General features: G+C 41.5%; 3 protein-coding genes and 2 non-coding genes across 9 annotated transcripts; 3 read left to right on the forward strand and 2 right to left on the reverse strand.

Moving 5' to 3' along the window:
• Nucleotides 1-395: 395 nt before the first annotated feature.
• Nucleotides 396-467, forward strand: TRNAD-GUC (transfer RNA aspartic acid (anticodon GUC)). Its single transcript has one exon. It is a non-coding gene; the product is annotated as a tRNA-Asp (tRNA).
• Nucleotides 468-913: 446 nt separating this feature from the next.
• TRNAI-AAU (transfer RNA isoleucine (anticodon AAU)) lies at nucleotides 914-987 on the forward strand. Its single transcript has one exon. It is a non-coding gene; the product is annotated as a tRNA-Ile (tRNA).
• Nucleotides 988-2028: 1041 nt separating this feature from the next.
• CPOX (coproporphyrinogen oxidase) lies at nucleotides 2029-12125 on the reverse strand. The gene is made up of 7 exons (XM_065631477.1): nucleotides 11654-12125; nucleotides 11429-11572; nucleotides 10317-10427; nucleotides 9610-9751; nucleotides 6513-6731; nucleotides 4716-4820; nucleotides 2029-2293 (listed from the first exon to the last, which is right to left on the reverse strand). Exons 1-7 carry the CDS (start codon nucleotides 12096-12098, stop codon nucleotides 2206-2208), a joined length of 1254 nt encoding a protein of 417 aa, XP_065487549.1. The 5' UTR covers nucleotides 12099-12125; the 3' UTR covers nucleotides 2029-2205.
• Nucleotides 12126-51062: 38937 nt separating this feature from the next.
• Nucleotides 51063-99941, forward strand: ST3GAL6 (ST3 beta-galactoside alpha-2,3-sialyltransferase 6). 5 transcript variants are annotated; one of them, XM_065631440.1, is made up of 11 exons: nucleotides 51063-51241; nucleotides 72463-72562; nucleotides 73406-73474; nucleotides 74725-74802; nucleotides 77668-77771; nucleotides 78499-78562; nucleotides 85330-85425; nucleotides 88263-88449; nucleotides 89830-89967; nucleotides 93515-93667; nucleotides 95199-99941. In XM_065631440.1, exons 2-11 carry the CDS (start codon nucleotides 72474-72476, stop codon nucleotides 95277-95279), a joined length of 1059 nt encoding a protein of 352 aa, XP_065487512.1. In that variant the 5' UTR covers nucleotides 51063-51241; nucleotides 72463-72473; the 3' UTR covers nucleotides 95280-99941. The 5 variants fall into 5 exon arrangements, with proteins under 5 accessions (XP_065487512.1, XP_065487530.1, XP_065487521.1 ...); XM_065631458.1 differs by lacking the exon at nucleotides 51063-51241 and adding an exon at nucleotides 51908-52086; XM_065631449.1 differs by lacking the exon at nucleotides 51063-51241 and adding an exon at nucleotides 52001-52086 and having other exon boundaries at nucleotides 97069-99941.
• A 1634-nt stretch (nucleotides 99942-101575) lies between these two features.
• Nucleotides 101576-195018, reverse strand: COL8A1 (collagen type VIII alpha 1 chain). Its single transcript, XM_065631367.1, has 5 exons — nucleotides 194923-195018; nucleotides 178425-178555; nucleotides 136722-136837; nucleotides 107567-107882; nucleotides 101576-105102 (listed from the first exon to the last, which is right to left on the reverse strand). The coding sequence occupies exons 4-5, from the start codon at nucleotides 107877-107879 to the stop codon at nucleotides 103202-103204; spliced, it is 2214 nt and encodes a 737-aa protein (XP_065487439.1). The 5' UTR covers nucleotides 107880-107882; nucleotides 136722-136837; nucleotides 178425-178555; nucleotides 194923-195018; the 3' UTR covers nucleotides 101576-103201.
• Nucleotides 195019-288358: the final 93340 nt, after the last annotated feature.

Consider the following 288358-nt stretch of genomic DNA (forward strand, 5'->3'; position numbering starts at 1 on the left):
TCTGGCAGCTGTTGGTTTCACCACAGTAGAAAACAGGGCTCATCATCATACAGCTTTTAGGAAATGAGCCTGTCTGCACTCCGTGCTGCCTTTTCCTTCAGACTGGCTGTTGCCGTTTCAGGGGTTCACACCCCAGCGTGTGCACAGACACCCCAGCGTGTGCACAGACACCCCTGCCCGCACACACACCCTTCCAAAGCTGCTCCGCTGGCTCATGGCCCGGCCTTCCAGCGGCTCCCTGGCCACGTCGGAGCAGCTGGTTTGGCAGAGGGACACCCCGCCGCCCTCGCGTCGCCGTTACCTCGCACTCTATGCAGGCGGAGCGGGGGGTGGTGGGGTGGTGTCCCGTAGGCGACTGTTGGGGCTCGGCGGGGCGAACCCAGTGTATATCTCGCTCCTCGTTAGTATAGTGGTGAGTATCCCCGCCTGTCACGCGGGAGACCGGGGTTCGATTCCCCGACGGGGAGGAGGCGCTGCCTTTTAACATTCGGGAGCGCTCCTGCTCTTCCCCAAATCCCGGAGCCCCGTGAGGGAAGAAGGTGATCGGGAGCTGCTCCGGAGCAGCGGCGTGCGCGTCCCGCGGCGGGGAGACGCTTGGGGTGTGAAAGGGGAGACCGTGGCGGGTTGTTTCGGTGGGGGAGCCGCACGTCTGTCCGAGGCCCTGCCGAGCCGCTCCGGGCCGCCGGAGCGCAAGAAGAATGAAAGTTTTGGAAGTCTCCGTTTTAAAGCAAGTCACGTCACTCCGGTTAATGCCGGTGCCGCTTTGCCAGCGGCCCCTGAAGCGGCCTGCCGCAGTCATCTTTAAAAAGAGCGGGCGCGGCGCCCGCGGGAGCAGCTGCGGGCGGGGGTTTCACCCGCAGCGTGTCCGTGGGAGCGCCTGAGCTTCATGCATGCGGATGCACCGGGCACGAGTGGCCGGTTAGCTCAGTTGGTTAGAGCGTGGTGCTAATAACGCCAAGGTCGCGGGTTCGATCCCCGTACGGGCCATCTAGCTTTTCTTCCCCCCCTGGAGGGGAGAAAATCGCTGGCTCTTCCTGGATGTTCCGATTTTGCTTCTTTTTGAGGAGGAAGTGTAACACGGAAGCGAACACGTAACCGACGGGGAAGCTTGACTTCGGTGAGCGGACGGCAGCAAATGCGAGCCGGCCCGGCCGGGCGCCTCTCACCTCGGACACGCACCGAGACAGCGGCCACCGGCGCGCCGGACGCTCGCCAGGGGTGACGTCACATTACGTCCTGGCAGAAAGCCCGCCACATCACTCCTCGGTAGTGTAGTAGTGAGTATCCCCGCCTGTTACGGTGGAGACAAGGGTTCGATTCCCGGAAGGGGACGAGGCGCTGCCTTTTCTTTAGGCGGCTGGGGGAGAACGGGACAGGACGAGACCACCTTTCCCCGTGGGGGGTCCTCGACGAGGTTCGTGCCGGGGGGGAAACATGGATAGTCAGCTCGGGGCTGGGAGCAGGGTGAAGTGCAATTTGGAGGACCTCAGGGCAACACCAAACAGCTTCCTGATCTGCCCCCCGATCTTCCTGGCAGAGGAGCTGGCCCCAAACAGGTGGCTGTCTTGATCACAGCTGAGATGTGCAGGGCTGAAAGATTTTCTCCTCAAAATGGACAGCCAGTCTTCCGCTCTCATCAGGTGAGATTGGGACCCTAACCCAGAATCTCACAGCACATTTTAAACCACTTTCCTCCCTTGTCGAGTTAATTTATATAGCCTCAAAAACCACATAGTTAAGTACCACCTTTCTCACAGCTTCCTGAAAGCAGACTTCAAGGTTTAAAACCATATCGAATATTCCCTTTATTCTTTCAAAAAAAAAATCTAAAACATCCCAACATATTCTAGGAGTAGGCACACATAATGCTTTCATTCCATGGGGAGAACACAGTAGTTTACCATTTTGCAGTCGAACAAATCAGCTGAGGAAGTTCTTAAGCATGCACAGTAGTCCTGTGAGGGTATCACCAGTCCTTCACAAGCCAATATCAACAAGGAGTGACAACATTAACTGATCAATCTTAAATAGAGAATTCACATATTTGCAATTTATAACAATTATACATCATTATTAAGGCACCAGGTAAGAGTATAAATATACTAAAAATGCCACACAACAGCAGTTTGAAGGAACTGGTTTGCAGGCATTCCTGTTCTTTCATAATGGCTCAGTGTAAGCAGTCCGTCTTGTTCTTGATGCGTGTTAGTGCACCCAGTCTTTGGGATTTCGTAGAACCTCCAGGATTTCTGCTTCTTTCGAGCTCTCCGGAGGAGTATGCATGTACTCCCACCTGCAGGGAGAGGGGAAACTCACTCAGACTGCCCAGCTGGCTGCCACCTCTCCCACACCAGGCTGTGTTTGGACTTGAGTTGTCTTTTCTGAGGATGCAAAGCTACATACACAGTTGATAACTCTTGCGTCAAGTAGACAGATATGGCTACAAATAATTAATTTCAATAAAAACAAACAATGATACTGGAAGAGACAGGAGAAATGCTAGCTTGATCTTCTTCCCAACTTCTGGAAAGACTAGAAAAAAGAAAGAGCAATGCCCCCCACCCCACAATCCATGCAGATTTATTTGCAAAGATCTTTTAGCAGTTTCTTGTGACACAATAGTGTCATGAGGAAGATGAGCCAAAAAAGAACTCAGACAAAAGAGAGAGAGGATACAAGTCCTAAGGGAAATAGCCAGTGTATAGGAACATAGCGGAAGATTTGGCAAGGAGGTTAGTTAAATGTAAATACGCTCAAAGTGACTTGCAGCTGTCTGTAGAAAAAGCACATGCATCACACTAATTGTTTTACTGGCCTTGTGTGCTTGATGAGTAGAACCTCTGTGTTAGATAACATAGGCCTGTGAGAAACTCTAGGCACCTTATCACTATGTCTGAGATTCCTGCTTTGTTGTGAGAAAGAGCAGGAGGCTGCGCCTGCCTGAAGCCTTGAAATACAGGCGAGCTCAGCAGGCCCAGTGATCTACCAGCAGGGCTGAACTCACCAGCGCCTGCGTCCCCGCTTGTGTCACCTCTGCCTGGGAGCTCAGGTGTGACTTCGGAGATCCCCCAGTAGAGAGGTAACTAAAAGAAAAATTGCTCTTTGCAATGCATTCGTGGCCTCTGGCTCTTCTTGCGATGTGCCTGCGTATGGGTACACAGCCAGCTTCAAATTTTATCATTTGATCCTGACACAATATTTCCAGCCACCCAGGGCAAATTTTTCAAGAACCTGGACTGGAAGCACTGTAAGTCCTTGTTAAATCTTGGTTTTAAAAACAAAGTTGATGAGAGACTACTTGTTACTAGAAAGGCAACTAAGAGGCATGACAGAAGAAGAGAAGTGTCAGCAATCACAAAGGGATGGGTACAACCTTTTTCCATTTTTTTTTCCCAGGAAGGACCTATTAATGCTGTTAAGAGAGCTATTTATGTTGATGAAAACAAGCAAAACCAGATCATCCCAGCAATGAAATAAAAAGGTAGGACTGTGCTACACCACCAGGTGTGGCATACATCTGGTGTTGAGAGTAGGATAAAGCTCTATGGTATGACCAGGACTGCCTTCACGGTAAAGGGCTAGTACGCAAAGATCAGTTATCCTAGTGGAGGGAGATCACTAATGGAGTCTTAAGAAATTCATGATTGGGCCTGTGCTACTCAGCATATCTAAAAGCAACCTAAAAAGGGGCATAAGCAGTAAATGGCAGTGATATTGCAAGATTAAGCAAGACCAGTTAAAACCTAAAAAGGCAGTTGAAAACTGTTAATATATCGTGCCAAGCAACTGAGCAAAAAAATAGTAGGGGAAATTCACTGTTGATTGATCTAAAGTGATGCACACAGAAAAAGGTTACATACATGCTGAGAGGCTGAGTTAACTTTTATTGTCCAGAAAAGACCTTGGCATCATAACAATTCTGTGAAAAAGCCAGCTCAGTGCTTAGCAGCAGCCAAAACCAGCAAACAGCGTATTAGGATTATGGAAGGAATAATGAACTTAAACATAATTATGAATCAGCAGCACACCTGCGTCTTGGATACACATACACATTAATAGCTTATGTTGTCTGTTCCTTATCCCCAGTTCAAAAAGGGAATAGAAAACTTAAGCCTAGAGAAAAGTGGCAAATGTTATCAAAGGTATGGAACAGCTACTGCACAAAGATTAAAAATAATCAGCCTGGAAAATAATGAAAAAAACAGAAGTGTGTAAAATAAGGACTATTATGGAGAAAATGAACAGGAAGAAAGTCTGGTTACTCACTGAAAAAAAATCACATGAAGTCATTAGGTGCAAGTAGAAAACAAAACCGCACTTTTTCACACAACAAACAGTTAAACTGTGGAACTTCCTTACCACAGGCTTGTCAGGACTGCCATAAGCTCGCATGGTTTCAAAGAGCTACTAAACAAAAACCCATGGGGCAAGAAGGGGAAATCTATCAGGAGGAACTAAGCACAAAAAATACCTTTTTTTTTTTTCTTGTCAGAAAATATCTAGGCTATGTTCTAGATATTTTCATCATTACGGGCAACTGTGTGAGTGTAGCAAACCAGAGAAGTATCTGCATGTATTTGGCCACTTCTTGTATCAAGCATGAACTAACCACTGTTAAAGAGACTGGACACCAGGACAGAGCTTTGATTTAATCCTATGAAGTATTTTAATAAGTATAGTGCCTACCTCCCAACTCCACATATCTGTGCCCTTACCTTGCAGTCAGTGGCAGAGACATGAGAATACTTTCAATTCTTGACCCTGGTGTCAGAAGGCCAAACTTTGTACCTCTGTCATAAACCAAGTTGAACTCCACATACCTATGGAGAGACGCAACAAAAAAACAAGTTTGTTATCAGAAGTTGCTTGCGCTTTCTTCAACCAGCAGACATGAAACAAAATCAGCCTGTCTTTCTGATGTGCTGGGTGTCAGAATGAACCCTGGTTTGGAGCCAACTGTTCTCTAGCATTGTTTGCACAGGAATGTAAGTGGGACCTTGTCACTCCACAATGCATAAAAAGTAACAGAGGAGAGCATACCAACTATTCAAGGAGAGCATTCTGCATGGTGCTATACTAGCTTATTTCTCCTAGTCCTCAAGGCTGCTGGCAAGCTCAACACCAAGTTTGGCTTGGTTATGCTAGTACTCCTTTTTGTGGTGGTGTCGGACATAAGAGGAGCCTTAAAGGAACTGGAAATGACCACAGGAAAATCTCTGCTGTGCAGTCCTCCATGCTGAAAGACACATAAGCAGCAAGGTCAAAACAAGATTTTCTCTTTCTCAGAAAGCATTGAAAAGCAGCAGAAGTCAACAGCTTCAGAGTGATGGCTTGGACTTGTAATGCCAGAATAGACAGTTTTCTGCCTCCAGCATAGGAACAGAGCAGTGACAATTCAGCAGGGGTTATCTTAGTAACCAGTACTGAGGTATTAGTACTTATCTGTTTGCAGAAGTGGAGAGCTTAGCCTAGCCCAGTAACCTGCAAACAGATCCAGGGAAATAAGTGGACCTCATGACCAGGCCAGGCTGCAACCAAAAGAAGCTATTCCCCTGTGCAACTTTAGGAGGATTCTGAAAGGCCAACTCTCCTAGGAATAGCCTCACCAAATTAAGCATATGTGCTTATTTGAATAATTGCTACAGGCCAGTGATCTAAACTTGAATGCTTATGCCTTCTCTATGTCACTATCAGAGAGATTTCTCTGCAAAAGAGGCAGAAACTAAAGACTTCTGCACAAAGCACATGTATTCTCACTTCTCCATACGCTTACACAATCACAGGACATAGATAAAGGAGTACAACTGTATCTACCAATGTACTTAAGCTTTTGCAGCATTAACAGTTCTTCATATTAATAAGCATCCTCAAAAGTCTTTTAAGTTACAGTGACTTTGGACCATGCCAGAAAAACAAAACCCCTCTGTATCTTTATTCCTTCGCAAAGAGTTCACTGTGTCCTCATTTCGGTATCAAGATCAGATAAAATAAATATATATTTAAGAAGTCGAAAGTACTCTTGGGTACAGTTATTCCACGACTTTCTGGGTTTTAGCTTCACTACTAGATAGGAAGCATGACTCTCTCACCCTTATGCTCCCCATGTCATGGCGCAGTCCTGTATCACTGGGCTGCAGGAGAGGGTGGGATTCAGGACACCACGCACCCCTTTTCCTGTTACAAAGCAGCAGCTTTTCTTGGCTTTTGAAGGATTTGCAGAGAAACTGTGGCATTTTGTATGGGTTGCTCGTGCTGCGTCATGAGAGAGTGGCAGATACAGATGAGGGTGTGCTAGTACCTTCTATGCACCCTCCCCAACAATCCAGTATTTGGTTTCAAAACCACTTCTTTACACAAAAATGTTGAAATTCCCTGGCAAGCTGTAGAGCACTTACGCAAACTTACCCACACTGCAACAGGACACAAACCCTGCAGCCATGAAGAACTAGCTCATTTTTTTCTCACCAGCATAATCCACCTCCTGTGTATTCTTTTGCTTCTTCAGTACTCACCGTCCTCTCCGAAGCTGCTGCCATAGCTTTTCCTCTGGTGTGAAGGAGTCGTGGCAGTGCCTTTTCACAATGGGAATGTAACAAGGCACAACAGCTTTGGCACAACTCTTCACAAACTGGAATACTTCCTCCTTGGAGGGAGAGTCCACATCATCAAAGAATATGCCTCCAATCCCTCTTCGCTCGCCACGGTGCTTGATATAGAAGTAGTCATCGCACCTAGAAGAGGTAGCAAACAAAAAAAAATATGGTTCACAATATTCAAAGAAATGAACAGAACTCCAAACAGCTACATGGCACAACATGGCACTAGTGAAATATTGATGACAAGTGAGTTCCTGCAGTGCCAGCTCATAGAATCATAGAATGTCCCGAGTTGGAAGGGACCCACAAGAATCATCGAGTCCAACTCCTGCACAGGACAACCCCACAGTTCACACCATGTGTCTGAGGGCATTGTCCAGTCTCTTCTTGAACACTGTCAGGCTTGGGGCCATGACACCTCCCTGGGGAGCTTTTTCCAGTGCTCCACCACCCTCTGGGTGAAGAACCTTTTCCTCATGTCCAACCTAAGCCTCCCCTGGCACATCTTCCTGCCATTCCCTCGGGTTCTGTCATTGGTCACCAGAGAGAAGAGATCAGGGCCTGCCCCTCCTCCTCCCCTTGTGAGGAAGCTGGAGCCACCATGAGGTCTCCCCTCAGTCTCCTCCAGGCTGAACAAACCAAGTGACTTTAGCTGCTCCTCATACGGCTTCCTCTCCAAACCCTTCACCAACTTCATGGCCCTCCTCTGGACACTCTCCAGCAGCTTAATTATCTTTTTTATCCTGTGGCGCCCAGAACTGCACCCAGTGCTCCAGGTGAGGCCGCACCAGTGCAGAGCAGAGCAGGACAATCACCTCCCTGCCCAGCTGGCAATGCTGTGCTGGACGCACCCAGGACATGGTTGGCCCTCTTGGCTGCCAGGGACACTGTTGGCTCATGGCTGCCACACTGCTTCACTGACTGCAGAGAGCCAGCACGGTACAGCACCATCTGGAAAGCACTCCAGCCTTCACTTACGGTAAAAGCTCTGATGAAACAGTCTCTGCAAAGCTACATATCACCACACAGCCACTGGACATGTAACACTCAAATACCATGGCAGATGCTTCCATGTGGAGTGATCCAATCCATATTCTCTGCTTACGAGGAGGAGGGACACCTGATTTCAAAACTTTACCCTAAGAGCTCTTTCTAGATTTCATTCCCAGAATTATATATAGATCCCATTTTTTTGTACAGCTTTCAGATTAATTCAAAATAAACCTGGAAGATAATTTCTTGATTCTTTTTGCCATTTGGTGAAATAACTGGTTTTCTGCATCAAAACTAAAGTATATATAAACCAAAGACCAGATAAGAAAGCCACCGTCACTTAAGGAAAAATCAAAATTGAGTCAGCCTTCCTTGGAAAAAGGCTTTTTGATAGTTAAACTTGGAGTCATTCTAGCAGTGGTTTTTCATTACTCACGTGCAAGTTTATGAAGGAGTAAGTGCGGCTTATCCTACAACAGGGAGGCAATTAATCTCTTGCATTTACTGGGAGTGTCTAGGTGTGCAATTACTATAAATTAACTGATTCATTGTATCCACACCTTGTCTTGCTTATAGTTGCTTGCTTGGGCAGCCATGCTCTGCAAGTCTTCACGTGGGAGACAAATGGAAGCGATGTAGTAAGCAGAAACCATCAACAGCAGGGAAACCATGCCTTCCTTTAGGACTCATTTTCCATGTATGTATCCATCCACAGAGCTGCTGTTCTCAAGCAACTAAAGTGGCATGGCCATAGCGAGAAAGATGTGGATATATAACAGATAACCTATACTATTTTTCTATTCACTGGGATGATTTTTTTTTTGGTGTGGTTTTTTGTTTGTTTGTTCATTTTTTATATATATCAGCAAGAAGAGTTAGGAGAAAAGGGTGAGTCAGAAATGCAAAAGAGAACAAGCCTGATGAAAGTATTAAAGCTAGATCAGGAAGACCACATGGTAAACATAACAAGAGTTTTTACATTGGGAAAAGGGGCAACGCTAATTAGCAGAAGCTCAGAGGAGACTCACACTATGCCGACAGTGAGAACCACATGTCCCTACACAGCTGCTGCTTACAGCAAATACTCGTGCTAGGACTGAGAAAACCGCCTTTGTTCATGGGATACAATTAGTCCTCCCCTGAGCTGTCTGCAGACTAAGAACAGGCATCTTTCTCTCTAACCCCCTCTGACGCTGCGAACAACTTGACCATTGACACTCTGAACTACCATGCAAAAATTCCTCAGAGAGCACGACTGTAGTCTTAAGGTTACAAGATGTGCTTCTCTAAGTGGCTCACACCCAAGCTACAACACCCACTTTATCTCCTGTCCTCAGACAAGAGCCAGTAGTTTACAAAAGGGTCACTCCTCCTTCCTGGATACACAGCTTGTAGCAGATAGGATTATCAGACACAGAACAGCAACCACCTGCTCAGCAGTGAAGGATCTCATCACCTGTATCTCTCAGCTCAAGAAGAATATTCAAAGTTTCCATTTTTAGAGAATATGCTGTTGAACTCACAGTGAATGTGTCACTGGAAAAAAGTACAGCTCCATCTATGAAGCTTCTACATTAAGGACAAGCTCCTTCATCTATCTGGCAAAAAAAAAAGGGGGGGATTAAAGGTCAAACTGGAATGGGATTTTCAGAACTGCAGCACTGGTCCCAGAGCTCTGACTAACGTCATGCACATTTACCATGAGTTCACTACAAGAAGAATTAGTGCAAGTCCATGGGGCAAAAGCCTTGTCCTAGTTTAACAGCAGAAGCTAAAAGGAATTTTTAAATTGCCTAGTGAAGTCTGTGGCTTATAAAACCTTGCAGAGTCAGTTTGGTTTTTATTCAGGCTGCGGACTTATGATCCTAGTTGTCAGCCCTCTGATTTGAAAAAAACCTCAGGCCTCTGTAAATAACAGATTGTTTTAGACTACATTTTGTCCCAGTGCACATTTGCCGATTTTCATTAGGGTCTGCTGATACTCTTCAAAAAGAACTAAAGCGCATCTTTCCCCACATACCATTTCTTGTACTTGGGATACAGCTTCAGATCATGCTTGTCACAGGCTTCTTTCAGAGTCTTGTGAAAATGAACAGCATCATCTTCATTCAGGTAAGTTGGAGTGAGGTCAGTCCCACCACCAAACCACCACTGTTTAGTTCCTACAGGAGAGAGGCAAGCAGCAACATTTTTAAAAAAAACTTCCGAACAGAAATATGTTGCTAGTCATTCACCAAGAACTAGTAACTACTTTTATAATACAAAACAAAATCATTATTCAGTGGTGTTCCTAAACACTGACAAGGAAAAATTTGAATTCAAAGTAGTGCAGTGACCAGTGACTTCAGGAAAACATGAAACAAATTTCAAAGCATGGAAAACCATTTGTTCACTATTTTGGACCACTGACTCTGACTACATCCTCCCGGCTTCTGAGGCTATGCTTTCTAAAGCTATGCTTTAACTTCAGTCTGAAACACGCAGTGTATGCTGCAAAACATCAACTGCAAACAGCTTTACTGTACCAGATGCACACATCACACTGACTTTACAAATGGACAAAGGAAGACCCAGAGGTTAAGACATCAAGTGCTACGCAACAGACTCTTGGCATCGCTGGGAACAAGCCTGGACTGGTTCTTAACCTCTTACTCTCACCACACATTCATGCTTCCTTCATGTGGAGTCACACATTTCATACGCACTTCATTGGATTAAAATTCTTACCATCTGCTTCTTCAATTTCAAAGTATCTGTAGTTGAAGTGCATGGTTGGAACATGAGGGTTCTTTGGATGGATAACAGAGCTCACACCCATGGCACAAAAAGGCAGTTTCCCTAGATAAAAAGATGCACAGAAAACCTTCAGTTTTTCAAATAACTTCCTGAGGTTTCAAGCTACTGTTCTGCTACAAGAAAATTTCTCATGTTGGGTCACCATAATTATTGATCAATTTGCAATCTACTTCTCATCCACACACTTCTTTGCACCTGACTAAATGCTTTTTTTGGTATTTGTCCTAAAATGCAACAATATAGAATCATAGAATAGTCTGGGTTGGAAGGAACGTTCAGAGCTCATCTAGTCCAATCCCCCTGCAATGAGCAGCAACATCTTCAACTAGATCAGGTTGCTCAGAGCCCCGTCCAGCCTGACCTTGAATGTCTCCAGCGATGGGGCATCTCCCACCTCTCTGGGCAACCTGTGCCAGCGTTTCACCACCCTCATTGTCAAAAATTTCTTTTTCATGTCTAGCCTGACATAAGCACCCACTAGATGATGATCGCTTAAAACATAAAGCGTTGCTAAGGCTTCCCACCACCCCCAGTCCTCACAATTATCCTTTGCTACACGTATGTGGTTTGAATAGTCACAGAATCACAGAATGCTAGGGATTGGAAGGGACTTTGAAAGATCATCTAGTCCAATCCCGTCTTTGGCCTTCACGTCTCCCGTCTTTGGCCTTCTAGTCTTTGGTCTTCAGGTCTTTTTGGTTCTCTCTGTCCACCCCTTTGGTACATAACTCCTGTGCTGTTTCACTGCTGAGTTACACTGTCATTGAGAAACAACCTGTGGCTACAGTACATTGCTTAAAGCAGCAAGACAGCGGGAGAAGAACACCGATACCTAGATTTTTAGATAGGAAAGTCCACCTGCCAGGCTGCCTGGTTGGAAACCACCACGACACAAATGAAATCTTCCCTTGAGCCTTGATCAGGCCGCCGTTCCTCACCTTCTGCTCGAAGGCCAGATTCCGATGTCAAAGTACGCGCACGGGAATACTCTCGGGTGAACACATCCCGGTCCCCCCCGCCCACCTGCCCGCCGGACCCCTCACCGTCTTTGGCCTTGAGAGACTTCCCCCGGCTTCTCATCTGCCGCGCTGCCTCCTCGGACAGGAGCCCGAACACGACGGACACGTTCACACCCGCCTTCTCGAAGACCTCGCCGTCCTGCAGCACGCAGCTGATGCCGCCTCCGCCTGCCAACACCTGGGTCACCCCGCGCCGGAGCTACCGCCCCCCCGGGGTGCCCGGGGTGACCCCCGCGGCCCCCCCCGTACCTTCCTTCCTCTCCCAGGTGTCGACGGAGAAGGAGGCGCCGGGGTCCAGCGCGGCCAGGGCGCGGCACACCTCGCCCTGCGTCTCCATGATGAGCAGCTCCATGCGGCTCCGCAGCTCCCGCCGCCGCCGCCGCAGCTCCCGCAGCCCGCTCACCGGCGGCGCCATGAACCGCTGCCGCAGCTCTTCTTCCTCCTTCTCATCCTCGTCCTTCTCCTCGGACGCCGCCGTCGCGGCCTGCTGCCGCCGCCACAGCCCCAGCCCCAGCCCGCCCAGCGCCCCCGCCGCCGCCAGCGCCGCCCGCCGACACCCCCGGCCCGCCGACAGCCCCGGCGGCGCGGAGCCCAGCGCTCGCCGGCCCGCCGCGGCGGCCAGGGCCAGAGCCACGGCGGGCGAGCCGCAAGCGGCGCGGGTGGCCCCGCGGAACAGCTGAGCGGCCGCCGCCATGACGGGCAGAAGCGCCGCACTGCCGGCGGGGCGGGCCGCGCCCGGGCCGGGCGGAGCGGGAGCCGCGCCGGGGCGGGGCCGCGCCCGTCCGCGCGGTGTATAAATACGTGTATGTAGGCATAGATGCGCCTGTACAGGACGGGCTGTCCCGGCCGGGTGCCCCGGGGCCCAGTGCCTGCCCCCGCCGCCGGGCTGGCACCGGGCTGCCCGCCCCGTGTGGATGCTGCGGCCGGCAGAGGCAGCGGCGGGAAGGCTCGGGCGTCGCAGCCCGGCCGGTGCGGCCTTGGGAGAAGGGGCTGCTGTCCTTGCGCCCGTAAAACACTTCTGCGCGCTAGTGTCAAATAACCCGGTTTCGTCAATGCAGCTGCTTGAGCCTGCAGAGTCGTGTGAGTAAAAGGCTGGTGCCGGGCCAGACGTGGCTGGAATAGGAGTAAAGGTGTATTTTCTTGAGCTGTCCCGTGAACCAAGTGGAATTGCTCACCTCTGTATGGCATTGCTGGTTTTACACTTGCAGTAACGATTTTTTTAGAATCTGACCGGTTTGTGGTACCGCCAGTTTAGTGCGATGGAAGTATTTCCCGTGGATTTGAGGGGGCACATGCTTATGCCTTCTTTGCTCTTTCTGAAGTTGAAGCACTGTGTGTATTTGTTTGTTTTCCTAATAAAATAAGAATTCAGAGTAATAAGGAGAAGGGTTATGTAGAGCCAGATGTTGAAAGGTACTGCATAGCACCAACTTACAGTTCAGAGTTTGATTTTCTTGGTGCTGATGTTGGCACCAGATCCATTAAACTGATTTTCTGTTTCCTCAACTGCCTCGACATCGGCTGTATCAACAGTGGGACAGTACAACAAAACAGCTAACACAATGACAAAAGGCTTTAGCAAACAAATAAAACAACAATTTTCCTTGAGCAAACACATGACCCTGTAGCCATTGATGATGGTGCTGTGCTGAACCAAACTATGAGAATTTTCTTTCAAATCAAACAGCTGATTTACTATTTTTTTTTAATAAGCGGGTTCTTATTTTCTAATAAGTAATGACGTTTATTAAACCTGTCATTGGCTGAGGGCCTATATGAGCATTATGCTGATTAAAAATAACAGCTACCTCAAAAGCCCAGCCGTGCAAGGTTGATACTTTGGTACGGGACTGTACCTTGGGAACAGTGAGCTTCTGGTATCTTAGGACTGTTTTGCAGCTTGTAGTACCCAAGAGGAGATCAGTTTCAAGGGTGGTTCCGTGGAAGGCAAGATTTGTCCCAAATATGGATCAGGGCTTCATTATCTGTCTCTTTTCATTGTAGGGTAATTTGGAGGAAAGGAGGTCTGTGTAAAGCGGTAACTTTCACTCAAAGGTTTAGTCCATTTCCTCATTTCTGATCTAATTCTGCTCTTTGGCAGCAGAGGATGCTGTGAAGCTGCCAAAGCTCTGCAATTAAGAAGGGAAGGCAACCTCTGAGCTGGACTCTCTTCTGCCATCAGCGGGAGGACAGGATCCCCGATGAGCCAGGAGACCTGAGCCGCTGGTGACAGTAGTGAGGGAAGGAGCGTGTCATTGTTTGCAGGAGAGATCTGTGGCTGAGGGAGAAGGGCACTACCATCTTAGGGGCTGTGGTAAGTCTGCTTAATTTGGCTGCACTAAGCAGCGCTTTCCACAGTTCTTTATCCAGGGTTGGCTGTGATAGCTCAGTTTCTTCTCGAATTGCATCCACTGGATTTACCTAAAGATTTTCATTGTAACCAGTGTGCATTGTGCACTTCCATGCTACTTACTATAGAAAGCTCTGCTCTCTTAGTGAGTTTCTTAGACACTACTATAATGGAAAAAATAAATGCTGAGGCCAAAAGGCATATAAAATGCATTCATGCTGATGACCATTGCATAAATTTTTTTCTGTATTGTGCTGAGTGCAAACTTTCATAACATCTGGTAACTTAGCTGGATGAGACCTCTAGACGTCTCTAGTCCAACACCAGGGGCTCAGTGTTCCCAGGCTGGAGGTGGTTGTGTAGGTTGTCCAGCTGCATTTGGAAAACCCACAGGGAGGACGGTTTGTTATCATGCCCGAGTTCCTGTTCCAGCACTGCACCACTCCCATGAGGAAGAATTTTTTCTTGTATCTAGTGAGACTTGACTTTACTGCAACCACATTTTCAGGTCCATGTCTTGCTGCTGAATCTGAGAAACACAGCTTCTTTACAGACTGGGATTTCTCCAGCTGGATGCTGGAGTATAGTCAGGCTGCACTCTCTAGTGGAGGTGAGGAAGAGTGACAGTGTAAAATCGAGACTTCTGTTTCTGTGCTGAATCCTCACGTTAACTTCTTCTGAGGGCTTCCTCTCTAACAGCAGTTTAAGGTTGAAATGCCAGTCAAATGCCATATACTTTGCAGGTACAATTAGCAGACAAGGCATCAAATATGGCGCCTTGCACTGGAGAGATTTTTTTTTTTTGTAGCCTTGGGTATATATGTGTACAACCAAATTGTGCTTGCCAGTAAAAACAGCATTGTCGAGAGTAGCTCAAGCTTCCTTTAATGTACTTGAACTAGCATGCTTCACCGCATTATTTCAGCTTACTTCTCCGCAGTACTGAGAACAGGAGCATGTACTGATGTGTGTGAGATGCTCAACAACTCAACAGTGATATAAGGCAAGAAAATGACAACTTACATTTTGATCTGCATTTTCAGTGCATTGTGTTAGTATGAAGGGTCGGGGCTTTCAGCTTGTGTGTGTGCTGTTTAATTTCTATGCTCTTCTGTTTCTTTGGAAATAGAAAAGGAAGATGAAAAAAGCACCCAGGGCTTAGATGAAAGCCGAAAGGGAAACCTAGAATTGGTTCTTGTATTTGCTTGAACAAGAATTGAACCTGAAGAAATGTACCTTGTCCTTTTTTAGTGGTTGAGCTGAAATTCCAAGGTCTTGATTTCCCTTTGAAGTCTCCATGTCAATTTTAAAAATCTGACTGAATTTTTTTATGGCAAGATGTCTTTGAATATTGAATCACTTACTGGGTCATCAATTTTCATACCTGTATGTGGTGTGGTAGTCTTGTGGTGGATTTGGTTGTCAATGAGAGTGAAGCTGTTTTTTTTGTTTTCAATGAGAGTTACTTTGTAGCCAAAACCTCAAAACCTCTTCCCATGCAAACCAGTGTGATTCTAGAGAAGGTTGTAGAGCTACAGTGATTTCAAGAAGATTTGAAGAACTAGACTCTTATCTAGATTTTTATGTAAGGTGAACTCCAATTTAAAAAAAAAAATATTGCTAGGTGTTTGTTGGTTTGGGGTTTTTAACCTGTATTTTTAAAAGAGCTCTGAAGCTTCTCTGCTGCAAGTATTTAGGTGCTATCTACCTTGTTGTTCTTTTCTATGAAAATTTATGTACAAATAGAGCATTAACAAAAGAAAAAGAGAGACTGTGTTCTAAGGTAGTGAAGCATGATCAGGTCTGATTCAGACACAGAGGCACAATGTTTCCACTGAGGCTGTTTGATACTTTTGTTTTAAGCACTGAATTAATGCAGTTGCTTCTCAGAAAATTGGAAGAAAAAGATTAGTTGAGAATAGAAAAATTCCCCATCAAGTTGGGATTTCTGTTACTTCTGAAGTTAAAAGAGCCAATCTCATCCAGTTTACTGTATCACACAAGGCCTTGATTGTGACTTCAGAGTGATGCTGAGGGCTTGCAAAGTTGGGCAAGTACTCTTAACAAAGGTTGGCTTAAAGTTTTTTGCATGACAGTATAAGTTGAATTAAATTAGTATTTCAGTATGGGTCAGAGGGAGAAGAAAGGCTTTGAGGACTGAGCTGAAATTGTAGGTCAAGTGAAGGCTGTAAGAGAAAGATAAAAACCTTTACATCTATATCTGTCTCAATAACTTGACAGGTTCATAGGAATCCCCCTTTTTTCTTTTTCTTTTTTTTTTTTTTTAATGTGGGATTGATTCTCCTGGGTATATGAAGGAGGGAAGGGATAACCATAGAACAAGAAGCTGCTGTCCTGAAATTGCTTCAGGCTATCTCCTGGAAGGTAAGAGAAGTTGTGAAATGCTTTAAGAAAGCCTTTCTTCCTCTAACGCTTGATGACCTTTACGGAGTTAATAAAATAGAAGAGAAAAAGTGAAATGTAGCATTGCCCAAAGAGAGCGAGTCCCCTGGAGAGGTTTGCACTAACAATCGGGCCCCAAAATGTGTTGCATACAACCTGCTCTGCAAATGTGCTAGTACTCCAGCTCAGGTACTATGTACAATCTTTCCTGCAATGGGAGGTCCGTCTGTTGTTTTCCCACTTCCTCTGCACCCTTCCTGCAGCTCTGCCTTCAGATTTGCTATTACATAGAATCATTTTGGCTGGAAGAGACCCTCAGGACCATCGAGTCCAACCATAACCTAACTCTGGCACTAAACCATGTCCCTAAGAACTTCGTCTATACGCCTTTTGATGTAACACAGTCTTCATAAAACATTGGGAATTTTCCAAAACCATAGCTATTGCATATGTGGCTTCATCAAGGCTAAAAAGCCAAAGCATGAGCTCTCTGTCAGGCTCACAAGGAAAAGGAAAGATCAAGCAGAAGTGATTTGTTGAAGTGGATTCCTTATTTCTTTTATTGTACTGAGGTCCAGGTCAAACACCCTGCTCTCCTGCTCTAGTGTCATAAATATTTTTTTCTTGCAGCCACTGTAGCTGTTTATACAGACCAAATGTAACATTTGCTGTTATGAAAGGCAATCCAGAAGCCAAAATACACACCCTTCCATCTTCCCTGGAATAACTGGTACGTTGTTTATGGTTAAGCTAAAAGACCAGCTGAGTTAGCTCACAGGTCTCTTAAGAGACTTGTGTCTGCAGCTATTTCTGAGAAACAGATGTACACTGTGATAGTGTGGTTGAAACTGCTCTACTGTCTGGGCAGCTCTACAGAGCTCCAGAGATTTACAGTCTTTGAAATGCTCCTGTATAACTACAGAACTGAACTTCGAACTTGTAGATCTAAAATCGTGAGCTTATGCTCCCTTAAGTTCAGTAGTGCCCATCAAGAAGCCTTGATTCTAAGGGTGTGAGAAAGCACTACACATTCTTTACAGTGTAAAATAAGATCTTTCTCACAAGAGAGTTGTTAGACTCTTTCTCTGTGGGTGTGCTAACCTCAGCAAATTGGGTTAAAAGAGCTGCAGTGGTCTTAGTATCTTGTGTGTCCAAACCTTTCCTGGTGTAAGGCATGGTGACAGAATGAAATCTATGTCATTAGGTTCTAGTTGATCTTTAATCGACTGGACTAAATCATATTTACACCAGTAACTTTGTGACTGTTCACATTTGTTTTGTGCAGCTTGCTGTGGTTTTCAAGATTTTAAAATCAGAGAATCTCATAATCTGCACTTCCTGATCAGACTTCTGTAAGGCACATGTAAGTGAACGTCATATAGTATTCAACACTTTTTTTAATGTTTGCAGTTATTAGAAAAGAAATCTTGGGGAAGTAGCAGCTGTATCAGTGCCACCACCCAAGACAGCATTAGCAAGAAGACCAGTGGCAGGGAGGGTTGCGATGCCTGTGTGGAGAATCAACAGAGCTTTAGGGTGGGAAAGTAGTTTCCATGGAAAAAGATGCTCTGCTCACCCTTGCTGACAAGCAAGATGACCAGTGTAAGAATGAGGAGACTGTACACAAGAGGGGTGTTGTGGTCATTTAGAAGCTGGCAGTTTGAGACTCATGATGGTTCCTGACTGTGGCATTTTTAACCTCATGCTGGGGTGCTGATTTGCCATCTGGTGGAAGCGTAGACTTAATGCACCATCTTAATTGAATCCTTACACTGTACTGCAGGGGTAAGGTCAGGAAGGACTTCTATGGAAAAGAAGATAAACTGGTTTCCCTGTGTTGCCTCCAGAAAAATAATAAGGCCTGCTTTTTACATTAATTACTGCCAAGTAAGAGATACTCCTTCCTCTTACTGTTAATTCATAATTTATGACTACAGCTTTTGCAGTGACCATAATTCAATTATTAGATATAACTACTAGGTCTGATTGTCTCCATTGGTTTAAATCTTATACAGCCATTCTTCTCCTGCAGGATGGGTATGAAATGCAGGACAGGGAAGGGCAGAATGAGGTCTGATACCTCAGCACAGAAACCTGGTTAAATTGTAAGGTAATTCATCAGTATTTATTCCATTTTCGAAACAATTACAATTTTCAAGAATCCAAAGGCACTTTTTGATGCAATCAGCACCCCACATGCATGACCCTGTGTGTCAATGAGGGCTGTGCCTTTAAAGTAGCATATGTACAAATAATCTGACTCACAGAATCACAGAATGTTAGGGATTGGAAGGGACCTCAAAAGATCATCTAGTCCAATCCCCCTGCCGGAGCAGGAACACCTAGATGAGGTTACACAGGAAGGCGTCCAGGCGGGTTTTGAATGTCTCCAGAGAAGGAGACTCCACAACCTCCCTGGGCAGCCTGTTCCAGTGCTCCGGCACCCTCACTGAGAAGTTTCCTCTCGTATTTAAGTGGAACCTCTTGTGTTCCAGTTTGTACCCATTGCCCCTTGTCCTATCATTGGTTGTCACCGAGAAGAGCCTGGCTCCATCCTCCTGACACTCTTTACATATTTATAAACATTAATGAGGTCACTCCTCAGTCTCCTCTTCTCCAAGCTAAAGAGACCCAGCTCCCTCAGCCTTTCTTCATAAGGGAGATGCTCCACTCCCTTCATCATCTTTGTGGCTCTGCGCTGGACTCTCTCCAGCAGTTCCCTGTCCTTGTTGAAGTGAGGGGCCCAGACCTGGACACAATATTCCAGATGTGGTCTCACCAGGGCAGAGTAGAGGGGAAGGAGAACCTCTCTCGACCTACTAACCACCTCCCTTCTAATACACCCCAGGATGCCATTGGCCTTCCTGGCCACAAGGGCACAGTGCTGGCTCATGGTCATCCTGCTGTCCACCAGGACCCCCAGGTCCCTTTCCCCTACGCTGCTCTCTAACAGGTCATTCCCCAACTTATACTGGAACCTGGGGTTGTTCCTACCCAGAGGCAAGACTCTACACTTGCCCTTGTTATATTTTATTAAATTTTTCCCTGCCCAACTCTCCAGCCTGTCCAGGTCTCGCTGGATGGCAGCACGGCCTTCTGGCGTGTCAGCCACTCCTCCCAGCTTGGTGTCATCAGCAAACTTGCTGACAGTGCACTCTGTTCCCTCATCTGAATCGTTGATGAATATGTTGAATAGTGCTGGTCCCAGTACTGACCCTTGAGAGACTCCACTAGATACAGGCCTCCAACCAGACTCCGCCCCATTGACCACAACTCTCTGGCTTCTTTCCTTCAACCAGTTCACAATCCACCTCACTACCTGATCATCCAGACCACACTTCCTCAGTTTAGCTGTGAGGATGCTGTGGGAGACAGTGTCAAATACTTTACTGAAGTCAAGGTAGACCACATCCACTGCTTTGCCATCATCTATGCACCTCGTTATGTCCTCATAAAAGGCTATGAGGTTGGTTAAGCACGACTTCCCCTTGGTGAAGCCATGTTGACTGCCCCTAATGACCCTCTTATCCTTGATATGCCTTGAGACGGTGCCGAGGATAAGTTGTTCCATCACCTTTCCAGGGATGGAGGTGAGGCTGACCCGTCTATAGTTACCCAGGTCCTCATTCTTGCCATTTTTGAAGACCGGAGTGACATTTGCTTTCCTCCAGTCCTCAGCCACCTCTCCCGTTTCCCAAGACTTGGCAAAGATGATGGAGAGAGGTCCAGCAATGACTTCAGCCAGCTCCCTCAGCACCCGTGGGTGCATCCCATCTGGACCCATGGATTTACGGATGTCCAGATTGCTTAACTGGTCCCTAACCCAGTCCTCATCAACTGAGGCAAACTCCTCCATTTCCCTGCCTTCCTCTGGGGCCTCAGGGGTACGGGGCTCCTCAGGACAGCCTCCAGCAGAGTAGACAGAGACAAAGAAGGCATTCAGTAATTCTGCCTTCTCTGTATCTTCTGTCACCAGGGCATCCACTCCATTCATCAGTGGGCCTACATTGCCTCTGGTGTTAGCTTTATCCGCCATGTATTTGAAGAAGCTCTTTCTGTTGTCCTTGACCCCTCTTGCCAGGTTTAATTCTAAGGAGGCCTTAGCTTTCCTAGTTGCCTCCCTACATCCTCTGACAACAGCCTTATATTCTTCCCAAGTGACCAGCTCCTCCTTCCATGATTTGTAAACCCTCCTCTTCCACTTGAGCTTACCCAGCAGTTCCCTGTTTAACCACGCAGGTCTCCTGGCTCCCCTCCTTGACTTCCTACGTGTCGGGATGCTCTGAACTTGAGCTTGGTAGAAGCAGTCCCTGAATGTTAACCAACTGTCTTGGGTCCCTTTACCTTCAAGTACCCTTGCCCATGGGATTTCCCCCAGCAATTGTTTGAAAAGGCCAAAGCTGGCCCTGCTGAAGTCCAGGGTTGCAATTCTGCTTGCTATTCTGTTCCCGCCACACGAGATCCTGAACTCCACCATCTCATGGTCACTGCAACCAAGGCAGCCTCAACCTTTACCACTTCAGCCAGACCCTCCTTGTCAGTGAGGATGAGATCCAGCAGCGCTCCTCTCCTAGTTGGCTCCTCCACCATTTGCATCAGAAAGTTGTCATCAATGCACTGGAGGAACCTCCTAGACTGAGGCTGGCTGGCTGAGTAGTCCTTCCAGCAAACATCAGGGAAGTTAAAATCCCCCATAACAACCAGGGCCTGTGACTGTGAGGCCGCTCTCAGCTGCCCGTAGAAGGCCTCATCAACTTCCTCACCCTGATCTGGTGGCCTGTCATAGACATCCACACCAGTATTGCCCCTGCCGGCCTGCCCCTTAATTCTCACCCACAGACTCTCAACTCGCTCCTCATCCGTGCCTGGACAGTACATTGTAGTTACTCTCTCGTGTAAAGAGCAACTCCACCACCTCGCCTGGCTGGTCTGTCTTTCCTCATTCAGACCAAGCATCTGCCTGCTCCCCACTTCCAGCAGTGGCCCCGAGCTTACCTCTAATGGTTTGCCAGGAGCTTATCATTTGAAATGGCGCTTTCTGGGAAGCATCTGGTCTAAGTTCTGGAAAGCTCTGCCTACTTAACCTGCCCGGGCCAGGAGGGGAGGAAGCACACGAGCTCTATGGGGACAGCGGGGTGGCTGCAGTGGCTCCATGGTGGCTGCTACTGAAGAGGCTGCTGGGCTGTGGCCTTCCCCCTGCTCATGCCATGAAGATAGTTAAAAAGGAGGTCTTTTCCAGGAGGAGTGACTGTCACTGGTGAGGTGATCAGTGTGTGGAGAAGCAAGCCTCATCCAGGATCTTTGACAGTCTAGAAATCTCTCAACCTGTGATTGTCCACGCTTATCCTATGGACCTTGCTGGGTGGTCACGGGACTACCAAGAGAAAGAGCTTCAGAGGTGCAGCTGCAAGAAGAGATGGTGGGAGAGCCTCTCAGAGCAGAATTGTGAGAAACTCAGCAAGAGGATCTGTTTCTTGTACAAGTAGTTCTAGCACACACGAAGCATAGTTAGGAGCGGGCCAGTGGGCCTTGCCATGTCCCCCAGGGCAGGAATGGTGCTGAGAGGACAGGTTCAGCCCTTGTAAAGTGCACAAGAACAGACTGGTAGTGTTGTACCAGGTACAAACTGAGCTGGCTGATTAAAAGCAAGCCAAACACCAAAGCAGACACCAGGGAAGCAGAAGAATGAGGCCCGATACTTCTGCTGGATACCCTCCCAGTGTACATGTGTTTTCACTTTAGGGATTTCTCAAAGCTGTTGTAGTTTATCTGGTTAATGACTATCAATAGAACTCTCTCCTAAATGCTCGTTCAGTCTCCCTTGAGAGCTTACTGCAGCTAGAAAATCTTCCAGCAGGGAGCATTGTGGTCTGTAGGGCTTGTCTAGAACTCAGCTTCTCTTATCTTTGTTGATGGCTCCCCATTCTTGAATATCTGAAGAGACAATGAAGAGCTGTTCCTATCCATGCTGTCAGGCCTCCCAAAGGTGGAGAATTGTAGCCCACTAGCTGCTGGTATGGTGACCACTGCCACCACATGCAAAGTATGTGTCAGGCACACATTGCTTCCCTGTGAAAAGCAAGTGTTGCTTAAGTGAAACACTGTGATCTTCATCAATAAGTTAGTGGATTTCTAAATTAACCCACTGTCTTGAGCAATTTTTTCTTCTCTCAAAACTCTGAGAAACAAAGGACAATGTTTTGATACTGCCTATTCTTGTGTCTGGTTTGAAAAAGTGCACCTTAAAAGACCAGTCAATAAATGTCTTGGCAGCACTCTGATTTTCGTCTTCTCTAAGAGGAATCACCATCTGTTGAATCACAACTTTCACTTCCTTTGTTGCCCGAGTTTCTTCATCTCTCATCTCACATTGGTCTAGCTCTGTGGATAGAGCAATGTCACCAAAGCAGAAATAATCACGCTGGAGATGAGGCTGGGGACCACAGAGGCAAGTCTATGGGCAGGGACTCTGAGGACGGGGCTGGAGCGGAGAAGTGGAGGAGCTCCCATATAGATGAATGTAGGTGGTGTACTTTGAGGGAGAGTGGACAGCAGGGGCAGAGAAAAGCAGCTCCTGGGGGCAGGTTGTGACTGTTAGTTTGGAAACTGCTAGTGTTTTTTAAAAGTTAGTTTTCCCAAGTGGGCTGAACTGCTTCAGGGGAGCCGTGTTGGGTATGGTGTGGCTTGCAAGGACTAAAATGAATTTGAGGAGAAAGCCAGCATATTGAAAGCCACAGAATCAATTTCTGACTGGCACTAGTGTCTGGCAAGAACTTACTGTATGAGACTCCTTACCAGAGATCTCAAAAATGCTGACAAGGTGTAGGATGTTGTAGAGCAGCTGCACCACCACCTCAGCATCAGACTTCCTTTTTTGTCTATTTATATAACTCAGCCGTCTTGCCAGGGCATGCCTTGTCTTGAGTTCTGTCAGATTTCATTGTCTTTTCAACTTGGAAATGCTGTCCCAAACAATACTGGATCTCAGGACTGCATTACCTTCTCTTTCTGGGTACTTCTTCAGTTTAATTCTTTTTCAGTGTAATAAATCCCAGAGCTCTGTCCTGATGCCTTCCTTCCCCCATTCTTCAAAACTGCCTTGAAAGTCCCTGGCTAGACTATCACATGCTCATCACTGGTTTTCTCCAAGGGCCCTGTTTCTTGTGAAAACATAACTCCTTAGGGTTATTATCCTGTCTACTTTTCACAGGAGAGCTGTTTTCTACTATTACTTTTGGAAAACTGCAAATTTTTCTCTCCCACAGGTTTAATACTTTTCTCTCTTCCAGACTTCCGCATTTTCCATTAATGTGAGATACTGACAAGTCACAGCAGCACTGTGCCTGCTGCCTGGAGAAACAGAATTTCTCCCTCTAAATTTCTTAATAAGAGGCCTTGGAAAAGTTATCTTGTTTTCACCTATCTAAGGAAGATGTAAGAGGATGGTTTTTATTTTTAAAACAAGGGGCCGTGTGAAAACCCTGAGACATAGGGCCCTACCTGAATTTATGGATTCTTAAGATAGGCTGTCTCTTAGGTTATAAAATTGAGTAGCATAGTATCAAAATGCATTTAAAAAACTGGGCTTTAATCATGAGTGTTTTTACAGTCTCTATCTTAGACAGATAAAGGGCTACATCTGTTAATTGGGGAAAGTGGAGGATGCAGGCATGATGCCCTAGCTGAGTAGTTGTTCCGTTTCCTCAACCTTGCATCAGTGTGACCTTCCTCTATCGTTGTGATCCATTTATTTCTCATTTTATAGTTAGCTATAAGAAGTAAAGGAAAGGATATTAGACATACAATATTAACCTGTCCTAGACTTGTGCATCGAGTCCTGTAAACCTGTGAAGCATAATTTGAACTACCCAAAAAAGTGAGTTATTTTTAATACTGCTGTAGCATTTCTCTAGATCATTCAAAAATATTTATCAGTGTTAATGCTCTCTGTTTCTCTGTGGAATTCTGGAAGGTACTGCACTAAAAACATATTGACTCCTTCCTGTTGCATTTTCAGGGCAGCTTTGTCACAGGTTTACAGCAATAATATTATATACTGGCTGAATCTGGGGGCTTCATGAAAATCAGAGCATTTAGAGAACTTACACTTTTTTTGAAGAATAATCTCACAAATAGGAAGTAGCTAAGGTTCTTAAGCTCCTACAATTTTTAAACTGACTGATTTCTTGCTAATTTGAAGTCAATGTTTTGGATGCGCTCTCTGTAGCTCAGTTATTTCAATTGCACTTTTGTAAAAGACAAATTACTTAAACAGTTCAAAAGTTGTATATGTTTCAATATGTTTTAAGTTGTGCTGTACACTTTCCTGTATAACATTCTGACAAGTTCTCCATAAACTCAGGTAGCAAGTTACAGCTTGCATTCAAGCAGTTTGGTATATTTGGCTTTTTCAGTGCTGAGCTCTTTGGATCTTGAAAAATGTCTGAGCTAGCGTGTTTTCCAGCCCTGCCTGGAAGTACTGGGAGGTGATCTCTTAACAGCTGTCTTTCATTAGCTTGAGCAGTTTCTTTGTTTCAAGTACAAAGCCCTGGGCTTATTCTGCAAGAGAGACCTACCAGTTGTCTGAGTGCTTTGGTTATTATTTAGTAAGCTCAGAAACTGTTGACATTCAATTTTTTTTTTTTTCTGAAAGTTTTCTGTGTAATATGTGGGTATGGTGACGGCAAAAAGATAAAACTTACGTTCTTTGTTTTGTCTCTATTTTCCTTCTATGCTTCTAAATCCAGCCCCTGCCCCACCAGATGGGCGGTGGAACAGAGAGTGGTTCTACTGGTGATGACCTGGTACTGTGGGTAGTTAGGGAGTGGGTTATTCTATCACAAGACAAGAAGTTAGAGTGCCTATTGAAATTACCAGGCAGCAGACTTAAATCAAGCAAAGGCAAGTTCTTTTTACATAGCACAGCAGAGATAAACTATGAGACTGATGGGCGTGGGGTGCTATGGAGTCCAGGAGTATAAACAGGCTCAAAAAAGGAACTGAACAAAATTATAGAAAGGCTTTTAAATGCACAGATGCAAAACCAGCCTCTGGCTCTGGCTGTTCCTGAAGAGCAAATTACCAGATCTCACTAGGGTATGTTAGAGCGTCAATCTTGCCCTGTTTTTTGTACTTTTTCCCAAAGTACCCATAATCAGCCACTTTCAGAGGAAGGAGCCTGGCTTTTTATAGATTTGGTCTGATTCACTGTGGCTGTCTTTATGTTACTGACCTCCTGCATCGGTGAAACAGGAGCAGAATTCATGGCTAACTACACATTTTCTAGTGTTCAGAAAAAAAGGTAAGAGTCGTCCTCAGCCACACCACAACCTGTTTTCACTTTGTTAATATGCAAGGTTACTGAGCATAAACACATCTGCTTGACCTAAATACATTCCCTAAACTAAGAGCAGGAGTGCATTAGATCCCAGGATGGTTTGAGAAGAAAAAGTAAACCAACATCAACTTACTCTTAATTCTGCTGTGGTCTTACTTGCTTAGCTCACAAATATTCAGGAACAGCAAGAAAAATGCAGGCTTCCAGTGTTGTCCAATGCCAAGAATGTAATCCACAGTTTGTCCTTAATCTCATGAGGATCATCTCAAATGTTTCCAGTGCTTTTGGCAAGAATATTAAATTACAAAATCTAGGATACTTGCCAGAAACAGAAAAAGGAAGGTTCACAGTAAAAGCAATGTCCCTACACTATGCTTCTGCAGGAGCAAAATGGCATGTCAATATCAATGATTACTTTGAGGGAAAAAAAAAAAATTAAAAGGCAACTTCTCGTAAGTGTCTTAGAGCAGTCCATTCCAGCTAGTTCCTACTACTAGAATATACACTGTTTGGTGCATGATGACAACTCAAGGAGGTAAGTGAAGGTGACTGTCTTGTCAGTGTATTGAGCTTTTCTTTTATGGAGCTAAAAGTACTTATCTGCCTCATTTCCAGCTCAGGCTGGGACCTGATCTCCAGAGCCTGAATTTTGTTTTCTCTGTGTGTCGGAAGGAACCTGCAGAACACAGTGGGGTTGCTTCAGATTCACTCTTACACAGCTAAGGCCAGATTTCAAAGACTGCTGGTTTTGTTGAATTTACCATAAGAAGGTGCTTACACCTTTGTAAAATAAATCCTTGACTATTCAAAGAGTTCCAAGGAGAGAGAGTTAGAGAACTGTAAGGTCTTGTTTTATGTATGTCAAGTCTCCTTTGAGAATTACATGCAACTCAATACTTTCTTTATTTGTCAAGGTGAAAGTCCTGTTTGTCTTTAGAGAGTAACTCTTTAGCCATTTCTGATGAAATTGTTATACTAGGGTACTTTAATGGGTATGAGCTCTTCACTAGAGAAAAGGATAAATTGTAAACTATTTATTTAGTTGATATTGGAAAAAGTTCATTTTACATCGGACATGTTAACTTTGACACATTTTCTTCTTTCCCTCTTTTCCTGCTCTCTGTCCCACATGACTGCTTTTCCAGGGTCTGCAGAGGAGTGTCTGGCAGTCTCATCCCTTCAAGGCAATACTTTGGTTGCTTATGCAAGAGATAGAAACACTGATGATTTATTTAGTAATATATTTGAATTTTGTCACTCTATTTGTATTCTCTTCCTCATGCTTTATTGAAGAACTGTCCTTAAGATCAGCTAGAGATTTAATTTAGAAATTCCAGGTGTACCTTACCCAAAATACACATCCTGTAGAATACCAAGGGTACACAGATGTCTCTTTATTGGGTATTATTTTAAAGTAAGAGGAGTCTGAGCTTCAGTCTCTGGATTTTTTCCATGCCTACTGCATTTGGGTCCGGTGATGCAAACAAAAAATAATGTAGTTACATAGAGCTTGTAACAATATTTTATTTCCGTGCTGTTTCGTACCAATGCCAAAAAGTCTTCATGGGTGGTGCTGTATTTTGGTGCCTCCCACTCAACAAGTGTCCTAATTCAGGCATAAACATCACAGAATCAGTATCTTATTTTCTGTGAAGAAACGGGTGGCTGAAAAACACTTTTCTCCCTAGTATCAGACAGTTGCGCTTTTCTGCGGTGGCAGGAAAGGGTGGAGAAGAGGAAGTGTTGACCTCAGAGCTGCTTTCATGCTTATCTTTCTTGCTTTTTCTTGCTCTGGGCCGGTTTTATGTCTGACAGCTGGGACTCACCTGTGGCTGCGTGTCTTACCTTGCAAAGCCGATTGACTTTTTAGGATGCTTAAAAGACCCATATGTGCTGTTGCATTTGCATCATATATGTTAGAAGCCACATCCTGTATCACATACACAATTGCAGCCACAAATAGAAAATGGGACACATTTTCCACTTGTTACTTGAGTTTTGATAATTCTAAATGTGAGACAGCACCTAGCTTGTTATCTTTATTCTTTTTTCAGCTCTGTTCAGATGAAAGGGTTTGAAAGAACACCAGAACTAGAGGGAAGGTGACAGACAGATCAAATATATGGAGGAGAATGCACACTCTGCCTCTATCTTGTGAAAAGGTAGATATAGATTCTAGAAAGCTTTGGAGGCACAAGGCTTATTAAACCCACTGCAAGTTTTCCAGAGGAAGCTGGACATGTATTCAGGTAAATGTCACTGGCAACATTAAAGTTGCTTACAAATACAACAGCATTGCTTTCTAAACATGAGCTCCTCTTCCTTGTAGTTATAAATCATTAGTTATTTTCATTAAAGGAATCCATAAGATACATTTTTCTTGTTAACCGTATACTAATGATATCTTCTTCTTGTTGTTGAAGAGTGCAGAATCTTTTGTTAAAACTATACCCAGGGCAACTGGTCAGAATGTTAAGGAAAAGTGGCAAAGCAGTGGCGTTGGCAAAGAAAAAAAAAATGGAGGCTTCTTACTTGTTAGTGTCAAAAATATTATGTGACTGAGTGACAGCCTAGTCAGCTAATTCCATACAGCTGTTATTTTGTTTTGTGACCTCTGTTTTCAAAACCTTGGATGCTTAATTTGAAGTATATGAAAGCTAGTTATGTACACTTGCTGAAAAAACATACCTTTCAAAGACTCTCTTCTGCAAGGCATTTAGACCCTCAAGTAAACTCCAGTTCTTCAATTGCCATGTTTGCTGGGCACCTGTGAAGGAGTATGGACTGCAGAAGACAGCAAATGTACATGCCTGTACTGCAAACAGTGTTAAGTTGGCATTGTAATGTGGGTGATTAAAATACATAAATAGTTGAGTACATGGGGTATCTGAGGCTAAAGCAGACCCACTAAACATATTGAATAATTAGCTTCACTGAAAGCAGAAGCAAGACACCCAGCATTTAAACAAGAAATGCTGGCCTCTTTCCTGTATACTGTGTACAAGATGAAAAGTGAAACAAGATTAAGCCTTGGAACACAATCTCAGATAGGCTTGGAGAGCTAAATGAAAGAAAGAAGGAAAGAAAGGAGGAGGACACAAATTCAATAACTGAATTCAAAGCCTCCAGTAGATTCCAGACTCAGCATAGGAGGATCCAGGGAGAGAGGAGCCCAAACCTCCTTTTGCAAAAAAGTGGCAAGCCTTACTGAAGGAAGAGAGAGAAAACATAGCTGGTTTGCTTATGTTAAACTTGTCTTTCAACTAAACAGAAGTTATTATTGACTTTGGTGGACTTTTGCCAAAATACAACTCTATAAGGCACTGAATAGGATTTCAGGACTTCAGGTTCATTGATATACTTTATAGCCCCTTGGGAAATTATGGTAATCACCTGTATTCCACTTAGGAAGTTACTCTGTAGTGATGCTCTCTGCTTCTTACATTATGTTGTGCAGATTTGGTAAAAAGCCTTCGCCCCCACTTTTAGCATATTGTTCCATTGCATAGTGCTGGCATGAAATTAAATAGCAGCAGTTTGGGACTCACACTACTTTGCCTTTTTTTAAGTATTTTTGTGTCGTTCATGTTTACAGTTGTTTAATTATAACAGCCTGGATAAGTATATGGGGTGCTGTAGCTGAGAAGAAGTTGGTTGTTCATATTTTTTTATTAGTGTTCTTGAGGTGTGCTGGTGAAATCGTACTAACTGTAAAACATCGAGCTAATGAACCCTTTGGAGAACACAAGTGAGTCCTGCTTCACATCATATTCTGATGATCAGAAGGACAACTATACCAGCATTTTCAGAATGTTTGTTAATGCTGTGAGCTTCAATTTCTGGGAGAATTGCTATGTGCTGGGCCCTATTAAAACAGCTTAGTTGCCTGTTGGCAGACCATACGCCAGGAGTGTCAAACTCATTTTCACCGAGGGCCACATCAGCCTCGTGGTTGCCTTCAAAGGGCCGAATGTAATTTGTAACTATTCCTACATTTATCCAGTCCTAAAAATATATTCGGCCCTTTGAAGGCAACCACGAGGCTGATGTGGCCCTCGGTGAAAATGAGTTTGACACCCCGCCATACACCTTTAAAAAAAACATTGCCAACCAGAAATGCTGGCCACGGGGTCTTAGATTTTGTTCACTTCTTCAGCCTCATCTTAAAGGATGCTGAGGACTTGCAGCCCCAGTTCTTACTGCTGAGAGCTACTTCCCCTTGGGACTTCTGAAAACTGGCATAAGGTGTTTCAAGCTGAGGAGCCAAAAATGGCTGTGTGAGTCATTAGGTAGTAAGCAGTCTGAGGGCTCTGCCAGTTTTCCTCTTCTGCATTTGTGCAGGGTGTGATATTATAGGGGTCTGGATCTGAGTGTCTTGTGAGCTATTCAGTACACTACATATTAATAGTAGTCATCGCTAAGGGATATAGTTTGGCTGCTTCTGATCTGAGAGCCACGTTTCAAATCTCGCAGCGCTGAATGTAGAAATCCAGAGTCTCTAGACCTCACCCTTCATTATTTGAGCAGCAGGCCATCACTGCAGTAGTTATTCTGTTCTATACTGTTCTATTCTGTTCTGTGCACAGCAGTCCCCCACGAAGTAAACTAAAAACAATTAGATGGAAGACAGATACTTGATGCAGTGCCTGATGTTTCGTTTGCTCAAATGGCATTCACAACTCTACCGTTTGCAACTGGAAATGAGACCTCCTGCTGCCATGTCCTATGCAAACATGCTGGAAGGTACAATCTTTTCCACACGATTCTCTTAAAATGATATTGCCTGTTAGGTAAATTTTTTACTTGGGACACTGAGATTATCAGCAAAGCATGAGGAAAGATGAGGAGATGCAACATTGCCCAAGCCATCTGTTTGAAGATGACTCAAAGTCACAAGATTTGTTTAAAATACGTAATAACTTGGGGTTCTTTTGTATTTGCCATCTTGCCCAGGGGTTCAGATTTTTCAGCTTTAGATCTTTAACCAGGCAGACGAAAGACTACTTTTATCAAGGGAGCTGAATATCATGTGTAGTCATGTGATTGCATGAGTTAGTCTTCAGAAAGAAACAGCGGATATTACATTATTTAGCAACATGGAGTAGCATTATTGTTCTTCTAAATTGCTTTTCTTCACCAGGTGAAGATGTTATTTCTTGTAATTCTTATGAAGAATATGAATAGACCCTCTTGTTGCTGTATTCTCAAGAAACGATAGTGAATATTCTTTATAGCCGTAGGGAGATCACATTTCGCAGCAAGGAAAAACCACTTACTAGAGCAGCATGCTTGTGTGCAAGTGAATGCTTCCTTAACAGAACTCCCACATTTCTTTGAGGGGCTACAGGTGTGTCAAAACAGGGCTTGCAAAATACCAGCCATGATTCAGGCACTCTCATGATACAGGAAGAATAAAAGTGAACGTTGCTGAGAACCATAAAGAACTATAGTATGTAAACATCCTCTTTTTAATCTAATCTTGATGCCTCATCCTCTGTAAGCAGCAACATTCATGACATTAAAATGGAGTCTGAGTGAATTGATTACAGAATCTCTTTGGTGGCCTCGGTGTTTTCTAAAAGATGCATGTTCCTAAATGGTGAAATGCAAAACTTTTGTCAGCCTCTCCTCTTTACTGGGCCTTGCAGAGGGAACTGGCAGTGCATGTGGATCTCACGGCAGGTCTACAACCTGTCATGCCAGTGGCCACATACTCAAAAGCACTGAAGATCTGAGTTCAAGGTTGGGACTTGGGGGCATGTGAACCTTACTTACACAGGGAAGGAGTATCATGACTGTATCTACACTTTATTTCCATTCCCCAGTGTGCACATTACACCACATCAGATGATATTAGGTTAATTAGACTAATATACCTTAAATTATTTCTCCTTAGTGAAGCGAAATTTGTGTGCTGACATCATGTATCACTTCTTATCATTGCCCAAAAGATACAAGATACATTTATGCTCCAGAAAGTGGCTTGTGGTGAACTTATGCTGGCACTCAGCTAAAATAGCAATGAAGATAGAGCAATTCCAGGTGGAACTAGGGGTAAGCCTCTTTTGTTCAACTGTGGTCTTGTATATAAACTTTAAGTACTGCAGCCAGCCTAAGTTACACTGGCCTGATGGCTGTCTTAATCTGATTTATGATCCCCCTTAGTTGTGGGGTTTGGGAGGTTTTTTTGAAGGGTACGTGAAAGAATCTAGATGGCTTTATTTCCTTACGGACAAAAGGAAAGAAATAGTAATTAGAAAAGCTGCTGACAAGATAGAGAAGGCTACAGTTTTCTGGATGGGAAGACTTGAAATCTGGGTGACATAACTTTTTTGAGGTCACATCAGAGCCCCTAGCAAAGCAGGGATTAGAATGCAAGATCTCCTGGCTGCTTTTCACAGTTTAATCATGTCTACGTGTTTGTGTAACTCAGGAAAAAACACGTGTGAGGGAGAGAGAGAGAGGAGGCTGTTTTATTCTTGAGCATGTGCAACTATTTCACAACCAGTCTGTGGCTGTGTCTGCAAGTTTTCAGATATATAGGGCTCAGTTCTTCCTTTTGGTCAGCAGAATTCAGGTCCAAACCTGAGGATGCTCCTAGACATACCCTAATCTTGGACCATTCATTGATACATAATGCTAGATCACATAAGCAATCTGAAGTGACTGCTTAGCCCATGTGGCATAATCTGCTCCCTGCAATGGGAAGAGTAAGCAACAGGGAGCCATATTATTTCTAATGCCAGCAGAAAACAGCCTGTATCCCAGGTAAATTTTTCACAAGTGACAAGTGGTTGCTTAGATGTGCAGACCTGGACTGATAGTTCTGGCCCTAGTAATCGTTTGGGTGATGAGTTTATTATTTCTCTAGCCATTCAGAGAGCAAGCATTATTATCAGGGAAACTCTGGAGTGTCTTGCTGTTTTCTTCTCTTAATTCGGTCTTATTCTTCTAATACATCTTCAGTTCATGCACATTTTCCTCCTCTATCACCTTTTACTTCCTTTCCTTTATCTCTTCCTATTGCTCTCTTTTTCTTCCAGCTCACCTCAGTTCATTCTGTTCTTTCTACTCTCCTGCCAGATCAGTTCTCTCACTAGCGTATGCTAACCCTAGTATGGTGGTATGTACTGCATATATATGATCATAGCATAATGGCAATAGACGAAACAACATGGTATGATAGAGAAACTGTGTAGAACTGTACATTGATTTTTCTTGTATGTACGTTTGCTATAATACTGTGAAGTCTCAAGTAGAAAACTACTTTAACCCAGACATGTTGAACTCACTCCTCTAGCTTTGCCATTATTCAGTTTTTATTGACCCAGACAGACTGGGAAGGGCCTAGATCTGAAGGAAACATCATTAAATATTTTAACCAGCAGTCTGGCTGACATAGTGCAGCAAGTGCTTAACCTCAATTAATGAAATCACACAAAAGCAGGCTTTCCCAAGCAGCACTAGGTTTTAAGTATAACTGGTTTTTATGCCTTCTGTCTCTGTTGATTCCACTTTGTCACGATCTTTTCCAGGTGACCAACACATGCACTCTAATTAGAAAAGTCTTCTGAGTAGATGAAAAGGATTGTTTTATTTACACTTTCCAGGAAGAATCCTATGTCAGAGTCCTTCTTAAAATAACGTAGGATTGAAAAACCGGGAGAAAGATGATCAAGACAGTTGCATCAGTTTGACTCAGTCAATTTACTTTAATCAGTGCAGGGGCCTTTTGTGGGCTCTTTCCTAAGTCAAAACCAGCTGAAACTGATTCAGTTTATCATCTGTTGTTAATTCAATTTCATATTGTCAGTCTACATACGTAACTACTTCAGCTTAATCACTACAACTAAGAGTCAAATGAGTGGGCAGATTCAATCTTGGCCAGCTGTCCTCATCCATGGAGCATGAGGATCATTGTTGAGATTTATCATATTTCTCAAACTTGCATGTGATAGTTATGTTGGAACACTAAAAGCCTTATTTTCATGCTGTTCTCTATTTGCACATTAAATCAGAAAAGGGCATTTGCTCCCACAGTTTTAAAACAAAGCCTACAAAGCAGAGGAGAGAGATGCTTATGAAATCAATAGGAAATTTTAGCTGTTAAGAAAAATAAGAGCATGGTACAGTAATATGCTACTTTTTTATTCCAGCATACAGTGTTTACAGAGAGGAGTGCAGCAACCCAAGTTTTCTACTCACTGACTCACAGAAGTGCTAGTCTGTACAAGTCTTACTGGTTGCAAATTTTCAAATACTGTTTCAGTGAAAATCATCTTCCAGGTAAAAGCGAATTAAATGAATTGCCGGTTCTTGAAGAATTAATTAATAAAAGGCTGGAAGAACTCCAAATGAGATCTTGTGTCCACTAAGAGGGAGTTGTGGAGGCAGTACTTGCGGTACTTGTGCAAATACGGATCTATCTTGCCTCAAGGTAACTATGACTATGTCTACATTGGCAAGTAGCACAGTGCAATACAAATTGATTTGTGGAGCCAAACAGTGCTGAAGACCCAGTGCTTTTCTAAGGCCGTTAGTTTGGACCGGCTCTATTCATGTCCTGTGGACTTGACTGCCCTTTAGCAGCTGGAGCACCAAACGTGAGCTTATCAAGCACATCTTCCGATTTCATTCTGTCCAAAAGAAATCCAGTCCCTGTGCTCTGAGACTGTTCTGTGACATGAAACGAGAGACTGTCTGAAAAGCACCTTCCTGATTTTGACACAAATGCTAGTGTAGACATCCTCCAACAACGCCAGCGATGCTGAAGTAAAATCATAATGCAATATTGATGCTTTCATTTTATTACAAGACACATTCATCAAGGTCATCACAGGAGAGTTGGGTGAAAATCCTGTTTGTTATTAATGTCAAGGGCTTCTCTGTCATCCATTTTCCCATCTTTCAGCTGAGATGAAATATGCTTTAAATATATATTGAAGGCTTTATACTTTGTACCTTTGTATCTTCTTATTTTGTTTCACTTTGTAAAGCCTAACTCTTAGCCCACTTATAATTTCATAGAATCATTTCATTTGCAAGAAACCCTCAGGATCATTGAGTCCAACCCTAACCTAACTCTGGCACTAAACTATGTCCCTAGGAACCTTATCTCTACATCTTTCAAACACCTCCAGGGATGGTGACTCCACCACTTCCCTGGGCAGCCTGTTCCGGTGCCTGACAACCCTTTTTGTGAAGAATTTATTCCTAATGTCCTATCTAAACCTCCCCTGGTGCAACTTGAGAACATTTCCTCTCATCCTATCACTTGCTACTTGGGAGAAGAGACTAACCCCCTCCATGCTACAACCTCCTGTCAGGTAGCTGTAGACAGCGATCAGGTCTCCCCTCAGCCTCCTTTTCTCCAGGCTAAACAGCCCCAGTTCCCTCAGCCGCTCCTCATCAGACTTGTGCTCCAGGCCCCTCACCAGCTTCATTGCCCTTCTCTGAACTCTCTCCAGCACCTCAATGTCTTTCTTGTAGTGAGGCTTTTGGTGGTTTCATCAGGCTCATAAGTTCTACACCACACAGCAAAAGCCATTTCAGAATTCTTTAGGATATTTCTCCTGTTTTGTGTCCCATTTTGTATTTCTTGTTTGACTTTCAGAGGTTGTTACATGCTTAAAAGTGTCTGCTGGCATTGTTCCTGACTAGGATGACAGGTTGGGTCATTATCAAAGGTTCTCAGAACCCAAGGAATATGTTGGCACTGTTTGTGGAAAACTGCATATTCATTTCCAACTACATTGATGAGGGTACCAGAAGAAAATGGCTAAGTTCCACAATTTGTTGACTGAAGCTGAAGGAGCAGCTTCTAGTGGTGGTGATATTTTCAGTTGCATGTGTGTCTGTAAACCAAGTGGCAAACTTGTCCTTTAATAAATTCTGTGCAAGAAATCTTTTATGAGCACTAATCATCAGTATGAATGCTGTTTTGGATGCCACAGCAGTGATAACCTCTTGATGGAGGCATACATACCATCTTCCAGAACAGTATTTAGTTATATATAGCACAGTTGTAGTGCCCGAAGTGCTGACAATTGTTGCAGGAACAGGTAGATCATCTACACGAAGGACTGGTCTAAAATGAAAAATTTCTAAAACTCCTAGCTAGTTTTAAAAACAGTTCAGTTAAACTTGTTTTGAAAATAACCAGAGCTGAAGCTACAGTTGCTGAAATGTTACACTGTAGGTCTGCCACTGACTGTCATTGCAAGAGATGGGTCCACTGCACCAGCAATGCTCTTTCTTTTTAGCCTAAATACAGACCAGGCATTAGTGCGTTGTGGATTCAGTACCACATAAACAGGAATAGCAAACTGCAGGTAAAACAGACCTTTTAAAAATGCGACTGATAGAAGTAGAAGAGTTTTGTCGAAAATTTTTGTTCAAAGATATGCAAAGACTGGAACCAGAAGACCTCGGACAAAGTGATGCACCAGGTTAAGAATGGATAGCAGTGGGTATGAGCACAATACAGGGTTGGCTTTTCAAGGGGCTTTTTTAGGCGAGCAGATCCTGGGGTCAGGGAAGTCTCCTTCCAAGTGGCTGAAGAACTGTACAGAAATCGGGGATGTGAGTGGTGACTGAGGAGGATGAGATGCCTTTTATACATGTGTTATTCTTTTTCACAGGGAGGAAAATAAAAAATGTACTGAAAGATGCATGAGAAGAAGAACTGAAGTATGGAAATGGGCATGCTTTAGAGCAGAACAGAAAAGATGGAGCTTGGTGAGAGGATATGAAAGAGAACAGGACTACTGAAAGGGCATCCACATGGAAAACAGTCACCCAAAATAAAAGGTAGATTGCAGCTCATGTATGAGTAAATACAGTCATCACTAAGTGGAACAAATTGGTGTCATAGTGAGTATAGCTCTTCATTTGTGGAAATGCTGGCCTAGAATAGCTTTACTAGACTCCTCTGTTAGTTTGATCTTCAACTGCTAATAAATTTGTGGCATACCAGCTATACCCTAATCAAGAGATCTGATTTAAAACCCAAAATGGCCATAATGGAGTAGAGGGAATAATGAATGTATGCATGTGGTTCCTTAAGTATGTATAGTGGACTGTGCCCTTGGATTGTGTCTTGTGGTTTTATTACAGAAACCTAAAGCATGATCCAGTAGATAAGACAGATCAAGAGGAGCTTAAGGCTTTTCCAGGCAGCTGTAACTGTTTTTTAAAGATGGCCACTTACTGTATAGAAACTTTCAGAGCTTCTACTCCATGAGCAGAGGGAGAATGTGAATACTCAGGACTGTTAACTTGAGTTTCAGATTTAAGATCAATTTTGCCTCAATTCCTTTGAACTTTGGCCATTCAGTGGTGTTGAGTGGTCGTCTGCTGTGGATGTTAGTGGGAGATCCAAGTTCAAACAGAAATACCTGGGATGTGAAGCTGTGCTGGCCAGCCAGTGCACCAAGGCTGTGTTAGGGAAACAAACTCATTTTTTTCAGTTCATTGCAGTTTCTCCTTTCCTGAGGAGGGGTGCCAGGGGGTTGGGGGTGTGGTACGTGATAAGAAGCACACTAAAAGCTGCTAGTGTTATGGAGATTGTGTTCAACACTTCATGGACACTCACCTTTGGTATCAGAAGCCAGCTGGGTCAAGTGGCACAGACCAGACCGCTCATGTTTCCTGAGGGCGTTTTTATTTGTGGGAGTCATTAGTCCAACTTCACACTCATTGAGTGATTCAAGCAATGAAAACTTTACTGTTTTTGTAGCTACTTACATTAACAATGTATTTGAGTTATTTCCTTCTCAGGGAGTGAACAGGGCTTTGAGTATGACAAACATTTGTTCGGTTACCCCAGGAACACATTTTTACAATTGTTTGGCCGTTCTTGAAAATCTGAGTCATGTCCTTTCCTGATTCAAAGTTTCACTGGTGACCTCACTCTTGCTACTTGTCACCTCCTCACCCCAGCACGTTTGGTTTTGGGGGGGTTTTGTTGTTTGTTAGTTTTTTAGAGATTACATTTGTATAAGCCAACTAAAACAAATTTTGAACCAAGATGCTACAAATCTGCTTGTAATTTTTGCTACAAAATTACAGCAGTGATTACAAATCAAGAAACTTACAGTATCACGATTTGTTTGTAGGCAACTGAGGAACAGAACAAATAGATAAACTTATCAAACATATTTAATTAGTCTACAAATGTGCTATTATCTCTAATAATTAGGTTTGAGTCTTTTGCTTTCTACAAAATAAATTATCGTCAAATTTGATATTGACAAATTGACCATACTGTGTTCAGGGATAAAACACATAGCAAGATAAACCATTAGATGTAGCTGGGTCTCCATGCATGTAAACAAACAGCAGAAAATTTGTATTGTAAGTATGAATAAGTTTTGTTTGTTTGTTTTTTAACAGAAGTATATCATGGGCACTTTTTCTCATAGTTGATAAAGCACACCAATCGGTCCAAGTATTAGTAAATGTGAGCCTGACCATCCTGCACAGGTGAAACCTGCAAAGAAACCTGTACCAATTTTGCCAAAAGAAAGTAGCTTCTTTAGCTGAAAATAAGAACTAATAACAATCAGAATTGATTTTTCAACTACAGGGGGCAGAAAGGTCCATGGACTGGATACCAATCATTGTTTAATTCTCTTTTTTACACTGGCAATTGCATTTTCAGCAGGCATAACTATCGAACATACTAATTCCTTCCCCTCTATTCTGCCCTGGTGAGACCTCATCTGGAATATTGTGTCCAGTTCTGGGCCCCTCAGTTCAAGGAGGACAGGGAACTGCTGGAGAGAGTCCAGCGCAGGGTAACGAAGATGATTAAGGGAGTGGAGCATCTCCCTTATGAGGAAAGGCTGAGGGAGCTGGGGCTCTTTAGCTTGGAGAACAGGAGACTGAGGGGTGACCTCATCAATGTTTATAAATATATAAAGGGTGGGTGTCACGAGGATGGAGCCAGGCTCTTCTTGGTGACAACCAACAGTAAGACAAGGGGTAATGGGTTCAAGCTGGAACACAAGAGGTTCCGCTTAAATTTGAGAAGAAACATCTTCTCAGTGAGGGTGACGGAACACTGGAACAGGCTGCCCAGGGAGGTTGTGGAGTCTCCTTCTCTGGAGACATTCAAAACCCGCCTGGACGCCTTCCTGTGTAACCTCACCTAGGTGTTCCTGCTCTGGCAGGCGGATTGGACTAGATGATCTTTCGAGGTCCCTTCCAATCCCTAACATTCTGTGATTCTGTGATTCTGTAATCCAATGAAAACTTACTCCAAAGTGAAGCATCTTTCATCCTTTTTTTTTTTTGCTTTGATGAAAAAAAGAAAAGGTCGTTTATAGTTCATAGTATAGAATTTAAACACATGTGTGGCAGTAGAATTGTTTTAGACCACAAGCAAACATCAGGATTGTCAGACCTGCATTCTGTCTGTTTGCCCAGTATTTAAATCAGCTTGGCTGTTTCTTTGTTGCCTCAGAGGACCGTGGATACACTTCATCTTGAAGAGGCTGGTAGATAAAATATTCTGATTCAGGCTCTCTGAATCCTGGTTTATGGAATTTGAGTTTCAAGAAATCATTTCCTAGTCAAAAGTGTGGCATCTATTTTTCTCCTGTTGTTTAGGGAAGGCTGGTTTTGCTCAGTTTATTCAGCTCAACAGCCAAACATAGTGCATAGTCAACTTTTTCAATAAAACTGATCCCTAAATAAGAGCTAAAGAAGTAGGGCAAAACCATCTGTAACAGTGGTCATACTAGATATACTTTGGCAAATCTTAACATCCAACTTTTTCACTGTAGCTTTAATATTGGTTTTTTCCTTTAAATCTCTTCTATTCTCATGGCAAAGGTCAGAGCCTTTTTTGGAAATGCATTTTTTTAAATCTGTCAGAGGCTTTTCCTCTTCAAACTAGCCACTGTAATATCTGCAGGAAATTATTAATTACCTCTTGTTCAGACTTGTATTTTCTTATCTGTCTTTCCAAAGACAGAATTCTGACACTTTCCAAACCAGAGGCAGGAAGAGAAACCAGTAAATCACATTGTGGATGACTTTGAAAATCAGCAATTCTGTTTTCATTCCAAGCTGCAGTGGAAGGTAACTGCTAAGCTCTCCACAGAACAGCAATCTGAAAAATGTCGCTTTACTAATTCCGACAAATGAGGACCAAGGAAGGTTACGAAAGTGCAGGCTTCCGATTTCAAAAGCCCCCTGGATTTGCTGTGGAAGCTGAGGCTTGTTTGTTCTCTTTCGGCCCAGGTAGTGGGATGGCAGGAGAGGGAAGGAGCATCTGTGATTCTCTGATTTCTAGACTACTGGGGCAAGTAATCTGAAAATCATGGACATTACTTTCCAGAGGGGCTGCCAGGATCTGTAGGGCTCCTGATATTCCTGACTTGGGGAAAAAAAAAAAAGCTTAGTAGGCTGTCTGCAAGCCAAGACACGAAAAGCACTCTCTGAAGCCTGTCTGCTGAATTTCTAAGGAGCTCAATGACTAAACCAGCAAGAGTTCAAGCAGGATCCTAAGGGAAAAGTGCCTCTTTGATTTAAAATGTATTCCTTAAAAGTTCACTAACAACTGTAATTGTAAGTGAGGAAAAGCAAGCGGTCTGCATAATGATGGCTGAACATCTCAGGGAACGTCGCCAGCAGTGGCCAGCTGCAGAGTCAGATGCAGCTAATACAAAACTTCTCACAAAATTTCTGCCTTTTGGTGTCTCATAGTGACATCAGATTTGCACTGACTTAAAACAAAACTGATCTCCTTCCTCAGTTTTATAGCTACAGCTTTCCCTGATCTTATTACTAAGCTCTGAGATGCTTTCAGAGTCATCTGACAGTTGTCCACAGGACCCAGAAGTCAAAGGACCATGAGGCATCTGAACCAAACTGCAGTGTTAGCTCAAACTCTCTTTTTTTCCAGACACTTTGCACATAGGTAGAAGTTACTATCAAGAAACAGGTACCATTTGTTGAAAAAATTAACTAAATCTGTGCTATGTCCAAAAAATATGTTTCAGTACCGGTTTTGTTTGTTTTTAAGCCACCCTTTTTCTTTCCCTTCATGTAGCCTAGTCATCTTCCTCTATGTTTGCCTACTGGTCTGAAAGACCTGAACAATCAAGACATATGTGGTCATTTGTGTGGCAGCAGTTTGGTGTCTTAGTTCAGGACGCAACTGGACATGTGTTTTGAAGAGGGGAAAGAAATCACCTTTTTTTGTTAGAAAGCAAAAGGTTTCCATTCAGAGGCTGGCACATTACAGCACATTACAGTGGCATTTATTTTGTGGAAGCTTCTTAACACTGAAAGACATAAATTTCAAGAGAAGACTCTAAAAATACCAAGCTCTTGTGACAAGTGATATGTAGTAGTATGAAGCTTTTAGTAATCACCCACTTTGCAGGCATTTTAAATGGAAGAAAACCTGCCCAGAAAGCAGGCTGTGTTACCTACCACACGTACTGAAACACTATGTATCTTCACAAGCAGACGGAGCAGTGGATTAATCGCTTTTGGAAGAACTGCCTCAGGTTAGAGTAGAAAATTGGAAACACTGGAAAGAGTAAAGGCAAAGCAGCTCAGTCTGGAAACGGTAGAAGTCTTATGAGTCCTCTTCTTTCCGAAAATACTTCTTTGTGACTTGATGTGACTTCTGCAAAGACCACCTCTGCTCCTGTTGAGAGATGAAGGGCATATAACTATGGCAGCTGTTGGTGTTGTGTGCTATGTGCTCCTTCTGGAAAGGTCACAGGATCCCTCTTTCCAATAAAGTGGACCTTCTGACTTGCAGTGTCAATGTTTCAGATTCTGCTCTCAAATTTCTCTGTCATTGTCTCTCTGTTGTTCTCACCACTATGATTACTTGTCAACAAGTGGCATGGTAGCACTGAGGTAATTGCCTTGTTTGTTCCACATGTTCATGACACTGTAATATCAAAGGAGTTATGAGAACATATCTACTTGCAGGATGTAGACGCTACTGTTGATTTCAGGTCAATCTTTCTGTCACCTAAAGGTAGCTGTTCACTTTATAAAGCATCCTCTGTTTTCTCAATTCAGTTTTTTAAGCAAAACTTACAGCCAACAGTCCATCAAGATTGTCTTTGTTTGCTCTGGGGATACAAGGCTACTTCCTAGCTGCTTCTACCAAGCACTGTACTGAGAAATCCTTAACAGAGCTATCTAAGTGGAATTATTTTGAAAAAAACTATTACATATGTACATTACAGTTGATTTGAATAGAGACTTCTGACTGTCCCAGATACTGTTACCCAAATTGCTCTAGCTCATGGGATAGCTGGTTAAACTGGCAGAGTGAGGCTGTTTTTCCCAGGTACTTTAATTCTGTAATTAGTTTTTCCCTATTCCTATATACCTGCAAATCAAGCATCGGTTCTGGTTCAGTTATATTCACAAGCAAGTGAAAAAAAGAGAATCCTCAGGGAAAAAATATAACATGTTTGTTAAAATAGGCAATGAGGTGGATTCTGCTCTTAGCTTTATTGATTTAAATAGAAGTTGTTTCAGTGACATGAAAACTAGATTTATATAAGAATAACTGAAGGGCTACATCTGGTTCACTGCATGTGTTGCAGTGACAGCTGGGCTTCAGGTGGGCTTGCTGGGCAAAACAGACACTTCCAGATGGTCATACTGACTTCAGTGACCAGCTCAATTGCACAAGAAACAATGCAAACATCAGCTGTGCCAGAGGAAGAGCAACACACTGCAAGTTACTTAATTCTGGTCATACTCCCATAAGAGAAGGTGCGAGTTTGCAGCCTCTTCTCAGCTAGGTCACTACAAACACTGGCCAGTTACAAAAATCTCGTGTTTTGTGTGTTTGTACGTATTCTGGCTTAGCCCTTCCATGCTTTTAAGGGAGGAAGGTGAAAGCCCATAGGGCTTCAAATGATGCCCATCGTGTGGGGAGAATCTCACACTGATGAGTTCTCACCAGCTTACCTGAACGCTTAGTCTGCTGAGGCGGATAATTGTATCTGCTCTCTGTATCTCATTTCCAGCAAAACAAAACGAGGTAGCAAATAATTTCTGTAACAGGGCTGTGAAACCTCATTGGCATCACTGTGCTGGAGCCATACTAAATGTCTGCTGGAGAGGCCGCTTCCAAGACAGCTCCGAAAACAGGCACTAGAGAGGTACCTTGACGCTGTGCTCCCTGCAGAGCCAGCTGTGGGGGAGGGGAGCTTCTCCCCACACCTCCCTGTTAGTTGAAGGAGATGACTGTTCATGACGTAACAGAGGTCTCGCCACTGATACCGCTGTTGTGCTTTCCAAACTGGTAGCTCCATGGAGACTGGAATGTCACCTCCAAGTGCCCTGGATTCACCTCTACTGCCAGAAAAGTCCACATTTAGTTAGGGATAAAGGTTAAATGTGCTTGCAGTAGCCTGTAGTTGGTAGAGTGTAGTTCAAGCCTGTGCCAAGGTCAGCGCAGGGGACTGCCTGAGCAGCCTAAAAGCTGCAGCCAGTGCTTTTAGCCTTTACCCAGCGAGAGCTGGCTGAACAGGCAAGACTCCTCTGCTGAGCTAAAGGCTGGTTTTAATCATTTGTACAGCACGATTTGTCTAAGCACCACTGAGAGTCTGGATTGAGGACATCACCTCTTTATATTGAACTGCTGTAAAATTTTTTGTTTTATTAATTTCAAGTGGATCACCATCATTTTCCTGCTTATAACACACATCCAGAGCATGGAGAAAAATACCATAGAAACAAAGACAAGAGGAGAGGCATCTTGAGTCCAGTCTTCCGAGAGCACAGGTATCTGTTTCACTTATTTATGCCAATTAATAGGAGATAAGCAGTGCTTCTTGCTGCACCCCTAGAGCCCTTCTGCTGCAAGGCGGGGGGGTGTCCCCCAAACCTCATATATCCTTATTGCTTGTCCTTATGATTTGCTGTAATTTCTCTCTGTAATTTCTCACTGCATTAATAAGTGCTCACCAGGACCAAAAAGACCACTGGTGTCATCAGATGCAATCGTCCTACTACCATAGGCAACTTACATGTAACAGGCATGTGGGCATTTAAGTACCCAGAAGGGCACCTGTCTTGGTTTTTGTAGGTGCAAGAAAGGAAATTAGCCACAGGCTCTGATTCCTGACTGGTAGCTTTTATCCCACAAAGTGGGAAAAGGCTAGAGGTGATATGCCTGTGCCCTTTTAGGAGCATGAGTTCCCAAAAAAGGTGAGTACAAGTGAGTTCCCAAGAAAGAGGGGATGTGTTCTCTAGCATGACCAAAGGTGATGGTTGCCAGACCTGCAGGTGATGGAGTGGAGTTGTTTATGGGAGTGGATGTGAAGAGCAGGAGAGCTTTTGCACCAGCAGAGCCATAGTACTCAGGGACTTAGAAGGTCTGAGGCATGGCCATGTGACTTTGCATGGCGAGTTTTGCATTCAAAAACATCCATAAAACATTTGCTTTATACACTACCATTTTATTCTGTGCCACAAGGTCCTTTCTAATGCTTTACAACAAACTTGAGTCTTGTAGGAAAAGGCCAAGGAACCCAAGTGTAACGTGTCGCAGAAAGCAGAGCAAGCACCAGCAAGTCTCCAGGTTTCTGCTATGACAAGGAATTTGTTAAATTTGCAGCCAGTTTGTACCCCTTTGTTCTCGTGCCAGCATTGTTTAGCTACTCTCACAAGACAGGCTGTCTATTCTCTGTGTATCCCTTCTCTGCATCTTCTGCAGAACTGATTTACTCTCGAGTGTGAGAGCCATGATCATCGACTGTGTTCTGAGGGAAACACCAGAATTTTGTACAACTGCATCAGTGCTTCCCTACTTCTAGTAGAGAAATAGTCTTACCCAAGGCATGTGCTTCTTTTCTGTGATAGTCGAAGATTTATTTGTTGTTTATTTCAATCATCTTTTGTGTATCCTAGCTCATTTAACTTCTGAAAAATCTGGCCTTAATGCTATGCACCTCTATCTTTACATCATAGATATCTTTGCTGATCAGGATTGTTTGCTATTTGTGATTCCTAAGCACTTCCCTATAGTGCGCTCTTTTAAAATTTTTTTAAATTTTTTTTAATTTCCTTCCTACTCCCCCTCCCCACTTATTCAGGCCCAGAGTACTTCCCATTAAGATTTTTCTCTTCCTTGGAATATATACATGGGATAGTTTTTATACCTTTGACCTAGATACATTCCAATCTCCCTCCATGATCAAGTGTCCCAGCTCTTCAGTCCATGTAAATTCACTAATGAGTTTCTATAATTTGACAGAAGTAAAAAAATTAATTGCTAACCTGCTTTTGTTTATTATTCTGTTCAATGTCAATGGAAACAGTTGCTGAGTACTCAGCCCAATGCTGTTTTCTATGACCAGCTTTTTTTGAGGGTCTTCAGTACTTACTAATTTGGAGTTACCTCTTTTTGTCTTAGGGACTACTGAGAAGAAATCTGGCAGCTATCATACACACGGTTCACTGGGCCCAAGTTTATGATTAGAAGCTTTTCTTTCCCAAGTAGTATCTGGGAAGTTAAAGTTGACCATGGCACAGTTCCCAGTAGTGTTTCTATAATAACATTTCAGTGACAGACCTCTTCTTGCACCATTATATTTTAGTTGCAGACAAGAAAGGCCAGGTTTCAGTGAGGTGTCCAAATAAAAACCATATACCTTCCAAAGAACAAAGGCTGTGAGCAGGTGGTCTGGACTGCTGGAAGTGGAGCTTCCTGTTCATGTACAATGGAGAATTTTATGATGAATTAAATGATGATGAGTTAAATGACAGATGGCTTATTTTTTAATAAATTGCAAAGATCATTTGGTGTTTTCCACTTGTCTGGATAAAGTGGCTAAACACTGAAATAGAGGGACTATTGTACTAAGATTACAAATGTCTTGGATATTGGCCTGTTGATCATATTGATATGGGTCAGGTCTGGCTCCCGTTTGGAAGAGGAGCAGAGCAGTAAAAAAGAAAAGCCTGGTTGTGGAGACCAAGGCAGCCTTTTCTGCTACAGGGCTGCTCAGTTCAGCCTGGAGTGCCACTCAGGAAGGAATCCCTCTTCTGCACTGCCAGCCCTAATTCCTGTGGGTACCTACTGGAGTCTTCCAACCTGTTGCAAGTGACCATCTGGCTCATAGCAATGGCCATTACTTGGCAGAAGTTGTAAGCAGATTAAGTCAATCAAGGGAAGAAATGCATTTAAATTTTTCCCAGCTGTTGTACCTACCTCCAAGGCTTAGAGTGCAGCTTGAATTCTTAACATGCAAAGCACTCTTCTCCTTCTCAGCCCGTGTCTGTCTCTCATTGAAATTAGCCTCCTGTTCATGTATGACAAGGCTTCTAGCAGCTTCTATCATACCGTTCCTGATTTATAGTGGCTCACCTAGCCTTCCCACCCTCCTTCTTCTTGGAGTCTAATCATAGCTATTTTTATCACTTTTATAGCTCTGTTTTGTGTCTGGTCTTGCTACATCATGTTTTCAACCACAGATCTGATCTGAAGAGTACCTGGAGGAATAACTGTGGACCAGTTCCCAGATATTTGGCTGCTGCGAACCAGTAAAGGAATCCAGGCCAATTTACACTGGCTAAAGAAGTGGGCCAAAAGTTTGAAGTTGTAAAGTTAGATATCTGAGAGCTGCAGTAGCTGCCTTAGCACTTGTAATAATGACTTGACTGTACAGGTGAAGCCAGCAAGACACAGGACAGAAACTTGGGGATCTGGAGGCCAGAATGATAGTCTGTGCAAAGGGGAGCCAGAGGGAAAAACAGGGAGGTCTTTTTTTAAAAATGCACAGAGAAAGAAACTGGGAATTAAGCTGGGCTTAAAATGGCAAAGGCATCTCACATGCTGGCCTCTCCATGGGAAGGAGACAGGGAGCCGTGAGTCCTGGCGTGGTACTGTAGGAATGACAGAGCTGTCATAAAAGGACAGGTGCTTCCTCTTCCAAAAGCAGCTTATGTCAGTCAGCTGAGCAGACAAGGCCGAGTGGGTAGGGAGCCACAGGCTCAAGGATTTCTTCTTCTCTCTGAGCTCAGAGCCTGTCTGCATTTGCACCAGGGCTGGGACCCAGCAGCAGACTGCAGATGAGAGTCTCCCACTGCCCTGCTACCCCTTGAGTGGTTAGTCCCTCCTGTGCACCACTTCACCTCTCTCCTTCTCCCAGTCTTTCCCTGTGCCAGGTGCCACAGCCAGCATCCTCTGCAAACAGCAGTCCACTGTGTATCCTGAGCTACAGGGTGGGAAGGTGACTGCCGTGTGCCTCTCAGATGGGTGGGAGAGATGGGTCTTGAGAGGTTTGTCTCCTGTCCGGGGGGGAAGTGTCAGCTCTTACCGTCTTTCCCTGAGGGGAGGGCTGCTTTCAGTGCTGTTAGGCTTCACTTTGGGTTACCTTTGGATGCATGTGGAGGTTCAGTGATGCCAGTATACTGGCAATAGGGAAGAATGGAGGGGACAAGTGAGAAAACCAAGTTCCACATGACGGTATAGTTTAATGGAAATAAGACAACAAGTGGCGAGGAGGAATCTGTGATTTAATGCTGTTCTTGACCTGGTGAAAACCACTTAGATGCTTAGGATGCATTATTCCATAATTTTGCAACCCCTTTCGCCTTCTCCTTCCTGTTGTTTTGCTAGCAATGCTCTTCAAGTGGGTGTGCTTTTACCTATTTCTTTCCCTGCACATGCCTAGTAAGTACAAGGATGTTTGGTGCCTATTGGATAAGGTATTTCTTCATGGGTTTATAGATGCTCTTATATATAGATTCATGCCTTGAGGGCTTAATTTTCATTGGCAAATGGCACTTCCTAATGTGCTCACCACTTCAGATTGCATTGGATTAGCCGGCAGGGAGGCTGTCTCAGCCTGCCTGGGTTACCTCCTTGACATTTCTTGCCATCATGTTTTGTTTGCTTCTGTCCTCCCTCCCAGACAATGTACAGGAGCACTGCACGGCCCAGGTCAGGAGAAAACTCTCTGTGCACTTTCCAGAAAAAGCAGTCCCTAGGGACCACAAGAGCAGCCTAAAGTAGCCCTTTGGTTGACCAGGTTTTGGAAAAGTGACCTTGAAGTAGGTGGGGGTTGTGTGCTGTACACTCATGACAAATGCTGTGGGTTGTCTTACAGCAACTAATCAGATTCTTTAAAGCTCCTGGGAAAGGCTTTAGCAAGTTGTCTCCTAGCAAAGAGACTCTGGAAGAAACATAAAGTGACCACAAATCGGTGACTAAACAAACTATATGAGAGGACTGGTGTTTACTACAGCTTGAGTGGTCAGTGCAGTGGAGAGCAGTCCCCTAGCATCTGGGGCAAGGGGACTGAGAGAAACTCTATGAAAGAGAGTTGTGCTGAAACAGGTTTTAGAGCTCAGTAGCAGAGATTTTGACATATACGGGACTCAGGGCTGTTCTCATGGTCAACATAAGGAAGATCAGGATCAGACTATGATGGTAGGTACCAAAGCTAGAAAATGAGTGGAGAAAGGATGTTGTGACAGTCTGTATTTCTATAAATGCATTCATCTCCTAAAGTAATTAATAAAGGGGGACAGTTCTGTGGCATTTCAGTTCTAGGACCAGAGGGGTGCATTGCATATACAGAGCCTGTTCAGTCATCTTGCTTATTGGGTTGCCAGGGAGGAAATCACTTTCATGATGCTGCAAATTTCTATTCTGTTTATTCCATGTTCTCCACAGTCTTGCTTTCTCCATGTTCAACAGTTTTTTCGTTCCATTTCCTGTCATTTTTCTCTTTATTTTTCTCTGGTTTTGCAAGCTGGGGTAGAGTCTGGCTGCAGCATTTTCTTAGTTTAGTAGTGACTCAGGAGGTACACAGTTTCTGCTGGAACTTAAATAAGGCTCCAGTTCATTTGCATTTATTTTAGTTACTGCTTTGCATGTAAAGGTTTATGAGGCTTCTATGTTTGGTTTGGGGAGAGTTTTGTGTCTCAGGAGAGTTTATTTTGGACTGAAACAGAAAAAAAGTACATGTTGACTTTTTGGTCACATGCATTGTTCTTGCTTGCAGGACCATTAATTTGACTTCCTGCTAGTCATCCTTTTCCAAGGCATTTTGAAGGCTACTCGTTGTTGTAAAATCATTGCTGATACTATTTGTGTGCAACAGAACATGTCCCAGATAAGTGATTCCTTATACTTTCTGCCAAATAAATTAACTGGTGTTGCAGATTAGTTATTAACTTCTTGCTTGTACATATCATTTTGAAAACAGCAAAGAACTAAACTTTTTTCACTATATTAACTTTTCAAATTGTCATTTGAATCTTTGAATTTACTTTGAAATATTTAGATGACAACAAACACCAGTTTTCATTCTATTGCTGGTCTTGGACAGTTACAGTTGCCAGAAAAAACTGTTGTGAAATTACATTACTACAGATTAGATTATTACATTGTTTGACCACTGAAGTTAGTATTTGTGATTTTGCAGATATTTTGTAGATATTCCAGACAGAGGTGTATTTGAGTATCTTAGATACAATTCCTTTTATTTGTTACACAAACTGCCTTTAATGCAAGGGAATAAAACTGTGAGCAACAGGTCCTCTGTTCACAACGCTACACTCCTACGGACTTTGGCTGCAAATGTGAATGCTTAGCTCTTCCTGGAGTTAGATGCCTTGGGCAAGACTCCCACAAAATTGACAAGCACAAAACTTAGAGCCAGCTGTGAAGTCAAATGACTTCTTCTAAGTCATCACATAGTATCACCATAGGAACACTGCATGTCTAACTATCTTCAGAGGTGCGTCAGTAATTTGAGTTGGCCTCTCTGAGCCAGTGGTTCAGTTCTACTAACAGCACGGTCATGTTATTCACCCCTGTGTTTTTCAGCCTGCCCAAAGAGCCATGCTAGACTGCTATCAGCAACCAGGTTCGCTGGTGTGAAATAAGCTCATGCCCATGAACTCATGCGCTAAAGACGCAGCTGCAGCACACACATCCTGTCTGGAACAGAGGCAGGAAGAGCATCCATTTCCTTAAGGTTTCCTACACTCCTCTGTGGTGAAAAGTCCCAGTATCTTGTTCTCCAATAATCTGGCACATCCCTAGAGTAAGTTCATCCTGTATCCTAAACAAAGGTGAGGCCTTGCAAAATAAAGCAAGGCCAGAACAAAATAATACTGGACTACGTAATTTAAGACTATCATGAAATGTACAAGCAAGGGGACCAAAGCGAAGTCACATAACCCATCTTCTCATATCTCCTAACTTCTGACGCCTCCATTGTGCAACTTTAATGATTTTTTTTTTTAATTGGCTTTGTGCGTATAGTACTTAGGTTAATTGAAGGGTAAGGACAGAAGAGATGAGAGCTAACAGGAAAAAGATATAGCAGAGTTAAATAAACTAATTTTAGAAGGCAGATAATTTAGCTAATACACTTCGAAGTGCCTTGATTTTGTAAAGGCCAGGATGGGAAGGTTGAAGACCTTTGGAACATTGTGGGAGAAGAGGGGCAAAAGTACAAAGGTATTTTCACCTCAAGGCAAGACAAATTATAGTGGACTTAACTTTGGTTCCCAGCCCAGAAAACATTGAAAGCCATCTCAGTGGGCTACAAAGTCCCTTAAGAATAGACAAAATTTCCCTGCTTTTAATGTTATTTCTGTTACGTGTAGAAATAGGCTGTATAAAACTGCCTCTGAGAACGGACTGACCTCTGGTCATTCCCAGTGATAGCCACCAAACTCAGGAGCTATTCTTCTAATAAAGGAAGCATCTTGTTCTGACACAACGCTAAAAACGTATTTCAAGCTTCCAGAAGTATGATATAGAAAAGTTTTGCATCAGAAGTGATGAGGATTGTAACATTTGAAACAGAAGAGGACAATTCAATTACTAACAATGCCTCAGATTTTTTTCTAGCATGATACACTCAATACAGCACACGATTCCAGATAAACTGTTGTTTTTTTGCATTCCCTTTATAACCGGCAGATTTATTTATTAACTTCATTTTCGAATAGTGATGCCCAGTCCCGCGTGGCTGGTTGCTGTAGCGTGGAGAGAAGATCTTCCACGAGCCCCATGACTGTCCTGGGTTGCTCATACAGGGTGAGGCTTCACTTTTTGCCCCTGGCAGTAGCTCTACAGAGGTGCAGTTCCTCCGCCGATGGCTTTCGCTGGGGCTGGCTCGAAGGAGGCAGGATACTCAGAAATAACTGCTGTGGCTTCCAGCTTGCTTGGCTACGCCCCCGAGGTGACAGTTTGTTAATTAGCTGTTAATTCGTGGAGGCTGAGGAGGTGGCTAGTGGGGCGGGGGTGGCTTGCTGTCCCCAGCTCTGCGGGTCTCGCACCCCCCGGGCTGTCGGGGCGGGTGCGGAGGGGGAAGGCTCTGGCCCTCGGCGAGGAGGGAGAGTGCCTGCGGCTCCAGATGGAAGTCAGAGGAGATACACTCATTACTGGGGGGCGGGGGGGGGGGAGACGCTTTAGCTTTCTTCATGGGAGTCTCTCCTCCCCCTGGAAGGCGTTGGTATAAATTGAGGAGGAATTTCAGCAGACTCGAGCCAAGGAACATCTCTGACTAAACATACAACGTGCTTCCTTTTATGTTTTATCTTACAGAGGGGGCTAAGCTGAAACAAGCCTTCCTCTTCATCCTTATCATAAACACCACCAGGTGGGAATAAGGCTGAAGCTACCGAGAGGCTGCCAACAACAGGCTGGACGGCTCTGATAAGCGACAAGTTCTGTCCCCCTGTCTCGGACGGTTTGAAGATAAAATATCTGCACGGCTGACAACTGGTAAGTGAATACCCCTGCTTTACAAAGTGTAGCTAGCCCTGTGAACTGTGTGCATAGGCTAGGAGGCTGGTGGATGGTGCCTGAGCCCGTACAACTAGGTATGCCGAAAGTGCTCGTCACCGAATTTGATGGCGTTTCTTCTGTGAGACATCTTCTCACCACGCTCTTGTGTTATTTCGGATGGGAAAGCTTCTAGCTAACCTCATGTAGAGTTTATACATGCTTCCAATATCAAAACCTCTTTCAGGTAAGTACTGATGGCAGCAGCTGTCGACAACATTGCTGTTCAGTGTAAATTACCACATATTCAAAGGCAGAGCTGGCTATTCTGATACATCAGCGTGTTCCTCGATGAACATGTTCAAGGAATTAGTTGAACTTCCAAGAGGGATGGAGCCTGCCTCTACAAGCCTCCTTTGAAGAGAACATAATTTTAATCGGCTTGAAAACTGGTGAGATGAAATGTCCCGGACCTTTCCCAGGGGTTCCTGGGAACTTCCTGGTAAAAATTAACATCGCGGGGTAGCAAGGACCACGTTACCGGTGGGGACGAGCCTGGCAGAAGCCGGAGAGGCGGCATTTGGATGCGCTTGAATGCCGCACGCAGGCGGCTGGTGCTTGGGGCCGCCTGCGCCGGCGGAGAGGCCGGGCTGAGGCGCCGCCCGGCGCCGGGTCTCGCCCTCGGCCGGAGAAGGGCCCCCCGGGGGGGCGCTCCCCAGCGGGCGGCGGGAGCAGCCGTGGGGAGCGGGGCCTCTCTCCGGCCGCCGCCGTGGGGAGCGGGAGGAAGCGCCCCCGCCGCGCTGGGGGGCGGCCCGGCGGCCTGCCAGGCGCCTCCGCCCAGCCAGGTAGGCGGCCCGGGGGCTCCGGGGGGTAGAGGTAAGGGAAGGGGCCGTCCCGTTCTCCCGGCGGCGCCTGCCGGGCGGTGCCTGGAGCCGCTCGCTGCCTGCTCCCCGGCATTTCGGAGCAGCCCAGCTCCTGGGTCGGGACGGCGGGGAGAGCCGGCGCCAGCCCGCAGCCAGCCGGCGCGCCGGGCTGCATGCTGCCGCCACCTCGGGGCTCCCCGCGGGCGGTGAGTCGCGGCGGGCGGGCGCAGCTGCGGGCGGCGAGCCCTGCTAGCTTGGGGGGGTTGGAGATGAGGGGTGGGCGGCGGTGGGACGCCGGCCGGGGGCTCCGGGGCCGGGCAAGGCGGGAGGGAAAGCGAGCTCATGGGGGCAGGGCAGCGCCGCGCTCGGGTTGCTTCTCGGCAGAGCTAGCGGAGACCGCAGCGGTCCGTAAATAAAATTTGAGGGGAGATGCGTGGCTTCTGTTAAGCTGCTTGGGCCGGGTAATCCCACCGTGTTGCCATGGCTGCCGGTCAGGCAGTTTCTGATAAAAGATTGCTTTTAGCGGGGGTACCGAAAGAGAGGAGCTGCCCCTTGGAAATGCCGAGGGCCTAGGGGAAGGAACAATGGCTCTGTGGGTAGACTCTGCTTTAAGCTGTGCAAAGCCGTAACTTGTAGTTGAGGGAAGAAACAAACGCTGGAAGTTTTATGTGTTCTGCCTTTTTTTTTTTTTTAAGTCCTACTTGGCAGTGGGGGTGGTGTTTCTATTTTAGTTATTGCAAGCTGCGAGATGAGTCTTGCTGTCCTTTCTCAAATTAAAATTTCTGGCGAGATGAACAGCTGATCTCTTGGGATTTGTGGCTGTTGTGCCGCTTTTACCCAACTGAAACTTTCTGTCCGGGTTTCTTCAGGTTTTTGTCTCTCTCTTCTTCACCTGCTTTATGCTGAGTGATTGTTATGTACAATATGGATGCAAAACTAGAAAGGATGAGCTTTCTGATGGGTCGAGATTACTCGTTTTAACCTGGCAGTTCTATTGTGGCTGAACTGTGTAAAACTCTTATATAGAAAGATATATAGCTTCTATTGTGGAGAATGTCATGGTCACTCCTAAACTTAAAAAAAGAAAAAAAAAAAATCAGAGAGGGCTTAAAGGAAAAAGGAGCGTATGAAGTGAGACTCCCTACTCATCTGTTCTGAGCAGGAAATAGTCCTCTCTGATTAGTTCACAGAAGTGATATTTCTGAAACGAAATTAACTTTCCTTTCGTATCTAAGATTGCACCAGCCGTACCCTTGTTTTTCTTCCCACCTACATGAAAGAAATCTACAGATCTTTCTTTCCAGCTTGATGCAGTACCTGCTTCTTTAGCATGCCTCTCTGCGGAACTGAAGAAGAGATAATTAAGTTACTCTTTAAGCTTACAGCTGTCTATTAAAGCAGCAGTGATAAAGGTGGATGAGTCCCATGGTGTCCCTGAGGGTCATCTTGGCTGTAGGAGACCTCTCCTGCATGTGGGATGTATGAATCATCCTGTGAGACTCCCAGTGACCGAATACCCCTCTGTTCAAAAGGAAAGTTTCTCTGTGGAAGCAGTGACTTGTTGGGGGAGGGCTCATGGGAGCAGCTGCAGAGTGTGTAGGCAGGACAGCAAAACCTGAAAGCTGTCAGGAAGATCGCAAGTGTCCCAGTCCTAAGTTGTAAAGAAGTGGGGAAATAGGTGAGTTATGGTGTTTTGGCTAGACAAGGTGATTGGCGAGATGTTGTTTTGATATGTACAGTGTGCTGCTTTAGCAATTACACAGGGGAATTGCCTCACTGAGGGGGGCAGTACAGCAGCTAGAGTGGTGATGGGTCTCATTCACAGTGGCAAGTGGTTGAGGGTGCTTCTCCTTCACCGCTGCCTCAGACCTGTGAAGGCTGACAAACAGAGACAGTTTTAGAGGATTTTGAATCATTATGTGATTATTTTTGGATAGAAAGCAGCAGGGAGTAGCAATAGTCTTTCTTATGATAGCTTCTTTGTGCCATTAATGCTTTTATCTTGGGCTTGTGGTTTTCTGCTTCTTGCGTGTTGCCTCATATGCTGCTGAGGGTTGCTTTGAGTATTTTGGTCTGGAACAGGCTGCAATCAGATGGGCATTTGAAGATACAACTTGCAAGACCACCGTGAGTCCACACCATTGACTCAAAGGGGCTTTTGAGGAAAGGCTCTTTTTCTTTTTTTTTTTTTTTTTTTTTTGATTCCACAGTACAGCTTGAGCTCTAGCACGGGCTCATGGTTTGTCTTTGTACATTAACATTAAGGTTGTTTTTACTGCGTGTATGATGGGAGATACTCTGCTATGGCTCCCTAGTTAACTGCATTTTAGGTGCGGACTTAAGATTACTTGAAATATCTCTTTTTACAGACATCTTTCCTTACAGATCCTTGCACTGTTTTAGTTAAATTGGTTTAAATGTGCACTGTGCTTTTAAGAGGAGTTTTAATTTATCAAGTTTAGGACAACTCATTTGTCATTCATTTGAATAACTTGTTGCTCAGTTTCTCTGGCCTTATAGAGAAGCTAGTAAATAATATTGGGAAATTATTTTATGGGGTAACTGGTTGTACAGAGTTTTTTCTCTTTCAGAGTCTCTATTTTCTACCATCTATTTACTCAAAAGACTAAAAGCTTCATAGCAGAATAAAAAACCACTGAGCTTCCCCATTAATCCAGTTTCTTTTGCTTCCATTTTCGCTATGCTATGTATGACTACTTCTGTATGTATTCATAGTCTTCAAGGGAAATTAAAATACAACTTTATTTTATTATTTGATGTGTGAACTTGAAGTGTTAAATCTTTCTTTCATCCTCCTGCTACAGAAGAACCTAAACCTTAGGTTTTCTTTATGTGTATTGAGATTGGGAAGAAAATGTGGTGTGCAAGCTGTTTCCAAGTCACCTTTCAGTAGTGTGTGGAAGTTAATCTGCTCTCTCTTTGCATTTCAGTGTATTAACCACTGGTATCAGTAGCTGCTATTTGTGCAGAAAGCTGTAACGTGATGAGTAGCGTTAGCTAGCATGTGCTGTGAAGCAAAAATAGGGAACATGTGCTTTGCCTGCAGTATCACTACCTTCTTAAAAATGCATTGGACAAGTGCAGGTGCAGAATGTGGTAAAATACTTCATGGTGGTGCTTCTTGCTGTGTTCTGTGCCTGTCATCTTCAAATATCACATCCTTTTGAAGTTGGTTTTGTTTGGGCGGAGTGGCTCTTCAGTGTTTAAAACTAGACATTCTTTGGTCTTGAAGGCAAAAGCAAAGCCTTGATATCTCAAGGAGACTCCTTACAGCGCTGCCCACAGTGTACAAATTTTAAGCGTCCACCAGATAATACCCAAAGTTCGCCTGTAACTGTTTTGTGTTGCCTTTGCTCCCAGCCCCGGCAGCAGCAGTAAAGCTGGTGTACATTGTGCTAGGGCTGTTCTTTACATTCCAGCATCTGTGAGGAGCTGGGAAGGGCAAGGCAAAAACTTGAATAGCCCCCCACTTGCCCTGGCTGGGAAGAGAAGGCTGGAAAACTTGAGGAGCCACAAAGCTGATCCTCCCTCCTGTTAGAAGGGCAGGGATGGAGTAATCAAGGAACTGGTTTTAAGAGCAGACAGGAATGAAATGAAGCTCAGGCTTGATCATTGAAGCTCTTCTTAATGTTTGATTTACAGTGCAAGTTTCTATTCCCTTAACAGGAAAATTGCTTGCTTTTGGGGCCTCTAGCCAGTAGGAAACTTTATTTGTGAGGTGAGTGGCTAGCAGTCTTAGATTTCCATAGACTCTTCAACTCACTTGTAAAAGAACAGTTTATTGCCCTTGTGGATACAGGTTGGAAACACTCAAGTAAGGATCAGCTGCTGCAGAGCTCAGGAAAGCTCTTTGTTAGACTGGATCTGCAGACGGACACTTAAGCGGCACAGCAGCAACTGGCCGCTGGTTTCTTTCCCTGCTGCTTTTCAGAGCCCAGTGGCCAGCAGGGAAATGAGAACAGTGTGAGGGACACATCACTGGCTCACCTGGAGCCTTAGCAGAGACAGGCAGTGGAAATGTGCATATGTAATGGCCATTTAATAGTTGGTACAAAACGTGTGTGGGCGTGTGAAATACAAATTATAGCACATGTGAGATGGGGGGAGGAGTTGTCACTTTCCCAGGGTAAGAAAGGAATTAAAGTTGTGTTTTTGCCATTATGTTTCTTCCAATGTAATTGTCGTGTACGTAGTTCCCTCCTGGGCAGCTAATTTTTGCAGGTGTTGCACTGACACAGTTTTTTTGGCTATGTGATGACCTGTGTGGGCGAAATTATATGTTTAGGGAAAGGAGCATACAAGCCTCCTAATGTAACACAGAGGACAGTGTGGGGGAAGGAACTTGTGGATTTTCCTCCCTGCAAGGAAAAGAGAGGAAGGTGCTTGCTGCTTAAGAGCTGTTGCTGAATGAAATCACAACCTTGTTCATCTTTTGGCAGTCAAAATACATATCTCCTGTTTCTCTAATGTTCTTGAATCCATGTGTAGGTGTCCTCCACCAGTGTCCCATCTGACCACCCTAGAAACATTATCACCGTGATCTCCATGGTGCTTCAGGTAGTCAGGGTAAGGGACTGAGACCAGGAGGAGGGTTAGTGGTGTAAATGGGAAATATACCCTGTAGCGTTTGTTTGAACATAACATTTGCAGAAGATTAAGTGGAGCCGTAGTATTAAATCCACTTAATGGAGTACCAGAGCAAGTTAGGATTTGCTTACACTGGTGAATGCATACAAGACTTGCTGGCATGTGGTAGCAAGTCTTGCTCATGCCCCTTGTGTAGGCAAGTTGCTGCCTTCTAATTTGGTTAGCTGGGAAAAGCCTTTTTTTTTTTTTTTCTGGAAACAGTTAAGGGAAAACTACAGCTAGGTCTGCTTGCCTAAATGTTTTGCAATATTTAATGAGACAAGGTGACTGTTACTTGCCTCAACTGAGAATCTGGAAGGCTATGTATCCTTCCCTCCTCCAATTTTATAACCACCCATGGCAGTTTTAGTTCACCATTCTCAAAAAGTCAAGGGCCTCGGGACTGTGTAGTGAGGTGCCGTGGTTCAGCAGCTCTGATGTAGCAGGACCACTTCAGTCTCCTCTGGGTTTCCTGGCCTTTTTTCTGCCCTGGTTCCCAAGTGTAGATGTTGGCAGGTCCACAAAAGGATGCTAAAAGGAGTAGGCAGGGATGTCATCCTCCAGCTCCTGTACTGAACAATTGTAGATGCTGCTAAAGGGGAATGTGTGGACAAGTGTCTGTAATGTGGTGTCCCTAAATAGCATCTCCCTCTGTCCCTGCTGGAGACAGACTAGTGGACTAGATGGTCATACGTCTGACACAGCAGAGCTCTTCTTGTGCCTTTGTTGCCCACCTTGGGCAGTGGAGCACAGGCCAGGTGTGTAAACTGGGTTTTAAGTAGCCAGATGGTTAAAATACTGGTGAGCGTAAACACTGTTTGTACAGTTTCTCAAGATTGACCGCCTTTTCTTGCAAAACATGTTAAGGAAATACTGTTACTTCATTTTCACTGGAGCAATTTGGATGGAATAGCTATTTTAATTCCTTCTGTGCATGCCATAATTTGTTTTGAACTTGGGACATCTGTTCTTGGATGGCTTAGACTCAAACCTTAGGTTTTGTGTTACTTTAAAGATTTCTAATCTAAATTGAGAATGTTGTTTAGAGCTTTTTGGAAAGAACCGTGGAGTGAAATAGAATATGCATCTCCTTCAGATTTCAGGGAATATTTTCTATGGTAAAGAGTGGTTGGTGTCAGAGTGACCTTTTTTGAAGCTGAGTGACTGAAGTCAGCTAACAGTTTATCTATTAAGTGGCTGTAAAGGATATTTTAAATGTTTAACTACAGCCAGCTGTTTTGGAAAATCTGGAGACTTATGTTTGTGCAAGGTGTTCAACATTTTAGCACTTTTTTTTTTTTGAATGGCCAGAGGCTCTTCTAATATCTCTGCCACACAATTGTGTGACAAGCAGGTATAATGAAACCAGGTTTCTGATGTCTTTGTGCATGCAGACTTCCTTATTTTTAATGAAAGATGAGCCTATACAGTGTCTTTGTTCTACGCAGCTGCCTGTTCATTTTCACAAAACTTGTAGAGGTCTCAAACGCATTAAATTCCTAATCTCCTGTCAAATTTGACTGAAATTAGCCAAAGGGGTTCAAAAGTTCTGTGGAGAAGGAAAGGACGTGCACGCATGTATACAGGGTATGAGTGCATAAATCTCATTTCACGCTAAGAACACATGTGATATAAGAGAACAAAAAGCCTTTTACTGTACTGCATTTCATGCTCTAATGGACATGAGCGTCATCCGCGGCAGGAATACCAATCTGAGAGGAAGGACGCAGTGATGCTGGAGGCTGAGCTGGATTTGGTGTGGTCAGGGTAGCAAAGAAAAGATGTCAATAGGCAACACAGCCGGTCCTGCTTACCGCGTGTGTTGCTCTAAAGGACTTCCGCTCTTACGCTGAAGCAAATATCAGTCTTTGTTCTATCCCTGCTGCAGGTGGGGCAGTTTGGTGATGGAAAAGCAGATCTGGACCACAAAAAAAGTCGGTCACCCTGCTGTGACTCATGGGGAGATGAGCCTCATGTTGTCTTAGGGCTCACCTGTTACTCAGAGGAGCTACTCGCACATACAGCCCTGGGCAAATCCAGCGCTCAGCAAAGATCAGGAAGGGGAGGACAGCTGAGCTATCTAAAAATACTACAGTCCTGAAGAAACTCCTTTTCGTTCTGCTGTAGCATTTAAGGACTGTTTGAAACTGAGGTTTAAATAGTACAGACAGACACTGTTTCACCTACAGCAAACCAGACTGGACTGAGAAAGTAACAAGTCAAACTGATGGAGGGAGTTGATGATATGCTACTCCCTCCAGTTTTAAGGGTGACTGTCCCTTTTATTTTTATCTCTCTTTTTTTTTTTTTTTTCCCCAAAAAACCCTCAAACCAAAAACCAGAACAACACACTCAAAAAAAACCCCAACTGGAAACCCCTCCAAAACAGTGATACATCAGTTTGGGGGAGGAAGTGGGTTGCGTTTAAGCTTCAGTGAGGATTGAGGTCTGAAAGTCCTAAACGGGCATCTCTGTGTAGCACTGAGAAAAGCATACAAGCTTTCCCAGCATTCCCTTCTGACTAATTTAGGCAGCTTTCCTTCCAGACAGATGGCAATTGAAGATTACCATCAGAGATAATTAGCTTTCCTCATGTATAGGTAAAGAAAACAAGGTGCATAATTCAGGGCTATGAACTCTGCTATAGGATGAATAACCCCTAAATGTTAGCACTGCAATATGGGCTGTCGTAGCACCATTTTATAGCTCTGTAAACACAGAAATATGTAAATGAACTTGTGCAAACTTTTCCATAAGGAGCTGAGTTCACTTATAATAACTAACAGTTGCTCTGTGAAGAATTCCAGTTCTGGTTTTATGTCTTTTAGCCGACTCCTTTGTCCTGGGTTTTTATTGTAAATCTGGTTTCAGCTTTGTCTGAGAAAACACACCATTAATGATGCTTTGAATGCTGAAGTTGGGTACACCTAGGTCTTCGTTCCCCTTGGAAAGCATTACCTTGGAAATAACTCCTTGTGTGTGTGGTGGGTTTTTTGGTGTTGTTTGCTTGTTGTTGTTTGTTTTTGTTTAGTTAAAACCAAAACAAAACAACCAAAAAACCAAAACCCGAACCACACATGTTGACTTACTGGCAACCTTTCCCATTCAGAAAAGATGTTTGTTAGGACTTCATGTGCTGCGTTAAGTGTTCTTTAGGATTACGTTTTTCAACTATGCTATGTATTTTGTAGCTCAAAATCCTCAGGGTAAGTGCTGTTTGGATACTGTATGTGTTAGGTTTTCTTTTATTCACATTTAAGAAATGAAACAAAGCATTAAAAGCCTTTAGGGGATCAGATACACGCTCTGCTGCAACCTGTACAACAGTTCTTTGCTGGCTCAAAAACGCATTACGTACACGAAACATTGTTCTAGTTACAAAGTTGTTTATTAGAGCGTTTTGTGTTGTTGTAAATAAAACTCTTTGAGAATTAATACTAAGAAAACAAAGCTGTGTATAAAGAAGGCTTTTGAAAACAGCCTTAATATTTATAATATTTGAGCTTTTCCAGTTTGACACTGTCAGTTTGGGTTTAGCTTTCTTATAGTACTTAGCAGTTAAGGTGTATATTCTGATCAATTTTCAAGATCCAAAGGCAATGTGAATGTGTTCATTGCCACTCTGCATTGAGAGCACTGGAGGTGCAAGGCATTAATGTTGTCAGAGAAGCTCCTCAGACTGTTGGTGTCCTGAAGCTTTCTCCTGAGCTGGCAGGATCGCTGCCCTGGGAAACTTCTAAGACTTGATAGTAGTGTGTGGGGTAAGTGCTACCACTTATCTCTGTTTTCCTCCCTCACTGAATTTATTTAGCTTTACACTTTTCACTGACTTGTCTTGCTACATTCCTGAGACTCCAAAGCTCTCCATTGGCACACGTGCATTGCGGCAGATTGACTTGCAGAATCTGCTGTTGGGGTAAATTCCATCTCAAACAATTGGGTTGGTTTGGTTTTTTTTGGTGTGTGGTGTGGGTGGGTTTTTTGGGTGTGTGGTGTTTGTTTGTTTTCTTTTTAGCAGCAAAGGGAGGACAGAGAGCAACACAGCAAAGATCAGCAAACATATTTGGTGCTCTGACTACAGACATGCTTTGCGTGTTATTTACTTGAAAAGCAAACTGTTCAGTTTAGTATGCTGCTGGGAGCATGTTCATACGTATTTGCTGGGCCTCTTACTTGCAAAACATAACTTGTTACTTTTTAAAATATGGGAACTAAAAACTCTAGTAAAAAGAGCTGTGGCATGAGGTGATGGCAGTCTGTGCATATTTGGACTAAAACCGTGATGGGAGCTTGCAAATGCTACTGTGAAAACTAGTCATACAAAAAGCACCTGTGTCTTTTCAGGGACAGATTCTGACACCAGTATAGATCAATATTTTACTGTTATGACTAAGCAAGAAGAAGTTAGTCAGATTTACTTGGGATTTACTGTCAATGTAGATGGAGAGTATTTCATTCTCCAGGTGCTGGTAGTGAAGAAAGCAAATTAGCCTTTTTTTTTTTTTTTAAACCCTACGCTATTCCTTCTGCCACTGCCTTTAGAGTCCTAATTTTGCGAGTGTATGTGTGTTTTGTTTGGTTGGTTTTTTTAATTTATTTTAGCCTAGGGTTGACATTATTTATTTTCTCCAAGCTTGACTGGTAGATGTAGTTTTGTAATTCTCAGCTTTTTTTTTGGTGAGAGCTGAGGTTAAATCACTAGCTCCAAATCAGACAGAGCTAGCTGTTGTAGGTATCCTAGGCATTATTAGAAGACAAAGTGTGCCTTGTTTTAAGGTGAACTTAATGCTGTAGTGAATGCGCATGTATAATACAGAAAAAATTATATGATGGACCTTTATTTAGATTGATGATGGTTTTGGGGGAGGCAGGTGGACAAGTGATCTGATATGGTTTGTAACTGAACTGTTTTGAAACCTGACTACTTTGGCTATTTCCAGCCTCTTCTTCCACTTTTTCCCATTTTTTTCTCTAGGAAATCTAAGGAGGATTGTGTTCATTTAACTTCGAGCATCTGAGTCTGTAGGACAAAGGACAGTAAGTGTGAATGAGTAACTGATGTTGTAGTGGCATGTATATATTTATATTAATAATTTTCCATTTTTTCAAGCATTGTGTAGTATGTCTGTAGTCTGTTGTTTAAAAGGAGGTGAAGACGCAAAACAACTCAAAACCACGATGCTCTGTTCCTTCAGGAAGAGCAGCTGTCAAGTTGATAGAAAACTTGTCAGTTATGCAAGTCAAGGTATGAGGAGAAAAGGACTTGAACTTTGCCCCCCAGAACATGTTGCATGGCTTGTTTATATTCCAGTCTTTCTGGAAGAAGAGCTGAAGGGAGTGGGGAAACATAAGCTGAGAAGGCACAGTGTTGTCACCACAGTATGCAGGAGGAGCTGCATGGATTTTTTTAGCAGCTATTTTCTGTATTTTGTCCTATCGTGTATTATACTGACACCTATGATCTGTAATATATAAATAGCAGCCTAGCTTAAACTGGCTAAAGCTTTAAAGGTTAATCTGGGAGAGTACAACAGGACTGGAAGAAATCTTTCAGCTAAGGCTGTGTTACTGAATTTGTGTTTTGGTGTGTGGTTTGGTTTTTATTTTTTTATTTTTTTTTAGAGGTGTAGTTAGAGCTGGATTTGTCATGTTTACTTTGATTAAAGCTTTGGGATTTGGGGAAGCAGAGCTATCTGTGCTGCTTTTGACTTTGCATGCATAGATTAGCTTTTGACTGAACCCAAAATCCTGGGTTTTGTACTGCACTGCAGCTCTGTGGCTACTGGGCATGGCAGTAGCTGCTGGTCTGTGTTCAGGTGCACTGGAAGAAGAAAGAAGTGGTGGGGGGAAAAAGGCAAATTATGTTGAGGGGAGGCCTGTGGAGGGACAGGACAGGGAAAGCATATGGAAGTGTTTCCTTACAACATCTGTGCACCTTTGCATAAATTGGCTGCTTCCTTCTAGTCTTCATCTCAAGGCACAAAAGTGGGTGAGAAGCTGAGGCTGTGGACTTGATCGTATTCTTGATTGTAATTACAGGCAAGGTTTCTGGAAATCTGTGATGCTTAGAAAGCACCAGTTAGATGAGGATCTAGTAATTGTTATTTTTCTGCTTCCCCTCAAAGCTACAAGTGGGATTTGGATCTACCCAGGGCTGACTTTTAAACTCAAGTTAGCAGTGTTTAACTGTGCTACAAAAAGTGTGTCCATTGCTGGAATGAGCCCTAAACCATTTTGGAACATTAGGGAATATTGTTTTCTAACTTGGAGGGCAAAAAGAATTTAAAACTGGCATTGACCAGCTGAGAAATAAAAAAACAGCTCTTTTTTACACTTGCAGTTTTAGTTGTGTGTCTACACCATGCAGTGGAACATGCTGTTATCTTGAGCTGGTGCCAGGGATCCACATTGCACTGTGATAATCCAAGCCAAAATATTAGCTCGGCTCTCAAGGATGGCATAGCAACACTGTTGTAGCCCCAGCCTGGAGGTAACATGTTCTGCCTCTCAGCAGGACCAATTAACTCTGCACCACACAGTTGCACTGAATACTGCTCATATTTGAGGACCATTTCAGTGATACCTAATACCTGTGCTCCATTGTATTATGCTCATCAGGGTTTTCTGGCAGGATGCACTGGCTGAAGCTTTGTACTCCCGTTTTTCATCCCTGGAGCTAGTAATTTTTGTCAGTATAAGTGACATGAAGTTTTGCTAAAAGTGATATCTCTGTGAAACAACACGCATCATTGATTGCGATACCTCTGAGAACAGGATCACAGCCGTCTTTAGCAGCCGAAAGGGGGACCGTTTCAGTAAGCTTTAAGAAGGTTTTAGTAACTTGACCTAGGCTTGTATATGTGTCTTCTTGCTGTCCAAGAAACAGTCTGAGTGCGTGTAACTTCTCTTTGGCCTTTGCATTTTTCTCCTGTTCCTGCCTCCAGTGTGGCACACATGAAAAAGCTGCTGGGTGTTCAAACAAAGGGAGGGAAGGGGAGTGAAAAAAGAGTTAACAGATGATATTGCACTAGATAAAAAGGAGGGAAGAACAAGAGAGTCTGAGCGTGGTGATAAGAGTTTAAGTCAAGACTTGCAGGCCCTTTGCAGCTTTTGCCAAACTCTCCCAATTGCTAGTGTGTCTTCCTGGTGTCTCCTGCATGTGAGTAGCAGGCTGCAAACCCTTGTTTTACAGATCTTGCCTGAAATGTTGAAGGACTGTTTGGCTAGAACAAGCCACCCTACATGATTTTTTGCATTTAGAAGTGATAATGGGAAAGAGCTGAGAGCATGGGGCTGGAGGTGAAGGTTTGAAGGGGTGTAGGTGCTGCATTGCCTGTTACGCCCAAGACAAGAGAGAAACTGTGCTTGCTTCCAGGCCTGCCTGCAGCCTTCTTCCACCAGCCATCCTGTCTAGGTAAATTAGGATTGCAGGGGGCGAAAATAAAATGGATTTAACTTTACTCAGATTCTTTAACAATACCTTTTCGCTGAAGGATGTCCATGCCTGGGAAGAGTTCCTGAGCTTATAAGTAGGACCAGAGAGTCACACAGGAGGGAAAGTGATGGCAGAGATCTTGGAAGATTTTTGGACAGGAGCAAACTGAAATGGTGATTATAAATGAAAAATACTGGTTAAGTTGTTGTTTTGCTTTGTTTTACCCAGCTGGCGGGCATGTTCTGATGAGGAGCAAAATACTATTGTCTCTGCTTGAAAGACAAAAATGGGATAAAATAATAATGAATTGTCCACAAAATGATAAATGTGTTGCTGTCTCTTGTGGTACAGAATAGGTTTCACCATTAGCAGGATGATGAAAGGGAGGGAGGCAAGCACTTAGGCTCTAAACTAAATCTGTTAACTCTTGCAGCCTGTCCTGAATTAGTGTACAGCCACACAAAAGGTCAAAAGTGGACACAGCTCTAGTCTATGTCTCTCCCTAGTAGATCAATGTCAGCAGCGGCTACGTTTCTGGCTGTAGTAGCTGGTAAAGAACAAGGGCTGACTAAATATACTAAACATCACTACTACTCTGATAGTTTTCTTGAACATCACTGCTTGCTATTGAGTACTTGGAGAAAAGACTATCTTGCTATTTCTTTTCAGGTCTTCCGCGGTAGTTGGAGAAAGGGTAAGTGTTAGGGGAAACGTTGGAAACCTGCCTTAACAAAGGGAAGCTGTCTCTGGAGGAAGAACGTATTTTTTTCCACAGTTATTAGGATGGTGTGAAAGTAAATGGCTAGTTTGGTATGTTGTTGGAAGGGAAGAAGACTCTGTTTTCATAGTCAGTGGACACTGCTGCTTATCTCCTTGTTGTTGAAAAAGATTAGGGCAGAAAGAGCCTGAAAAGTCTTATCTTCCAGTGCAGGAGAAATCTTTAACTGCTGGTAAAGATCGTCCATGTGGTGTGATGGCGGAAGTCCTCAATGACATTTTGACACAGTAAAACCTTATTTTTTTGGTGTCATGGTTTGCGCAGGCCTCCAGGAACAGGAATAACTGCTTTGGTTTTGTGTGGGGTGGGGCAGGTTAATAAGAATCTTTTCCAATTAAGATGCTGTTAAACTTCTCACTTCAAAACCAAATCACTGTTGTGGGAGAGTTAGAAATGTAGTCTTAATTCAGGGCCACTTTGCTAGGATAACCCAATATGTCTACCTTCCTCATTTAAACAATATTTCTGAGGACTTCTGTTTCTTAATAAGCTAAAATCAAAAGGACCATTGAAAAAATTTAAGGAGTGTGTGAGGGGAAGGCACTAGACTAACTCAGCCATTTCAGTAGTTTTAAGACTATTGTATTGTCTGCTGCAGTGTTTCCTTCCTGAAGAGGGGGAGAATTAATGAACTATGCACATACTTAGAGCAAGAACTGGAAGAGCTAATGCTAAGTAGTGTATAGATTTGGCAGAAGAAATATGGAGATACATGCCATAATGTGCTTAAATTTTGACAGCTTGAGACAAATGACAGCATGAGAAAACTCTTTGGTCGTCCTTCTGCTGTGTAGTTGTTCCACCAGGCGTGTGATACATCCTGGCCAAAAGGCAGCAGTGCTGCAGGACTGGTGATCACAAGCAGGCCCACAAAATACTGCCTACATCTTAAAAAATCTGATGTTTCTTTTTAAAACTTTTAGTAGGGTTTTTGTGTGCTTTTTCCCCTGTCCCTTTGAATTTCAAGGTTAACTCAAAGCACATTTTCAAGCTCACTTCCCTTCCTCCCCCACAGCTACAAGGGCTAGGAATGTGAGGTCTGAGTGAGCTGAAATTTTCATGCTGTCAGTGAATTGCAGCAGGAAGAAGCTAAACTGTCACAGGACTGGGTATGGAGCTAAGAATGCTTTGAGATGAGTAGGATTTGATTTAGCAGTAACCACTTTTTAGTTAAATATTTATTAACTCTTTATTTTAGTAATAGTCAGTGGTGATTTACAAATAAGTGGGGCAGATGGAAAAGCCTCCTGCATTGTATTATTACCAACCTAATTTTAAGCAAGAAAGCAAAAGGAAGGCTTGCAAGCATTATGAATAAAGGCGATCATAGTATGATTAGATCATTTCCCAGTCTAACAGCTGTAGTTTCCTGTGTGGTGTGTGTGGGTTTGTTTTGTTTTGTTTTTTGTTTTTTTTTTTAAAAATTTTTGTGGCTGCATCAACTGCGTATGTAAGTGGAAAGATAAACAGAGGCTACAAGATCATGGCTCATATCAGATACCACACTTACTAAAGTAGCAGAATAAAGATGAATAGTGAGTAAAGATGCACCTCTGAGAAGGATGTTGGTTCTCCACTTCCACCAAAGGAAGAAAAAATTAGCCTCTGGGCTTTATGTAGCGAACTTGTCACACACCAAAGGTGTTTCTGCGGTGGGTTGGTCAGAGCTGGGGTGGACCCATCTGTCCATAGGAGATGGAGGCTGACCTCTGAGCTCTCTTAATACCATTACAGGCTGTCTTGTCTAATGCTGTAATTGCAGCTCTGCCTTGGCAGGGCTGGGAAGTTGAACAGTGGAAGTTAGCTTAGGTTCCTATTAAAAAGTGGTCACGAATCTTTTTGCAACACTTATGCATCCTGCTGCTTGCTTTCAGAAAATGGACCAGCTAACACCATGAATGTTGGGCATTGGCCCCTTGGGTTTCTCTCTGCTTTCATTGCCCCTCACTGTAGGCTTTTCAGAAAGAGGAGGGAATTGAGTAGTTGAGTTCCAGCTTTGTACTCCTTGTTTTGCTTAGCCCTGACCGACCTTGACCTAAGGGTACTATGACCTCTGTCAGTCAGGTTGATGAGCTTAAATCAAGATGCCATGTCTGTGTGGTGACAAATAAACTGGAACATGACTGCCATTGTACATCTGAAGTGTGTCTTCTCAGTTGCCTCTTTTTCTTGCATCTCTGACTATGGGAATTTTCTAGTGCAATATTTTCATCGTAGGAGTTTGTTTTCCTTTGATTAAGTTTCTATAACACTTAGCTATTTCAAATAAGAAGGGAGAGCTGGAAAATGCTGTCCTCATTAAAAATACACCCAGAATAATTTCTTCTGTAAACAAGGCAGTGGTTCTGTTTACTAAACCAGGTTAAGAAAGTCTTCACTAAAAAGACAGCTTTTCTTGACTACAGAACTTTCTCTTCAAAACAGGGAATGAAGTCAAGCACTGGGATATGGGATGGTAAGAAGACACTTGTATAATTAAAGACTATTTTATGTTCCTAAAAGCTGAGTTAGCTACATGCTTAATGATGTTGCATTCTCACGTGTTACAGATTCTTTATGATCCTGTTTGAAGAACAATGTTGACTTCTGTTTTCTTGTTGTAATGAATTTTTTGCAGGCTGTACAAATATCTTTATAAATACTTTATTCACAGAAAATGTTTTGTGTGTAATACTGTTATGAATAATATTTTAATTTTAAAAGACCTTTTATAGGCAGCTTTGCCTTCTCTTTTCTCTGTTTTGTAGTTTGGTCGACTCTTCAGCAAGGTTCTCTTTTGCATTAAGTCAGCAAAATCAGCAGTTTAATCAGTTGTTAATTTAGCAACTTTATCTGAAGAGCTGGTTCATCATGTTCTTTGTTTAACTGAAGTGTGGGTTGATTTAATTACTGAGTAAAAAGTAAACAGTTGTTTTCCACTTTAGTTTTAGCAAACTTTTGCAAAGTGGGAGGGGGTAAAAATACTGACAATGAAAGGAAAACAAAAAAAACCCCAACATACAGACTAAGGTATGATTTTTTTTCAAGTAAATAAACCAATTGCTTTTAATGACACTTGACTAAACCCAGTAGGTGAGTTTTCTTGTAATATTCTTGCAGTTCTAGGGAAACACTCTTACAAAATTATTGCAAAAGCTCAGGGTTTGGTCTAGAAATTGAGGATGACTGCAAAAAAAAAATTGCAGAGACTCTTCATGAAGAGTCAAGGGAGTTGGAGCTGTGGGGGAGGCAGCCTTCCTTCCTAAAGGGGAATGAAAGGTTGAAATTGCAACAGCTGCAGCCTCTGAGTATTTCATCCAGAACAGAGCAGGACAGCCTGGAGGATATACTTAAGGTTGATAGATTATAGCTTGTTCATTGTATGGCTTTGTTACTGGTAGATGCTGCTATAAAACTCCATCTCTAACTCTACACTTAAACTCCCATGAAAATGTGTGTGTGTGTGGGGAAGATAAATAAGCAAGTGGTGGCTTGTTGCACTCAAGTAATGGTAACAAATAGTTGACCGTTCGGTATTTCTTCAGGAGCGAAGCTGAGTGGCGGTAGTTTGCTTCTCAATTTCTATTAGGAAAATACAGCTTTTTCTAGTGGTTTCTTGGCCTTTAATATAAGGTGTGATGTTAAGATGTTACTAGCATAAAGCATATTGCTGTGAATCAGTCGGACCATATCTACCTCGAGTTTTATTGCCTTAGAGCTGTTTAACGCAGGTTTAAAATAACAGCAACTTTAATAATTCTAAAAAGCAACATGGAATTAACAAATAAAGAAAGACACACAAAAAACCAAAACAAAACCAAACACAACAAACCACAATGCCAAAGGATCTGCTCTTGGAAAATGCAACAGTGGGTTTGGATATGGCTTGTTTTTACTGGACAGCTGTTTGTTACCTTCACTTTAAAATATAGATATGCAAGGAGGTGTCTATGAATTCGGGTGCACTGAACCTGCTTACCATGATAGGGGGAGAAGTGAAAATAGTAGAGGGATATAGCTTTCGAGTAAATTTCCACAGTAATTTCTGGCTATTTTGGACTTTCAGAAGATTAAGCAACAATAGTTACAGGCCACCAGATCAGGATGAGGAAGTTGATGAGGCCTTGTATGGGCAGCTGAGCTTGGCCTCACAGTCACAGGCTCTGGTTGTTATGGGTGATTTTAACTTCCCTGATGTTTGCTGGAAGGACTGCTCAGCCAGCCAGCCTCAGTCCAGGAGGTTCCTCCAGTGCATTGATGACAACTTTCTGATGCAAATGGTGGAGGAGCCAACTAGGAGAGGAGCGCTGCTGGATCTCATCCTCACTGACAAGGGGGGTCTGGCTGAAGCGGTAAAGGTTGAGGCTGCCTTGGTGGCAGTGACCATGAGATGGTGGAGTTCAGGATCTCATGTGGCAGGATCAGAATAGCAAGCAGAATTGCAACCCTGGACTTCAGTAGGGTCAGCTTTGGCCTTTTCAAACAATTGCTGGAGGAAATCCCATGGGCAAGGCTGCTTGAAGGTAAATGGACCCAAGATAGTTGGTTAACATTCAGGGACTGCTTCTACCAAGCTCAAGTTCAGAGCATCCTGACACGTAGGAAGTCAAGGAAGGGAGCCAGGAGACCTGCGTGGTTAAACAGGGAACTGCTGGGCAAACTCAAGTGGAAGAGGAGGGTTTACAAATCATGGAAGGAGGGGCTGGCCACTTGGGAAGAATATAAGGCTGTTGTCAGAGGATGTAGGGAGGCAACTAGGAAAGCTAAGGCCTCCTTAGAGTTAAACCTGGCGAGAGGGGTCAAGGACAACAGAAAGAGCTTCTTCAAATACATGGCGGATAAAGCTAACACCAGAGGCAATGTAGGCCCACTGATGAATGGGGTGGGTGCCCTGGTGACAGAAGATACAGAGAAGGCAGAGTTACTGAATGCCTTCTTTGTCTCTGTCTACTCTGCCGGAGGCTGTCCTGAGGAGCCCCGTACCCCTGAGGCCCCAGAGGAAGGCAGGACAATGGAGGAGTTTGCCTCAGTTGTTGAGAACTGGGTTAGGGAGCAGTTAAGCAATCTGGACATCCATAAATCCATGGGTCCAGATGGGATGCACCCACGGGTGCTGAGGGAGCTGGCTGAAGTCATTGCTGGACCGCTCTCCATCATCTTTGCCAAGTCTTGGGAAACGGGAGAGGTGGCTGAGGACTGGAGGAAAGCAAATGTCACTCCGGTCTTCAAAAAGGGCAAGAATGAGGACCTGGGTAACTATAGACAGGTCAGCCTCACCTCCATCCCTGGAAAGGTGATGGAACACCTTATCCTTGGCACCGTCTCAAGGCATATCAAGGATAAGAGGGTCATTAGGGGCAGTCAACATGGCTTCACCAAGGGGAAGTCGTGCTTAACCAACCTCATAGCCTTTTATGAGGACATATCCAGGTGGATAGATGATGGCAAAGCAGTGGATGTGGTCTACCTTGACTTCAGTAAAGCATTTGACACTGTCTCCCACAGCATCCTCACAGCTAAACTGAGGAAGTGTGGTCTGGATGATCAGGTAGTGAGGTGGATTGTGAACTGGCTGAAGGAAAGAAGCCAGAGAGTCGTGGTCAATGGGGCAGAGTCTGGTTGGAGGTCTGTATGTAGTGGAGTCTCTCAAGGGTCAGTACTGGGACCAGTACTATTCAATATATTCATCAACGATTCAGATGAGGGACCAGAGTGCACTATCAGCAAGTTTGCTGATGACACCAAGCTGGGAGGAGTGGCTGACACGCCAGAAGGCCATGCTGCCATCCAGCGAGACCTGGACAGGCTGGAGAGTTGGGCAGGGAAAAATTTAATGAAATATAACAAGGGAAAATGTAGAGTCTTGCCTCTGGGTAGGAACAACCCCAGGTTCCAGTATAAGTTGGGGAATGACCTATTAGAGAGCAGTGTAGGGGAAAGGGACCTAGAGGTCCTGGTGGACAGCAGGATGACCATGAGCCAGCACTGTGCCCTTGTGGCCAGGAAGGCCAATGGCATCCTGGGGTGTATTAGAAGGGGGGTGGTTAGTAGGTCGAGAGAGGTTCTCCTGCCCCTCTACTCTGCCCTGCTGAGACCTCATCTGGAATATTGTGCCCAGTTCTGGGCCCCTCAGTTCAAGGAGGACAGGGAACTGCTGGAGAGAGTCCAGCGCAGGGCCACAAAGATGATGAAGGGAGTGGAGCATCTCCCTTATGAGGAAAGGCTGAGGGAGCTGGGTCTCTTTAGCTTGGAGAACAGGAGACTGAGGAGTGACCTCATTAATGTTTATAAATATGGGTGTCATAAGGATGGAGCCAGGCTCTTCTCGGTGACAACCAATGATAGGACAAGGGCAATGGGTACAAACTGGAACACAGGCGGTTCCACTTAAATGTGAGAGGAAACTTCTTCACAATGAGGGTGCCAGAGCACTGGAACAGGCTGCCCAGGGAGGTTGTGGAGTCTCCTTCTCTGGAGACATTCAAAACCCGCCTGGACGCCTTCCTGTGTAACCTCGTCTGGGTGTTCCTGCTCCGGCAGGGGGATTGGACTGGGTGATCTTTCGAGGTCCCTTCCAATCCCTAACATTCTGTGATTCTGTGAATAGTTAATCCGTATCTCCTGAAAGGGCAGCTCAGAAGGTTAGATGTGAGCAGTGCAGAACTTGCTTTTTTCCCCCAGTGTATCTTGCCAGATAGATGAGTTTCTGATATTTCTGTTTTTCTTTTACTAGACTGTGCAATGAGTTGTGAAAACTCTATTTGAAAAATAAATATTTTCCCTGCTATTTCTCCATAACGTAGCAAGTTCCACAAATTGGGTCCTAACGTTGTTTCCTTGCTTTGTGATGTGTGAAGACAGCATTCTTCTGTCACTGAAGCAATGAGGTCTGGCCTGAGTCAAGAGCTGGAGACTGTACAGGACATGAGGGCATAAGCACACAGCTTCAGTGCAGTTTTAAATGTCCCAAACCAGACTTCTAAGAATATTCAGTGATCCTAACAAAGCCGGTAGCAATTTGTGACAGTTCATATGCTGTTCCACTTCATCAGCATCAGCTTGTCTGCCTCCTGCAATGTGCCAGTGCTTAAGTGTGTAGTTACGGAAACCGATAGTGGGTGACGCAATAAAGAGGGGAAGTGCGGATACCTGTGAAGGCCAACTTCTGAACCAAGGGGCTGGTTTCTTTGGGCTGCCAGTGTACAGAAAGGAGTTGCTACTCTGACATGCTTCTGGAAGAGCCCATCTTCCTCCTGTGTCTACAGAGAGAGCCTAGAGTGAGCCACTCTTAATGTTTCTGTGGAAGAGTATGCACGTGTGGTAAGAGCAGAGCAGCGTTCAGCTTCTGTGATTGGCACTTGGTGTGAGAAATCAAGCTGGGGTGATCCCCTGTCAAATTTGTGGTGATAGAGGATGGCTGTATTGATGATGATTTCCATTTGTAGGTTTCAAGATGCTTTATGAAAGTTCATGTTAATACCATAACTTGAATTTTTTTCTTGTTTTTCTTATGTTTCAGATCTACCAGTCATGAAACGAATTCTTCTGTTTTTTATCCTGGCTGCTGCCGTTATGTATGGTATACTGCATGGAAATCTGTGGAGAAATAACCTCTACTGGTATGGTGATGCCTTGTTCGCTTATAGTGCAAACACCCTCATGGCTGTGTGAGAAATGCGGCTGTGAGCTGCTGTGTCACTGAACAGCTGTTTACTAGTAATCAACAGAAGTGATTACTACTCTGTGTGTTTGTTTTGAGGATGTGGGGTGGTTGTTGTTGTGGTTTTTTTGTTTGCTTGTTGGGTTTTTGTGTTTGTTTTGGTTTTGTACTGTGAGGGAATGAATGTGATTGTTCTGTCCTGTCCCTGCCTTCCCTTGTGTCACTCTTAAAACCTAGTAGTCGATTTGAGCCTGGTTGTTTGGAGAGGTCAGGACCTCAGAGACAGTGAGCCCTTCTGAGTTTTGTGAAAAGAAGTGCTCAGGTGAGGAGAGGGATCTTATATGTGTGTGTCGTCTGTCCATGTCTTCCCCCCAGCCCGATGTGTGTTTAGTGTTAGCGTGTTCCTTTAGATGTCTGATAAATGGTGTGGGGGAGACCTGCTCCACACATGGGAATAACTGCGGGTGTAGTGGGCACCTTTTGAAATATTGAGATTTGCCAAGTCCCGGTGGCAAATGTGTGGGAAGTGAGTCTTCACTGCCCCCAGGCTGCACGGGACAGGTGGCTTGGGACCTAAAATTCAGGGTGCTTGTTGAAGAACTTGAGTTTCCATTGGCCTTTGCACAGCTGTGACCAGGACTGACCAGATTGTTTGTGTTATGAAGATAATAGTGATAGCTTTCAAATGTAGTGATTGATGTGCCTCTATTTGTCTTGTGTATAGCATACAATTGATACAAGTGGCTTTTTGTTGTGGTTTCTGTTTCTAGCAAACCACAGTGTGACATTTCCCTTTTTGCAGGATTAGCTTTTATGGACAGTCTTCTTCTGTGAGGGCCCCTCCTTCCTATGAGACTAGTGGAGTTACCCAGTAAGTTCAGCAGTTGAGCATTTTTGTGGTGGGTTTTGTTGGTTGGTTGGGTTTTGGGCAGGTGGGAGGTATTGAGACTAAAATTCGTAGCCTTTGTTTGTAGGCTCCCTGTTCAACTTGTTATTGTACAGCTATGTCCATTGGCTGTTTCTGTTATGAACACAATTGTAACATGTCTGGCAGAAAAGAATTTATCCATGTAATGTTTCCAGTGTTTAATATTTATGGCCACTTACAGTGACTGTCTGTAACAAGCAATTAATTGTTTGAAGGACATTTGTTTACAACATCAAAATTTCTGTAATTTTGAGTTATACCTGAATAAAATTAGCAGAGCTATGAGGGCAACTTCTGTGTGTAAAATTTAATAAATCAAAGGTGTTGTTCACTTGTGATGTGCAAGTATGCGTAGAAGCAGATCTCGTGCTATTAAATTCCTGCAATTAGAGTGGTGGGGCTAATGAGCGCCTATGCTGAAACTTAAAAGCAGGCTCTGTTCTCTCTGAAACTGGTCTGTAAAATGCTGTCTGTGAGGCTGATGGTGGAAAGCAACCAGCTGGCCAGCTGATAGATTTCGCAGAATGCTTCCTCAGTGTCAGTATTCACATGACAACTTGAGGTTACCAAAAGCAATTAACCTTAATGGTCTGTTTGACTCTAATGTGGTGGTTTCATCCTTCTGTTCTTTATGCAGCCCAGATGCACACATTGCTCACACTGAACTTTACCCTCCTTTCTGGGCTTCGTATTTGTTATTAATTGGGCTAGATTGCCAAGGCGGGAATGTGCTTAGAAGTGTAAGTCTTAGCCTTATTATGAGAGGAATGACTTATCCCCAAAGAATCTCATTTTCCTTGAAGAACCCTATGAGGTGCTGTCTATTCCCCTCTCCAAACAAGACTCCTCTGAGGAGCGCTGGTGATGCTATCTGGTATGGCTGCAGGGGGTGGTTCAGTCCAGGTGTCTTGCTTCTCTGCTGGTGGGCATGAGATCTCATGTCTAGTTATGGCTGCTTTGATAGCTGGTGAGCAAGGGAGGTTGAAGATGCCTTGGAGCAGCAGCATGAGATAAAAGCCTTTACCAGTAAAACTAGAAAAATCCATTTTTTAGAATACAGATAGAGGCAATAATGAAAATCTGGTATGATGTTAACCCAGTAATCAGCTTACTAATTTGGCTTGTCCAAGCTTCCCTACCTTATTGCTGCTGCCCGTTACTGTTCTTGCTATTTATTTTAAATTGTTTTGCAGGCTGCCACCTACAGATGTGGAGAGAAGGAATGTACTGGACACTTGTCTCCTGAAACCAGCATTTGAATCATTATTGGGGTGAGTCTTCTGTGGGAGGTGGAGGGTAAAGGCTGTGCTGATTGAGGTAAAAATGGGCTATTTACATATTCTGGACTATTTTACATTTTGATTCACTTCTGGAAGGTATAACTTTTGGGCTGGGGTTCATTGCTGATTTTCCTGGTTGTGGCAACACAAATGGTTTAATTTGCCATTGTTCAGCATCTGAACAATACCACACAACCAGTTTAACGTGGTGATGTACCGAATAAAGACAGACTTCCTCTTCAGATATTGTAGCTAATAACAGTGAAACAATTTTAATTATTGAAATACAAGCCTAATATTTTTTACCTGTTTTTACATTCCCCGTAAAAGGAGCTGTCATGTCCAAGACTGAAACTCAGTCATGCTGCTATTAAGAACCTGGACTTTTAAGACTTTTTTAGTAGCTAAGTATTTCTGTAGCGGCCAGGGACCAGAGAAGTTTTGAAAATATCTTGATTTTATTTGGAAAGAAGAGTATGAAATGTGCAAAAATTCACCCAGTCCTTAATGGTATAAGATTCTTCCCCTTCAATGGAGTTTTAATTTTAATGGACTTTAATTTTAAAGAAATTTGGGATTATTCATGGTTTTCCTCTTTTGATAGTATTGTTGAATTGTGTGTAGGTGTCCTCCACTTTAAAGTATTCATAGGAAGCTTCCTTTGTAAAGAAGCAGTCAGATGAAAAAAGCAAGAGCTTCAACCCAAAACAAAGGAGATGTCCAGTCACAAAAGTGCATCCAAGATGTTTGTGAGGAAGTTTTTCTTGTTAGAAATACAAGTCTTAAATGAGATCAAGGGAGTGCTACAGGACCAGAAGCGGACAGGCTGTATTGTTGGCTTTGTGTTTTACCAGAGCAAACAATGTCCCCGAGAAAGCCTGGGAAGATGTTTAGGCCAAGTCCTGTCTGAAGGAGTCGTGGAAGCTCTAAGCAAAGACATCATTCCTGCCTTTTTTTTTTTTTTTTTTTTTTTTTCCTTTTAGTGTACAAGAAAGCATGGCTTTATTTCAATGCTGTTATAGTTCTAAAGAACATGGAAGGATCTCAGTTTGTTCTCTCCTGAAGCAGTCCTGTAGTCTTTGAGTGTTGGTTAGGTGCTGGGCCTAGAGCAGTGGTCCTGGGTCCCTTACCCACCCAATGTCCCCCAGGCTGTCACTGTGTCAGAGCAGCTCTGGTGCTGTGTGAGGGTACAGGGATGGACTTGGGGATGAGCAGCAAGAAGAAGGTAGGTGCAGAGCTAGAATAAGAGTCTCTGGTGTATTTCCATTGCTCCTTCATGGGGATGGTTTGTGTGAGCTGAAGATCTGGTCTGCGCACTTCGGTAATTGCTTGGGGAGGTTGAAAGGTTTTTTAACCTGGCAGAATTATTTATTGGAAAGCAACCAGAGCTAGAAGAGTTAGAATTAAGGATCTCTTTGCACTAGGTGAATTATTTATGTCTAAGCTTACCAGCTGCTTCTGAACAGCAAGGCAAGTTACAAAACTTAATATGGGAATATGGGTGCTTAGTGCATGATATCTCAAAGTTGGCTGATCTTTCTTACTTAACCTATGGCACAGTTCTTGCTGTGTGGGGGTGTGTTGTTTTTGTTTTGTTTTTTACTGTTAGTATCTTCTGAATATGTAGAGCTTAAAGAGAGAGATACTTGATTTATGAAGCTGAGAGGCAGGGGATTTTTTTTAACAGCCATTAATATTCTTAAAGGAGAAGCAAGTTATATACTGGCTGTGGGTATTTATGATCAACACTATTTTTTCTCACTGTGACTGTATGCTTCTGCATTAACATTTTAATATAAGGCCTAGTATGCAGGATTGCTACAATGTCAGCTGGTTCAGTGAGTGCATGTCCACTTAACTCCAAGGTAAAGCCAGGGGCACAGCAGCATGTGACAGGATTTGGTTTCCTGTTCATTCTTTTGCCTTGACTTGGCAGATAAAGGTAATAGAGTCCCTTCTCTCCTCTAAAATAACCCTTGTCTGTGGTTACTGTCGTTTGAAGAAAGAAGTGACCTGTTCTTTCTATCTTGATGCTTATAAGATATGATACTGTCATGCCCTAGTTTGCAGGAGGAATGGGCTTTGGAGGCAAACCTCCTTGTGATCCACACATGCTGTACTTCTCATGACAGGGCAGCCCTGGCACATTGACCTGGGACCTTTCAGACACCTGAAGATGCTCTGCCGGAGCATACCCAATGTGCTGCAGTGTTCAATCTGGGACCCTGCTGGAGTTAGTCTAGAGTTAAAAACCAGTGAGATGTGTATAATGTGGATGTGAGAACTCCATACCTTTTTGCTGTATGGCTATACCCCTGTTGCCCCAAACTGCTTAATAATGTAAACACAGCCATGAAGTGCCACTTGTTTGGAGTAGGAGCACATCTCAAATAAGCTGATATTTTCAGGGGATGATATTTTCAGGTCAAAACACCTTGTTTCAAATCCCATTCTTATTTATTAAATTGCTGTATATAATAATAACTCTTAATTTTCCTTGCTGCCTCTGTTATGTACTTTTCAAACCTGAAGTTATTGTCTTCTTGGGTTATGCATTCTCTTAAATATGCTGTTTCATGGTGTAAGCTTTGTCATGTAATTTTAATGGCTCTATATAACTTAAATTAACAGAGAAATCATTTATCTCACTCTCTACTGATATTTTCCATCATAAAGTCGTCTTTTCTGTCACCTGCATTCTTTCCCTGTGTCCATGAGTTTTCTCCTTTTAAAAATCGGTAATACTTGAAGGTAGGATAAAGAAAGCTTTCTTTTAAAAAGAAATTGCATGAATTATTAGCTTATTCAAATATGTCATGTGGATTTTTGAAACTTCTTTCTTTTTTCCTTCATTAGTGTTGACAAAATATACCCGTTCCTGTGCGCTAATGATTTTATCAGAGTGGCAGAGTTCCACGGGAGCGATAAGTTTGAGCTGCCTTATGGAATAAAGAGAGCAGGTTTGTGTTCCCCTTGTACCTTCTTTTTTAACAGAAATACCTAAATGTCATGTAAAGCCACCTGAATCTCTGGCCCTGGTCTTTCCTGTTCACTGATGCCAATCCTTTTGGGGATATTTAGCAGTGACTTAAAGGTTTCCTTTAGTCCCTCTGACCTGGCACCTTCCTATTTTTAACAAATAAAACACCATCTTGGCGTTGCCTCTCTTAGCAGAGGAGCTCCAAAAAGATGGGAGTGAGAAAGAGTGGAGCTTATTCAGCTTCCTTTTGTTTTTCTGTGGGCTGGAGTGCTAAAGATATTTAAGATGTGATGATATTACTGTCCCTGGCTGTGCAGCCCCTCCTCTTGGGTCAAGGCTGCTTCCGTTTAGTTCAAAGGTGTGTAGAGGAAAAAACAAAGTGAATTAGGATGCATGTCTTGGAAACACTTCCAATGCTTATTTAATGTAGCTAGAATTTTCTTTTCTTTTTAAAATACAAATCCCATGCCATTTTCCAACAAGGGAGTGTTGGGGCAAGAAAAGCTTCCCAGAGAGTAGCTCTGATAAATTTCTTTGGCATCGTTGGTTGACCTGTGGCACTAAATTACAAGCATTCTTACTTTGAGTTTTTTATACCCATTGTGTAAAAACTGTGTCTGAAAATGCTGTAGTCAGGGTGGCATGATTATTTTTATACTGGAAAGCACTGAACACTTTTATTAATTGTCTTTATATTTGCTTTCTAGAGCAATTTTTTCATTTAGCTCTTTCAAGACTGCAGAACTGCGGACTTTCCAATGAAGATGACAGGTGAGATGGTTTATTTGTTACTGTCCGTGTTCGTTGCATTTTCAATATTTAATATTTATCTGAAAAAGAATGTCAGCGTCTTTATCCTGAGATTGCTCAAGTTAGCCAAGATGCAGATCTGACTGACAGTGTTCAAGCAGTATGTAACTGATACCAAGATTTAAATCAGTTTGGTTTTAAACATAAATAGCACCAGCATTTCAGAATAATTTTTCTGTAAGGGAGCTTAAACTTAGATTTCTTTTTATAAGTGTGTTATGAATTTGTTAGCTGAATGCAGTCCCACTTTCCTGTAGTATCTTTTTTATACTCAAGGAAAGTGAAACCACCCCTTAAAAATGGAATGTGATCTCCTCTTTCAAAGCCATTATTAGTGTAAGCTGGAAAATGTTTGAGATAAACAGATGCAAACCAATGACTGTTTCTACGCAAATAAAATCTTACGAATATGCCCGTGCCCCTGCATCCACCAGCCTGTTGCACGCCCTTGTTCACATGTACACTCAGCTTCCTTTTCCCATGAATGAGGGAGATGTAGGTGGCCAAGAAAGGCCGTTCCTGGCATTTCGGGGTAACTGGGGTGCGGCACGGAGCAGAGCATGCCTTAGATAACTTGCTTCCTGTGCATTAGATTGCCCTGTTTAAATCTCTTGGTTAGAAGCCACTTCTGCTGGGAGTTTTTGTTTGGTTTTGGAGGGTCTTGCTGTGTGCGTGACTTGTTGGGGTGTGTTTTGTGTGGTGTAGGGTTTTTGTTTTGGTGTGGTGTGGTTTTTTTGCGTGCGGTTTGGTTGTGGTTTTTTGAGGTGGTGTAGTAGACTTGGCTAGTATACTAAATTCCAGTGTTTACCAAGTAGTGTGACTGACTTCTTAGGTTTGCAGTCTAGCAAATGGGCTGACAACCTGCAATATGTCATGTTAATAGGCAGACTTCTTAATAGAGTTGAATGCAGATAATGCTCAGGTTGGCTGTACTTGGTTTTGGTTTTTAATCAAGGAGATCAAACAGAAGATTGTTGCTTCAAGGCAAATGCCAGGATCACATTTTAATTAAACTTAAGTGGAATATGAACAAAATAATTGGAGTTCAAGCCTAAGAATTATCTTGGTTTTAATACCCAGTTTTCCTTTTCTTCACCTACTGTGCTCCTTCCTTTCCTTCTGTTTATTATCTATTTCTGGGATGTTCAGGGAAAAAAAAAGGAAAAAACACTGTATTTTCTATCAGGAGTGTGATAACTGGGGAAATTTAGACTGAATTGGCTGCCAAAGGCTAGGTTTTTTTTTCATCTGGAGTTCGGAGGAAAATGCCAAATGTTGTATTAGAAGTTTCCTGAAATCACAAGTTCAGCACTATAATAGTTTTGGATGTAAAGCAGAGACGCTTGCAGTACAGCATAGCACTTTTTAAATGGGAGTGTCTGTTCTATCCATCAAAAATAAAGTAGTTGGTCTTATCCTTTGAATGTAGGTTCTCTGACATACAGATATGTTTAGTGGTTCTGGGAAGTAGGCTTCATTTTAATAAAAGCAATATACTTCAGTAGTACTGAAGCAAAGTGAGAACTATTACCATTTAATAGGCAGTGGTATAAACAATCAAGTGTACAATGACTTCATACAATGTATTCTTTTTAGCTCCATCAGGTTTAGTGTATAACACTGTAGTAAGGAAGGGCTTTTTTATATACATTTAACCAAGATACAGTGGCTTTTAAATGTGAAACACTTTGGAAATCAATCCTAATGACATTCTCTTGTAATACAGAATTATTATACAGCTCTATATTGCTGTTGCCCAATTCAGCCTTCTTGGCAGAATGCAAAGCGAATTTCCCTATAAAATATTCTTGGAGTGGAGTGAGGGAACCTGCTATAATGTATTTTAACAAATATTAGTCTACCTGAGCACCCAGTCTATGGTGCTTATATGACTGTGTTTGTGTGTGACTTAGATAAAACTGTGCATAGTCAGCTGCAAGGGATTTTTTTCCAAACTCAGGTGGAATCGTCACTGTATAAAGGTCTAGTTCTCCAAAACTGGAGTTGAATAGTGTCACTGACTTCGGTAGAATAGTCTGTAGGAGAAAGGGTTTTCCAGGCTAGGGGTATATGCAGAGAGTAACCCCTGAACAGCCATGTTCTGGAGTTTCACTGGCCTTTCAGAGACCCCCAGTAACTAGCGTAATAAGGTGGCCTCACGGGCTCTCTGAAGACTGCTTGTTTCAGACTCACCTGGGAAACAAACTTACTGCAAGAGTGTGTATCTACAACAGCAGCCTTACTGATGCTGGCACCCAGCTTCCATTGAACTGCTCTGCCCACGTGGCATTCTTTGTCATGGCTGTGTTCTCGTGGTGTCCTCATAGTTACTTGCTGGGCACTCGCAGGGCTCTAAGCTCAACAGCAATAAATTCTTACAAATACATTTTCGCAATCCTGAGTCAACAAAATGTGACCTGCGCACCCTCCTTTTACGAAATAACTTCCAAGGAAATAATTTGCATTCCTCAACTGACTATGGGGGTGTGTGTTGAAGGAGTTGAGGTTGAGATCTTTTTTTTTCCTTCTGCAGAGAAACAGTATTTCAGTGGAATGTGGAAGATGCAAAGCCTTTTGACCTTGAAAGGCTACATTTCCACTTAACAATATTTTTCTGTTATGAACTAGGAAAATGTTTCTTTTACCATTTCACCATATAAACAAAATATGTAAACTAATGCCTGGCCTAGAGATTAAGAGGCTCATGTACACAGTGTGAATAGGGCAGTGGTTTGAGTGACTAAAGGAATTGCGTTCAGATGTTGGAGATCAATTGCCATGCAGTTTGCGTCAGGAATCACTGATACTCTTAAGTAGACCACTAACACCTAAATGCAATCCTTTAGTCACTCAAACTGTTGTTACAGCAATTGTTACAGCTGATGTCTTAACATTTTTCACTTTCATCAATATTGTGCTGGTGGTTGTAAGCTGGACCTCCAGACACTTCAGTCTGTTATATTTAACTTGTAGTACACCTGATGTTGTTTAATGACATCTGAATTTATTTATCTCCTTGCCAATTTATTGACTTAGAGAAAGGTTGAGAGTTACCCTTTGGGATGAGTGTTTGGGTTTGGTTTTTTTTTAGTATGAAAACATTATGAAATAGGCAACTTTAAGAAGTGGAGTTGGTAAAATATCAGGAAGTAACAGTCTGAAAATCAATGTGTTGATTTCTGTGGTCTACACTAAGTACAGGTCAATTTATTTAACTTCAATATCTTTGAATACAGTCCAACCTTGCTTACATATTCTTTATCTTCATTTCATGTATCAGTTTCCTATGACTCTTGTTTTGTTTTTTTGTCCTCTCTAGAATGAACCATTTCTCTCTGTGCTTATCATTGTCAGTGGAATATGTGCTACTATGGACATAGAACTATGATCATAGCAGACCTATGATCATAACTGGAGGTGCTTGCATGCTGGGGGGAGGCTAAGGGGAGGAGACAATTCAAAAATAGCATGTTCGTGCCAGGCTTCCTGTTTGAGTTGGCCCCCTTCGACTTCCTGAGCTTGTCAGAGATTAAAAGCTGGTCTTTCTAATTGGTTTGACTGTATTTATTACTGTATTCATCTACAATTCGTCAGGAGTGTTTGATCTGCTTGTTGACTTAATCCATTTTCAAAATTCACTTATCAGTGTTAGATGCCATTGTTGACTTTCTGAAGGCAGCTGATAACTTTATTTTTGAGTCTGCATGTTATTAAGGGCACTGGAGTTTGAAAGCTTTATCAGACTTCAGATTTCACTCTGTTTTCCATCTAAGTAGTATTAGTCAGCTCGTAGCCATGAACAAGATCTGGTCTGCATCTGTCAGTAAGAGGGAAGAGAGTTCGGATTTGACTTGAGAGCAGCTACCCAGCTTCTGTAGCTGCGCGAACCTCAGTTCCCCAGCTCTGAAGTCATGTTCTGTGTTAACCTGCCTGCCCTGAGTGTTTCTTGCTACATCACAACTACACGGTGCAGAGGAGAAACCAAAGAACTCTTCAGTTTTGTGCCAGAATGGAAGGCATTATTTCAATAGGTAGGGATTGACATGGTGAGGAAGCTGCTTGAATCATAGCCCCTGCCAGAAATTGGAAGGTATGTAGCAAGGAATCACAAAGTTCATCTACATGGGACAGAAGCAACAGGGCCTCCTCAAAGTAACTTTTTGGCTGCTTATAATTTGTAATGGAGTTGACATAGTTTCTGTAAATTCACACCAAATAGAGAGTATAAAAGAAAATATTTAACAAGATTAGGAGCAATTTTTTCTGTTTTTTGTTGAGACTTGAAGATGAGTTCATGCATGGTGTGCTCTAGCCAGGAGGTATCACCAGGACCTGGGAGTAGCTGTTTAGGATTTTGCATTGTGATGATGAGGTTCATACTTCAGTTTTCCAGCTGCAGAGATTTGTGATGATTGAAACTTTCAGTGATTTACAGAGGCATGCTGTAAATGATGGGAAAAGGTGATACAATAATTCTGTGCTTTTCCCCCCTCTCTTTCATTCTGTCTTCATCACTTACTGATTGTGGAGTTTTGTCCAGTTGTCCTTTTTCCTTCCTGTTTCTCCTCGCTATTGCTTCTCTGTAGCTCAGGATCTTGCTCTGAGCTCTGTGATACAGCTGCAAATAACAGAGTGTCATTCAGGAAAAAGGTAACTTCTGCTACCTTCCTCCCACTGTAAACTTTGCAAGAGGCATATGTTCATCAGCCTGCTTTCTCAGGATATCTTAAATCAAGCTGAATAACTAATTGGAAAAATGAATGAGCTCAAGCAGTCCTGGAGAGGAAAGGGTTTTGTGGGTGTAGAGGGAATGGCCGTACTGAGGACAGATGGTGTCACAGGTTTTAACGCCTCTGATTTCCAAGGTACTTAGTCACACGGACTTTTGCATTAGCTGGAAATCTTTTTATGAATGTTTGGCTTCTACTAAGCTGTTCAGGAAACACTAGAGAAAGGTGTGCCAGCTTTTTCCGTGTCACCCTACCCTGAGAGCTGCATTTAGCAGCAATATGTATATATACCAATTTTAAAGGCAACTCCCTCTGCAGATGTGGTCCTAGAGCAGCAAGTGAGGAGGTGCTATCCCAGGATTTCTTTTGAAATAAAGTGCTTATTGCAGTTGGCATTTATTCTCGTTTCACCTTTTCTGTAAGCTTCAGGTTTTCAGCATTGCTTTGAGGCCCAGTTGCTTTTTCCCTTGCCCACATGCAGTACAACATAACTGCATTAACTAACAAATCTGTAGGAAATATAGGGAACTGCTTTGTACACTGACATGTCAGTCAGTCTCACCTGGAACAGGTTGTTTTCATTCATGTTGAATAATACTCTCCTCAGCTGAAAAAGCAGGTTGGACTGTCTAAGGAGAAAGGTGTTAATTAGTCTGCAAAAAGTGTCACACTGGGCATTTAAGACAGATTAAAGTATTCTTTGGGCCACAGTCCTGGGGTCCACTACAGTAAGAAATGGCATGGAGCCTTTTTCTTACTTGAAGAACCATGGGAGTGGAACACTGGGAAGTGGCTCATCCTCAGGAAGCTGTCAACCTGTTTGTATCTGAAGAAAATACCAGTGGTTTTATTTTGCCGTTGTTCTGCCACAACCGAGTTATACAACTTTTACTGTGAATAAAGAAACACTTTTATAACAAAAAAATCATGTGGTTGTTCTGTAAGGAGGAGTTTGCAATCTTATGCATTGGATGTAAGCCATCTCTAATTGAGGCAAAATTTCTTGAGTAAAAAACCAGCAAGCCTGTCTGTGTGCCTTTTTCTTTAGCAAAGCACACATCTTATTAGCATTGAAATAAGACAGTAGAGAGCAAAAGATACACTTAGAAAACCTGGGATAACTTGGAAAATCTAAATCTTAACGTTAGAATTTACTTTCGTAAGCTCAACATTTGCGTGCTGGCTTTTATGGTTGCTTTTTAACTCTGAATATATCCTAAATCCAAAAGGAATTACTATTTTGACTATAGTAGATGATCTAATCTATAGCTCACAGTGTTTTATATACTTATCAATGCTGTCTAATTTGAATCTAGTCATGTGGGAATGCAACTTTTAATCAAGTGTACCTCTCTTATGTCATGACAGTATACGCTTCAGCACGTTTAAACGTGTTTAGACAGCACTTTCAAAGTAGAGGGAGCAAAATCATCATCATTATATTAATTTGAAGAGCCATCATGTGTGTCATTTGGTTGAGGTTTTTCACAAGTACAATTCAGAGGTCTGTAAGGTAAATTGTGAACATAAATCTTGCTGCTTTAGCTGATGTTGGAGATCTCTGGAGTTGCGGAGTTGTACAATATTGCAGAAACACTTTCATTTGAGTTTGTTTTTCCAGACATATTCTATCCTGGTTGGTGTACCCCTAGACTGGAACAATTTTGAAGCATTGTGGAAGATAATTTGTCCAATGGCACCCATATCACTACTGGTTAGATGATCTTAAACAGCAAAACGCTAGAAAAAGTAAAATTGTTTCTATACATGTTCATGAGAGAAGCCATTTCCTGACTTTGGCAGTCCCTGAAATAACGCAGCTGCATTATTTGAAAGCAGCCTTAGCATGTGGTACAGGATTGGGATGTCTCTGTAGAGGCCAGGGAGTGTAAAAGATGCAGGACCTCAGTAAATAAGCCAGCCAAATGCAAATATATCATTAATAACAACAGGAAGCAAGGAAAGTCATGCATATTAAAAGTTCTGTTTTTTCCACAGCGTTGCATGTCGACGGTGTGTTGTGGTCGGTAATGGAGGAGTACTTCGAAATAAGACATTAGGGGAGAAAATTGACTCATATGATGTGATAATAAGGTAAATGGTATCTCCCTTTTTATTTTGTGTACATGCAAAGAATTAACAAATTTTTGCTGTCAGCCAGTAGCTTCAGAGTTCAGTTATTCTGCAAATGAAAATGTATAAAACTTCCTGTTTTACTTCTAGAATCATTTTGCTTGGAAGAGACCCTTAAGATCGAGTCGAACAGTAACCTAACTAGCACTAAACCATGTCCCTAAGCACCTCATCTACACTGTGTTCAGTTTTGGGCCCCTCATCATAAGAAGGACACTGAAGTACTAGAGAGTTCAGAGAAGGGCAATGAAGCTGGTGAGGGGTCTGGAGCACAAGTCTGACGAGGAGCAGCTGAGGGAACTGGGGCTGTTTAGCCCGGAGAAAAGGAGGCTGAGGGGAGACCTGATCGCTGTCTACAACTACCTGACAGGAGGTTGTAGCATGGAGGGTGTTGGTCTCTTCTCCCAAGTAGCAAGTGACAGGACAAGAGGAAATGGCCTCAAATTGTGCCAGGGGAGGTTCAGATTGGATATTAGGAAAAAATTAGGAACAAATTCTTCACAGAAAGGGTTGTCAGGCACTGGAACAGGCTGTCCGGGGAAGTGGTGGAGTCACCATCCCTGCAGGTGTTTAAAAGGTGTTTAGATGAGGTTTGTAGGGACATGGTTTAGTGCTAGAGTTAAGTTAGGTTAGGGTTGGACTCAATGATCCTGAGGGTCTCTTCCAACTGAAATGATTCTATGATTCAACACATCTTTTAAACACCTCCAGGGATGGTGACTCAACCATTTCCCTGGGCAGCCTGTTCCAAACTTAGTTACTCTGTCACAGCCTTCATTTAAAAAAAAAAGGTAGGAAAAAATGGATCAGACTGATCCAGGAGAGGAAGGATCACTGGGTGGTCCATCTGCCTTGTGTACAGGTAGCACACGTGCAAGATGCTGCCACTGGGGATGGGTCAAAGCCTGTGACAGCCCGGAGCCCTGCTTGTGCCCCTTGCTGTGAGCCAGCAGCCTGGGCAGCCCTGCCTCGTACCCTCCACACGCACATGTCTTGCCCCTATGTTGGCTTGTGCGCTGCTCAGGGTGGGTTAAATGTAACGTTTATGGTGGGAAGTCCATCTCAATGCATGCGTCAACTGGAGGGTCATGTTGGTGTCTGCCCTTCTTTCTCAAGCTTGTTACTTCATACTGGAAGCTTATGAGATGCTTCCAGAGGATGCTGGGTCTGATGAAGAGGTGTCTGGATTAGGGAAACTGGGGAAGTGCTTGGAGAGGAACAGGCAAGGAGAGGGGGTGGGGGGGAAAAAAGCTCCAATACCAAGAAAACTGAGGATGGACTGTTTGGCTGGTTATAACAGAATTTTCTGTACATTAAGAAAAAGATAAGTCAGTTTCTCCTTTGCAGGAACTGAGATGCTAACTGATTAAACAGCCCTTCTTCCTGTAGTTACCCTGTTAGACAGTGTGCCTGAACCTTCTTGAACTAAAACCTCTGAGCTGCCATTTCAGTTTGTCTGCTTCAACGTTGTGTTGAACATTGAGCAAAGTCTAATTTTTGTTACTTTGCTATCAATCCTAATGCTCGATTTAGTAATAGTTTTTCAGTCTTCAAGCACTACCATAAAAAGTTGTATGCAAAGCCTGGAGTTTGACATGCATTTGCAAATATACTGATAAGGTGGAAATGAATACATGCAATTCTTCGAGTTGTAGCTCTTCTTATAAACTTAAAACTATAGAAAGTGATCCAGATAATATCCCTGTTCTTAGAAAACTTTGCTTGCCTGTCAGCTTCGTGCTTTACAGAAAAACCCACCTTGCACTTATTTTCATTGTAGGATAATGACTCAAAGAAGCTCCATGGTTTATTTCTAAGCTATTTCAAGTATTTGGGCTCCATGTAGATCTATTTACTCTTCTTAAAATGGAACTTTTCATGTCGACTGGTGTCCCACATTTAAAAACAGCTCTAAATTCAGAACTGTTTCAGAAATATAGTGCACATTTGTTTACTGTGAATGAACAAAGAGGTGGTGTTTGCGTTTGTATTTAATGACAACTTCTGATAAAACTTCGAAATATTTCCATCTTTGCCTACCTTGTTTAGCAAACATTTGCTGCTTAGCAGCGTGCCTCCTATTCTGGTCAGTTGCATTGGCAGGAGTGGAGCACACAGAGACTGCCTGAATTCTCCAAAGAATATGCAACACACTCACCAAGCAAAAACTGCAAGATGGAGACTTAAACACAGCCCCTCTAACACCTTAGAGCAGAGCGACCTGACCCACCAGCTGTGGAAGTAATTTTTTAAAAAAGAATACCAAACAAACCCACAAAAAACTCGACATCCAAAAAACCACAAACAAATAAAAGCAAAGACATATCAGTATCAGGTACACAGTCATAATCCCTGTTCCTGTATGCTCTAGACAGTAAAGAGTATTATAACATCCTTGAATTGGCTCCTGTGTGACTTGCATCATCTAGTAGCATGAATGGAGCAATGGGTAATTCTCCAGGATTGTTATTCTCTTCGGTCTTCTCCAGTTTCTGTGTTTGAGCCAAATCAGAAGGCCTTCTGCTCAAGTGACACGTGATGAGCAATCGCGTGATTGTATTCTAAACCGCCTTGGCCAGCATCCCATATGTGCTTGATCCCTCAGAGTTAGAGGGTGAGTGCCCATGATAATTGCTCATCTACCATGTAATGTGATAAGTAAATGCCGGGCCACTAAACCCTCCTGTTCCTGGACGCGCTGTCTGTCCCACAGACTGGTTGGTGTGTGTGCCAGCCGCCATACAGGAAGGACGTGGGTGGGGTGGTCATGGCTGTCTCTGTGTCTTTGTCCTCTGTAGAATGAATAATGGCCCTGTTATAGGGTACGAAGATGATGTTGGGAGGAGGACAACTTTCCGCCTTTCTTACCCGGAATCCATCTTTTCGGATCCGATCCACTATGACCCTAATACGACTGTTGTTCTCATCGTCTTCAAACCACGTGACTTGAAGTGGCTTTGGGAGATACTAGGTGGTCAGAAAATAGTGAGTTTAATTATTCATGCACTTTGGCTCAGCTTGCCACACAACGCTTATGTGAAAATGCCTGGTTTGCTTTTAACTGTAGTCCTCCTAGCTGGGGGGAGCACTGTATCTCCTAGTCAGTCTGCTCAATATCCCTTTCCCATAAGTGCTTTTGTCCTCTTTCTCACACAATTGATCAGTTCCTTGCCCCAAAGCAGTTTTTCTCTTGGAAATACCTTTTTATCCTCTTCCTAGTGCTGTTTCATATTCTGATGTGCATGCTCCAGCCATTCCCCACATTATTTTATCCTGCATACTTGGTGGAATTGCAGAATAATGTTGGACGGGTCCTCTCTTTGGAGGTCTTTAGTCCAGTACCTTGTTGAAGGAAAGCAGGGCCAAGTTCAGAGCCATGCCAGGTTCTCAGGGCATCGTGCAGGTAAGTTTTGAGTATTTCCAAGGATATTTCTACAACCTCTGTTTCAGTGCTGCAGCACCCTCACACGAAAAATTTCTCCTCATCCTTTCACTGTGAGAAGGGTGTCATCCTGTCTCTTTTTTGTACCCCCCCCACCAGATAGTTGAAGATGGGCTGAACAAACCCAGCCTCCTCAGACCCTTCTTTTTTGCTGTGTGCTGTGGCCCCTCAGCCGTTTTAGTGGCTGCCTGCTGAGCTTGCCCCAGTTCATCACTCTCTCTTGCGCAGGAGGGAGCCCGAAACAGCATTTGTGAGATTGCAGAAAGGCACAAAGTACTTGAGAATGTCCCATCAAGAAGATGGGACCAGATTCTTGTCAGTGGTGCCCAATGATAGGATGAGGGGCAATGAGCACAGGCTGAAGCACAGGAGGTTCTGTCTGAATATGAGGAGAAACTACTCTGAGGGTGCCAGAGCACTGGAACAGGCTGCCGAGAGAGGTTGTGGAGTCTCCTTCTCTGGAGACATTCAGGACCCACCTGGACACATTTCTGTGCAATCTGCTCTGGGTGAACCTGCCTTAGCAGGTGGGTTGGACTAGATGATCTCCAGACGTCCCTTCCAACCCCAACCATTCTGTGACTTGACAGTGTAACTTCTGCCTACCTGTTCTCTATGCTGTTATTAGTGTGGCCAAGCACACAGTGAGTGTTTACTGTCTCCAGGGCCTGCTGCTGCTCTGTGTTGTCCATCAGGAGCATTTCTGCAAAGCTGTTTTCCAGCCAGCTGGCCCCAACCTCTGCTGCTGCAGTGGCTTATCCTGTTGCAGGAGCACAATTTGGCATGTGTTCATTTGAACTCTGGGTGGTTCAACACTCCTTCCTCAACACTCCTGCTATTGGATTTTACTCTGGTTAGAGTAGCTACAAACCCAACTGTTTATAGCTGTTAAAAAAAAATGTCTATTTCCTTGCCGGTTACAGAGTGCTAAAGGTTTTTGGAAGAAACCAGCCCTGAACATGATATACAAATCTAGTCAAATCAGAATTCTTGATCCCAGCATCACCAGAAAAACAGCTTATGAATGGCTTCGTTTTCCAACAAGGTTTCCCAAAAAGGAGGTAGGCTTTTTTCTTCTGAACGTTTTAGTTTCGTGCAACTAAATGTGTACTTAGAGGTAATTATCTCTTTATTATAGCGGACTGTGTTGGAACAACTTTTAGGTTCACATTGCATTAGTTTGTATTCAGATGATCCTCAAAAATGGTGGGAAAATGAAATCCAGAGAGTGGATAGCCTTGTATGCCAAAATTAGCTTTTTGTGGATTCTGTAAGTAGTATTAAATGAGAACGCTTTTTGTGGGCAGACAATTCCTTTTACAAAATTGGGAAAAGTAGACAGGCGTTGGAAGATGCAGATCTGAAGAGCCTTTAGAAATATTAAGGAGTCTTGAATTATTAAATGTAGAGTGTTTTATAGTTTTTACTTAAAAAAAAACCCAAACAAACCCAAACCATGAAATCAATAAACCAAAAAAAACCCCAAACCAGCAAAAATCCCCAACAGAAAGAAAACACTAAAAAAACTCCACACCAAACAAACAAAACCCAATAACCCTGTAATTCTAATACTGCTGCAATTGCACTCTGCTAAGGGTGGGTAGGGACTTGGGTGCATACAGGATATTCCAGCCCAGCACTAATGACATATGTCTAGCAGCATTCTTGTGCTTACTGATTCAATGCCAAGCATTGTAATGAGTTAACCAGCAATTTGGATGTAAAAATACATTTTAACTGTTGGTTTATGACTGAAGAATGTTTCTGATGAAAGGTAAGGCTTCAAGCTGGAGACCTCCCTTATGCAGTCAGGGCTGACTGTGTGCTATTCAGCACAAATACGGTTCCCTGGGGTCATGTCATTGCAGGAAGCCACTTCATTTGGATCAACCAACTGACACGTGTGGAAATGTTTGACAGGCTGTTGCTGTGCAGTATCTGCCACAACTTTTTTCTGGTTTAATCTTTCTAATAATTGAGGGTGTTGAGCTTTTTTTTTTTAGCTTTGGGGGGTTTTCGTGCCTTTTTTTTTTTTTTTTTTGAGCCTACTAGTAGATTTTCCCTCCCATATTAACTCTCAAACTAGAATACCCAGTTTGGCTGTGTGCTTGCCAGAGCTCCATGGCATTTCAGCTCTTGAGCTGAACGTGAGGAGAAAGCAGTATAGTAGTTAGGCACCTCATGATCTCCTGAAGGGCCATGGAACATCCATGGCTCCAGAAATCCCTTCTCTTCCTCTGCTCCCCTCTCAGTGTGGGTAAAAGTAAGACCAGTGCTATCAGAGCGTGGTGTCCTGGAGGTGGTACCACAGGCCCCTCTGTCACTTTGGGTAAGGTGCCCTCTGCTCCCCTCCTGCTCCCTGGGCGCCCCTGCCCAGAGCTGGAGCAGAGTCTATCCATGCTTGGAGCCCCTTTCTGCCATCTCCACTTTCCACTTGTTCCATCCCAGGGGTTTTGCAGCCCCTCGTCCCAGGTGGCAGCGATGGTCAAGCTCAGGTGCCCTTGTCCTTGCATTTTCCCCCATCTTGGAGGTGTTCCCTGTCTGGGAGCCTACACGTCTGCTGTTGCTCTGGCACAACTGATGCGTAGGGGTCTGGTGAACCTCTAGGTTGTGCTTCAGGGGTTCCTGTTGGCAGGATGGCCTTTTGCAGGACCAGCTTTGGAGCCCTCTATCCCTGTAGTGCATCCCTGGGGAGGGCTGGTGCTGCCGTCGCTGTCCTGTGTTTCAGCTCCCTCTGCCTGCAGGAGATACAGAAGACCAGTGTTGCTTTCCTGACTGTCTCTGTATTTTCCATTACACCAGGCTTATGTTCCCTGTGTGCATGTTTCTGCATAGTCCCACAAACATTTATGTTTCTTTGTTAGTAACTAAGATGGTGTTAGCAGAGCTGGGAAGAACAACCGTAAAATAGGATCTGCTGCCCCAGCAGCACTGAAGTCGGAAAGCGTTGCAGAATCATTCCAGGGCTGCGCCTGTTCACATTAAATGAGACTGGCTGAACAAATTTCATTACAGGCCGCAGATATCTGAATATTGCTAGGGCACTAGCGTGACAATACATTTTAAAATAACTAGTGTTGCTTTTTTTAGTATATTCTTTATAGGTGAACTTGATGGTAGCCAAAGGTAAACACAGCTAGTTGCAACGTCTAGTATTCCAAATAGCACTAATCCTGACATATAGCATTCCTGCCGTAATTTTTGGGTTATGTTTAGTATGGATATTGTGACAGAGTCACCATTAAGTTTATGCTATTGGGCTCCCAGGAAGAAGGTTATTTTGCTAACTGGCAAGAGCCCTGAGCAACAGTGTGTTTTAAGTTGATGTCATTTTTGGAATACTCCAAACGCTGTATAAAGGTTCAAAAAAATAATTCTACATAAAAGGTGATAGTTAATTCTGTGACTTTATGCTTACAGTGCTGATGTTAGTAATTTTTGATGGGAATTTGTTCTTGTATCATACGATACAAAGAAATATTTTCCTGTATCGAGTGCATCTGCTGCCTTTATGCACAGAGTTGTCCAGCACTGTTTTGCCTACTTTATTTTCAGAGGCAAATGAACTGAGCCTTGGGTAAGAGATCAAAAAAAGCATATGACTTTGTGCTCAGCTGGTGTTTGATTGCAGCTACTGAAAGTGTTGAGCTTATTTGGTGTCTGGTAAAATTGTTATTTTAGCTACGAAGGGCATTAGTGCCTGAAAGTTTTGTTGATTTCTGAGGCCACTTTTTCCCCTCAGCTTTGTCACTTAGACTAATGACAGTGTTCACCTCTTTGTACAAAGCTTGTCTCTTCTACTTCCTTAGATAATTTTAGCCACCACTGCTGCTGTTAGAGAGTCATGTACTTAATCACAGATAGGACAGGTAGTTGCAATGAGGTGTTCTCTGCTCTTGTGTGAAATGCTGATTTTTTTTGGTTAGGTGCTTTTAATTTTGCACAGTTAAAACCTATTTATGACCTGCTCTTGATATTTTACATTGCATTTACTTCTGAGCTATCTCACTGTAGGGAGAAATAAGCAATTTTACAGTTTGTTTTCTTCTAATGGAAATAGTGGGGGGAGGTCTAAAGCAGTGTTTTTCTGGAATTTCCCTGCTCTGAAGAAGTTCAAATGCAGCCAAGTTAATGCAGCAGTAGCATTTGTGTGTTCTTAGCTTAGTGTTATAAATGTTTGAGGCATCAGATTTTCTTTTTGTCTGGATCTCCATGATCTAGAAACTTCTGAACACATCTGCTGATTCAGTCCAATTTGACGGGGTGAAATGGTCTCCAACATATTGAAGCCTGACCAGTTTCATGAAATTGGGTTGCTGAAGAGAGGCATGGGGAAACTTTCCTGGATGCATCTGCTAGGGGGAGGAATACAGTGTGAGGTCAACCTCACTAGAAACCAAAGAATCCCAGGGAAAGCCAACACAGCAGATACCCCAGTTATGGAAAACCTGTGGGCAGCACCTTATTCATTATGAGACGTGAGGGGATTGAACCACAAAACCCAATGTCTATAGAAAAACCAGTTTGATTTCCTTGATTCTTAGGCTTGTTGTTCCCATCAAGCTGCCAGGTATTTATGGATGTTGTGCTTGTTCTGTTCCTTTTTAGAAACCCAAGCATCCAACAACGGGGCTCATTGCCATTACGCTAGCATTTCACATATGCCACGAAGTTCACCTGGCAGGCTTCAAGTACGACTTCACTGACAGAAACAGTTCTTTGCACTACTACGGCAACGACACGATGTCTCAGATGATGCAGGTACAATGATGCAGATAGTGATATTTGTCCCCTTGTGCTATACCATATTCTGCAACGTCTGCATGAGATGCATCCATTTGTATGTTCTGTTTTACTGGCTTTATCCTTAGGCTCTGCAGCTCTTGTTCATAGAGACGTATTTGCTAGCACTATCAGAATGTGAATAGTGTTGCTTCTGTGCTTGTGTTTTGCATTCTTTTTTTCCTTGGCAGCTACTTGCACAATTTGTCATAGTTGCCAAATTTCTTACCAAAAAAAAAAAAAAGTGAAGTGGAAAGGAAGGAGTTGAAGACCTATAAACTGACAGTTAGGAAAAGAGCTGAATTTCAGAAATGGAAAGCAGAAAAGAAAAGTAGCTCTTAGAGGGAGTTAGGAAGAGGAGGAACTGCTTACAGGAGTAGGAAGCCGCAACTCGCTGGGGCTAGGCAAGCAGCAGGAGGCTGGCAAGTATCAGGGATGCCTTCTACTGTCCTGCAGAGAAGGGCCTCCTGTTTTGCTACTCATGGCTTTGCTTGCTTTTGTCTCTGCTCTTGTCTTCAGCTCTGTAGTCTGAGCAACTCCATTTCACCCCTTTACTTCAATGTGAACAGTTTTCCATGTGCATGCCCAGTCCATGTGGGGACTATTTTTACTCCTCCTCACTTTCCTGAAGAAGGAGGATGGGGGCGATGTCCATAAGAGCCTCTCATGTCTCTCCGAGGACTCCTAGGTGCCCACTGCTCTGACATAATTTTCCTCTGACACTGAACTTACCTTCATTTTGAGGTTCCTTCCTGCAGGTGCTTTTTTGCAATGTATGAAGCTAGGGTAAGGCTGATGGCTAGTTGAATAGACATAAATATTATAAAATCTTGAAACTTTAAAAACCAAACAATTAAACAAAAAGCTTATCATTAATTCTTTAGTAGTGTTGTAAATATTTTACTATATATGTACAATCTCTTATGCAGTATTGATTTCAATTTACTGGATTCAGTGTCCAAGATAGTAGACTTAGTTCCCTTGTGCTGTCACACTAACCTCAGTGGTCTCTCACATATCCGTGATATGGATATAGCACAGAAGATGGTTTTGACTTCTTGAAACTGATTGGCAGGACTCATCCTATTTACAGATGCTTGATGTGTGCTTTTCAGGAACCTGTGGCGAGCTTTGAGAGTTAGTAATTTTCTGACTGCTTGTGCTGTAAATGTGGTTATGCAGCTGTTGCCACTAAGCACGGGGAGGACTTGGGAGGGTTAGTAATGGAAGGACTTCTGTGAGATCATGTCTCACCCATTCTGGCCACTGAAGGCTCATCCCTTTTGGTTTGTTTCCTAATGGAAAATCTACCCTAGTTTTGAGCAATAGTGTCACTCACCTGTTTTCTTGGGAGACTGCTACAGCCTTTGCTAAGAAGTCTTCTCCCCAGAGCTTTCCTACTATTAACATCTTCCAAGTATCGCAGGTAATTAAAAGGAAAAAAAACTGAAGTGTTGCTTCTAGTAATAATTTGATATTTTTTTTTAATTATTCCCTCACCTCTCTTTAGAATGAATACCACAACATCAATGCTGAGCAGAAATTTTTGAAGAAACTTATAGACAAGAACTTTGTAGTCAATTTGACATGAAAGCTGGATGGAAAATATGAAGAACAATCACTATTTTCATGATTTCAAAAGTTTTTATTTTTTGTATGACATTTTTATATTTTAAGTGCGGCATAACTGTTTACTGTTTAAAAAGAACCCAGAAACCTCACCAAGACAGAAGCTTCTAAACTTGGGGGTAATGGACTATTGCAAACAGAATAAACTGAATTTCTGTGAAACTATTTAACTAATTAACTAAAACCATGAAACTTTCAGCTGAAAGTATCAGGGATATATAAAAATGTGATGCAGATCACTTATTTATCAGCAAGAACTCCTTCCAAATTATTATTTCTCTGGAATACTTTAGTTTCTGGTGTTGTCCTCCAAAAGAGTTACACTGTCAAGAGACTGAGGTGACCAGCATTTAATTAGCAGATGGATGTAAAATCTTGAATGTCTATGTTGAAGTATGAAAATGGCTTTAAAACGATGCCTGGGAATCATTACTGTGTGTCTGGGAGAAGGGGGAACATACAGAGTGTACAGGTTTTGCTCTGCCCTGCTCCTGAGGAGGGGATGTCCATCTTCAGCAAAGAAGCCACAGCTTTGGCACTGGCCATTGACCCTGGAGTGCTTCCTGCTTTTGCCAAAGGTGAAGACATTGTGGAAACATTGGTATGGACAGTGCTCGTCTTGTACCTGGTTTGTGGGAAACCATCCTCCTCGGGCTCTGCGTCCAGTAAATTTTACTGTTGATGACTTCACTGAGAAAAGAGGGAGTCCAAAGGCTGAAGAGTTGTCCTACCTACCTGTGTGTCAGCTGCTTCCTCGAGACCACAACAGGAACGTGAGCTGGGACAGAGATGTTCATGCCAGAGTTTAATTTTACAGGCAACATGTGCTGAATTCCTAGACCTCCAGGACAGAATCTTACGTATCTTTCTGTTCACTCCCCAAGAATCAAGATATATTTTCCAAGCCAGCACACACTCCTTTCTAAGATGCTGTAATGCATTTCCACCTTTGAAATGCATCAATATGAGCAATGAATGTTTCCATTTTTGGCAGTAGAGTGTGCTAGGGAACATCCAAGATGTACCTCAACTGAATTATCATTTGGCTTCTGTTTATCTCTCCTGTATTGACATTTAAGTTTAAAGGATGTGGCTGAACTAAATCATTTAGTGGTGGGAACTTATTCAAGATTTTAATTGAAACGTTTAGTGGGATGTTTGTTTCCTGTATTGGTTTGCCTTGGGCAAGCCTGCTGAATGAATAAATCTGCCTGGATATGCCCTTGACAACTGTTGAAGAAGAACAAGTAATATACTGTTCCAGTTCTCTCATGGGGATGTGTGTGTGTGTATGTATATATGTGTATTTAATTATGGCAGATTTGCTTGAAGATCTTGTGATCATGTTGATCGATCATGCTTAAAGAAAGCACAAAGAAGTCCACCACCAAAAAAAAGTGTCTTTAAAGTTGGTAGAAGAACCCTTGGTGCTTTTTAATAAAATCATACCGAGAGCTTTAGTACATTTAGGAGCAGTGCAAACAATTGCAATATGAATACAAAACTCTAGCAGGTCAAGAGCACAGTATTTATGTTTTCAGAAGCCAAGGATGACAAAAGCACTGAACGCAACTACTTTGCTGTAGCAGTGTAGAGAAATAAGCATTCAAGTGACCAAAGAGTCATTTTTTTTTTCCTGTTTCTCTTGCGGAGTGCAATAGGTATTAAAAAAAACCCCAGACAAACAAAACCACCAAACACAATACTTTCTCATGGTTCTCATCACTCTCTCTCTCTCTCTCTCTCTTTAGCTCCTTGGCTCTGCCGTTTGGTAATGGCTGAGGGCAGTGTGATTCAGAGGCGAGCCATGGCCAAAGAGGCTTTCACCTGATGACTCCCGAGCATTTCAAGCAAATTGGACGTATTTGAAATAACTCTGGATGTCATAACAATCTGTGACGGGGGCAGGGAAGGACCCAGGCATGTCCCAGCAAGGGACAGGCGCTGCCGTTGTGTCCTGCTGGCTGGATGTGTGTCCTTTGGGCCAAGGGGATGCTGTGGGGGGTGGCCTCTTGTCCATCTGTGTGCAGGGCGGCAGGTGAGAGTGTGGAGAAAGGGGAGCATGGGAGCTCCTGGAGCACTGGAGCAGGTGACTGTGGTGGTGGAAATAGAGGACATCAGAACTTCTTCACCAGGTGCCGGAAGGGCTCTTAGTTATTTTTGTTTCCTTTTCTTTGCCTAAAACATGTACATTTCTCAGACTTTGGGGAGATCTTTGCTTAAAATTCTGGATGCATCAGAAAACAGTGACACTACTGTCTTTGTCTCTACCAGCATTTCTTTCTTATGATTATTTCAGTTAATTAAAAAGGTATGTGACTCTGCAGCCTCAGACCTGCAGTGATTTAGGCTACTGACACTAGCAATTCCACATGAAAAAAATGCTGAGGTAAGGCTTTTTGCAAAGGCCACAGTGTTGTCCGAGCTCCCTCTTGCACAGAAGTCTTGGTAAATCTTGGACTCTGTTGAGAGCGGAGCCAGGCAGAAGTGGAGGGGGCCTGTTCCCCATCAAAACCCACAGTTGCTCTCAGAGGCCCCCACCTCTCCCATGGGATGCTGCCGCAGATCCAGCCACATCCATGTAACATCTCAGTATGCTGACTGGGGGGGTTTTCTCCAGGAGAGCTGTTGAGTTTGTCCTCTCCTTGCAGTGCCTGGTTCTTGTGATGGTGTAGGCTGCCACCTGTCCCTGGTGGCAGGGGGTGAGTAGGGAGCTCTGCTTTTGAGGAGGTGGTTATTTTCTCTGCTTTATTTCTAGTCCAGAGGTATTCTTCCAACTGATCTGAACTGATTCCTTCTCCCAGCTTTTTTAGGAGTTGTTTTTTGGGGGGTGGGGTTGTTTCCGCTATGGTTAGAATCCAAACAAAATAATTGGAAAAAAGGCTTCATAGCAAACAAATGATGTCCCCCAAACTCTTTTTACTTAAAAGACTCTTTTTTTTTTTTTTTTTTTTTAACCACATCAGGGTCTTTTGGCCTAAGATTTTTTTTTTAAATAATGTGCTTGCTATTCTCCAGTGCATTTAATATGCTGTCTACAAGCATTTATCTCTATCAGCTGCCCCTTTTTATTTCTTCTAATAAGCCTGCCTATTTGTATGACTTGGTTTTGAAATTAAGCAGTACTCCCAGGGATACTTTTCCTCCCACTTCTGTGCTCCTGCACTGGTGTTGAGTCCGGGTGTGCCAAGGTTGCCCTTGCAGGGTGGCTGAGTAACATTTAGAGCCCAGGCTTTTTTTTTTTTTTTTTTTTTTTTGAAAGCACAGCTTAGAGGACAGTGACTTTTAGCTTCAACTATAAACAGTGAGGCAACTGCATCATTTCCCCCGATGTGAGATGTTTTGGTAGGATTCTGTGTATACCTGCCCTCCTTCATTACTGTCACCTGCTTTATGTGGTCATTTCTGTTCCTGTGCCTAGAGAACCTATATCAATTTTATACTTTGTGTAGGCAAGAATACCTACATGTAGCGTGTTTCTCAGGAATGCCCACAGATAACAGTGTGTGTTCTACCTGAGTGCATGTTTTCACAGGTGTTTTGCATTACCAAAGAATTCCCTTAGGACTTTTTGAAAAAAGCAATAATGCAAACTCTAAATACTCAAAACTTTTCTGAGAGTAAGTTGCTATTAAGATTTTCTTTTTCCATTTTTGCCATTCCTGAAAGTGAAGTCTCTGCAGTGAAACCTCCCTTTAAAAACTACTCATTTTTTTCCTCATATCGTCAGGAACAAAGCTGTCAAATTTTGAATCCGGGTGTGCTGCCAGCTTTATTTCTGTATCTGGTAATGGTGTAACTATGTAGGTACCCAGTGTCTCCCATCAATTTTCTTCCTGTATCAATTGCAAAGTTAGTCTCATCCCTTCTGGCCTGTTCTCCTGCAGCTTGCTGAATTTCCAAGCAGCAGCATCTTACAGCAAAGGTGCTCCTGCTGTCTGCCACCTCCCTCAAAATGCTGCACCATCAGAAAGACACAGCTCTGAGGTACCAAAGTACGCACAGAAACAGGCAGGATGACGTGTCAGCTGAAAGCTCTCCTTGGCTCAGATTGTTAAGGGTTTTTTTTTGTTTCTGTCAGGAAAGTGTCGTGGGGTTGGGTTTTTTTGTTTTTGTGGTGGGTGGTTTTTTGTTTGTGGATGGTTTTGGTGTTTTTGGGGTTTTTTTTCCACTTTTCCCTCTGCTGTAATAATTAAGGGAAGTACTGAGATAACTACTTAACAAGGAAGGTCACCAACTATTGCACTAAATACAAATCTGAGAGTGCCTAAAAGATATTACTAAATTACATGTCCAGTGACTGTATTGGTGATAATAAGACAGAATCACAACTTTGGTGTTTAATAATTAGTCTGTGGTACCTCTTGTTTCTGTGTCACACTTCTTTTTATAACAATGCCCTGGGAGGTAGTGTAAACTTTTAAGTGGAGTCTGATTTTTAGGAACCTCAACATCATTTTTGGTATCGGTAAATACTTATTTTATTTGCTATTTGTCTTAAGTTTTATATGCCTTTAAAGTGCCAGCTGTATTTTGAAGACATTCTTAAAGTTGTTTCAAGTGAAATTTTGGATGCTACAAATGGAAAGAGATTCTTTTCCTGTGAATAAACTGTGTTAAAGATGGTGCACTCAGGCTTATTTTTGCAAGGTCTGTGTGTGTGTGTGTGTGTCTGTGTATGCGTGCACACACACAGCAACATTATTAATGGTGCGTAAAGTACACGCAGTGGTGTCAGATACAGTATTGAGTTTCAGAACAAACTTTGGTGCTTAGGAGAGCAAACAGAGCTGAAAATTTTTGAAGTCCGGTAGGCTGAGCTGTACTGCGGGTGGATGTCTCACTCCAGGCTGAGTAACAACAAAGCTGCGACGTAGTTGTTGTGGGCAAGATCCAAGAGCAGCATCCTCCTGATTTTAATTTTTCATGGTTTTTTAATCTTGCCTGTCTTATTGGGGCCTTTCAGAGGAATGCTATAATAAACATTCATCTAAGATGGTACGTGACACAAGACTTTAGATAGAAAGTGAAAGACACTGATCGTGATACTTTGCTCATGTTTTGTTTTCCTCTGTGCAGTAAAAATGAGATGCTGGGCAGCAGGGAGCTGCTTAGCCAGCGGCATCAGGTAGTCTGAGGGAGGTTTAGAAAATGATTACCTGACAGAAGTAGGTCTTCAATGTATTCATTTTAGCAGTGACAGTTTAGGAGTTCACCAGCTTGGAGGAAATGCCTGTCCCTGAGGTGAGATGGGGGAAGCCAAATCATGGGTTATGACTTACTCCCTGCAGTGGAGCTACAGTTGAACAGTGATGGAGAACAGTGACAAGTATGTTGCTGCTTTCACATCAGGTTTTTGCTGCAGGTGAAAAAATGAGGAGGGGAGGAATGGGAAAAGCTGTTTTCAAATCCCATGCAGAGCCAGGGCTGTGGTGTGCATCTCCCAGCCCAGGCAGCCAGCTCTGGCTTTTCAGGCAAGCACAAACCCTTAACCACGCACCTGTACGACCTCCGTTTCTTGGCTTCCCACACGCTGCCCCTCTGCCTTCGTAGAATCATAGAAAGTCCTGAGCTGGAAGGGACCCACAAGAATCATCGAGTCCAACTCCTGTCCCTGCACAGGACAACCCCACAGTTCACACCATGTGTCTGAGGCCTTGTCCAGTCTCTTCTTGAACACTGTCAGGCTTGGGGCCGTGACACCTCCCTGGGGAGCCTGTTCCAGTGCTCCACCACCCTCTGGGTGAAGAACCTTTTCCTAATGCCCAAGCTAAGCCTTTCCTGGCACATCTTCCTGCCATTCTCTTGGGTTCTGTCATTGGTCACCAGAGAGAAGAGATCAGTGCCTGCCCCTCCTCCTCCGCTTGTGAGGAAGCTGGAGCCACCATGAGGTCTCCTTTCAGTCTCCTCCGCACTGAACAAAACCAATGACTTTAGGTGCTCCTCATACGGCTTCTTCTCCAAACCCTTGTTCCCCTCTAAACCGCTCTTGTTACGCTACACGCCCAGATGGGCTCACACTGAGCATCCCTCACATCCCCTTGCTCAGCGCGTTCCTCCCAGCCCCAGCTGCGCTCTCCCAGTACGTGTGATGCCAGGGCAGCACGTTCCCCCAATATCTTATGGCAGATTTTACCAGTAGACGGGAACTAAAGAAAAGGATAGGTGGTCATCTCTGTTGTTGTGTTTTTTTTTTTTTTTTCTCTCAGGCCATCAGTGGTTTCAGAGTCCTTGGGGTCTAATACATTAATTCAATGGGGTTTTTAAAAGATATTTAATAAGATATTTTTTTCAAATCAGTACAAAAATTTTAAATACAAAATTATTTGCTTTTGTCATATCTCATATATTCTAGGAACATACCGAAGTCACCAATGCCTGGTAAACTGTCCGTCCGTTCCTGCCACCGTTCCATAAAATTTCTGAGATAAAGCACCACATTATATCACTGGAGTCCTTAGTCAATGTTAGACTGCATTAAACTCTGCATTTAAATAATGGTAATGCCAGTTAAATCCAATCTTAGTTCTGCATGAAAAATCTAGTTCATTTTTGAATCAAAAGCGGTAGCGTTAGCTAAAGACACTGAAGAAGTGATGAGCATTTAACTCTTTCAACTAGCATAACAGTATGTGGTGTGCAGCACTGTACAGGGAACCACAGCAAAGTACACTGCTCTTTGGAAACGAATACTTTTGAGGCAAGATTAGCACCACTGGTGAGCAGGCAGCTCTTGCAGAGAGTTGCTTTCCTCACATACAGAAAAGATCGAGGCCTGCAGGTTCTCCTTGGCAATTGGTAACATATAAATAACGATTGGAAATCAGCTTTTATATAAAATGAAGTTCTCAGATAAATTTGCAAGATCAGTATTGCTGGTAAAGTTATTGGTTAACCTCAAACAACAAATTAGTTAATTAGCAAACAGAGCTATTTCTGCTTTGCCTAGTAAACTGATTTAACTTTTGCTGAGTGGCAGAACAGTGTCTCTTCTGACAAGCCAAACAGATGCGAGTTCTTAGCACCGCCACAGAAATCCAAGCAAATTTATACCGCCCTGCTGTATTGCTACGTGTTTGCCAAGATGTCTCAATCATGTGGCACAAAGCAAATGGGGAACCCTTCATTTTTGTCTCTGATCTACCTCATCTACTTTGACCGTGCAAATGCAGATGGAGACTTTGCGAGTGCTGTGGCATTTGGAGGTGAACCCAGGGCTGGAGTCAGTGGTGGCGTTCTGGGTCCAGTGACAGCTGGAGAAGGCTTGTGGGGAATAGTTAGACCACCAGTACTCCTTTTCCATCATAAATAATTTGTTTAGGAAAAAACACTCCTGCAGGAATATTTTACGTGGGGGGGGTAGGGAAATAAAGGCCTTTAGCTAAGAAAACCTTTGCTTGTCAGGCAGACCTGCTGTCAAAAAAAAAAAAGAAAAAACAACTCACTCAAACATAAAAAGCCACTCAAATTTTTCTATGTGATTTGGGACTGACTTACTCTGGTTTAAGTCACTGGTTTTCATCTCATAACTGATCTATGCAACAGGAGTGAGTGATGTACACTGATTTGAACCTTAGTACTGAATTATTGTGAATGAAATTAAGTAAGCATGGCATCACAGAAATATATAATGTACAGCTAATATGTCCCCCTCAGGTGCAAAACAACTGTTTATGAACCTGATGCACATCTTTAGATATGTTCTCTGCATCTTTTTTTTTTATATAACTAGCTGTGCATAATGTTAAACTTCGTATTATTTTTTTTTTTTGGTACAAGATGGTCTGTAATGGTCATAAAATGCATCTTTCATGGTATAAAAGTTTGAAGCAGAGGTTTTGATTTTGTGTGCATGTGTGTGTGTGTGTGTGTCTGGTTTTTGTTTTACATGGGATACAATAAATATCCTGAAAAAGACGAATGAACGTACTGCCCGGCATAGAGTCCTGCCGCCTGCTCAGATGGCATTTGAACGTAAACCTTGTCTCCGTGCATCAGCTGGACAACGGCGCTGCCCGAAGCCTGGTCCAGGAAGCCCTTCTTGTACTCGTCGTAGGTGTACATCAGCGGCTCGTTGTTCTTGAACAACGCCACCCAGACACTGGCCCCTTTGCAGTGGACATGGTAGGCGAAGTAGTAGACGCCGGGGATCTCGCAGGTGAAGATCCCCGTCTGGGGGTTGTAGTTCTGCCGGCCGTTGTAGAGGAGCTTGTCGAACTTCACGGGCACCCCAACCCGGGGGAAGGGGGTGAGGAGCTCTGCTGTGAACGCGGGCATCTCGTAGACAGCGGCGCCAGCCTTGCCTTTCTTGTAGCCATACGGGGGCTTGAGGCCTTCGATCCCCGGCGCGACCTCAGGCAGGTACTGTCCCACGGCAGGCGGAGTGGGTGGGATGATGACTGGGGGACCTGGGGGGCCGGGGGGGCCGGGCGGCCCCTGAAGGCCTGGCTGGCCAGGGGGACCGAGTGCCCCAGGCTTCCCCGGGGGTCCCTGCAGCCCCGCGGCACCGGGTTTTCCCACGCCGGGGAAGCCAGGGGGTCCAGGCAGGCCGGGCTCCCCTTTTGCCCCCGGCAGGCCCGGGGGGCCGATGGGACCGCTGGGTCCTGCGATGCCTGGGATGCCCGAGGGGCCCTGAAGCCCCTGGGCGCCAGGGAGCCCCGGCTCACCCTTCGGCCCCACGAGCCCTGGGACGCCCGGCAGCCCCGGCAAGCCCTTGTGCCCGGCTTCCCCCTTGGGCCCTGTGGGGCCCGGCAGGCCCCGCAGCCCAGGGGCCCCCACTTCCCCAGGAAAGCCTGGCTTCCCCGGAAACCCCTGCAGGCCAGGTTCACCTTTGGGGCCAACTGGCCCCGGTGGCCCCACAGCACCGCCCTCTCCTTTGGGTCCCGGGAAGCCAGCGGCCCCTGGGGGGCCCATGATGCCCGGCAGTCCCGGCTGGCCTGGCTCCCCAGGCGGCCCCCCCATGCCTGGCGGCCCTGCGTGCCCCTTCTCCCCCTTCGGCCCCAGAGGGCCTGGCAGACCACCCACCCCACGCTCACCTTTGGGCCCAGGGAAGCCCGGCTTCCCAACCCCGGGGAGGCCAGGGGGCCCTGGCAGGCCTGGCAGGCCCTGCTCCCCTTTGCCGCCCGGGAAGCCTGGCTGGCCGGGGACGCCGTCCTGGCCGGGTTTGCCGATGCCGGGAGGGCCGGGAGGGCCTTGGATCCCAGGAGGACCCGGGGGCCCCTGCAGTCCCAGCTCTCCTGGGGGTCCGGGTTTGCCCAGGGGTCCCTGCGGGCCGGGGAAGCCAACCATGCCCGGCTTGCCGACCCCCGGCAGCCCCACGGGGCCAGGGGGACCGGGCAGCCCGGGCGGACCCTTCAGCCCTGGCAAACCTGGGATCCCGACGCCCTTATCCCCTTTCGGCCCTGGGATCCCAGGGGGTCCGGGGGGCCCCTTCATCCCGGGTTCACCCTTAGGCCCCGGCTGTCCCTGCAGTCCTGGAACACCTGCTTTTCCTATGCCAGGGAGCCCGTGAGGCCCCGGTGGCCCTTGTGGTCCGGGTATCCCCATGGGCCCGATCTCCCCCTTTGGCCCCATCTCGCCTCTTGGCCCCGGCGGCCCCATGACCCCTGGTTTCCCCGGCATTCCTGGCAAACCCGGCTTCCCAATTCCTGGATATCCTTGCGGGCCGGGTTTCCCTTTGGCTCCTGGCACACCGTGACCTGGTAATCCGGGTGGCCCTGGCGGCCCTCTTGGTCCAGGCTCACCGGGGGGACCTTGCTCGCCCCTGAGACTGCGCACAGGCATTTCTGAGTCGGGAAGAAAAGAAAAAGAAAAAAAGGGGAAGGGGAGAGACAAAGGGTAATTGCAGTCGCATCCTTCAAGAAACACAAAGGCGGTTTTGAATTGAATGTGCTTGTTATGATGCCTCTTGGTTTCGTGGTATGTGGGGAGGCAGAGCTGGCCAGCGAGTTACAGGTTGGTGTTTGGAACAAAGAGGATATTCCTGCTGTTTTGCATACCCCAAACTTTGCATGCATGTTTCTGTTTCAGTAAAATAATTATTTTGTGTAATATTTGCTTTTTTTCCTTATGCAAAAGCCATTTGCACTTTACTAGTATTTTCTACCCCTACAATCTTAAGCAGTGAAATCTGATTTTTGTCCCATATTGCTGTTGACTGATCTACTTTTAAGAGTTTTTCCAGGATGCGGAAGTTGCTCAGGGCTCTCATGCTGTAGGAGGAGTTCTGGCATAAAAGTGCTTTTGCTGGAGAGGCTTACATGAGCAAGATCAATTAAAAAAAGATTGAATCAGTAAGAAGTTTGTACGTAGGTATGATTGCATTTTCACCAAGATTTTGGTTTCCATTAAGATAGTACTGGAAACCTACAGCCTTATCCAGCATTGCTAAGCTCCCACAGGTTTTTGGCATAGCCATGTCTAGTTAGAGCTCTTCTAAACACTTCACAAAATGTTTTTTTTGTCCAAGCCCACATTTTTGTGTATGTGACCACTTAGCATTGCAGGTCAGGGTGAGGGAGTTGCTGCATGGGAGTGGTTGTGCTGAGGTTGGTTGCTTTTCATGCTGCAGGCTTTTTGTGCGAAGTGGAAAGTCTGCTTCTCTCCAGCTCTACAATGGATAAAGAAGCGAGGGGTTTGGGGGAAGGGGAGAGGCAAGAGAATTAACTGTTCTTTGGGAGGCAGAAACCCTCCCTCTCTGCACATGTTGCGTTTTATGCACGTAGAAAACCGCTGTTGCTCACAGGATGGGTTGGTTTTGCTACAGCCAGTCGTGTTTGTTCAGACACTCCAAAAATAGGCCCTGAAATCTTCCATTTCCCTCTGAAGCCAGCGAAGGCTGTGGTTACGCTGAACCCTCAATAAGACAGAGTTAACCAGCTTGTCTGTAGTCGCACAGATGCTCACTGTCCCCATAAGGATTTTATGACAGTGGGTGTTCCTGGTTGCCCTCTGTATTTTGGACATGTTTTGTTGTTTTCTTAAATATCCTAATAGTGTCCAAACTTCCTTTACTGAATACTGGAAGTGCCTGCACGTGCAGACTCATGCAGTAATGCCCTGTATCTTCAGTGCCTTTGTTACTCCCCTAAATAACCTACAGAAAGAGGACTGCTGAGTCAGAAGAACAATTTTTTGTTTTTATCTGCAAACTTCTAAATCACAGGGTCTGGACGAATCCAGGCAAAACCGTGATATTTCTGTAAATTCAAATCTCGGAGCTCTTCGCTCTTCTTTCATGTCCAGTTGCTGCAGTGAGAGTGGGAGCACCTCCAAGCAGGACCCTGGCCTGTTTACCTGGACTGTCATTTGAAACGCCATCAGAGGGTTTTCTGCTGGTTTTCAGAGGTAGGTGGGTTACAAGGTTTCTCCCAGCCTCAAACGAGCACCCCAACAAGCGTGGGGCCTGCCTGGGTGCTGGAGGACTGGTCACAGGCAGGGCTGCTCAGAGGCTGTGCTGCAGCCTGGAGGATGACTGTGGCCTTGCTATGGTGACCTTGAGCTGCCCCATAGTTTATGTGAGCCCATCTCATCCATGCGTGGCCAGGTACCAACCTGGCCAGCCCTTGTGGCATCTGGGTGCTGTGCCCAGCCTGTGGCAGCTTGTTCCCCATCTTCCGCCCCTTTGCTCTGCTCTGGTGAGACTGCACCTGGAGCTCTGCATCCAACTCAGGATCCCTCAGTACAGGGAAGACATGGACCTGTTGGAGAGGGTCCAGAGGAGGCCACAAAAATGATCAGAGGGCTGGAACACCTCTGCTGTGAGGACAGGCTGAGAGAGTTGGGGCTGTTCAGCCTGGAGAAGGCTCCAAGGAGACTTTATTGTGGCCTCTCAATACTTAAAAGGGGCCTATAAGAAAGATGGGGACAGACTTTTAGCAGGGCCTATTGTGCAGTGTCCTATTGCATAGGACAAGGGGTAATGGTTTTAAACCCAAAGGAGGGGAGATTCACACTAGATCTGAGGAAGAAATATTTTACGATGAAAGTGGTGAAACGCTGGCACAGGTTGCCCAGAGAGGTGGGAGATGCCCCATCCCTGGAGACATTCAAGGCCAGGCTGGACGGGGCTCTGAGCAACCTGATCTAGTTGCAGATGTCCCTGCTCATTGCAGGGGGTTGGACTAGATGAGCTCTGAAGGTCCCTTCCAACCGATTCTGTGATTCTATGATTCAGTCCCCCCAGGCAGATGGTGCTGTGAGGCACCAGACAGGATGGTGCAGGGGTGGCGAGGGATGTGCCAAGCCTACCTTTCTCTTTCTTGGGAGCCATGTCCTTGCCGAGCAGAGGCATCTGCGGGACCTCCTTCATGTACTGAGGCAGATGGGGGTACTCTTTCCCATACTGCATGTGGGGGACCTCCTTTCCCATGTGCTGCATTGGGATGCCTTCCTTGCCCAGCGGCATGTGAGGTACTTGTTGTCCGAGGGGCTGGTACTGGGGCACCTGGGGTGGCAGCTGCTTGATCCCATAGTAGACGCCGCCTTGAGCAGACCTCACCAGCTCTAGGTAAATGGTGACAGCCACTGCCAGCAGCTGCACAGGGAAGAACAGCATGGTCATCACCTGTGAAAAACACAAAAACCCCACAGTTGGCAGAAAAGATTGTTTTCAGGTTTTTGTGTGTGTCGTGCATCTCCCATTGAGGCCGACCTGCTCTCATTTTCTGTGGCAAACTGGACCTAAACCTCTGCAAACTGGTTCTGGCTTGTGTGTTGCCCTAGGGACATCCTGCAGCCGGCCTGTATCTGGTTTATTGGAGGCCCGTACTCCAATAGTACTGTTATAGCAAATGTCCTTATATGCATTTACTTTTATGCTCCCGCACATGTCCCTGGTAGTGCCCTCTGTGGTTTATCCATGCGGGGACCTGCTCCCTCCCGTCCCCAGGCAGGAATTTGCTGCTTTCTCGCTTCTGTCAGTGCCACAACACAAGGCTTGGGGAGCTCTGCTGTGAGCACCAGCACAGGGGGAGAGCAGGCAGGGACACATGGGCATCTCTTAGACACTTTCTGCCCAAGGAAGCTAAATTATCAAGGCCTCTTCCGCTATGCTTTCCATAGCAATCAAAGCTCAGTTTGTGCAGCTTAAATCTGTGCCTAGAATGGTGCCCCAGAGCTGCAAATTCCAGGGGCTCTCCATTTCTGTCACAGCTCCTCGCCAGCTTGCCTCCTGAGCTTGGCTCCAAGCATCCCAGCCTTCACCCAGAAGAAGACAGCCATCTAGGGGCTGTCTGGCTCAACACTGCCTCTGGGCAGCACCAGCCAACCTATCCCTTTCTCCAGGGATGTTCAGCTGTTTACTAAAGGTCTCCTCTGTTGCACACCCTGTTCCCTCCCTGGGCAGCCCATCCCAGCACCTCACCACCCCTGCTAACGCAACAGAAGAGTGTTGTTTTGTTTTTCTTTCTTCCTTATCAGAATATAAGCTTAGGACTTACTGTCCCATCTGCTCTTGGCTTTCCTTTCTGCAGTAAGGAAATTAGTAAGGACATTACTAGCAGGCGAGCAGCAAATCGGGAACTCCCTAAACAAGTGCAAATCTGTGGGCAGCCTGAGGTAACAAGGAGACTCTCCATGTGTTCCAGTGTTTTGCACTTTGTCCCAAAGCAGACCCCAGTAGGCAAGTCCTGCTCTTTTCAAATGCACCTGGCAATTGCTAGGCTTGATGGCTGTCCCCTTGTCCCTGCTTTTCCACAAAGCAAAGACACCTTGCACACAACCTGGACACCTGGAAAAGCCCCCACCACACACATGCCAGCAGAGTTTTGCCAAACCCCTTGTCAGGACTCACTCCCAGCAGCTGCTGGACCCCATGGAGCCCATGTATGATGAGGGTGGCCTGAGGAGGCAGTGAGGGCTTTGTGCTGCCTGCTTATTTCCTTGTCCTCCCCCCACAGCCTGGGTCAACAAAGAGGACAAAGAAGTCCCTTGGTCTGTGGCAAAGGGGCACAGCACCATGCTCCCTGTGCCTTGGGAAGGATCTTTTGCAGGGAGAACCTTTCCTCCTTTTCCTGCTGTGGCTGTTTCCTGACAAGTCCAGCTCCTTGCATGGCTGCAGCCCTGGCTCCCTGGTGCAGGGTGATTCTGCAGCGTGTGGTAGGACCCCGAGGAGGAGCTTTGCAGGTGCCAGAGCACCGGAACAGGCTGTCCAGTGAGGTTGTGGAGTCTCCTTTTCTGGAGACATTCAAAACCCACCTGGACACATTCCTGTGTGATCTGCTCTGGGTGAACCTGCTTTAGAGGTGGCTTGGACTAGATGATCTGCAGAGGTCCCTTCCAACCCCAACCATTCTGTGATTCTGGGACCCAAATCGCTTTTTGGGGCAGCATGACCTGATGTGGGCTGAGACATGTCCCTGCAGGGGCTGTATGGAGAACTGGCTTTGGGCAGGTGAGGCCACCATGGGGAGCTGGGGGAAAGTGCGAGAGGTGGGTAGGGTTAGAGGGAGGAAATGTATTTATGGAGGAAATGTATTTATGGAGGAGAGGGCAGCAAGCAGTTCTGCTTGCCTCCTCTAACCCTGCATAGTGTACAGTATGCCTCCAAAATGGGCCTCGAAATAACGTGGGAGGGCGGAACTTTGCAACACATCTGTGAGGGGCTCATGCCCAGTGGGCTGGGGGTGTGAGGAGGCTGCAGGGCGGCTGTGGAGCTCGCCAAACTCCAGGCCTGGGTTGGTGGCCCCACAGGCATCCAGCCCTGGAGTCGTGGCTCATGGTTTCCCTGATCTCTGCTGTGGGCTTGGCTCGAGCAGCAGCTGAGCTGGCATGGACCGTCTCAGAGAAACTGCTGCTCTCTGTGCTGTGGTGAAGGTTATTGACCAGGTGGTAACATGGGGTGTCACTTAGTTTTTATGTTTTACTCCTGCTCAAAGTTCTCCATTGACTTTGTGTTAGCAAAGCACCTGGAGAAACACTTGCTGCTCTTTTCAGACGTTTCTCCTTCATTTTGTTCTATGATTCTATGATTTTGTCCTATGAGATTTAATCTCTCAATGGATATTAGTGTATCATCATTACTGAAGCTGTAAGTGGAGGCTAAATCAAAACTGTTGAATTAAAACAACCGGCAGAAGGTTAATATTTTCAATAATGATCTTAAATAGCCGAACAAACTACAGAAAAGATGGAGCTATGTGTTAACACCAAAACAAACCATTTAAGTAAACGAAATATTAGTGAATAAACACTAGATGGAGTGTATGTTGCACTGCTGAGTTTCTACAGTCACTTTCTCTCCCAGGAATTTAAGGTCTTGGATGTAGCCAGCTGCCATGTGGCAAAGAAAAGCAGAGCCAAGATGTACAGGAGTTTCTAAGTGTAGCTAAAGCTCAAGCACTGTCGGTCATTCTTGTTCAGCAAAGCATTTCAGCAAACACTTCGTCTCCAGTGAGTTTAACGTGGCTCTTAGCCCGTGGCTGGCTGCTTTGCTGTGAGCTAGAGGATTGTGGCCTTAAGACGTGGTATTTCTGCTTAAAGCTCAGTGGCACTGGACTGCGAGGACAGCCTGTGCATGGTCAGATACCAGGACTCAGCTGGGACATGGTAAATTCTTATTCTGCTGCAGCTTCATCTGGGCTCATGGACCTCGAGTGACGTTTTTCTTTTTTTGGGATCTGGGGGTATCCCCATTCTTGTCTCTGTCCTTTCTGTTCCTTTCGGTACCATGACTGGCTGCAGCTTTGGCTCTCTGTAGCCAGGTAGGGTAACACCTGCCTCACGTTAGAGGGAAAATCCCAGCTGCTGGAAAATTTGCAGCTTTTTGTGCATCTCTCCCAAATGAAAAGTGTTGCCTGTGTGAAGAGAGAAAGGCTGTGAAACCTTTTTTCTTTTCTTTTTCAAAAAAAAGATATTGGATGATTTAGGACTGTCGTTGAAACCTACAAGTATGAAGGGCAGGGTGGATTTTGAAGAATAAGGTTATTAAACTAGCTTCTTGGCTACTTTGTTGTTCTTGCGGCCAGTTTTTGGGGTTTGTTTTGTTAAAAAGATAACTTCAGTGGAATAAGTGGAGAGAGAAATAGGTAAAATTCCTTTGCATGTGATTTTTCTCCTTGTTTTTATTACAAAACATGGGCTTAGTGTGCCAGCCGGAGCTATTTGCAACAATTGAAAAAAAATTCCTATCAGGAGACACCAGCCTGCCCTTAGCCGAGGGTGAACTCGGGCTCCCACCGCTGGAGCTGAGCTCCCTGGGCCCTGCCAAGCCCCACGCGAGGCACCTGCGGTGGAACAGGAGTGACCACGCAGCACACGAGATGTTTTTGTGTCCGCACATGGAAATTTTGAGGGAGATCAGGCAAGACTTCTAGAGATAGGAAGGCTCCAGAAAATGAGGTGATCTCACTCCATCTGTGTTTCCCTCAGTGCTTTTTGACTCATCATAACCAAAACAGTGTAGCCTGGAAATGACAGATTGCTTCTGGTCTATTGATTTTGGCTGGGGCCGGTGCCTGTGACTAGCTGAGGTGGAAGGTGGGTGTCTATTTACTGAACAACCTTGCGTTGGATAGGACTTGGCTGACGTCTTTGTGGAGGAGGTCAGAGCCTCCTCGGTGGCCTCGTGTGGGCTGTCTGGGTCTTGGGAGCTGCCACGGGTACCTGGGAAGCGGCTCATGTTTGGCGCCGGCCGTGCGGCTCGTCTCTCCCCCTGCTCCCAAAGGAAGGAGGGATCAGACAAAATTAGTCTTGATGAGAAATGTGGTGAAATCCTGTGTGTGACTGCTACCGCTCCCTGCGTGCTTCTAATGGGTCCAGCTGGATTATCGCTATCAGATACTGTTGCTGTAAGGCGAGCCTGCCCTGAAACATGAGGAATGACTGCGATAGTCCTTCAGTGTTGCAGCTCATTGCCTGTCTCATCCTACTCTAAAAAGTTATTTATATATTAAGAAGAGAGAAGTCGAAGGTCTTTTTTTCTGCCCTGCAGTTTGTTTCTGAATGCCTGGGTGCACAGTTCTAGTTGTTTGAAGACCTCACTAGGAAACCACCAGGATCTTAAAATGCCTAAAAGCTACTGAAAATCTTGCTCTTGGTTTTTAAAAGTGTATAGATCTTAAATGTTGGACAGGTCCTCCAGAGTTTATGAATAGCAAAAGGAGATCTTCAAAGCAGTGACAGGACTTAAGGAAATTACCAGAGTGAGGAGAGAAAAATCTGTGCTGAAGATGCAGCCAAAGTGTAAGACTTCACACACCCTTCACCCAAATCCCAGCAATTTAAGGATTATCTCCAAACACATTCATTTAATGGAATCCGATGTGCTTTCAAAGGTGCCCGTCAGTGAAGCAGTAAGCTGACTTTGGAATGGGATTTTTCTGTCAGAAAGCAATGGGAATGTGTCTACATATTTATGGCAGGTAAATCAGTGTATGTGTCCTCCTTTAGAGAAGCCAAAAGCTTGGAGAAACCAAAGCTTTACCCGAATTGTTTGAACATCTGAGAGAAGATGGAGTAGATGCTACTGGGCCTTCATACTGTGTGATGCGTCATTTTGCACCAGTCTTTCAGATTAAGACACAGTAAACTTTTTGGGCACCACAGTATAAAAAGCATATAAAGCTACTGGAGAGTGTCCAGATGAGGGCCACAAGGTTGGTGAAGGGTTTAGAAGGGAAGCCATAAGAGGAGCAGGTAAAGTCACTTGGTTTGTTCACAGAATCACAGAATGTTAGGGATTGGAAGGGACCTCAAAAGATCATCTAGTCCAATCCCCCTGCCGGAGCAGGAACACCCAGATGAGGTTACACAGGAAGGCGTCCAGGCGGGTTTTGAATGTCTCCAGAGAAGGAGACTCCACAACCTCCCTGGGCAGCCTGTTCCAGTGCTCTGTTACCCTCACTGAGAAGTTTCCTCTCATATTTAAGTGGAACCTCCTGTGTTCCAGTTTGTACCCATTGCCCCTTGTCCTATCATTGGTTGTCACTGAGAAGAGCCTGGCTCCATCCTCATGACACTCACCCTTTACATATTTATAAACATTAATGAGGTCACCCCTCAGTCTCCTCTTCTCCAAGCTAAAGAGCCCCAGCTCCCTCAGCCTTTCTTCACAAGGGAGATGCTCCACTCCCTTCATCATCTTTGTGGCCCTGCGCTGGACTCTCTCCAGCAGTTCCCTGTCCTCCTTGAACTGAGGGGCCCAGACCTGGACACAATATTCCAGATGAGGTCTCAGCAGGGCAGAGTAGAGGGGGAGGAGAACCTCTCTCGACCTACTAACTACCCCCCTTCTAATACACCCCAGGATGCCATTGGCCTTCCTGGCCACAAGGGCACAGTGCTGGCTCATGGTCATCCTGCTGTCCACCAGGACCCCCAGGTCCCTTTCCCCTACACTGCTCTCCAACAGGTCGTTCCCCAAGTTATACTGGAACCTGGGGTTGTTCCTACCCAGATGCAAGACTCTACACTTGCCTTTGTTATATTTCATTAAATTTTTCCCTGCCCAACTCTCCAGCCTGTCCAGGTCTCCCTGGATGGCAGCACGGCTTTCTGGCGTGTCAGCCACTCCTCCCAGCTTGGTGTCATCAGCAAACTTGCTGACAGTGCACTCTGTTCCCTCATCCAAGTCATTGATGAATATGTTGAATAGTACTGGTCCCAGTACTGACCCTTGAGGCACTCCACTAGATACAGGCCTCCAACCAGAATTTTGGGGTGGTCCTATGCAGGGACATGAGTTGCAGTCGATGATTCTTGTGGGTATGTTCCAACCCGGGACATTCTATGATTCTATGATTTTGCTTCACCTAGGGTGGGGCAAGCCTAGGAACATTATCCTAAACCACAGTGTTCAGCTGCTTGTGTGTGAACACATGTGGTTGGCTCTGTGGGTGAGAGAGAGTCCTTGAAAAAACATATTTTTACAGGCAAAGCTCAAGTGAGAACATTTCTCAATAATCTCTTTGGTAGAGCTGTTCTCCTGCGAAAACTAGAAAGGACCTTCCTCTGGCTATTTGCGTTTGTCAGTAGAAACCGGAGACAAAACAAAATGTACCAGCAGTCATAATGCTTAAATTGGTGTGAAGAAATAATGGCTCGTTTAGCCTAATTACATAAAGAATGTATGGAAAGAGTGATGCCCATCCATGTGGGACTTGAAATCATAGTTGGTCATGCAAAGCGTGGAAGCCACTTCTTACAGGGAAGTGATCACTCTGCAACCAATTTTGGGGTTAAATGAAATTTGCCCATGTCTCAGAACCTCTAAGATGATCACCCCAAGACTAGCCCTGTGGGCTTAACTTAGCACGTATTGCTTTTGAACTGCTGCATTTCCCTGAAGAGGCATAAAGCATGAGCAGATTTCGGTGACCTGAACTCTTCTGCCCTGGAGTCCCTTCCATGGGGGGTGCCTAAAGCTGCAGGGACCCTTCCCCACTGTACTGAGGGGATGGACTTGCTAGTGCTCAGGTTTCTACATGGAAAATGACTGCTGCAAAACTCATAAAATGAAAATTCAAGTGACTCTGGAGATTCTGTGCCCAGAAGAGGGTTTCCAAAAATTATTTGATGCTAAAAAGCTGAATGCTCCAGCATGTTTTTGACTTGAGATCAAAAGTGGTCAGGAACATGGCAACTTTTGGCGTAAACTTAATAATGGATCATATTCCCAAGTGTCTACAATGGTGTAGCCAGGGATGGCTCTGCTCATGGGGATGGGGGGTCCAATCCCACAGGAACATTATAAACCTCACTAAAGTCTCTCTTTGTCGTGTAGAGATGTGCAGGGATGGCAAAATGCCATGGAAATGGCAGATAAGGTGCTGCCATGCGTAAGGAGTAACACCACTGGGCTGCAGGGAGCTGGTGGGTTGGATGCACAGTTGCGCTCCATGGGGAGCTCCCTGGCTGCCCCCCAGCTCACGGGCAGAGCGACGTGGCAGCTCATGCTGAGTTAAAGGAGGGCTTGTGTCAGAAAGCTACAAAGTCTTCACAAAGCAATAACAATTTTTTTTTTTCTGCTTTCATTTTTAGTGTTACTTTGGTAACAAATAACCTGTACTGTTCCTGTTTTGTACAATATTGTTCCCTTAAACCGCTGGGTTATACATGCAAGTGTCTGCCCAGCCCATACATATTTTTGTTAAGGTCCCCACCACCTGAAGCACATTAGATTAATCTCTGGGTGTATAATTTTCTTTTGGTGTTTGTAAATTAATTCTGTTAGCCTGCTACCTGTCTTCTAAGAAATGTTAACACTTTCTTCACAGAAAGGGTTGTCAAGTACTTGAACAGGCTGCCCAGGGAAGTGGTTGAGCCACCATCCCTAGCGGTGTTTAAAAGACATGTAGATGAGGTGCTTAGGGCTGTGGTTTAGAGGTGGACTTGGCAGTGCTAGGTTAATGGTTGGACTCAATGATCTTAAAAGTCTTTTCCAGCCAAAACGATTCTATGAAAATTAGTTATCAAGGCCTTAGTTTCTGTAGTGGCTCAGCATCAATGAATAGCTGGGGTGGCTTCAGCTGGGGGATGTCTTTATATGTGAAAAGTCAAGTAAATGTTGGTTTTCATTTCCAGCAGCAGTGCTGTGACTTGAGCAGTGATCTTTTGAGCACATTGTCGTCCACAGTTTTCAAAGGCATGATTTCAAAACTTAATCTTAGCCAAAATTAATCTCTGAATCATTGAACTCCTTTGGGGACTAACTTGTCAGTTGGTGAGTACTTTCTGAAGGGATCTGAGAATACCCTGTACTGCACAGAGACTGACTTTTAGTGGGAATTTTATTTTCAGGGGCAGGAAAAAACAACCACCTTTTGCTTGCCAGATAATTTGGTATTTGCTCAGATCTTAGGGTGCCATTTAATGTACATATCACCCCTTGAATATAAAGCACTCTTCTGCTTTTCTGTGCCAAACAAAGTTTTATGTCATTTGGACAGATGTTTTTGAATTCACAATTGAACTAATTAAACTCAGTTTGGGGGGTTTATTTGTGAAAGATCAGTCATACTCCACATAAAACCAGGGAGAGAAGGCAACCAAATGCAACTTGGCATGAATTTCCTCTGAAAGCTAACCAGTTTCTTAACGCAAATTAAGACTAGCTACGCTGATTTAATCTTGTTTTCAGCAGTAAAGAGCAGAACATTGTAAGTGAGAGTGCAGTCCCTGTGACAGGGCTCAGCTGTGCCATTGGGAGGAGATATATGGTCCATGCCAGACTTAGCCCAAGCAAGTTTGGGGTCCCGCATCATTTTACTTTTAATAGTGCCTACAGCTTCATCAAAGGCAATACCTGTTTCCTGAGTAGGCGAAGAGTTTACATTGCTAAAGGGTCTCTAAGGGCCTGTGTATTCAGTATGGAGAAAAGTAGGATTTATTGTAAATATAATCCTGCCTTCTTGCCTCTTGTGAAACTCTCTCACTGAGATCAGGTTTATTATTATTATTTTTTCCTTCGCTGCTTTTCACTGTCCCCTCCAAGGAAACAAAGTCGTGTTGAGTGTCTGTGTTCAGTTTAGATTACCAAGAAACAGCTATAGTTCAGTACGTTAAAAATAAATTAAATCATATTTTGCTCAAGGTCTAACAACTGTGTCTGATTATCATGTGGTATTTACTAAATCTAAGGCAGTCATAACAAGGATTGTCATAATAAACATTTTAAAATGCACACATACATAAACCTGCTGCTAATGGGGAATATTCAACATGTGGCAGATGCCTATTTCTATTTTTTTTTTTAATTCAAAATGGTGTCTACAGTTATTTTCTTAGAGAAACATGAAAGCATCTAAATAAGTGGCTTCATCTTAAAAACTGATAATCATTTATAAGCTATCTTTGGCTTCAGTGGTAATTATACAATCTTTTCTTGCAATGCCTGGGGAGATCTCTGCTTATCCATTTGTAAATACATTTCCAAAGACAAAGCAACTTCCTCTGCTCCAATGTTTTGCAAATACATTCATGCATGTACTCAGTCTGGATGGTCACCCAGCTCTCTGTATGAAAATGGTACCCTTGGACTTGCCCTGTTTCTTACTTCCAGAGTATATTTGCATGTATGTCTGTATCTACTTATATATGAAAATAGTCGTCTGCATGCAGGTATTTATTTATGTGTGCAAAGATGTGGAAACATACATGCTGGGACTGGAAGCAGCCATGATGAGAAGGAAAAATTAGGCCATGCAGATATAATTATGTTGACTTCAGTCTTCTCCCGATGCCCAGTCTGCTGTGACCTATGTGGGCCCGAGTAGGCATCTCCATCTGTCCCTGCAAATCTGGGCATGATTAGGTTGGCATTTCCACAACCCCTGACTCCCAGGCACAGGGCTCTGCTGACCCAGCATAAACACGGAGCTCACGATTTACGGTGGCGTTCAGATGCCTGGCGCTAGCAATTGATTTCCAGGGGAGCTGGTCTCTTGCTTGTCTTTGAGGATCTGGCCCAGAAGCTCTTGTTTGGAAAATGCCTGAAAGTGATGTGCTGTCAGGCAGCAGGGAGCTGTGACAAGGATCAGCAAGCTGGGCATCGCCAGCTGGGTGACCACGGGCACCAGGGATGCAGCTCTCTCGCATGGTGGCGTGTACATGTTTGCACGAATCAGTGTCTGACCTTGGGGTGGGGAGGAAGGACCGTTGTGGGGGAACGTTTGCAGAAAAGCATGCGACTTTAATTATGGGATTAGAATTAATTATAGGTAGGATTTAGCAAATACCTGCCTTTGAATACATTTTCCTGTTCTCTGCCATACGGCATGTGCTTGAATCCTCTGCCTAATGCTCTCTTCTGGGCAGTTTGCCTACAGTCTTGGTGGTAGGTAGCTTTGATGGAGATACTTAAGCGACTGCCACTAGCTGCCCATTCAGTGATCGGCTGCGGGAGGCACGGAAACCTGGACCCAACAGTATGGAACACATAAAGTGATCAAAGCATTGAGCTGCCTCCCCGCTTATCAGCACGAAATCGCTCTCCTGGCGCAAAGCCTGGGACTGGCAGCCAATGCATCTGGGCATGGGCTGTTTGTTCAACATGGGAACTGAACTGAGGGCTTCTTCTCTGAAGCAGTGGTGTGGCTGGGCACTGCAGAACAGGCTCTTTGTGAGGCACAGGCACTGTCACCCTCCAAGGAATTTCGGAATTTACGTTATCAGATGTAATGGGTTTGCTGTTTGCAGCCCACAGGCAACGAAGCTGGTTTTCATGGAAGTGCTCTTGTAGGCAACTGTCTCCTGCGGGTGTTGTTAGTTTGGGGATTGTTTTGACAAAAACTCTTCACATCTACTGCCAGTCCTTGACCCCAAAATAAATGCAAAGACAAACAACTGGAGATGCGCTTCAGACTGAAGTGCTGGATCCAGCAGGGTGAACCTCAAGGTGTTGATAGTGAGCTATGGTGATTACTGGTAGCAAACCAGTGTGGACAGGGAACGACAGGCTTCTTTGGAAACCTCCCTTCTCAGCTGTCACTCATCATTTTTGGTCTTACTCTGCCCTGGGACAGCTTGTGCTGGCTGCGTGCAGTAGAAGCCTCCCAAATTTTCATGGTACAAATTGTTTGTATGTTATTATGGTACAATGGTTTGCAAAGTGTATTACAGCATTTTACTATTTTAATCCAAAGCAGTGCCTCTAGCAGTGCTGCTATGAATTATACTTAAAAGTGTAAAAAGTTTCCATTTTGCTACGTCTTGGTTCAGCCGGCTACAGCTTTGTGAACAAGCCACACACTAGCAATTGGCTCTAAATGACAAGCGAACAATCTGCACAGTTTAGTGTTAAGCTTATTAATCAGTGAAATGCTCCATCTTATCAGATCTATGAAAGTAGACAGAAGTGAGGGAAGAAGATTGTCTCTTTCTGTGGCAATTAATAAAATCAAATGTATCCTGAATCTCACCCAAATACTCAGAAGTGCAAGAGTCTTATTCTGAAGGATATATACCAGTTTTACTGCTCAGAGAAATCTTAGTTCCTCATTTGATTAATCAAAGCATTGTACTAAAAGCAGAAAAAAATATATTCATTGTGGAGGTGTGTTGTATCCTAAAGAGACACAAAAGTTCAACCCAGGCTATATATATTTTATTCTAATACAGCCTGGTTTCAGGTTTTCTTTCATGTGTCTGGGAAGATTTCTTAGAGGAGGAGCACTGTGTGAATTAGTAGATCTCGATGCCTTTAGGAAATCTTAGATGTATATGCAAGAATCCCATTCATTAACATCTGCAAGACAAAAATAGGTGCTAGAGTACCTGTTTTTCTTAGACACTTCCCAAGAAGTGGCAATAGAAAGGAAAATTCTGATGAAAAAACTGCCTTTGGTAATGACAATGACTGATTGTTACAGATGTCGCAGGGAAGAAAATCTGTCTTTTTATTGAATTAAACATTATGTAAAGCAGTACAGGTGTCTGCAGATGTAACATTCATGTAGGCTTGACTTTTCAGACTAGCTAAGCTACGCTTGGTACCAGATGAGGAGACAAGGGAAAAGTGGCCAGAAACTGCTCTTGTGCTTCTCTTGATCCCAAGGCTGTAGCAAGAGCCGGACCAGTTGCTGGTGCCGCTTGAGGTCTGACTGGCCTTGCATGGCCCATGGGCCACCTACGGGCACTCTGCCCCAGTGTGACCTCCTGCCATGCCACGACCAATATCACCGCCTCTTCGTTTTGGGGGTAAAAAGGCTGCACTGTGTTCTGGCTGGACAGAGCCCAGCCCTGGCTTTGTGAAGGCAGGTGTCTGTCTCCGTTACCACTGCAATCTGGCCAGTGTTCTGCAGGGGGGTGTTTTGGGAGGTGAGGGCTCCTGGCACCTCTAGGGTGGCTCTTTGGAAAGGGGTAAGTTTTAGCCTCTTTATTATCAATGATGAAGTAGGGACTTCTCTGAGGTCTAGAACTATATTCCCCCTCCTCCTCCCTCCCCTTTTTAGCCCTGCATGTGTACTGATTAAATTCAAATGCTTTAGAGTGATCTGTATGGGAGCCATTAACCCCTGACAAGGCATCAAGATAATGAAATCTCATTAAGAAAAAAGAGTCTAACTCTGGGTGCACTAGTTCTTTGGTTGAAATGTTTTGGTTATAGAGAAACTTCATTTCATGTGCCCCTTCATAGGCATTGTACTCTCTAGCATTTGCAACCCGGAGAGTGTTTACTTTAACAGTCCTGGGAGTTCTTGAACTAGAAAGCAAGAAATCTGTGCAGGACTCTGAAGTACTTGGCCTGATCTTAATTTGAAACAATTTATTGTTCTCTGTGACTCCTGTTGCAATCCTGTGGCCTTACATGTTGCTTTCTTGCCATAAAATTTGCTTGATTGCCTTTCTGAACCTGGCACGGCATAGAATTTCTGTTCCTCTTCTCACTTTGATGGCGTACAAAATGTATTTTCTTGGCTCTTGCCTTCATGCTGCTTCGTGACTTTTTTTTTTTTTTTTTTTTAGTACAAGCAAAAGGCTTTGGAGGCTCTGTTTTGGAGATGAACTGTTACCACTTACAGTATTCCCATTCACTGCTTTGATGAGCCTGTCAAGAGAAACAGCAGCTTCTCTCTCCCTTATTTTTATTTGCTGTGTTCTAACTTTGCAGCTCCTGGGAAACCTGAAGTCCCAGTCCAAGGGAGGTATGAAAACAATGGCAAATGGCTGTAAAATACTTTTTCTTGAAAATACTTCTGTCTCTCAGACACTTTTTATTGGAAGGTTATTTGCCATTAAAAAGATTCCTGCCTTTTGCTTACTTTTCCTACCTTTGCTCAAACAGCAGAAGAAATCATCTTGCTTTGGAAGGTAAAACATACTAGACTACTCAACCCAAACAGAAATCAGGAGGATGTTTTAAAATTATTCAGAAACAGTAATTTTCCTATTTTATTAATAATACTAATAAATAAATAATAAATAATAAAAAATAAATAATAAAATAAAATATTGCAGATATGGCCATATTTGTTAGGATGTCTTAGTCATGACCTGACACTGTTCCATTCACAAAAATCAAGCAGATATTATTATCTCACGATCATGTTTCCTAAGTGGATGAATTTTATTTTTCATGCTACTTTTCTCAATACAGACTAACATGACAATAAGCACAACTGAACCCTCAGTTTGTTAAAATGGTTTCAAAACTGGGCTTTTAATTTTTATAGAATCATAGAATAGTTTGGACTGGAAGAGACATTCAAAGGTCATCTAGTCCAAAATTAAAGACCCTTTGTTCGCTGGGTCATGTCTATGAGCGGACATGAAGTCGGCAATTGCTAAAAGGTTGATAGTGGATCTACCAACGTACATATCTTCATAATCTGGCACTTGAGTGCAATCACCACCAAAAACTCTAGTGTGCCCCTCTACACTGCCACCGTGGCTGAACTGTACACACACACATCCTTGTGTCATACCAGACAGACCTTCTGTCTTTTCTTCTTGCACAACAGGTAAGAAATGCCTCTTATTCAAGTCTGCTTCAGCAGGTAACCACTTAACTAGTCAATGGGCAGAGAGACAAAGATTGAAATCACTGTTACTTGTTAACAAGTGTAACATGGACAGGCCTACACAGATGCCACTCTCTTCCTGCTCTGCAAGTGTCAAAATAAGGATAGCATGACGCCACCAACAAACCTTCCAACCTGAGTTGTGAAATACTCCCCGTAGGTTTGATTCAGTGAATACTTACAGTAAACGTTTGCTGCATCTCTCAAAAGCCCAGTGAAGAAAAAGAATGCTTCTGGAACAGACATACACAGAAAAGACCCTGCCCCCACCACTCACACACATTTATCCTGGATCCATGAAAATACATAGTCATTTAAACTCCAAAGATGCTGTGAGGCAGAATTAATTTCTTATATGCAATCCAGTGTACTATGGTTTAAAGGACTTCAAATCACCGTATCTGTCACCTTGGAATAACCCAGCCGAGGCCAAAGAAAAGCAAAGCCAAGTACTGAAGAGCAAATACTATCGCTCGCGCAAGTGTCTCAGCGCTACTCCAAGAGAAACAATACAAAACGTTCAGTGCAGCCATTTGGACCTGTGATCACTGGTAACTGTGAGACCAGCAAAAACACAGGGTATAAAAAACTGGTCCGTGCTCAGCTCTCCTGTCTAACTGGTATAACATCTGCAGCAGGAGCTGGCACTTGCGTTCCATCAGTACAGCAGCCAGGATGAAGGACTCTGGCAGCAGTGATAAGCTGACAAACCTGTTGCTACCCAGCGCTAAACTGGACCAAAGCAGGACACCAGCCTCCCTTCAGCTGCCAGCAGCACTACCATGCAGAGGTGGGGCTGGAAGCAGATGAGGAAATAGGATTGGAGGGGGAAATTAAAGCACTTCAGTCCATAATCTAAATCCAAGTCCTTGGCCACAGGCTGATTAGCCATTGCCCGAGCTGCCAGGCCACTGAAGTCCTCCTGAAGGACTGCTTGGTCCCAGTGCACAAACCTTTCTTAATGCAGGGCATGGACTTGAGGCTCCCTTTGCCTTCTGACACCTTCCAAGCTTTCAGACAAAGCCTCTCATGGCTTTCCTCCTCCCCAAGCCTCCTTGGGTCTGCTGTGACACATGCCAGCTCCCACTCACCTTCTTATTTTTTCTCTCTTCTCTTTATGAATAATAGCTATACCGTGTTTTATCCTTTCTTTCTTGTACTTATATGTATTCCCCGAATGATGAAGAGTGTCCTAACAGTGGCCAGATGAAACTTTTTTTTTTTTTGGTATTGTAATAATGATTATGTGCCGTTATGTCTTTTGTTTGGAATGAAGTCCTCGTCTTGATTAAATGTGACACCTGGAATGAACTTGTCTTCAAAGGACTAAGCCATGACAGATCATGCAGAGGAAGGGGAGAAATTTGTGTTTTCATTCACTTGCAGTGTGTTGTGATCATACAACAGTGGTGTGGCTTTCATAGTGTAGTGACAACTGGTATGGAAGAGAAGACAAACATACTTATTTTTCAAATATGCAAAATTATTAACACAAGGTCGTTGAACAATTTTCCTGGCTGGTTTTCCCTCAGCTGACTCAGGCTGAAAATGACTGCCGAATTCAATATTTTATGAATCCTCCTGGCTATGAAGGTCTAGTAATTCTCCTTGGGAGGATCTGTGACACAGACAAATGCAGAAATCTGAACGAATGGAAAACTATATGCAGTAGTGACTGTAACTTTGAGAAACTTGCGTCGCATCAGTTCCTGTGTATCAATTACACTGGTAAATATCAATTTTTGACAGTAAAAAATAAAAAGGAATATTTCTTAGAGTTCTGTAATTCAGGCCTCCACAATTGTAAAGAAAAACGCTACATGATCTGGAACAGTTTTTTCTCAAGTGATTCAATTAATTGCTTCCATGTGACAATTAGCCACATTAGAAGGTTGTGAAATTCAGCAGTCAGGGAACTGGTCACTGGTTGCAGACAGGCAATTCAACATATATAGATAACCCCATTATTTTTTAATTAGAATGATAACCTGTAGGAAGTTTGCTAGTTGTTAAATACTTTTAAATGGATATAAACCTATGTATACCCAGTTATCCCTGCAGTAGACTATGGCCTGTTTTTCTTAATCAAGCAAAACTACAATGAAAATTTTGCTCAATTAAGAACTGAAGAATTCAGCTGAGTTTTATTCAGTTCTTGGCAGCAGGAAAAACTGGTCTTTCCAACAGTGAATGCCAGTGCAAAATATTTTGGCGAGGAACAAATGTCAGTTTAGATCTATGAAATTCCCATTTTCAGGCAGTAAAATTAGAATCGCTCTGGTCTGTATTAGCTTAAAAATACCCAGACCCTGGCCTACTATTGTGCCACTAAGTAAACAGGTATCTACTACTGGCCCAGATTCTGTCCTCAGTTATAGTAGTATTTTTACTGCAGTGGAGGTAATTCCCATTTATAAGCAGAATGATCAATGTCCCTGAGTCCCATCTTTCTCATGTGCTCAATTTATCGATATTGGTATTGTTCTGCTGTGGAATTGATCATAGTGGTTAAATGGATCTGGCTTGAAGTGGACAGCAGTGATTTTTATTGAGTCCATTTTACTGCATTTTATCTTGCTAATGATGATATTTAATGGGATATCACAGATGAACAGCTTTACTTGCCTAGCCCCCCTGAGCTAAAAGGAAAATTTCTAAAGATGGAAGAGTTGGAAGATAAACGGGAGTGTTGCTTTCCTTTTTTTTTTTTTAAGGAAATGTTTTTCTTATCATTCTTTTCATCTATTCAAAACTATCCCAAATTCCTCTTGGAAACTGGGCTGGAGATGTCATGAGAACACACATTATTTCATATATCTGATATATTTTTTTTCTTTAACTGGCGACGAAGATCCCATTTAATTAAATGAAAGCAGACTTTGGATGTCTCTGTTGATATACAGTCCTATGGGCAGTAGGATAGTGAGGGAAGAACCTGTAAAGTAAACCTTTCTATGAAATTAAAAATACATACTTATGTTCAGACTTGACTATTGTTTTACAAGGAACTCCCAAGAAAGCGTGCATGTGGATCCCATTTCCTGCTGAAGTTTGCTTTAAACACTCATGAAATCAACATATCATACTTCAAGGATTTCTTAGTTTAGCTAGAAACAGGGCTGTAAATGTTCTGCCCATATCCTTCACTGTGGCTTAGCTGATGCTATCAGCCAACCCGCTTCATACCTGCAGAAAAGACTACCTCTCTTTGGCCTGCTGGGGAGCTCTGTTGGCCAAGTGTCAGTCTATAAATCAGGTCTATAAATCTTCTAGATTATTTGTGTGCTGGAGTTTCTCTTGCCATTGTGATGAAGAAATAATTGAGTTGCAGAATTCCGCCATTACATATGAAGCTCATTGAATTTTATTCTCTAACAAAACCATTATTTTGTAAACGGAAAAAAAAGTATAAATGTAAGCTGATACATATGGTTTTGATATTTGAACCCATTTAATTACATCATTAGTTTTGCCAAATAACATGACATGGACAAGTTAGATGTTAGCCTTTTTTTATAATTTAACCAAAGTGATCACATACATTGTGTGCTGGCTACACACACTATTATGTTTGATCTTTGTTCAACCACAGAAAATTGGTGAAAAAAACAAGAGCATGGGAGGACCCAGGGCTCCCAAATGTGTTAAGCTCATTACAAAGACACTTTAATGTACTCATCGTTTAGTCTTGTTTTCTCTTGGTGATGATGCCTCACTTACTAAAAGTAATAATCCTAATTTGAATTGTTTTGCAAAGAAATGCAGTGGTGCCACCTTTTTTCCTTGAAATTATAATATAAACGATTCTCAAGAAAAACACAGTTTGAGCGTTACCATATTTTTAAATGCACATCTATGGCCTTGCTCAGCTGTGTGCTGCCAAAGCACGCACGTTAGAAATGAGCTGAGGTGGCAGTGTCCAGATCCAGAAAAGCAACATTTTTTCCTGCAGATATAACACAGACTCCCACAGTTGCTATCTCTGAACGTGGGGCTGATGCTCTGAATCAGAATGATGAAACAGGCACATGCTGAACGTTTACAGTTCTCATAAGATACTCTTTCTTTTCTACAGTGCTGGATGGGAGGGGGTCAGAAAATTATAATTGTGAAATACTGTTCCTGCCTCCTATGAGGACATCCTGCCCCTAGAGAACTAAGCAAATATCTGGCTTTTACTTTTTCCAAATGAATTCCTAAGGACAGGCTTAGACATGCTAGTATCCCTGAAAAAGACCAAAGGCAGATTATGAACTGTCTGGTATTGCTGAGTTAAATAATGGGTTGGCCCCTGGCTCTGAGAAAAGCTCCCATGTTGAACTTAAATCCTGCCCGCTTACTCACGTCACAGGGCTATTGTAGGGAGTGGCAGAATTCTGGTTGTGAGTCCTGATCCGGTACATCCAGATACCATCACTCAAACAGCAGGCTCAGGTTTTAAAAGACCTAGAGATTTTTAAGCACATGATTAAGGTTGTTCACAACTACCTCTATGACCTCGGGCAAGTTACTTAGAGCACCTTTTTTTTTTTTCATTCTTATGGAAAAGGCAGGCCTGATCTACCAGCCCCTACTCCCTCTCCGCACAAGTGTATATTGCTTGCTATTGCTTCCCAGCTCCTGCTTTTCGGCATGTTCTAACCCCTGCTCCCTTTTCTTCCACCTTGAGCGTTACAGTTTGTATGGGAGAAAGGAAGGTGTGATGAAGAGATGCAAACCAACAGGCAGTGAAGTTTCTTGTAGTGTCTTAAGGTCCCTCAGCTCACACATATAATTTAGGACATATTTGGAGTTCAGGAGTCCAGAGGGGGTCTACAATGCAGGGATAGAAATAACTTGACAAACCAACCTGTGGTGAGCATCAGATGGTGCAGCCTGACTGGCTAGTGTTACCCATGCTGCTTGTTTATAAAGTTAAATCTTTGATGCCTCTGCAAAACATTGCAGATGCTTCTGGGACTGCTATGTAGGTGTTGCCATGCTTTGCCGATCTCCTTCATTCAGGTCCTCGTTTGCAAAATGGGTCTGAAACTCCTTACTTAGCACTGAGAGATGCTGTAAGAAGTACACTAAGAATTGTAATGAGGGCCGAACTACATCATCAATCTTCTCTTTCTCCTGTTCAAGAATGTATAACGCACTAATTTACTGAGAGAAGAAACTTCTGGTTGCATTAAGCTCTTTTATATACTACATTGTTTCTCACAGTCTCCAGTCCCTACAGTTGACTGTTTATAGGCCTCAGCCACAAAGACACCACAAGTCAGTTGTGATGAGCAGACACATTTATTCAGGCTCTCTTCAGGGCTATGAGACCCGAAAGAATAGTTGCCTGAAAATATATTTGTCAAGAAGATGAGTGCTCAAGATAAACAACATAGTGGAGGCCAAAAAAGAAATTAAAACAGGATGTCCTCCCGTATTGTTTGCTTAGGCAAAATCACATAGATTTGTCTCTGGGGACCCCAGGTCTGGAGCTATTTTTAAAAAATTTTTTTTTTTTTTTAAATGCTAGGTGTCATATTTTGCCTGCTCTTTTTCCAGCCTTGCTTTTGTATATATCATAGTGTCTAAAGCAATTACATCAGTTATTTGACTTCATCCATGCAAGTTACAACTGTAGTTTCTGTTAATATGAAACCAGAGGTGCTATCCCCAGTTTTCCTTAAGTCCTCACTGTATTACTGAAATTCTACATGGTATTGCTTCTTCTGAATTAACTGCTTGGTTTTAATAAATGCAATTCATTAACTCTATTTTAACCTCCACACAAGTATCATCCCTACACCTTTAATTACAACAGCTTTCAAGAAAATTTGCCTTCGCAGTCTATGATACCATTAAGAGATGGAATAGTACTTTACAATTAAAGGGACACTTTTATTTATCTTGACGTTATCATTTACCATTTATTAGGTCACTATTTTGTATGTTTTGGAGCCACTTGAAATTACCTTTCTTCTATAAGGTACCTATTTACTCCAGTTTTAAAACCACCAGAGTGACCTTTTTCAGTGTTTTTTTCAGAAATGCTTCAATCCTAGAAAAATGTGTGCTTCACTTAAAACCAAACTAAAAACTATGAGAAGAAATGGATCTTATGGAAAGGAAACTTTACAACAACCCTATACATTGTGAGAGAGGAGTAAAGTTTAAGGCCGTGATACTCATCTCTGAGTAGTGTAATTTAGAAGAATCTTCCTTTGTGTTGATGGCATCATACCTGTGTCGAATTGGGATAACATGGCTGAGCAAAAACAACAACTGCTTCTTGTTTGTAGCTAGTCCATCTCCTGAGGAACAGCGGAGGAGGATTCCTTACTGCCAACTTTCCAGTATGGCATTCAGTGAGACTATAAGAGTCTTGGGGAGAAGGAGGTGAAGAGGGTAAAGAAGCACTGACTGAAAATCGCACTAGTCTGGTGCGGATTAGCCCATTCAAAGAAGAAAGAGCGTAATAAGGTCTGGAGTAATTGTTTGTTATAACTTCAATTTTAATCACATCGGTCCTTGTCATGCTGTAAGCAGCTCAGGTTGCCGAAGGAAGAAAACAAAACGGGCCCTGATTTGGGTAAGACGCACGCGGAGGTCACATCTCTCCTGTGCACTCTCCTCCTGGCACAGGCTGTTCCCAGTGCTCCAGCTGGGCAGAGAAGGGATGCTGCTGTCCTTGTGCCTTCATCCATACAGGTGCTGGTCCCTCCAGCTCCTCCCTCTCCCAGGGTGGCAGAACAAGCCCAGGGGCTGTCCCAGGGGCTGTCCTCTGCGGATTAGCCCTTTGCTAGGAGGGCGCTGGGTGAAGGAAGGACTTGTACTGCCATCAGCAGCCCCCACCTCAAGGCTCAGCTGTAGCCTGCCTCAAGGCTGTATCCTGCTTTTGGAGCCCACCTGTTAGGACTTAATGACTAGGTAGTGTTAATGTGGAAAAAAAAGAGCTGAAGTGGCTGATGGAAATGAGCCTCAGAAAGCAGCAGAAAGTCTGGCACTTGCACAGTTTTATAAAGGAAATATTGTTATTCCTGAGGAAAAGGTACTATTTCTACAGCTATAATCTAAGACATTTTTCTGTGCAGCACCAAAGCCACGCGCTGGTATTCATCTAGGCTTAGTGCAAACACTGCATCGAGCAGTTCAGGGATAGTTATGAGCAATGTTAGCTTTGTAAGCTTTGTTTGGGTTTTCAATTAGATTCCCTGCTGCAGTCTTCAGTAGACAAAATGGGCTCGACATTTAAAACCCATCTTGTATATTTTTTCTAATTCCAGATGCAGTCACCGTAACTAATTTGTGGCAATAATCAAAAGAGAATTAGATGTTTATGTAACCTTATTTTTAACCAGGATAAAAAGCAGCTTGTTAGCAAATATATTTATAAAATCAAGCACACTGAATGTCAAATGTTGCAGCAGTGCATCTGGAGATCAAATGTGTCTTATCGATGTATATCTGTTTAAATACTGCCAGGTGCTCCAGCCAATTCAAATGTCTGTTGGAGCAATTTTTGATCAGTATGGAAACTGTATTGGGTTTTCACGGGAAGCCCCTGAGAGCAGCCACGTCTCACTGCTGAGGCTGCCCCATAGGTGGCGTGAGCCATCCACTCCAGCCTAACGCTCTGCTTGCATTTTTTGGAAGAAAAAAATTTTTTAAAAGGCAAAATAACAAAAATATTTTCACATAATTGTCCTTGATATAGGTGCTACTGCCTGTGTTGGCTGGGGCACAGCTGTGTTATGCTGCCTTTGAGTCAGAACGGTCACGTCATGATAAACTATAAAGATATTTCTTTCTGCTAAAGGTAAAATCTTACTGTGAGACAGTGTTCACCTGCGTCTTTGAATGAGAAGGGTCCTCTTTTCTCCCAGTTTCTCCACTCAGCTACAGACAGTTGAGTACAAGGAGCTTATTCCTGGTATTGGCCAGGGTAAATATGGTATAAGCTGAGCATTAACAAATATCTTTCCTTTTAGTCCTTTCTGGCTTCCTCTCTTTTAGTCTGTGTTTAGTTTTTCAGACACTGTCTCTTGTTTGTTAAGAGGCAAGGGACTTCGTTCTCTAGCTATTCCAGAAGTGTATAGTGTTGGAATGTGCTTTGCTCTGAGCACATCAAAACCTGCAGATTTTTCTGCTGGGGGGTAGAAAATGGTGAGCACCAGCCCTTTGATCCTAATCTTTCTATATGTAGGGAAGAAAGTGAATGAATTCTGAGTGTGTCTGCAGTTCCTATGCAGCTATACCTCCCATTTAGGGATCATATTAATTCCTGACTAGGTTTAATCACATGTGAAATAGTGTTTGTATTCCACACCTGACCATGGTACATTCAAGCGTCTATTCTGCTCCATGTGGCACTACTAAATCTCAGAGCAAAATTGCCAATATCTAGGTAAAAAGTGAGTGGGGAGAGGAAAATAAAAGGAAAAGGAAGTCAAAGGAGGATTGTCTGGAGAGACCTTCTATCTTCAGCTCTTCACAACCACTGAATACTTTCGCAGGTAACCACTCTACTTTTAAGCCAGGTAGAACAGACAACAGGTTTCAGGTACAGTAAAGAAAATTTAATGAAGGGACCAACAACAAAATAAGTTTTGTATTTCAAGATACAAAAATATCTGTCTCAAGAAGGGTACAAAGGAATATGTTGCACAGCAGCAGGAACAGGTATTCAGCCTGAGCTTCAAGGACAAGGTGTGCAAAGTATCCAAGCACCTAAGACTGGAAATAGATGCCTCATGACGTTGTTAGTTATGGCAGTGGGAGTTAGAGAGAAAATCCCACCAGGCACCGCTCAGCACCTATAGGCACAATATAGGCTTGAGCATTTGTCACTCATAGTGTGTGCAACAAACCCCTGTTGTATGATCCCACTGGGATACGCCAGGGATTGCAAAGCCAGGAACACAAAGAAAAAGCTCATTTGGAAGATTAAAAGAATACACTTTGCAAAAAATTTTACCCAATATCTGACTGACGTACTGTCCTGGTTTTACTACTTAATCGCATTCATGCTCCTAAAATACCTCTGGTTATTCCGAGCCCAGGAGAGACACACCCGAAGACAAGATTAATACAGAAGGTTTTTTCCTCATTTGTTGTTTCAGCGGTACCGACCTGAATATTGGAAGTAATGATTTCACAAGAAGCAGTGATTGCCCTCACTTCTTAGGTACATAGGTAATAAAACTCTTCTTTGGATTTCTGAGGTTATATACCTCCAGGAAGAGTCTCCACTTGGTCTAAATGTAGTTGAGTCCAGGAAATAAAAATATCAATGTCAGTACTTCATGGGCCAGAGCTAAACCTTTCCTAAAGGAGATGTTATAATATCCAGAGAAGGGAATGAACTCACTGCAGGCAAAAATGATAATAAAAATAATAATAAAAAATCAGACTCCTCCAAGTCTCCTTTGGTTCAATGTCAGACTGTAGGAGATTTCTCATAAAAGCATTTGATAATTTAATGTGACTGTGCAGTGGCTGGGAAAAGAGGAACAGAACCTGTAGAGAGTTAATGTTTTGGGACTCTTCCTCATCATGCTAAATTCAATACTGCATTTTCAGAAAAAAACCTGCAGGCCACTTGGCTTAGCTGAAGCTGGGTAGCCCTTTAACTTATCAAATGTCACATGAAAAAATACCAGGCAAGTTGGGGCTGAGTAAGTGTTAAAGTTTTGTTAGGATGGCGTGTCCTCAAATAAATGCAGAATGCCAAACACAGAGCTTCCCATGTTCCTTCAGGCTGAGCAGGGATGCCAAGTATACAGAATTGGAAGCTGTCTATCAGGGTGGGTTTTTTTTTTATTTGCTTGATACTGTGCAGACAGCAGAGACAAAATACCAAAAATGCCTGAAATCCTTATGACCTTTCACTGCAAACTGTGAACTTTGTCTGCTGAACTCAAATTTCTATTTACACTGTCAGCACAGGCTCCATGCTGTTGCCTTTTCTTTGTCTTTCCAGTTTGTCATGTATCGAGGGACAGCTTCACAAACACTGCACAGGAGGGGGGACCTGAGCACATTCCAGACCTTTTGCATGTTCAAAATACTAAGTCTCCATGTTGCAGATTGCTTAAAAATAACTGTAATGCAAGCAAAGTAGCATGAAATATGCTGTTTGCACACAAAGCAAGTATTCTACAGGAAGCTTTAGCTTTGCCATCAGCTGGCATGGCTCACATTCCCACATTGTGCGCCAATGCCGTGCTGCTGCATAGCTGACCCCATTTACACCAGCTCCCATTTACACCAGGAATCCACAGGTAACTATAGGGTAAATGGTCCAAAAATGCATTCAGCAAACTACCATGTCAGCTTCTCAACTAAAATATCCCTGATTTCATCATCGTGCTCCAACATTCATCCCCTCTTGTAAATCATGAGGTAGACTGCTGCAAGAAAAAGTACGGGGGAAATTTCAGATATATAAAGTAGAAATTCTGAGACTCAGTAGACTGAGTAGAAAAGTGAGGGTGACTGAGCACCAGCATGGGTTGCCCAGGGAGACTGTGGAGTCTCCTTCATTGTAGATAATTCAAAAGCCATTTGGACATGGTCCTGGGCAAGGAGTCTGGGTGTCCCTGATTGAACAGGGGGGCTGGAAAAGAGGACCCCCAGAGGTGCCTTCCAACCTCAACCGTTCTGCAATTCTGTGAAGTTGTTCATATGCAAGACTACTAGAACTATAATATTTGACAGTAGTTGCCTAACTTTTGCAATTGAAAAAGGATGTCCTTAACCTGTTACTTAAATAAACCAAACAACTACATTGAACTCCTTTGAAACTAAATAGAAGGTTGAATTATGTAACAAATATTTTAGCTGAATTATCATTATTAGCTGGGTAATTCTTCCGACTGTATTTCAAATTTCATTTCATTCTGTGGTAGCATTCCCTGAACTTTACAAGACAAAGATATTAATAGAGTTCTGTGTCTGGACTCTCTAGGGACTAGAAAACTGTCTTAAAAGGTGACATTTCCAGAGAGATCTCTGCATAGAAAATACATTGGTATTTCCTAGAGAAACTCAGTGAGTTCACAGGGAATCATTACACTGATAAATTATGTCAATGGGGCTGTCAAAAGACAACTGCTCACCTAGTGCTACTTTTCCCTAAACGTGGAAGCCATGGAAAATGTGTGGAAAACATTTGCCAAGTGATGACTGCAGCTATATGCTCTATATGTTGCTGTTAACGAGCTGTTAACAAACTGTATGCTTCAGCACATAAACAGGAGGATTTATGCTTAATGCAAAACCCGTAAAAAGACTTACTGTTTGGTACAACTGTTTCCCAAATCAGACAGGTACATTGCTCTTGTGTTCCATGAACTGTCACCAGTATAAAAATCTGCTGCCTGCTGGCTTGAAGGCCCTTTTCAGCCCAAGCAACGTGGATTTAGCTGCTTCTCCTCACTTTGCAAAGGGGCCGTCGCTGCGTATCACCAAAGTGCTGCCAATGAACTTGTCACCAAAGACCAGAAGCAGGTGTGTACACGTGTGCACACGTGAGGTTGTCTGGGGAGCAGGAGACTAGAGAAGCACAGAATTTAACAAGCAGCAGGTCCTTCAGGTCTCGACTTTGCTCAGCCTGGGACCGTAAACTTGTCATCATGGTTACTAACAGCATGCAGGAGGTATCCATGGAATATCCTCAATTCTAATGATTTGTGGAGGCAAGCTCGTCTCATTCTTTTTCTGTGTTCTTCTGTGCTGGAGCTTTACTTGTGTCAGTTATCACTGCTGAAGCCCTAACAAGCCCCTCTTCTTCAAAACACAGACAAAAACAACCATTGGGTTTATTCAAAATAATGCTTGGATTAGTTAAAGAAACCACATTCACCAACAGGAAAAGAGAAGTAAATTTCTAAGCTATTGAATAACACTGCTATGTTTGGAAAGCATTTTTCTTTTGTAATTCCCCTTTAATTTCCTCCCATCCAGAGCTACTGAAAGGAATCCGAAGCTAAGTTTTCATGAGTGACTAAAGGAGTCCAGCAATTGACTCCTGTTTAAAATCAATGGTCCTGGAAATGTAAGGTAACGTTTCCATAAACAAATGAGTAATTTGAGGTTTAAGTTCCACTAAAAATCATCCAGTACTTCCAGTTCCCCAAGTCAGACAGGGAAAAGGCAGACTGGTAAACTGATCCTTATTATCAGACAAGCAAGGATTGAGGGGAAGAACATAAAGCACGACAAAATGAGGAAGCCGAGTACAGAGGAGATGACTATGTTCAAGAAGTTTATACACTGAGAGGCATAAAAGCCAGTTCAACAGGAAAAAGGATAGACAGAAAGAATATCGGACTATATAAACCAGAACATGACTTTCAGTTGCTTAGGCTTTCTTTTGATTTTGAGATGTGACCTCAGTAAACCCACATAAAATTGTATAACTTCATCACCTGACAGTGCCTCTGAATCCAGCACAATACATTGTTTTCATTCTGCTTCATTATCACATTAGAAAGTGTCTGAAGTTGAACTGTGCATTCTGGTAACCTCTCTGGATAGTTTTGCTTTCTTCATTTCAGTTGTATTATTAAAATACCACATTTGGGTGGGTAGTGACTACCATGACAGTGTGCAGAAAACCAAAGCAATTTGAAGCAAGCTAGACATTCTGAGTACATTTTTAAAATACCTTATTGCTTAAATAAAATAAACTTAAATCCCTTAGTCTAGCAATTACTTTCAGATGTTTGATTGTTTATTTTTAAAGAACTGTCATATCAACCACTTAAAACTGACAGGTACCCTTTTGATGTCTTCAAAAGTTTTCTCCAACATCTGCTCCCTGTCTGGTGCTGGGAACTACATACTCATCTTCATTGTCTCTTGTATTTATCTTAATTTTGCTGTATTTTATTGTATTAGAGGAAAAAACTTAGCAGAGCTGTTTGTGGCAAGATTTAGTTACAGGAAACCCAAAAGCTCAGCCCCAGTTTCAGCTGAGACAATTAGACTGTTGATTTTGGTAGCAGCTCAGGACTTCTATTGGACCCAAATGCCTTTCAAGTCTCTCTGCCAGTTGATGCTCAAGTCTGAAAATTTTCTCTATTCTTGCTACAGATAAAGGGCTTTGTTTCCTTTTAATTTGAGGGATATTTCTATCCAGATCTGAATGTTTTGCTGAAATTATTCTCTATTCACTGGAGTAGATTAAAAAAAAAAAAAAAGAGGAAATAGTTACAACTTCCAGAACTTTCAACTTTTTATTTTTTTAAGGCTTTTCGCCCCTTATTTCTGTGTTCCTTGATATCTGTGAATTGGTGAAGACAGTGTTTGTTTTTCTCAAAGCAATTTTGCCACCCATGAAAAGTAGCTGGTGCTAACTTGTAACACTTAGCTTAACTGTTATTTTTTTCTGTCCAGTAAGTATATTTACTGGCTCATATTACTGTTTCACCCGCTGTAGGTAAAGGACTATAAAATACTGAACATGGGATACTTTTTAAAAGGTGATCTATGTTATTATATAACACCAGAAGATCTTCATTGAAAGGTCTGAAGAAATGACTAATAAAAAAAGCAGCGTTCTTCTACATTTCTTACCAACTGCTATAGAAACTTTGCAGCGGAGTTATCGAAGTCCTGTGCCATTCTTGGATGGCTGTTTTATTGCTAGGTGGATTGGGCTCTAAAACTTCCTTATGGATGCTCTGGGAGAATGTAAATACTAGCTGGAAAGTGTTTTATTCTCTATTAATATTTTATAGGCTGGAGCCTTGGGCTGTACAATTTCTATTTTTTTTTAATATATATATATATATATAAAAATTTTTTTGCTTGCTTCTTGTTATGCTTTTATAACAAGAAACACCCAACATAGAGCAGGTCACAGCAGCTGAGGCCAGGTGAATGGGTTACCAGGGCCAGCTCCGGTGGTGGACACCACCAGAGACCCAAATAGCCTGGCAGGGTACCAGTCCACCCCAGTGCCTGGAGAAGTTCAGCGGGTTCACAGAGTGGAGTCTCTGCCAGGGCTGATGCTCTAGAGCCACCTGTTTGTAGAGTCAGTTTTGTGTGACTCTACTGGTTTCTTTTCAGACAAATTGAGGGGGATTTCTCTGCAAGAGAGAAACACGACCAAATGTGGCGCTCATCCTCCTTAAAAGATGTTCCAGAAGTCTGAGGAATTTATGTGATTCATTCTTAACATGTGGAGTCTTTTAATTAGCTATCTAGAAAGCCAGAGTGCAGGACGCTACTGCAATGCAGCTTGTTAAGCAATAATGCATTTTTTCTTCCAAAAGTCACACTTGATAACAAACAATAGTCATAGGCATAAGATGACTGTGGATACTATGAGCTAATGTCTAGTTGTCAGACACTTTTCCATTAAGGCTCAGAATGATGTTTAACATATTCTTCCCATTATTGAGCTAAACTAAACATTATATCAAACATGGATTTCCCAATGAATGTTACTGCTGTTTATTTTTACATGTGCATACGTATGGAAGCAGACATGTGTACATATGCATTTTGGATATCAAAAGCACATCAATAACATGGTTCATTCTATTCCCAGGATATATTGGGTTTTGACATTTCTTTTTCAATGAAACCTGTCCTTACTCTTTCCTGACTGTAGAAATAGATTTAAAATAAGATTCTTTAATTTAAAACAAGATTCCTTAAACAAATGAAATGCCAAAATTACATGTTCTCTTTTATTAAACAATAGAGAATGACTGAAAGAGTGGACTTCTTTAATTATCTAGGAAAAAAAAAATGCTGCTGAGGCTGATCACCAAAATTTATGTACCGTATATTTTTCTAATCAAAATTCAAAAGCTTTGGTGTATAGCAAACACTTCAGTAACTTATCAGAGCTTGTGTAGGTGATAGCTTTAAGACAACTTCCGTTTTAAGCCTATGTGCTTTGTTTTTGACATTATGTATAATGCATTTAGGATTTCAAAGCTGGTTATACTTACATTTAGGTTTCAGGAAAGGGCAGAAGAAGGACAGGTTGTTTACTTTTCACTTTAAGAGACCTAGAATTCCTGATTGTGTGAGGCCCGTTGTTACTTTGTTGATTTTAAGTTGGTCCCTAGGAGGAAAAGAAAGCTTATTAAGGAATATCGGCCAAGATATTCAGACATAGTGGCTTAACATAGTCTTTTAACTCCATATTCAGGCTTCTTATTCAAGGTCTACTGTTCAGAAGTATGAAAACCTGGCAACATGTTCACCTTGAGTAGCCTTTTTAGTTGCTCAGTCCTGTGAAAACTGATGTGGCAGTTTGAATATGGGCTAAAAATCCTAACGTTTGTTATTTTTGTTGGCGGTCCTGTAGTAATTATGCTGTAAATGAAAATATGGGTTTGGATTTCAAGAAAAGTGCCTTGAGCTTTGTTCCCACCTTACTGTAGCGACACTGCATAGCCTTTTCAGATTAGTAGGTATAAAATTGTCAGTTGGAAGGACAGCTGAAAAACTTCTACTTAATCTCATCTTTCTCCACATACGTTGCCTGTATGAAAATGTACATGCAAGCCCTTTCATGCAATGTGCAACATGAAGCCATGAGCTCCCAAGAGGCTTGGATTGACACAATGTGCTCGGAACCACCATGCAAGGTCCCAAGCATGATCGCACTTGTAATGCGAGGACGCTAACAAGGGGAGCCACAGACAATGCTAATGTCTTCTATAAATATAAAATACGCTTAGCTATTTTATAGGCTGATCACTCTCATGCAGCTGCTCCCAAGTCATATGTGCTTCACCTGACACAAATCCCACTGACATGACTGGGAAGAGTCTCCGTGATTTGGTGGGCTCAGCTGCCACAGAGATATTTAGGGTTCGGTGTGATAAAGTCCTGGATGGTGAATTCTGGAGACCTGTGCTCCAGCTGGAGTGTGAACAGATCCTTGAGTGCTTTGCCGGATCAGAGCCAGGGAGGTCCCAGCACCTCTCTGCAGAGCCCCTGCCCTCAGCTGCTGACAAGACGCTCCTTTTGCTGCTCAGCGTCCACCCTGCATGAACCCACGGGCAACTAGAAAAACAGCTCTTTTATAAGCAGGGTGATGCTTTTCACCTGCTGATCAGCTTTGTGGTGAAAATTGAGATATTTGGCCCAAGATCTTCCTTGCCTGTGTTTTTACTCTCCAGAGCTGGTTTTCCAGCAGTTAGAGTAACTCCAGAGAGCCAAACACACCCAAAGGTCTCTCTCCACTTACTTTAAACATTTTATCAGCCAGGGCAAAATGAAAACGCAGATAGTGGCTCCTAACCTCTGCACAGCTGAACTTCAGCAGTGCCATGTACCCCAGGAACCCAGTGGGCCCCAGGGAGCTGTGCCCTGGGTGGCCTGGGTGCCACCAGACTATGCTAACGTTAAACGGAGGAAGCATTTGGAGAGGGAGGAGAGCCAAAAAGGAGTACTGATTTCACAAGGGAAACCTGCAGGTAGCTTGGCTGTTTTACCTAAGATTTATTGCAGCTCATCTGAAATGTGTCCGCTACCCCCTGTTTCATCTGAATGCCACACCTGGGCTCTTGTAAGGTCTCTCTTTCAAATTTGACAAAAGAATCAATTCAATTTTGGTCAAAACCAGTACATTTTCACAAAAGAGGCTTGAATCTTGTAGACAGAGGAGCGTTTTCTGCTGGAAAGGAGATCTCAAAACATCAGGCCAGGTACCTCCAGAGCACATTGTTGCCAACCAGCCCTTGAGATTCTGGTCACTGGCTGGTGTCTGTTTCTCCATTTCAGGTGGCTCCAGCTGCCCACCCAGCCCCAGCACGGGCTCTGAGAGTTGCCACATGATGGCAGCCAGGGGGGTGCCTTCCTCACAAAGCTCAGAGCCCTCTCAGAAAGTAACTGGCTGCTTTCCAAACTCTTTGGTTTCTATTAGGGATTAGTTTAGTGATGGCAAAGCCTTCTGACTTCTGGTGTCAAATTTATTTTAAAAAATCTCTGTAATGATTACCAACTCTGTTCTCTGTCAATATCAGATCCATCACTGGACCCTGATCCACCCTTGCTTTGGTGGATAATCCATGGTGATTTTCTCTTGACTTCCTCTGTCTCTGGCAAGTGGAACCCTGTTCATTTTGTGGTGCAGTTTAGCAGATGCACTGCCAGCTGAGGCACCCATAGGAGATAATGCCCATGTACTGTGGATTATTTGCAATTAGTTTCATCGAATTCGTTTGAGCTGTACAAAGAAACGTGCATTTGGCACTTTTTCTGAGAGGACTCTAAAGCTCGGAGGCCAGAAATTGCCAATGCATTATGCACAACCTCATTGCCATTTGCTTCCTAGTTTTACGAAGAGTAGCTTTTTGTTGTTTATCCTGCCAAGCAGGTCTTCTCCTTCAAACAATGAGTCAATAATTCAGAACACATCTACACCCATTCGTCACTTCTAGAGACGGCTCTGGGCTCTACAGTTCAGCTCCAGCTACAAAATTCACTGCAGCTTGCAGGTGTTTAGGTTTGGCTTGGCTTCTTGTGTGGCTGAAGGAAAGTCACAAAGTCACAAGTAGCTTTGAATAGTTAGCAAGACGAGAGAGCTGCCAGACTGAAGGGATGACAAGCAACTTTGCCCGTGCCTGAGGAGAGAGGGATTAGGCATTTCAGGCAAACAGCTCATTCCTGCCTCCTGTTTGTACCATCCATACTGCTGTTGCTGCCTTTGTGGGATTAGAGAGAGGGTAAAGGGGTGCCAGCGTGTACCAGAGGGCCTCAGCACAGCAGCACCAGCAGCAGCAGTCACGTCTGCCCTTTCTCCTTCCAGTGGCAGCAGGATTTCTTTGGCTTGCTGCCCAGGTTCCTGTCCCTCCAGGACCCCTCCTTGACAATCAAGAATGTACAGAAAAATGTGTAGATGGTGATGGTGGAGACAGTGGAAGTGAAGGGAAGGTCTCTGAGTGTCCTGCCTCTGGGGAGGAGGGGAAGGAAGGAAATTAAGTGGTCCCAAGGAGAAAATGCAACTCTAGGAGAAGAAAAAGTGCCCTGTTCCCTCACAACCTCCCTACACACAGGCCCTTCAGTTCTCGAAAAGCCTCCACAACATCACCAACACAGTTCCCACCTTTCTCCCTCACGTGCCTTTCCCCATCCCACACCACCACTGCTCCCCCTGCCTGCTTTGTCCGCTCCAAGGATGCCCTTGGCTGGTGCTGAGAGTTTGGTTTTGCTTCACAGTGTAACCAATGAAAAACCATATTCTGGCTCTAGTAAATCACTCAACAGTTGCCCACTGATTTTTTAATGAGAGGCACTCCTGGCTACTTTGAGATGTTATCTTCTTTAAAACTCTTTAAAACTCAGAACTGAAAACCTATAATGGTGCAATATATATATATATAAACCTGAAAAAAAATCTCATGACTATTTCCTGCTGATACGGTCCCTGTCTCCCCTCTGTTACCGAATCACGTGGAGATTCTGATATGTATATTAGGACTATCTGGAGAAGTTCCAAGTCTAAAGCCTTAAGGAACATGAAGCGACACAGTAGCTTCAATATGAGGCAAAAAGTAACAATCTTTTTTGTTATGGAGAAAGCAAGCCCCAAGAAGGCTTCATGGAGAAGCAAGGGAGGGAGGGAATACGAAAGAGCGAGATTGAGAGAAACTGTTCCTAAGAGGAAACTTAAGCATTAGGTTTCCCGATCAGCAGAGTTTCATCTCATTGCTCTGCTTTTAAGAATTACTTAGGGCAAATCTATAGCTGAAAGGAGAGGGGAGAATTTGTTTTCTGTGTACTAAATCTTCAAGTACAGTAAGGTGGCATCCGCTGTCCTCTCCCTCCCACTCTGCTGCCTGCAGGTATTAAACGAGTGTGGAAAACAACATTTCGTGTTTGCAATTCAAGTGCAGAAAGGCAAAAGCAGAAAGGCAGAAAATCACAATATTCTCTAACACAGCAATAGCATGACCCCTGGTTAATTTAAGTAGTCACATAAATATAACCTCTATTTTAATCATGTACCTAAGTTTTGCTGATTCAATATTCGGCCCAAATGCAAATGACTTTTGTGGAATGAGGTTTGCATTGACCTGGATCTACTTAGTAAAGCATTTCAGTCTGGTGTTTGAGGGAGCAAAGAGGAATCTGGTCAATTGCTGCAAATGCCTTTGCAGCAAAATCACTGCAGTACTCATTGTTTGTGCTATTTTCTAGTGAATTTTAAAAATTTTTGTGAAAGAGAACTACTGTGGAATAGAAAGCTGGTCTAAAGAAAAGTGACAGGAATGTGAACACATAGTTACATCTTTTGAAAGTAGCACACTACACAGGATTTCCTAAACTGTACCAGAAAACATTGACATCCTGGAACTGACATTTGCAATTTGAAATACCAACTTTCCAAGCAAAATTAGTGTCCTTGTAAATGTTTCAGTGTCAAATTTGGGACTCATTTTGGAGAAGCCAGTCCATAAACTCTACATTATTTCTTTTTCCCATTTATTATTTCCTTTTCCAATGTTCCAAAGATGACAGCTGTGATATTTAAAATCTAAGAAATAGTAAATTGAAATAGCATGTTTTAAAGTATTTATTACATTTAATTACAGCATATATAAGTTGCTTTCATTTATGATTCACTCTTTTCTCTTGACATTATTCTGGTTTTTTTTTTGCTTAAAGTAGCTATGATTCCCATCCTCCCTTGTATAAAATATACAAATACTTTTACATAACTACAGCTTTCCTCTAGTCAGACACCAAAATAGAGGGTAGAGGATATGAAAATTGCTTATGACAGATGAGTCACATTAATATTTTGTTCTAAGTCATGAGAAAAATGAGACACAAGGGGTAGGAATCAGAACAGATCAAAACCCTCAGTGCTTTATGATCCAAAACCACAACTATCTATTGAGGTGCAAAATGTTCTTTTTTCAAATAAAGTGTGAGAAAAACACGAAGAGTTTTGTACTGTGAATGCTGGCAGCACACAATGTTGCAATTATTCTTAATATTTTGAGATGCTTGAGTCATAACCAAAACTTTAAGCAACACTGAGGTAAAAACATTTTTATATTCTTTCACACACACACAAACACTGAGTTTGTCACAGTTGCTTCAGAAATGGTGTGCCAAGTTTCTACCAGTGGCTGATAATAAAAACAGAAGGGAGGGATGTCATGACATCCTCTTGCCTTTTTTCTTTTTTCCAGCGTAGTAAATTCAGAATCATTCAAATAGTACTCCCATTAGATTTATCAGATTTCTGTGCTGCTAAAAAAAATCTTGTATATTCTGGCTTTGAAAAAGGATCATTCTGATTGCCTTTTACAGGTAATTTACTGTTTTAGTGCCTGTGGCTAACTTAGTCTGGATATGAAGCATTATCTTGCTTCCTATTTAGGGGACAGCAAATAGGATCAGTCACATTGGGTGCATTTTCAGTAGGTCACCACTCACTGTTGGACTTGAGAAGAGACATTAATCACTCCATCTGATATGATCAGGCGATATTGTCTGTAAGTTGGGTTACTGCTCTGTGAACTAGGTATTCTGTTTCTGAAGACCTGAGTATTCTCTTTTTTCATTCCCTCTTCTTGGCCTCGTATCCAACAGAGAGCTCAAGTCAGCAAGATGGCTAAGCATCTTACACGAGCTCTACCTTCTTAATTTATTCAATACTTTGGAATTGTTCTGTAGGTATAAAACACATTTCCTATCATCTATCCAATGTCAGTAACTTGATTCTTTATGAGCAGGCTGTCAGAGGCTATTAGAGTGTGATTACAACTTGCTTGCAAATATAGTTGTACTTTTCTTAGTCCATGAAAATTCAGTGATTTAGTTTTTGTTTGCCTGGAAATGTGTGAGATGCTTGCTTTTGAGGTAAACATAGACACTGGGTAATGGCAGGCCATTTCTTTAGTGACACTGGAACTATCACAAGATGTGTTTCTTGTTAATAGTGGCTTATGATTATGACAAGCTTCTCAGGCTTTTCAGCCAAAGCAATTCCTACAAAACCACCTCTCCAGAAACGTTAGTAGGAGCACACTGAACTGCAATTAAAGAGTAGGCCTCTGAGTGCCAAGAAGATTATAAGGAGGTATTATTGGTCCAGACAGAAATTTTGCCAGGCCTTCAGGACAGAATTATGTATCACTGTGTGTTTCTCTCTGATATGTTTCTACACCATGAACTTGGACAGAATTTCAAATTCGTGATGAAATCTAAGCTCTGTTAAGACTACTGAATTTCTCTCTTGAAATTTTTCCTGATTCTAACTAATACATACAAAGATTTGCCAGTGCCAGCTAAGACTAGCTATTTCTGGGAGAGATACCTGTAAAAGGAAACAGTAGGTATAAAGGGTGTAGTGTAATTTTAGTCAGGTCATTTATGCGTGACTCTTAATAAACAAAGAAAAAAATAGAAAAGTAAACTTTCCAGTTCCTTTCTGCTGCCAGCCTCAACAAATCAATTCTTTATCCATCTTGGAATTTTTATCAGCTTAGTCTCATGTTATAAGCAAAAATGAAGTGAAACGCACATTTTTTTATATAATCTAATAAAAAGTCAGAACACACAGCTCGCTATTATAGTGCACAATGACCAATGTGCTCTGTTTACCACAGGTATAGGTAGTGTTCCTTACCCCAATTGGCACGAGCCAACTCTTGCTATTTTGTTTATTTGTTTGGCTACACTCCCTAACCTGCACCACATCCTTTTATGTAGTTTGCCTTAAAAAGCTACATGATAGCTGTAAAAGCTATGCTAGCTTCTGGATAATATATTCAAAAGAATTGTTCAAAACACCATAAATATTATCATCATGAAATATCAGAGCAGAGAACAACCTTGACTCTCATCTGCGTACTCGGCATGGGCAGAAACGAACAAGCAGACAAGAGTAAATTCTATCCTCCATTACTGATACTCAGATAACTGAATATTGGACACTCTACATCTGTGGTCTTCGACAAATGGAAAAAGTGTAAAGGAGATGAAATTGCCAAATAGTTTCTATGTTGGTGTTATAGAATCTCACACCATATAGGAAAGGCAAAACTTTTGTGTCCAAGTCTGTAGCGCACTGAGTTGATGAAGTATTTAAACATGAATCTCATTTATTTTCGAGAGTAATTAGGTGTTATACATGTACATTATTAGTTTCTTTGCTGAATCAGGGGCTTAAATAAACTGGTGGAAATGCCCCTGTACTTAGCAGAGAGCAAAATATCAATTACAGAAAAGCATTTTTTTGTTTGTTTGTTTGTCTATTTGGTTTTTTATATATTTTTTCTATGAAGTAAAAAAAAAAGCGATTAAACATACTGAAACATATGTGTGTTTTCTGCTTAGGTTGTGATGAGGAAATGAAAAGGAATGTGGTCTACTGTTACTAATCAAAAAGTAGAAATGTTATATTGGTATATTTCACCATAAAGTAAAACGCTTTCAGGTTTATAGGGAAAAAGCACTGAGAATATGTTCAAAATGCCACCCTTGGAAGTAAAATGCCGCTGTGGACTGTAAAGTATGCCCTCCCCTTCATCCCCCTTAGGGATTCATGCTGTTTGTTGTCCATTCCTTTTAAGGCAAGATTTTAGGAGTTTCCCATTACATGCAAGCAGGAGAATTCCTCTCCATGCTAATATAGTACCCGATAAGCTTATTCTAATGGCTTATTTGGTCATCACTACAGTAGTACCTAAATATTCACATATTTATCTTCAGAGTACCTTGTGAGGTGGGGAAGAGGTACTGCCCCCATTTTGTGGCTGGGATGAGGCTAAAGCCTCCCCCCAGGGTTGGTCAGGAGGTGCGTGAGAGATGCGAGGCGTAGGGACGAGGTGTTCCCTGCCCCAGGGCAGTGCCTCAGCCAGTGGCTCAGCCATCCTTTCTGCAGGAATATGAAGCCTTATCCAGGACCAGCAGCACAAACGCTGCTTGTGCGTTTGAAGAAATTGTGACACATCCCACCTCTTGAGCTGTGTTTCACTTCTCCTGTGGTCTCAGCCGGATCTTGTGTTCCCCTGCCCCTCGCCTCCCTAACCCCAGAAAGCCTGCACTTTCCCAAGCACTGGATTATTTTTATCTTAGGAATGCCATTAGCTAATTAAAACTGAGAGTACACACTGTGTTTTGACCATGCTTGTGATTTCTATTCCAAAATCACACTTGATGTGATTATATAGGTGGTATTTGTAGGTGTGATGGTACTAGACTCCCAGCTGTACTGCTACACAAATTAAAGACTTTAAAGAGACAGCAGTTATAAGGTGAGGTGTGTGACGAGTCAGAAATGTTGCTCAGATGTCATGTATGAATAATGAAATAAACAGTAGAAATGCCATTGAATATTTTAATTAATAAAATGGGCTGGCAAAAATGAGAACATTAACTAATGACTTCAAAAGAAAAATTTAAACATTTTCTAAAATTTGTACAATAAGAGCACAAGCACTGCAAAATACAGTAAGTACTTTGACTTAGTTGAAGTCCTACAGTCTAGAAACAGAAAGAACATTTGGATGGAAATATAACTAAGCACAGATCCTGGAAATAATTCAGCTATAAAAAGCCACAGGATTCCAGGCTTTGATGAATTCCTGAAAGCATTCTGTAAAGATATACTAACTCAGATTCTAAGGAAAGAGACCTCTTCTGTGTTGGACAGAAAGATTTTGGTGATATGAATGTTTCTAACCATAATCCTAAAACTTGTGAAATTATGAAGGTGTGTAGAAAGTACAGATTCTGAAGATGGATTGCAAGACACTGGCAACATTCTGGTCAGCAGATTGGTAGTAATATTCTTAAGCATAAATAAGATGTATCACTTTACATTAAATGAGAACAAGTTCATAATGATGTTAGCTCATTGATTTTATTTTACATTTTCATAAATGTAGAATTGAGTCTAATGTCAGCCTTTTCTGGAGGTGGCAAAAAGGATTTTGATAGAGTGGGGTGGATTAGCTACACCCAAACTGTTGTCCATACTGTAGCTATCTGAACGTGTGTCCTGGTTTTGTTAAAAACAAGTTTCTCTTTTAGTGAATTTCCCTGTCAGCTAAAGTCTTCTTACTAACTGCAGTTTTCCTGAAAGTTAGGTACATGTTTTGGTAGACATAGCAATGGAAGGCAAGGTCATTGATAATGATGCATCCCGCCAGATGTGCAGGCAGGAGGTGAACTGTAAATTGACCAATTAAAGTATTCCATCCCATTCATGCTACACTTCATATAAAAGTGGGAGATCATGAGGATCTCGCCCCTTTTCCTTATGGCCGACATTGGGAGAGGACCTTGCGAGTTGTCCCTGCGAACTGAGGCCCAGTGACAGACTGAATCCAGCTCCGGTTGGCTGCAGAGTCCAGCCCAGGACTTCGGGTGCCGGCCCCACATCTGCCGGAGCAGTGGCCGGGACTTTCAAGATTGGTTTTGTATATTTTGTATTATTTTCTCTATTTCTATTAGTAGCATTAGTAAAACATTTTTAATTTTTCCAACTCTCTTCTCTCTGTCCTTCTTTCCCTCCTGATCGCCTGTCCTTAGTGGGAAGCGGGGAGAGGGAGGGGCTAATGGGGGAAGAGGAGGGAGAGAGGGTTAACAATACATCTGCCATGGTTTTATTGTCACCCTGCAATCAAACCACGACAACGTGGCAATAGAACTTATCTGTTCTGGAGTTCACACTGCAATTAGTACTAAAATAAAATTTGCTTGTATATGGAAGAACAACTCCAGGAGTTAACCCCTCTTTCTCTTTCTTTTGTCTGCTATTTTGATCTGAATTCATTCAAAATCATATACTACACCAGTTATAAAACCATTTTCTAGGTAGGTTCCACCTTTCTTCCAGATGATGTCAAAGTGACACCACAATCAAAGTGATCTATGCAGTTGTAACTTCCAAGGTGGATCTACCATTACCTGTAGATAATGTAGATGTTACTTGTGGTAGAAAAGAAATCTGTCCTCTGTTTCCCTGGCTTAAACTATTGAGAATTTAACAGACTTAAATACCTTCACTGGTGTCCAATTCATAGGGATATGGGGAATTCCTATAGATTTGAATATTATTATTGGTTTTATGTGAGATGAACTCAGATACCATGTTTGGAAGTGATAGTCTAAACCTATGTGGGAGCATGGAGTTAAACAGAATCTTTGGCTTTTGGAAACTGGAAAAATACCAGCCCTTCCCTCAAAAATTGATGAATGCAAATGAAAATATAAAACTACTTATCTTCCACAGCAGCTGGTTGATGCCTTTAATTTCTTAGGCAATAACAGTACAACGTTGACTGGGATAAGTTTTATGTCTGGCAAACATTAAAAAGATATTTCAGATCTTAGCAGCATAGCTGCCAGGTTTAGTAGATACCATATTTGGTTATGATAACGGTAAACCAAAATATATGGTTATTTTAATATAAAATTGGACTTGAATAGGACGAGGTCTGATGAAGGAAGATGGGTCAAATTGCAAATCTGACTGATAGATATAATTGTTAGAGATCAAATCCAGCAACAGAATTCTGCAGCTATAAGCATGCTATTTTTATATTACTGTTTCCAGGTGAATTTTTATAGGGGAAAGAAGCATAACATTTCTGAGTATAATGGGATGACTCTGACAAATTATGGAGAAAATTAGATACGCTTTGACATCCAAAAATGACAAGAGAAAATGAATCTTTCATTCTTCTAAAATGAGCACTTATTTGAAGAAATATAGGAAGATATCCTTGTTGGTTGCTTTTTCACAAAGATGAAATCTTCATTAATTAGATGTATGAATTCTTGCAGGGGTCACCAGTTCAGTGAGCATAAATGTCTCTAGCAGAGAATGTGAAATGCAATGGTTTTAAGAACGCATGTATCACATACATAGTAGATCCTATTCTGAGACTGGAAAAAAAGATAGGGGTAAATTGGGCAGAACATGTAGAGATATGTAGTCAGCTTATCTTCAGCAGTTTAAAAGCATATGAAAAAGTCTTGTTAGATAAAGGATCCATCTTCCAACAGAAGTCATATCAACCAGCAGGCAAGTGCTGATGTCTCTCCATCTGCAAAACTATTATATTAACATTTACCTACCTCATAGTGGAAGCTGGAAGAGCTTAATTAACGTGTACTTGTTTAAAGCTCTTAGGTTGAAAGCTGCACTAGAGGTCCAAAATATTTATTAATGTTATTATTTCTATACACTGATGATTTGCTCACGTTTGCAACAGGCCAGCATAGAAACCTACTGGATACAATGCAGTATCAGACACTTCACCAAATGAGAAGCTCAACAGCATAAACAATAGTTCTAACTGGCAGGGTGCTTTGGAAGATCCACTCATCTTAAGGCTTTATTGTAACTACTTGGCCATACAGAATACAAATCAGCCTCGATTTATGATTCTATTAGCTCCAAAGCCACTAAGGAACAGGGAGCTAGAGTCTGGAATGGAGCTGGAAATTCATTCCAGCAGCACACAGTCTCATTTGGGCAGATGTCACAACTTCCACCTTGGACTGAAAGCTCAGTGTGAGCCAGCAGAATATACATTTTTAATAAGCTGGATAATAAGGCTAATTCTGTTGTTTGGAACTACTAGCAAAGACACCTGCTGACAGCTGGCATTAAAGTCAATGGCACCTGCTAGACACATTGCAGGGGGAGAGGTGAAATCTGATCCTTGTTGAAGTCAAGGGAAGTTTTGCCATTGACTTCAAACGCACTAGAATTTCTGTTACAATGATTAATGATTTATATGTGTATCTACAAAGTTACAGGTAGTTTATGAAACTTTTATACACTGGCAGATGTCCATAATTACAAATAACAGGGTTGCTGAGATACCAAAGGAATATAATTAGCATAATAACTACCTAGTAGAAAAAAATAGATAGATCACACCTTGTGTTAAAAATGGATTGATTCCAGAGTTTGATATCATCCCACACAGAAGTCATAAAACAGACCATTCAGTGGCATTGGTGGTTGGTGAAAAGCACTTTTCGATGCTTGGATGGTTTGTAACTTCCAGTGACAGGCCACTGTCCAAGAATCTGAGGGGTAGAAAAAATTCTTGTACATTGACTTTATGCAATAAATAAATTGCCTGACTCCTCTTTAAATGTGCATAAATCCATGGGCTTTGATGGAGATCAGAAATAATTTAGCCAAAGCAAGCTCTGAGGAGAACCAGCTCTGTTTTTTGCTTGTGTATTTTGCCCATTGTCTCTTTTCTTCCTCTATATTTCAGTATTATCAGTCTCCTGTAAACATCTACATTTTTTATTGAAATTGTATCCAAAAATTTGAAGCTTTTAATAAACTGCCAATAAAATCTCTGCAGATGAGTCTGCAAAAACATCCCTGTTTATTGTCCAAAGGGAGCAAATTTGCATGCAGATTTTTGACTATGCTGAGAGAATGTTTCTGTCGAGGTAATCTTTTCCAGTAAAATCTCAGAGCACTTGTTCAAGATGCTGGTCTGACAGATGAACTTTCACAGGCTGAAAAAGTTTAGACTGTTTATGTGCTTCCAGTGTATCTATCACTAGCTCAACACACAGAGACATGTGAGGCTTTTATGCAAAGCCTGGGCAAGAGCCTAACACCTCGTTTCAAACCATGCACAGTCAGCCATTAACCTGCAGCAACAGCCAGCTAGTCTATTATAACGTAGACACAAGGAAGACCTTTTTTGTAATGGGGGTGGTAAAACACTGGCACAAGTTGCCCAGAGTGATGGTGGATGCCCCGTCCCTGAAGACATTCCAGGCCAGGCTGGACGGGGCTCTGAGCAACCTGATCTAGTTGAAGATGTCGCTGCTCATTGCAGGAGGGGTGGACTAGATGACCTCTGAAGGTCCCTGCCAACTCAAACTATCTTATGATTCTATGATGATTCCATGATTCTATATTATGCACCACAGACAAGAAAACCATTGAGAAAGCACTACTGAGCTGTTTCTACTTATGCTCCTTGCAGAAGAGTGTCTGGTTGCTTTGGTGTGGTGTAACTTACATCCTGGCCAAATAAAATTGTCTGCCCTTGAGAATACAAGCCTGAAAGGTTCAGGTGGAAGAGTCATGCCACTTCTTTCCTGTGCATCAGCAGCAAGGATTCTCTCTCCTGGTGCTTTAGGACTAAAACCGTCGATACCTTCTGTGCATGACTGTGGCCTTTAGATTCTCTCTTTCTTTCTGGTTGAAGATGGAGAGATGCTAGAGAAACTACAGTACCTGCTCTACTTCTGCTATAATCTGAGTTTTAGAGGAACTCACAGTGACAAGGCAATACGATAGCACTTAGAAGGTGCTTCCATTTTGGTGACTAAAGCAGAATGAAAGCTTGTGTTCACACGAGGAATGGAAACTAGGTTGACTCTGAAAATTTCTTCCAGAATGACTGTTGTAAAGTGATCCCATCATCACAGTGGAGACACTAGACTAGATAATCTGTATTGCTGTGATTCCTCAGGACATGCAGCAGCTGCTGTCCCGTCACAGTGAGCGTGTGACAGATTAATTCACCAGTCCAGTTTCAGAGAACAGGTTGTGGTTATCTACTGCTGCTTTGCAAAACAAGAGTGTGTTTTGCAGTCCATAAAAAGGGACAGAAGAAGCCTGTGGCTTCTGTTTTCTTCCCCTAATGTAATTGGTGGTGGTGGGCAGTCAGGTTTTAAAGGGAAGTATAACTATAACCGTGTCATTTTGCAATATGCATTACATTGCACGTACAGGTAACACAGTCCCACCTGCTCTTATCTGATGCAATCACATCACGTGTCATAATATCTTTTAAGTTTCAATAAGTACACTGTTTAATTTTTTCCTGCTTTATAGTATTTTCTTCCTAAATCTACCTCTAGATCCTGTAATACTCTTAACATATCCGCAAATCTACTACAGTAGCTACTTTATTTAAATAACAAGACTACCCCTTTACTGAGGAATTAAGCAACCTTTGTTGGCAGCAGTCTGGTAGGGTGCTTAATTCTGCAAAGGTTGTGCAAAACCCAGGCTAAACTATTGAAAGAATGTTTCAAAAAACTCAGAACTGAAGGTTTGCCCTGTTGCCAAGCAAATAAACTTGCATTAGCTCTTCAAAGCAGACCTCGCTGTTCAATGGCTCTGAGGCAGTTGTTGCTTTCTCAGAAATGATTGTGGTTCTATTTGAACTAGTCCTCTGGCTTTTTTTCACTGCATAAAATAATATCAGCAAAAAATTCTGTGCTCTACATGACCAAGAAAGCATTCTACAATATTTTAAGTAAGTCTCTCTTTACAGCAGAAAGCACTATATTTTTATGGCAGATATTGGGACTTACACTGAACTGCAGCCTACTAAGTTGAAAATCTTTGGTACCCAGGGTTTTTAGAAGTGACAAACCAGCCACCTCATCTCAACCATCTCGTAGGAAGCTATTGAAAAAATCTATTTATTTTCCCATGCTATGATAATTCTTGGGATTAGAGCTTCCAGCATCTACTACCAATTTTCTGAGATACTTCTTTGAGCTGTCATGCTGTGGCATTTGCTCTTGGTACCAGTGACAGTGCAATTTTACGAAAATGCATCTTCAAGTTGTTTGGTCAGGATACTCAAATGATGTGCGCGGTGTATTTCACAGCATGAAAGACATTTGTCTTGCAAGGTAATTTGACATGGTCTGTTCTCCCATCTATCTCCAGCATCCTGTGAGTTGCAGCAAGGTGTCAGATCACCAACAAAAAAGGCAATATGGTCTTTGGAAAGGTAATAAAGATAAGAACAAATACAGGAATCTGTGGCCTATGCAGTGAAAGTGAAGGTAGGTCCACAGGCAAAGATGGACACTTACCAAGACAAAAGATTATCATAGAAGCTAAAAGACACAGTTGGCTAAGAAGCAACGTAGAGAAGAATGCTGCAAAAAAACATCTGCACCAGCCCAAGAGAAAAAGAAAAGAAAGGAAAATATTGGAAGCATAATGCCTGTAGGTAAAAAGAGTTGTTTCTGAAAAAAAAGGAATTAGAAAGTGACAAGGGCAGAGTATCCCTATTTGGCCTAAGTGATCTGCTTAGTGCTTTGCATTTCTGTACCTTACACACAGATGCTGCTGCTTCTTTCAGCCTGAGTAATTACTTGATCATTAATTATTTTCACCGCCTCTCATGAAAGAACTTGAGGAGTGATCAGTACAAGCCAGCATGAGCAAGAGGCACAAGATTAGACTTCAGGTCTCATGAGCTGTTATTGCTCAGCTCTGCATGGAAACAAGTGTCTCTGCTCAGAGATATTAGCAGCCCAATCTCACTCCCACTCAGTTGGTGGAAAAGCCTGTGAACCAATAATATAACAACAAATGTTATGTAAAGGTGGAATCAGTCCACTGAAAGGAGCATTAGCAGATAAGACTGCTGTTTTCCAGTCAGGATTTAAAAACAGTTGGAGGTGGGTATCAGTTCAGTTGGGAGCATGCTGAGGTACTACAGCTGGAGAAAATGAAATAATGTCTCTATTCTCGAGAAAATGCAGTGCCAATCACAGCCAGCTTTGTACTAATGCTGTTTAGAGCTGAAGAACCATTAGCTTAAAGCCACAAGACTTTCTAGGCTAAGTATGAATAAATGTTGTTACTTCCATTTTAGAGTTACGGAGACAAAGGAAAATGGAAAGAATCGTTTGCCTGAAGGTTCCCAGCAAGTCACTGGCAGTGCCAAGCTTTAAGTCTCATGACTTGTTGCTCAGCAATGTGTAGAGGCAAGTATTTCTTTGCTCAGAGATGTTAGCAGCCCAACCTCATTCCCACTCAGTGGAAAAAATCCAGTTCATGTCAATTCATATTTAATTTCTAACTTGGCTTAGGTCACAACTAGACACTAAGTAATAAATGGGGTTTTTTTGTATCATTCAATTCTGTACTAAAAAGCTGACTCAAACTTTGTGTTTAATATAAAGTGTGGGTAAAAAACTCTCTATATGTATCAGATTAGTATACATGCAAAAAGGTCTCAGCTTTTTCATTTTCCAAGAATCTGAGGAAATTCTTTATTTGTTGATATGCTGATCAGTCTTTCATTACCAATGTTTATATAAAAGAGAATACATGCATCATTAAGTAATGATATGTATGGTACTGATACATAATTTTGAAGACACAGTGATTTAGAGTATTTATATCATGCCTGGTTTCCCATGACTTTAGTTCAAATTAAAAGAAAATCCTTAAACCTTAGTTCTCTCTTCCAACACTTTCCAAAAAATGAAAGCCTCCATTTGAAGGGCTCGTAGTGTCAGGTATTAGAGAGTTAAGGTGGGCGTCCTTGGATTAAATTTGTTAATGTCTATCTCATCTGCTCTCTCCTATCATCTTCAATTTGTCAACAGTGTGTAGTAATATGTTTGATTCATTAGAAGTGAAAAAAGGATGGTGAAAGCAAGCAAATATGTCAGTTAAACCCCACAAGTATTAAGTCACCTCGATTTGTTTGTCTGGTAAAAACTGGCCTCTCACTGGGTGAACTGAGGCCAGCTTGATTCACCACCAAAATGTGAATCTGGAACTGACATTGAATTTGCAGATGTGCATAAGATAAATCCCTTGAGTTTTGAAATAACCGACTTTAAGGAGAGGCAGGAAGAATGTAAACAGCATTGTTAAGCAGACTGAAGTTAAATCAGTTACTGTCATTACTACTGAAATCAATTTCAGTTGGACATCATGTTGATTTTCTAATTATTTTGTCTAAATAAAGATTAATTTTTAAAAAATTCACTTAAATTACACAAATCCAGGACATTTCTGAACAATATTCTTGCTTATAAACAACAAAAGGAAGTGATATCATACATGAGATTAATAGCTGAGAAGTAAAGTTTTTCTGTGTGAAAAAAATTTAATTTTAGAGCTTTCAGGGGACAACGAGGTATAAACACTTAGAGAAAAACAGCATGAGTTGGAGTGAAGAGTGATGAAAATATCAAGCATCCATTGAAAACACCAAGCGTGTAATTATATGCTGTGCTTGTAGAAAGGGCTCTCTAATTGTCAATTTGGGCTTTTGGAAGTGATCATCAAAACAATGTCTCTCTTTTCTCTGCGTTTATGTAGGCTGTCATCCAAAGCTGTCAAAGAATAAAGCCTGCTTCGCAGAGCTTTTCCAGGTGTTCTCTGTCTAGTGGAAGTTTACACACAGGCTGATTCAGAGGCACAATGACTACGATTGAATTACCAACGTTCAAGTTCATTTATGCTTCCGTTCTCTGGTATTCAGTTGAGCCACAGAGCATCTTTTGGGTCATTTAGATCCACATCAGTCCTTTTAATGGGAGTGATGTACTTTTCATGTCAACACAGACTAACTGATCTGGCTTATATTTTCTCTCTTGGAATGCAAGACTCAAAATAGATGCCATTTTAATACTTGGCTTTCATTTAAAGACCCATCTGCTGATGCCTGATGGAAACATTTTTACACACTCCATTTAGAGATAATTTTGCTCATATGTTATAGATTTCTTCTATTCTTCTTTCTCCAGCTTAAATCAGCAGCAAAGAAAAGGATTTTGTCTGATTAAGATTTCAGTCTTTTAGTAGTGGCTATAGAGTGCCGTAACTTCCAGAGAAATCAATGATGCTGTCACAAAAAGAAAATTGTGACCTGGTTTCTAAAAGCAATGAACAGTTACGTCTCACCTTCCTTACTGTTTTTTTGGTTTGTTTGTTTGTTTGTTTATCACTAACTCTAGCATTATACCTGATAAAAATGATGACAACATGCCAAAGTTTTGAAAAGCATCTAATCCTCAGCTTGAGACATTTTAAGGCAATCTTGTTCTCAGAAATGAGTGGTCAGCACTTGGAGAAGGTTGGCCTTGCTGCACTGTCTCCAGTTGGGTACAAATATCCCAAATCACTCTCTCCTTTTAATGTGTATTCCAGTCATCTGATATGTGTGGAATTTGTACCCTCAAACTGTGAATGACTGATTGCAAGAACAAAAATGGAAATCAGTTTTATGAATTATCACTGATTGTTCAAATAAAAGATAAGTTACAATTTGAGATGTGAAACCAACCTAAATAAAAGATTGTTAAAGAACTTTGTAAACATAATTCTGTATTTAACAACTGAAATCAGCTTTATTATCACTGTTACCAAGATTGTGCCAAATGCTCATGAATATGGACATTAGCCAACAGAAAAATACTGTTCTAAGTTAAAAAACTAGTGAGAGCTATGATGGGTGAAGGGATATCTCTGCTTTTGCCAGAAGGAAGCCAAAACAATTCTAGAAGGGGAGAACCATTTGCTGCAAAAAAAGAAAGAAAAGGGTCAAATCTCAAGTAAATAGGGTAGAGTTGGAGTGTCTGAGTCTTTTGGTTTTCTAACAATTCTTCTAAAAATTCTTCCATTATTCACGGTGCTGCCTATCATGTTGGGAAATGCATTATGTGAGCCCCGAGGTATGTTATAAAGGACTTCGGATATTTGACCCATGGAGTGGAATGAGTTCATGCATAAGAACCATGCATGAGTTCATTTGTGGTGGCAGAAGGAGTAATTGGCAGTGCCCCTGCCCTAGGCCTGCTGACATGGAAGAGTTCTTGTTTTAGGACCACAGCTGTTGTATGAATGAGGTTGGTGCAGGGGTCACCATGAGAGCTGTTTGATTTTTTCACCTTGGTCTCCCTTAACTGGCTAAGGAAAAAAAAAAAGCAAACACAAACCCCTGTCTGCAGTGATTCCATGGAAACCCAAAGCAAATCATTAATACACATATGTGTGTGAGATCAGCTCTTCCCCAATCAAAGTGTGCCAGAAATAGGATGTACAGGGGTCAGTTTTTATAAGGTCAGTTCTGGATTAACTGTTTTATGGAATAACATTAAGCAACAAACTTTGCTGTTGACTCATTATGGAAGAAGTGATGCAAAGTGGAAGGGTGGGCTTGACTTCAGATTTCATGTCTGAAGCCATCAGAGGTCAGGATTGTTGAATGCAAGAAATATAAAGTAGGGTTCACATAAGTATGACTAACTTCCAGGATTCAAGCACATTCTCAGCATAGGAGTATAAGGATGGGAAAATATTCATTACAAAATGTTATTTCATTCAGATTTCAAAGTTTGCCTCTCTTCTTGGGCAAGTTTGATTTCTTTTTTGATATTTTCCTGCAAAATTGTCTGACTTGTATTACTTAAAAGGAACATCCTCTCAAAGTCATAAAGTAGGAATAAGCACCATGGAACAGCCTTTCCAGAAACATAGGCTCTTATTTTCATTTAACGTCAAAATTCAAGCATCACTAGTCTCCTAATAAAATTGTTTGTCTTTCATGTTCTACCAGTCAAGTGGCCCAATCACAGGAAAAAGTTCTAGAAGTAAGACACTTGTGAAGTTTAGGTCCTCCCATGCTTAGGCAGCAGCTCAGTGGTGGTTTTCAGGATTGCAGTTTCAGTCACAAGTGTGCATGTTCCAGCCAAGCCTCATTTTATTCTCTGACAGACAAATGGACAACTTTTTGTAAGATAACCTGAGACTTTTATTCACGGTGCCCATGCAAATGCATTTATACACTCCTATCTTTCAAGAATAAAATCAAAGGTAATTATTCCTTGTTTTTTGTTGAGAAAGAAAGCATCGTATGTTTACCTGAATGTTCAGGTATGGGCAGATACCACAAACATGACAAAGCACTGGAAGTTCATTTTCTAGCTGACCTGCCAGTCATTTCTCTATGTGCAAGTGCCCTGACTCCTGCATGGAATTAGGCCTAACTTCACTTAGTTTTGCCTTAAGAGATAATTTTCAGATATTTTCCAGGATTTATAGAAGCTTGCTTAGTTATTGACTAGCTTTAAAATTATTTAATGACTTGGAACTTGTACAGCAGTTGAAAACCACTGAAAAATGGTTCTTAGTACCAAATGTAATAACAAAAACAACCCATGAAAACAAGAGATGCAGGAAGAAACGTAGAGTACTGTGGTGATAGAAAACACTTGCTAACTCCTTCAGTGCAGATCTAAGCCTTGGTAATGAGGCACACCTGGTCCCACTCAACCCTTCCCACAGCTGATTTTCTGTGGTGAGTTATTGCCACCTCCCTGCCGTTAAAGTGATTCAGAAGCCTGATGCGGTTGGGATGTTTAGTACTTTGTGCTTCTTGTGAATATGTTTTAATTGAAAAGACTTGGATCCTTCTTTTCATTTTTAGTTCTTTTCTATTTCTAAATGTAAAATTCATATAGTCTCTTGAGGACATCTAGCCCTTAATGAAAAATAACATATCTGAAAATTGGCAAGAGTATAACAAGATTTTTTTTTTTTCCCTCCACTATTTTTTTTTGTGTGTGTGTGGCTTTCTCTTCACTACTGGTAGAGCTAAGCAGCTACAGCCCTGTAGAGGCCATTTTGGATCTGGCTGCAGCTTGCTATACCTCCTTCTTCCAAGTGGTAAGTGCTCTTGATTCCTGCTATATTTTTTTTATACTTTTTTTTCCTCTGTCACTCTCAAGGAGACAGCGAGACTGGAAATATGGGTTTCTGAACCAGAAGGCATGCTAAGGCTTTTGAAGTGGGTTTGTATTTGTTGTTTAAGTGTAACTCTTCTAGGGGGAAAGTAATAGAAAGCGCGTATATATATATATATATACATGGTTTTAAAGATTTATGCTGATATTGTTTTTCTGCCATACCAGAGTTTGGAAAAAGAACAGTAACCAATAAAATATTTTCTTTTAATACTTGGAGATATATACTGTATCTTTGTGCCTACAAAAGGGACTTCTTTAGTTACTAGGGACTTAGATGTGCCTGAGTAAAAGGGAATGAAAAATCAAATTTATTGCTTTAGTTTAAAAAGTCTTCAGAGTTATATGAAATTATTTTCTGCCTTTAAAAGTGTTGATAGTTAAAACCTCCTGCTTTTTCTGTATCTTTAGGCCTGGACTTTATTTTTATTTTTATTTTTTCCTTTGGTGGCAACAGGGGGGCAGGGAGGCCATTTAACCATTTCTGAAATCACTTGACAACTTTCCTGTTGTCTATTCCATGCACGTGTGTGTTAATACAATTTTTCTCCACCCTACATCTGTTAATAAAATGAAGGCAGAGATGTTACAAAGGTATTGCATAGCTTCCCATCTCCTGGAATCAGAGGATTACATTCAAATTTTACTTTTTATTTAGTAATTCTGCTTATGACACTCATATTTCAGGAAGGCTTGAAATAACCCTGAAAAAATGAGCTAAAGGTAACCCAAATGCAATAGTTTTTGAAGAGGTTAAAACAATAGCCTTGAAAAATGATCAACAACTTTATAAACTTTGATGGCATATCAACTTCACAAACATTACCAGTGCCACCTCAGCAGGTGACTGTAGAAGATGGAGCACAGGGAGCTAAACTTATTGTGCTTCCTTGCTATGTCTGTCTCTTCCCGGGGCTGGAAAAAAAAGTAGCTTGTGTTCCAACTCCAAGGAGTCTTGTTTGCCCAGCCTATGGGCAAAGCAATCTACTTGGTGTTCCCCATGTTTTTCTGGTCTATAGAGATGGATTTACAAAACACAGAGAGTCACTTTACACCAAAGATTCTTGAAATGCCCTGACTTGATGCCGCCTGTCTCCTTCCTTTTCTCATTTGGGTTTAACAACAACATATGAACGCTTTATTCCTCACAGTATAATTACGATGCCTCTGTTTTTAAAGAGTTAGTTGTAAAAGCATAGTTTCCCATTTCTGTTTTTCTTCCTCTTAATATTGCCATGTGAGCTGAGATAATGTTCTTGACAATAACCTCAGGTGGGAAAGCACTTGTGGATACTGTCAAAGGTGTGTGTACCTGACTCTATTCATCTTAAGCAAAGCTTTATTTTTTAAGTAAGTAGGAGTGTTATCTGAAGGCGAAGTGGTAAACCGGGACCGATGTGGATGGTTTTCATATTTTAGTAAAAGTGTAAGGACTTAATACAAGTGTTTGAAAATTACGAGGCCTGAAATACGCCTGCAGTGGGTGAAGTTCTGATTCTAAGCCACAAAGGCAAGACAGAAGGGACTCTGACATTGTTTTAAAAGAAAAGATTTGCTGTAAGAGGCTGAAGACCACTTCATCTTTTTCCTGCAATCCGGCTAAACTCTCTGGCAATTATTTATTTATTTCCAAATTTGTGGAGTTTAACATTTTAAAGAATATTTTACTATCTTATGAGGCATTTATAACTCTATTTTGCTTAATCCCTAACATATGTGAGCGGAACTGAATAAAAAAAGAAAATATCACAGAAACTGGTATTTTAATAGCAGTAAGTATAGTAGATTGTTATGATAAACTTTCAGGTTTCTACTACCTGTACATTACTTTTCTTACAAGTCTTTCTTTGGCAACAGAGTGGTGAATCCTTCACACGTTCTTTCAAATTCAGTATGTAGTCATCTTGCTGGACAATGGCATCATACTGGCATCTATTTTCCTTTCAGTGGAATATGCATAGCCCCGAATGATGGTTGCTCTGTTGCTCTGCCGTCTGGTTCATTCCAAATCCAAATGCTTTAAGTTGTCTTGCAGATTAGAAAGTGTTATTAAACTGAGGGTTATGCAGGAGGAAAACCAAATGAGTAGCAGAAAGGACTCATTCTGCTTTTAAAAAGGCAAAATATCAGGTTGTTCTCCTTCCATAAATTCTATGTTTGTCTTACTGTCGTACTTGCACCTGGGCAACATGTGTCCCTGATTTGCTATGGTAAGGATTTGGACAATATTCAAAAGACTTTCTGTATGGGAAAACTAGCTGAACCTCATTGCTGAAGATGAGTGAGCAGTGGAAGGACCAGATGCAACTACGTGCTCTGCAGAAGAACAAATCACAGAATGTTAGGGATTGGCAGGGACCTCGAAAGATCATCTAGTCCAATCCCCCCACCGGAGCAGGAACACCCAGATGAGGTTACACAGGAAGGTGTCCAGGTGGGTTTTGAATATCTCCAGAGAAGGACACTCCACAACCTCCCTGGGCAGCCTGTTCCAGTGCTCTGGCACCCTCACTGAGAAGAAGTTTCCTCTCTCATTTAAGTGGAACCTCCTGTGTTCCAGTTTGTACCTATTGCCCCTTGTCCTATCATTGGTTGTCACCAAGAAGAGCCTGGCTCCATCCTCCTGACGCTCTTTACATATTTATGAACATTAATGAGGTCACCCCTCAGTCTCCTGTTCTCCAAGCTAAAGAGACCCAGCTCCCTCAGCCTCTCCTCATAAGGGAGATGCTCCACTCCCTTCATCATCTTTGTGGCCCTGCGCTGGACTCTCTCCAGCAGTTCCCTGTCCTTCTTGAACTGAGAGGGCCATAATAATTAAGATGATCTGAATAATTACCATTCCCACAACCAATTCAGTGGGGCACATGTGCCACCGAGGCAGGATGCTGGATGCAGACAGTGCAAAGGAAAGGAACGTAGAGAAGAACGTGGCTATTTCAGCATAATAGCAACAGTGTGGTGTATATGTTGGATATGCCATGTTCAGTGGTATCTTTAACATGGCAACTTTTTTTTTTTTATTTTATTCATCTACCCTGTTCCGTCTGTTTCTCTGAATAGGTTGGTTTGGTTTTTTTTCCCCACTCGTATCTAAGTTAGACTAGTTGACAGAATAGTTAGATACTAGTTCTAAACAACAAATGTGTTTGGATGTGTTCTTTGTATCAGTCAGTTCCAGCTGAATCCAGATGAAAGCAGCCTTTTAAACCTGTAAATGGCAGCTTCTGGCCCTTCAAATAAGACGCTAAGCATTCCCTTACTGAGTTAAAAAGAAAATATCTTTGAAATAAACATATGCCATGAGAACAGCTCCTAGTTTGAATGCCATATATCAGAAGTAACCAACAGTGAACATGCTGAAGACTGAACCCTACTTAAATTCTGATTACAAACTCTTTGTAAACAGTAGGAGATAACAATGTAGAATGTATGAAGGGGAAAAAAAACCCCTATATTTCACCTTTTTCTAGCTAGGATATTCTAAGATCAGGATTTGTATTTTGTCATAGTGTTTATACAGAATGTAATAGACACATGGAAAAAAAAAAATTGAAAATAAGCTTTTGGATCACTTAAGCAGCTTTGAACACTTCTCCTTTCCCCAGAGGATGGAAGTTCTGTCAGTCATCATATCCTTTTATTCAAGGAAAGATGAAACTGGAGTCAAAACCAGGTTAATTAATGGACTGAAGCTGGTGAATTCTTCTGTCGTGTTCAAAACCAACATAACTTCCATGTGGCTAAAAACTTAATCTGCTTTGTGAGCCAATGATGTTAGCAAAAGTTAGTTTCAAAATGGAACATGAACTCCTGTCCCTGTCTGCTTTTTCAAATTAGGCTATTCCTAGAGTTTTTTCCCCTAAGACCAGCCTATCCCTAATTTCCTTTCCCACCTCTCCTTTGCTCCATCTGTGGTCTCACCAGAAAAATGCCTGCTTTGTTAATGGAAGTTACCTTTAGATGACACCCCAACAGCTGTAGTCTGAATTAGCCAACAAGAGAATTCTGGCGTTGTTTTATATGACAAGTTAGGGCAATGAAAAGTGATGTAGCTAACTCTTTCTATATGTTTTTTTTTTCTGTGTCCTGGACTGGAATGGTTGCTAAACCTGAATCATGTGTTTACCATTTCTATTCAGTGTCATTAGTCTAAAATGGGTCCTTGAGGGATGGCCTCATGAAGAAGATATTTCCTAAAGAACAATCCCTTATTCTGGAACATGTAACTGTCCTGTAACACTTAAACCTCGCCCCCCCATCCCAACCAACCAACAACAACAAAACCAAACCAAAAAAAAAAAAAAACCAAAAAACAAAACACCAAAACAAGCCACCCAAACCCCAACAAACAAAACATATTTGGTAGATGTGCTGTCAGACAAGAACATAAGAGCAAGTTCCTAAACTGTACTCTCTCATTGTATTTCCACTGAGGTTCTCTTCCTATCTTAATAATGAGGGAGCAGAATTGGATCTCAAGTGGTTCCTTTGCTGTATCACCCAAATGGATTATCCAAGTTGCTATGCGAGCAGCAAAAACAATTAATTTTGATTTCTTCTGGATTTGCATTCTTTACTTTCCTGAGGCCAAACTGAATGATTAACAGATGAATCTTGTCTGTCTTTCCCTCGGTGGGGATACCAAATTGTGTCTGTACCCACTGCTTGCCCACCGATTTTCAGGAACTTGTGCAAGGATATAATTTTCTGTTAGACTCTAGACTTTTCCCAAGATGAGTTTCAAATTGCCAGCAAACTCAGGAATTATTGAGGGGTAGGGGGTGGTGGTGGAATTGATGGATAGACAATGAAATATCATACTGGGCTAAATATTGCGGGACTTCTTGGATACGAAGTCCTGCAATCCATGTAGAAGGTTGAAAACACTAGGAATGGTATCTGGCACCAGTGAACACACAAGCTCAGCCAAGGTAGTGTATGAACTATCAGCGTCCTTTAGCGTTTTTGGTAGGGTGGTGAGGAATTACAGATCTTGCTGTTGGAAATGCATGTATACTGCTTTGACTCACACCTACGTGTAGAAGCATTCCAGATCTTCAGAGGTGAAAAACTTTTGCTATCTAGCCTGGAGGATATATCTTTTCACTTTTTTCGCTAAAGTAAGCTCTTGGTTTAGCTTGCATTTACTATGCAGTGATTTAGCACTTTTTAAAGAACTAGTTTTTTTTTTTTTAATGTATTGATGTAATAATTACAAAAGCATATGTGTATCACTTATTCCTTTAAACCTTTCCACTGAATTGAAATACTTAGCATTTCTGCAGCCAACCATATCACTTTAACACTGTATATATAAGCGGGTCACTGCAATAAATCAGGTTTGTTGGAAATCTTTCCTTTTGCTTCTGCTTCAAAATAAATTCCCAGTGACTTCAAAAAGGTGACAGTATATGCTCGCAAACGCAATGGATGGAGCAAACAGCTGTTCTATTAATAAACTTTTAAAAAGGTTGCTTGAGGTAAGGATTATTTTGGTCCTGTTTCTGATTCAACCTCTACAAGACAGGAAACCTCTGCCTTGAGGAAGAGGAGATGAGTAAAGATGGTGTTTCTTGTGACAAGAGATGAAGTCCTAACTCAAAATCTTCCAACTGTGGGAATGTATTTAGGGGTACAAGAGACATTCAGAACCAAACACTGCCAGTAAGTTACTTGTAGGACCTAGTACACTCCTCTGCTTTAGAGAGGCGCTGGACTGTGACTTCCTACACCATTCTTACCATTCTGGCCAAAAAGTAGGGATGAAGTGAAGAGTTAGAATCGCAAGATTTTGAACTCATCAAGGGCCTCAGTTTTGACAAATGAATTGCATTCAATGACTTATTGCAATCTTTTCTGCTTTTTCCTTTTGTGTTTACACACGTGTAATGATTAACTCTGGGTAAATAAAACTGCTGTACATGTATATATAATGATACCAGTAGAATTATTGGTGCTTATTCTCTCCACTTCTGCTACTTTAAGTACATAACCATGAGCATGCTGTAGGTAATTAGACCGTTCCAGTTTCATAGCAGGGGAAGCTAGTATAATGCTACCTATCTTGCAAGACTGAAGCACTGGCACTGGTAGGTGTTTGTTATGTTTGCAAGGAACTCTGAGATCTGAAATAAAGTAAATGTTAAGGGCCGTTGATCAGCTAAAGGCTGAAATGGCAAATTCCCGTCTTTCTGGAGACTCAACCTCTGTAGCATTTCTCAGCTGAATACAGGAGAGCAACATAAAGTAATTCTATTGCTTTTTGTCTTTGTTATGGATGCAATGTCATAAAGAGAAGTGATGATTTTTTTGGTTGGTTGGTTTGTGGTTTGGTTTTTTTGGTATGGGTAGCTGAAGAAACATCCTGAGCATGGAATACAATTTATTGTGAGCAGGACTACAAACTACTCTAATAGCTCAGTTAGTGTTTATTTCCTGATATTCTACTATTATTGCATTTTTAGCCATTAATCTTTTTCTTTTCCAAGATGTTACTCACTGAAGTGTGTTTCATAGCTGCACTGCAATCTTTGTGGTACAAAACAGAAAACAACATGTCTGAGTTTTACTTCAAACTTCATCTCAAACATTGTGCAAAGACCCCATGTAAACACTCTAATTGAGTTAGCATTTAAACTCGCCATAGGTTTATCCTTTACTAAATTTAAGATCTTAACAGATGCCAATAAACCAGTCTGTTTCATGAGCAGTGCAAAATGAAGTATGGGTATAAAGAAATAAATGCTAACATTTTCAAAGGTTCATATCCATAGAAAACCGGTGTCCCAACAAATGACGTGAAAACAATTGCCTAATCTGTACCTATCTCATTATGAAGACGACATTTACCTTCTCTCAGGGAGCACTTGTGCAAGTGGGACTTGTACTGTCCTGTTTTCGGTAACATTTATAATAGGAAATTACCCAAGTATCTGGTAACACAGTATTTTGTTTTAAATGCAAAAAGGCTTGTCCTCACTTTCATGAGTGGGCTGTAACATTGACAGATTTGTGAATCGCATTGGCATCTGGTGGAGAACTAGAGGAACTAGTTTAGAATACAAAGCCCTTTAGTTCAGAGGCTGCTTTCTTATTATATATTTAAAGTGCCATAAAGAAGTATTGATCCATGACTGAAGAGTCAAGTATTACTGTTTTTGAAATATTTCCTAGAATTTCATGCATTAAATTATCTCCTCCATGGAATATAGTACACGTGTGGATATGCACAAAAAGTACGTGTGCTCCTTTTGTTGCCCATTATAGTTATTTCCTGTCTTGAGTTCTGCAGTCAGCAGTGGAGGTAGGAAGACCGAAAGCCAAGCTTGTTCCCTTTTTGAAGACTGACTTTTTTTTTTTTTGTCTGGCAAGGAGGTGACTCTGAGCAAAATGTGTTAACAAGTCCAGTGATCTGTGAAATCTGTCAGAAATCAGATAAATCAGCTAAGGAATTAGCTGCAGGAAATAAATTACAAAATAATAAAGGCTTCTCGTTGCTCCTTTAGCTGTATTTCTACACTGGAATGTTTCCAGCAGATGCTCATAAGAAAAGCAGAATCTGACTGCCAAACCAGTAAAACAAATGTGGACTATCACATACAAATTTACACATAGTTTAAGAGAAACACTTCATTTGAAATGTTCAGTAGACCTGAACGTGCAGATGGAAACCTGCTTTAAGAAACTACGTATCCTATGTCCAAAATACATGACAACTATAAAATTTTGACATGAAATGATAGGATAAATACAAGATAGTTTAAAAAGGAAGGAAAGAAAGATGACAATTCAGTTGTGTAAGAACATGTTTGGAGTGCAGGTCTGCATGCTTTTATTTCTTTATGCCCTTTAGAGAATTCACATCTCAAAATATTCTTAAAGAAGAGAGAGCAGTGTATCTGATAAACATATCCTCCTGACAAACATTCAAGAGGGATGTTTGTGTCAAACAAATGATACAGGGAGCCAGAATATCATGCAATCACACACACTGGTATCTGAGGAAATTATTCTGCAGAGACTGTGTTAAACTAAATACTGTCACTCATGATAAAATCATTGGACAATATTACTATATGCTGTGTAAGCTTTGGTAAATTAATCAAAGCAGATAGAAAATTGAGGTGGTCTTTCTCTGTCAAAAAGGCTACAGGATTTCTTCTCTTCTTTTGGGAGAAACTCTGTCTTGACAGCATGATTGGGGGATGGAGCAGAAGTGGAAAGAGTACTCACTAGTTAGACTGCATATTTATTTTAGCAACTGCTATGTGGCTGGCAGAGCTTAAGTGTCAGATCTGACAGAGAAGGGAGACCAGGTGTTATTAGCAAGTAATACTATGTTTGCTTTGAGCGGGAGTTAGAAACTCACTGGAATTTTTTTGTTAGAGGACTTGGCTATGACCTCCACAATCAAATCTTGCCCTCCACTCCTCACAGTCAGGTTACTGTCATCAATCATTTTACACCGAAAGAGTGATGGTGGTTTATGTTGCTGTATATAGAGGTGGGAGAGCTGTGGCCTTAGTAATATTGCTATAAAATACCTGAGGAAGCAGGTTGAGTTGAGCTGTTGTAGCAATGGGCAGCACAAGCAACAGTGAGGTTCTCATCAGCTTTAACAGCCTCTCCTGCTTGCCACAAGTTGCACTTCTAGTGAGTTGGTTTCCATGATGTAGAGCAGCTAAAGGAGCTGGGATGAGGCAGCAACTAAGAAAGAAATGGCATGGAATATCACCCAAAGCTTAAATGGGAATGGTTTATATCAAGCCAGCTTCTGTTGGCAGAGACATACCAACAACTACTGAGCACAGAGGTTTTCAATTGCTCTGTTCAACGTAAAATCCCCAAGGATTATTAAAAAAGGTGTTTTGCACACATGCAAATATAGAATCGTGAAGTTCCTGAAGTTGCTCACAACTGAATTAGAGGGTACTTGCTTTGCAAGTGTTCTGTCTGGTGAATGGAGATTCTTTGCTGGCTGAAAAAGGAATGAAACAGCTTGTAGTCTGGATCTGCAGTGAATCTTTCCAGGAGCAACATAATTGCATTATAAAGAAGTTACTTCAACTGTGAACAAAAATATAAACAAATTACAGTTTATTATATTTACTTGATTTTGTCTTCTTCACTAGACTGTTTTAAGGCAATACCATCAATGAGCTTGGAAACTGTTGCGAAATACATGTTAGGACGTCTGATGTACTTATTCATGGGAATTTGGGTTTAGGAAGCTTTTTTTCCTCTGCTTTTGTCAAAGCAGTAGCTTAATCTGTGGAATTATCTGTCCCAACTAGAAGAGGAAGTGCCATCCCTCTCCAGTTTAAAGGATAATGAGAGGAAAACAGGAAACATACTTCAAGAAAATGTTCCTTCTGTGTTCTAAGAAGTGATGGGTTGGCTCATTAAACAGGCATAATCTATTTTGGAGGTGTTAGGGTGCAGATCAGATAGCTTTAAGCAGTTTTACATTGCTCACCAGTGTCTGTTTTATACCTGTCAAACTCTGACCATGGTGTGTTTGGAGGGTGTGTGGTGTCTGGTTTTTTTGCCTTTTGTTTTTTCTTTTTTTCTGATGATGAATTCCTAAATGACCAGATACAGGAATTATTTGATTTCTGTGTGCAGAAGGGACTAGAACTAGGAAAAAAGATGATTTTGCTTTTTCCGGGTGGGAGTAGAAGTGGTATAAGTGCCTGAAAAACATCTTTTCCTTTCCTATTTTATGCATCTCTCACAAGCTCAGATAAATATCTGAGTGTTTTGGTGCTTATAGAGGAGTAAAAGCCCTCAAATCTGATTTGATATTGACTAGATCTTAAAGACCTTGCAGTTTCATTGTGCTGTCTTCATGCTGAAGCTATCTCAAGATCTAACAAGAGGCTTGCCCAAACTGCAATCGTATCCATAAACATAACCTTCAACAGAAGTGGATGGTTTTTCTTCACTTGACTGCCTGTCAGGGTGTAGATTAAACCTTAGTTTAGGATACCTTATCACTTGTCCGAGTCAGAAGCACACTGTGGCATGGATGAAGCTTGCCCCACTCAAATGGTGGAAGTTTTCCAGTGCCTTCCCACAGTTTAGTGGGAAAGAATTAATGGAAATCCTAAATTTCCCGACAAGTGGAGCAGCACAGATGTGTCCAATGGGCCTTTCCTGCCCCTTCCCAGTGAGAACATCGCTGAAAGCAGGAAACGTTGCATGCTCGTGTGACCAATGACTACTGTGTTGCTAATTTGTGAATGTTCCATGTTCGGCACTGCAAATATTCTGAATTATTTTTCTCTCTTAAAAACAACAAGTATATTTTTTTCTACTCAAATCACAACTTAAAGCCCCCCTCTGTTTTTTTTTTGAAGGGTCACATGTCTTCAAAAATATAAATTGACGGTCAGTTGATGATCATCCAGTTTTCTGTAGTTAAGGATACACATATTGCGTTTCACAGGACTTTTGTTCTGCTTTTCTCCTTTTTTGAATGTTCTTACAATTCTTTTGATCTTTATACACTTTAATATTTGGCATGGTTTTTCACTCCAGGTTTGCTTGTCTTCTTGCTTATTGGCTTTCACTCCTCAAATGAATGCTGTTGAAGTAAGCAGCACCCAAGACAGTTACAGTAATATACAAAGGAAGATGCTGGTCTAGTTCTCTGAATTTTAGTTGAAATAAGGTACTGATGCACCTCTTCTTGCTGCACTTTTTTTTTTTTTTCTACAGGAGAACCAAAGATTTATTAAAATTACGCTGCCTCGTATAAGTTACAAGCTATATTTTCCAGATTTACGCAAATTAGTTGTAGAAATATTTCCTTTTCATTTCTGGATGCTTTAAACACCTTCGAGAACAATTATACTAAAAGAGAAAGTTACTTTGCTGTCAAAGAGATTCTGTCAGGGACAGTACTAGAATAAATTGGGACTGAGGCAGTTTGGAGGAAATAGTACTCCAACTTTGCCCTTTGATTTGTAATCGGTATAAATGTTGTCAAAACAAAGGACACATCCAAGAATATTTCTATCCCTTCAAAGAGACAGACAGAATTACAACCAAATTCTTTCATAATTTTTGTTTTATATTTGGCCAGTCTTTTGAATTAGGTAATGGAAACTTAATTCATCCCTGCTGCAAACTGTTTTGCAAGACCAACGACTAAGAAGCCCACCTGCTCAAATTTGAAGAACAAAAGAGATATTTCCCATTTGTTTTTCTTCTAAGGACATATCCCTAAGTGCTCTGGCTAGGCCCCTTCAAGGCAAAGCTAAACTTCTAGTTCAATAATGATATTTATCATGACCTATACTATAGTGTTTTCATCAAGGTAGCAGACTTGGACCGCTTATGTTAGAAGGCCATATAACTCAATGTGACAAGGCCAAACTTCCACTTAGCAAACCACACTTAAATTCCTGTCTTGACCTGACTCTTCAGATGTCTAAAAACACTCAGACCATATTTGGCCTGTGGTTCCTTCTGAACCACAGCTTCTGTGGCAGCTGCAGAGGGATCTCTTCACACACACACATAAGGATTTCATGATGCTGAGTTTGCACACAGCCTGCTGAATGGTAATAAATCTTTTCCCCCAACAGCTCTGTCAATAACAGAACTGCTTGGAATGAGTTGGTGTGGGCTGTGTCTACAGTGTGACTGTAATTGCTGCATGTGAATACTGTACCTCTATGTGATACTGTTCTGACTACATCCATACAGCACAGAAGATTAGTTCTGTATTCAGTCACCACTGGGTCAAGAACATATCTCTCTTTATCTGCTCTTTCTTCAGACCTCTTATGTAAAGGGACAAACCACTAGTGACGTGGTATATGGTGAATTTATTGTTCATTACAGGATGCTCTTACAGGAGTTCTTCTAACCTCAGCTGAGGCAGGCAGGCTTTGGTTTTAACAGATACTCTCCCCAAAGTTCATACTGAAGAATTATCATATTAAAAGTGTTCAAAGGTGGCCAAACACCTTTCAGATGCATTCTTCCAATCTGGCACACAAAGAGCAGTAAACGAAAGGAGGCTACAAGAAAATTCTCTTAAAATTGTCTGCTATAGATTTCTATACTATGGCATATCCTATTCTGGGAATGTTTGTTCCTCTTCAGTGTCCCACCTGCAATCCTGAAGGGCCCTTGCACCAAGGAGGAGGAAGAATTCTTCAGTGGAAGAGGAAATAAGAAGAGATAGGAAGTACTTGGCTGAACAGAGGGAGGCAAAACTTCCCTGACAGAGTGTGCCAGGATGTGTCCAAAGGAAACGCTGGTATCTCCCTTCTCAAGGGACTTCGAAAACTAAGCACTAGGAAATGTACTACAGGGAACAATACCGCATTGGTGGGAAAATGGGCTGGATGATCTAATTATTTTCCATTTTTAACTCATTTAAGTCTATGAATAATCCAGATCTCTCTAGCTGTTTTTTTTTCTTCCGTTTTATTACTAATTTCCAAAATATTGTAAATTGGGACTGATTTATTTTAAAAGAAATAATATTAATAATTATTGCTTTTAATTCATCAGTCCTAAAGCTCAACAAATTCTGATCTTTACTGTAACTTAATCTACTTTCCAGAACTGTAACTTGCTAGGTGTAGAGCTAAGCTCAGGCCAACATGAGTAGTTACAGCTGATTTCTACAGTTTATGTCTGCAGAGTTTTGGGGGCAGTCATACATAAGTCTCTGGTGGTCTGGGATTAGTAATTCTCTGCAAGTAAACCTGTGAAGTTTGGATAACAATCTTTGAAAAGGCTTGATGTTGTAAATTCCTCCATTCCCTTGCCACCACAGATTTCTCCTTATATAATGACATCAAGTATCCCAATATGTCTACAGATGTGAGTTAGTGTGAGCAGAGTTTGTTAAAGGCAAGCATACACCACCTGTATGTCTTTAGCAGACATGGTAGCATCCATTCATTTAATAAGGGAACAGAAACATAGAGGATATTTTTGCTGAATTGTAAATTCTATTGGTTTTGCATTGTGCTGTTCACCTACCTTTAAAGAAGGGTTCTGTTTCAACTCCGAGATATTACAATGACTTGTTTGATAGACTTTAAAGGCTGCAATTAATGCTCGGTGCCTGTTACTTTCACTAAATTAATAAAATTGCTGATCCCTTTGCGAATCTATTATGGACAACTTCAGTTAGTCATCACAATGAGAAATAAACCTTTTGAAATGCCCATGCTAGAATTCATGATGCTATTAATTAATTTGAGAAAACAGCCATTCAGGTAGCTCCTGCTACAGTGAAACTAGCATGATGCACTCAAACCAGGAGCATTCAACAATAACAGTATGTTGTTAATCAGGTCAACCTTCTGTGAGCAGGGGGTCAATCAAAAAAAGGAATAGGAAGCTTGCAGTTCTTCTTGTGAGCTTGGGTAAACCTGCCCATCAATATCTGTGTTCAGCAGTTATTATTTTGAAAAGATTTTGTGTGTTTTAGCAAACTTAAATGAAAAATCAGTCACATCTTAATTTAACCTGTAAACTCCTGTCCCATATACCATAACTTTTCATTGTTCAGTTACTTTGTATATTCTATATCTCTTAAAATAATGTTGTTAAATAGATGTAGCTGGCAAAAATATGGTTTCTAGGACAAGGATGGCTAAAGTAATGAATAGTTGATAAGAATGTGAAATAAGTGACAATTCATCTTTTAGACTCAGTGTTAATTAAGTCACACCTGAAAGAGCTGAATAGAGAAAATAAAATTGCTGAGTTGGTTTCAACTTGGTTTAACATTTGTCTAAATGTCTAAGAAACCATGCTCTATTTTGTACTTGGATATTTGAATAGTTCTTTGCACTGAGGAAGATTCTTTTTTTGAATTGGAAGTATTTTCCATGTCTTTAAAATTCCTACTGCTTTTGTGTAGCAAAAGCTGAACTCTCCTGAGCACTTCAATAAAAAAAAGACACCTCTGTTTGGTATCTATGTATAGAAAATTTACGATCTATGCCTCGGCACCATTAAAATAAAATGTTATTGGATTAAGGTTGATTTTTTTTTTTAAGTGAATATTCAGTAACACATCTCTAAATCTGGGTATCTGACAGAGCGAGTGTTGGGGTTTCTTGCTGCTGTTGTTGTTTTCTGTTGTTGTTTTTTAAATAAGAAATTGCCTTTGAGGCTAGCCTCACTTGACAAAGTGGAAGTCTTCAGGCTGATTCAAGCTATGTACTTCAATCTCCAAGCATTCTGACAGTCTTCTGTATTTTCTCACTGCATGTGCAAAACCACATATTTCCTATTGAGGATGTGATTTTCAGGTTCACTGAGCTGTGAGACATTATTTGAATATAGATTCAAGACCTTTTAAATTTTATTTACCCTAAAGAATGTGTAGAACCTTCCTTAAAATGTGCCTATGATTACCAAAACAAGGGTCTTTTTATGTACACATATGAAATATTTAACAAAACTGATCTATTTCTCCAGCTCTGCAAAAAGACTGCACAACGAAACTTTGCCAGATGACACCAGGTCCTTAAGTGCTTTGTGAGAAATGTCTTGGCCTATTCTAGTTACTGATGAAACTTGCTTTCCACTTCAGTGAAGCCAAAATTTCACAGTTGGATGATGCCCTAGAGATTATCAAGAACACTAAGGAAAATTTCCCATCACCTCTGATTAATTACCCAGAGTAACAAGTGTTCCCCTGGGCAACTTTGTGTTTCAGCTATAGATAAGCGCTGCTATGTGAATTTTAATGAAGTGTGAACTCTGCAGCAAGCATGACAAATTTACCATTGCAACCATCTCACTTTGTAGTCACCACTATACAATAAAGCAGTTTAACAAAAACTTCTGACACTCAAATTCACAATGAAGTTAACACAGTATAATCTAAAGCGTTAGTACTGCTTTGCGTTGTGCTGAGTAAACATACACTTTAATGTTCACTGGTGGATTTAAGGCAGAATCACACAATGGTTGGGGTTGGAAGGGACCTCTGCTGATCATCTAGTCCAGCCCACCTGCTAAAGCAGGTTCACCCAGAGCAGATCACACAGGAATGTGTCCAGGTGGGTCTTGAATGTCTCCAGAGAAGGAAACTCCACAACCTCTCTGGGTAGGCTGTTCCAGGGCTCTGGCACCCTCAAAGTAAAGAAGTTCCTCCTCATGTTTAGATGGTACCGCCTGTGCTTCTGTCTCTGTTGCCCCTCATCCTATCGTTGAGCAGCACTGAAAAGAGTCTGGTCCCATCCTCTTGACACTCACTCTTGAGATATTTATGAACATTGATGAGATCCCCTCTCAGCCTTCTCCAGGCTGAACAGACCCAGCTCTCTCAGTTTCTCCTCATAAGAAAGATGCTCTAGGCCCCTAATCATCTCCATAGCCCACCCCTGGACTCCTTCCAGTATTTTCTTGTCTGTCTTAAACTGGGGAGCCCAGAACTGGACATAGTACTCCAGATGTGGCCTCAACCAGGGCAGAGTAGAGAGGGAGGAAAAACTACCTCGACCTGCTGGTCACACTTTTTCTAATGCACCCCACGACACTGTTGGCCTTCTTGGCCACAAGGGCACCTTGTTGACTCATGGTCAATCTGTTGTTGACCAGAACTCCCAGATCTTTCTCTGTAGTACTGCCTTCTAGCAGTGAGGTACCCTATACTTGCCCTTGTTGAACTTCATTAGGTTCTTCTCTGCCCAGTATTTGGACAAGTAGTCCAAATATGGAATCATAGGCAAATGAGAGGCGTTAAAACTGATTTATTTCCATTATGGAAGTGCACTTGTATGCATTAGTATGTGTAAACCTATATAGTGTGGTCACAGCTGGGTTATCTCAGGTACTAACATCCAGTCTGTGCCTACAGTGATCCCATCAGCTCAGGAAAAAATGAACATATTTTTCCATGGTCAATGTGAAAAGAGTTATTAGAGATTGTTAGCTCACTGCATTGTAAAGGACTTTTAACACCATGTGCTCCTGCTGGCAGCCTGGTCATATAAAGCTAGAATAATAGTCATTGCTCTCTACTATATAAGTACTTAGAACTTCAAGATTACTGATTCAAATGTATTTTGGGGTGGGAAGGATAAAAGGAGGTAGGAAACACCCTAAAATGGCCTAAGTAGAAATTAATTTCATGTATCAGAGTTATCTGTAAAGAAACTCAGGGAACTATATTGATGAAAGTATGGAGTGTAGCCACAAAAAATCTCCAATCCTTTCTATGGTACAAATACTGATTTTTCTTTTTTCTTTTCTTTAAACATTCCTATTTACATCTTCCAGTTAATACATTTGAAGTATTTACTACTGTCAATGAGGATACCATGGTTGGTTGGAAGACACTCTCAAGATCATCAAGTCCAATCATAACCCAACTCTAGCACTAAACCATGTCCCTAAGAACCTCGTCTATATGCCTTTTAAGCACCTCCAGGGACAGTGACTCCACCACTTCCCTGGGCAGCCTGTTCATGAACCCTTTATCATGAAGAAATTTTTCCTAATATCCAATCTAAACCTCCCTTGGTACAACTTGAGGCCATTTTCTCTTGTCCTATCACTTGCTACTTGGGAGAAGAGACCAACACCCTCCATGCTACAACCTCCTGTCAGGTAGTTGCAGACAGCAATCAGGTCTCCCCTCAGCCTCCTTTTCTGCAGGCTAAACAGCCCCAGTTCCCTCAGCTGCTCCTCATCAGACTTGTGCTCCAGGCCCCTCACCAGCTTCATTGCCCTTCTCTGAACTCTCTCCAGCACCTCAATGTCTTTCCTGTAGCAAGGGGCCCTGTTGCAGCCAATTATTAAAAACATAGGGTTTTTTATTAAAAAAAGTACTCCTTTGTTTATAATCATTATGTTACATGTAATTAATTCATTAATATCATGATCACATCAGGTTAGTAAGTTGGAAATGATTCATAAAAGTTAGATCTGTTGGCAAATTTGGGATACAAGTCTTTCACTTTGTTAAACAAAACCATCACCTTTCCCGACATACCTTGCCTCACATTCTCACAACAGAAGGGGTAAAAAAAATAAACCAAAAACCCCAAACAAAAACCAAACCAAACAAATCCACACAACAAAGAATGGTATTTGTTTAACTATACCAATGAAAACTCATTTAGGACATATTTTTCTTTTCCTGATTCATGTTTTTCCATGTCTCCCTGTCTCCTTTTCACTCCTAAGCTGAAAGACTGCTTTTCTTAAAATTTATGTGGAGGCTGTATATGTTTTGAACCTTTTCCGCTGTCTTATTTGTATGGAATGTGAGTTTGACAGATCTGCAATAATAGATGTAGAAGTGTTTCTTAAAAATGTGCATCTTTTTAAAATTTTGTGTATGGACTTGTCTGTAACCCTCCCAGAAGTCCTCTGTGAGTAGGTAAGCGTAATTTGTCTCATTTTATAGATAGGTAAACATAGAAGTGGAAAAGCTATATAACTGTAAAAACAGAAAAACAGACAGATGGTCTCCAGTCTTTGACATGAAAAAGGAGGAAGGGGGTGGTGGTGCTGGAATTGAAAAAAAAAAAAAAAAAAAGGCCAGAAAACCTAGCAAGGTTACTACCGAGTTTATCCAGGGAAAAGTTTTGATGATTCACAAGTGGCTCTTGAGCTGCCAGTCTTTTCACTTTGCTTGCTGTGCATGTAGTGCTGCCCATCACCTGTTCTTAATTATAACATCCCATAAATCTAATGTTAGAAGACTAGCAGTGAGACACAGTGCCTGAACTGGCTTAATAGACACTCTAGGAAAAAAATAATTTTTCAAGAGTTTATTCCTGGATGAGCTTCTACGAACCTGGCGTTGTCATGAACTGATATTTCTATTAAGAAAAACACTAGTGGTAGGAGACAAATAAACAAATAAGGTCTTGGCTTTATACAGCCATTGTGGTTTCAAGCACCATATCAAAAAACACTGTGATGGGAAGCTATCATTTAATAAATCAAAATAGCTTGCTTTGTAATAAATATTTTTCTTAGAAACCACAGTATTCTCTTTCCTACAGATCATATGACTTCCCAGTTCTTGCATTTTTTTACATTAATGGAGTAACAAAGGAACGTGGGAAATAACTCAGCATGGTGAAATCATCCAGTTTAACTGTATCTACTTTGTGCTTAGAACAAATTAAATATGTGTGATTCCAGGCATAGGTGAGCAAATTCTTCTCTTTTTCAGGTAACCATGATTTAGCCAAACTGTGTAGTGCTACCTTTCTGAAATGAGGAATAAGTTTGGTTTTGACTAGATCATTTCAATTTCATTTCTCAGCTTTATATTCTACAAAGAGGTGAGCAATATTTCCATCTCAGGGTACGGGGAAATAGTTTCTTGTCTATATGGGCTCTGAGCATTAAAAAACCCCAACCAATCATAAAAAAAGCCATGAATCATTGCTATTGACCCTGTGTTTCATGTTAGTTGTTGTTTAGATAACTTCCACTTATATCAATAAATCTGCCTTTGTAGTAAGCAGTAAGAAAGCCAATATTAAAAAAAAAAATTCAAAGAGAGGAAATATACAAAGGTTTATGTTTTATGTGTGACAGCAGTCTAAATCCAGATTTCGTCTAGATACAAGTTCCGTAAAGGCACATGCACATAAATAACATCTGTAAGAAATATACTGTTGCATTTACACAGATGTATTCTCACATGTAGAATAACTTGCTGACATAAAATACCAAACTGACTGGGACCTTTCTATTGGCACTACGGAAAACTGTAAGTTGGTCTAAAATATTTAGCGACAGACTATTAAAAGCATATATGCATTTGCATGCTTGCATGTATTTGTATATGAAATCATACATAAGTTTCACTTAAAGAATATAAGCAACAAATACTTCTCCTGTAAATAATACTGCTCTGTACAAAGTCCTTCAAGTTTTCTAATGTCTGCTAAGAATATAATAAAAAGTTCGTAGAAGTCTGAAGATTCAGCTTGTTTTACTTGAAGCCCTTTCAAAGTGCCCTTCTCATGCAAAGATCAGTATATTCTTCCATTTATTCGTTCCACAATCACTCAGTATTCCATAGTAAGAATTTTTGTGTTCCTGGGTGCGAGATTCTTTTTATAATGAACTGCAATGTGGGTATGAATATATTTATATAGCTTCAATGACTTATTGGCTCTGCTTGCTAATAAAAACATGGTTTTGATTATCCTTAAAACTCCTGATTCAACCTACTTTGGGAAAGTTGAACTACACTGTTTTTTGCTCTTCACATGGCACACTGTTCATTCTAGCTGAGAGCCAAGGTACAATACAGTGGACTTGCATCAAAAGAGAAATTATTGCAGCAAACCTTGATTGGAAGCTGAAATGTAACTTAAGGAATATTAATAACAGAAAGGTTTTGAAAATGGAGTTCTGGTTTTAGGCAAACATTTCTCAGTGTTTCAAAATGATAGTTTAGGAGACAGGACAGAAATTGCTGAAAGAATACAGGAAATATTATGAATCCTTAAAAAGAAAAAAAATCAGAGTAATGTTTGTTTAATAGGCAGGCTTTAAATAACATCAAAGAATTATGTGCCACGTTGGTTGCTGTCTTGTAACAGAATTCAATTACTTTGAAAGCAAATGTGGAGCCTGAGGCAGCTTTGTTAGATTTACTAATAAGAATGTATCTATCCTCGAGCTGATCTTCCCGTGCACCTATCTCTGTATTTTTCTCTTTGCCCCTTGTCTGCCATGGTGATTATATGATAACCCACCCATACATCTTATCTAAAGCAATTAATTATTTACACTAGCTATTTTTTTCTGATTCAGCTGTATCGGTGTGCATTTCTAGAAGATTTTTTTTAATGGGGGAGAAAAGTAAGCTACAAAGTAAAACTGCAGCTTCTTTAAGATTCACGTTAACGTACTGTGAAAGGTGTGCAATACTGTTACGGCAGTGGACAGAAAACTGACAGTATCTTGATTACTGATATACCAGGAAAGGATGGGATACATTAAAGCCATGTGAGGGCAGAAAACTTTCTGAAAATGTTGTCTATGTACCTTAGTTCAGAAGCTAATTGCACCTCTGCAGTCTTACGGGCCAGTGGCCAGCCTCGAGCCACCTGGTTTTTTATGCTTGTTTGTTGTTTTTATTATTTTTTTTAAATACAATTCTGCAACTGACTGCCTCCCTGTCTGCATCCTAAGTTGCACGTTCCTATAATATACTGTGAATACATCAGGCCTGTACTGTGTGCAGTTCTGTTTTTGAGAGAAAACACGACACTATTAACCAATGACTGATAGGCTTTCATAAATGCAGTTTTTCATGTTGAGTGAATAATATTTATCAAGTAACCTACCCATCTCACTAAGGAGAAACTGATCTCAATGTGTGTCTGAAAAGCAGTTGATGTCCTCAGCAGAGCCAGCCTCTATCAGCATAATACATCGACATCTTCTGGCTTTGTGAATGGAGAAGTTCTGTCCTCATCTCTGTCTTGGGGCTGATATTTTCATGTAGTTTCTAGCCTTTGTCTGTTAAGGTTTTTTGACAAGATAGATCCTTTTCAATGGCCATAATTTTCCCCAGGAAATGAAACTTTGAAAGACTTGTTAATTGCATTGTTTCAGCGTTAGACTTTTCCAGTAATTATGCTCTCTGTCCTCAATGACTTTAGCTCTTAATGCTAATGCAGCAAAGAAAGAAGTCTCTGACATATCCATAATGGTTGTACATTAGTCTTTTAACAGGCTACGAATCCAGGATGTTCCATCTATTGTGTCACTGGTCCCTTGATGAAGAAAAAGGACTTGACACTTGCAACTGCTTTCCAAACCCAGTTCAGTGTGGTCGTCTTAAATAATGCGTTCTTGCTAAATTTATATCAATAAATGGGGCCTGAATCTCCCTGCCTGTTAGCAAAAGCATCAGTTCTCATGTCTTTCACATCAATTGATTCTATATTGTATAATATAATGTTCTGCCCAGAAATGTTTGTACTGGCAGGGAATAGCGGGGGCAGAAGGGCATCTTTTGTAATGCTTTAAAGCATTTTAGGACTGTATAAATGTAACTATTCCTGTATAAGGACTGTTATACAGTCCTAAAATTACATTCGGCCCTTTGAAGGCAACCGAGAGGCTGATGTAGTGCCTGGTGGAAATGAGGCTGACACTCCTGCTTTAAACAATTAAACTGTTAGGAAGAAAATTACCTCAGCTTAATAGGAGAGTACTTCACTGTACCGATTCTGATATCCAGACTCAACATCCAGTAATGAAGAGATCATAACAGTGCTGAGAATCAAATTTGAAGGATTCTGACAAGCTGCATTTTCACCTTTTTCTGGAAAGAGAAGGGAAGAAAGCAGGTATGTTAATACTCTTCAAAATATGCAGAACAGCTGAAAAATATTTTTTTACTTTCCTTAAATAAATAAGGTACATAAAGTTTATTTTATATTCCTATTTTAATATTTTTTGATGTAATCAAATGTTAATACATTAAATAAACACGAAACAACACAGGAAAATTGTGTTTAAAACTGTTGCTCAGGTTACAAAGTCACCATGAAGGGCTCACATTTTGTTATATTTTTATGAGTAATATTGTCTGCATTCCCACATTATGCTTGTGTGTAGCTCTATAATTCACAGTAACTTTGAGTTATTTTCTCTTTGGGCTACTTTGTATATTACAAAGGATTACTGTTTCTGTTCGTACAAAGCTAATTTTTCTATCCTCAGTGGCAGTCAGTTTCAGGCTTGTTCAGAGTTTTCAACATGCAAAAGCTCAAAAATCAAGAGAGAAAATTGAAATATTTCACTTTACAGTGTAAACTTTTTGGTTTATGACAAAATATCAGACAACAAATTGCATCAACCAAAGCCTAAAACCTCAGTAGGTTTGTTTTTTTTTTTCCCTGCTCATAAACGAGTAACAGTCGACAGCTCTGGAATGTGCACTCCTCTCCCATGAAAACATTTTTCCGCTCTGCCTTTTCCAAAAATCAAAAGTTCAAAGCTAAACTACTACATGTTATAAAAGAACAAATTTACCATGACACTTAAACAAAGACATGAGTCAGTGTATTCAGCTTTCTGGAGGGAGGAAGGAGTTACATTTCTTGTTAAGGCAAGGTTTGCAGTAAAGACATTATTTTTATAGTTTCATATATCAGCTTATAATTATCCACATAGATGTTCCAATTTACTGTACAGTTAAATTTGTAACTCATGGCTTTCTTCGGTCACTGATTTATTAATCAAGGTTTACAACATTCCTCCTTAGCAAGCAAAATATTAAGATCCTCATTATACAAATCAGCAAATGCAATCATGACATTAAGACACTTAGTTCAGTATTATTTAAGATACCCATGGCAGTCTGAGAACCTCAGCTGCTGCTCTTTACTCTGATGGGGTCTACTTTTGTTCTGGGAGATGGCATAAGCAAAATGAGTACCATGTATGTTGAGGACAGAGACAAAATGAGATTGCTTTGGACTGCTGCTGGTAAAACAACTTATATCTGGAATAAAAAAGCATGTGACTTTGTGTCCTCTTAAATGTGAGATGTAGAACACAATATATTAAGCAGCTGAATTGCTCTATGTAGTTTTTAAAGCTGTCTAGGAAACTTGGAACACTCTTTCCATTTATTTGGGACAAGTGGCTGACTCATTTGTCTGCCTTGGAAAACCTCTGCTTCTGTTCCTGACTGAAATAAAATGGATATTCTGAAAGTCATTTCTCTTGTACAACAGGAGAGAAGTGCAGAAAGTCACAGAGCCTCTGCTAATATTAAGCCTGGCCATCCCTGAATGTATGGTTTATTTGGAATATGTTGAAGTATGCAACCTTCTTCTAGGTATTGTAGTAGCTTTCATGTGTACATTCTTTCAAGCAGACAGATACTGTGGGTACAAATTGGGGCAGCTAGATCAAAGGTCTGCCCTAGATTTGGGGCTTTGACACTGAACGTTATATTTGGTAGGCTGGAACCAAAATCAGAAAATCCTGGAGCACGGCAAAAGCTCACATTTCTAACTATATCTAACAACTTAGGCACACCATAAGGATTTAGTTTTCCCTTATAAATACATGAAGATTTCTTAGGTCATTCCCTTAGAGCAGTAACTATAGAGATGATATGCTCAAACTGAGGGACACTTTTTTTTTTCCTTCAAATTTAATTTTTGACAGTATAGCTTAGACATGAGGTGTCATAATTTCTACCACTGCCTGCCTCTTTCTGTTGTTTCTGTAAGATGGCATGTGAAAAGGCTTTGCATGGTAGTTACTATAGTTGTAAATTCTCTTTAGCCTTATTTAAAGTCCTGTTATATTTCAGTAAGGAACACAAAGAGGATGTAATCTAGTTAATATAAAGGCTTTTTGAAACTTCAGCTTTTCACATGGAAAGATTTGCATTTTTCATTTTTCTGTTTTAAAGGCCCTTAACTGATTGTGCCATTGAATTTAATGCTGGCTGTGAATGAGATTGTAGAAAATAAAGGGACATGGTCTGTGGGAAGTACGTTTCTAGTAAGGGAGAGTGCCACAGTCATTTTTAGTGAGTGCAGGCATCTAATACTAGTGACAATGGCTAGAAGCACCAGACAACTAAAGAGGTGAACCTGCTTTATGTGAACTCCTGGGCGGATGAGCCATGTTTCAACAACCTCTGGAATACAGACAACAGTGAATTCTGCTTGATAGACAAACTCATTTAATTTTCAGTCATCATGCATTGAACTATAAAAGTTACTAAGAAAGCTACACTGAGATATGTATGTGGTTAAGTGGTAGGGAGCAACTAGGTGGCAGAGCCTTGATAGAAAGAGGGCAGCTGATTAAAATGGGCTAGTGGTAGGCATACTTGCTGCTATGTGTAAACAAGGGTGAGAAGGGGTTTGCTTCTCCCTTTCCCTGGAGCCAAGCATAGTCCTCACCTATGTGCTGCTTTCTTTGGCTGCATAGGCAATACAGGCAGTAATACCATATATGTTCTGAAGTAGTCAGAACCACAGTTCAGCCAAATTCAGTACCAGCCACTGTAATATGTGTCATGGATGGCAAATATTTATTGTCCTGGCCAGTGCTTCCACCTCCTACATTATACAAGAGAGCAGGAAGGAGACTCTCACCAGAGGTTAGGAGAACTGTGATTTATAACATTGGTGGTAGGTGGAACAGGGGAGACTGTGGAGCCAAGAGAGCCAAGTATTTTAAGCATCTGTTATAGGCCTGTGCCAGATGCAGGATACCAGACAAGATGTGCCATTTGTCTGTTCTTGAATGGAATTTCCTATGTCCCTAATACCAAGCAAACTCTGTTTATTTATAATATAACTACTTCTGGTTTTGTAGAGATGATATACAGCACATTTCATCTTTTCACTCTCACAATGACATTTACACACTTTAAAAGTGATTTATTTAGCTGTGTAAATTCAGTCAGGCTTGGTGGGTATTTTGCTTTGTCATGGGTGAATCTGTAAAGGCTGGAAAGCTGCTCTGTTTAGGGACGCTGAATTGTGCAGTTTCCAGAAATACAGTTTTCTCTTTTGCTTATCTGGGTTAAGAATGAGACCCAAGTTCTTATAAGACAGTAGGCAGTGATTTCGAGTGACCATTTTCATGGGCACAAAGAGGATAATTTGGGAAATGCTGACTGTCCTCTCTTGAAAGTGGAATTTTTTTCCACTTTTAAGTGGTTATACTTAGTGATTCCAATCATTTCCCAAATAAATAAGCAGGAATTTCTGATCAGAACTTTTTTTTTCCAGAACATGTAAATTCAAAACTACAGCTCTTTGGTGGAAATACATACATTAGTTATTAAAGGAAACTCGCCTCATTTCCTGGAGTGCATTTTCAAACAAAACTAGAAAGAAACATAACCTTCCCAGAGTAACAGTATCTTATAATGAGATCGGTTACCTGGGAGTTGAGTATCCCACCTTGAAGTCTCTGTGCTACCTTGTTAATAGCAAAGACACAAATCCCAAACTACACTTAAGTCCAGGTGGAAAAGTTAGTTCCAGGGAGAGGACACCTAACACAGACTTCTTGACCTGGGCTCTTAATAGACCCCAGCTTTTCCACAGAAATGCCTTGGCTCCTTCCAAGGATAGGACAAGAGAATTAATAAATAAACAAAAATCTGCAAGATGGAAAAAGTGACAAGTCGTAGTGGCAAATTTGCTGATAGAAACATGAAGGCCCACAAAATTACTAATCATAACCCAAGTTTCTCCAGTGCTATTCCTTATAACCTTTTAGGTCACAAGTTATATTAAAACACGTACAATTAACTGCACAAACAAGCTGCATGAGCTCATCGCCTTCTGTCTCAGTTTTTCTGTTTGTAAAGCTGAGGCTCTATTCTTTGACTGGGGTATTGCTCTGAAGTCCGGCTTCTGACTGGAGTTGTTATTATATTAATTACTGCAGCAGATGTCAGTGAAAGTGCTGTCATTCAACAGTAAAAGCACAAGCCGCGACCATTGCCTTCCTTGTATTATTACAGGTATAGACCCGACAGAGCAGAAAACAAATGTTCACACTTGCTTCTAGGTGTAATCCTCTGTTAGAAGAGTATTTTCCTCCCACCCCCCCAAAAGGCTTTTCCAGTACACTTAGCTGTAGCTAGAAAAAATACAGCTGCATTTTTTGGCTTATTTATAATAGCTTGAGCTCAACCCTCAGCAACAGCTTAGTCTAAGCTGTTTTACAAAACCATTTTTCTGTAAATGTTTTCATTCAATAGTTATTATGTGATATTGATGCTCCTTTAAAACACACTAGTGACTTGGTGCCTTATCTTCCTATTGCCAGACTGGTCAGATAGTGCCTTGGGAGGTGGTCTGAAAGCTGGGGACAGAGGTGAGACAGGGCATTTAATGAAAGCTGGACTCTGAGTTCAAGTCCTGTGATAGACAGTCCAACAAGTTGATGATGAGTGACACAGCAAATAGTATCTCAAGTGGCAGCTGAGTGGATATGGTCAGCTTGGAGAGGAATTTCTAAGCTAGCCTTGAGCTCATGGCTTTGGAAACTGCTGTTGGCAAATGGACCTCACACAAACAGGGCATAAAATACAGGATCCAAGCTGGGTTTCAGATGCATTCACACTTAGGGGTACTCAGAATCTGGAGACAGGTCCTTGCTTTGAGGTTCAGGACATTCTCTAATGTAGCTAAATCACGCAGCTTACAGAGGCTGCTGTAAGGAGACTGCTGCTTCCCACAGAGGTAAAGTCCAGCCAAGAATAGCATGTGTTTCCTCCTCTGCATCTAGCACAACTGCAGCTAAGTGGTTGCTTATGTTCAGAAATGAATGAAATATTCAATGAAAACAAGAATCTTCACTGACGCGACCACTGCTTCTTAATCATTACACAAAACAGCGTTGTCTTGCCCAAGCGTGCCTGGCTCTCGAAGGATAATGGAGACAGTACAGTGTTTGGATAGCTGCTGTTTCTTTCTGAAGACTAAGGAGGGTATGCCTGTGTGAGGGCATGTTCACAAGAGTTTTAGCCCAGAAAAAAAATAGGTACATCTGGAAAGAGCATAATCCGGGTTGCCAGACTCTGGCACTGCTACTACAAATAACCCTTTCTCAGTACCAAAATGTGGCTGTCTGGTTTGCCCACAAGTATCTGGGCATTTTTCTTGGCAGGCGTGGGTACTGGCAGCTACTTGGCATTTTGATTCCTGCCCCAACTAGTGTCTATCCTTTCTTTGCTGAAGATGGAAGGATATGCCTGTGGTTAAATCACTGGCCTAGGGATTAGGCAAAGTGTGTTCTGCTCAGATTTTAGTCTGCATCCTTGGCCAGGTCACTTAAGCAAGAATTTTGACAAGTGCTCAGCACCCACAAACAGGATCAGATTTTTCAAAAGCTCTCTGCTTCCACTGAGGCAGCAGCCAGATGACCAAAGGAACTTTTCAGAAACTCTGGCTGCAAGTGTCATTGCTAGAGCTACTGGGTGCTGAGTGCTCATGAAAATCTGGTTGTCATTGAGGTGCCCGGATGGGAACCAAGCTCTCCAACTAGCCCCTGTCATCATGAGAAGACACTAGAGAATCTGGCCAGGAGTACTCTCTTGAAATGCTACACCACCAACTTTGTGCCTCAATTTCCTCTGAAATGAGAGTGATGTCGCCAGGGTGCTTGTAAGGATAAATTCATTAATCTACTGTATGTGATGTTCTTGGATACTTCTGCAGCTAGGACAGGGAGGTGAACCGTTTGTAGTACAATATCTTTCCAGACATACCAATGATCTGTGTAAATAGGAGTGTGTTAAAGGGATCGGAGCAGGAGCCCGAGAGTCAGCTTCGCTCTGTGACAGGTTCAGGAGCTGCTGTTCTTTGTCTTAAATCCTTGGTCATAAGTCAGGACTCCACCGTACTAGGGGGTGTAAGAAATAGGTCAGAAAGGTTCACCCTGAAAAACCTTTGTGCTAAAGAAAACGGGATAGGAAGAAAATGACAGCGCCGTTCTGCTCAGCTGTTTGCCTTCTGAACTACCTGCCTGATGAGTACAGTAGTTTAATCATTTTCTTTTCTCATATGATATTTCTTTCTTCACATCCCACCAAAGAATTTGATATTTTGGGGGGAGTTTTGGGGTTTTAGAATTTCAACTTTACAAGACCAGTTACTCTCCTTGTACTAGATGCCCATATACAGCAGTATTTTTTTTTGCAGGTGTGTTTTTTGTTTTAAGACCAAAGAACCTTATTTTCAAAATGGATATTTTTTTTTGTTTTCAACTTATAGTGGCCTCAATTTTGCCTCCAGACGGGGAAATCTGAAAGGTCCTGAGCCTCCAGTGGTGCATGCTGGAGCAGCCTTCCTTCTTTTTCTGAGCAGCCTCCCCTCACAGGATGTGACATTTTCTTTCCAGCTGAGAGCAGAGCCTCCCCCTCCGCCCCCCTCATTTTTGGCCTTCCAGCACTGTCCGCATCTGTGTGAGCTAATGCTACCCAGATCCTTCTCAAAGGGGCACTGAGGCCTGGCACGCAGAAGTGAAGCCCCCAGGCTCTATCTCTGAAACCCAAGAAACCTCAAGCACATTGTGTTTCCATAAATGCTCCTCAGCTGACTGAGCTGCAGGGAGTTTCTGCTCCCCTCAACCCTTGCCTCTCCTTTGGGAATGGGAGGCGCAGGCTTTAAATCAATTCTCTGACTGCCTGTGTGCAGAAATGGCATTAACGTTAGGGCAGGCCAGAACCACAGAGCCACAACATGAGGCAGGAGGTGGTTAAACCAAGTCGAAGGGCCCAGCCTGACTGACAAGGGGCCATGGCTGCCCCATGCCCAGGCTGGCCCCAACCCTGCCCACAGCCCAGCGAGGTTGAGCTGTCACAACTCAGTGTCACTAGACTGAATCTGCTGACACAAACCCCTGCTATCTTGATAGCTTTTGGGTGTCAAGTATATTTTGTGGTTTCTTAGAATCATAGTTTGGGTTGGAAGGGACCTTCGAAGGTCATCTAGTCCAACCCCCCTGCAATGAGCAGGGACATCTTCATCTAGAGAGGTTGCTCAAAGCCCTATCTAGCCTGGTCTTGAAAGTTTCCAGAGATGGGGCATCCACCACCTCTCTGGGAAATCTGTTCTGGTGTTTACCACCCCTATTGTAAAAAAATTAGGCCTTCCTGAAGTTTCAAAGATGTGTAAGAAGTCGAGCAAGCCACCTTTGGTGGCAGAAGGGGAGAAGATGTGAAGGGTTGCTGCACCCTGAGCTGAGGTCCGTGGTGCTGAGTGCCCCTGGGGAGTGCCAAGTGCCAAGTTACTTCTTCAGTTGGCTTCAGCTTTGGTGGGATTTGAGAATGCGGTTCTGTCTCATGGATAGGGTCATTATTTTGAAGGATAAGGCTGTATGTTGTGAGTGTCTATCAAGCTAAAATTCCACCTCTCAAAATATGCTTGATGAATGGAGTGTTGAAAATACAATAGGTTTCTGTTCGCTTATTTGTGAAGTACTTGTTTTCATGAGATGAACAGTTAGTAGAAAGTTGAAAACATGGGTAGCAAAGAAAATGGCTCTGAGCAGTCACAAATTGAATTTGTTTTGCTTATGTTTCATAGACCTTTTGTACTGAGTTCTGGAGAGCATTCAGCATACAAGTGACAGATGTGATGTTGAAAATAGAGTGTTTCAAAAGAATAATACAAAATATTCGTTGCAAGTAAATTCTGAACTCAGTGAAAGACAATTTTCGTGTTTGAAATTTGAATCTATGAGCTGTCTTGCCCTGACCGTGGAACAGAGATAGACCATAGGAATCACATGCCAAAACTAATCACAGAATAACAGAATGGTTGTGCTTGGAAGGGACCTCTGGAGATCATCTAGTCCAACCTACCTGCAGGTTCACCTAGAGCAGGTTGCACAAGAATGCATCCAGGTGGATTTTTAATATCCCCAGAGTAGGAGACTTCACAAACTCTCTGAGCAGCCTGTTCCAGTGCTCTGGTATGCTCAAAATAAAGAAGTTTCTCCTAATATTCAGATGGAATTTCCTGGGTTTCAGTTTGTGTCTGTTGCCCTTTATCTTGTTGTTGGGCACCACTGAAGATTTTGGCCACAGACTCTTGACACTGACCCTTCAGATATTTATAAGCATTGATAAGATCCCCTCTCATCCTTCTGTTCTCCAGACTGAACAGACCCAGCTCTCTCAGTCTTTCCTCATGAGAAAGGTGCTCCAGACCTTTAATCATCTTCGTAGCCCTCTGCTTTACTGTCTCGAGTAGTTCCTTGTCCTTCTTAAACTGAGGAGCCCAGAACTGGACACAATGCTCCAGATGTGGCCTCAGCGGGGCAGAGTAGAGCGGGAGGAAAACCTCCCTCGACCTGCTGGTCACACTCTTTCTAATGTACCCCAGGATACTGTTGCCCTTCTTGGCCACAAGGGCACGTTCTGGACTCGTGGTCAACCTGCTGTCCACCAGGACTCTCTGGTATTTCTCTGCAATCCTGCTTTCCAATGGGCCAACCACTGACCTGTACTGGCGCCTGGGGTTATTCTTCCCCAGGTGCAAGACCCTACACTTGCTTTTGTTGAACTTCATTATGATCCTCTATGCCCAACTCTCTGGCCTGTCCAGGTCTTGCTGAATAGCAGCACAGCTTTCTGGTGTATCAGTCACTCCTCTCAGTTTTGTAGCATCAGCATCGGTAGCTTGGATTTTAGGTACTGAGTATTTGCAACTAGTTGCTTAAGAGCAATCTAAAACCAAAATGCAATGAAGGTGACATTACAAAAGATGGCTGAGATGAGTGGATTTTCTTTAAACTACAGCTTGAAAGCCATTTGATCATTTTATAGCAATACAGAAAAAAATTACTGATGTGAATGAATCTTTAATCGAGTATCAGCCTTGGATGTTAAACATACAGTTTTTCTTTATTTACATGATAATATGAACAATGTTTTTAGCTGAGGCTAGCAATGCAAGTTTAGGGAATCCTAAAATGTCGTGCATGTTTCCTGACATAATAAGTTATGCCCAGAACTCCAAAAGATAATAATAGTCTGTAGGAGTTCCCGAGCATAGGAACTAAGAAAACAACCTTGCAACGGCAGCTTGGACTGTACTACATAGACCTCCTAAACTGAGCTATGCTGGTTGGAACTGGAGGAGGGTGGGAATTCCTGCAACAGGCACAGAACATCCAACTACTGCACCACTTTCCTTTGTGGAAGACAGAAACTACTGCCGCGTCTGCACCTATATGCCCATTCAGCAAATTAGTTCTGAGATCTCATTGCCCAGACTTGCATGCAACTTGTGTGTACAGTAGAAACTCAGTTCATCATGCACACCTTAATTCTTCACTAGAGCATATTTTTGGAGCTATTCATCTGGAAGGCTTGGATAGGATGGGACAGAACCTTTCCAGTTGTTGCATTGTTAATTCATGTAGAGAATTGCTACTTAATAAATACGCAGGGTAGATCTTGTGAACTGACATTTAGCCTGTGAATGCTGCATTACACAAGCACTAAGTCTTGTCTAGTGATCTACAGCAGCACATCACAAATTGTAACCACAACAAGTATTCCAGTCTCTGAATACATTGAAGCAGAGCCTAATAATGATTGCAACCGTTTTTGAAAGCACAGCTGGATTTTGCTAAGCTCTGCCCACCCTCAGCAAAAAATCTTTCCATTCATTGGAGGGCTTGTGCTCTGTTTGAGATCTGTTTTTTACCCTCTTTGGGTTAACCAGAACTCGGCTTTGGACCTTTAAGTCCTCCTCCCTATCAGCTCAGCAACCACGGAGGCAGTTTATTGCTGAAAAGAAATCTAAGAATCAGTTTTGGCCAGCATTGTCTTGGAAAGTTCATTTTATTAACATGGTTTTGGTTTTATTTCAAAAACACTTTGACAAGCACTGACATTTTTGGAACCAGTAAAGCACAAGAGACTTACTCCTAAAGGCCTAAGTTTTGCATTTTTCTGCAGCGAACAATGTGATGTGCTACTATGGTAAATTCAATTTAAGCCACTGACTGAAAGGAAATAAGTACTGAGTGTTGTCTTTTTTTCTTCATTTTCTAAAATATGTTTTGTGTGAATGCTAGTGCTTGTGGAATGTACTTGTTTAACTAGTCGTTGCTTATTTGCTTTTTATGTATAGTGCAGGTGACAGATATATCAATGCTGGCAACTTAAACTTACCTCACAAGCCTGCTTTTATTGCTCAACTTTGACCTAAAGTAACTACCTCTTGACATTTTGCTGAGAATTGCCAACAAGGCATCCCAGTTGTGTGTTTTATATTAATGTCCATCAAATGAGAGTTGGACTAAGAACACCTAATTCATTTACAAAGAAATACTGGGAAATATCTGAACACTTTTTTTTTTTTTTTTAAAGGCAAGCTGAAGGAAAAATTCTGGTCTCTGAGCCACATAAAAGACTTCTTGTGATACTGTGCATTCACTGGAGCTCCACACATGATGGGAAGAATGGAAGGGCAGAACAGAGGTAAGTCGTGTGCTGGCAGAGGCAGACTTGAATGCTATAATAGATTTCTTCAGTGGTAAATTGATTGTGTTTGGTTTGAGTGTCACTGGGACTGTGCCATCTTCTGTTGTGTGTCTTTGTAAATTATGTCGAGTAAATGAGAGGCAATGTAAGCATCTCCATTTCAAGGACTGTAGTGTATTATACATATATGGTGTTGCTTCACCTCATAACACTGGGTTTTGTTAGAAACTTGTTTTGTTCTCCAGAATTTTCAGTTGCAAAAATAGTCAAATGCTTTGCTTGAAGTTCCCTATGCAAGTCTACAGTGTGCTACTGTCCACTTCTTTCTCGCATTTCAGAGAAAATAGTGCAGCACTATGTTGGTCTGGAAAGAGTGGCTGCTTTTTTAGTTAGCAGGAAACATATGCTGCAGATGTTTCAAAAATCTCGTTTTTTATATACCTTTGATATCTAGTACATCAAGCTGTTAGTTTTGACTCATTCTCCCTTTAATAGGATAGGTTATGTATATTCTATATGTTGCTGTGATAGATTCCAAGGAGCTCAAGTGAACTGGTGTACCTGACCCAGGAGTTCATGATTATTAGTGCTATGGATATTTATTTAAAATAGAAGCTCTTTCTTAAGTTTGCAATATATTTTTTTCATCTCAACTTAATTTCAGAGTGACTGCATAAATTATATGACCTTTTTCTCCAGTTGCATAACCAGATTATATACGCCTTTCCTTACAAGAATGGAAAATAACTAGTTAGGTTATTTTTTATTTTTCTGTTTTGTTTTGATTTGTGGTTTTTTTTTCCTTTTTTTTAGGTTTGAGTGTTCTTGTTGATACCATTTATTCATTTTTTGCAAATGTGGAGTTCTCAGAGGCTGACATTCTGAAGTGTTACAATTTGGGATTGCCAAAAATATTTGTGGTAACTGGCCAGATGTCTATAAACTGAGTGCAACGATCACATACACACACTTTTCTTGAAGAGGTGGAAAAAGCAAGGTGTACATATGATGCGTAACAGAAAGATGCTCTAGCTGCGTAATATTACGAATGGCGTGGCTGCTAGCGTGCTTCTCAAATCCTAAATTGGAAATTTCTTACCTCCCAAGAACTCCATATTATTTTTGAGTGCCCTCATGTTGAACTCAGTGTAGTTGTTGATGAGACCCTCTAAAGAATGATGTCCACATACGTGCACAGACACCACAGTCATCGGTTTACCGCATGCACACAGCACTGGGAATAGAACTTAAGACCTTCGCCTCCGCAAACACAGCTGCTCATCTGGCTGTGGGCTTTGTAGCCAGCAGAGGGAACTGATAAACACTCTCATAGGGCTGCTTTATATATTTTTTTCTAACCAAGAGAGGGCACCGATTCTCACTCTCTTTTGATGAAAAAGGTCCATTACATGTCACCCCTCAACAGTTTCACCTGTCATTCAAGAAGCAACAGACTTACATTCATTTTGCTTTTGCTACAAAATATGGACTTGCATGAAGGAGTTTTAATCATCAAAAGATGTCCCTAGACTGCATAGTGGTATTAATCCCCTGCAGTGCAATTATGAGACATTAAATTCATTACACATCAAGACAATTACAGAAACACATCCAACATTTCAGGAGTACAGGGAGACCAAGCACAATTGTTTACTGATGTGTACAGAGAATAGGCACAGTTATTGCACAAGACCCACAAAAGGCTTCAAAACCAGGACTCATCATTATCTTTATAAACACACAAAGCTCCACAACTTTTGCTGAAGGATAATTCTGTTAGCACAAAGAATAGATCTCACTTTCTGAGGGAAAGCCACAAAAAGGCAACATCACTTACACAAAAATCTAGAAAGTGTAAGGGGCAAAAGTAAGAAACTTTTGTACAGTTAAATACAGCTATTTGTTGTTTTTAAGCAGACAGAAAAAGCTGCCTCTAATGTTTTTGTCTTTTCGTGTTCCTTACTACAATAACTCCATTGAACCATTGGTCTTTTAGAAATATGACACTGGTGAAAATTTAAAAATATCTCCCTGTAGAAGGAAAGAACATACAGTTTAGAATAATTGGAAGGCCAAAAAACTAATGGTAAATATAGGGATATATTTAAGCTTCAGGGGTAAAACTTAATCTTTCCTCCCCTGAGATATATAGCAAGACATAGCATAATTGGGCAGAAAATTCTGCCTTGTAGATGTGCTCAAGGACGTTTCAAAATTGTCCTGTCTTCTATGGCAGGTAGAGACACAACCACGAATGGTTCTTTTTCTAGTCCTTATCACTCCTGCTAGTCCTCCAGTTACCTCTCACACATTCACTATTTTATCTGCGAGCAGTGCATGCTTAGTGGTAATTTTCAGTTTAGAAGAATAAGAGACAAGGCCTCCATTGCTAGGGCAATTACTCTAGAAATCAAGCACTGGAATGTGTTTGGTGGGGGTTTTGTTTGTTTGTTGGGTGGTGGTGTTGTGGGGTTTTTGTCATTGTTTGTTTGTTTGTTTTGTGAATGCAGTATTTGCAGGGCCACAGGAGCAATTAGTAGTCTGTACCCTCATAAATTAGCTCTAGGATTAAAAACATAGGGCAAAGCTGGTGGGGTTTTTGGTGCTGTTTTCTTTTAGTGGGTATGAAATTATATCCTATACATTTATAGAGGTGGCACATGACAGCAAACGTGGAAGAGGGAGAACGTATTCTATGTGCCACGCAAGCTTCATGTGAATAATTTTGCTTAAGCACCGGGTGCTTCTCTTTGAGCTCTTCATTGCTGCTGAGTTACCAAGGCTGAATTCTTACAGTCAGATGTTGCCCACCATTTCTGGCCTGTGGCAGTGGATCTCTGCTGGTCTCCTTCAACCACAGAGGGTAAGAAAGAGGTGGTCAGTTGATTATTTATTTATTTATTTACCCCTCCAGCAATGATTCGCAAATCCTGTTAAGGGGTTTGTAAAGGGTTTCACAGGAAGTTCAAAAGTGTTAGAAGCAAATTCTCTCTCGAGATTTGTCACTGGAATTCTCCCTTCTGTTCGGCCCTGAAGAGTCACGCAAGGACAGATCAGTCGCAAACGGGTGGACTCCATAAGGCTGAATACAGCTGACTCTCTACCATGAAATTTTGCTGTGACAACAACCAAACAAGTGCATGTATTTAGTGTCAGCATGGCCAGAGGAAAACATTCCTCTGCCTCACAGAGAGGTGGGTGAAGAGAAATTAATGAAGACCGGAATCTCCCAGAATCAGTGGTAGTGGCAGGCCTATGTGTAGACAAGCAGACAGATATATGCTTATCCTGTGTTTCGAGGCATCTAGTCTAGCACCGCTGAGAGCACTGGGAGTTACACTAGTGGCTTAAGTGGGCATTAGTGCCCTAAATGAACACCTAAAAACCCTAACTGCAGCCACAAGGAGAAACGCCTGAGCATGCCTGCTTTACACTTAACTGGTGTGTGGCTGAAAAATTAATATAGTCTCTTAACCTTTATTTTGTTATTTTTAAATGCTGTGGCTGTTACTCAAAAAATCTGAATTCCTCCTTCTCTCACTGATTCACTTTTTCAAACTGTGGTTGTAGCATTATTTTAAAATGACAGTATTTTAATCTCAATATCAGTATGCTTTGATCTTATAAAAAGGAGTTTCAGATCAGCCTAGTAAGTCAATAAATGCATTCCTAGACATTGAAGTTCTCCTAGAGAACTGCTGGCTGAAGTTTCCCTTCATCCCCTCCTGCAAAGTGATGCTAAGCTGAATTATCTACTCAGCCTAAGAGAGAAATTGCTCAGAGGAGATTCTGATCTAAATTAAATGCATTCCTTTGAACAGAGTTTTCTTAATATGTCCTTCAATCTGTTTTTCAAATGCCAAAACATTACCTTTCACAGCAGGCTTCAATAAAAGGTATTTTGCTACATACACATTTCCTGTGGCAAATGCGTTTTTTTTTTCCTTGAGAATTGCTGTTAGAAATTTTGATTTATCTGATACAGTAAAATTTTGTGTGAACAGTGAGGTTTTACTGCCAGACTGTATACCTAAATTCTGTATGCATTACACTTAAAATCACGGATCTGTGTTTTACAGAAAGTGTTTTTGGAGAGAGAAGGGAGGTTTGCTATAAAAATCAGATGTTAACTAAGGAATAAAATTTTGTAGCTTAGAGATTGAATGCCAGTTATGAGAAAAATTATTGGGCTATATTCTTGTCTTCTATGGGCAATTTATATGGATTACCTGGATGCAAAATAGTTTTACTGTAAGCCTGCTATAGAAAGCACTGTACTTTGGTTTTAGATAGTTGTATTTGTTTGGAGTGGTTTTTGTTGTTTGTTTGGTTTTTTTTTTCAAGATACTTATGTAATCTTCCAGGCAAATAGCTGAAGGCAGTGTTTTCTTTTCCCCATTAGTTACGATAGATAACATGTAAAATACAGAAAAAATCTTATACACAGTATGTAGAAAAGGGTACTTTGAGCACAGTTCAGCTGTTATACAGTGCTATAGCTTAAAATGTTGCAGCTAATGTGAGTACAGCGATATGTGGACATAATTATTTTTTAGAAAAGGCTTTTTAGTTGGAGAAAGAACAAAAAAAAGGTATCAATTTAGGAAGAAAATCATTTGGTTATTAGGAAGATAATATCACTTTTTATCTGCGGAATGTATTACATAGAGTACAAAAAAAATATTTACAGACAGCATTCGCTGCTTGCTTTTGGTAGTTCATGCTTTTCCTCCTCTCTGAGCACTGGAGAGAGGCATTCTAGGATTAGGATTTCTATGATGGAATTTCTTTAAACAGGTGACTGCGAGTTAAAAGTGCACTGACTCACAACATGAGAAACTGGTACTAGTCACTAATAGGTTCATCTCTGTGAGGATGGATAGATGAATAGAGGGGAGTGTGAACATGGTTTTGAAACACTTTTTAATGTTTCAACTGTTCAGTAGCTGTCTCTGAGGCACTTAACTATTCCTTTCTTTAGCATTAGAAATGCCTATGTAGGCAAACTGTAGATAAAATACAATTCAAGCTGATCTAGAAATTTCATAGACACACAAGGTCTGTTGTTCCAAGAAGTAGAACTTTCTTTGTGAAATGTGTAATTGAAGCATATTTGGTACCAGATAGTGAATTCCATCAGCCTTATTACTGTGCTTCTGTGAGAGCTTAAGTTTCATCACACTTTTTTTTTTAAAGGCAATGAAACCTGTGAAGATACACTTCAGTCCCAATATAGGCTCAATCTGTCTAGTAAATAATAATAGTAATTAGAAAACAATTCTTCAATTCCTTCCTTAAATTAGCACTAAGCATTTTTTTTCCCTCAAACAATTTAAGGTAGCCTTAGAGTGTAGGGTTTTTTATAACTTTGATTGGACTGAGAGAGAGAGACTACTAAGAGAGATAATAAATGGCTAGAATTGGTCTGGGTATACTGATCTCTTCAAAATCAATCAGAAAGGGAGAGAAGACCTCTTCCCAGCCACACAGTGTTTCCCAGCAAGATCCGTTTTTATTTCATTGCTAAAACAACAGACTGTTACTAACTTAAATGTCAGATGACACTACATCTAAAAAAAAAAAAAGGGGAGGGGGGGGGAAGCCAGCACCACCCAGCAAGGCAGTGCTAGAGTTCACGTTAAGACTTCCTGACGATAGCTGGTTAGAACAGAAACCTGAAGTAGCAGTAATCTTACCTTGAGTATACAAGATCCAAGGAAGAGAAGATCAGTGGCTCAAAACAGTGGAGGACTGAGAAAGTGCTCTGATCTGCTGCTGGTAGCATGCACTTGGCTTTTATGTGCAGGTGGGAGGAGCTGCTCCCCACGGTAGGTGGGCAGGGAGGATAGCAGGCAGACACAGCCTTCAGAAGGCATTGTCGAGGAGGTTTTTGCTCTTTGGGGACAGAGAGAGGGAGAAAAAGCAAGCTGGATGGCATTTACAGGAGAAATAGGGTTGGATCTATTTGTTGTTGTTTTTCCTTTAAATAGTTAGTTACTAAAGATTTTCTACTGTATTTGTTTCTCTGAGTCTCTGAATTATTCCAGTTACAGTTATAATGCTACTAGGGCTCATTTTGTCTTTTGGAAGGATTTTTACAGCAGTGAGATAATGCAAAGTAGTTATCAGACAGGCTGATGTTGCCCCTTCTAAGAAGGAACAGATATGAAGAAGCAGCCCCTTGATCCTTGAAGTTGCCTGTTTACTCAGGGATTGAACTTCCTTAATATTCCAAATGTCTACTGGATCTCTGCTCTGGAATCCTCCTAAGTTTCTGTTGTGCTGAGCTACCCAGCTTCTCCTTGATGCAGCTGTAATATGTTCCATCTACACACTGACTTTCTAGCAGTTTAGGGAAGTTTTATTGTCCCCGTGTCTGAGTTCTAAACAATTTTCCCAACTGGTATTCTCAAAAGGCAAATGTAGCCAAAAAGACAAACCAGAAGGAATATGCATTCCTGGTGGTTTCTTTGTAAAATTGTTCATTGTTTGTTTTAACCCATTCACTGCTTTCATGGAACAGACAAGTGGATGGCACAATGCCCAAACCCTGACTCCTGCAGGTGAAACAGGCAACTGTGCCCATCTGGAACACACTAATTCTGCATTTGCACATACCCTTGCACGAGGCATCTGGGCATGTATTATAATATTTACCACAATACACAAGTAAAACCTGTGTCATATTGAAACATCAGTGAGTGAAGAAAGCTGGAAAGACAGAACAGGAAGAGGAGGACAGTGATGCGAAATCAAGGGAAAGGCTAGAGGTGCATCCCAGTTTAAAATCCGGGGAGGACCATGCAGAAAAATGATTGAGAACCTGAGTTTACAGAGTTGAGATAAGCAAATTTGCAGTGAAGGTGATGGAGAGATGATATATACTGCTTCTTGCACTAAAGAGGCAAACTGGTCACTGGATAAAGAAGTCTGAGATGCTTATAGAACTTGGGAACTTCCATCAATATCCTGAATCAGCTCTTAGTGTTAGACTCTTGTGTCTGTATTTTGAGATCTGAATATGTGTGCTATGATAAGTGTCAATGAGTCTCAACTCCTAAAGATGTTTATGTTGGGAATGCATATGAAGTCTTAGGATGGACTCAGAGTAATATTTACTTCTTTATTTTTCTTCTCCTTTTCTCTTGATGATAATGAGCATTAAAAAAAAGAAAGGTAGTATTGAGTTGATCAGAACATATTTAGTTGCATGCAACTTTAATTGGTTTTGTCTTTTTAGAAAAAGGCTTACAAATCAAGCACACATCAACTTGGATGTCAATGTTATGTGGCAGAAGTAGCTGCATAACCTTGGTGATGTAGCCTCTGTTAGGTTTAGAACTGCCAAGCTGAAAAGGACTGGTTAAATTGCTAATATTTCTTACATGTATCAGGTTGCTGTTGGACAGGGCAATTTCTACATTATTGCAAGTAACTGGGAAAAAAAGTCGTGTTACGTTATTTCTGCCACACTCGATGTATTTTTACAGTTCTCATAAAGAAATGAGTTTCTGCTCTGAAAGGATTACAGTGTGATTTTAGGAAGGCTACACAAAGTAATGGTGACATGGGAATAGGGAAAGCAAGGGTACGAGTTACTGCAATAAGTTTATGTAATTAGTTCAGGTTTGGCACCTTGTAAAGGTTCACTTGATTCAATGATATACATAAACTGGAATTGTACTCAGCTAACATCTAAACAATCAGATGGTTTTGTACTTAGAGAAATCTAGGTCAAGATTTTCAAAAATTAGAGAGCAAATACGTACTCATGTCCTTATCTGATGATTAAACTGTTTTTATTGTCTCAAGATTGTCGAGCTTTCCATAGGTCCCTTTTAAAATCAGTGGATACTTCTAAAAACTCAGTACCTTCTAAAGATCAAGCTCTTTTTCTCTTGGAAACAGAAGTTTAAATGTAGAGGAATAGCTGCATGTTGATTTTTTTCTTTTTTTTTTTTTTTTTTTAAGCTCTTGACCCTAAACTTCAGGTGCTGAGTGCCACTTCATTTCTCAGAAGTGAGCCAATACTCAAGCCAGCTCAGTGTAACTCTTCCATACTCCATTGGTTGTGCATACTGATCATGTGTCCTACTGTACTGCAGACTCAAGGGTAGCCTTACCATTTTATACTGCTAGTAGAGACAAATTAAAGAAGTTTTGATTCCATTCTTTCCTTCAGGGAACCTTAAGTCACTCTACAAGTGACTTAACACATAAAATAAATAAAAAATATTAGATCTATATTAATGATTATTGAAGCACCCATGGTGCAATTATATGGAAGATTACCTGATAAGACTAGAACATTAGGCACAAACCTGTGATTTTCTAGTACTGCATCACTTATCTTCCCTAATGAGATTTTTTAGTAAATGAAAACTTTACCAAAATATCCATGGGAAATTTTATTTGGGTCATCACATGATTGACTGGATTTCAGGGCACACAGGCTGGACAGTAAATTTGATGTGAAGACATAGCATGATGGGTCATCATGTTCCTATGACTAGGAGCGATGTCCAACCTTTCAGCTTCCATCTGCCTTTTATAAAGAACGTTTTTCTTTCAAGAGGCACTACAGTGCTCTAGACTTCTTGCTCCTTTCTTGCCCCCAAATGTCCATATTTGTTTGCCATGAGCTTCCAAGAATTTTTGAGGCAGACCGTGCTTTCCAAAATCCATATCAGGTATTTGCTTTACTCGATGGTAGGGCTACACCTGTAGTTCAGAATAGAACTGTTAGTAAGGGAATCAACCTCATGAAAGTACCTTAGACTTGGGTAGATTGTTTTACCACATTTTTGGGAACCATGCCCATTTGGTCTCTAGTGAGTCTTATATTAAATTACCTTTGTTCCAGCATACAAAGTGTACGGCAAAGAGTAACTACTAACAGAGGTGGCATCATCCTTAAAGCACAGGTTAGAACTGTAGCTGCACAAATGATGGGCTTTTCATTTTAGGTCTTTTAAAAGGAGATAAGCCAAAATTCCTGCATTTCTTCCATAAAAGAATTAAGTGATTACTCCTAGTTTGCCCTGAATGTAACTGAGCTAATACAGTGTTGCTGAATGTGTTGGTGGTGAATGCAGAAAGAATCGCCCTGAATAGATGGGGAGGTTGAACCTTTGCAAATAAATGATGATTTATGCAGCGTCTCAGCAACAGCTCAGACAGGTGTCTACTTGCTGTTCAGCAGTATTACCAAAGAAGAAGGGTCCCCAAACGGTTAGGTAGCATGGTGATGGCAGAAGATTAGCTATCAAGATCAAGGTGTCACCATTTTTTAAAAATACAAGCCGGACAGAATTAGATGGAGACCTCCTAATGTAAACTGGGATAATAGAGGTAGTAGTAACCTCATGAGGTAAAATTTAACTCTTCCAAATTTCAGCTATAATTTTAAAAATGCCATAATTAAAGAAAGAGTAAGACATTTCAGAGTTTTGTTGTGATATTTGTTGATAGAAAATTATTCTGAACAGCTTACAGGCAAATTTCTGTTAAACTACACAACCCTCATGTAAATATATTCTTTTTTTCATCTCGTTTGACAGTAGGACCAGACATGAACCATTTCTCCATTTGATCAGTAGTATATTTTATCAACCTATGGTTTCAGGCAACACTGTCTTCTGTCATGCTTCCCATCACTTTAGGTTTTATCCAAAGTCTTTTCAGCAAATTTAGCTTTTAAAGAATTAAATGTGGCAATGTAGCAGTTTTCATAAAGCATTGGTTTTTTTGGTTTGTTTCTTCGTTTGGTTGGTTGCTGTTTGGGTTGTTTGGGTTTTTTTTTCAGTAAAGATTCACAAACCTAGAAGGGAGACTAAAGGGAGAGATTGAACAGATTTCAAAATTCCAGTTCAATTTGATTTGTTTTCTCTGCATGATAGCAAGAATCTGTCTGATATTGCCTTTCAGATTTGCATCCACAGATTAGGGCCAGTCAGATGGTCTGACTACAAAACCACTGTATGCCAGTCCAACGTAGGATATGAAATCAGGGTGAGTCAGGGTTTTGAAAATGCAGATCTTGCATTCTAGATAAGCATACACCAAGGCCTGAATGTGCTTGTGGAGGGAGCCTGTTTAAAAGATATATGCCTGCTACAAACAATGTTTCCTCCTGTATGACAAGGTTTACTCTTTAGCACATAACCTTATAGAGGCAGAATTGGGGAAAAACAAAACAAACAAACAAACAAACAAAAAACCACCACCACAACAACAAAAAACCCCAAACAAACCCAAACATACAAACCAACAACAAACAAACAAAAAACCAAAACACAAAACCACACACACACACAACACCCCAAAACCAAACCAATCAAACAAAAACCACAAAAAAAACAACAAAACCAATCACAAACATGAAAATAATCACTACAGAACATACTGTAGTCATAGCTAATGCCATTTTGCGTACTTCTTGGCTGTGCTGATTCTGTTTGGTGTTGTGTCCACAAAAGAAAAGGGAATGCAGTCCAAAGCTGTTCGTATTAGATCAATCAATCCAGCTTATGATTGCATCATTTATCTCCTATGTTTACTGAATTCCTATAAATGTGTGTCAGCTCTGGAACTTTGAGTGGGATTTACTAGTTGATGTTAATGCTTACTATATCGAAACAGAAAAAAAGATACTTTTTCTTTTTTTTTAACGGAGCGACTCTTGGCAGTGTTGACTTAACTACTGTCTGTTATTCTAGAAGGTATATGATATAGTGTAAGCCAAATTGAACATATAAAGGCTGGGAACTCACTGGCTGGGGAAGCAGTTCTGCTAAAAACAATGGGAGAGTCCTGACAGACAGAAAACTGAATGTGAGCCAGTAGGAGGCTGTGGCAGCGAAGGAGGACACCAGTATCTTGGCCTGTAATAATAGAGGCACAGCCAGTAGCTCAAGGAAAGTGATTATCCCACTCTACTTGGCACTTAGTGAGACATGTCAAGAAGACTGTCTCCACTGTTGAGCGTTCCAGTGCAAGAAAGATATCAATGAACTGGAGTGAGTTTAGTGGACGGCCACCGAGATCATCTTTGGGGCTGTAGCACTTGCCTTTGAGGGGAGGCTGAAGGAACCGGGCTTGTTCAGCCTGGACACTGGTTGGTTTTGGGGGACCTAACAAACAGCAGCCTCCAGTACTGATGAGAAGGTTATTAAGAAAGTGGAACTGGGCTCTTCGCAGTGATGGGAGGACAAGAGACGGCAGGCCCAAGTTGAAAGAAAGGAGGTTGTGTCTGGATATAGGGAAAAACACTTTCCCTGCAAGAAAAATCAGGCAGTGGAGCTGGTTGTCTGGTGAGGCTGTGCAGGCTCCATCCTTGGAGGCTTTCAAGAACCAAGCAGATAAAGCCCTGAGCAGCCTGGTCTGACCTCCTGGCTGACTCTCCCTCAAGCAGGGAATTGATTCAATTAGGGATCTTCTGAGGTCCCTTATTATCCTGTGGTCCTATGTTTATTGTACAAAAATATTGAGTAAGTTTTTACTCAGGTGTTTTTGTACAAGAGTTTGGATTAGCTGGGTTTCAGTTCGTCTGCATTTGAGAGATTGGGGCATTGGCCCAGGGGATGATCAAAGTTGATAAAGTGTCCCTGTATTTAAATGTCATGTTTGTGCATTTCTGAAAAATAACCAAGATAACACATGGAAGCCTTAACTTTTAACATATGATTGAGGGTTAAATAAGGCTTGTCTTCAGTTCCACCAGAATGTGCTTGGTGGCAGTATTATGCATTCTGCGTGTGTGTGTTTTGAGTATTTTTCTTTTAAATAAGTTTCCTGAAAGTTTATTTAATGAAGCCAAGTGGCACACACTTTGGCTGTAATATATATTCTTTTGAATCTCTCTTCCAAAAGATTATATTGTGTTTTTTTAAATTTTACTTTATTTTATAAAGATAATTTTTGCTCTGTTTCAAATGAAATATAGCATCCTTGGGAAAATATACTTCTGATCAAAGGAAATATTTGGCCCAGTGACACAGAAGTTAAAAAGGGAGTGAAACAGAATTTGAATAAAAATGTTAATGTTTTCTAATTCATCTCTACCACACAGGTCTTATGCCTTATTTCAGAGATATTGCTCGCTTTGTAACTACACAATGAATCCGTTTTGAAATAATATACTTTTTGCTGCCTTACATCATTAAAAAATCCTTTGCCATTCTGCACAAAAAAAGCTGCGTAGAGACAGAATTAAATCGTTTATCTTCATTAATGTTCAAACTACCTAGTATTACAAGAAAATAACTAAATTATAGAATTTTGGTACCAAACAACAAACATCTTCAGGATTGGGGGAAAAGTAGTTCTTCTGCATATTTGGTTGTTAGCAAAATTCTTTTTAAAGCCTAATAACAGATTTTTTCTTTTTAAATTCAAAATGGGTATACATTATTTTGGAAATAGAGAGGTGGAAACTTTGCAGAGAACACCTAAAACACATCTTGTAGTAACAACCCACACTTTCTTCAAATTGCATTAAATTTTAGTGTTGAGGGAGACACAATGTTATTTATCCTAACTTCTGAGAATATGGTGTAAAGGAACCAGGCCAGCTTCTGCTTTCACTTGCACCATGGCAAAATAGGAGTGTGAGCACACAGATTTCAGTGGAGTTGCATTTCAATCCTTCCGTCTTTTTAGTCTTCTTGCTTTGCTATAATAGCTCAGAGCATGGCCTGTGGAGTGTTAAGCAAAGAGACTATCAGCTCAATGCTGTTTTCAAGTGTCTGGTTGATTGCATTATCTTTATTATATATTAAGCTGAAAACAGTCGTATTGATTTTGGTTCACAGTTCAATATTTCCAGTACTTTCTTCTAGTGTAGACACTAAACTATGCTGAGTTGTTCCCAAGAACCATAGGCTGAGTTCAAGCAAGTTAAGAACTACCACAGTTTTTTCATAGACTTCTTTGGTTTTCTTTTCTTTGGTTTTCTTTTCTGTAAAGTACTTTAATGATCTTCTAAAAGAGTAGTCAACTCTGGAAACAAGTCCTCTGAGTTCGTGTTATCATGATGATTGGGAAGACATTTGAGTGCTCTGTCCAGCTTGTGTATCTGATCTTTCATAGAAAACCAATTAAATCACTACTACTAGGCAGCAGCTAGACCAAAAGAAGTCCTGGAATGAAGGAAAAGTTTTCCTGCCATTGCTGGTGAACAGACATAGCACTCAAGTGAATTTCAGCAGTGTTAAGCTTTTTCGAAGCTTTGGTTTATTATCAAGTAAGAAATTTGCTTGCCACCACATTCACCAGGAAGAGAAAAAGGAATACAAAATGAGCGCTTCACAACACAGAAGCTTTTCTGCTTGTATTCCCAAATTGACACTTTGATTTCCCTCCCCGCCCCCCACCCCAGTGTTTCATCTGGAAAAAGCTCTTTTCCTTTGAACATTCAAAGCACTACCTTGAAAGAATGAGTACAAAATGATAATTTCTATGTATTCTATTCTGGACAAAGGCCTTTTCCTAACTGTAGAAATTCAGATAAGACAACTCTTTGAAGTTTATAATAATTTATTTGGTTTTGTTAACTTGTCTCATTTTGCATAATGGATACATTCTCGGGGTGTCCCCCTGCTCATGTTAAAACCAGAGGAGTTAGATCAATGTCAAATATTTTTTTTAATTATTATTTTAAATCTATGCAAAGCTTTAGGTAGGCTTCATTAATGCACTGTAATACATTCAGTAATGCTAGATAAACCAACGACAAGAGTGTAAGTTTGCTGCTTACTTAACCAAGACCTTTTGCAATTAAGATGATAACGGTGAGCTTGTTTTTCACTTGTGTTTGTCTCTTGAAGAGACTTCAGTGGCAACCCACCAACCAACCTGCAGAAAAGATTTTCCTGTTTTCCTCATCTCTGATCCCCCTTTGGCCTAGATATTGAGAGAAACTTTTGCAAAAGAAAACAATATTTCATGTGATTTGTCAGAGAGTTCCTCTCCTAGTGCAGACCAGTTATATTAGTGTTGGGGGGATGAAGCATCCAGAGCTGTCTTATCTTTGTAACAGCAGTGAGCTTCCACTGCCAGAGAGGGAGGAGAGTGGTGCATCCAGGGCAGTGGTAGAGTCACCCTCCCTGGAGGTGTTTAAAAGGAATTTAGACGAGGTTCTTAGGGACATGGTTTAGTGCTAGAGTTAGGTTATGGTTGGACTCGATGATCCTGAGGGTCTCTTCCAACCGAAACAATTCTATGGTTCTATCTCCTACAGAACCTACATTCTCCCGTAGGAGATGTGTAGACTTAACGCTGCAAGTCACTAATCTAACTTTCTTGCACTAGACTACTTTTAGACAGTTTATCAAACTGCTTATAGTCCCATTTCCATGTCAGAGCTCAGTGTTATGAATTTTTAAAATTATAGAAAACTTGACATTGTTTTATTTCTGTGAGTGCTCAGTTCAGGGTTGTTTATTTTACAGAAGTACAGGAACTCTTCTAGCTAGGATCTGCCATTCATGCAGCTGCAACAAGAAAAAGCAGGCTGAACTACTGAAGCTTCAACTCTCAGCATTGCGTGATATGTGAAAGCCTTTCTGCTCCATCCAAATGCAAAGGCGCTTCATATCTTAAAGCATTTATTTCTATTTATGTTGGACTAGATGGAGTGTCCAAGTGTTACTTTTTCTCAAACAGTTCAATGTTTGCATTTTACTGTTAACATTTGAATAAGCACTAAGCCAAAATCGTTTTGTCCCACAGACCTCAGATGAAGTTTATATGAGTTTAAGAAGCTTTTGTGTGTGTGTGTGTGTTGTTTGGGGTTTTTTGTGTTTTGTTTTGTTTTGTTTTTTGGTTGGTGTGTGTTTGTTTTCTAAATGAATGCAATCAGCTTTCTGTAGCTCCATTAGGCTTCTAGGCAACCATTCTAGAGTAATTCTTCCCCGAGATCTCTAGAAATGAACTATCACATGCACCCAGTTGACTATGGAAGGAAATAGACTGTTCGGCAAGTCAGCTGCTGTTTGGCAACTCCTATCCGTATATTCTTACCATGCAGCAAAGGTGAGGTAACTCTGCACAGAGAACCATTCAGGGAAGATAAATTTGTTGCAAAATGCCGATAAACTGTTATCCTGCATTCGTGTGTCTGTGCCATTGCTTATCACCGTTTTGCCTGATAAACCTTGTCTAATAATTCCAGAGAAATTCTGGGGGTAAGTCCTTGTTCATTTTTTGGCTTGGATAGTCAGCTGAAGTCAGAGATACTTATTTATACCATCTGATTCAGGAACAATGGGAATGGCTTTTTCCCAGGATTCTCTGTACTTTTCTGGTGATGGAGGAAATACCATGGCTGCATCCTTTCTCAGGCTTTTATGATGTGTGGTTTTGGATGAGGAAGACATTGTCACATGTACTTTGTTAATTATTTGGACCCATCAGCTGGTTTTCTCCACAATTTCTCTTTAAGAGCATTTTCATTATTAATCTAAGGTTTTTGCTTAGTCTTATGGAAGCAAGAACATCACAACAGAGTAGTCATGTGCTGAGATGTTCTTTTATTTGCATCTCAGAAGATAAGCTGCACTGCTGGAAGACTATACAGGCATTGTCATACTCTTTTCATGCTGGAGAATTAGGATATATTTTGAAATTACAGTCAGGTTGCCTGAAGCAAATGAATTTTTGTAGTGTTTCTGTAATTATGGTGAACAAAAGAAGTGAAATGGATGAAGTTGCAGGCAACTTGAAGGCTTGGTAATGGACTGTTGGGTTTTTTCTTTTTTTGGGGGGTGGGGGTAGGTTTTGCACAATTTGATTAAAGTTGTTTTAAAATTTATTACAGTTTTTTTTGTCTTACACTTTCTATTCCAATTCTATTCCAATTCTTGCTGACAAACTCATTTCCTCTGCCCAGAAAAAAAAAAAAATTAATCCCTCTATACTGCAGGAGGTGAAGTAGTACAGTAACAGCAATCACCACTGTGTTAACAGCAAAAAGTGATTTTGTTTTGTTTTTTTCATGGTGTTCAGTTCAAGGCCTCATTGTGCCGAGGACCAGTTTCCATCAGGCCTTTCCAACCATGTCTCTATAGGCCAACTTTATGATTCTGGAACAGCAAATTTCAGGGTGAAGTTCATGAGAACTAGAGAAGAAGTGGACTTGATCAAAGCTTCTGACTATGGAATAATCTACAGAGAGAGATGAGACAGAGCCAACGTCAGATTGCACAACAGAAATTGCTGATCCTATTATTTTTTCATAACTTTTCTTAAAAGGTCACAGCTTTCCAAGATGAAAACTTGAGGATTCAAATATGGCTGTACTTCAGAGATGGCTGATATATATTTTTTTTTTTCCAGAGAGCACCTTGCGCTTTTTTTTTTACACTTTGCTAAGAAATTTATGGCCCTCTCACATTCAACAAACAAAGAAACAAGAAAAAAACCCAAACAAAACAATAAAAAACAACCTAGTGAAAGCGCAAAGCTTGGATAGACAGCGTGCAGTACCAATATATTCTCTGCAAGTAAAACTGATCCAGTCAGAATTGCTATATTATTCTGTCAAAGAACCCTAACATCAGTATATCTATATAAGGTTTATTGTCAGTCAGAACAGCAGTCCTTATGTGCAAATCTAAGCTTATGTTACTTCAGCATATTTTTTCCCAGACTTGTGAGAAGCAGGAAATATGAGGGTCCCCAAGAGCTTTATTTAAAAAATTTTTTTTTTAATTTTTTTTCCTGTTTGACTAATCTTTGGATCTTCAGGAAAGGGAACAGTCTATCCCAAGTGTGAATGACTGATGGAGGTACTTCCAGCATACATATTAATTTATTTACTTAAAAACAAGAGTTGGGAACGAGTCATGATCTATAGATTGGCTAGTAAATAAAATTGGAATGCAGTTATATTTAAACCTGTCATTTCAAAATATATGTACTGTGCACATTGGGTACAGAAGAGAGGATCATGGTTGTTTACTGAACAATAACATTTAACTCCCTCAATGCTCCCACATAATATATCATGGCATAAGATTTTCCACATTCCTAAAGGTAATTGGGAATAAATTATAATATGTCTGAGGAAAGAATCTATTACTTTTTTATAAGAGCCAATATGAGGGTTTGAGTCTTGTTTCCTTGTGATTATTTGATTTAACATTGGGGGCTGTGTGTATTTTTATGTATGCATATACATATGTAGCTGTCCTATATTGGTTTGGTGCAGAATAGCTTAATAGTGACTCATTAGAGAGGTGGCTAATAGCTCATAATTTACTTCCCCAAGTAGTAAACATCCTGCTATTCTTTAGCTGGTACATTTGAGTTTTTGCTCAACAACTTCTAGTGAAACTGGCATTGACTGATATCTGCAAAGTAGTTAAATGGGTTCAGTGCATTCCTTTTGGTCAGTCTTGCATTAATTACCATTCAAGTTGTTCTTAAAAGTACAGGTTGAATAAAACAGAAGCATATACAATGCATATTCAGTGAACAGAAAATTATTTTCTTTGAACTAAGAAAAAAAGACCAATTCACAATCAGAATATTTGGGGTACCACCTTCTCTCTGTTCACCTTTGTTTGTTCACATAACATGTAGTACTTTTAGAGCATGACAATTTCTGAAAAAGGGTGTCCTCCTACATACGCAAATATTCGTATTCTCTACAGTGCTGACAAGAGCCCCCTTCAAGCACCTGCTTCTAAAAAGATGGGCACTAATAGGAAATAATTCAGAACACAGCAAGAAGAATGATCGTAGATCTGTGCCTTTTTACCTGCAAGGAAATGTAGGACAGCTTGGGTTGTTCAGTTGAAAGAGAATATTTGGGGAGAACATTAGCAGCCTTCAGAAATATGTAAAAGGGCATTGCAAAGAGAAAGAGGTGAACAAAAAGTCAAAATTTGGATCAACAAAGAGCAGAGTTTGCAATCATATAAATTTTTTATTTACAGAAGGATCTCAACTAGTCTGTTTGTTTGCATTGGAACATTTTTACAGCCAACTTTAAAGACTTCTGTGTTGCATTGGGAGTTATCCAGACAGTGTGAGAATCAGTATCAAACACTTCAAATGACTGACCGCATGCTTTGAATAGCAAGTACTTAAGGCCATTGTGACTATGAAAAATTAGTGTGCAGTCCATAAAGTGGAATATGTTCATATAAAAAGTTACTTAATTTTCAAAGCTGAAAGTCTGTTCGGTGATTGATTCTGAACTAAAAGGGACTAAGTTATTTTCATGAACTGTCCAGCTGCATGTCAGTATTTATTTTCACTTCTGAATCATTCAGGATTACTATTTCCAGGTTTTCCCCTGTATTCAATCCTTATATTTCAGATTATTTCCCCTACTAGTACTAGCTTGCATTCATTTTGTTAAAAAAAATTACGGTTATTTTCTGCTATGTTTCATCTCCCATGCCTTTATATTTCATCTCCCATGCCTCTATATTTCTTACTCCTTATTTGTAGAGCTGTTAATAAAGAGTTACATATTCCTTGGAAAATGAAAATATATGCTAAATATCTTTTCCAAATTATATCTTAAGGTATTTCGGAAATATTAGCCCACATAAAATTATCTTTGTATGACAGAAATCAGCTAAATCCCAGAAAACTGGGAAGCAAAAAAAATACTGTTGCAATTTTGAAATTGCTTTCTCCCCTATCATTCAGCATCCTTCCTCTTCCTGAAACAATTTCAACTCCACTCCCCCTAAAATGTGCTTACTATCCTTAGTAAATTAATAGGCTAGATGTTATAGGAGAAAATTACTAGGCTTCTAGATACTAAGTTGGGGGGGGCAGGGAGGGAGGAAATCTCTTTAAAAAGCACTGTGGAGATGTGGGCCAGATCTGCTCGTACATGCCCAGGTGTACAAGAGGGCTCTAATTGCTGTGGCGACCTCCCAAATATCTCACTGGACTACCTGCTCAGCCTGTCAATGAGCAGAACATCTGGGATCAGCGGCCTTATTAGCTTTATTTTTGTGAACTCAATGCTTGCTCATCAGAATCTGATCATTTTTGTCCTACTGTTTTCAAGATGTAAATTAGACGATAAGATTTTTTTTTGCCATTCCTGTTTTTAACTGATCACAGATATGGCTGTTGCAATATGGCTATCTTCCTGCATCTTGCTCTCATAACTTTTTCATACCTTTCATGCCTTCCTGCCTGATTAGGCATTTTTAAACTCTTTCTCAAAAGTCAAGTTCTGTTTGCGCCTATTAGAGTCTTAAATCTAATTTTCTAATGTCACCTGTTGCTTGGATTCCTACTTATCCCCAAAAGTAAAAAAAGCTGTAAGAAAGCATTTATACTGTTACGACTGGCAGAACTTTATCGGTTTTCTCTGGAGAGCTTCTAGCACATCATGCGTGTATTTCTGAAACAGATTTTCGTTTCCCCAAACGCTTTTAACTTTTCTTGATTACTGTCAGAGCCACCCAAATAATTTGAATTTTAACAACTATGCCCTGTAGTTATTGTGTGGAAGAGACAATGAATAGAAGTCATAATTTCCCTGTATCAGTTATGATTTTATGGGCTGCTACTGTACCCTCTCTCGGCTGTATTTTTTCTAGCCAAAATCTGTTGGCTTCACCCAATACCAATTGCTGTCTGGGTGAAATATCCTGGTCTGTGAAACAATATGCAGAGCACCTGATTCATCCGCAATTGCGGTGTTGCAAAATGGCCTGTGCCATGTATTCTGACTTCAAACTGAAGTTTGCGTTTGTATGCAGTGATATGTATAGAAGCCTGACTTAAGGTAGCGTACTAGCTGACAAAACAAACACTGAGTGTGGGCTGGATGAATGCACGGTGAGATGGATCATGAACCGGCTGGATGGCAGAGCTCAGAGGGCTGTGATCAATGGTGCAGAGTCTGGTTGGAGGCCTGTAGTTAGTGAGGTTCCCCAGGGGTCAGTGTTAGGTCCAGTCCTGTTCAACCCGTTCATCAATGACCTGGATGAGGAGACTCGGAGCACCCTCAGCAAGCTTGCTGATGATACCAAACTGAGAGGAAGGGCTGACACACCAGAAGGCTGTACTGCCTTTCAGTAAGACCTGGACAGACTGGAGGACTGGGCACTGAAGAACCTGATGAAGTTCAACAATGGCAAGTGTAGGGTCCTGCACCTGGGGAGGAATAACCACAAGCACCAGTATAGGTAGGGGTGGACCTGCTGCAAAGCAGCATTGCGGAGGAGGACCTGGCAGTTCTGGTTGACAACAGGTTGACCATGAGTCAACAATGTGCCCTTGTGGCCAAGAAGGCCAATGGTATCCTGGGGTGCATTAGGAAGAGTGTGACCAGCAGGTCAAGGTAGATTTTCCTCCCTCTCTACTCTGCCCTGGTGAGGCTGCATCTGGAGTACTGCATCCAGTTCTGGAGTCTCCAGTTTAAGAAGGACAAGGAATTACTGGAGGGAGTGCAGCGGCAGGCTATGAAGATGAGTAGGGGCCTAGAGCATCTTTCTTATGAGGAGACACTGAGAGAGCTGAGTCTGTTCAGCCTGGAGAAGAGAAGGTTGAGAGGGGATCTCATCAATGCTTACAAATACCTCAAGGGTGGGTGTCAAGAGGATGGGACCAGACTCTTTTCAGTGGTACCCAACAATAGGATGAGGGGCAACGGGCACAGACTGAAGCATAGGAGTCTCCATCTGAATATGAGAAGAAACTGCTTTGAGGGTGCCAGAGCACTGGAACAGGCTGCCCAGAGAGGTTGTGGAGTCTCCTTCTCTGGAGGCATTCAAAACCCACCTGGACACATTCCTGTGCAATCTGCCCTAGGTGAACCTGCTTTAGCAGGTGGGTTGGACTAGATGATCTCCAGAGGCCCCTTCCAACCCCAACCATTCTGTGATTCTGTGAGTCAGGTAACTCATCCAGATATAATTTTGTGTGTTACTGAAAAGGCTGACAGAGGAAAAAACTCTGCTAGACAGTCATTCCTGACCACCAGGCAGTCAGAAAGAATAGTACATTGGAAAGTTTATTGTAAAAACGAACATACACAAAAACACACACATGCAAGCACTTACTGTAAGAAAAGCCCTGGCAAGAATCTTAAAAATGTGTTTATTGAATCATTACAGTAATGAAAATGTCACTGAAAATGTAGTCAAACCAATGAGTATTTATGAGAGAGAAAATTAATGGACTTCTCTCCATTTTGGGCATTTGCAGAGCTTCTATCACAGCTGTAGTGCAGTTACACCTAGATAAGGATGCTTACTGTTAAGTCTGAAATTGAGCATGTAAGGAAATGATATTTAGGGACAAAATAATATTGTCACTAAGGAGGATGATGTCATATTGTGGCACAGCTACAAAATAAACAGTGCTTTACACTTCTCTGAGTGCACCCTGGCTTCTCACTGAGCCTTGCTCTGGACAGAACCATGTGTCCTAGTTGCTGGGGGACTGGGGACAACAAGGCAGCCTTTCCCTGCTCCTGTCCCAGCTGTTTTGGCTCATTCAGTTTGGCACCTGTGAGCCCCTTCACTGTGGGAGGGTGCAGGCTTGTAACTAGGGAACCACCTCAGGGGACTTGGACATGGTCTTCGTTTTATCCTTTTGCCACATGTAGGTTTTATCCTTTTGCCACACATAGGAGAAAGGGTAGAACGAATAAGATGCTCATATGCCTATGTTTACCTTGTACCTTCAGCTTTCCTTGCCTGCACTGTAAATCCCTTTCATGTCAGAGATTATGAGGTTGGACGTGCTCTTCCTGTCTAAGTCTCTGCAAGCCCGATTCCCTCATCTACGCTGAGCTGCAATTTCCTAGCCCCAGTACAACAAATTACTGTGAATGGCTAGAGGGAAAGTATGACCTTTTCCGTGCGCTTGAATGCCAGAGGTGCCACCAACAGAAGGTGTCAAGATGATCCATCTTGCAGAAAGACTTACTAACCACTGTGTCTTTTAGTTAAGAAATATAAATATTCTGTACATTTTTAACTTGTTGGCCTAAAATAGCCCACAAAGGAAGATTTTCCAGGCACAGTGTTTATAAAACCCTGGAGAGGATTGAGTGGCACTTAAATCTTTAGGCAGCTCTTGAAAGCTGATATCTTGCACGGGCAAGGTAAATTTGAATTACACTGTATGTGATTGTAGCTGAAACTCTATGCTACATGTGCTACGGGCAAAGATGTGATATAAGGCCTGTGTGCTCACTCTGGGGAATTACAAATACTTTTCAGGGATATGTGGTTCCTCTGGCCCTCCTTTTTGTTTAAATGGGTTGGACAGATTGTGGAACTTCTTTCTCTTGTGTGATAGAATTGCAGTATATTGATGGATGTGGAAGAGGTCTTTGGACAGTTTCTGTTGTCTTGATAGCTGGATATTAATGCAGTCTGTTCCCATGCGTAGTAACTCCTCTGTGAGTGAAAATATCTGTGAAGCTAATACCAATTTATGTATACAGGAGTGACATGGTAGGTGCTAAGCTCTCCATGATAGATAAGTTGTAGTCTGAATTATGTAGTGATTATCTCCAAAAGTTGTTCTTTATCTTATGAGACAAAATCCTGTGCATTTTTATATAATAAAAAAGGTAATTATTAGAGTTTGTCTTCCAGCCCAGATTTTGAAGATTTGCCTGTGTGCAAGAAAAGGGGGAGGGAAAGCAATCTTTTTTCTGAAGTGACAAGTGACAACACCTCCTTTTTTTCAGTCCAGTTTCCCAGAGATGTCTTGTCCAAGTGGCCTCACACTTTCCCAAAATAATTTCTTCTGGCTATAGACCAAGCACGAGAACTTCAGGCAAAAAATATTTCTTTAAAAAAAAAAAAGACTGAAAGGGTATCTGTTGCAAGAGAGAAAAGGTTTTCAGACTTATCATGATAAAACCGGAATGATATATAACAATGTTCATTTAGCACTTAGGGCTAATAATTATATGTTAAAACTAAATTCCGATTTTTGTAGATTTTGCTGTAGAATTTCTTCTGTCTGGTTGTCCTTATACAGTACTTAGGGAACATCAGAGAGGAAGACCTCAGTGATATCTCAGATTTCTTCCCAACCGAATTCTGGCAGTGCTCTGTCCCCTCACCATTCGCAAGGCTCCTTCCCAAGGTCTCTGGTGGAAGGAAGCGGCACTGTCCAGGGCATGCTGCCCTCATCGCTGCTGCTCGCATGGGAACAGCAGCTGGTCCAGTAAACAGCACAGGCTGGTGTAACCCTTTCATTCCAGAGTTTTGATCGCTACCTTAGCTGCCTGTCAAAAACATCAAATTCAAAGCCCTCAGTGGGCATAGGTTGCAGCAGTTGCTTATTCCAGAAGTTTCCACAATAGCTGCATCCTCAGAATGAACATGTTCCAATAGCAAAGGTGAGATTTACATGGGTTTTTGGTTGGTTGGTTTTAATTTTTTTTTTTTTTTACAATAGTATCTAGATTCTTTAAGGTAGATCAAGTCATCTTTGTTCTTTGCCTTGCCAAAAAAACCCCGAAACAATGTAATATGAAACAAGCCACCCCCTGGGAAGTTCAAAATCTTCGCAGATTTAGTAATCTAAATATCTAAGCGCACAGCAATTGCACTCTTGTCCTTTAGAGATTTGCCACAGAATGAAATAAAAAGCCTACCTCATAGCCACTATTTTCTTGCAGCTGGGGAAAGGTGAAGGGAACGATCTTGTTAGAGAGACAGAAAGAGGAACTCATTGCTAGCTACTGATTCAAATAAGAAGAGCGCCATCATTTAGAGATTTCTTGTAACAAAATGCTGGATGGTGATGAAGTTGCATGTCAGTGGACTATAAGTAGCCCCCGCATATTAGCCATGTTAACCTTAAAAATAAGGACAAAACTATCCCGTGGGTCAGTAACTGAATCTCATGTGGAAGTTTTGTTTTTGAAAGATCCAGGAGTGAGCAGTGGATGCAAACTTTCTTTGCTTGGACTCTCTTTGCCTTTTAGGGTTAGATTTCCTATGACCTGTAGCTTTGCAGGAATGGCATCCGTAGCCCTTTCCCACTTGTGGAGGGAAAGATAGACAAGCACTGCTGTCTGTCAGAGCATGCTATTTTGAGAAACTGCACAAGTAAATATTCAGCAGCAACCTTTCAGTGTCAGACCGTTTCATGTGCGAAGTGTAAAACATGGAAATGAGTAATGTGGCCCTCATACTTACAATAGTTTTCTCGCATATGTAAGCAATCAGTAGACTCGAATAATGAAAATGATAGTGTGAATGAGGAAGAGTGGACTGAAACCTGCTGATTGTAAAGGAGGCTCCATTACCTAAAAGGGGTATACATACATTGTGGTTTACAGGAATTTATTTCATGTTTAAATAAGTATTCTATTATAATGTATAATGTGTGTGTCTGTCTGAGCTCCTGCCAACAAAATTTATTACAAATCACTCATTTTCTGATAGGCACATGCTACTTTCCACTTAAATTTCCCAGATATGTTTTCTTTAGATTCAGCAATGTCCTAATTTGGGCATAAGTATCTTTTCCCTTTTTAATAAAGAAATTAAACTGTTAAAGAAGCCAGAGATAGGATTTTTTTTTTCTCTACCTAGGCCAACCATACAATGTTGGTAACTTGGAAGATGCACCAAAACCTCACAAAACATGGATGGCAAGTGATGCTAGTGGGATTAATTTCTAAGTTGGGTGGTGATGGGGATTTTTTTTGTGAGTATCTTCCCTAGGGAGCTTTCAGCAGTTGTGAGGCATCACTATGGCATTGTGCTACAGGAGAACCAGCCTCAGCTGAAAGCAGCAGCTTTCAGGGCATTGGGGGTTTTCTGCCAGCAGAGGGGCAAAAGACACTGGAAGAAATGTCCTCTGTACACATTCCTCCCATTGTGCAACAGGTTTTCCAGGAAAGGAATATGTCTGCAGTTCATGCAACTCCTGCTGTCTCTAGTGGGCTAATTTTGGTGGGTCTTCTGGTACAGGTATTTGTTCTCTTAGAACTGAAAGTAGACACATTTAAGCGATATATTTTGAACGTATTTTCAAAAACTTTCAAATAACTAACTAACTGTTCAGAACAGCTATTCCAAAAGAAGCTTTAAAAATCTCCTGTGACTTCTGTTCATTTGTTTGTTTTCTGAAGTGCCTGCATTTCCCCATCCCCTCGCCCCTCTACCCCCGCCCCCCAAGATTCATAATTACTCTATAACATAGCAGAAAAATCTTTCTAGGTAGAATTCCCCCAAAATGAGTTTTTTTCTAAATCCCAGTGAAAGTCAGTTGGGTTTGTACTCTAAACCCACTTAATTTATTTTAAAAATCCTACCTAATGAAAACAAATTATCACCTCAGTTTTACTGGGTAACATTTAGAGAGCCTGCACATAAATTGTCTCTTCAGTGCAGGGAGAGGATGAAATGTTTTTAGAGATCTAGCAGAAGTAATTGGTATTTTTCACTTCAGTGTCTGTTGAATGGATGAAGCTGAAGATAAAGCAGTGGTGTGTATTCAGCTAAGTGCTGGTAGCCATGGAGAGAAGCAGCAGCTAATAGAAACCAAAAAAAAAGTAATACACACGGGTCTTTTTTGTTAGACAAAACAGTTTTGTCCAAGAAAGTAAAAGGCATGTGGTAACAATGAGTATAACTACATTTCATTTTTGCTGTGAGATGGTTACAGTTACAAAATACTGTGCAATTAACTGTTTAATCCCAGTATTAGAAATGCAGCAGGGAACGATGCAAATGAAGTAGTTTATTTAAACACATAAATGACACAGAGGAACTTAATTCTTGCCGTCTTTCTTTTCTTCAGTGTATGCCACCACCATGTATGCTTTCTCTGGTAGCACAGACTTTAAAATCTGCCAAAGGCATCTAACTTCCCTGACAGCTTCCCACTTCTCAGTCTGGTGTGCTGCAGACCCAAAGTGCCTATTCAAACCCTGGGTGTGATGCAAGAGAGCAAATATTTGCCCCATTAAATAGAAGTTGGAAGAGGCAAGCGACTTGCCAAGTTATAGAGTGGAGCCCTTTCACCTGAGCACTCTTGGATAGCTTTTGGATCTAAATGTTGGCACTTTGATACTGCACATCTACAGAAATGAGTAAGTAAAATTGAAACAGAACTGGGCAAACATCTTGGTCAGAACTTTGCTCACAAAAACTGTGAAAGAAAACTTTTCATAGATATACACTAGCATAGGTAAAGTTTACAGGCCAAAATAAATCCCTAGGGAAAAATGACCTGAAAATGGTAGCCTCTTATGTCTGAAGTTTTGTAAATTAAACACTTTGAAACAAAGCATTTCAGATAGAAAAACCTCAACTAAATATTTAGACATTTGTTTTCAAAACCATTGTCATTCAAAAATCCACTTGCAGTAGACCAAATGAAAAATAAAATTAAATACATCATTTGTTTTGATTTGCTAAAAACTGAAGACATAAGTTGTTTTAGATTGTCATGCTGTAACTTTTGCAGCTGTCAGCAATTGCAAAAGGCATCTCTACAGCCTTCCTCAGTGGTTCTTGTATCAGTATTAGAGCTCATGGATACAATGATCCCTCTTTCTTGTTAATCCCTCAGTGATAGACTGTATGTTTATTACTTGCAATGATGGTACCTACACTAGCTGACTCGAGCTTTGCTGTTCATCTGTCTCTCTGAACTTGAAGCTAATATGGTGGCTAGATTATAAATGGGAAAGGAAATAAAATAGGATTTTGATTTTTTTTCCTTTTTTTTCTTTTTTTCTCTTTTTTTAAATCAAGTACATAGCTATTGAAAGATTCCCACAAACCCATGTACCCTTTGAATTTTACAGTTGTCCTGCTTTAAGAGCTTAAGTGGAATATGGGTTTTGCTGGTTGTTTTGCATGGAAGCCAGCTTTACCGTACATTAATTATTTTATTGCATGCAGTACTCAGCTGTTTCTGGTAACTGACATTAATAAAATTATCCAACCAACAAATATTTTCAGTTTAAATATGAAAGGAAAGAGAAAGCCTGGCTTTCTCATGTTGAAACACCGTTTATTCATTTTTTTCTATGACAGTGTTTGATTGCATCCTTCATTATTTCTGACAGTATTTAATTTCCTTTTTTCCTTTACCCTGTGCCTACAAAAATAAAAGGAACAAAGTGACTTTAAAATAAAACAGGCAAGACAACTGATTTAAAAAAAAAAAATGGAAGGAGTGAAAGGGGGTGCCAAACTAAAACCTTGAATTCAAATGCACCCACACAATGAGTTTTAAGAGAGTTCAGAACCAAACCTTGAATTTTGTGGCTCTGGTTATGCTTCAGATTGTCCACAACCCAACATAAAATATCTGGGCTCACCATTACATGTGAATTTTAATAGAGTAAATGGTTTGATTGAAAATACTTGGTGAAGAAGTTATGAGAAAAGACTTACCTTGTAAGCACAGCCAAGATTTAAGCCATTATTTCAGATGTGAAGCATTTGGCACCAAGAGATCACTTTCATCAAAAAGGAAGCCCTATGTCATTATTTTTGGTCTGAGAATAATTTACTTCTTTATTTAATGCTATTAATTATACCAGCAAACAAAAATTATATAAAGAGAATGGAAATGATATTTTTTCTTTAATTAAATAACATAGCACCCAAAAGGGAAAAAATTAATAACATTCTTTTACAACCACATGAGGTGTGAGATAGGACCTTTTAATATGCAAAATCCATGCACACCCCCCCATGCAAAATCAGCCCATTTATTTCTGAGTAGGAAATGGCACAGTTGGCCCAAGTAACTATGAAGCTAAGTGGCTTTGTTTGTTTATTATTGCAGTGCAGCAGTTTCCACTGGGTAGCTATGCTTAACTGATGCTACTTTAATGCAGAGATGTATATACAAACAGATAAATCCACTAAGAGACTTACTTTGACTGTACATCCAAGTTTTTTAATCAGAGCTTATTCACTTATCCAAGCATCAAGCCCCCCCTCCTCCCTAGTGTATACCTCTAGTCATCCTGTCACGCTAGGCAGTAGTTTGTTTCTCTTTCCCTCTTTCTTCCTTCCCACAGTACAGTTACTACAGATTCTTGATTCTTCGCACATGTTGTGGCACTTGGGTCTCCCTTCCTTGACCTGTTCTTTTGGGAAGAGAATTGTTTCTTTGCCGGGCTCTGGTGCTTGCTTCAGGGTACCATGGAAATTCAGGAGTGCTCTTTGGCTTCCCAGAGATTCAGTTCTGTTCTACTGGATTTGGGGGATGTGATTATAGTAAGAACCATGCCTGTGGAAAAGCAAGCAGACCTCAGAGGACAAAGCAGGAGCACCTTTGGAACAGCAACACAAGCTCTGACAGAGTGGGCACAAAAGAGGAGGAAAGAAAGGAGCCAGAGAGATCCATGACTAATGCAGCAGTAGGCCAGACAGATCGGAATCTTAGGACTGATTTCAGCTATGCCATGCACTGGCGTAACCCTGATCCCACTAAAACTGGACGTCAAGGAGGGAGAGAAATCTTAGGCTACCACTGATTGCTTTTATATCATTTTATCTTCCATTCCTATTCTGACCAAGCACTGGAGTGTATCCAATGTATCCACAAATTACATTTAGGGGTATCTTGCTGCTACTGCTGATGATAAATTCATGAAAAAACGTACACTTTCTGTGCCTTGTGCGTGCCAAGTTTGTGCATGTCTGCATTCAAATACAGATGACAAATTAGATTTGTTTGGCTTGTACAGTTTTCACTGACAGCATAACTCATTCATCTTGAGCTCTTGGACAAGCCGTAGCTGAAACTGTTCTGCTTTTACTGCCCAGTGCCTGAAACCTGGGGTTAGAGCTGTTTTGCTTTTAATCAAAGCTGCACTGAGATACATTGACAGCCAGGACAAAGGCAGTAGGCTGCCTCTTTCCCAGTCCTCCCAGTTCAGCCATGCTTCACAGAAAGTCTTCACAGAAGGAGTAGACTTAGTTGCAGATGATGCTGGGAATTTCATATGACCTTCAGTAATTGCATTTAAATGGGTTTCTTTGTATTATTTTTTAATTGTCTGATATTTGACAGTAGTCATACATCTACATAATCTTCCTTCTTCATGTTGGAAAACAAAATACAAAATGGATATCTCACAATATCAGTAATTGCAGTGAAAGCATATTATAAGATCAGAAACTGTGAATCCCTCTTTGTTGAAAGTATGTCTGTTTTAACTTGACAACCACTTTTCCAGGATCAAGAAAGTGTCACTCCAGTTAAATGGAGACTCCCTCCAGTTGACAGAGATGTTGGTTAGCATGGGTAATTGCACTAATACCAAATACAAGCTTGATTTAAGAAGAAAGCTTTTAATCCTGCCTATTGATTAGATAAGGTGACTGTCAAAGAAGGAAATGTGGAGAGACTTCCAGCTTAAGAATCTGTCTTTAAAAAGTATTCAAAGCTTATCGCAAGCATATCTACTAAATACAGGACCAGTTCTGATTTACGGTATGATTAGTGGCACTACTCTGGAAGTATGAAATGGCCATAAAAATGTCACAAATCAATTAAGCCCATGTTCTAACCATGTAGGTTGCTGCTGGCTAAAAAAGAAAAATACTAATAAATGAGAATTTGTAGTTACCAGCATTCTGCAGCTGCGTTATGCTTTCATTGCTCTTGACTAAGAAATTATGTTTGATTAATATATGAAGGTATTTGCTTCTCTATGAAGCTATTAAGCATGCTTACCAGATTTTTGTCGTGTTACTACTGCTTCAAAGAGCATAGTTTTCAGAGGATTCAGAAACGTATCATATCACTTTGGGGTGTATCAAGTTGGTAAGAAGTATCGGCTGTCTCTTTTAAAAGAGTGGGCAGTGTAGCAGATGAAGGAACAACTTTTAAATTCCAGAATTTGTACTATGAGTGTACTAAAACAGATTCTTTGCAGCCTCAAATCCTACATCTTCTTATGCTTACTTATTCCTACAGAAAATACCTTTTTTGACTTGCTGCTTCCAGTGTACTAAATACAAACTTTTTCTTTGATATTGCAAGTTTTCCAAAATACCGAAGTGATGTGAGAGAAACATCATCTGTATGTTTTGCCAAACAGATTGGCTTTGGCTACCCACATAAATTTTCTGGATCTTTTGATCAAATTCTCCACCCTGTTGCAAATTTGGAATTCAGGCCAAATATAGCATCCAGCAGTGAGATAAATCTGAATTCTTTCATGTGACCTACAGTGGTTTTTTTTAATTCTTATCTGTGATAAATCTTCTGTATATATTGTTATCAAAGCTGGTCAAATAATTTATTCCTCAAATAAACTGAAAATACTGTTGCTGCTTTTTAATTCAACCACTTAACATGCATTCTCAGAAAACTCTCTTACCAATACTGGTTACAAGTACTACTGCTTTTCGTTTCATAACTATTTGCAAATACATATTTCTAGATTTTGTTATTAAACATTTTGGGAAAATGATATCTTTACTGGAAACCGACATCTGGGTATTGGAAAACAGAAAGCACATAGGGTTCACCCACTGAACTCAGTGGGACTCCTGAAATTTCCATTTAGTGTATCTGACAGAAATGGGCTTAGATGCATCATAAGAAACAGGTGTAAAAAAATTGCTCAGATTTTCTGGGATTTGAAGTGTCCTATAAGGGAGAGTAAGAAACCTTAGCCAGCATGGCCGGGCAAAACAAAAAGACGGACATGATTGTAGTCTACAAATATATAGCTGAAGGAAATGCTGACACAAGAACAGATGGGTATAATCTGTGTACAGTTATTCCAGATTTAAGAATGTTTCTAACTCTAAAAGAAATGAGAATCTATGACAACTTTCCACTAAGAGTACCAGGAGCAAAAAACACCAAAAAACCCAGCCCCCAAACCAAAAAAACCCTCTAATTGATTATAAGCAGACGCTGAGTGGCATATGAAAAAGATTATATGGCATGGTTGCCTGCAAAAACAAGGGACTGAACTCAATGACCCAAGAGTCCTTTCCAATCTGCTGTTCTTAATTAGACATATGAGTATCATGGGAGCTCTTCTAGCCTCTAGCCCGTTCCTGCAAGAGGATCCTTTTATTTATGTAACTTCCCACCGAAATCCCTGCAAATCTACAGATCCCTGCTGACATGTAGGTGATATAGATTCTTGGATCAAATTCTAGGGAGGGTTCATGATCCCAGAAGAAAATTCTATATCTGGCTTCTGTTTTTCTTCTTGGTTTTCCATGCAGCTTTTGTTTCAATTCTCAAAACTGCCTTCTCTTCATTGTTTCATTTTCCTTGTGAAGACAACTTTTCTCCTTGAAGAATGATTTAAATGCTAATAAATCATACATTCATAATTAAAATCTATATGGCTGGAAATACTTTTACGTGCAGAATTCCTGTTGCCAAAGCCTCAGTGCCCTTGTCAATGGAGCTGGTGCAAGTGGAACATTCAGTGGTTTTCCTGTCCCTTGAACCAACATTATATCTTTCATCACCACAGGTCAGGTCCTATGCCATGAAACTTTAAACACATACTTCTCATAGGATCAGTGGGTAAATGTTAAGGTAGCTCAAGCTTCCAATATCTGTGGGAAAACAAATGTAGTGGGACCCTCTGAAAAGAAAGTTCTTGATCTGGTAGCATCATAGACAATGACACAGATTTTTAATGCCCTTTATGGTGCTCCATAATGCAGTAATTTTTGAGACTGGATTCTTATCTTACCACTTGTGATCATTCAAAATATCAAAGTCTTTCCTTTACACAGGGTAATCTGGCCATTTCTGCCTCTATTTCTTCACCTATAAATTAGTGCAGTGTGCTGAGGACTGAACAGATTTGCAAGGGATGTCTGGAACCTCTGATAGAAAGTCCTACTTGTAAATTATTTACGATAAAGATCCTAAAAATTAAAGATTATGTTGGAAGTTCTTGCTTGCTATGATGACAGATGGGAATGGAATGATACCCACCATTTGGGATGGCTGGTAACAAAGCCTGACAACTTGAACTATTGCTTTCAGTTGTTCAGTGGTCCTCTAACATGCTGTTTTCCCAGGGAAGTTCACCAGTGACAATAACCCCAGCAGTTCTTGCTGTCTACTGGCTTGCTTTATGAAAGCTATGACCTCCACAACTTCTGAAGCAATTCCAAGACCATTTGCTCGTACCAGTGGCCATGCCAGATCTGACTGCTAGGTACCCACTGCAAGAAGGAAGCACAGTACCAGGGCCTGAAAGGAATACAAGTCAGCAGCAAATGCTGAATAAAGATGACTGAAATCTTCTTCTCTCTCCATCCTGAGAGGAAAGGATTAGGTTCTGGCATTTTCCTGTGGCAGTGTTTGACTTTGTACTGAAAATAGTGTATTTCTTTTTTTTTTTTTTTTTCTGGACACTGTCATCAACACTATTAGAATTTTAATTCATTTAAAGAAATTAATTATTGAAGGAAATCTCTGCCTTTCACATGGTTTGTGCCATTGTTAAAAGGTTGTTAAATTCAATCTTGATTATTAAACCAATGAAAAATCCATAATACCATTATTCCACTCTGCACTGCATGGCTTGTCTCTGGGGGTCTAAGGCACAACCACTAATCTGCAACACACACAGACCAAGAACAAGCTTGCAAGAAAAAAGCCGCAGCTCTCATCAAGCACAGGCCAAGAGGTTTCTTTGGCCGCAGGTTTGCAAACCACTGCAAACGCCTCTCTATGCAGAACCTTGTAGCCTGTGAAAGGAAAAGAAAGTGAGAAATTTTATCCAAAGTGGCAAAGCCTGGAACTCCTGCTGCATTTTAGCCGTAAAGTGGAAGCTGAAGTGTCTTTCGTTATCATGCGGCACCTGGCGTGCTGCTCTTCTACTTAGCCTTACTCTCAATGTTGTTTGTATAGGTGACAACCTGCAATTTCTCACTACATTTTGAGCAGTAGCAATTGTGAGTGATGTAAATTTAGGCAGTTGGATGCTTAAGAAGTGCAAACTGTCTTCATTTTCTATTAAGTAGAAGAACTGAACTCATAAATATCAGATCACCTTTGTTTATGCACAGAACATGGGCAAAGGCAAGACTGTCTACCTGTAAGATGTGTCAGGATAGCCTCCTTGCTTTATGTTGTTTATGCTCTTATTTGCCGTTTAAAAACACTCTATAGTCTGTACTGCCGTTTCTTTATCTTCACGGGACTGTGGGGAGATTTAAGTAGTTAATATTTTTTAATAGTGTGGGGAAATGGAAAATACAGGATATGCATTAAATACCGTCACACAGTCTGGAGGATATTTCAGTGGATATTTTGGGCAATTTGGTTTTCTTTCATTTTGTCTTTATAGATATATACTAGCTGTGCCTTGGTCCCTTTGCTAATGCAAGTCATTTTGAGCTGCGCTGAACAATTTTCTGCTTTTTTTCTTCACATTTAAGGTAGCAAGTGTTTTGTGTCTGTGGGAGTCCTAGATGCCAAAATTTGCTGCCTTTTTTCCTCTTCCTCTTGACTTGCAGGATATATTCATTGAAATGAAGTTTCAGAGGAATTCAAATCTGTCTATATAAGGAAATTCATGCAAAGCCATAATGGAAACATATAAAGTATAACCATTTGTCAAAGAAATCAAATCTGTTGTCTTGGAAGGCCCTTTGAATTTACATCTTTTGGCCTTAGAGTTTGCTTCACACAGAGGTTACAAAGCTCTATTATTTCATGGAATTGGGTGATTCTGAGATATTTTGATTTTGATTTGAAAAAGATGAGGTTAGTAACTTTGATTCTAAAGTTCTCAGTAAGCAAGAAGTTAACTTTACTCAGCATCCTTACATTCTTACGCAATAGAGTTTAAACAATTCTGAATATCCATGTCGAACCATCTTGAGTCTCAGGTTGAAGGTAAAAAGAGACAATCAGGGGTGTTCTCTGCCTTTATTATTCCCTTTTGGGGAAAAAGCATATTCATTTAATCTGTGAGTTATTCAAGCAGCTTGCAAACATATTAATAGTTCCTGAAGATCTTCGATTGCTACTGTTTTTTTCTGAGCTGAGGCCGAATTTATTTGCCAATGAACATACTTTGATTTTATGAACCACTTTATGAACAGTACAAAATAAAGGCTGAGGGATTTAAAATTATTTCCTATGATTTGTACAGGAGGCATAATCTTTTAAGAATGTCACAAAATTTTAATTCCAATTTAAACTGGTAAGCTCATTAGGTAAACATTGTTACCCATATTTCACTAGTATGGAAAACCACACTACAGAGACTGTACCACTACCTGTTCAATCTGTTTAATTCCAAACTTTTCTGACCAATATTCGGAAGCACTGAGAAGTAACATCTCTAGTTAAAGTTAGTACTGACAGTGTTGAACACCTTGTGTTTATCAGTCCCAAATTTCAGAATTACTTACATTCTGGCTATCCCTATGTTTAGGTCTCAAGGCAAGCCATTTTACATTGCCTTGTAATCCAAACAGCTGAGTACCTGTCCGTTGAGGATCCATGCTCCTTTTGGTGGTACTGAACAGATGGACTAAGATATCTCAAAGAGGGACCACTGAAATGAATGAACACATTTTGGGAAAAGAAAAGACATGAAGTGACTTATGTCAGGGTTCACTGTAATTATGGTTAGAATTAAGATAGCAAATCAGGAAATTGTCACTCCTTATATTGTGATTGCCTTAATTCCTTTCCCTACATGAAGTCAAATAGAATCTCTGTCAGCAAAGGCCTTCATGGGTACACATTTTGTGTCTGAGGCTGATAGCATGTGTTCAAAGCATGCCTGAAATGTATTATCTGATCATAGAATGATGCGCTTTCTCTGTATGATCCAAAAACATACTGGCAATATTCTTCAGGTTAGATATGTCAAAACAAATAATGATGCTGACCAAAACCAGAATTCTGTACTTAGAGTCAAATAAAAAGAAACCAAGGATCCCATGTAAAAATAGACTTTCATCTGTTGATCTATTTTGCTTTGATCCATTATGCCATCCCTACTGGAAGGCAAGGTAGGAAATGGTCTATCAAATAGTAGTGCCAGAAGAAGTCGCAGAGGTGCTCAGAGATATATAAGAATTACTGATAAAAGCTGGATGCATTCATATGCAAGAATTGTGGGTTTGGAGTGACAGGCTTATGTAGGAATTGATGGGAGAAAAAAATTTTTTTTTTCTCTTTTTTTTTTAATGACTTGCTTTGTACTGTTCTCTGTTTTTTATTTTGAGAGGCAATGTGGGGTCCCAATCAGGGCAACAAAGATGATTAAGGGAGTGGAGCATCTCCCTTATGAGGAAAGGCTGAGGGAGCTGGGGCTCTTTAGCTTGGAGAAGAGGAGACTGAGGGGTGACCTCATCAATGTTTATAAATATATAAAGGGTGGGTGTCACGAGGATGGAGCCAGGCTCTTCTCGGTGACGACCAACAGTAAGACAAGGGGTAATGGGTTCAAGCTGGAACACAAGAGGTTCCACTTAAATTTGAGAAGAAACTTCTTCTCAGTGAGGGTGACAGAACACTGGAACAGGCTGCCCAGGGAGGCTGTGGAGTCTTCTTCTCTGGAGACATTCAAAACCCGCCTGGACGCCTTCCTGTGTAACCTCATCTGGGTGTTCCTGCTCCGGCAGGGGGATTGGACTGGATGATCTTTTGAGGTCCCTTCCAATCCCTAACTTTCTGTGATTCTGTGAATCTGTGATCTGATGCCGGATTTGGGATAGGTGATCATTTTGATCCCAAGAGTGAGATGAAGACACAAATGAGGTCACATGCCATCAATCAGACTGCCTTTTATTGACTGTGGATAGAGCTCAAGTGAAAGTAGGAAGTATTAGTAGGAAAGTTCAAGCAAGCGTTTGGAAGAATAGGCAAGGTATTTTCACCACCGTGATGATCACACCAGGTTGAACACCATCCCGTCGGCTGAAGCGTGGTCTTCTAGGTGTCCGGGTGTTGCTGGTGGTGAAGCCACACAATCCACAGGGCTGCTCCTTCTTTTATAGCAGTTCAGGAGAGCTAGTTGTCACGTACCAGGCCTGTTTTTGCAGACACAGCTGGATAACATAACCAGTCCCAAGTTCAGTAGCTGGATAACGTACCCAGTCCTAAGTTCAGTTCTGAGTTCCTCTTTTCTTTTTCTGCCTCTGCTGGCAGGCAAGGTTTAGCAGCATTGGTAGGTGGGCTTTGCTGAGTTTGGAGCAACTCACATCCTGCAGGCCACAGCTTACAGTGGTACAAGATCTCGGTACTGTGGCAAGGTTCTGCCTTCGTTCCATTTAGCAGGGTTAGGCAAGCTTGGCTGAGACATTACGTATCCTCGCCATTAGTCTTTCTGCAGCATTAGTCTTTTTACACCAAGCTTTGAGACATATCTTTGTAACATGTCCTTGTGATTAGTCTCTTACAGGCAAAAAGACAAATTATGGTAGACACAGCACCATTTTAGAAGGGTGAGTGGATTTCAGACTGGGACTGGCTTCTGTACAGCCTGTTCAGAGCACAAGCAGAATGACAGTGGGTCAGTCTGTACCCACTGGGGCAGACATGCTCTGCATGGTGGTTTTAAGCATGTATATATTTGTGTTATGTAAGGATGAAAGTCTTGGCAAATGTTCTTGTGCACATCTTCCACTGCATAAATAATTTTGATGGCTTTGTTGAATAATCAGAATTGACTTCATATATACAGTCCTTGAACACTTTTCAAATGTTTTCATATAAATCTGTCCTATTTCACAACCTGTTTACAATGATCTCTTATGAAGCCATTTGGCTCTAGTGAAAGCTTCACTCAGTGTCTGTAGACATAATGTAGCGCTTCGGTATTAGAGAACAGCAGTAACACCAGCAGCACTATTGCAGCTTCTACAAATGAAGTATCCATCAAATACAAATGAAGTATACAAATACAAATGAAGTATACCATCACACTGTTTGTTATCGTACAAAGGACAAGGGTGCAGCTTTTCTTCATGCCAGAGAAAAACTGAAGGAATTAGATGAAATGGATCCATACAAAGGAAATCTCCATATGATATATTGTTACGTCAGATGGTTTACTGTATATGATTTTAAACTGAATGCCATTTTCTTGCACGTGTGAGTTTGTTGCAGCTGTCGTTTAAAATTCTTTTGTAGATGGAAAACCACAGACAGCTGTACGTACCTTGAATAAAGCATCTCTGCTGTAGTATTGTCTCATAGGGCCTCAGCTTTTCCCAAAATTCTGTCATTTGTGGCTAGGTGGAGAAGGAAAACATTTTCTTTCCTCTGCTTAGCTATGAATCCATTTGATAAGGTTCAGCTCAAGTAACCAAATCACTTTTGAGAATGAAAGAAAATAAATTTTCCCATATTAAATAAAAAGTTTGCAGTCTTTTTGAACAGCTGTACTGCTGAGTTGGGTGTGGGTAGAATGTTGAGTACTGGTGGGAAAGTTGCCAGAAAGGGCTTCGTGCATTTGAACGTGCTTAGAAAAAAATAGCTATGGATTTTTTTCTTTTTTGGGGGGGGGGTGAGGGAGGCGGGGAGGAGGGCTGGTTAGGTGGCATGGTGGTTAAAGAAGAATGTTCTGAATAGGTGATTTTCCTCATAAGTTAAATGCTGTCACTTTGGCATGATTCAGGCCTGTGAACAGTGCAAAGCTAATGTGTGCCTTTGAGGGAAAAACAGAGGCCGTTCTCTTTCTGGATTCATAATTCCTTTAAGAGAAGCCTAACACAGAGAGAGCGAGCTCCACAGAAACTCTCCTTCACCCTATTGTTGCACGTGGGACTTGTACACAGTCCAAGAGCCTGTTCACTGCTCTTTTTTATGGTAGGGCAAGCTTCCATGAAAAGAATTAGGAAACTGTCGTTGTACTCTCCTGAGTTTGTTGAGAAAAATGCCTTTACACTTGGCTGGGCCTTAGGAAAGACAGGTCGTCTTACTTTCTCCCCATCCTCATCCTACAGAAGTAGCAGGAGTATAGAAACAAGGATGAATACTTCCTTTCAAGATCCTTAGGATTTTATGACAATCATGAGTGACTACAACATGTTATGGCATTAAATTTTTGCCTCTGCACCTCTACAGCATAGCATACCAGCTATTGAACCTTTAATACATCTTCATGTAGCATTTACCTATCCTCTGTTGGCCTTGCCTCCTGTCATCCATTGAGAGTGACATTAAATCTTCTAGAGGAACTTCCATAGTGATGTTCCTCTGAGCTTTCTAGTAACTTGGGATAGCAAAGACAGTCTAAAGTGTGGGGGATGGCTGCTTAATATCAGAGTTATTTCTATTACATTTCATACAACTTAGAATTTGAGTTATGAAGCATAAGCCAGTGATTTAATGTGTTTCTGGGTCCTTCTAGGGTCAGTTTTTTGAAGCCATACACTTATGTTTGGAAGATTGATTCTCTCGGACTCCAGAACTTTAATCTCAAGAGACATCTGTATTAAAGTAATTTAATATCAGTCATAGGGCTTGTTTACTTGGGGAAATGGACCAGCATTGCTACAGCAGATTAGCTTTACTTCAGTGTAACTCCCCCATGTGGACGTTGTGCTCTGGAATAAAATTGACTTCACTTTGAAATAATTACTCTTACTAATTGTTCCAGAATAGAGTGTCCACAGGAGGGAGTTATGCAGAAATAGCTGTAACAGAATAATTACAGCTCATCTGATTAAATGCACCGAGTAAGGATGCCTTGTGCAAGGATGGCACAAGATTTACAAGGGTAAAATACAGTAGTTACAGTCAGCTCTGCTCTCATCACCAATCTGGGTTGCTAGTGTTAGCTGTTTCTCTTATACAAAGATTTGTAGTTTCCACAGTGCTCTGGGAAACTGCAGAAATTTTGCTTTGATAGTGTTCTCCAAATAACTCAATAAATTTTATATGAAATACAGCTTTGTCTCCTCCTTCCTCCCCCTCCCCCATTTCTTTTCACTTTCTAAATCAAATTTACTTTTGAACATACAATTCTTGGGTGAAAAATAAGCTTTTTATTTTTTCTCTACTGTGTTCCCTGACCTACTGGTATTTGTCAGTTCACTGACCCTTCATGCCTCTCATTACCTCTGAGTTAAAGAATACATTCTTGAAAGATCTGTTCACCCTGGTCACCATATGGTCAGCTTTTACCACTTTACCACTAAAAGGGTAGCAGGATGTCTGGTTTTGTGCTGTTTTGTTTTGGTTTGGTTGGGTTTTTTTACCCTGTAAGGGCAAAAAGCTGTTTGCTTGATACCACATTATCTCTGTTTTCCGAAATATATTTCAGATATTGCTAATAGCTGCCTGAATTTCATACGGCTGGGGGAAAAAAAAAACACAAACCAAAACCAAACCAACCAAACAAAAACACAAAACTAAACCAACCAAACAAACAAAACAGAGGCTAAATAAAAGTAAAATTGTAACTTCTCCCATCTGTTCTGTAGAGATGAGACTTGTATGCTCTGCTAAAGAATTGGTATACAGCCTTAGTGGAATCTCCTATGTGTCACCATTTGCACTCTATCTGGACATGCTATAGACATGCTATAAGGCCTGTCTTACAGTTGAAACCATCGGGTAACAGGTGCCATGCCACTGCAAGTGTGAAACATTACTTTTTGTTGCTACACTTGCAAGTTCTTAAAGCAATCATTCAGGGAAGCAGCTTAAGAATGGGAGCAAAGATGTTGAAACTCTGATAACCTCTCTGGGATATGTTGTGGGCAGTAATGAGCTTATTCTTCCAGATCTTCAAGCCAGTTCAGAGTTAGGTGGTTGCATTGCCATAGAGATGAGTCTGAGTTAATATGCCTTATTTTTGAAGATGTAGCACTGTCCCGACATAGTCACTTATGGCACAGAGTGGCCTGGTTACCTCTGGGAGTGCTGGCACAGCAGGCTTGCGGCCAGCCAGAATATACAGTGTAGTCATTAAATACAAAGGTTCTTGCGTGAGGATCACGAGAGATTTGAAATAGTCACCCTGACTGAACCTTCTAATTGGGTTTCTGTCTTGCGGAGGAGTACTCCTAGCCAGTGTATTGGGAAGGAAGGAGTGAGTGGAGAAGAGGTCTGAAAGCGAAAAAAAAATTTAAGTGCAGTTAAAATTGAAGTTAGCCAAGTAAAATGAGGTCAGGTGGCTCACTGTTCTCAGTATAGCAAGATGACTGTTTCAAAATAGTGATGACTGCTAGTATAGAATAGAAGAACCTGCACTAAATCTAGTGAGAGAGAGTCTGTAGTGAAAAGGACAGAACACGCCAAGATAGAATGAAGTTCTTGCGGTATCATGGAAAAACAGCTAAACCAGATGGTTCCTTTCTGTTCTCTCAACAAACAGCCTGTCCTCTACCTGTGCTATTTCCAATGAATGGAAAAATCCGTGGAATCCTCTCCACTCTGCAACAGTTCTTTACATATTGAAATACTGTTGTTCCTTCTCCCTTTGGTTTTCTCTTCACTGGAGAAAAGTTTCAGCTTACTGAGTTTTTGCTCATAGGTCTTGCTGTGTAGACCTCCACTTGTCCTTGTTGCTCTCTTCCAGACTGTTTCTAGCAAGTTCCTATCTCATTCATGCACTGCACTTGAGGCTTTACCTGTACCTCACCTAGAGGCTGAAGGGCTACTTCATGTATTCCAAGTGCTTTATGTATTCTGGTATGGTTTCTATTTGCACTAGTTTTAGTGTGAGGAAAGAGAAGTGAGTTCTTTTGCAAATAAACTAAACTTATTCATTCAAATTCAGGCTAAGACTTAAAGTGAAAGGGAGGAAATGGACTAGACCTGGGCTGCTACTGAGCTTAACGGGCTGGGAATAAGAAGTGATTTCTTCCTACAGAAGCGATGTAAGAGAATCAGGAAAACTACAAGAGAAAAAGCAGAAAAAGTAAAAGTGAGATTCTCTCAGCTAAAGGCAATAGAAAGGTCAAGTAGCTTCAGATTAAAAAGGTTATGCCTTGCTGTTAGAGCTACAATTCAGTTGTTTCCTCTAACATGAGAGCAATACGCATCACGACTGTTAATTCAGATAGGGTGTTTCTAACTTGGATTAGGAGGTAATAGAGGCATGCAGTCCCCATCTGTATCTAGAGAGTGACTGTACTGTGACTGCTCATATTGAGATCAGGCTAACTGGAGGCAATCTCTCTGAAATATCACGGTTTAACTGTGCAATGATTAATAAACTTGTTTTGGCCGGCTTGATGTGGAAAGAAGAAGCAAGCAGAGTGAGGATTAAAAGAGGGAGCTGAAGGGAACTAAGTGGTCAAAAGAACTTATTTTTCTTTTCTGTTATGGAAGATATATTTCACTTTCCCAAGACTTATAGGTTACCATTTTAGCTGAAAAGGACCACCTGCATTATCTCTGCTGCAACTTTAGCAAACTCTTATATGCTACAGGGTCACTGTGGGTACTTTTGTCTGGCACGCTCTTTCCAAGGGTTTACTGTGGCAGCATATTTTGCTGCTTTCCTTCAAAACACTGTCTCAGCAAATATGAAGAAAGTATTAAAAAATAAAAGCTATAGAAGGAGCTCAAGAAGAGCAGAGAAATCTCTTAATATGGCCATGAAGTGCTGATCTGTAACAACTGAGGCTTTGAGCACTGAAAACTTTTAATGTCCTTACTTCTAATCTAGGGCAATGCCTCTGTGGGAAGCAAACTCTTAAATCTGCACTTAATTCTGACAAGTTGTACTGAGGCATTAAAGAGGTTTTTGTAAAGAAGGGTGTCAGACACATCTATTTCTTCACCCTGGTTATTGAGTTACTGAGTTCAGAAATTAGTTGTCTGCGTGTCCAGCGATATGATACTTTTCAGTCACTGGATAATTACCTCTGCAGAAAGAGCAGAGCAGAACATCATGCCTGTGCTCCCATGTGTCCTCATTTCTCAGCAGATTTGTAGGAGACTAAAGCCATTACCAGGAGTACAGTGGAGCCCACTAGAATGGGTCACCCCTAGCAGTGCTGGCTGCCCCATTTCCAACACGTGATGTTGTGGCAGTGCGGAGAGTTTCCCCCAGGGAATATTTAGGTGAGATTCATTAATTGGTAACTGTAACAATACGCATTTAGCGTTGTTCTTTATTAAACTGAGATACGGGATGTTCATTAAAAAGAAGAATGTTTCTTCTAAATTGGAACAAATTGTAAATCAGACCAACTGCTCACCTGCTGGACTCCTACAGCTGCTGTGCTGGAAGGGAGGGGACTCAGTGGGAAGAGTTTTCGAACAGCACTCGGGGGGTCAGAATAGTCTCCAAAGTCCTGTCCTGAAGTACTGCACTGCAGCTGTTTCAGTAGCAGCAACTCATGTTAAAAGGTGTTGGCATATTAAGAGGACAGTGCGCACACCATTCATCTGTGTCTCCTTGGACACAGATCCTGGCTGCCGTACAGAGGATCCCTGGGGTTTTTCCCCCAGTCCCTGTGCAACTCAAAATGCAATCAGCCCTGTGCTTTCTCAGGCCTCTCACCCCTCAGCTTGGTCTCTTCTCTAAATATTCCAGTCCAACATGACAACCTGGGGCATCTGATTTGGTGGTTATAAACCAGTTTGCAGCTGTGCCAAATTAAAAGCTCCAATGTGAAGATTTCCTCAGAAGGCTGCAAGATCGGATGAAGGGGGTAAAGATCGGTTTTTCTGTCCTCTTAGCTTGGCATATGAAGCTGTTTCTTAAAGAATTTAAACTATGTCATTGAGGCTCTTTGTTTTGTTTTGTATTTTTCTTGAAACAGGACTAATATGGAAATTTAAAGATCTAAGTGGTCCCTTCTGAAAGTTCCTAACATTGCTATCAGTATCATTCCTTTTTATAAACAGAACTGTTACAGTTCTAAGAAATAAAGTATTCAAAGAATGCACTCATAAAAGATTACGCATACAATGGAATTTTTTAGCCTCAATGGGAACAGAAGGCTTTGTGAGAAGTGTTTGTGTGCAATGAACATAATGTTTAAATCAGTTTTTAAGCCGTTGCTAATGAAACACCACCCTCTGAATAAGGGGCTACAAGGCACGTGTCTTACTGATGCACAGCATATCAGTTCTTGCCCAGCATATCAAGCTCCTTGTGGTTTAGAGTGTGAAACAATCGTTCAAAAAGAACCATGCTAGAAGGGGAGGGGAGCAGGGAAGCAGCCTGAAATGCAGCTTGGAGTGATGTGAGATTTATTCCCTTAGCTCGTGTTTTCCGTAGTTTCATCATATGATTTGGCAATTCTGCGGAGCTGGTGTTAAATACATCACATAGGAGTGTGACAGAGATTCTTCTGAGCCTTGAATGAGTGAAAGACCTCACAGAAAAGTAGTTACTTGACAGTTCTTACCTGTTCCACTTTTGCAGTCCAGCTTTTCTTTCTGTTGTGGTCTCCACTCTGTTCCTCCAGTCATGTGAGTGACCTGACCACACCTTCAGGGGTTTCCTTTAGAGCGGCATGGCTGGTGACACTGCCCCTACTTAGATTTTTCAATGAATGGGGAGATGGGGGCATCCTTCAGCTGCATTCTCCCTTCACATATATTATCTGCTGCTAGAAGTCCTCCAGGCAGATACTCTTTACAACTCAACCCCAGCATCACCCAAACTTTGCAGTACAGAAATACAGTTTAGGATGAATTGGTTATTCTGAAGGATTTGATGAATGGTTCAGATGCGTACATACCTTCCAGCCTATGAGTTGCTTCCAAAGCATTTCCTCAGAGAGCTGTGAAAGTTTGTTTCTTGAGTCTGCTATAAGGTTCATTGCCAGACAGTATGGGTTCTTGGTCTTGACTGGATAAGTCTGAAGCCTAAAATGAATTTTCAGTGTGAGTATGCAAATGTTTCCATTGCAGATAGACCTTCTCAGAAACATCTACAAATCCTTGCCATCACAAACCGTCTCTTGCATACACACTTTTTCCTATGAACTTTCATGAATTACAAGCAAAATGAGACACACACAAAAAAGCCACTAAGTAAATTTAGTAGTTCTTTATTCAAATGAATGTTTAGATCCACTGTTGCACAACAGTTGCCCAGAACTACATGGACCTGAGTATCTCTGGTATGAATTTATCTCTGGAATTTCCACTGGTTAGCAGAGTTTGTTACATACTCATTTCAGCAAGGATAACCCACTAGAAAATAAGCCACAGGGAAATACTGCATCTAACTAGACCTTTCTTTGGTCTTTTTTTTTTTTCTTGGTCATGTTTTGTTTAACTGTCACTGCATCTGGTGAGCACATTCAGACTGGGGAGACCAAAAAAAAATAAAAGCAGAGAGGGCAAGTGAGAAGTTCCTGGAATGTTACAAGCTGCTGTGTCACTGGGAATGGCAAGGCAGGCAGGCAGAAAGCTCCTCTCTCCAAAACTGACACTACAGTGGGAAAATTTGATACTTACTAGGTAGTGAATTGACCGAAGCCAGAACCTTGAAGCAAATGTACAATTGCAAGCAAATACTGAATATCCTGCGCCTCTTAATTAATTTCTCTTCCCCTTAATTCTTATACCTTATGTTTTTTTAAGACGTGCTTTCTGAAACGTATTCTTTGAAATCTTATGGTCCAGATGGCCTTAGGTTTTGTAGACCTAAGGGCTACTGTACATTTTAAAACTACTTTAATTGTTTTTATTTTAAAGTGATGGTCCCACTTAGACAAACAGATTATTGTCTAATTACAGTTTACAGATGCCATTTAGGATGAAGCATGGGTTACCTTGTATGCATTAAAAAGAGATAAATTATTTCATTCTTCCATCAGCAACAAAGCTGGAGTTGTCCTGAATCCTCAGAGAAAGCAAAGCCTGGTTCCCATGCTGTCCTGTGCAGCATATTTCCCAAAGAATGCTATCTTCTGGCACATACAGCTCCTTTAGCCTGCAAATGTAGAAGCTCTCACCTAAAACAAGAGGATGTCCTTGGAAAGAGCAGCAAAGGCTGAACCTTGAGAAAAGAAAACCTCTACCCTTATCCTTCACACATGGACTTATGCCGACATCAGGACTGCATAAGCAAAGTGAGTCCTTTTCTAGTCTTCCTCTCCTTTAGAACTGTGCTTTCCGAGAGCTTTTCAAAAGGGGGGAAAAAACCCAAACCACAACTTAAGGGAGGTGTTGAAGGGATCTAATTTGTATTGACCATGTCTAACTCTTCCTTACCTGCCCCTCAAAGGCCTGACCAAGACAAGAATTAGCCTTAAAATTCACTCATTTCTGGTGGGATTAATGGTTTATGGCCTGATTCCCAGACTCATTGAAGTAAGCTGAAAGGCTTTCCTTAATTGATCCTGATAAATGAATTCATTATTGAAGTTTACCTCTCCTGACAGTTTAGGTGTTCTTAATACAACTGTGTTGCATGGTAAACCACAATTTTTGCTTCATGACAGACAAAAGTCATGTTATAAAGATGAAAACGTTACTCATTCCAGACAAAGTTGAACATGAGGAAACAGAGAGGAGATAAACAAAGCAGTAATCCATGCAAACATACCTGAAAGTTTCTGTAAAATTAGAACTTGGGGACTAGTCCTTTTGTTACAAGTGCAAACTGAACAGATCCAATGAAGTCTATAGAGTTCTTGTGGTGTAAAATAGTGTAGTTACTTCGTCAGGTGTTGTTCCTCATCCTCCTTCCACCCAAGTGCTAGTAGCAGTTTCAGTGACCAAAAGAAAAATGTTCTGGTTTTTAACCCAGATGTGCCCTTTCTGCCCAATGTTTTAAAAACCACAATGGAGTTACAATGTTTTTGGGGTGTATCTGCATAGTGATGGTAGCTCCACCCAAGCTGCAAGCCACAAGGGCTGGTGACAGCTCAGACTGGAAGCCACCCTGATGCATGGCTGTGGTCTGATGGCTTGGGCACCAGTGCCACCTCTGAGCAGCTTCTAGAGCAGCATGCACTTCCCAGTATCAGGGAACACAGGCAGAGCAAATTCACATTTCTCTGCAACCAAGTGCATTAAACTGATGCTTTAGTAACCTCAAAATGTTCTGGTTTCAGTGGAGCATAGCAGTCATGGAATTGCTGCTTAGGTTGGAAAAGACCATTAAGATGATCAGTTCCAACCGTTAACCTAGCACTGCCAAGGCCACCACTAAACCATGTCCTTAAACACATCTACACATCTTTCAAACACCTCCAGGAATGCTGACTCAAACCACTTCCCTGGGCAGCCTGTCCCAATGCCTGACAACCCTCTCCGTGAAGTATTTTTCTGCTTTTAGGGGAATCAAAGCACAATGACTTCATTTTCACTGAACACCAACTGCGGGCAGCCTCGGCAGCTTATTAACAGCACTTGGCCTTGAAGGGCTGTAAAAAGGAGGCTGTGGAGCGCCGAGGCGCAGCGCTGTCAGCTGTTGCCTCTGAATGGAAACCTTTCACGTCTGTAGATGCAGTGGTACATCATCTGTTACGCCGCACCGAAGCAGCACTTGGGCGCAGAGGAAGGCCTGGCTGGTCTAGACATCACTGGCGTGTCACCCTGGCTCACAGATCCCCGGTGCCCCCCAGCACAGGCTGGGTCCCCAGTCGGGGACAAGAGAGACTTTTCACGCAGGTTCGTGCCCGTCCATTAGACCTGCACAGACACGGGGCGGGGGGGAGATTGCGTGGGTATGTGTAAATGAGGCAGGTTTAATTTGCACCTCCCCCTATTCTTATGCAAACATTAGGCCACGCGGGAGAAGCTGCCTTCGGTACACGCGGGGGGGCGCTTACGTGACCAGCTCCGCCTGCTGCTGCAACAGGCCGGTGCGGAGCAAGCGGCGCGGAGGCGGAGGCTGGAAGCGCCTCCTCATGCACAAGGCGGGGAGATGGGGCCGGGGAACACGGGTGACATTCCGAACGCCGCACCGCTCGGGGCGGGCGGGGGGGGGGGCAGGGTGAACACGGGCGGGGACGTGCCGGAGGCGGCGCGTGATGCCGCCGCCCCGCGCACGTGCGGCCGCCGCGGCGCACGTGCCGGCCTCCCGCGGCGCGCACCGCCGCGCTCAGGTGGCAGCGCCGCCCCGCCAGGTGGCGCCCTCCCCCTCCCGCAGGCGGCGGCGGCGGCGGCGGCGTGGGGGGGGTGGGGGGGGTGGTCTCGGCCCCCGCCGCCTCCGTCCCTCTGCTGGAGGCGCCGCAGTGGGGGTTCGAGGCGGGTTCGTGTGCTGGGACGCTCGCACAAGCCCTTGCAAGAGCGCCCGCCAAGTGCCCGCGCACGCCCTGGGGTCCAGGCGGGGGGCGAGGGAGCCGCGGGCTCGGCCTCCCGCGTCGCCGTCCCCCGGCCGGTGAGCCCGGGCCCGGGGGAGGAACGGCCGAGGAGGATTATGTGCCCCGGGGAAAATTGTTCCGTGTCTAGACAAATTCATAATACGGGGGGAGACGGAGAAAATTGCTGAAGTGGCTGTTCAGCATGGTGACATCTAAGCTCCTCGCACCCTGACGCATTTAAAGCCCTGCGGGACCGTCGGAGGCGCTGGCGGAGCGACAGACGGGTGGGGCTGCATGTCCCCCGCTCCGGCTGTGTCCTGAGGGCTGCTGACTGGAGCTGGAGAAAGAAAATGTTCAGCTCAACAAAATGCGGCCCTGTCGCTCAGGAGGAGATGCACCGCAGATATGCGATTATTTCTGCAAAGCTTTTTCCTGGGAAAGCTTTGAAGACGGGAAGAGTGATTTTATATAAGGACCTAAGGATGGGGGACCTGATTTAGATCCTCATTCTGCCTGAACTAAGTCTCTGCTCAGAGCAGGAACAGAAAACTAAATACCAAATTAAAAACAAATACAGTAACATTTCAAACCCTCTTGAAGTTTCAGTAGGACATTTCGATGGCTTCTGTTTTTATGAAATATCAGGTGGCTTTAATTATATCTGAAGCAAATTTTATTTTGGTCATCTAGAGGGCTGCCATGAAATGAAATCATTGTCCTTCTGTCAGTTCTCATGGCACTTGATTACATTTTTTCCTAATCACAGTGAGAGGGCTGTGTTTTCTTATCAGGCTGTTATATTTATGTATGTTCTATATCTGTTTCATTAGTTGCTGGTTATCATCAAAGCTAAAGTAAATAAAGTTTGATTGCTTGACAGTTGCTTACATGCAGATAGGATATGTCTTTCATAATTTTTAACAAATATTGTAATATATATAGAAAACATGTAAGTTTCACTTTGCTGTTTGGGTCTAAGGCACTGAGAGATCCAAGCATTGCTGAATGCTGCAGGCTCTTGTCTCAGTTTGCACTAATTTTACAGTGACTGATAAGCACTCTGTTGTATTTCTTAGAAAAATCTGAACTTCCCAGAAATGTTTGAGGTATTACAGCAGCAAAACAACTCAGTTTTGCAGACTTTTGATGATTTTGAACTTTATGATAAACGCAGATGCAAATGTGTAATGCGATGTCTAATATAGACTCTCTCTAGTTCATTTGATTCCTCTGGTGTGTTTTTGCAAAATGCCCTGGGGTTATCTTTCCTGTAACCATTCATAGGCAGGAGACTTGTTAGCACTTTGCACTATTGATATATGTTCTTGTTCATTTCTTCCAAGACTAGAGGCTTGAACAAGTTTCTGGGCATCCATCACAATGACTCCCCATAGGACTGTGAGGATGTTGCTTCTCTGTGCCTTATACTGGGCTCAGCTGTAAAACAGGAATCACGATATTTATCGATGAGACTGGTCAAGATTTGTAGGTGAAAAATGGGACTGTAAATTCAAACCTTTAGGAACAGATGAAACCAAATGAAAACCCCACCCTTTTGTGGTGACCGATTCCCTTTGTCTGAAGCCTTTTGGAATAGAACTGAAGTATTTCACACGTGCAGAAATCCATACAAAGGCTATCCAAGCTTGTAAAGTGTCAGATGGGCCAAGCTCACTAAATATGTGCAAAAGCACTTTGGAAAATTCTTATTTTCCTTCCACCAACAGCACTGAAATTTCTGTATCCCTCCATAAAAAAAGTTTCTCATGCACAAAATTATTACTGTATGGCATTTATAAAAATTATTTCCTTCCTCTCACTACTCCAGAAAGAAAGATTATCTATACACACTAATTTTTACCATGGAAGCATTCAGCTTACATGCTATGAACATCCTCTAATTGAAATACCACGTAAGAGCAGATGTGATCATGATCAAATTATTTGGCTAAGAGTAATTTCTATAGTGGTAGATTAAATAGACTTCTGTTTCCACAGGATTTTCGTTAGAACAAGAATGGGGATGATGATTTAGTTAAATATATAACTGTTTTTGTAGCTTAGGAAGGTTCTTCTTTCAGGTACGGGTAACTTTCACAGCTTTCAGGAAGAAGTGTTACTTTCTTGCTTATAGACAAGCGAAAAATCTATCAGGAAATTTTCAACAGAACGTATCCACCCTTTTTAAGTCACACTGGTGCCAAGTAATAGAAGCTGCAGCCACAATGAAGAACACTTGTGCTGCTCCTACCAAAACATAAACGCACACATGCCTATCATAACAGTAATTTAGCTGCATGTGCTATAGCTTGCCTTTTTTGTGGCTGTCACTGAGTCCCAAAACTTTGACAAATAAGTTTTAAAGTTATGACCACTTGCCTAGATTTTTCAGTACCCTGTAATTTGCAAGTAGTGTCAAGGATACAGGAAATACTGTGCTTTAGCCGTGTCTCTGTACTTATTTTACCTGGGCATGGTTGGCAAATTGCAAAAGGAGAGGGACAAATACAGCTCTTCTAAGACATATTCCACATCTGTCATGTGTTTCGATGTTGGTCTTCCTTCTGTAATATTTAGCTCAGATTTTCAGAGTATAGAGAAATGCTTTTGTGCAATTTAAAGGTTACAGGTTCTTTAAAACTCTGACATGTTTTCACAAGCACTTTAGGAAAGCTGTGAGTTTTGGTGCTGCTGCTGCAGCATCTGTAACGGGATGCGGCTCCACCATAAGCAAAGCTTTAACCCCCGTATGTCAGCTGTTTCTTTACCTCCAGGCAAATTACTTCATCAGTCTCTGCTTTCTTACCTGAAAATGGAAAGAAAAAAGAAATGATTGAAAGATAACAACACTCAGTTGTTTAATATAAAACTCTTCCTTTGCTTATTAGCCCTTTTATTTGTTGACTATACGAAGATGCTTAAGGAAGACACCGTGGTAAATTGTAAGTTAACGCATTATATAACACAAAGTTCAAGTGCCGTAAGTTTCAGTACAGTGCATGGATTTTTCATATGTGGCTCTGTCCTCAAGTTTCAAAGAAGTACACATGCAAGCCAAATTTGGAGAAATTTTTTTTGGAGCTTTCACACTGAGAAACTTATTTAACCTTTCCAGCAGCTTAGAAAGCTATGCTCTTGAAAGTTTTAATGTAGGTTCCACTTGTATTGACGTTATTAAAGTTGATAATCGTTGCTTTTCCTTCTGGTCCGAATCAGAACACTGCCCTCTCAGACCTTTCAGATTACTAATTGCTGAGCTAGAAGGTGAGTCTCTTGAACATTTATCCTATTTCTTTATTTTCCTTCTGCCGTCTCTCAAGAGTCTCAAAAAATCTTTTGTAGTAGACCTTCTCTGCAGGTCTACCTAGTTTGTCCATGGCCTGCAAAATACAAAGCAGGAACACTGTAGTGAGAAACTTGTTTCTGGTCTGTCAGTCTGCTTCTTGTGAATTTAGCTGCGCATTGAAGATGTATATGCCAGTTTAGTAGCTCCATGAAAGATGTGGTATCATACATATCCTAGGAGAGCTGTCATAGCCTGTCCCTGCTTCATTTTGGTTGTGCTGCATGTGTAATTTCATAAATAAACATTTATTCACAGAATGTAAGTTTGGCTGAATCATTCTGCATATGTGAATCATTTATTCTTGAACAGAGTAACATTCACTATTCAGTAACTTAAATATTATATAACCACTTCAAAACTTGTCCATTTGAAGGAAAAAAGAAAACACAATTTTCTTCTGGCCTCTTTTCTTCATTTCCTTAGAAACCTTTTCAATTGCGATTCCACTTTGAAAAGCAAAAACATTAGCTCCATTTTATTCAACAGAGCTTTAGCTTGTGTTTATCAAAGGCATAGTGGAAAAAAATAACCTTTTACTGCCTTTCGCTTCTGTTATTGTTTAGAGATAACAATACTGTGAAAGAAGGACTTGTGTCACATGCAACATCAAAGCTGTTTACTAAATTTTTAGCATTTACAATACAGGAGCAAACCCACTGCCACAGGCTCAGCAAGTGTCACTAAGTCACACTAGGAATATTGGTTTGTGTGCCCTGCCTCGCTAGTACTGTCAGCAATAAGTGAGAAAGTAAATACTTCAGATATTTTGCATGGCATGGGCTGTGTTTGCACACTCTGTGAATGATTATGTTTGTGAGTCACTGAATGCAGTAAGCAGGGAGCTTCAGGGAGACACTAGGGTCCATTTTGGAAAACGAACTGCAGTGACTGCTGTTTGCAGATTTACGTATTTGTAATTGTACGTTTGCACAGATGGGGATTTATGTTAGACAGTAACAATCAGGCAAAAAGCTGCAGTCCTAGATGATGGAGGGCCTTGTCTGATGTAAGACAGGAAAAGCTGGTGGTTCAGTAGCACGAGCATGATTCACTCCCACGAGCAACAGTGACCTCTGAAGACAGTTTGTAGGGTAACAAGAGGAGGGATTTAAGTATCTGAGTGTTTGAATATACATTTCCCCATTAGTTCTTCTTGGAAGTAGTAGTTTGACCATGTAACAAAAGGCTTGCTGATGAAGGATCAGCTTTCCTGTGCTTCCTACCTAATTTGCCGTCAGTTTACTCTGTTCTTACAGAGTATGAAAAGATTGGAAGGTTCAAGGAGATGGAACACTTCTGTTCCCTTCTGGATCTCTGCAAGTACCGCCCTAGGCATGTACGAGGCCTCATGCTTTCATCTTTTTTTTTCGAGTCAGTCAGTTGGGCTTGCCCAGGGGGCTCTCCCATGTTTCTGGTTAACTGTTATTCTTCTCTTGTGGACTAGCAATTTTGTGACTAAGTGTGAATAAAGAGGCCAGTGTGTTTAAGCTAAACTGCTGTTTAATAACAGGGGCAAAGCATAGCATTGGAGAAACAGGATATTAAAATTACACCAAGTTTGTACATAGTTCACCTTTCCAAAGGCTTTCCTCTGTCCAGGGTTCCTAATAGGTCAACTTTTCCCTAATTTCTCATATAGGAAAGTCTGATTTCTTAGCCTCAGGACATAATCTCTCTTACTTTCAAGTCTGCTCTTTGAAAAATTATCAAATCCCTGGATTCCTACTCACCCTGCAAGGACTGCTTATTTCTTGGGAAAACTCCGCTAGTTTGTCTATTACACAGGTTCTGTTAAAAAAAAAAAAAAACAAAACAGGCTCTTGCCTTATGTCTCAGGTGTATGGTGAAGAATGTAAATCTAGCCCCGCCTTCATTTTCCAGCCTGATTGTCTTGCTATTTTGTTAGTTATTAGATTACTGCATACAGTAAACAACACAGTAAGTCAGTACATAGGATATGGGAATTATCATGGACAACTCCAAATCTGTTACATAGGAGATGCTTATGCTTTGCTTTGAGTCAAAAAAAGTAGATGAAGAAAGCAAAATGAGATATTATTGGCATTCACTCTAAAAAATAAATCAAAATGGGGAAGGTGTAAATACTTAGGTGGAAGCAGTTTGCAGTTGCTTAGTCTGTGATCTGCCTCCCTGATATCTTTGAGGCTGAGTATGGGATTTAAAGTAGGTATGTGATTAAAGATCAAACCTGTTTGAGGCTTAAAGGGATTTTGTGCATTTAAGTCCTCTCTGGACACTTTGGGCTATCCTGTCATGCCAATTTTTTCAGTCCCTAATGGTAGAAAACTGGAATGTAACAGCTTCTGTGAGTTAGACTGTACGTCTGGATGGTACTGCAGGGCTCAGAAGAGCACAGTAGGCCAGATGCATGTCTAATGTGGCTAGGCTCAACGATCCTGAAAATAGGATGTGGTTTGACCCAACGTGAGAGATGCTAGCTTAATTTTCCATCTGCAAAAGAGTTCCACTGTTCTGTTTACATTATTTCTCAGAGCCTTCCTCAGCTTGAACGCTTGGTACAGTTCTTTGGAAGGGGGTAATTCACCTGCTCCCTTCACAGGATAGTTTTCTGCAAATTCTCAGGTCTCCGAGAGCCCCCTCTGTCCCCTCTTCCTTTACCTTTGCAGACATTGGCACTCTGCTAACTGTTCTTCCTGGCCAAAAACTTCTGGAGGTGGCTCCCAGCAGGGCCATTCAACACTGCCGTTGAGTCAGGCAAAGGGCAGAGTACAAAACACGTGCTGCTCCTGCTCCTTGTTACACAAGCTGTGCTGCCTGCCTCCCTGCTACCCAGCAGAGCTTGCAGCACAGCTTCTATTTAATGAAAACACCAGAAAACATCTGGAAAAAAAATCCGTTATCTACTTGGTAGCTAGAAAGGTGTTGATACCACACTAGTGATTTGGCTTCTGCTGAGCAGTGCTCCCACAGCATCAAGGCTGTGTCTCCAACGTTCCCCCGCCTCGCTAGTAGGCTGGAGGTGGGCAAGATCTTGGGAGGGCACACAGCCAGAACAGCTGATCCAAACTGACCAAGGAGATACTGCATACCATATGGTGTCTGCTCAGCAATAAAAGCTAAGAAAAAATAGAAGGAGAGGGGAGCATTCCTTATTACAACATTTTACTTCCAGAGCAACCGCTACGTGTATTGAAGCCCTGCTTCCTGGGAAGTGACTGGACATCACCTGCTGATGGGAAGCAGACAATAAATCTTTTGTTTTCATTTGCTTCCACACAAGGCCTTTGCTTTTGCTTTATTAAACTGCCTTTATCTTGACCCATTAGGGTTTTTTTCCATCTTATTTTCTTTCCCCATGTCCTGCTGAGGATGGAAGTGATAGAGCAGCTTGATAGGCACCTGGCATCTCAACAAGGTTAACCAGCTGTTCAGCTGTCCGAAATTCCAGTTTATTTGATCGTTTGCTGCTTCAGTAACATATCTTCTGTTTCTGGAGCCTGATCAAGTTTTGCATGATCAACCTTAGGAGGCAGGAGTAGGTAAGGAATGGGAAAATGTTTTTTCTTCTTCCACTAAGCAATTACCTATTATATTGTGATTTTCCAAAAGTGGTGCAGTCTCTATTCCTGAAACAGTAAGATATAATATTGCAATGCGTACCATGTATACTGTTGTGCAAAATAGTGCTGAGAGCACTTTTGAAAATACAGTCTGCTACCCAGCAGAAATTTGATGCTTTTCGAAGGCCAACATTTGAAAAAATACCTCTATGTCATTGTAAGCAAGGTGATTTATGTGTCTTAAAAGACAGGAAGAAACTCATCAAAGGCAAAAGAAATCTCCAAGGTCTTCAGAGTTTGAGAGGGCAGAGGTCCATGATTGGTGGTGTTCAGGATGCTGAAGAACTGAAGGTCTTCTGCAAGTGAGGCTGAGCGCAAAAATAAACCTTGAGCCCTCCACAGCAATCTGGAAGCAATCTCTGGAAGGGAGCACTCCACCTGCTCAGCCCAGTGAAGGGACAAAGCTGCCACAACCAGCCTCTGTGTAAGGAAGGGAGAACAAAGTTGCCGTGAAGCTCAGGGAGAGGTCCAAAAGACAAAGTGAAGGTGCTGAAGCTAGATGGGGACGTGTAGAGTGGGTAGTGAGGGATGATGGTAGCAGAGAAAAAAATAGCATGAGATATTGAACCAAGCATATGAATGGCATGGATAGGAACACTGCAGGGAAAGAGAGAAGGCAGAGTGCAGCCATGATGCACAGCCATGAAATTGAGAACACCTGACTTTTACTGCTGTGTGACCATGGCAGAAATTTCTCCTTGTGTCTGAATTATTCCACTATAATCTGGGTGCTTGTCTCATAGGGAGCGTTCATATTATTTTGGTATTTGCTAGGTAAGATGTAAGAAAGAAACACTTAGTGAAACCAAATCTTCAGCAAAAGCCTCAGTGAATTTGAGAACTATACTTGCAGATGTGTAGGTACTATCCTGTCATTGACAATATACATTTTCACACAAAAGAAATTGATTGCACTTACTCTGTAGTGTTCTTTATCAACCTCAGTCATTTCAAAGGTACTATATACATTCACAGCTCAGATTCTGTTAAATGATTTCTGAACTTTGCAGCATTCTTGGTCTAAGCTCATAGGTACAGGGAAAATCCTCAAGATTTTCCATTGTGTCAGGTGGGGCAGACACTCTTTAAAAATCAAAGCTTTCACTATGCCATTTCTCCTGCCAACATCTCTGAATGCTGAATGAGCTAAATTTCATATTTAGGAGCCAAAATAAATATTTCTGCCACTTACTGCTTAGTGTTAGTCTCATTCCACTCTAAGCTGCAGTAAAGATGTTCCTGGAAAAAGAAATCATTGGCTGATGGCCATCTTTCAGAAGGTATTAGAAAGCTGGATGTATTCTGTCCGTCAGGGTTACAGGATTTAAGTGAAAATAGATCAAGAATGTTTCTATAGTGTGTGTAGATGCGAACATGCTGGGAAGTATTTATTTCAGGTAATATGAGATGTCTTATCATATAGGCAATTAGTCTAGCTCCTTATATAGGCTTTTTGTGTGGTCGGCAGAAGATCAACTGTCCCAGAAGGCAATTATTCTACTTACCTTTGACATCTATGCTGGGATCTGGTGAATTGCCCCGAGGTGTCCGTCTTCTTTCATTGACTACAGAGGAAGCTTATACAATCAGCCAAGTCTGGAGGCCTAAGTGATTTAAGTGGCTACAGTTATCTATGATAAATCCCCCTGGCACTGTAAGTATATGTACACATGCAGTACAGAACACTTGGGAGAGCAGAGAGAATGCGATGTGGTGTGGCATAGAAGATTTAGTGTCGTACACAGTGCACAGACAACTTCTTGTCAACTGTGGCTTATCCCAGATTTGTCCCATTTCTGCAGCCCAGAACCTTGCCTCCCAAAGTGGAAGAGAACTCTTTAACCACATAGGCACCTTTACATGTCAGTGACAGTTTTTTCATCTGCTGTGTGATGTAGAAAATTTCTAAGTGTATATGCTTGGACATTATCAGTCAGGCCCCAAACTCATGCTAAATTACTATTTGATCACACTGCATCTATCTCAGAAAACATGTTCTCTGAATGTCAGTTTTCTAAAGACTGTTTTGGGTAGTCTGCTAAAATGCTGGCTGCTTTTGCGGATGCAAAGTCAGTTGCACAGGATTCTAAGGCAGAGAAAAACTTCCTTCCAAAATAAAACCAAACCAAACCGATGAAAAATTAACCTTATATCTAGAAAATATCACAATCTGAATTTCTTGTGTCTCTGACTTTCTTGGAACTAGAAGAAAGTGTTCAACTCAAATGAGACCTGGTGGACTGTGGCCCTTATGAGCTTAGGTGGTGGCAAATGCTAAGTAGAACAGGCTGTATCTGGCAAGCAGAGTGAGTGCTACCTAAAAAAAAAAAACCAAAACAACATTACAGGTCTCTCTCTAGGCAGTTTTCCTTGCAGATTTGTTTGATCTGGGTTTATGCTGCAAGCCAAAGATTTTGCATAAGGCTGGATACAAGTAAAGGCATATGTTGTACAATGTGGAGGAAAGAAAAAGGAAAGGATGAACAGGTGCAGAGAAGAGAAATGGACCGTTTAGGTCTCCCCATGCCAGAGGCTCCAGCATTTTTATCTCACTATTTCTTGCATTGTATATTTGGTGAGAAACCAAAACTGTGTATCTCCTCACTAACAGAATAATATCTAAGCTATGCTATAGCTAGACCTAGCCGTGTGAATATAGCTTTGTCCTCTATGTTCCTCTTCCACTGTATTTTGTACCCTCCCTCACAATTTCTTCTAGATTGAACAAAAAGCAACTTATTAGAAAATACCTTCTAGCTAAAAGAATGGAGGAAAAACACTGAAGGTGCAGGCAGCATGGTGTTTTTTCACAGAACTGAGAGAAATGGCATTGAGTTATCTGATATTTTTGTTCACATGAGAGATTAAACAACATGACAGGTTTAGCAATCCAAATTTCATGCTTCAAAATGGCACCAGATCATATTTGAAATGATGTCAGGGGCAGCAAGAGGTGCCAGCCCAATAGGAGTGAAACTTTAGAGATTTTATAAGACTCGATTTTAATTTATGTAAAATAGGCACTTTGAAAGAAGGCTCAGGGGCAAGATTTAAAGATAAAGGAAAACCAGCAACATTGGCCTAAGAAACCCACAAGCAGTTAGAAAGTAAGACAATGAGAGCAGTTTGAAGGAATGGCTGAGGTCCCACAGTGCTCACAGCATGCCAAGCAGAGAGTGAGGCACCGCTTGGTTTGTGTATAGATAATACTCTTCTCAGTGGCTGATTGAGGGCGTCTCTGATGAGTCTGTCCTCCAGATATAATCATCACTTCAGGGACAGCAACCTACGGTAACTCATTCGTAATCATCACCCATTTATAAATAAAGGACCTAGGAGTTTGCTGAACAGTGTAGAGTCAGTTGCGGCTCAAAAGAGCAGCCCACGGTGTGAGTTCATCCTCACTGGCAGAGGGGAGGCAAATGTGGATTAACATACTGTGAGAAGTTCTGAAACTGCGGAAAATTCCCTCACCTTAATCTTCAGGTTTCGGGGAGACAACTCATATGTGGTGATCTTTCCCCCAGTCCTGCCCCTCCACAGTTCATCCGGACAAGTACTGCTCATTACAGGCTATTTAAATGCCAAGTTTCATGTTTTGTTATTTAGCCATCCTTGAATAGTTGTCCTGGAAAAACTTTCTATACAATGGGCAAAATGTTCAGTGCAGTTCTTTCTCATACACATAACTCAGAATTGTCTCAATAGATTTTATTTTTATTTTTCCCCCAAATATTCTACAAAAAAAAGATAATTGCTTTTGGTCAAATACCAAGCATAGAAGACTTTGGCCAAAAAGCCTCATATTTTATGAAGTTAAGGGATTATAATGGAAATTACTTGATAACCTATGCTAAAATGGATTAATGGTGTCAACTACAACATGTCAGTATCTCTGGTGTGGTTGGTAGCACTATTTGTCTGCTCCATTCTTCCCATAATAAGACCTTGCTTTTCCTTGCTTTGTAACTTTGTCAGACTATACACAGTTTGGGCTGAAAATTTCCATGTCAGGTGCCTGCCCAAGGCTGATTATTTTGGAAAACTCAGTTCAGCCATTTCCAAAAATAAGACTAGAGGAAAATATGTTGGTTCTGACCATGTCTAAAAAGCCGTGGCAAACTTTTCCTTGAAAAGCTCTAGAAGTCCAATGCCTTAAGGCACAGATGTAGCATTTTCTCAGGTGATGAGGCTGAAAGTGGAGAGGAAAAGCTTCATGTCAGTAGTATAACTTCCATTGTTCCACTCAACACTGAGCACATATGGTCAAGTTATAAGCCTTTAGGAGAACAGATTTTTCCATGGGCTCTGAAAAGACCTACTTGAATATAACAGTTTAATATTCCCAAAATCTATCTCTATACAGGTCATTTTGCACCTTGGGGTTTGGCAAGACTTTTCTTTGCAAGTACAGATGTGTGCTATGTCTGATCTAGATAAGGGCAAGGAAAACAAAGACTTGAACCTGTATGAGGACAAGATGAAAAGATTCAGAGCAAAGAGAGGAACAAGAGTAAGGCATAGAGACCAGAACCGGTTGAGCTTGTGACTCGGACAAGAGCAGAAACAGGGAAGTGGACCGAGACCCAATTTCTAACAGTTAATGTGAAATACAAAGGCAGAAATTAGCACTGGTGGAGAAGGAGACTGGAACAGAGAACTGCTGGGAATGAGGAGGCAAATCTGGTAGTAAGATGTTCCTTGACATATGAACTGGGATTGCTGGGAAAAAGAGACTGAATAAGGCTAATGGAGATGAAGGAAGAAAAAGACACTAGAAGTGGGGCCCATGACAGGAGATGAGAGTAGATAGGGAGCTGAACAAGGAGAAGTATGTGAATGATATTCAGAAATAGAGCTGGGATGAAGGCATTAGCTGTGGCTAGTCAAGGCGACATGAATAAGGAAAGAAGATCTAAAAGAACAGAAGTATGACTTCATGAACCAGAAGATAGGTATTAGGGTTTGGAGTCCTGAGGAATGGCTTCAGGGAATGGACTAGTGAAGGAAGACAAACTCTGCAGACCTGGTCCTTGGCATAAGAAAAATACTTAGGAGAGCAAAGTGCATTTACTTGCGGCTTATTTTGCCTATGTCCAAGCCCCAAAAGGTTGACGGGCTTCTGAGAATTATGGAGGAGGAGACGGGATGTGCAAGGCAGCATGTGTTTCTCCTAAATCTCTAATTTCCCAGTTTCTGCAGGAGCAAGATGTCCTGGTCTTCAGCACTCACTTTGGCAATTTGTCATGGGTCACATCTTTTTTTCCCAGGCCAGCCCTGGACAAGCACCAGCATTATCCCTAGGGTGGCAACAGGCAGATTGTGTCAGGGCCCTAAGTATGTCTTCCTCTTTTCTGTGTATTTGGCTGCCTGGGCTTAGGATCTGTGGACACTGCACTTAGCTAGGCCTTTTGCACAGGTGACCTTGAATCAAAGAGAAGCCTTGATGAGGTCTTGCCTGCTTTCCTCAGGAACTACTTTTAAGCTGAGGCTTTTGGCCTTGGCTCTTGCTTGAGCTGCATTGCAGCTATGCCCATGCCTGACCATGTCTCTCGCTCATCCACGCCTGCAGACTTGACATCCTGGCTTGACCTCAGACCTGCCTCATCACTATGGACTTGTCCGGCAGTTTGGGCTCTTCGCAGAACCTGGTTACCGTCACCAGAGCCATTCTGCTCCTGTTTGGATGCTGTAGGACTGCACCCTTTCTTGGTGAGGGCACTATGTCTGTTTGCCCTTCTGTCACTCCAGCTCCTGGCTCCCCTTCCTTTATGAAGCAGCACCGCTCCTGTTATTCCCTGACAGTTTGGAGAAGTGGCTCTGGACATCATGGAGGATGTTAAAGGAAACAAGACTTAGGTAAACACATCCAGGGAAGATGGGCGGAGCCTGTGCTTAGACGTAGGCTTTCTGAGAGCCTGAGGTGGTACTAATACTGGAGTCTCAATATTCCTCTGCTGTCAGCAGCTACCTTTGAAATGCACTAACTTTTCTGATTTATTTTTTTTTTTTTAGCATGAAATGGAAATCCTAGCAGAAATGCAAATACTTCTTTTCCTGTAGATAATTAATGTTTATAAGACTCTACAGATGTATAGTAATGTAAGTTATTATTTTATTGTTGCATGCTAGTTATCCAGAGTAGGAAAGGTGCTGTTCAGATATCTGTAGAACAACACCTCTGAACTAGAACTATAAAAACCACACAAACTTAAACAGGGTCAGAAAGTGAACCTGTAAGTAAAGCCTTAATATAGTTTGTACTGGTCCAGCAGCTGAAGTTCATACATGAGATTGGAGCCCAGTATGCAAAGTGCTGTGTGTTCTTGCCCACAGAAATGCCATCTCATTAAATAAACCAAAAGACAGAAGGGAGAAAGATGACTAGGATGTGCAAAGACATGTGAAATCATCAACATCAAACCATCTGAAAAAAACAAATTATAATCCGAGTTTTCTGGCTCACATATGGATCACACTGACAACAGACAAAGACATGAAAAACATCATGGTCTGAAATACCTGCCATTTCCAGGTGGTCCTTAACCTTCACATTGTTAGTTGGTTTTTGATAGGACAGGCTGGGACTCTGTCTTGAGAGGAGTCAGAAGGGAAAAGGTTGGGGAGGTGTCTTTACAAATGAGATAAGGATGCAGAACCATAAAATTACAGGATTTCATTGCTGGGTAACCCTTTTGGCTTGATTTGCCACTTCATTACTATAGATTTACACCACTGTAGTCATGGCAGTAACACTAGCAAAGAACTGGAATTAAGCCTTGGCAGATCAGGAAGGAGTGTTCTGGGTGTGCGTAAAATTAAGTAAATTTCTGAACATTTATCCTACTATTTTAGGCATAAAATAGTATGTTTTCCTAAAAATTTATCATGTTGATGCTTGCATTACCATTGAAGCACGTTTTTCCAGTCCTGATCAAGAATGTAGATATCACTACTGTGTGTCAGCATTCATAAACTTGATTTTGATAGAAACATAATACAGTGTTTATCTCCAATAAATATGAGCAGAGCGCCCAAGGCATTAATGTCTGGAGTGAGTCCTAATATGGTACATTCATATCGTAATGCATGAAAGTAATTTGTTTCTGGCAGTACCTCAGATGCTTATTTTATGCAGTAACCTGGGTTTGACATAAAAAGCTAAAATCTTATTAATAAATCCAGAGCATAGTTTGTGTCAACAAGTGCATAGTTGATTAAAAAAAAACCCAAACCACCACAAACAAACAGACAAAACCCAACAACAACCAAAAAAAACCCCACAACAAACCCTCTACTATATGCTGTTATCATGATCAACCAGCCTGGACATTCAAATGGCCAGTACTTTTCTGACTACTGGCAAAATGACTGCTTAGGCAGGTAGGATGTATTTGACAGTGTGTCTGTAACTAAAATAAATTCAACCAGTGGAGTACAGCAGTTTGTAGCAGGTGGTGACTTGTAATGTACAAAGAAGAGAATATGAAGTTGTATGGTATGGCATACACAGTTTATAAGTACAGATGTGGAACATTTTTTCTAAATGGGAACACCAGGAAAGAGTTGCAAAACTAATCCCAAATGAGTGCCAGTGACACCTTTTTTTTTCCCCAAGCTTATGTATTTTTGTATTTGCAATTTAAAATAAAAGTATTAGGAAATAAATAGAATACCAGTGACATTAAAAATTGAAATTAGATTGAAGTTAGTACTTAACCATATTTTGAAGTATGTGGATTTGGACCACTCAATTTAGAGCCCAAAACCCCCAAACATGAAGCTGCCACCTTCTGGCAAAATTGAAGGCTAATTCCTTGCTGTCAGTCTAATGCTCAGGCCTATAGTACAGTATTTGCCTGCAAGCACGTACACATGGGAGAGAAGGGTGAAAGTGAGATCCTGTTTTGTTATACCAGAGATATCTGGGGTAATTCAAGTGGAGTAGGAAGAACCATATATGTACAGTTGCTTGACTAAGTGAACAATATGGTCCATGGTCTCCTGAGTGTTAAAAAAAATTGAGGGCAGTCTCTTGAAACTTCTGTCTGCTTTTATACTATTGAAATTATATAACATTTAATAATCCCTTCTTTATTTTCAGACTTATTTGTTAGGTCCAGGAATTATTATTTCTTCTTGGCAACAGCAAATTCATCATTCTCTAATTTCCCCACCTTGGAAATAGCATTTTTTATTTTATAGTTGGCGTCATCCTCAAAAGAAAACAAACAAGCTGCTAGTCAGTGAAAGAAAGGAAAAGAAACATTAAAGAAAGGAAAGGAAAAAAACCCTTCAAATCATGTTTAGCCCCATCTGGCCCTAGAAAAACATGGAAATGGGTGATCGAGTAGAGTTTCCAGGATGGGCTGCCTTTCAAGGGAAACAAAATCTGGATATTTCTATGTCTAGACCACAGAAGAATAAAATGCGTTGGTGCTAATTAACCCATCAGAAGCTCACAGACCCTGAGTGGTGCTCAGCAACATATGTAGGGAAGTTAGAAGATTTAAGCTGCCAAAGGAGGTGTGGGAGGGGGCAGCCTGGGAGTCAGGGGATGTGGGTGCTGCTGCTTACTCTACCCCTGGCTTGCTCTTTGGTTTTAGGTGCGTCAATAGCTCAGCTTATCTCTGCCTCATTTTTCCTCACTGTAAAGTGGGGCTGTGACTTAACTCTCCCTCCAAGAGCTCTCTGATATCGAGAGAGGAAAAGTGCTATGAAGCAAGTGCTAAGTCTTGCTCTCCTACGTGATATGTAATTTATTAATATCTGGCCATTGTCTAAATAGAAACCGCAGCCTGTAGGGTTGTGTGGTGTAGTTAGATGTTAAGCAGTCACTGAGTAAGCTCTCCTTTAAAGCCAGCTATATTGCTAAAAGGGTATGTGTATCCAAAAATAGTATATTGCATGCTTCTCTCATAGTGCATGTGCTCAGAGAGGTAAATAATATATTTGTTTCTAAGGGAGGTTTAGAGGGATGTGCTGATACTAGCCCTGCAGAAACATATTGATTATGCTTTAGGCTGATTTTTTTAGTGACCAAAGCATGTGTATGGTGAGCATGCCCTTAAAATTACTTTCAATGTGGATGGAAATGTAAAAGTAGAAACAATGTTTCACGCAGGCAGGTTCTGCCTTTGATTCTCCTCATGCTTCTCACCCCATCCCTGTAACCACCTGCCATTCTGGTCCTGCTGGTTGGGAACAGAGTGGAAGTCATTCCCACACGACTGCTTCTTGAATTAGATAAATACCCACTAGAAGACAGAAAAATCCACGTTAGCTGCATCACAGAGAAATAAAATAAAAATCCAGGCTTGCCTGGATCTGGGAAACAAAGCGATTGTCTAGTGTCTTGAGTTTTTATCCTCTGTTCCCTTGTCAGCTCTCTCTAATGCTTTGGCAACCTTTCCACTCCTGTTACCACAGCTCCAGCTCAGGCCTAACTGTGCTAATTTCACTGTCTGCTTTACCCCCTTTCCCATTTGGAAACACATGTTACTCATCTGTTTACATGCCACTTTTTTCCTGGGTAGGGCTCAACTTTCACAAACCGGGAGGGAGAGAAGTTGGTGAAGGTTTCTTTGGTGGTGTCTAAGGGAAACTGTGTTAGAGCTTCAAAACTTAGATGAATCTTCAGTAACACAAGAAGGTGGACTCAATGATCCTTGTGGGTCCCTTCCAGCCCAGGACATTCTATGATTCTGATTCTAAAGTAATTAATACATACTGGTGAAAGAACTTGGAAGGAAAGGGTCAGCATCTCTGTATCAGGCACAAAGCAGCTGTGTAGGATCAGAGTGTTCTTGTCCCTCTGGATGGACTGTTGTCCCTACAGGACAGCACCAAGGTGGCAGTGTTACGTACTTGTCAGACTTGGTGGAGAGAGGAGTAGGGGATGGGGAAATAAGAGTTGGAGCGCGTGGAAGCAAGAGCCAGAATATGTTCAGTCTTTGTCAGACCTCATGCAGTTCTCTCTGCTTTTTGGAATTTGGCATTTCTTCCATGTTTCTAGACATTTCACACTAATAAATTAGTTCAGTGTGTTCCTTAACATCTCCCTAGCTGATGTTTGGGTTGTCGCCCACTGACTGGTAGCTTGAGAAGTGCCCAAACAAAACTTTACAGTCCCACCAGGTCTAGATGCCTGTTCAGTGAGAACATTGGCTTAGATATTTAAATAAGTATTGGTACTTTGTGGCTCTAGATTTGCCTGGTAGGATCTCCTACCATGATCTCCACTTTTTTCCCCTCTATATTCCCTTTTTTTTTTCTCTCTTCAGCTTTCTGAAATGTATTTTATCCTTCATCCTGCATCATTAAAATCTGTATTTTCATTCATTCTCATTCTGGATCTCATCTCTCCGTTCTTGCACCTGAATCCACTCCTGCTCATCTTTGTCACTGAATCACAGTTGCACTGAGTAGCTGAGGTTGAACATCTCCGAAGGTCCAGTCTGTGTGCTCAAAGAGAGGTCAGCTAGAAGGGGCTGCTTAGGGCTGTGTCTAGTTGGGTTTTGAACATGCCTAAGCATGGAGACTCCGCAACCTCTTTGGGCACTTGTTGCAATGTCTGACCACCCTCAGAGTTAAAAAATTATTTTTCTTACATTTAAATAGAACTTTCTATATTTTAGTTTGTGCCCATTGCCTCTTATTCTGTCAGAGTGTACCTCTGAGAAGAGCCTGGCTCCATCTTTTTTAGTCCCTCCCCCAGGTATTTATACATATTGATAAGATCCCCGTTTCTTTTGATAAGATCATCTTTATTTCCTCATTTGGTTGTCATATCAAATGTTAGATGGTGAGAGGGCTACTGCAGTGAAAAAACCCTGAGTACTGAGTGACTACAAGATGAGACTGCCCAGAGTCATAAGACTGCCTATGCTTGGCAGGCAAGTGTCCCAAGGCAGAGATATTGTCAGGGGAGGAAAAAGGCTGAGCATGGGCAGGAGCTCTCACCTGGATTTCTCTGACAGCATTGACAGAGAGCTGAACTCAGTATGGGCTTGATGCTGGGGAAAGGGAAGCAGTGCCAGAAGAAAGCCTTCTCTGGAGAAAAGGAGCTCCAGAAAGAAAGGCAAATAGCTTAGAGGGGAATAGGGTCAGGCATCTTAGAAGCATAGACCTTAGACCTCATTGCTGTCTACAGCTTCCTCACAAGGGAAGGAGGAGGGGCAGGCACCAAACTCTTCTTTTTAGTGACCAATGACAGAACCCGAGGGAATGACAGGAAGATGTGCCAGAGGAGGTTTAGGTTGGGCATTAGGAAAAGGTTCTTCACCCAGAGGGTGGTGGAGCACTGGAACAGGCTCCCCAGGGAGGTGTCACGGCCCCAAGCCCGACAGTGTTCAAGCAGAGACTGGACAACGCCCTCAGACACATGGTGTGAACTGTGGGGTTGTCATATGCAGGGACAGGAGTTGGGCTTGATAATCCTTGTGAGTCCCTTCCAAATCAGGACGTTCTAATCAGTTTGGTTGGAAGACGCCCTTAAGACCATCGAATCCAACCATAACCTAAATCTAGCACTAAACCATGTCCCTAAAAGCCTCATCTCTACATCTTTTAAACACCTCCAGGGATGGTGACTCCACCATTTCCCTGCGCAGCCTGTTCCAATGCTTCACAACATTTTCCATGAAGAAATGTTCTGAACCTTCCCTGGCACATCTTCTTACTTCTCAATTGAGAGAAGAATGGGACATGGGTTTACGTAGAGTAGTTTATTGCACCTATCTGGATGGTGGCAGAAATTTGAAGTTCATTTGGGGGATATTGAGAGAATAGTATCCAGAATGTAGAAAATACTCTCATGCTGACAAAAAAAAAAAAAAAAGAAGGGACCTTTGATAACAGAACCTGGATAAAAGGTAGCATTAGAGGGTGCAGAACACATTGGTGCAACAAGAGTGTCAAACACCAAGCTGCAAAGTTCAGGGTTAGCTTCACATCCATTGCTGCGACCTATTTCGGCATTTCATTTTCTCTCTTCAAGCTAGTCTCCAGTCTTAAGATATGAGAGTTATTTGCCCTTTCCAAAGACTTTGTAAGTTTGTAGGAGTGAAGCCTTTAAATCATATCCTGCTAATACTCATGCCAGGAGTGTGAACAAAGTGTGAACTCCAGAGGAGACAGTAATAAGTGAAGTCAAGTCGGCTGACCTTTTAAATCTGGTAAGCAGATTCTTAAAAACGTACTAAGATTTGATAATAGGAAGGAAACTTCTTTGAATTTGGAGATTTGTTGTAATTTATTTTAACTCCTGAGTCAAATACAGCATGCCAGGATAGTAAACTAAACCTGCATAAAGCCAGTCTGTCAAATTAATGATGATTTATAACCTGTGAGATTGTAAAATTACAATTAAAGAAAATATAAACTTTGAACAGTCCAGCTGTGAGTTCAGCTTTGGTCATTCAGGAAACTAGCTTTTGTGCTTATCATTCCAAAAGCATCTTCTTGTCTAAATGGGAAACTTTTCTCTTAGATTAAAATTCAAGTGTATAACTTCATAGTTGAAAATGGAAATATTTTGTTATTCTTTGTAGATAGATGGTCTTCTCAGTCTTTTCCAAATATAGTGTGTATGCATTTGTAGTATATATATATTCCCAATGTAAACTCTCACAAAGTTAGGTCTTCTGTCAAATAAAAATACTAACTTCAGCCCAGATTTCCTCCACTGAGGATTGTGCAAACAACCGATTTTTTATTCAATAGGTGAATATTTTAAAAGTCAGATCTAAACTGAATTTTCTATTCCTGCCCAATGTGAATTAATGACGGGTATTTTTAGGCGAAAATAACTTTTTGGCATTTAAATAGAATGGATAAGTGGAGATGAATGACTAGACCTGAGGAATGTGAACAAAACCAGTGAGAAGGCTTTGAGACTCTGAGATAAAAAGGGAGTATTCTCACTTTGCCTTTTTCTTTGCTTTTTGTACAACTGTCACAGAATGTGGCATTCTGTTAATGCTCAAATGAGATGTTCTGTGTGCAGGAAAATTGTTATTTTTCCCAGTTTTTCCTATAAAGTAAAGAAAGTAAACAAAGCAAAAAATTGGTTCAGTCTAACATTTAAAAAATTCCCTGTCAGATGAAAAGCAATAATTTGCTCAGTCCTATGGACTAGCTTTTTATAATTGGAATGGAAGTAAGAAGATATGCCAAGCAACAGCAGTCAGTAGTAATTTCCCCACTATGTACAGAGAACTGATACTTGATTTTGGGTTGATCTGAAGAAGCCCATAATTCCCATAAAGTACCTAATGTCCTATTAATGTATTATTTCTTTTTTTCTCTGAAAAAAAAAGTTACACTATGCTATAGAATTATGCAGCATCATTCCTAGTAGTGTTTTATATTATTATCATAGAAAGTGGTGCTATATGTCATAATAATATATTTCTTGTTCTTCCCAAATACTTTAATATTAAGTAGCCACAATGAAATTAAGCAGGCTACATTAAAAAAAGTGAAGTTATTTCTTATGATGTTAAAATGTAATGTGTTCTGCTCACATAGGGTCATTCTGTTAACTACATGAAAAGGAGAGCAATTTCTTTCACATAGCAGCTCTGCTCATAAATTTGTTTTAGGGACATGTTTGTGTAGCCTTACCATTTCCTGCAAGATGAAAGGATATCACAGAAGAATTTGGAAAAGTCAGAGTAGAGAGTGTTTATATAGTTTAGTAAGTGGAATTCTATTTGATGGTTCCTATTAATTCCATTGGAACCAAATTTCATTAGAGGTAGAGATAGGCAAAATGTGTGAAAAAAAAATATCATATCTGCTTAAACAAAATACAAAATTATACACAGAAGTCATGATGCCCGCCACTAGTTTTCTACCACTGTTTGTACAAACCACGAAATTTAGCGGGGAGATTGCTGAACGACATCATGAATTGTGAACATGTGCATGTATCGAAATTCTCATCAGAAGTATTCAGATCCCCCTTTCACACATGTTTGTTTGGAAGGGTTATCTGTTCAAGCAATAAGGTGAAACCATGTGACTTGGGCAGCCATCACAGTAGAAGGAAAGAAAATGTCAACCAGTAGTTACCTCAAATACACTGTGACCGAGTTACAGGGCAACACTAGTTTGCCTAACCTATTTCATGACATTGAACATCTTTCTACCGCCTATGAACAGACAAAAAGTGCTAACTTAGTTTAATTCAGAGTCCATTGTGAACACTTCATAGATCTGAATGACAACCAGTGTTTGGCCTCATCTACGCAGGCTGATAAATCATACTAGAAACCACTGCTGCTTACTCACTGGTTATAAACCTATGTTGTTCACATAGTTCTGATTTTCCTCTCTCACATACCTCTCTAACAAGATGTTGCAGTTATTTCGTGAACCAGTGAAACTGAGTAGCCAATTTCTTAGCATTCCAGGACTAGAGAGTATTTATACTTCTCCCATGTTTTCCCGAGTGCTTGATGTCTATTTTTTTAGTTTTACTTGCAGCCCATCTTCATACTGTACAACAGCCGTTTAAGTCACATCGACATCACTAATGGGGACCGCATTTTACATGAAATGATGTTGTTAACTACCTTTGTGGAGTCTGCCAGAGATTTGGAGGTTGGTAGGACATAGTCCTGTTGAAATGACTTTATGCCTTCAGTAGTGTGGTCCAACCATTTCGCATCTCACCATATGATGTCCAGCTCTTTCTTTCAGTTACCCTGCCATTTACATTCCCCATTCATTTTCTCTTTGTGATATAATGGAGTGACATCTGTATGAGCAAAAAATTCTTTATGTAGCCACAGCTGTGTAAAATCGCCGTGTTGTAGTTCATAGCTAGCAGCCCTTTTGTAAAATGCTTTAGAAACTTGCAAATACTGCAGTGGGATTTCACTACACTGATTACTGCACCATTCAGGATCTTTGCCTATCTACTTGAATAGAAATCTCTGCCATTTTTTTCTGGCTTTCTGGGGATTAAGGAAAGATGGCATGCAGAGGGACTCAAAGGACTAAAGTCAAAGTGACTTTTCTAGTCCTGATTCACTTGGAGTCTATGAAGATGCTTGGATGGTGTTGCCATCACAGTTCCTGAGGCACTCCCAGGGCAGTGTTGTGGAATCAGCTATATCAAGATAGTTATCTAGTTATGAAGGAAATGTTAAGCATCTGAATTTAGATTTTGATTAGAATATAAAAAGAAAAAAAAAGTGCACTGCTTGTAGAGAAATAAACACTGCAGAGCAAATTCCCAGATGGTTATGTATCACTCAACATGCTGAGTGGTTTGCATGGGCATTTCTGCCTTTGAAACATTTGTTTTGGAAAATCTTGCCCTATTGTGAAGCACAGAAAAGCACATATTCCTGTTCCTCATTATCGCGTATCCTTTGGCGTTGCTATTGATACTGCCTGAGTGCCACAGTGTGGCTGGTGCCTTTCGATCATGAGGGGAAATAGTTCTGGCTTCACATGTATTCTCAGTGGTCAAACTACTCTTTCTCTCTCACTCTCTGTTTTGTATTTGTTGTTTGTGACTTCTTTGTAGCCTCTCAGTGACACCGGTATTCTCTACAAAAACAAAAGTGAGGTCCCAGGCTGCTTGAAGCAGCTAGAAGTTTTGCTTAGATGTTGAAGAATGCATGAAAGAGGATTTTTCCCCACAGGGAGAAGTCTTGATAAAGTGCAATTATTTTTGTTCCTGTTATGACTGTAGGGTAAGATTCTTTCTGGGTCTCTTGTGGAACTGGCATAGTGCAATGGAAAAAGCAAAGAAGAATTATGAGGAGAATTTTTTTTTAAATGTCTTGCTCTGTCAATGTTGAGGAGGCCAAAATAGGTGCATGGTCAACTTGAGGAGGTTTGTGCTTCAATTATCAAAGCTTCCGAAGAAAGGAAACTGAGGTCTGATACCTGCACAGCATCTCACAGAGACTGTGGGTCTGACAAAGACATGTGTAACATTTTGCTGCTCTTGTGATGCAGTGCCACATCTCTGGTGGCCTGTCACCTGCCACATCTGTTATATCCCTGCAGACTTTTTGGTAAGCTTAGTTATTAGAAATGCCAAGTTGGCTCTCTGTGAAGCTGACCTGAATCAGAAAGACTTGGGTTTTCTTGAATTCTTTGAGGGGATTACCAAGTTCTTGTGTGTAAAATCTCTAGGGTCACTAACTCTAGATCTGCTAGGGCTTACATGGAGTATTGTACCAAAATGGACCTCAGACACATAATGTCTGTCACAATTGGAATTTTCTTAAAATCTTAAAGACCTTGTTTGTTTGTTTTAATTTGGGGTTTGTTTAATTCTGGGCTTTATTAGAACTCCAGATAGCATTTGTAGCTCTTATTTTCAAAATCCAAACCACTCCCTACAGTGATTATTTTGCAAGATAAGAGCCATGTAAGGTAATAACTATCATAAAATAAAATTATAATAAAAATAATAAAATCCAAGTACTTTTAATTGTTTATGACTTAAGACATTATATAAAAAGCACATTCACCCTTATGTAACTATGCTTGAATGTGGCAGATGTGCAGGGAGTGGTAATGGTATCTTGTCTGACTCCGACTAAACAGTTCACTTTATTTGGACATGGAATAAATGGAAACAGTTTTGGCCTAAGATGAAAATGGGTAGAGCACAGACTGATCTGTTGCCTCTTCTGCAACAGGATGTTACTAATAAAAACCAACAGTGAGAATTACTCAACAGTGAAAATTCACAAATATTGGTTGGATATTCTTAGTTCCCATTAAAATGTGCCCTTGACATCATAACACATTCATTGGAATTCACTGGTAAATAAAACACTTACATGTGATTAAGCAAGCCTACAGGAATGTCAGTCTACCTTTCATCATGTTTTAGATTTTACATAATGACATTTTGGCAAGTAAACTTGATTTTTGTTTCCATAATTAATGCACTTTGGGATGATTAAAGGCATGCCAAAATCTCTGATGGGAGCAGTCAAACTTGCCCTATTTAACTCGCCAGGTCCATAACAGATTGAGGAGCACTCCCAGATCCAGGGTTTCTGTGTTCTGGTGGAGGCTTACAGCACAAGTCTTAACTAGCATGGCTTATGCTCACTTCCAGAGTTTACTTGGGTAGCCATTTTGATGATATCCCCTATCGAGCCTATATGACTGTTTTTATTCCCCTTTTCAGTGAAGTTTGCCAATGATGGCAAAATAAATGTCTGACTATTCAGAAAGGCCTGTAAGTCTTCCTAGAGGCTGTAGGTGTTTCATGGACACATGTTGCTGCAAGGACAGCTGCATTTGGTCTTACCAGGAATGTCTGCTGCTGCAGCAGGACAGGCAAGAGGAATTGCAGAAAAGGGCTGTTACTTGAGAGGCCAACAGCTGGAAGTTCTGGAGGGCAGACCAGCACCTGACACTAACCACACGAAACTAGGTGAGCAAAAGCAACCAATCAATGCAGTAAGACAGAAGGATGCAGAGACACTTCATAAATCTGTAATTCGAAAAACAGTTCAGCACACATTCTAGGCTGACATTCAGGCCAGCTTATTGTATTCAAACCTTTTCCCCTCTCTTCATCTGTGCCTTTGTAGGGTTGCATTCAGCAACCACCGGTACAAACAAATGGTGAAGGTAATAAAATATTTTGGAGTAAGCTCATCCTGAAAAGGAACTGCTGATGCTTAGTCTCTGAGAGTGCTGGGAGAAGAGAAAATTGGTAGGATGATGGGCTGGAGGAAGACACAGGATGCCTGTTGAATATATTGCTTCCTATTCAAGTTCTCAGCTGGATGCCATATCAGGAATGTACTTTTTCATTTGGCCAGGAGAGTCAGCCCTTTTTTTATTCTGCAAGTGGTTGTTGGCATGTGAAGCTGAAATCAAAAGAAATAAAATGGAGGAAGCCAAGTACTTCATGTAAGATTCAAAAAATAGTGTTAGAGACACGTACAGCATTATACAGTTACAATACTTTTGCAGTATTCTTGTAATACAACAGAGAAAAATAAGTGGCCCACACAGTTACCAACTCTGTATCTGTTGTTGGGATTTGGTGGAAGAAGGGCAATTACCCATCAGCAACCTGATTCTGCTTCTATTGAAGTCATATGGAGTTTTGCCAATGGCTTTAGTAGGTGGAAGAACAGCATTTTGGAACCTATAGATGAGGAAAAGCCAGCACTTGAAAAGCTTTCTCAGCATGTTATTGGATAACTGCCACTGTCTAAAGGGCAGTGGGTGGCCCATAGAGGAGGAGTTTTGGAGAAAGTAGAGAGAAATTGAATTCAAATCATTTGGAGGAAAAGGTCTTGTGTAAGAGAAAAGACTAGGCGTTTGAGGGACATGGTATGTCTGATCTTTCTGTTGACTAGTGCCAATGGAAAGGTCAACCCTGTCAGAAAAAAAATCAGTAACAAAATCTAGGTTTGAGTTTTTAAGTGTGTTGTTTCACAAAGTGTTGGTATCAGAGAGATGCACCAAAAAAATGAAAACAGGTTTGGATGGCCAGTTGATGTTCCTAGCTGTCAGCCCAAAGGAGCCAGGCCTGAAGTGATGGTGGAGGACAAGAGGTGTCTTGGAGTCAGGAAGAGCACTTTTGTTCATATCATTGTTTTAGGAAGAATAACTTTCAGTCCTTGCACATCAATACTCTGTGTAGCCCTGGCTTCCGTCTCAGTGTTGTCAAGTCACCAAATCAGTTTCCTTGTTGTTGTTCCCAGGACCACGTGCAAGACCTGTTGCCAGCATTTGAGAAGTTGACGTCTTATCATCCCCCTCTGAAACTGTAGTTTCACTGGTCTCCACATAGTATTACAGTCAAGACACTATAGATAAGGACAGAGAGACCTGAACAAGTCTGGTCTTTGCAGCACTGCTGCCACTGTCAAAAAAAATAATAAGCAAAATTAACTTTAGATCCTGAGAAATCTAGGATCTAGGAGAAATCACAGATAGACTGTATGCATGCAGTTTGTGTATCTTAACTGCTATTGCCTTCTTACCTTGATAAAAATGGGCAATTGACTACAAATACAGGCATCAACATATTGAATCTACCCAATCCTGTCATGATGGGCATGGCTGTAGGTGTGCAGAACAACACATGCACAGAGAGAGAGACTCCTGGAGTACCAGCGTTAGGCGTGTGGAAAGAGACCTGAAAGTGCTGAGCATAACAATGGCAGCTTTTGAGAAAGCAGAAAGACAAAGGTACTTGTATAGTGTAGGAGCATTATACTGGCAGTCAGGAAAACTGATGGATTTGGAGCCCAGTTCTGCCATTCTCCTCTCTGAATGCTTGGTCACACTATTCTACTGTTACATCTCATTTTGTAGAAAACTTTAAAATATCTGTTGTTGCTGCAGCCTTTGTATTTCTGGTTTGAGAATCCCAAGAAAAGTGGATTCAAGTTAATACGCTTCTGTTTGAGGTGGGTCTGAAACCTTTGTTTTAATAGCCAATCCCCTTAAAAACCAACCAGCCCCCCAACACCTCATCCACACTGGGCTATTGGCTTCAAACATCTTCAGACATGCAGTGAATTGGAGCAGAGAGGCCAGTATCATAGCCTGAATTCTTTTGGTTGCACCCAGGGTTCAGATGGCAAGACCAAGATCTGAAAACTAAGCTCTCTGCTTTTCTGATATTTTCCCTTATTTCTTTCCACATGTTTGATTGATTTCACATGATGTATGTCCACTGGCAAGCACCCAAGAGAAGGTAATAAAAAGACAGAACAGGCACTGGTGCTGCATTATCCTTCCCAGATTAAACTACTTAGAAATAACAATATATATTACCACTTGCAACAGGAAAGGTCAGAGGACAGGATATAAACTTTACATGTTTTACAGAAATACTATATAAGGCCACAAAGCTATGTGCTAACAGCAGAAACTCCTCATTCACCTTTTATAATATATGCCCTTTCAGCATTCACAGAGATGGATACAGTGGAGACTTATGTACCAGATGAGCTAAATTAGGTGACAATCTAATAACTCTGAATGACCTCATGCCTTTCACTAAACTGGTGGATCATTGAAGACCTCTCTGAATCATGCCATTATGTTAATCTGCCAAGAAGCCTGGCTAATATATTAGTTAGTTTTATAATGGAAAATCAGTTTGGACATGGTAAAGAACTTGCATTTTCTTCTTACCAAATTTTTAATATTTACTATGAAAAGGTATGTATCTCATCTACAATCTAGGGATCAACCACTATTGGGTAGATGAGCATGAGAAAAAAATGGAAGGGAGACTTCTGTTCCACTGCTATCTCCTTTTGAGATCTTTCCAGCAAACACACATTTAAGCACTTCTGTAAACCTACTGTCTCAGAAGAAATATCAACACCAATTGCATTTCAGCCTCTTTTACAACCTGATAATTGTATGTGCTCTTTTAGGGACTTATGAAGCTCTATTTCAAATTGTAGTCACTGTTTTATGTTTCTTAATGGCTTTTCCAATTTGCCCTGGTTAAATCTGATATTAGCACTGTGTGTGAACTGCAAACAGGGACGTACAGATTTCATGCTGTGTATGCAGCTTGTTAAAGAGCACTGGCTTGCAATACTTATTGCAGTGTTGGAAGAGTCCCATCTTACACCAAAGAATACGGGAAATGCTTTTGCTGTGAAGTCTTTTAGCTGTCTAGGTTTAGATGCACAATGAGGCCATAGAGTTGGTAGCTTGGTATGTTAGAAATTAGCTAATTTTGGTGCGATCTAATTGTCCACAAAACTAAACGGAAATTACATTTCATCTAATCTGGTTTGTACTTTTTAAAATAGTGAAACTAAGAATATCAATTTTAGGATAGGAAGGCATGATTTGATTTTAAAACTAAAATGTTAGAATGCTTATACCAATAGGAATGTAAACTGTTAATTTTGCCTTGTGCGAAGAGCCTTCTTGCAAAAAAAACGTGGTAAGGGTGAATGTCTAACTTTTGTGATATGCGACTATGTATTCATTTTGAGCAATTGCTTTCAACACTCCAATATTTTTACCCTTTCGTTTTGAGATTGCAGTGTGGTTTACACTGTCTGTAAGTTTCCTTTTCCCCTTTTGCAGACTCCAGAGCAGTTCGGTGGCCTTAAGTTCACAGTCTGAAAATAAACAGATACGAAGAGTGATATTCATTATGGTACTCAATTTAGCATGGCCAGTATTGACACAAAATTTACATAGTCTCTCTAAGGACACTCTCAGGAGATACTAATGAAAGTATTACAACTAACAAAATGGTATAATGACCGAGACTGCAGTCTCATGTACCCTGTTTTTTTACGTGAACCCTCCTTTTTTGTAAGAATTTTAGAGGCACGCATCCACTGCATTTCCAGTAGAGATCCATGCAAATACTGAATCCAACCACATGTACGCATTCTTTGGTTGACATATAAAGCATATGAATTTGGATTCATTGTTTTCGTTGCCTGGGTAACTTCCACATGCATTTTGTTCTGTCAGGTCAGAGACAAGGAGTTGCTGAGGGACAGCTGGAGGTGATATGGTGTCGATGTGTCTTAGAAAGTCATATTGCAAAATAATTATGTGCCAAACAGTAAGTTCATTGAATCCATGCTTAGCTTTAAGTATATGAATAGTTTTTCACAAAAAGTGACTAACGTCTGGTCTTATATGAGAAGGAAAAAAAAAACCAAACAAGATGGACCCCACATTAGTAGCTAAATTTTGCTTTTAGCCTAGAATACTTACTCAGATGCCAAGCCTGCTAACTGTACCCCACCTTCAGTATTTGGCTGAAAACACTGATGAGCACTGTGAGTTGGAGGTTTTATGCCAAGGAAGCCAGCCGCAGCTTAAGTAAAAAGGAATTTTAGAATGGGATAAGTGAAAACAGACACTAATACTGTTTCAGTCTCTGCTTCAGAGCCATGTGGTTCTCCAGGAACTGTAAGAAAGACACTGTATATGACCTTATGTACTGTGATTAAATGAGTAATAATTTAAAGACTTTTTTCTTTTTTTTCCTGTGAGGATGAAAAAGAATCTCATAGAAAAGGAAGTTCAAACACTTGATAAGGTGAGGACAAAGCCTGTCACTTGACTAGAATTAAGAAGACTTTCTATTGGGCTTTACGATGGCTTTGATTTTTGCTTTTGTAATGAATTAAGTAAGAGGAAAATTGATTTGGATTTTCCATGTTGCACTGCCAGAGACTTATGACAAAACCAGACTTTCGGGAACCCATTTGAAGGAAGTATATTCCACTGGATCTGTAGGATTTTCATGCTCTGATAGAGAGATTGGTATTTGTTGAATAAATGGGAGCATTGACTCTTCCCTGATCCAACAGGGGATCTAATTATAGGTCCCATTGTGGGAGATCCAGTGCTTACCTGTGAGAGCTGGACAAATGCCTGGATGCCAGCACAAATTAACAAATGAGCACAGTTTACACAGGGAGATGAATTTACTCTCCTTGTTTAAAATTAATTTCTTGGGCAAAGAACATATGGAAACAGCAAAATGTGACCACTATTGAAGAATACTGGAGAACACTGGCTAGTAGGTTTAAAGGTCTGTACTTACCTGTTTGTTGTGGGGCTTGTATTGGCATTTTCCCTGATTTAGATTCTAAGTTTTTTTAATCCAGCCAGGAAGCAGACACATACAGTATTATAAGGCACATGGAGTAAGAAGAGACCGTCATTTCATTGTCCTAAAATGCAAACTTTTATTTCCTTTCCTTTTCTGACCTAGGGTGACAGCTCTCCAAATTTTAGGGGAGAGAGGGAGTTTGTTTGAGCTTCACTCTTTACCACAAGATTCACTCGTATTATCACAAGACATATCTCATACCATGGTACAACTGAGCAGGTCAGCGCTGTGGTTTTCCAGGACCTCTCTCCACACCAGATGCAGATGGCTGGCATTTGGTGTTGGTCAAGTGCTGCTCTTGTAACTCTTGCAAGAAATATGCCTCTGAACTACTTCAACTGGCTTCAGGTGAGACTGATCTGATTTTTAAATATCTGCTTTAGCTGTAGTGAGAGAAATTGTAGTGCTTTGGCTAAAATGGCTTTCCTGCATGCTAACTGCTCTACTAATTTTCGGGGGCAGGACTTAGGGATTCACTGTTTTCATGAGGAGCAGGTCAGTGAAGTTTTGCCATTCCAGCGTAGCCAGACAGTACACAGAGACGACTTCGTTTTTGTTGCTGCTGACTCCCTCCATGAGAATCAAGTCTCTTAGTAGCTTCCTGTGTGCAACTACAGAGGGAGAAATTAAGTTTCTGAGATGACCCAATCACCACGCCCAATATGCAGCGGGTGTTCCACTCCTAAGAATGAAGAGCATCTCCCCAGTGGTTTAATTCCCCTGTACTAGTTACTTGACTTCACGTCCCACTGCTTGGGCTATGCACTGTGTTCCAGAAGAGAGGCCGTGTTAGAAATAAATTAGATTTTTTCTGAAAAATTCCTGTAACAGTGACTTTCTTAAAGTGTGTCACTATCTCTGCGCCTCCCAGAACCCTCAGTAGATTTCTTTTATGTCAGTAAGTCCCGTCTGTTTTTCCTTTTCAACTGCTGTGCGATGGAGGGATTATTTGGGTTGGTCCCTTTTGGATGATCCTTCAGCTGTGTTCAGGTTTAGGTTTCCCATGGCACATGGTCTGGGCTCATACTTCTGTCTGCTCTTATCTTCTTTTGTGCATAAACAAAAAGATAAGGAAACATTTAGCTCTGACAGATACTGGTATTTGTCGCAAATGCATTCCACTTAATACCTAATGCATTTCTAAGTGATTTGCATGTGAAGATTTTTAGTTGTCTGTGTATCTGATAGATTTCTAAGCCACATGTTCATTTGTTAAGATGGAGATAACATTTGAGCTGGAGAGTCCTACTTGTAGGTTTTCAATAACAAAAAAGTGCTTCTAAGCCGACAAACAGAGCTGATGCGTTGCCACTTTGTGGCATTATTTTCTTCTAGACTGAAATTCTTACTCGTGTAGATTACTGCCAGCAATTAAAAACTGACTCACTCCTTGAATTCTTTTGCTTTTTAAAGTAATGGTTGGCTTGGGATTTCTGAGGTTTTCATCAGATTTGTCTTTATTTTGTCATTACTAATCTGTTATTTTCTAAGTCTGGGCAGTCTTTTATTTCTTATTTGCATGTAATTTTAGCTTAGAACAACCATCCCATCCACAAAAAAAATGCATAACGCATTGCTGTGATGCTTGTTATATAGAGCCATTATACTGGTTTTTATATAGTCTTTTACTACATACAAAGCTGTTAAATGCCACCCTCTTAAATTCAAGGTTTCCTAAGAGATCCCTTTATAAGGCTCTATTTTCATTTGAATTAACTTTGCCAAATTTCAGCTGATATTTTCCATGTCTGTCTTAGCCTGAATTTTTTGTTTTAATGTTTCAGATTAAATGGTACAGATGTTTCCAAGAACAAGATTAGGGAAAACTGCATTGTTTTTCTCCATTGTTGATTTTTTTCATCAGTCTATCAGGAATCTCTAGAGTCTTTCATTCTCTGGAGCAAAGATTTGAAGCATTAGGATAAGAGGAAAGCCATGAGAAGGAGGTGCAAGAAGAAATGAGATGGAAACAAGCCCTAAGGGATCAAATGGTCTATCTAAACAATGGTCTCCTTCTGAATGTTGTTTTGAACCCATGAATCCCAAGTGTTTCTTTTCCTTTGCTCTCTGCAATTAGTTTTGAGACATTTTGGAAAATTATTATTACCCTCTTTTAGGGGCATGCTGATGTCACTGGGGCAGTCTTCATTCTGGTATTTTATGGGGTTTTTAATGCTTTGGATTATAACTAGCATGATCTTAATCTTTTCTTTTCCTTTTGTATGGGTATGCATGCAGTTTACATCATGAGGGTATTCCAAGTGCAGTTAACACAACGCAAAGTTGAAGGAAGAAATGCACTTCCATAAAGAGCTCGTATATTTGTGCAAGGGACAATGCACAGGGGGTGACAAGGGCAATACAAAGCTAAACAAAGGAGGTATATAAAATAATTGTTCAATTTTTTTAATATAAAGTTATTACATAGGTGTAGACTCTGTGTAGGGACAATAGAAGACCGAAAATAGGGCTCATATAGGGACTCGTTTTCAGATGGCTCTTACCAGCATAAGAGATTGTAATGTCACATGTAAATAAAATTCAAGTTCCTGCATCCATCTCTGATAAAAATCTCGATTTCTTTCTTAAGCTTTGACGTATCCTGATTTATACAAAGATAATAAACCTCAGCATGTATTATTTTCACAGGGGACATTTTCTTATGTTGATTTTTAAGTCTCTGTAGAATACATAGAGTCTTTTCCTTTGCAGGCAGAGACTTCATATCTTGCAACATATCACATATTCTAGTGAACAGAATACCACTGTGTCTGCAGAGTTCAGTATTTTTCCCTGGCAACTCTGAGTGACACACAGCATTCAGTTTTGCACCCTTCACTAATTAGAGCCTCCTCCCAAAATAAATGTCAAAGCATTAGCCAGGAAAAAATAAGATGCTATGTATGGGGGGAAGATCCCTCTTCTGTAGTTCAATTTGTAGGACAAATAATGTAATGGGAAATAAATTTGTCAAAGAAAATTGTTTCACAGATCTGAACAGATCGATAGTACAAAGACTACTCAAGGTACTTTTTTTTAGGCCAGGAAGTGTATTGCTGTTATACACCTCTACTAATACTCTCTGCATCCTTGGCTCACATAGTTCCAGATGATTGCAGGGAACAAAACTGGTGCTTAGAAAACATTTCCCCTTCATGTAGTCCAGCACATTTCACAGATCTGCGTTGCCACAAAGCAGAGCCAAAGATCAGCAAAACTTATATTTCCTGTGAGGAAGATCTCTGAGGCTGGAAAAGGTTCAGGAACATGGGGAGGCTGGAGTTCACATCCATTGAACACAAATTTACTAAGTCAGACACAGAGACAGGACCTGCAGCCCTGACAGCATCCCACCACTATCCAATCCAGTTGTGTACCACAGTGGCAGTAGAGCAGCTGTTCTCAAAGTTGCCCAGCCTAAGGATGGACTATCTATATACAAGGAAGAGGACAAGCCTGAAAAGCCCAAAAGAAGGCAAGAGAAAAGGCTGGAAAGAAGGTTTATTGGGAAAGATGTGGCAGAAGACAGGAAGACTGAATAGATATGGCAAAGACTCTGTAAGGGTCCCAAGAAAAAAAAATATGATCACATCATGCTCATGCAGGACTAGACCAACTTAACTTTGCCTTTGAAATCTCCCTATTTTTGAGTGTCTGTATTATTAATTTCAAAAGTTTGTAGATTATTTTGGTTTGTTTGTTTTGCCTTTTTTTTGTTTTAATTTGAGACTATACATACGTGCAGAATGAATCAAACTTTCAGTACTGTGTGTGGAAATGTGTACCTTGCTTTGCGTTGACATGCTTCTACATGCAAGTCATATCTGTAATACACATTTTCAAATGGAAGATTTGAATGGGCATCAAGTGGCAGAGGTGGAAGATAATGTGTTGTGATTTCAGCAGGAATGCATCTTTTTTTGTACTTCTGCGTATTCTTCTCCGTGCTCTGCAAAAGGACAACATAAGCTGAAGATACGTTAAAGAAACCTTCTAGTGTGGCAACCAGGAAAGGTTTCTGAGCACCATGGTTATAGCCACCCTTTTTGCTACTCCTGTCTTGTCCATCTGGCATGGGCCACAGCTAGTTTCAAGTCTCAAAATACTAAATAAGACACAGACACATCCTGTAAAGCTGCCTTGCGCAACCTGCTGTTGCTCTGCCTTCACTCTGGCTGAGTAACCATGAAAAAGCAGAGAGGTAAGGGGTGTTCCTGCTTATCTCCAGACCAGTTCTCTTGCGTATTTTTGTACTGGTTTAACTAACTAGCTAAATGGGCTAACAATTTAACTCATCGCAGAGTTCAAAATCATGGAACAGTTTTTGCTTTTAAATCAAATTTATCTATTCGGCACAGAATGCTGTACGTCTGTTACTGGGATCAAGATAAAATGCAAGCCCATTCCCTCCTGCCTTTTCCTTCTCTCACTTTTTTTCTCTATGAAACTTGCTAAAATGAATACCAGGCAGTATCCTTTGACAAACAGGGAGAGATTCCTGTGGGTTATTTCAGAAGCAATTCTCAAGTTCTCATGGGAAAATCAGATTGCAAATGAGCAACAGTGCTTGTAGAGTCTAGTGTTTAAATAAATTCTTATATTTTTGTCTTAACATTAGCATCTATCAAATACAATAAGTTCTTAAAACAATGTGAAGTATTAGAGACTGAAATAATTTGTTTGTAGGGAATAATTTTTATTTGATTTGTCGTAGTGTGCAGGTACTATTAGCGAGTGAAAGAAAATTGGAATTTGCAAGGCAAAATGGGTGCCAACTACCCATTTTGGTGACATTTGAATACCTTAAACTGAATTTGAAATACCTAGCCACAGTTCTTAAATATGTTGGTTTAGTCTATAAATGTTAAAAGATACTTCAAAGACTTTAAGAAAGATATATTTATCTGACATGCTAAAGAATCTGCATGTAGGATAGTAACATGAGTTCCATTTAGATGTTTTTCCCCCACACATTTGCACGCAGGAGAATAAGGCTGTCTAAGCCCCAGATTCTTCCCCTCTCCAATCCAAGCAGTCCCCACTCCCTTCTTCCAGATGAACATACAAGACTTCACATCAAGGCTTTTTTGCCGTCCATCAATTTGTGACAGACAGTCTAGAAAATAGTGCGCCCAAAATGTCATGTAAATGTTAGTCTTAATCAGGCAGCCAAATACAATATTGTGCTACAGCTAAAAATGAATTAAAGAACCTGCCACACACACTTTTAAAAATTTCCCTAGAAAGGAAGGTTTAGAGAAAGTTCAAATACAGAGAATAAGTAGAACGCAGTCATAACAGGACATGCCTTTTGTTAACTGAAAAAATGAGGAAAAGTCAACATCCGAAAGAAATTACACCTGTTTAAAATGTTATGGTAGTTGGGAATCCATTGATACTGAGTGACAAGGCCTACCTTTCTCTTCTCCCCAGAGAACATGGAAACAGGATAAACAAACAAACAAAAACAGCAACCAAAACTATCTCCATGGCACAATATAGGAAACTAAGAAGGCTTGACATCTCAATGCACTGTGAAAAAAGAAAATAAGTAGCAGGGAAAGCCATTTCCATCATTTCACTTCCGCATTATCAATAACTCTGTTTCACAAAAATTGGTCACAACCACCTTTCCTTCATCCCTACCCTTTGGCACTGTGTTAATGATGAGAGGCCCCTTTTATAGCAGAGCTACCACTGTAGCAATTAAAGTGTTCTTTGTTTCTTAATGGTCTATACTGAACTCTGCAAGCGTCTAAGAAAACTATCCTAATTACACTATATTCTGAGCAACCCAATGGTTATCTGAAGGGGCAGGCTTTTTCTTTGTAGCAATTCCCAGTTTCCACTCCAAGAAGTGACAGCAAAAATGACACGGAGGGTCCTTTATTGTGTCTCATTAATTTCCAGGTCAGAGCTCCAACTGACTAGTTATTGAACATGCTTTTTTCCTTGTTCCCCAAAGTCAGCTCCAAATGCTCGCTTCGTATGGCATGCATGACAATTTACCCTCACCATGACTTGTTAGTTGTGTGCTCTGATGCCTTTCACTTGTATTCCAGCCAAATCTACTGGCTGATTTTGGTTTGTTACTATGTTCTCACTTTATTTCCTCCTGGTGTATTGATAATTAGGTTATGTTCAGCATATTTGCTCACAGCTTGTGCTAGCTCTGTGGCTATCACTGTTCTTTGCAAATAGTTTTGATGGTAAAGCTCAACAGCCTTGCTCTCGTTATCAAATGAAGGTTTTTGAGGAGGTTTGTGCTTTTTTCTGTGTTCAATGCAGACTGTAATATATTATCCTATTAGCTGTCTGAATTCATACCCCTTTTTAATGCAGGCATTTAACAAATAGCTAACCGTATCATCTTACAATTAGTTTCTTGGAGGGAAAATGAGAATTAACAAAGTTATTTCATTTTGTAATGAAAACTGATATCCTTTTTAAATGCCAGCAATTAGGGAATAAAAAGTTCCTATGTATTATTTCCATTTGGAAAAAAAACACAGCTTGATGATGGTGGGGTACACATTTGATGTAGTCCTGCTTATGCGTAAAGGACGTACACAAATCATGTTCATCCGACCATATTTGCACGAAAGCAGTTACTGGGCCTGTAGCTCCACGCCTGCATTTCTGGCAAGCTGCAATCTAAAAAGCTGTTGCTTTTCCATGCTGTTTGTCTCTTTCTTTCTGTTTTCCTCCTTGCTGTTTACAGTACACACCTAGGGCCAAACCCATCTCCAAGTCCTGATGGTTTCTTTTGTTGCATAATAGAAGGGCACTGATCCTTCTCTGCTTTTGCCTGACTATAAGTGGCCTTTCCCAATTGATTGATTATAAAAACGTTTGTGATTTCCTTTATATCACAGACTTATCAAGTAGTGTCTAATTAACGACTCGTATTCTGAGCAATTGTGAAAGGTTTTGCCTATCAGTTTCTTTCTGAAGCTCAAACTGAAAAGTATCTTAGATTTTCTAAATGTTTGGGTTAACTCCCTGCATAATATAAAGAATATTACCATTTTTATTATCTCTTCAGTATCATGTAATTCCAGGAGGAAAATCAGATTCCAAGCCAGGATTCCTTCCAAAGAATTTGTTACCTTTCACTCAAAGAGTTGTTTTGGGATTTCAGCAGTCAAAGAAGCTAATCATACAGCTCATTTAGCCTGGGAATAAACTCACCCTTACTTTTTCTCTGCCTGGCTTTAACGGTGTCGGACATACAATGGCAAAAGGCATGTTTGCTTCCGGGTCCTTTTAACATTAATCACAGAATCACAGAATCACAGAATGTTAGGGATTGGAAGGGACCTCAAAAGATCATCCAGTCCAATCCCCCTGCCGGAGCAGGAACACCCAGATGAGGTTACACAGGAAGGCGTCCAGGCGGGTTTTGAATGTCTCCAGAGAAGGAGACTCCACAACCTCCCTGGGCAGCCTGTTCCAGTGTTCCGTTACCCTCACTGAGAAGAAGTTTCTTCTCAAATTTAAGTGGAACCTCTTGTGTTCCAGCTTGAACCCATTACCCCTTGTCTTACTGTTGGTTGTCACCGAGAAGAGCCTGGCTCCATCCTCGTGACACCCACCCTTTATATATTTATAAACATTAATGAGGTCAGCCCTCAGTCTCCTCTTCTCCAAGCTAAAGAGACCCAGCTCCCTCAGCCTTTCAATCGTTGATACAAAAGTCCATAGCTCTGGCAACGCTTCAGTGCATCACATTTGTAGTATATTGGCAGATCTGACAACTCCCATGAAACGTCTAGACCTATATTTACTTCATTTAAGCCGTGATAAAGTTAACTCCATCATAGTATAATTCTTCCAGGCAACCACTTACAGAACAAGTCATTACAAAGTTTGAAGCACCTATTTCTTACTGAAAAGTCCCTATTTTTTTTACCAATGTTGGCATTAAAATATTTATTTTTTACTTGATTCAAGTTCCTTGATGGAAGTGACATTGACATTAGGAGAAGAACATATTGCTGTTTTTAGAGGAGAGGTGGGAAAGAGGTAACAGCTCACCAGGTGTTAATTTGGCAATTCAGATTTGAAGTCTGGATACAAATATTGACTACCTCCTATTGCTTGCCCCCTATGTTCCACCTCTAAATAAGAAGTACACTTATCCAAAGTTTTTTATGTGATGCACACAATCATGTGTGATCATAACTTTCCTCTATATATTTTGCGAATATTTTTACTGTTTATAATACAGACTTAAAACTCATCCTTCTTTCAGCTGATATCTTCCAAGGTTAGCCTTTTGCCTTGAATGTATGACATAGGAGCAAAATCTGGATTCATCTACCATCTTGCTGGGCACTGGGTTGTTCAGTTTAGCTCTTAGGAATCAAGTAACTTGTCTGCTTTCTCTTCCTGAAGGAGAAAGATGGTGTAGCTGTGTAGACTAAAGATATACCAGGATGCTTTTAGTAGCAGAGTATGAGAACTTGCACTTACATGTGGGCCTGCAGCTGGCTGCGGTCAGCCACATCTTTCCCACTTCTGACCCTGGTGTCTAGTTGGCACAGTTTTGTAGTTACAAATACAGAAGACTCAGTAATGCGAAGAAATGAATCCTGAGTCTGGCCGGTTTCTTCCAGGTCCTCTTTTTCATCTTTCTTACTTCTCTGCTACAGGTCCTGCTCGATGAGCATGATCTTGAGTCAGGCCTTCCTACCTCATATGATAATGCCAGCACTGCAGTACGATAACTATCCTTGTCCTCACTAGGGAGGACAAATCATAAGGTATTTGTGTTATGCTGAACCCCACTTGACTCTTATTCCCTTGTTCGTGGCTTCTGACTGGTCATGGACCACAATACTTGACTCTACCTGTAGACCTGGACTCTTCGTGTCTTACAGCACGTGGAGCTGTCATTGTTTGCCTGTCCTGTGGTTGTTCCATTACATCAGCCTCGAAGTTATGCAATATCTGAGAAGATGAAGAAATATGAAAGAAAAAATCTCCTTGGAGCTCTGTACAGGTGTTTCATCTATACACCAAAACAATCTACAGAGAATAACACCCATTAATTGCTGTCAGTGAAGCAGAAGTGGGAACTGCACTTGTTCCTCCTCCTAAAAGGCAAGAACATCCCTGGCTCTTGCATGCGTAACCTGCACAGCAGTAGATCTGTTAGTCCTTCCTTTGCCCACCTGTGTCCATACTGCAGTTCTTTCTTGGCATGCAGAAATGGCATGACAATTGCATTCAGAAGGTATTATACAACTGGATTCACAACAAGAAGGAGGCACATCAGCTATGTTTTCTCCTGAGAATATTTTTTTTCAAATTGTGACTTCCTTTTCTGTCCTTGACTCCTAATTCTTCTGCTGCAAAAAAGCCTTGACAAGGCTTGAGAAGGACTTGCGTGTTCTGGTGTAGGAGCTGGGAGGACATTATCTGATAGGCAAAATAAGCTGACAGTGGAGTATCTCATTCCAGGATCCTCATGACCTAACACCTTTACTATACACAGCAATTGTTAATATAGAGTACAAATGAGATTTGTCAACCTCTCTCTTATAGGATCCTTCTGGATACAGCGATATTTTACGCGAGTTTCAGTGTGAGGGACTGTGAATATTACAGCAGTGCTTTCCTTGCACTTTTGAGAGACCCCAGTTTGCTTGTGCAGTTCAGTTCAAGGTACAGCATTTATTATAGAGGCCTGTTTCTCGTGGCATGGCACAAGCACATACCATGAGTTCCACTGAGTGGGCCAAAGATCATCTGTAATAATCTCTTAGGAACCAATAGCTAGATGAAAATTACAGTTTCCAGAACAGAAAGGTCTTGCTGTTAGTTAATACACTTTTAACACAGAGGGGCATTTGTTACCTGTGAGTCTTTGGCAGTAACTTCTTAACCACCTTTTCCTGAACCTCTCGCAGTTAAGAGTTGCTTTCTCAGACTAAGGCTAAATTACTTATGAACACACAAACATAGTTATTTTGTTAATGCTTTGGATATTAGTGTGAATGATACCATGGCCCTAAGCAAATTTCTCTTTGAGTTTTAGACTTGGGAAGGAACAATGAGACCAATGATTTTAAAAGGGGTCATTTATTGTAATTCTTATGTTGTGTCTTTGCAGAGCTTACTATTTTTACCAACTAAAACGCAGGGAAATTCTTAAAAGTGGTTTAAAATAATAAACTTGTCTTAAGTCAAGAACAGATCTCATCAACCTATTGGCTCCCACTTCTGTTTTGAAAGGAGCACTGCTGTACCAGCAGCCATTTTCTGGCACGAGTTTCCCATGGGTTTTCACTGTGGGCAATCTGTAAGTTTTGACCAAATCTTAGACAGTGACATTATAGGAATTAACAGCTTCTGAAGGAGTCCTGTGGAACAACATTTACATGCTTGTCATGGTTTAATCCGAACTAGCAATATAACCACGATAGCCACTCGCTCACTCCCCTGCCTCCCACCCCCAAACAGATGAGAGAATCAAAAGGGAAGGGAGAAACTTGGATTGAGACAAACACAGTTTAATAAAATAACAAAATAACTCTAATATACTACTACTACTACTACTACTACTACTACTACTACTACTACTACTGTATATAAAATGGAAATAGAGTATAAAATAAGAGATACTCAATGTGATTCCTCATGAACTCTGTCTGCACTGAGCAGCCAGTCCCAGGCAGCAGCACCTGATCCCAACAGCTGATCCCAGAGAGAGAAGAGAGAAAAAGGCAGAAAGGTCCAGAGGCCTCTGCAAAATGGCAGGATGGCAAAAGGCCAAACTAAAGAAAGTCCCGAACAGAACTCTCTGAATAGGTCTCTGTCCCAGCTCTGAGAAAACCTAGCTGGAAGATCTCGACTCTCCTTAAATATGAAGCATGGTGCTAATGGCATGGAATATTCTTACTGATCAATCTGGATGTCAGTCAAGCTCTGCCCCATCCATGCCCCGTCTTCGCAGCTGCCTTACACCTGTAGGCAGAGCTCAGAGGCCTTGGCTCTCAGACCAGAGCAATTTAAAACGTTACATCTGTTCCGGGGTGTTATCTTATTGTTCTCGAACTAAATCCAAACAATGACCACACTAGCTACAAAAAATAAAGGTTTCTAACTGCATGAAGAAAATTAACTTGTTTTCACTCAAACCAGCACAATGTCTTACACCTTGTATGACATATCAGTGTAAAATCTTGACCTCCTAGGACTAGTCGTTTTCCTCATTCCAGAAGAAGTCATTTAGAAAGAGAAGTTAAAAAAAAAATAAACAAAATAAAATCCCCATGCCAGACTGTGTTGGTTTCTTTCCAAGAATTTAAATGGTCTGTAAGAATTTGGGTAATGCATGTACATGGTTTCTTGAATTTATATCAAGAATTTTTGTAGGATGAAAATCAAAATACACAGCATCTGTGTGAAGCATGTATGCTTGTCCTGGGGAGCTTTGACACAAAAAGAACCTGCAGCAGTTGTGATTTGGTGCCTGTGGGCTCACCCTGGTGTGTGCTTTCCCAGAGGGCATTTGGCTGCCATTGCAGTGCTCCTTGGACTCTGTCTTCTTGGACCACAACAGCTTTACCACAAATAAATCTGACAATAAAGTGAGCCATTTGAATGTATAGGTGCCTTATGCTTGAGAGCCACCAAGCACTTTAACAAAAATGCTTTGCATACAGAATGCTAAACAAATCCCAGAAATGTAAGCATAAAGGATGGTCTCCCAACAAGGTTTGTTGTGGGTCCATGCAGGGAGGTTTACGTGCATCTGAAGCACTGCAGTCATATTCCTGGATCTAACTTGTCACTTACTGCCTTGTTGCATCCCTGTCAGCAGCACATGATGACTACAGGAACCTCACACCATACTACCCAGAAAGTGGGATGTCATCTAGGAAATGAGATGTCATCTACACTGCCAAAAAAACTGCCTCCACCTTCTTCCTGCCTGGAACAAATGGCATCCTATCAGAACTGACTCACTGTTTCACTCCAATACAGATCTCTAGAGGATGGTGGTCAAAATGGCTTGCAGATTTTACTTCATGTCAGTGGTGCTATGTCAAAAGATTGCTGTTCCTAACTACTAGAAATACAGACTTGGCTCAGGCTTAGAGCCAGATGGAATCTCTTTGTTTCAGTTTGCACCATTACTAGGGCTCCAGCCTGCACTGTGCCCTCACAGACATGTGCCAACTCTTTTTTTCTTTCATCAGGCTGCAAACAGGTTCAAGGCACCTGACTTGTGGAATTACTACCAGAATGATATAGGAAAAAGAAAGAAACGACAGAAAAATCATAGAATACCAGGTTGGAAGGGACCTCAAGGTTCATCTGGTCCAAACTTTCTTGGCAAAAGCACAGTCTAGACAAGATGGCCCAGCAACCTGTCCAGCTGAATCTTGAAAGTGTCCAATATTGGGGAATCCACCATGTGTGTACGTGGCAAATCTGCTTAGAAAAGAGACATCTGTCAAAAACATAAAATCACACAGTGACAACTTCTAAGCCATTTTTCGTCATAAACCTACGATAGCCATTCTCCTTATTCATTCTGGGATCAGGCGAGTTATGGTGACCAGAGCAGGCTGACTGGGGGTATGGATTCCTCTATTCTTTTCCAGAGCTGCGCTTAATACTCAGGATCCATTTTAAGGCAACAGCAATAGCAATACCCATGTAATCAAACAGAATGTTTGGATTAAATCCCAAATGAGCTCAGCCAAGTCAATTAGCATCCTTTCTATGTCTCATCTGTATTTGGTTCGGTAATAATTTTTATACATGGCATCTGGGAGTGGTGATTAATGATTAGAATGTGCTTTTGAAAGTCTTGAATGAAAGTGGCTAAATCAGTACAATGTCTAAATATTTTAATGAGTTTGTCATTTTTTCTCTCAGTGCCAGTATTTTGTACATTGTAAGGTCTTCAGCACAGCATGAAACTCCAATCCCATTAAATTTTATTGAGCAACTTAAAAAGGTGAGTTAAGTTCCAGAAAGAGGGAATACTTATGTATGAGCACAAAGAACAGTTTTGTAAGCCCTGTCGTTTGTCCGTGAAAGGATGCCTAGGTGCATATGGAGTCTTCCTTACTCCATTGGTACAGGTTACGCCTTCTTATTAGTCACAAAGAAATAACTACAGGAGCTCTTCTTATTTCTTGTGTGACTTGTACTATAGCAGCAGTTCATGTTTACAAAGGCAAACCTGCATTAGAAAGTACTCCATGTGCCTAAAGCCTGACTTGCAAAAGAGAAATCAAAGGCAAGGAATGTTAAGTGACTTTCTGGCTCCACCACTGAGGTTGCCAGAGGAGCTGTCAGCATTCCCAATATGTTAATGGCTTTTGCCATGGGAACGTTTTGTGGCCGGGAATTGGTCTGAGGCTACTGAGTCCATGTTTAGCCATCTGGTAGCGTGCCAAGCAAATTCAATAGATTTAAGGTCAGAAACCTACAGACAAATAGAAGCAGGGCTCCCAAGTTCAAGTGCAATATTTACCTTTAGGAAGACTCTCTGTCTCCTTATGTACTTCTAAAATAATGCTGAGTAGGCAACAAAAAGGTGTTTCATAGGCATGGGCCTTTCCTAATTGGGCTTCATCTATTTTTAATATTTAAACAAACTTTTCTTATTGTTGCTTCTCCTAACCTGTAAGGTTGCAGAACTCGTGGGCTTCTTTGCTTCTGATGCTATCCCGCGATACTTAGAGAAACACCTAAAAATAGTGAAACTCAACTCAGCCCCCTAGGAAAATATTTTGATAAGCCCAGGCAGCAAGCAAGAAGACTTGAAAAGGAAAGTAAGACATACGTCTCTGAATCTGAACAAACTTTAGGAAAGAATGGCTTAAGAAATAGACTACATTTAAGCTTTTATTGTATATGAATCAATTTGCCTATCCAATGTAAAACATATGTCATAATCCATTCAGGTAATAGAAACAAGGAAAAATCTATCTCTGTGATCTTGCTGCTTTCTCTGCACCCAGATGTGACCCTGGCAAATGATCAGAGACTTGCTTTACATTTTGTTGGTCAGCAGTATATGTCGGTAAGGCTGCCAGGGAGCTGCTGTTTTTTCTTCTTGTGTTTCCACCCTGAGACACAATTATCTGGACCACGTGGTGTCCACAAAACAACAAAAAATTGATTTTATATGGAGTGTTTATAGGTAGCAAAAAAGAATACACCATGGCTCAGATTATCCAGATACTCACGATTTTTGGGTGCTATACCCTTATGATGGGTAGTATGATAACAGTAAGGAGGAGGAAAGGGTTAGGAGCTGATTTTCTGGGATTATGCACTATTTCAAGTTTTATTTCGAGAGTATTAACACCATCAGTATCTGGCTTTGGTGCTGTGCCCCTTGGAATTTCATTGCCTATAACACAGTAAAAATGATTCATCAGTTTCTCTTGACTTCTGCAAACCCTGTCCCCCAGTTTTTGGTGTAGTAGCAAAGGTGAGAAAGGACTCTTGTTTGCAGCCCCTTGTATGGGTGCTGACAACAACACAACAATAACTTTTTTACTTTGGTCATTTTAGGTGGCATTTTGTTAGCAAATTCTCTTCTCGTAAATTGAGGACAACTTCCAGCCTGTCTTTACAAAATCATGGCTAACTACACAGGTGTCAGTTCTGTGAATTACAGTTGTGGGTTTTTTGGTTTTTGTTGTGTTTTGTTTGTTTGTTTGTTTGATTGATTTTGGTTTTGGTTTTGTTTGTTTTTGTTTTGTTTTGGTTTTGTGGTTTATACAGTGTTTATCAAAAAAAACCCAAAACCCAACACAAAACCCCAAACCAAAACAAAAAATAACCACCACCACCAACCCCAAGGCATTTCTCTGAATGAGTCACCATGAGTACAGTGAGCAAAAACACATATGCAGGTTGGTGCCCTCATCTTTCAGTCCTTTCTTGAGAAAATCTACTGTTATATAACCCAGGGCAAAGCTGGGTAATAGCTTGCCCGTAAGGAAAACATAAGACATCATATGCTTCAGTGAGGCTTTGGAAAGCTCCCCTTTCCTATGTACTTTATGTTCTGTTCACTGAGGAGTTCATGTAACCCGACATCATGCCATACCCTGGAATCTGACTGTGCCAATGTAGCAAGCGAATGGCTGTCACAGTGCAGTCACTGTATTCAAAACCTTATAAAAAACAAAACCCAACCTAACCAAACAAAAACCAACCACCCAAACTCCTGACTTCTGAGGATTTTTTCAAGAGAACTATTTTCCAACAGAGAGAACTGGAGCACATATGAAAAATCGAGTCAGTATATTTTGGTCAAGGCTGAAATGAACTTCGATGTTTGCCCTTGACCCTGACACTGAGTCTTTTCACTAACTTCAATTGCATTCTGATTTCTTCACCCTGTTTCTTATCTGTTAAATGTGAAGGGAGGATCACACTTCACACTTAAGGTTTTTTAAGGATAAAATATATGTGCTAAGTATTGCATATTTAATAGGAAATTGAATCATAAAGTGGTTGTAAAATACTTTTGACTGCATAGAAATAGCTAAGAGTTCCCACTAGGAGAGTATTACTTAGGTCATGGTTCTTATTTGGATCATGTTACATATGGGAAACTCATCATCATGTATTCAGAAATGCTGTAATTTACTGGAGCAATTCTACTGGTCTGGTATGATCTGTGTTTGGTCAGACTGCTCATCTAGGTTTACATACATTGTCTATAGTCTAGTTTGGTATGGAAGAAGCATGCTTAACAGGCTGGTGAAAGTGAGGCACCCACATGAGATTACTCAGAAAAAGCAGTGTGTACTTCCTAGCACGTTTGGAAAAGGCCTGGAGTAGAAAAAGCAGGGCTTTGGCCTACCTTTCCAAGAATTCTCGATGTCAAGTGAAGCCTAGAGCTAGAAAATCATTTTAATACTAGCCAGCCTGTGATATGCATACAGCTGGTATTTTATAGGGCATTAAATATTTTTGCCATATTTGTAGTCATTTTCCTTTGTTGGTGCCAGTGAAAATACATGCTTCATTTTCTGGTCTTTGTTACTTACTCCTGACTAGCTCCCTGTTTTATAGCTTTCCTTCCCCCAGCCTGCAGTTCTTGGGGGCATCTCATTTTTTACTTATTTTTCCTCTTGATATTTCACTGATTTGTTTTCCATAACATTTAGAGCCTTTTCAAGTTATTGGTTTCATCTGTTCTTTCTTTCTGTTCTCTTTCTTTCTGATCTGTAGTCACTTTTCATCACTTCCATTCATTTATTATGCTTTTTCTTATTAACTTTGTTTTCTATTTTTGCCTTCTGGAATCTGTATTTATGCCCTAACCTCTCTCATTTCGTATTTTTCTACTCTGTCTAAAGAAAATACAGCTACAAGATAAAAGGGCATTTCTGTCTCATACATTCCTTTCCCAGGAGACCAGGATTGTTCCATGCTGAGGTCAATTACATACCAAATTTTCAAGCCCAGTTTTGAATCCCTGAATCAGAAAGAACAAATCTCAAGTATTATTTTTTTGTAATGATCTAAGAATTAGTTTGAGATAGTCATCTCAGATAATTATTTGGTTAGTGATTGATTAATGTGGGTAAAGGAAAACAAATGGAAACTAAGAGATGTAGGAGTAGTTACATTTATACAGTCCTAAAATTACATTTGGCCCTTTGAAGGCAACCACGAGGCTGTTGTGGGCCCCACTGAAAATGAGTTTGACACCCCTGATCTAGAGGAATAATAGCCAAGAAAGCTGTTGCCAAATAGCTGTCATTTCTCTTGTGTCCACATGGACACTTGCCTTCTAATTTCATTAAGTTTTGAATGGAAACTGTTTTGCTACTGTGAAGATTTTGAAGCTCTGGTGCAAGCGGAGTTTTATTTTAACCTACTGAAATGGACAGCTTTGTGTCCCTAATCTAGCCCTCAGAAGGGCCAAAACATCTAAATTTCTGCTAATTCAGCAAACTTCATCTCTATGTGTGTACTGAAATGAGTGTACCTGAACACACTCAGTAACCTCCCTTATTTATATACATTTAAGCCCACAAACTTGAGACATTAATTCGAAAAGCACATTATGAAACCCCCTGGCTTTTCATCCTTTCTCTTAGCTGATGTGCTATGAATTCTCCTGTCCTATAGACAGAGGTGAAGACTTTGAAACTACGCAGAAGGCAGGTGCAGCAGCATACTCAGCATCTCCAGTCTCAGACAGCTTCAACGTCAGCCCTCTTCTTGTAAGGCATAGACAGGAGCAGCGCAGCCATCACCTCTTGTTGTGTAAGATTATAGGGCCAGAAAGCAAAGAACCGTTCCCATTCCCTGACAGGGTGGATGGGAGAGGGAACTCTTTGCAACACACAGAAATAGCAAGCCTGGCAGTCCTGCCACTGTTGCACTTGGTTTTGCTCAGTGCTTGACTTACTAACCATGGGGCTGACAGTTGCATGGGAGAGTTAGCATGAAATATGAAGTGCGTTGAGCCCTTATACAACATCCTTGCCAAGACTTGCCTGATAACTCCCAACCTACAGACATAATAGCAATGCCTTGTGACACAGGGTAAAAATATATCTGAAAATCCCCTGTTGCTCCCCTAAAAAAAAAAGTTTCAAAAAGGAGTATGGAGTATTTGAGGAGAGCTCAGCCAGGACTGCTGAGCATGTCTTCTCACAGGTGAGGTCCCTTTCTGTTCATACCTCCTTACTGGAAGCCAGCACACACCTCCAGCTCCTTTCCTATTATATGAAGACACACAGAAATGTTTTCTTTAATTTGTTATTTGAAAAAAATAGACTGATAGTTCCGTATAACCATGGGAACAGACTGTAATGATAACTCCATCTGCTGCATTGGAGTGTCAGTTACCCAGAGCCTGACCCTTCCCCAGAACAGCAAAGTTCACATGTGCAAGCAAATAAGAGAAAATTCTTGTAGATTTATCCAAGAGAAACTGTCTTGTAATTCCTAGCAGGGTGAACATTATGCTGATAACAAAAACCTCAGAAATTAAGGAGTCCTTAGGATAATGATACAGAAATAGCTATGTTGGCAGATATGTCACTTCAGGTTCTCTATATAGCAGACACTACACTTCCGAAAATACATAACCTAAGGTGAGGAAGCATTCAGGCTGGATGAGGAGATGAAACAAACTCTGGAATTTGAATAGTAAATAATACAGTACAGGAATTACATGTAGCCCATGTTAAATTTGGGAAACACAGTTTTCAGAAGGCTGTTGTAGTTGCAACCTTGCTGAATAGTGGTTTCTTTTCTGTGTATTTGAGCAATAAGAGGATTTATTAATCACTCGCATCTATATTTAGGTTGATGTGTTTGGGGTTATTTTTAGATGTGAGCACCTACACTTATATTAGTGACGTACATGTAACATGCATATTTAATGACTGACATTGTCTTAGAAATAGGGAAAATATTTTAAAAAGGCAACAGTTACTGTTTTATTTGAGGAGGAACTTGGAAATTGCATAATGTTTCTCTTTCTTATAGGATAAAAGTCCTGTGATACCCATCCAAGTGTATTTCTTGTAATTCTGGTTATCTGAAAACATGAAATAATGTTGAAAGAATTCAGAATGATGGTGATTCTCCCTCTATTCCACATGGCCTAGGAAACTGATTTACCATCACCAATGTTTGAAGGAGAGGGAAGGAAATTGTATTAAATGGAAGGGAGAAAGTACATGAAAAGGGAAAATGTCACCTGTGTTACGAAAGAATGAAAAATCTAATGTACATCTCTGTGCAGTCATTAGTGCAGCCTTAGTAATACATGAAACATTTTCAGAACTGCAAGCAGTGGAGTTCTATTGGCACCACTGCAAATGCACATACAAGGACTCGCTTGTAAATGTCAGTGTCTTTTCTGGGAAACAGCCTACATCTGCAGATATTTTAAACAGCGCTGACAGAAGAAGGTTGTTGCTGAAAACTTCATCTATAATACGGAAGTGCCAGATCCTGAAATAAGTGCAACAGTGGACAGAATGCTTTGATTCACGCTGATCCTCCTCTCTTGTTGTATTCAAGGGGAGATGAACATACAGCTTTAAAATGAACCCTGCAATAGAGTTTATGTGGAGGAAAAAATTGTATTTCTTTCCGATTTGTGTCAAGACTGTGGCAAGACTAGAGAGATGCTTAAGTATTAAGATGTTAATGGACACAAAGGATCAAAATTCAGAGGTAATTAAAAGAATCCTGTTGCATCTGGTTCTGACTTCAGGCACATAAAAGTTTGCTGATCAAACATCTCCTAGAATATGTGTTTTCTAAAGTATAAGCTAAGACTGCGTTTGTGTTGACAGAGGTACTGCCCTCGAGAGGTGCTGAAAGGCCCCTTGGACTTGAAGAATATCCTGAATTTCCACTGTCTTTGGCAAGAGAAGATAATACTCAGCACCAAGTAGGAAGTAAAAGACACCTGATTTACTGTACAAAAATGAAAAAGCTTGAGATATACAAAAGGGGCTTGCATTCTAAAGTCTTGCAAGGCCTTACTAATTCAAAATGAGGTTTAATTGTTCCTTAGGTGAAAACTCTTAGGAACATGTCTGTCATCAAGCCCTAAATTAAATATACATTATGATAATCTGATTGTATCCATAATAGATTACTCTCTTGGCCTTACATATATTCATGATGGTGCCAATTATTCCTTTTAATTCCTCTACGTATTTTAAGTTAGTAGCCTGTTAGCAGAAATGCAATAATTGGCGTATAGAGATGTAAAATTACTGAATTTTACCCTTTCTACTCTTTTTATCCTGTGTATGTGATACAGCTAGTATCACTGCTGAGATTTATAGTAGTTATGGCGTATTGCTCCAGATATTGGAACATCTCCAGCAGGGAAGCTTGTTGCATATCTGATCCTATTCCTAGTAAAGGATGTGGAATTTCACCAATATAAATACTGATACAAGTTCTCTCAAATAAGGGCATCTGACAGACAGCAAATATTTCTTTTGTTTGTGGATGGAAGTAAAGCTCGAGATAGTGTTAGGATTTCTGAATCTAGGTTTGGCTCTGTGTCTTCGAGAAACATCTCTCAAGAAGTATGAAATATGTACCAGGTATAAAGAGGCTTTCGGAGCCTGGAAGGGAGTAAGTAGCACAGAACATATCTAAAGCACTGGCAATCAGGCAGCTATTGACAAAACTTGTTTAGGTGTTAACAAAAACCCTTTGATTATGGCGTAGCTAGGATGCAGTTAATCCACCAGTAGTTCTATACTTTACTGTGGAACCAAGTTGCTGAGATCCCAAAGCAGAAATGGATTTTCAGACAGGCGGTTACATACGGTTGGAAGCACAATGTGGTAAAGAGTTAGCTGGACAAACCCTCCCCTGCAGTTTTATGCTGGTGAGAGAAAGAAATACATAATCTAACAAGTGGAAAATGATGTTGTTTAAATTATTAATGTGTATGTATCAAAGAAGTGTGGCAGCTCTTTAGCAAAGGGTGGGAACTGGACACAGAGGCCTCAGATGGTCCTGACTGACACCTTAAATTCTGCAAGCCAAGCTGGAAGTCCATGTATCATGTCAGCTCTTGCAACGAGGTGGGAGGGCAGAGCAGGAGGAGGGGACACAGCAGAACTGAATGATGATGTCTCAAAAGCTGAAATCAGACACAAAAGGAGCAGAGCAAGCAGCTGACACTGAGAGAAGTCGGTGTTCTTTTTGTTTGGTTGGTTGGGTTTTTTGGGGGGGAGGTGTTTGGTTTTTGTTTGTTTGTTGTTTTTTTGCCTGCTAGCATGAACACCAAATATCAGACTGTGAATGTAGGGGTTGTTGTCTATGGCCACTCACATGTTCCTGAATGTGCAAGTAAATACTAATTAACAATAAATACTTGAGACCTGAAAGTAAACTGATGACTCTTTATTTAGTAGTGATTCTTTGGTAAGTAGCTGATACTTTGCCTCTTCATAGTAGAGACAGTGGAGGAAATGTTGCTGTCTGTCCTGCAGTCTGGCCACTCTTCATATTCCTTCCGAACAGTCTGTGGAACAAAAGGCCAGACCTGTAAATAGAAAAGTTGATTTTGCATATAACTATTGCTTGATAAAAATAAACAAAGCCTGTTCCCACTTAATTCTTGCCACAGAAGACTTATGGGTGTTTTCTGTATGACAGAGTTTATAGCGCATGTACATAAAAACTTCACTCCTTATTTTTGAAATTCATGTAACAAGAAACAAGTTTGCCCATTTGTGACCGTAAGTCTCCAAGATGCTTTATAAAGAGTCTCCAGTGAGATGAGTAGCAGTAGCATAACAGAAACCTTCCTTTGAGCACCTCAGGGGATTAAAAGCTGTGCTGACAGTAATGAATTGTATTGCTTCTTGTGCATTGTCACTTCTTCCTGACAAATCACTGTCTTTGGGGACTTTTCTCCAGGTTTTCCAGGCAAACTCTCTTCCACACAACATGTGGTTACTGAAAGCTGTCCTCAGATGGTCTGCAGGATTTCCCAGGCAAGGCATTCCTGAAACTGAACTGGGATTACAGAATAGCTAATTTGAGAGCCCAGCTCCAGTTTAAAATAAATTCAGTTCTGTCCTCGATGCTTCCAATTTTAACTTCTACACTCAAGTGGTATAAATCATTGTACCAGAACCTACCAGCTGAGCCTGTTGTCATGCACCTTCCTGGCACTTAAAGAAAATAAATAAATAAATTAAAAGGTAGTAAAGAGCCACCACAGAACAACAGGAAACTGTGTTTCTCAGAACTCCACATTGTGCAGGTGTGGGAGTGCAGCATACTCTGTCCCGCCCAGCCAGCAACAGACGCCAGCTGATGAGGAGCACGTCCTTGACATTGGACATAGGCTGCTCTTTAAAATGTAATGGTAGCTGGCTGATAGCTGAGAGCTGTGACCAGCTCGGAAGTTACAGAGCAAAAGCAGTGAGTTGGGGGTCTGAATAAGGTGGAACAAGTCTCCTGTTTGGTTGAAAGAGAAGGTGGGTCTCTGCAGTTCTGTGCTATGAAGTGACTAACCTCTACATTGCCTGAAAGAGAAGCAAGCAACCTGTGTTTATCGGTGTTTACACCTGATTCCACCGAAGGGCAAAATGCAGGAGAGGCCTCTTTCACACCCTTTCCCCTTGCCCACGCTCCTCAAAGGCCAGACACGGCCCGACCTTTGCTCTGTGTGGGTTGTGTCTGGAAGGGAAGCAAAGATTGCTGGAGCTCTGGTGCTCGGCTGTCCCAGTTCTGCTATGGGCCGGTGGGGACGTAAACAAGGGTGGGGAAGGGGAGAGCTTCCATCAGCTGCCAGTCTCCTCTCAGGAAGGTGGGAAGCCTGAGAGCCGAAAACATTACAGCATTGTCTTTTGGAATTGACTGAACATGAGCAAAATCACTGTCTTAATGATAAACGCTGTGATAAATATTGGCAGGACATGAATCCAGGATCCG

Source organism: Caloenas nicobarica, chromosome 1 (genome assembly GCF_036013445.1).
Source record: "Caloenas nicobarica isolate bCalNic1 chromosome 1, bCalNic1.hap1, whole genome shotgun sequence".
NCBI classification, from domain to species: Eukaryota; Metazoa; Chordata; class Aves; order Columbiformes; family Columbidae; genus Caloenas; species Caloenas nicobarica.

What these genes read in the sequence shown, in the direction of transcription:
- CPOX (XM_065631477.1), bottom strand. Translation starts at nt 12,098, where the DNA reads ATGGCGGCGGCCGCTCAGCTGTTCCGCGGGGCCACCCGCGCCGCTTGC. An exon ending in CACCTGGGAGAGGAAGGAAG is followed by an intron (nt 11,573 to 11,653) that starts GTACGGGGGGGG and finishes AGGTGTTGGCAG; the next exon opens with GCGGAGGCGGCATCAGCTGC. An exon ending in TCTCTGCCACTGACTGCAAG is followed by an intron (nt 2,294 to 4,715) that starts GTAAGGGCACAG and finishes CTCTCCCTGCAG; the next exon opens with GTGGGAGTACATGCATACTC.
- COL8A1 (XM_065631367.1), bottom strand. Translation starts at nt 107,879, where the DNA reads ATGACCATGCTGTTCTTCCCTGTGCAGCTGCTGGCAGTGGCTGTCACC. An exon ending in GGCTCCCAAGAAAGAGAAAG is followed by an intron (nt 105,103 to 107,566) that starts GTAGGCTTGGCA and finishes TTCCCGACTCAG; the next exon opens with AAATGCCTGTGCGCAGTCTC.
- ST3GAL6 (XM_065631440.1), top strand. Translation starts at nt 72,474, where the DNA reads ATGAAACGAATTCTTCTGTTTTTTATCCTGGCTGCTGCCGTTATGTAT. An exon ending in TTATGGAATAAAGAGAGCAG is followed by an intron (nt 77,772 to 78,498) that starts GTTTGTGTTCCC and finishes TTTGCTTTCTAG; the next exon opens with AGCAATTTTTTCATTTAGCT. An exon ending in TCATATGATGTGATAATAAG is followed by an intron (nt 85,426 to 88,262) that starts GTAAATGGTATC and finishes TGTCCTCTGTAG; the next exon opens with AATGAATAATGGCCCTGTTA.